Below are 288,358 nucleotides of genomic sequence, written 5' to 3'. Positions count from 1 at the left end.
TAATTATGGTTGACTTTTGGATTAATTATTTATTTTAATCCATATAGTATTTTAAGTATATTTTTTTGATTTGGATTTATAACTATTTTTCGATAAAGTGCTCCAAAAAATCGTTATCTCAATTGAGAACCACACAAAGTATAAATAAAGTTCCATTCATTCTCTTCAACACATACAAATAGAGAAGGAATTCCTTGCATTACAAATCCATTAAATTACATTTTCTAAGCACATGTGTGAATGATTTAATTTCTAAATCAATGGCTAAAATTAAATCAAGGACTATCAAGTGTTATCTTCCAAGAGCCATATCTTGAGTTCTAGAAGGTGAGCAAGAAATGACTCACTGGAAATTTAAGAGTGTGAGGAATATGATTGAAGGGTTATTTTTATCATATTAATAGACCAAATATTAGAAAAAATTGAAAGAAATTAGTGCACTATTTTGCTTTTATTTTCATTAACTTTTTATTTGTTTTTATTGATGTGGCGGGTATTAAAGTAGCAATAATTGTTTGGCAAGCTAACGTAAGTGAAAAATGTGAGAGAATGAAGAAAATGATTGGACAAATAAGAGGAGGAGAACTTGCATACGGGTGAATTCACGTGGATAACAAATCCAAATTTGTTATGCAACAAGAACCCCCAAAATCGGAAAAGAAAGAAAAATTGTTTCAACTTTATTACTTGGAAAATATTGTCTATGACTTAATAAGATTTTCTTCCAACAAATTTAGAAGAGAATATCACAACCTCAATTGGAAAATGATGGTTGTTGTAATGAAAGACAATAAGGAGAGGATGTGAGATATTGGGATAAAGAGTTTAAAAGAGGGATTTATGGAAGAGGAAAAGAGGGTTTAGATTGAGGCAGGAGAACCTCTAATACATATATCAAACTTCTTGTATCTACAAAAGAGGGCTTTCTAGATTTTGATCAAAGGGATCTTTATTTCACAAAAGCCAAACTATTCGTGTTTTAAGCTTGGACTTCTCTCTTGAATTCTAAGAGAAATTTCTTGTGTTGTGGCCAGATTTTTTCTTACTTTCAGGAAGAAGTTTTCTCTTTTGTAAAAGACTACAAATTTTAAATTGTGACTTTTGTATTCACACTACAGTTTCAATTAAGAATTTATAGCTTGCATTTATTTAAGCAGATAGATCAATTGTGTCTGCATGATGGATGCAATTTTCTTATTATTGTGAAAGATGATTAAAATTGTTCATTCATGTATTGGTTTGTGAGGAATTTTTTATTTTCATAAATGTAAGTACCAAATATGATGAAATGAAATATTACTTTTTCCATATAGTTATTTATCTGGAAAAAGTAACCATAGTAGTTTTATATGAATTATCTCATTGAGTAAATAGTTTTATTCCATTATATTTTGATATATCTTTTGTCTAATAGTTGATGTTATTTAGCCTTGCTCCCATTAGGGGATAGTTACTCAAATAATAGTTATATTTACATTTAGATTGTCATAGCTTAGTGTTAGTTTGTACTAAAACCATTTCACCCAAATTGGATAAGCTTTTAAGTTGATTTCAAAACCATTTGGTGTAAATCTGGCCTACATACCTATGAACATTACCACACCAAAAGAGTATAGGCCCAATTGGGGTCTTGATCAAGTGATAATCCCCTATTGTAGGAGTAATTTTTATGTTTGTTAACACACTCCTGAGGACACCCATTGAATGGGATTATGTTAATTGGATTGCTTCTTCAAGTTTATGCATTGATATCATGATCACGAGAAAATCTTTGCATATGTTCCTTAAATACTTTCATAAGAAACCATCACTCCCTTTGTATGAGCAAGTTGATGCATCCACCTATGTTACTACCTTGCACAAATTGTATATTCATGGTTGGTGTTGTATGTTGCTTGTGCTTTGACAATCATCCTCCACCACTACAACACCACCACCACCTTTGTTTGCCTAGGTTGATGCCTTCCATCATTTATGTCAAATAAATTGCCATAGATGAAGGGAAACTATCCAAGGGTCACCACTATAAGGAAGAAATCAATAACCCCTATGTGCATAAACCCATTAGCTAAACGTGCATATGATGGTCATTCATTGGAAACATTGACCCACATCAATGATCCATGGCATATATAGTTAATAGGAACCATCCCAATTTTTTCTTTAATAAACAATTAGCTACGAAAACATTATGACATTGTTACAATGTAGGCATTATCTTTTTGAACTTCCACCTTAAAGCTTGGGTGCACTTAGTAGAGCTGTAAATGTACATTGTTATTTACTTCGTTATTTGCGTCAACATGTATTGTGCATTCTACATGGGCTTATTTAAAGTAGTGATAAAAAATGTTGAAATTCTAGGCAAGCCTTCCAAAATTTGTGAAGCATGTTACCATGTTATGTACATTATTTTTTGTCATATAGCTTATTTTTCATTGTTTAAAATCAGATTTGAACGAAGCATTGATATAACAACATATTATATGCTGAAGCATTGATATAACAACCTATTATATGCTTTTTATAAAATATTTAAGAAATTATGATGAGAAATGTGTGATATTTTTCTGGGCATTCATGAGATGAAATTATTACATACTTAATAAAGTTACATAAAAGTAATAGTTCAATACCACTGATCTCCACCGTTATCATTTTTTCACCATAATGAAATATTGTAATATACATTCTTTTATTATATTTTTATAAACTCATTATATATTCTAATTTTTTAATGTGCTAATTACCACATATCTGTGTGCCTGCCATTTTTTATGCGAAAAAAATATATATCATTTATTATAATATATATTGGTATGATTCTATACTTTGTGTCATTAGTATTTGGAGAATTTTGATCCTTTTTTTTTCTTTTTTTTTTTGAATTTGGGCACTTTCTATTACAACTGCAAAAAGTTACATAATAAATAGTTGTCTGCATCTAGTTTTCCTAGTGGGAAACCATACCGGAGGTTTAACTTCAAAGTCTTGAGATTATGATGATGATGGTGGTGGTTAACGTCCACTGAGACCAAATTGGTCTATCGGACCTATAATTTTCTTAGTTTTTAATTGACTGGCTCCTCGTCTTTCTTGGCGAGATTGGTGTTGTAGCTTTCTTTTTTTTCTCTACGGTCTTCCAACTTCCTTTATCTTGCATCTCCTTCATCTCTTATGGTTATTCGGACATTGGTGTCCTTTCGAAGATAGTCAGAGAAGAAGTTTGGTCTAGGAGATCTACGTCGTTGTTAAATGAAGATTTATTTTGTGCGGTATTCGAATCCTCATTATATATACTTCTCATGAATATAGCATTTGTTAAACAAAAATGACAACACATTGAGTGATTGAACCCGTCACAAGAACTCAAAATAAAAATAAAAATAAAAATTGAGATTGCATTGGGACTATTATCCTGAGTTGGTCGGCTTGAGGGTCTGCTACGGAATAACCTCATTCCTAGGGAAGGGGTTGTTGTTGCACCTGTTGAGGAGGATGTTTATTTTGTGATCCATTCCATCTAATTTCTCCTCCAAATATTCCAACTTGTAAGAATTATCTTGTTGAGCATTGTTGTTGTCTATGAGGATGCACCCCAAAATAATTTTTGTATGCCAATAAACATTGATTGCTTGCATGTAGCTTGAAAAATATCAAGCGAGTGATGGTACCGAGATTAGGTATCTAATCCCTAGTATCAGCGTCAACATGGTGGTCAAGAGTACAACAACATTTCTAGTGCACAACAACTTTTATTCTTTCAATTTATTGGCATAAAAGGTCAAGCATGTAATGATTGTAATGAGCCATGTATTTGCTTGCTTGCACCTGGTGTTATGGCAACAAATCACTCTTGTGGACAAGAGCGATATCCCTAGACTCTAAAGAGATCTAGTAACAAGCAAAACAAGTGACTGCCACCTTTCCTTAATTCATAACTGAAGGATAAAGTATGAGATATGTAAGAGCATCTTACCTTTCTACGAAATGCATGTGGAAGTCCTTTCAATGCTTTTAAAAGCCTTTCCTCGTTGCTTCAAAGGAATATTTGCATTACCAAAAAACAAAAACAAAAAAAGCATAGTGTAGATAAAGATGAAACACAAAGCAAATGAAATTTGCAGTATAGAAAATATCATAGGATAAATTAATATTCAGTTATAAATCATGCAAAAGATCAAGGAACTTTGCAAAAATCATTAAAACCTATGAAATTAGGAAAGAAATAGTTGCTCGTATTAATCTTTGAACAAGAAGAAGCAATACAACCTTTGCTTGATGATATAATCCTCCTCCAAATGGTCTCCAATCCTCCCTTTAGGTGACAATATTTCCAACCCTATTCCAACATCATAAGTTTACCTTTAGAAGTCCCCCTTAGCCCTCTGGTCTAAGTTGAATTTATAGGCCAAGAGGAGGAGGCTTGAGATCCTCAAAAGGAGGGATTAGGGTTCCACAAAGGGAGGAAGTTTGCTCCATGAGCAAAGGGATGAGGCCCAAGAATGTAGAAGCTCGAGGCTTTCAGTTGGGAAATATTCCTCCCACAAGGCTTCTAAAATTCACTTTTTATTTTTAGTTATGTTAAGATATTTGTGAAGTTCATAATGGAAGACAGAGTGCAGATTGGCATAGGCCATAATGGTAGAAACTGTAGCTGTGCAGATTCTGGCAAGGAAATAATGCAAGTGCTTAAAAGTAGGTTTTTGAGCAATGTAATCCAAGATTATTGTTGCCTTTGGGATTGGTTTGCTTCTAACATTGCAGGGGAAAGCTTTGAACACTTCATCGAATAGTGAGAGATCCAAATTGGTGGTCATTTTCCTAATGGTGACAAAATGACGTGTAATGGATTGCCCCCTAAAGTGCAAAGTCTAAAAAGATGTATGAGGACTGAAGTGCTCTATCATGCCAAAGTTCGGATTAGAGACCATGGATGGAGACCTGAAACAATAAATCAAGGGTTACAATACAATATCTTCATATAATCATCACTGAGGTAGGCACTCCCATACTAAGAGCAAAAGTTTCTCAAAGAATTAGTATGGAAACGTACAAAGATCCACATCATCAATAAACACAGTATGGATATAGCCATAAAAATATGGATCCATCTTTACAATCATGAATATTTAAAACTCCACGTAGCCTAGATAGATGAAACTAGATCCAAGGTCTTGGTCTTCATCTTTATCTATACATAGTACGAATCTAACCAAGCGAATGAATGTCTCAAAGTCGAACATGATAGAAACCACCTAATCACTGGTCAATGATATAAACCGTTAACAGGTGTGAGGGAAACCACCAACAATGACAATGGTTCTCAAGCTACTCCAGTACAATCTATGAAGTGTGATTAAATATCTTGAATTCGAACACCCATAGAATCATTTGATCAAAGGTCAATGATGAGAACCTATTGTGGAAAGTGAGAAACCTGCCATTAAGGCATGTAGGCTCCAAGGTACTAAAGCGGGTTTCTATATCAACTTCTTAGATAATGAGTTGAAGTCGATAGGAAGCGATCCGTCGCTAGACACAAAACTCATGTCAAGTTTTGAAGAACAAATTTGAAGTAATTCAGGACTGGCTCAGGGATGGTCGACGCGATTGAGGGCTATGAATTGTAAGGTAACTTTAAATGAGGTTGGACTTCTCTTGAACATATCGACAACACAACATTTTGACTTGGCAGCGTTTGACTAAAAAATGAGACCCAAAACCAGACTGAAGACTTTCAATGAGGTGTGGTACTCTAAGAGGCATATGTATTTCCCAATTCAGACATAAAGGTCACGGAGTATCATGTTCAAGAGTGACATAATGTCTTCTTATAATGCAAAAATAAACGATTCTTTCCAATTTCCCCCCACCATTACTGGCATGTACCTCTTTATTTTTATGCAATCTTGAGGACAATAACATGTGCTTGTCTTGTAAGCTCATCCTTTGGATGAATCATTTAGAGTATTTTTAACGAAACCGAGGAGGGAGTGGTTCAGTCTCATCATGATTGACGAGTCCTACACTATTTTCTTTTTACAAGTCCAGTGGAGGGGTAACTCGGCGTCGTTTTCATTTTTAAAGAGTTTGAAAAGACACACCAAAAAAACTCATTCAGTTATTTCAACGTAAAGTTTTAAAGAGCCCAAAGAAAGTAAAGCTCGGTGTTTTTCATTTTTAGGGAGTCATGAGAAAAACATAAGAAAACTCCAAAATGTCATTTTTCGTAAATTTAGTCTCTCAAGCTCGGAAAAGGGTAAAATAATGTGGGAGAGAACACTTTTGATCATGATTAGTCAAAGTTTACCTTTTTCATAAATAGTCCACATGATCAATAAAAGGGGCAAACTTATATCAAGCAGATGTTTTTCGGTTTCTTTAACGAGTTTGAAACAAACAAGCATACTTGGCAATCTTTTCACATTTCCAGAGTTAGAAAAGATGTTAAAGATAACTCCAGTGTTTCGATTTTTCGTAATTTTTAAGGGCCTGAAAAAAGTGATAAAAATTTACTCATCGCCAAAATGATTTATTTTCATAATTAAACCTGTAAACTGCACATTCAAACTCAAAGATTATCATAATTGCTCATAAAATAGTAAAAACATTACAAATATGAATTTTAAGAAGCTAAAGGCAAAAAACATTATTTTGATAGGCCTATTTTTCTTATAAAAAATCAAAAAGTAAAATTTTCTTTACCATTTGTGTTTTTTCCATTGGGAGCTCTTTAACAATGCATTTTCACCCAAAACTTCATCAGCAGATTTCGATGAGACCGATGGACCATTTCACGAGCCGTCTTTTCCAGCTAGAAGACCATTCCTTTCTCTTCATTTTGGTAGTTTTTATTTTGCATTTCACTATCGATTTGGTGTTTTTTTTATAGTTTTTATTAGCTTAAAATGAGCCATCAGGCTTGCGCAGTTCTTGTTCGTTGGGACTGCACATACTTGATTTTTCTTATAGTAGGAAAAGCGTGATTTGTATAGTTCACCTGAAAGGGAACCACTGAAATCCATGTTGTCCCTAAAAATTGACTACGCAAGGCGCAAAGGGTTTCTATAAATAATGAAAAACGCCCAATTTTTTTGCAGAAAGCTTTAATATCGTTTTCTAACTTATTTCCATTGTTGATTTTGGGTCTTTGAAATGAAAAAATGGAATGGAGAGAGAAAAAAAGAACATGAGGCTCAAGATGTTGAGGCCTTGAATGATCCAGCTACATTACTAGCTTTGAGAAATTGTGGCTTGCTGAAATATTTCATGATTCTAGGAATGAAAGCTCAAGTGCATTTATTGACATGGTTGGTGAGGTCCTTGAATGTCCAAGAACAGTGTTTTCAGATTGGGGATCAAAGGCTCACCATAGATGCTAATGATATTTATTTCTTGAATGGGATTCCATGTTGTGGGATCGATATTTCATTATTTGGAGGGAGGCGAGGTGGTGTACCAACATAATCTTATCTAGCCCGACATTATGCTTTGAGATCCAAAGTCAGGAATGGAAGAATTGCTATTAAAACCATATGGAGTCTTCCATTGAGGACCATTGTTTTTCCTTTCACCCGTCTATATGGAAGTGTTGCACTCCACTTGGTTACCAAATCCCAAATGTATATCTCTCTAGAGTGTTTACAACCTACTATTTTTAACTGGTGCGAAGGAGTTGCTGCCAACATCAAAGGGGAACTCACAAGAGCACAGTTTGGAAAACTTAAGAGTTTTGGATATGGTGCTATAGTCACTTCATTTTCTCTGGAGAGGATTCCTCTTCTTTGTCCATAGGTATCTATGGAGATGGGATGACCATGAGATCCTCATATGCTACAGTGTGTTTCATTGATGGCTTGAAACGGAGGTGGTGATGGCTTGATTTTCAGATATACTCTTTCTTTCTTCATATGGTTGGATCGCCAAATTATTATGATTGAGGATTACCCAAATGCAGGTATGGACTAAACTAGTGATCCAGATATCCCACTCCCTGCAGGAATGAAATGGGGTGATATAGGTAAAAATTCTCACTTTGGTTGTTTTGTGTTTTTCTCAAAAATTGTTTTTGATTTTTAATCATCCAAAACTAATCATATGAAATAATCATGTAGATGTGGGCCTAGTCAGACCAACATCTATCTGACGATTTGACAGGTGTGACAAGCAACCAACAGCTCTTGTAGCATCAAACCCTGAGGCAGCAGAGGCTTTAGCAAAGATTGAGCACAACCTAGAGAGTTTGACTCTGGATATCCTAGATATCAGGATTGATGATTTACCTGTTTGCTATCATGGGCATACAACGGGAGTACGAGGGTCGATTAGTCATTTGTTACGACAAGTGGCTCATGTTATAGTCTTCTATCATGATCATCATGCTTAGTTGCTAGTCATAGGACTATATTTTGTTTTTTGATCTATCGGCATGTTTGAATAATAAAGGCCACGGGGCCTCATATGTCTTAGATGAAATTTTTTGTAAACCCAGACTTTTTATGAACATTATTATTAATGGAGACTAATTCTATTTCTCAACTTATTTTGTACAATGTGTGAATGATTTTTGTTTTTCTTTTTACAAATGTTGCAAATGTTGATTTAACACATAATTAGCCAATGCATCAATTAATGTGTTTAAATGTCTTGGAATGTGCTGGTATTCAATGTAATCAAATTCTCTCTCCAAGAGATAGACCCGCAAAAACATCCTTAATATTGTAGAACTTATTACTAAATAAACACGGTTTAAATGTAATACTATGAGTTGAGAATCCAACCTAATGATTAAACGATGAATATCAAATGAAATGGCATCTAATAATAGCTCAATAACTGCACTATATTCTACAATATTATTCATTGTTCAACCAAGGAATATTCTATGGAGACTTACTAACTCGTTAATGGGTGAGTAAATAGCCCAAGTTGTGGAAGACAAATTATGAGTACTACAACTAGCACCATCAGCATAGCCAATGTAAGTTTGAGGGATCGTCGACATCTACAAATCAAGTTCAACACAACATAAGCATGAGAAGTAGAAGAAGATCGTAGAAAGATGAAAATTTTCCATGCAAAAATATGATATAACAATGTACAAAGCAGTCACGTAGTGAATCAAGCATAGTACTTCTTCAGGTAAAGTCCATTTCTGGGTTTTCCTAAAGGAATGTCATCATAGTCAACTAGCTCATAGGCCCTTTTGCTAATACACGTTTTACGATATAGGGACCATGCCACATAGGTTCGAACTTACCAGCGTGCAACTTATCATGCTCTTGATCGTAAACCAAGACTAAGTCACCTTCTAAATATGAGCAAGGATTTACATTTCAATCAAAATGTGCTTTAACTCGTTTTTTATGAGTCTCACTAGCTAGTGCAGCATCACGACGAGTCTCATCTAAATGTGCTAAGTATAAAAAACGTTCTTCCTCTACAGAAGTAGCAAGTAACAATTTGACTGTCAATTTAAAAGAGGATATTTCACATTCAATGGGTAAGACTGCTTCCATACCATAAACCAATTGAAAGGGAGTAAACTCGGTTACAGTTTTTGTTGAGGTGTGATATGCCCACAAGGCTGAAAAAAGCATCAAATGTCAATTTCGTTTATGAATTCCTACAATCCGTTGAAGCATAGTAGTTAAAAAATTGTTCACGACTTCTACTTGGCCATTTGCTTGCAGGTAATATGGAGTTGAATTATCATGACGCAAGCCTAGCTTTCCAGTGAGTTCAATCATCATAAAATTTCTAAAAGAGCTACCATGGTCTATGATGATGGCTTGTGGAACTCACCATCATCCTTATATGTAGACATCACCTCAACCCATTTTGTAAAATAATCCACTGCTAGGATAATATACCCATGCCCCCCGATCGAGTGAGGGTTACATGTAATGAAATCGATGCCCCATTTTGCAAAATGACCAACAACGATGATTGGGTGAAGAGGAGTAGGGGGTGCACACATTTTGTGATGATAGAATTGACAATTATGACATTTTTGGACTGTAGTTATACAATCTTTGAATATGGAAGGCTAGAAATATCCAACACGTAAGATTTTTTGGGCAATGGCAAACTCTGACATATGACCGCCACATGCTTCGAAATGACAATGATTTAATTATTTTTTAGCTTCATCATGTGTTAAACATTGTCTAAAAAAAGAGTCAGCACCACGATGATAAAATGTATCGCCAATAATAGTATATTGTTGAGATTGGTATCGAATACGACGATGGTCAATTCGAGATAGTTCAGACTGAAAGGTTTGATTTTGAAGATAGACAATGATATATCCATACTAAGGGTCTAATGTGCTAATAAGAAAGAATGATTCCTCCAGAAGAGAATCCTATGCCATGGTTTTTGTTTCAACGTAGGGAAAGTCACATATCAATTCAGCAAACACCAATGATTTCTTTGACTTAGATTTCATACATTCTAAATCAAATTCCTACAGGATAACTATCCATTTGGAATACTTGGCCCCTAACAGTTGTCTCGTAAGAATGTAAACCATAGGGTTGCAATATGAAATTGTCGTTGTTTTAAGCAAAAGAATATAGTGATGAAATCTTTAGACAACTTGCATGGTTGGCAAGGCCAATTTCTCCACATGTGCATATTTGATTTCAGTTTCAGTAAGATTTATGCTTAGATAATAAATCACATGTTCATCATTCAATTCATCTTCCTGAACTAACATCATGCCAATGGTGACATCAAATGCAGCTAAATACAAAAAGTAATCTTAATGATAATTAGGCAGATGCAACAAAGTTGTGTGAGTCAACTCATGCTTGAGTGCATCAAAAGCTTGTTTAGAAGTTTCATCCCATACAAAATAGATGCCATTTTTTGAAAATTGAGTAAAATCTTTAGTTAGCTCTGCATAATTCAGAATGAATCAACCTAAAAAAAAATTATTTCCCTTGCAAACTCTGGAGTCGGTGCAAATTGGAAGGAGGAGGCAAATTCGAAATAGCCTCTACCTTAGGTGGGTCAAAATGAATGCCTTTTTTTGACACGAGAAATCCCAATAATCATCCAAAATGTACAAAAAAAAATAAAAAAAAATTGTGAAGATTTAAGTGTATATTGTAATGTCGACATCAGATAAAAATTGTTTTTAAATGTATTGGATGATCTTCCTATTTCATTGAATGAGTTGGTAGATCATCTAAATAAGGTTGTACAATATGCTTAATATTGTGAAAAGCGTAAGACATAGCCCGTTGAAATAAGGCGCCAACATTATTCAGTCCAAGTGGGAGTTTCTGATAAGCAAAGGTTCCCATGGACAAATGAACGTAGTTTTATGCTGATCCGTAGGGAGTATGTTGATTTGATTGTACCCGAAAATCCATCCATGAAAGAGAAAATTTCATTACTGGCACAATCGTCAATTATTTGATCGATATAGGGAGTAGGATAGTTGTATTTTGGACAAGCCTTATTAATGTCCCTATAATCGACACATACTCTAATTGTCCCTTTCTTCTTATTAACAGGAGCAATGTTGGAAACCCAATCAGTCAAGGGAACATGATAGATAAAACCAAATTTAAGAATTTATTGACTTTAGCTTTGATTGCAGCAGCCTTTCGAGGATACATTTGACGTAATCTTTCTCTGGTAGGCTTAGCATTTGGGTAGGTCTTAATTTCATGAACAACAATACTTGGGTTGATTCCTGGCATTTCCTCATAAGACCAGGCAAAAATGTCGCGGAATTCTTGGAATAGGGCTTTGTAAGTCTGAATTTCTTCAAGTGAACATAAAGCACCTATGTGAATGTTCTCTGTGATTCCAGATTTCACTAAGATATTAATCAGAATGGTCATAGATATATTTCCTAAAAAAAAAATAGATTTAGATTCAAGAATCGAGATAGGGAATCAGGATTATATACGATCTGAGGTGAAAAAATTGTAGAGAAGTTGTTCTCAATGATTTGAAATTTGGGGAGAAAAGATGAATAATGATGATAATCATCCCAAGGCATTTCATCCAAAGTCATAATTTCCATGATACTCTCATCTGTTGGAAACAGATTGTCGAAAGGGTCAGGAAATGATATTGGTTCCAACCAAGATGATTGAGAATACTCATCCATGATCACATTCACTCGATCATTTTCAATGGGTAATGGGTCTAAAAACAACTGAACTACCTGATAAGCTAATTCGAATGGGCTCAGAGGCATATGGTCGCCATATGCGGCCAATTCAGATTCTGAAGGCACAATCCAAGGATCATTTGATTTGAAATTGCTTGATGAAATTGTATTGACCTGGGTAACATTAGATGAAAATTTAGGTGGAGGGAGTGCAAAAGTTCCCATCAATGATGAATCCTTAAGTAGACCAACACCAATATCTTCATAAGGAGTAGTCGTCTTCCCCACAAAAGGTATACTACCAGTAGAGCTAGGGTCAAAAGTATAATAAGATAATTGGTCTACTTTCACTATCCTTCCTTGATGAGGAAATAATATCATTCAGAAGAGTGATGATACCACTACAGACATTGCATAGGTCCAACTTCGACCCAATAAAATATTGTAATCAAGTTGAGCGTCAACAACTTCTACCTCGATTGCAATTGTTTTACCTTCTAATTCTATTGGTAGATCATTCAAAATACCATAAGGATGAAAACCTCTTCCATTAAAGGCTTTTAGGGTGGTAGGTGATTGATTGATAGTTGGAGAACCCAAAGCTTTCCAACAAGCAATAGATATAATACATGTAGAAGCTCATTCGTCAACTACTGTACGAAAAACTCGTTTGGTTTTGACAAAAACTTGTACCTAAAACTCTAGTTGATGTGGGAGTCTAGGTATATTACTTTCAAGATAGAAGACTATGAAGTTAGAGTCCTGAGGATCAATTGCTCCAATAGCGACAATATTATAATTATGAGCAACTCTAGCATGTGGGTTGAAAGATGACTTTCGAATAACACTTTTGGGAGGCGGATGAATTACCATGTTAGGTTTTGGTTTCTTAATTTGTAAAGGTTCAGAAGGAGATGGAACTCATACGGAAGGTTGACCAGATTGACTAGCATCATTTCCATTTATTATAGGACTTTTAGTTCCATAATCTTTAGATCTTGTTGCTACTTAAACTTATGAAGACGTCATCGTGATATCTACCAATGTGAATGAAGAGGATGGATTTTGTGACACCATTTTACTGTCTTGAGAAGGGAAAGGATAATTCAAAATAGCAGGTGTAGGAGAACCTTCTATGAATTTACTAAATTTTGCACGATGTGGGAATTCCTTCGTATAATGATCTTCATTACAAATCAGACGAGGATAACGAGGTTTCCTTTTTTCTTCAGAAGGTTCATTTTTTTGTTGTTTTCTCTTTTTTAGAAGCATTTTGTTTTGCTTTACCTTTCCCATTTTTCTTACCTCCCAGTTGTTGAGATTTTCCAGTAGATGATTCTACTACATTAATTTTGAAAGTAATTTCATCTTTTAGAGCCAAGGTATGAGTATTTTTAGAATTTTTCTCAGATCATTTAGCCTTCGACCATTGGTTGATAGAACCAATTACACCATCAGCGGTGTGAGATCCTGTAGAAGTTGAATTTGGATGATTCGTAATTGTTGGGCGAGGTAAATTTGGGATCTTTTTGTACAAAGTGCCAGATTGTGAATAGACAAGGTCTAGGTATTGGGCACGAGCAATCACCTACTCTTCTGTTACAACACCTCCTTTAGCAACATCTTCCGTAATATCCGGAAGTAAGGATTTAGTAAACCATTCAGCTAATATTTGGTTTGGAATATAAACTTTGACTAAACGACATCTATGCCTCCATTCATGTATATGATCTGAAATGTAGGTAGATGTAAATTTTTTCAATGAATTCAAAAGTTCGGTACCAGTGTCATATCGAATGGGTAACTGAAAATGTGTTAAAAACGTTTTTGCTAAGGAATTGAAATTATGGAAAGAGGCACGTGGTAACTCAATGTACCATTTTGTTGCTAAACCTATTAAAGTTCGTTGGAAAAGGCGTAATCTGATAGAATCATCAATCAATGAATTCGAACCACACCATAGATGATATGTCATGACGTGATTTGATGGATCCTCTCTTGATTTACCCTCAAATTTCAGTAGATCACTTGGTTGTTTAGTAGGAATGGTTAGCCAAAATGGATAATAATAAATGGGATCATTTATAAGCCAGGACAAATATGGTAAATGTAGGGTTGCTACAAAAGGTAACTATCGGTTAATGTCTTGTTGTGGAGACTGATAACCTTGAGGATTAAGTCCAACCCCTGGAGGAGGATATATAGGATAATATGGAATGGCTTGAGCAGTTAGTATTTGCATCCCTCTAGGGTAACCAGGGTGAAACATACAAGGTTGGGGTTGATACGAAATTTGAAAAGTATGACCAGGGTATGGCTGACTTTGAAAATGTTGATTCTGATATGTTTGACATTGTACCATTTGACCCAAGTAAAATTTCCCCTACACAGGTTGACTGAGGATGCACGAAGCCACTGGCCTAGTAACCCTTGAACCAGACTGTGGGTTGCAATAAAGCTAGATTGTGTGCCTCGGTGGGCCTAGGAATCCTTGCCGGTGAATGACAGGATATACGGTAAAGCCAAGAGGTGGTTTTCTTCTTCGTTGGGCCTAGTGATTCCGGGATGGAATGCCGGTAAAACCAAGAGGTGGATTTTTTCTTCATTGGGCCTAGTGATTCCGGGATGGAATGCATGGTAAATCCTGGAGAGTATGTCTCGGGGTAGGGCCTAGTTATCCCTGGATCAGACTGTAGATGAACAGTAAAGCCTGGAGAGTATGTCTCGGGATAGGGCCTAATTATCCCTGGATCAGACTGTGGATGAACGGTAAAGCCTGAGAGACTAGGATGCACTCAAATTCTTCATGGTGTAGGTGGAGAACTCTGGTGGCATCCACATTGATTAGTGTTTTTTATGTGTTCTATGAGTCCCACATTCATGCTTGGAATATGGTACGTGGGTGATTGGCTAAAGAGAGACTTGGCTCAACCAATCTATGGTTGAGTGGAACGTGGTAGTCCCATCTCTTGTTGGTTTATTGCATTCATTAATGAGAAATTCATTTTCATGTGAAAATGTACTGATGTATATATGGATTTTGATGGCCGATATGTTTATTGTATTTTTGTTCCTATTATGATGGTAACATGCACGTTTTATGATAACAATTATGTTTGGCTCTCAGCGTGTTTTTACTTGTATATGAGTGGATAATGTGTCTATGACCTAATAGATGAATATGCAGCAAATGACATGAGGAAACAATGGTTCATAATGATTCTGAGATAAGTATGAGATTCCTACACTTAATTTTGTTGTTTACACCTATAGGTTACATGTTGATGATATGTCTGACGAAATGCCTATCATGGCTAGTAAGAGTATGGTTAAGGTGTTGAGCTTATTGCTTTTGCATCATTATTTCCCTGTACCTTTCTTGATTTCAAGCTTTCATTCCATTATGGGCAGTGAACTGGGTTCTGGGCCTGAAAAAGTGGCTTAAATCCCGGGGTTGTTGGCATAGAACTGGCAAGTTTGGTCCATAGTCGTTGGCATGCATGCCTATGAGAGTGAATTTAGGTGTCTGGTCGCTCCCTTGCCCATAGCATGAGAAAAACTATGGCCTCAGAGGTCCAGTAGTAGTGGGACCCAGGGACAAGCTGTCTGAGTGGCTGACTTGTCTTCTAAAGGCTATGTTGATGATGTTGGTTGATTGTGTGTGATGTTCTATCAATTCCACTTCCTTAAGGTCACCTAGGAGGTCGAATCTGATCATAGTAGCCTCTCGTCTCATGTTTACGGCGGTTGGAATGGTTACTTGGGTGGTTGTGGGAGGAGGGTGTTAGAGAGTGGTATCGAAGCATGGTTGCGCTCTCCTTAGGCTGTGTGTTGGTCACGCATTCATGTTGGTTGAATATGTGTCCCTTATGCATGTATTCCATGTGCTCGTTGCATTTGCATGGTAATGATCATGGTTGTAGTGATGTTGCCATGTGAAGGTTGAAGGTGTTGTCAGGTAGTATGTCTTCATATGTGTATGGTTAATTATGCATTGTTATGCACGTCAATGTTCCCATGTTATCAAGTGTGCAGGATGTGGTTGTTGTCATGCATGAGGTCATGGTTTTTGTACTTGATATGGTCACGCATTGATGGCTGGACTCTAGCTAGAACAATGTGTGTATCATTTGGTGCTCATGTGTTATATGTATATGTAGTTGCTATGTATGCATGGTATTTGTTATAGTTATCCATGAATAGTAGGTCAAGCATGCCTTGTGAAGTCATGGTATGCAATTTAGGTCATAATGGTGCCATTGGCTTGTTATGATGCTAATGTGTTGAATGAGGTGAAGCAGGAGATGTAGATCATCAAAGTGAGCTTACAACATTAGACTTTGGGATAAGAGCATATCGTAATACATGTATTGTATGTTGGGCATGCAAGTATGTAGGTTAAAGATTGTTATATGCATTAGGGGTATATACATTAGGTTTTGTACATGTCTTTTGATGTTATGCTTACGTACCCGATAGATGATAGTTGATTAGCATAGTCATATGCACATGAGTCAGATAGTCAAGAACGATAGTAATCTATGGATGTATGCATTGCTATTGTTGTTTTAGGTTATATAACTTAATGATTATGTTATATGTTTTTGATGAGCATGATATATAGCTTATTGTTGTTATGTGCTATTAACTCGATGATTAGGGATATTCCATTGAGATCTTGATGTTGTAATTTGGATTGGTCCTACGCATGATGGTTATGTTCATTGCATTAAAGATCTTGATGGTATATGTATTGTGTTAACCTGGTTTGACTTGTGCAGATGGTTATGGTTGCGATATTCAAGTATGACCCAACATATTTGTGATATGGTGTCATACTAATCTAGATTGATTGTACATATGCGATTGTTACGCGTGAACGACAAATGCTTATGAGCTTATGACGTGAACATGTTAGTTAGTTATTGTTATGGATATCATGATTTATGTTTGAGTTGATATGTTGTGAAGTTGTACCGTGCTAACCTAGCTTTATTCTGTAGACAAGATAACCTCCCCTGATATAAATTAAGGTATGAGTTTTCTTATGTCGTATATTTGGTGCCTAGTTGTTTGATTATGACGTCTATTTAATGTTTGAGTGTTTGGTGCCTAGTTGATTTATTTAACATGGTATGTTTGCAAGTTGCTTGAATGTTTGAATAATTTCATAATATGAGTATGTGTTCGAATGATCTTGCTTTAAGATGGTTTTACTAACACGTGTTGAGACAGTTGATATGTACTTGAATGTAGTTGACAATTGTAGTATTATGTCTAATGATTATGAGTTGACTATGGATTATGACATGATTGTTTATAAAAGTTGGTTTCAAATTGATAGATATGATTGTCTTGATATTTGGAACAGGTGGTTGAATGTGTTAGCAGTTGCAGGAAACATGCTTGGTATTAGCGTGATGAGGTAATAATTGATGTGCTTATTTAACTAACAGTTGGGTGACGTGATAATATATCGTGAGACTCAGTTGCAGCAGGGTAAAGGTAAAAGAAAGGAATTAGGTAAGAATTCCTTTGGTTATGTTTGGAAACCTTAATTCCAAACGAACGAGTTCTTTGCATATAGGGAGTCTTCTTAACCTTGATTTTGTTTGACATTATGTGGATATGTGCTAGATTTGTGAACATGTACTTGACAAGTATATTAGCTAGTCTTTAGAGATGGCGTGGATGTGTTCAATTGCAAGCATGTGCTTGGCACAACAAGATAAGGTAACTGATGTGTTGTTATGTTTATTTATACACTTACAATTATGTGTTTATGGAAATATGATGCAGGGGATTGCATGAAAAAGAGAGGTTGCCATGAAATCTTGAAGAAGGTTCTGGTTGAGTTTCCCTGGGAACCATGGGGATTGAGTCATGATATTTGTTGCTAGTCTTGTGCTTTTGGTCTTTTTTTTATTGCTTGTGCTTGATTTGCAACTTTATTTATGTCTAGAGTATGGCCATACCACTTTGTGTGTGGAGTCGTGTTGTCATTGGTTTTCTTCTTGTTGTTTCTGTTCTTGCCTTTTATGTTTTGAGTCTGGGGATTTGGTCAGGGAAGAAGAAATTTGATGGAACTCGGGGAAAGTTATGTGCTACCTGACAGGTGATGTAAGACCCAGATGAAGCTCGATGCATGAGTAAGCGCAGCGGAAGGTAAGACTATGATAGTTGATTGGACTAGTTGGGTCCATTGTGGTAAGTGGATGATGACATGATAGACATGAGAAAGGCAACAAGAAAAGGTAAAGTAAATGGATCTTAGATGATGTCTTGGCTATGTGGGGACTATTGTTCTCAATATTTCACATGTGTTGCATGAATAAAGGAAGTTCTCTTAACCCTTGACCTTGATATCTGGTAATTATGTTATGATCGTGATTATGTTGATGTTTATATATGTATATATGTATGTGTGTATGTATGTTGTTGTCTAATAGGATGAGATTGTTTTTGCTAATGATATATATATATATATATATATGCATGTATGTATCTATCTATGTCACTGTCTGACAGGGTTGTCAGGGATCGTTCGTGTGGAGGAATGATTTCTTATGCAGGTGAATGGCATGAAGAGATTCCTGGTTCATGAGGAATAAAGTAGGAAGAGTAGCCTGACACATCTATGAGGTCAGTATCATGTGGTTATGAGTTGATATTATGTTATTATATTATGTCTATGTTATGGAAAGGCTATATCGAGGGATACATCAACGAAATGAAAGCAGTGTGGTCTATGGCATGCTAGGATTAGCACGAATAAGACACTAGAAGCAAGGTTCCTTGGTAAGGACAATGTGGTTTCAGATGTGTGGTATTATTATTGTGCATATGTTGTATATGTTATACATGTTGCATCTGTGATGATTGTGTGCATGGAGTATTGTGCATATGTAGTGTGTGTACATGTTGTTTATGCAATAATATGTACAAGGTGTTAGTACAAATAATGTTGTATGAATGTTGCATATTCAATGTTGAGTATAGATGGTGCTATGTATATATTGAATATACGGTGTTGTGTACATACTGTATTGTGTGCACGATGGATATGCGGTGTTGTATGCATATGGTGCTTTGCGCGTGTTGGATATGCGGTGCTATGTACAGATGATGTTATGTACATGTTGGACATGCAGTGCTATGTACATGTGGTGTTGTGTGCATGTTGTACATATGATGCTATGTACATATGGTGTGGTGTGCATGATTGTACAAGCGATGTTGTGTGCATGTAGTGTTGTGTACATGTTGTACAAGTAACGATGTGTGCAGGTGGTGTTGTGTACATGTCGTGCACGTGGTGTTGTGTACATGTGGTGTCGCGTATATGTCGTGTATGTGGTACCGTGTACATGTGGTATTGTGTGCACATTGTACAGGTGGTGCAATGTACATGTGGCATTGTGTACATGTTTTGTAGATGGTGTCGTGTACATGTGATGCAATGCACACATTGTGCAGGTGGTTCTTTGTACAGGTGGTATGGTGTACGCACTATACATATGGTACTGGTGTACATGTAGGACTGAGTGCATGTCATACATTTTGTGTTGTAGGCATGCGATACTATGTATGTGTATTGTGTAGTGTTATGTCGCGACACACATACTTGTTGTGTTGTACATCAGGTGTACGTGTATGTATTGTGTTGTGTTATACATTGGGTGTAGGTGTATGAGTTGTGTTGTATATAGGGTGTACGTGTATTCATTTTATGGTTTCGCATGTTGTGTGCGAATGAATGTCTTATGATGTACATTGTGCACGTATACGTACGTACACTGGGTTTAGGTGTATGTGCTTTTTATCAGGTATAGGTGCATGGGTTGCATGGTGTTGTATGGCGTGCATGGTTGTATGTGTGTGATGCACACTATGCGTATGTGCACTTGGTGGAGGAGAAGGCACTAAGTGATTATTGGGTGTGGCAACCAATCTAGTGTGTGTACAAAAGAGCAAAGGAAGAAGTAAGGATCGATGAAGGATACATATCGATATTGTATTTTAGTTTTACTATGCATGTGATTTTTCTGGTTTATTATGGTTACATGTGATTTATGATTTTGATCTATGATGGTTTTGTTTTGAGCTAACTTGATGTGATATTTTTATACATGTTGATTTGGTCAAATATGCTAGTTTGACTTGTTGTGACAGGAAGTGAACAGGATTGCAAATGTACCTTATTGACGAGCTACCAATGAGGTATGATTTGAGGTTATTTAATTTATTTTGAATCTAATGGAAGTTATGTACTTGGTATAGGAAGCGTGGAAATGCCTATTTGGGTGGTTAAAATCAACTACAAGAATCAACAACAATAGTGAAAAGAATTGGAATATGCAGTAGTATGTTGGTAAAGCACTTCAGGAATAGGGCCATTGTGGGACACTGATACCCAATTGTGTCCATTGATTTCCATGAGCATGCTATGACCAGTATGATGGTTTTGAGGTAGCTATATGCCTTGGGTTTTGTATCTTCCGATGTGAGGAAGTATTACCAAGGGATGGACTGCTTGAGATGGGGGTGCCATCGAAACTTGGAAAGTGAGTGACTGCATGGAACAAGTGACCGAATTCCCGAGGGACTATGTAGCAGTGAAGGGAAGGTCACATATGGATTTGTTTTGGTCATCAACATTGCAAGATGGAATCAGATGAACATTGGGAGGGCACCCTAGAACCATGAGTCAGTAACTATTCACTGAGAGGACAAGTGGCGCAGGATTATAATGCTAGACATTGGATGCAGATTTGACTTTGCAGTGGATTCTAGACTTCCTAGGAAGGAGGTGAATCCTGGTATTACTTTGAGGGTGGAGGTGTGAGACTCTAGATTCCCTTATTGCAAATGTAGGCATTATATCCTTTTTATTTGTTGGTTTAGTAGATGTGTATATCTGTATATGTGATTATTGTAAATACTGTAATGAACTGTGTTATAAAGCTCCAATATGCAGTATGTTGCCATGTTGTCATGATGTTTTGTTTTAGCAGATGGTCATTGTAAATACAACGAGCTATGTTATAAAGCTCCATTGGCAGTATGTTTTGTTTTCAACGATCTTGTTGGTTATAGGTGTCATTGAACACCGAGGATGGTGTTCCCCCAAGGGGGAGGGTTCTATAACAACCCTAGTTAAAAACTCATGTAAAAATATATAAACACCACAGATGATGGGACATGTATTCCAAGCTGAATGGTGGGCAAGACATCCTAGTGGGTGTTTATTTGGTTGTTTATGGCTAAGGAAATTAGCAAAGGCAATGGTTAAGGCATTAAAGAGGCAAACAAGTATTTTGGCACATGTATTTATGAAAATAATGGAAAATGGGAGAAAAGGAAGGTGAAAGGTCACACGTTGCATGTGAGGAGGAAATTGAAGGAAAATAATGGAAAATGAAGAAAATAGAGGCCTCATTAATAAAAAAGGCTTTTGAGGATCAGTGGGCAAGACTTGGTCAGTTGAGTTTGGAGCTCTCTCATTATTCTCTCTCTCATTCATACTCTTGGACACAATTTTCTTGGAGTACTTTGTGTAATGTCCCCTAATAATACTAATAAATAATAATATAATATTAAAATATAAGCAAATAAAGAAAATATAATAATAGTAAATAGATAATAAATAATGAAGAAATATAATAATAACAAATAAATAACAATACTAGAGTTCTAAACAAGTATATATAAAAGTAAACTACAAAATAGTAACAAAAAGTAAAGCTAACAAAAAGTAAAATAAAATAAGAAAGAGTTAACTAAGAGAACTATAAAAATAAGTAAAAAAAAAAAAAAAAAATTGCATGTTGACACATGGAATGTGTGCATGCAGTTCCCTTTCCAATGTTTGGTCTATCTAATAAACGATGAGGAAGATGAAAGATCATTCCACAAAAAAAAAAAAAAAAAATAAATAAAAAAAAAAAAAAAAAAAAAAAAATTGCATGTTGACACATGGAATGTGTGCATGCAGTTCTCTTTCCAATGTTTGGTCTATCTAATAAACGATGAGGAAGATGAAAGATCATTCCATCATTCCTTCCCCCATTCTCTGGGGAGAAAAGTGTGGTGAGACAAAGGATTCCCTGGCAACAGTACGTTGATTGAGGGCTCGGGGGTGGCCAGTTGTAGCAAGATTATGTGCATCCGAGCCTACGGTTGGGTGGAGAGTCATCCCCAAAACTTTGTTGCAGTTAGCAAGATTCAAATAACGTCCAACTCCGAAATTACAAGTAAGGAATATCATCGCTACAGGAAAGTTGTCGTTTCGCCTATTTCTCAAAAATTCTATGCTAATTAGTTGAATAAAGGATCGTTCATTGTAAATCGCATAATTGATCTAATTAGTTGCATGTTTTAATTTTGGGTTGTTACACTTTCACATTGGAGCAAGAAAGGCAAAGAAGGCAAGAGGAAGCAAAGATCAAGCAGGGAAAGACAAGATCAAGTTGCTACAACAGGATTCATTGCAGGTATCGCCTTGCATGTGTATTTTCCTTGCTAGATTTTGCATGCATGGGATTGCATGTGTTTCTTTTCTACCATGGCATGGGTTTTTCCAGGTGTGACAATATTTTCAGCTTAGCCTTTCCATTTCCTGATAGCTTTGATGAGACAGAGTTCTCTCATTCGGTTTATGTGGGATGGTCGGATTGGAGTTGAAGCTGAGTGGGGTGGATCTCCGAATTTACAAACACATGGTGTAGTGGTCCCTGAACCAGACTGAGGATGCACGAAGCCACTGGCCTAGTAACCCCTAAAACGGATTGTGGGTTGTGGTAAAGCCAGATTGTGTGCCTCGGTGGGCATAGGAATCCTTCACAGTGAATGGTGGGATATACGATAAACCTAAGAGGTGGATTTTATTTCCGTTGGGCCTAGTGATTCCGAGATGGAATGCACAGTAAATCCCGGAGAGTATGTCTTGGTGTAGGGCCTAGTGATCCATGGATCAGACTGCAGATGCACGGTAAAGACTGAGAGACTAGGAGGCACTCAAATTCCTCATGGTGTAGGCGGGGAACTCCGGTGGCATTTGATGTGTTCTATGAGTCCCACATTCATGCTTGGAATATGGCACGGGGGTGATTGGCTAAAGAGATACTTGGCTCAGCCAATCTATGGTTGGGTGGAAAGTGGTATTCCCATCTCAGGTTGGTTTATTGCATTCATTAATGAGAAATTCATTCCCTTTATTTTCATGTGAAAAATGTACTAATGTATATATGGATTTTGATGGTCGATATCTTTATTGTATTTCAGTTCCTATTATGCCGGTTATATGCACATTTTATGACATCGGCTATGTTTGGCTCTCAGCATGTTTTTACTTGTGTATGAATGGATAATGTGTCTATGACCTAATAGATGAATATGCAGCAAATGACATGAGGAAACAATGGTTCATAGCGATTCTCGGATAAGTATGAGATCCCTACACTTAATTTTGTTGTTTACACCTGTAGGTTACATGTCGATGATATGTTTGGTGAAATTCCTGTCATGGCTAGTAGGGGTATGGTTAAGGCCTTATTAAGCTTATTGCTTTTGCACCATTGTTTCCTTGTACCTTTCTTGATCTCAAGCTTTCATTCCATTTTGGGAAGTGGTCAGGGCTCTAGGCCTGAAAAAGTGGCTTAAATCTCGGGGTTGTTCGCACAAAACTGGAAATTTTGGTCCACAGTTGCTGGCATGCAGGCCTATGAGAGCTACTTTAGGTCTCTGGTCGCTCCCTTGCCCATAGCGTGAGAGCGACTATGGCCTCAGAGGTCCAGAACAATAGTGAGACCTAAGGACAGGCTATTTGAGTGGTTGACTTATCTTCTGAAGGTTTTGTTGATGATGTTGGATGATTGTGTGTGATTTTTCGTTGATTCTATTTACTTAAGGTCACCTGGGAGGTTGAATCTTATCATAATAGCCTCTCGTCTCATGTTTACCCCGGTTGGCATGGTTACTTGGGTGGATGTGGCAGGAGGGTGTTATAATCACCTACATAATCTAAGTCAGCATGTTTGTAGGCATAATATTTACAACCATTGAAGTTGATACAATAATCATTGGTGCCTTTAAGATACTGAAGCACCCATTTCACTACAGTCCAATGCTCTTTTCCTAGATTTTCCATGAACTTTTTGACAACTCTCATTACATGTGAAATACTAGGTCTAGTACAAACCATCACATACATCACACTTCTCGCTGCACTAGCATATGGTACACGAGACATATACTCTATTTCTTATTCATTACCAGGACATAAGCTGGAAGAGAGCTTAAAATGGTAAGAGAAAGGGATATTAGCCAATCTCACATTGTTCATCCCGAACTTCTCAAGTATTTTTTCTACATACTTCTGCTATGAAAACTTGAGCTTACCATTTTTCCTATCTTTGTGTATTTCAATGCCTAATACTTATTTTGCCACTCCTAGATCCTTCATATCAAATATCCTAGCCATATGAGCCTTCAACTCGTTGATCTCTTCCATGCTCTTACTTGCAATGAGCATATCGTCAATATAAAGCACTAAGATAATGAATATGCCATTCAAACTTTTAAAGTACACACAATGATCATACTTAATTCTAGTATAATTTTGGCTCACCATGAAGCCATCAAACTTCTTGTACCATCGCCTAGGTGACTACTTCAAGGAATACAATGATTTCTTGAGCTTGTAAACTAATCTTCCATTGTGTTTTTGCACAAAACCTTTTGGTTGTTCCATGTAAATCTCTTCATACAAATCTCCATGCAAAAAAATTGTCTTAACATCTAATTGTTCTAACTCCAAGTCAAGCAAACTAATTAGTGGTAACACAATGCGATCAAAATCATGTTTAACAATTGGTGAAAATAATTCATGGAAATCTATACCTTCCATCTATGTGTAACCTTTTGCATACAGTTTGGCCTTATACCTTTCAATATTACCATCAATGCCTCTTTTTAATTTGAAGACCCATTTGCATCCAACAACCTTCCTATCTATTGAAAGTTCTACGAAATGCCATGTATTGTTTTTCTCCATGACATCCATTTCCTCTTTCATCGTTGCTTTCCATTTTCCACTATTGATCATTTATTGCTTCCTAATAACAAGAAGGTTCTTCCACATCAGTAACCAAAGCAGTTGATAAAACAAATTCGATATACCTTTTTGGAGCTTTTCTTTCCCATGTTCATCTTCTCGTTGTAGGTTTTAGAACTTCAACACTTTCGTGAGTGTCTTCAACATGTACAACTTCTTTATCTCCATAAGCTTCTTCTTGCTTCAATGTGTTTGTAGACTGTTCTATCTCAAACTAAATTTGTTGATTTAATGCTTGTTCTTGTTTCACAACATCTTATGCATGTTTTGATTTAGTAAGAGAAGATTCTAAGTATGGGGGATTTACGCAGTGCATTATATTAGATATCATTTTTGGGATGACTTACTTAACGCAGTTGAATCCCAAAAATGATATCTAAGAGAAGATTCATTAAATATCACATCTATGCTAATGACAAATTTGCGGGCAGTAGGATCCCACAACCTATATCCCTTGGCAACATCATCATAGCCAAGATAGATGTATTTCTTTGATTTAGGGTTTAACTCATAATGTTGATTCTCAAGAATAAGAGCATACACATCACAACCAATAATCTTTAAATTTGAATAACCACGTAGATGACCTATCCATACCTCTTCAAGAATTTTGTAGTTTATTGCAAAAAATGGTGATTGATTCACCAAGCAACAAGCAATACTAATTGCTTCTACCCACAACTCCTTTTGCAAACCAACATTGCTTAGCATCCTGCTAGCTTTTTCCAAAAGAGTCTTGTTCATGCGCTATGCCACATCATTTTGTTGAGGAGTATTCACTATGGTTTTGTGTATTATGATCCCAAACTCCTTGGACTATTCTTCAAATTCTAAAGAAGTAAACTTACCTCCATTATTTGTTCTCATACATTTGATAGTCTTGTCAATTCTCTTCTTTGCCATAGTTCTAAATTGTTTAAAAGTTTTAAACACGTCAACTTTTATTTTTAATACATAGACCCATACCTTTATGGAAAAAACATTTATAAATGATAAAAATACAATGATCATCCAAAAGAAACAGTATGGGACAATCCCCGAACATCAAAATGAATGTAGTCAAGAACACCCTAACTACTATGACTGCCCATTTTAATTTTATATCTACATTGTTTCCTAAAAATACAATGTATGCAGAAACTTAAATTCAAAGATTTAAAATTTGGAAGTAACTTGCGATCAATCAATACTTCAAGTCACTACTTACTCATATGACCCAATCATGGATGCCATAAACAAGTGGACTCAACTACGTCCTCAAATTCCTCCTTAAATTCCATTGTTGCTTCGCTAATTTGAGTGCTTCTCACAAGCTTGTAAAGGTTCTTTATCTTTGTAGCCTTCATGACCACTAGAGCACCCTTGGTCACTTTCAACATTCCACCTTGACTTGTGAACTTATAACCATTAGAATCCAACACTCCTAAAGGAATTAGATTTTTCTTCAACTCAGGTACATGTCATACATATGTTAATTTTCTAACAACACCGTCAAACATCTTGATTTTGACATTCCCAACACCAAGAGATTTACAAGAAATATTATTACCCGTAAGGATAGAGCCACCGTCAACAACCTCATAAGTAGAAAATCAATCCTTATGTGAACACATATGATGAGATGCACCAAAATATAATAGCTATTATTCATAATATTTAGAAGCATCACAAATTGAAAACACTTCATCGATCATACATGTTTGATTCAATTGAATTCGCCTCTCTTTTGGAATTCTCCTTAGATTCATTTGTTTTCCAACGTTCTTTCTTGAGATGTCCCGATTTGTTGTAAAACCAACATCTTGGTTTTCTCTTTTTTCCTTTTGACTTTGACCTAGAAGAACCTCTTAATTTGTTTCCTCTTTCTTTAGAGCAACCTTTAGCCACCATTACTTATGGTGTATAGTTTTCAACATGTGATTTCCTTATCACTTCTCTAGACTACAAATGTTATGAAACCAGCTCACAAAAAGATAGAAAAGATAGATCAATGCCTTAGAATTCAGCCTCTTCGAGGGGGCAACCTCCTTTACATTACACAAATGAACAATTCTTGGATGATGCAAATGAAAAGACCTCCTTTCTATATATAGGAGTCTAAAGGGTCATAATATAATCAGAGCTGACATAACAATAATAGTGTAAGGGCACAATAATAACAATAGTGGGCTTCTATGGGGCACAATAGTAACAATATGGGGACTACACGGGTACAACAATATAATAAGGGGGTTGTACTAATAACAATAAGGGGTTATACTAGTAGTATAGGGGCCTAACATGCCCCTCTCCTTCAAAAAGTGTTGTCCTCAACACTTGAGTAGTTCTTGATGATTCTATATAAAATTCTTGTCCTCCCATGTGGAATCTTCAGCGGGTAATTTCTTCCACTTGATGAGATACTCTGAAATTGATCGATTTCGAAGCTGTCAGGTTCTTGTTTCTGTGACTGCTCTAGGTTCCAATATGATTTTTCCTTCCTCTTCAAGTTCTGGCAATATTGTTTGAATTGGAATCTTCTGCAACTTTTGAATGAGTGGTCATACTTCTTCATCCTTCTTCCATTCATCCCTTGCTTCATTTATCCAATTTGGTTGGATAATAGAAATATCACAAAACAACGCTTCCACATCCTCATCCTTTCTTGAGAGTGCATCTGCAACAAAATTTTGCTTCCATTTTCTATAGATGATGTCAAAGTCATAACCCAACATATTTGTGACACATTTTTTTTGTTCTTCTAAAGATAATAGTTGTTCTAAAAAGTATTTAAGACTATCATGATCCATTTTTACCTTGAAATGTCTTCCCATTCGGTAAGGTCGCCATTTCTTAAGTGCATGTAGTATTGCCAACATTTCCTTCTCATGAATAGCTTGCTTGAGATGTAGCAGTAAAAATACCCAATCACCTACATCAAAACATTTTTCACTATGATGTTGATCTACCTGTTGTTTCATTCGATTTTGCACCAAAGTGGCGTTATCCTTTAAAAGTTGGAGAACTTGTTGTTGATGCTCGATGTGATCTTTCACTGCTTGAACCTTTTTCTTCTTGATATGTCTTTCTATCTTTAGAGTTTGAGGAGTGGTAATTTCTTCCAATCCTTTACAAGATATCGTCGGATTCATTTCTTGATGCTCGATGTGATCTTTCACTTCTTGAACATTTTTATTCTTGATATGTCCTTCTATCTTGATAGTTTGAGGAGTGGTAATTCCGACCAATGAATTACAAGATATGGTTGGATTCATTTCTTCTTTCTCGATGTGATCTTTCACTTCTTGCACCTTTTTCTTCTTGATATGTCCTTCTACCTTGAGAGTTTGAGGAGTGGTAATTCTTGCCAATGCTTTACAAGATATGGCCTGATTCATTTCTTCTTTCTCTGGGGTTGGGTCCTGGCATATATCCTCTTCTTTTGATGTTTCTTGATCCTTTTCTTCCTCCTCTTCATACTCTATTTAAAATAATTTCTTCTCAGCACACTTATGACCTTTAGTGCATTTTCTATCACAATTGTAACAAAGCCCTTTTTCTCTTTTTGCTTCCAATTGTTGTGGTGTAACCCTTGTAGGTTGTGGAAGGCTAGGAGAAACAACACTTGCATCTTTATAGCTGTGAGGGGTAGACTTCCTTGTTGCCATAATTTTACTTTCCACTATGTAACAAAGCCCTTTTACTCTTTCCAATTGTTGTGGTGTTGCTCTAAACAAGGTGTTGCTCTTTGTATCCTGTAATGTTCTATCATTTCCTCCGTGAAAATTGACCACATAACAAGTTTTTTACGAGAACAAAGCCCTTTATACCATAAAAATTGATCTAGTTATAAATATGAAGATGCAATACATACCTTTTGTAATAATGGTACACCATGTAGATCAAAATATTGCTCCATTTGAAGTATCCAATTTACTGGATCCTTGCCATCAAACTTCCTCATCTTGATTTTTCTTGATTTTAGGAGCTTGATCTTTAAACAACTGTAACTTTGTACTTTAAGATCTTTAAGTTCTGAAATTGTGACCTACAGTAGCCCTCTGTGTCCTCTTTCCAATGCCACCAATATGATCCAAATTGGATTCTCCAAGGAAGAGTTATGCCAAATCTCCCACAGTGACCTGATTATAGACTAGTTCAGTAGAGCGAACTTGTACGACGTTCCACGTGTCACTGTTTCTACCTTTGGCTCTAAAAAATATATTCAAGAAACTATAGTCCATCCTCTTTTTGTACCTTCTTACAAAATTTCAATCCGATGCTCAGAGAGAAAGTTATGATGACTTTCCCCAGGCCACCTGTTTGGAATGTAATTCAGGAGTCTGCAAAAAGACCAACTTCTTCAGATCATATCTCTACAAATATAGTGCGAAAAGCTCTGAAATTCGGATCCGAGATTCAGTGCGGTTCCTTTCAAATGGGTTTTTTTTCGCTTCTAAAACATCGCAAAAAAAAAAAGTTATAGTGAAAATGCCACGATGACCTATTTGGAGTAGCGAAACCCTAGAATCCAAAGCTCTGATACCAAATGTTATGGAACCAACTCACAAAAAGATAGAAAAGATAGATCAACGCCTTAGAATTCAACCTCTTTGAGGGGGCAACCTCCTTTACATTACACAAATGAATGATTCTTTGATGATACAAATGACAAGACCTCCTTTCTATATATAGGAGTCTAAGGGGTCATAATATAATTAGAGCCAACATAACAATAATAATGTAAGGGCACAATAATAACAATAGTGGGCTTCTATGGGGCACAATAGTAACAATATGGGAACTACATGGGTACATCAATATAATAAGGGGGTTGTACTAATAACAATAAGGGGTTACACTAGTAGTATAGGGGCCTAACGACAAAGCTCCGACAACAACGTCAAATTGAAGGGTTTCTCTTGGGCTTAAGCTAACAAAGGTTATAAAATGGTCTCAAGATTTAGATAGTGAACACAATAATGTATTTGCCTTATCTTCACTATCAAGTTTGACATCAATATTGTTTAACTGGAAAATAAGAGTATTAAATACATTTAGGTGATTTGTGATCTTTGTACATTCTTTCATTTTTAAGTTGTACAACTTTCTCTTTAGATAAATTTGGTTCGTCAAAGATTTTGTCATGTACAAACCTTCCAACTTGGTCAACAATCCTACTATTGTCCCTTCTTCAACAATGTTTGTTAGGTCCCTATACTACTAGTATAACCCCTTATTGTTATTCGTGCAACCCCCTTATTGTATTATTGTGCCCATATAGTCCCATGTTGTTATTATTATGCCCCATAGAAGCCCACTATCGTTATTGTTGTGCCGCTACAGTATTATTGTTATGTAGGCTCTGATTATATTGGGACCCCTTAGACTCCTATATATAGAAGGAGGTATTGTCATTTGTATCATCCAAGAATTGTTCATTTGTGTAATGTAAAGGAGGTTTCCCCCTCAAAGAGGTTGTTTTTTAAGTCATTGATCTATCTTTTCTATCTTTTTGTAAGTGGGTTTCATAACATTTGGTATCAAAGCTTTGGATTCTAGGGTTTCGCTGCTCCAAATAGGTCATTGTCGCATTTTCGCTATAACTTTTTCTCTATGAAGTTTCAAAAGCTAAAAAAAACTCATTTGAGTCGAAATTGTTCTGAACCATGGGTCTAAATTTTAGATCTTGTCTCGCTATATTTTCGGAGCTATGATATGAGGAATTTAGGGTTTTTGCAAGCTCCAAAATTCCATATCAAACAGGTCATCGTGGAATTTTCGCTGTAATTTTTTTCTACGAAGGTGTAGACTCTGAAATTAAAACCCATTTGAGCTGAAATTTGGGTGAAGCTCGAGCACAAATTTTAGATCTTGTTTCACTATACTTTCGGAGATATGGTCCAAGATATTTAGGGTTTTTGCAGGCTCCCGAATTACTTCCCAAACATGTGAACTCAGGAAAATAGTCATAAATTTCTCTCTGTGGATCAGATTGAAATTTCGTAAGAATTTACATAAAGAGGACACATTGTACTTCTCTGTGTATCGTTTTCAGGTCCGAACGTCAAAACAGTGATACGTGGCAGGTCATACAAGTTCACTCTACTGAAATAGTCTATAATCAGGTCATCTTAGGAGATTTGGCATAACTCTTTCTTGAAGAATCCAATATGATCAGACTGGTGGGGTTAGAAAGAGGACTCATAGAGCTATCATGGGATGAAATTTCAGAACTTGGAAATCCGAAATTACAGAGTTACAGTCGTTTCAAGATCGAGCTCCTAAAATCAAGAAAAGGTGATATGAGGAAGTTTGAAGGGAAGGATCCGGTAAATTGGATATTACAGATGGAGAAATATTTTGATCTAAATGATGTACAACTGTTACAAAAGGTATGTATTGCATCTTTATATTTAGAATCGAAACAATTTTTATGGTATAAAGGGCTTTGTTCTCGTAAATCACTTGTCACTTGTTCAATTTTCACGGAGGAAATGATAGCACATTATGAGGATACAAAGAGAAACACCTTCTTTAGCCAATTGATAAATTTCAAACAAAAGGGTTCAATGGTAGAGCACATTGAGGAATTCCAAAAATTGAATACAAGGGTAAGTGAAATTCCAGAGAAGCAAAGTATTGATATCTTCATAGGGAATTTAAAGGATAACATTCAACATGAGGTTCGTCTTTCGGAACCTGATTCATTGGAGAAGGCATTCAGGTTGGCAAGAAAAATTGAAAGTGGAATTATGGAAATAAGGAATCCTACCACTCACAACTATAAATATGGAAGTGATTTTTCTCCTAACCTTCTACAACCTACAAGGTTTACACTGCAACAATTGGAAGAAAAAAGAGAAAAAGGGCTTTGTTACATTTGTGATAGTAAATACACTAAAGGTCATAAGTGTGCTAAGAATAAATTATTTTACATAGATTGTGAAGAGGAGGAAGAAAAAGATCAAGAAACATCAAAATAAGAGGATATACACCAGGAACCAACCCCAAAGAAGAAGAAATGAATGCGACCATATCTTGTAAAGCATTGGCAAGAATTACCATGACTCCTCAAACTCTCAAGATAGAATGACATATCAAGAAGAAAAATGTTCAAGAAGTGAAAGATCACATCGAGCATCAAGAAATGAATCTGACCATATCTTGTAATGCATTGGCAGGAATTACCACTCCTCAAACTCTCAAGATAGAAGGACATATCAAGAAGAAAAAGGTTCAAGCAGTGAAAGATCACATCGAGCATCAACAACAAGTTCTCCAACTTTTAAAGGATAACCCCACTTTGGCGAAGAATAGAATGAAACAACAGGCAGATCAATATCGCAGTGAAAGAATTTTTTATGTAGGTGACTGGGTATTTCTACAACTACAACCATACAAACAAATGTCCCTCAAGCAAGCTAAGAAGGATAATAAATTATCACCAGAGTATTATGGTCCGTACAAGTTGTTACAAAAGATTGGTACTATGGTATTCAAATTGGAGCTTCCTGCATCTTCCCGAGTGCACCTAGTTTTCCATGTTTCATGCTTAAAGAAGGTTATAGTTGAGAAGATCCCAGTTCAAACAATATTGCCAAAACTTGACGAGGAAGGAGAAATCATATTGGAACCAAAAGCATTCACAAAAATAAGAAATCGACCGCTACGGAATTGATTAAATTTAGAGTATCTCATCAAGTGTAAAAACTTACCCACTGAGGATTCCACATGTGAGGATGATAATTTTATACAGAAGCATCCAGAACTACTCAAGCGTTGAGGACAACACTTTTTGAAGGAGAGGGACACGTTAGGTCCCTATACTACTAGTGTAACCCCTTATTGTATTATTGTGCCCATATAGTCCCCATGTTGTTATTATTATGCCCCATAGAAGCCCACTATTGTTATAGTTATGTCCCTACAATATTATTGTTATGTAGGCTCTGATTGTGTTGGGACCCCTTGGACTCCTATATATAGAAAGGAGGTCCTATCATTTGTATCATCCAAGAATTGTTCATTTGTGTAATGTAAAGGAGGTTTCCCCCTCAAAGAGGCTGATTTTTAAGTCATCGATCTATCTTTTCTATCTTTCTGTGAGTTGGTTTCATAACAATCTTGAATAAAACATCATCAGTGAGACACAATCGAACTGTATTGAGGGATTCAACATCCAAATCCTCCCATTCATCATCGATCATTGTAACAAGCTTCTTACTCTTGCTACCTAATGCCTTATGTAACTCTTGTTGTATTAGTAAGTGTCATGTTTTTAACTTCCACAATTCAAAATTATGTTTTATGTTAATTTTCAACCTCAAATTTTGCAAACACCTTCAAAAACCCATTTAGAAACTCTATTTACAAAAAATTGTTCCATCTTTCATAAACCCTACTTCACTTTTTATTTCAAAAAAAATTGTTTCAAAAAAGCCCTTCTTTTAAAAAACAAAATCCCCCAAAAAAAACATTGTTTCAAACCACCCTTGAAACCCTCTTTTAAAATTGGTTTATGTTGGTTTTCTTTACAAATCTAAAAATCTAAATCTTTGTTAGGGTTTATTTCACAAAGGGTTTTATTAAGAGAAATCTTTTAGACAATTTCATTTCAAGTTTTATTTATTTTTCTTTATTGTGGTTACAAAGTCTTCAAACAATTTCACCAAAAAAAATTAAGGTAAAACCTTACTAGGGTTTCAGGTTCTTAAATAAATAAATAAAACCATTATTTTTTTAATTTTTACAATTGTACTTGAATTCTACTTAACTGTTGATTCACACTGGAACCCAAGCCCTGCTCCTGTACGAACTCCTCAAAGCTTTATGACTTCCTTTAAACTACTTGGCCCGATTGCTACAACATTTTTTGTTTTAACCGACTTCAAGGAAAAATAAACCACTCGATAATTTGAACTTGACTTCCTCTTCAACGTCTACTTAGAGTTTTTCAGCACTGGTATTTTTTATTATATATAATCAAACCCTTGGTCTAGGGTTTTCATGCAGACTCTATTATGATTTCTGCTTGCTAGTGTTTTGTTGTAATGAGGATCTCACTTTGACCTTCCTCCTCTTCGCGACCAATTTACAACACTTTTGAGCTACGTGGAACACAATTCCTTTTGTGAATCTTGTTGCGGTTCTTTCCATACAAGATTCTTTTCCAACGCCCTTCCCTCTACAAACTACAATGCAACTCAATTCTTCATATGACAACTTCAAATAATGGCTTTGAAAATCGTAGCCCGACTCCCTTTTCTTGCACAACAAACATCTGACTCGACTCATGGGCTCCTTGGCTCTACTACCACTTATTATTCTGACTCTACAAGTTAGATCATTGACAATAAAAATGGCACACAAAAGGATACACAGAATACCATAGGATTTACGTGGTAAAACCCTAACAATTCGTCAAGGAAACATCCATGAGCAAGGAAATTAAGTTTTATTCTTCACGATAATCATTACATTCAAGCTTACTCATGCAACCTCCTCAACTCTTGGAACATATATGAAGTAGGCTTCATTACAATTGTTTTGGTAACTATATTTTAGTTCGTAAAACTGAATAACTACAACAATATTTACTTAAGTAAACTTCAATTTACATTTACTTTTTGTTGTCATATTTGAACATGGATGACCTGCAAGCCAGTTGTTGCACAAGTGGCTTGCACGCTACAACGCTTGTTTTTATGAATGATCATGACGTCAGAGCAAGAAGGGAAGACCCACTTTTGATACTCTTATTCAAAGTTCCAATTTTATTTACAAATTTATAATTTTTATACAATCCCAAATAACACCATTTACAATTGATTGAACCTAACCTTATTTATTTGAACAAATACTCGTTGTCCAAAATTCTCTAATGAAAATACATGGCACTATGTTGTGCGCTTCTACAACTTTAGTAAGCATATAAAACATCTAACAATATATAAATTAGCTATAAATATATATTATGCTATCCATCCATTAATGCACGGGGGCAATATATGTCACCCCTTGGATTCAAGCAAGTACAAAATCCAACAAATGACATATATTGTCCCGTGCATTAATGGATAGATAACACAATATATATTGGTTGTCATATAAATTGCATATCACTATCACTATGGATGAAATTCAATTAAATACATGTAATGAATCCACTCTTTGTCTTTATCTAGTTGATTTGTGAAGAGTAAAAATCATTACATAAAAAACATTTAATCATAATGTATAATGTTTTAATATAAAAGCATTTGTATGAGAAAATGATCAATAATTTCCAAATTGCACTTAAAACCACACTTGGAGTGGAGTATTCATGATAAAATGTGTTTTGCATAGTGTTAATTGGATAATGTTTTACCGTACATGCAATTAGCTTACTAAGGAACTTAACCACTCTGTAACAGCCCCGAAATAACATCACTTAGTTAATTAGATTAATCAAGCAATTTATAATCAACAAGCAATTTATCCACTAGTTAACATTAAATTACAAAAATATGAGTGAAGAGAGACAACTTACCTCGGGAACGCTAGTTGAATTTTACTACCTACAACAAAGTCATGGGGATGACTCTCCACCCAACCGTAGGCTCAGTTGCACAAAATCTTGCTACAACTGGCCACCCCCGAGCCCTCAATCAACATACTACTGCCAAGGTATCCTTTGTCTCACAACACTATTCTCCCAAGAAAATGGATGGTGGAATTATGGAATGATGGGATGCCTCTCATCTTCCTCACCATCTATTAAATAGAGCAAACATTGGAAGGGGAACCACATGCACACACTCCATGTGTCTACATGCAACTTTATTGCTTTCCTGTTTTATTTCTTTTGTTTTTACTTTTTGATAGCTTTACTGATTTTTACTGCTTTCTTGTTTTATTTCTTTTTGTATTTATTTAGAGCTTTGTTATTTATTATTTTATTATTATTTATTATTTATTTACTATTACTACTTTTTTTATTTATTGTTTATTATTTATTTTCTTATATTTTAATATTATATTGTATTATTTATTATTAAGGGACATTACATACTTCCCCACTTTAAGGAACTTCGTCCCGAAGTTAAGTTGATTTATTTAATGTTTTATTTATTTAGTTATTTATTACTTCATGTTTGCCCTACACCCTCTGCTGAACTAGTATAAACAACAGGCATCGAAAGTTTCACAACACCCAGGAAATGTCAAGGAATCTCTGTCCTTTTTTCCACTTTCGGAACCAGGCATAAGCCTCCCCGGTCTGTATCCTAGTCCAAGGCTGGCCCCAAGGCTCGCGCCCGACTCAAACCTCATCTGCCCCAAGGCAGGCATCCGGTACGATACTCAATGACTCCGGGCATCTCGCAAGGCTGGCCCACTCCCTCCACAACTACTAAGGCGCACAACCCCAGGCATCGAAATCCTTACACCCCCACCAGACTTCAGCATCCCAATCCAATAGTAGGCACCTAGCCTAGAACATCGGGCACTTGGCCTCCTCAAGATGGTCCCATAGCCCTTCAAGAGCTATCCATCAAGAGCTACACAAGACAAAGGAACCACTAGCATATGTAGTGTTGATTGAGTTTGTCCCCAGCCCATATGGTGTTACTTATTCTCCCTCTTACGTATGGGCTCGCACGAGATCATCAAATAAACCGGCCCTCTCGGCCCATTTGAGGAGTCCTATCAATCATCACACCTCAACATGCAACCAATGCATTAGCTATATCATCATAGTATCATAGAAAATAATCCACATGCCAAGTCTTGCATGTCACCATGAGAACATTCATCATTGTTAATCACAACATTATGAATAATAACGAACTACATGCTCATGCATGTCATAAATTTGTACGCAACTATCACATGCTTCACCTCATGAAATACCATCATAAGTTATAACATCAACATATTTGCATCAAAGACATATCATGACTTCACATAATAAATGAACCACATGTCAATAAACCTCATATTATAGCATTATAATTCCTATGCCACGTTATGCATATCATAATCATCATAAGGATACATCATCAATATTGTAACAACTATATAAACATGAACCACATGTGCATGATCACCCTCATACCATCATATCATGAAACATGAGAAACATATCAATACTTATCAAATATAGAATAATACTCTATAAGCATTCTTATCATGATTCATCAGAAAAATGAATTTCATTTACTTTACAAACATTCAACTATGAACTAAGATTATTCAACATCCATCTAGGATCTATGTTATCTCATCAGTGTTATTAGTGTTATGTTTTCATCAAGATACCAATTAGTTTTTCAATAATCATTTCCACTTCTTTCAACTAGGAAGTTGACCATTTACACAATAGGTATAATCATCTAAGTACATCGTCAAATTTCACATGAGCCTCATCATCTTGAGTCCTAATCTCTCGTCATATATTCTTCCTTCCCCAATGAAATTCTGGTGAAATTGATTGTTAAGATATTACTAGTTATACAATCATTATTTAAATAATCTATCTCAAAATTAAAATCCCTTGGTTTTACATCCATTTACCCTTTGGCTTACCGATTCCCATATCGCTATATGCAATTGCATATAAACACTAGGTCATCATGATTTAATTTTATATCGTGCTTAATTTACTTGCATGAGGGTTTGTTGATCCATGTTGACTTATACATACATCACTTAACAATTATCATTTTCATCCACAAAATATTTCTTATCTCATCAAGTTCCTATCTCAATACCACTTGATTGCTTTATCGTAAATTCACCCTTCTTCAAGTTGGACAAGAGATTCTTGCCCATTAAATAGTATCCTTATTTTAGATTTTGAAACAGTTGGAAATACTACTAGCATTATTGTCCATGAAAAATTTAAATGTGTGGTGTTCTGTGGAAACAACCTCTTTTAACACTATGGGAACAAAACTTGATAAGTTTCTCTATGTGAAGTCCTACTCATGAAATAATGAATGCAAATCAGTCAAGTACAACCTCCTTTAATTGACTCTCACTTCTTTTGTCATTATGTACACAATCCCTCTCAAGGTATCCTTATAAAATTTCTAGCAACATTCCTTCTATACTTCGACTATTAAACTATGTAGATCATCACTATGACCATTACCAATCCCATTTCTCGGTCCACTCATCAATACCCTTAAAAGAACTTTCTTCTTGATTCATAGATATATTTTTAATTTTTTTCTAGTCTTAATTTCCTAATATTCCAAGTTTACTAGTTTAAAAAAAATGGAAACTTCTTCACTTCATTTTATTTTATTAAATTGACTTTAATTTCTCACCTCCAGTCATTGTGGTTTCTTTTCTTCCTCTCTTAAAGCATAGCATTGATACACTTTGGAAATGTTGATACTATTCCCCAACTTAGGTAATACCCTATAAATAAATTCATTAAGATGGCTACCAAATGTAATCCGCTTATCATTTCCTGTTTTAAGACATCAACATAATAAAATTGCCTGATCATACATCTTGTTATCCATAATTCATAGTTAGTCACCTATGGAAAACTTTACAATGTGGCTCTCCCATTAGAGGGAAAAACTATTATAGATGTTGTCATGCACACAACTTATCTGATCCAAGTTGGCCATAATCACATGAGCTATCATTAGTTATCATCATTAGAAAATTTGCAAGTTTCTCCTTTCCATTTCTCCTTAGAAAACTTTATCTGATATATGCAATTAACCTTGAATCACGAAACCTCATGTAACATTATACTCAACATCATAATAGTTAATTAAACTAAACTAAAATCATAGTGTACAATTTAGATGTATCATAAAGTTTAAACAATAAAACATGCTTTTAGATGCTCCATAAAAGTATCTGTCTTAGCTAAGTAAGCAATCCATCAATGGAAATTTTGATAAATTTGATAAGCAATCATCATTTCGAACCTCAGAAATCATACTATTGTTGGACTGTATACTTTCAGTGGTGTGTGCGCTTTTAAATTTAATGCAAGGTGTATATCAGCTATTGTCGAATATCTCTTTTATGTATGCTTAGTACTGTGCATCTTATTTTAATCACAATTTGGAAGAGAAACACCTACAATATACTGTTTACCAACTGTTATAATACCACAGTGAACCAACAAGTAAACTCAGATTTCTTTGTGGAAATTTCTAAGATATTCTAAGTGGGTATCTTTTGACTATGACTGATATAAATGAGTATTTTTGGGGCTGAACCATTTATGGGCACAATATATGTTTCATGCAGATGATTTAAATACTCTACAATGTTCCTAAACTCTCATCTAAATAACTCGAGAAACAGGGATGCTTGCTCTAAAGAAGACTTTGCCCTTAATATTAACCAATTATTCAACCAGAAAATGCAAGACTAAAATGCAATGAAAATGCTTTAATGAGACAGAGTAGATCAAGAGTATTGAATAACCTGCTATCCAATTTGTGAAAGTAACACTTGCAATACAAGATTACAAACAACCCCTTCCAATGAATCAATGAGTCACAACAAAACTATATACCTTTAATTGTGTGACTCATTTAGAATTTCGCTTTGTTACATGGTTGTAATGGGATACAAAGTGTACAAAAACGAGCTGTCCATAGAGAGCTATGTGAGCAACACCTTGAATTAATAAAATTTTAGATTAGTGAAGCACTGTCACACCTTTAATTGTTGTAGTTGATTATAGCACTGTTCATTTTATGAAACAGCGTTTAGAAAATGGTAAGAGTATGCAAGCACAAACAACTCAAGAAAATGAGATTTCTATCAGTGGTTTTTTTATGCAATGAGATTCTAATGAGAGCAGAGAACCATAGAGGAAAATGCCAGTATCCAAACCATAGAAGAAATAAGAAAGGAGGCTCTCCAATACTAATGCAAATATCAATCTGCTAACTATAAAATGGCACAATAATGCATGAGAAAACCAATGAGGAATTAATGAGTGCACCAAACTTTAAGTTATACCAACGTTAGTTTGCTGTCAAGAAATCTAATTGTTGTAGATTATTGCCAAGAATATGTTTGGTCAATTTAGAGTGTCCTAAATTGCTATATTAATTGTCAATCCGGGAATCGTAAACTGTTGAAGTGCGGCACACTATATGTGCAAGATAACCTATTTCTTACTTTTTGTCGTTTTTGATTTTTATTTCGTTTTTGGGTTTATCTCTGTTGATTTCCTAATGTGAGATGGAAATTCTAAAGACAAGTATGGATACAAATGTTCAAGGCAATGATGTCCTTTAAAATGATTTCCAAAACTTCAAGCTTTTCAAAAAAAGATTTTAAAACATGCAGTGATGAAATTAATTCCTAAAAGAAAATGAAAATGTGCCACTATTCTAATTAAACAAACAGTGAACTATTGATCATGAAACCCATTATCCTTGCTACTGTCTAAATACAAAAGAAACTGTACTCAAAGAAATCCAAAAATTGCAAGCAAAGTAAAGCTAAAGTCAAATTACATCAACTCATATTCTGACCCCTCACCATTAGTCTCGATATGGCTTTCAGAGGTAATCATAAACAACTTGAGCAATCTGATATCTAATTTGCAGAAAAATAAACTAATATCAAATTACACACTCATACTTCAATCCCTCACCATTAGTCTCGCTATGGCTTTCAGAGGTAACTAATAATGACATGAGCAATTTAATATCTAACTTGCAGAAAAATAAACTAATATCAAACTACACACTCAAACTTCAATCCCTCACCATTAGTCTCGCTATGGCTTTCGGAGGTAACTGATAATGACATGAGCAATTTAATATCTAACTTGCAGAAAAATAAACTAATATCAAACTACACACTCATACTTCAATCCCTCACCATTAGTCTCGCTATGGCTTTCGGAGGTAACTGATAATGACATGAGTAATTTAATATCTAATCTAGCTAATAAAGCAAATGAACAAAACTGAAATAAATGAAACAGTGCTGGAATTAAAAACTAGGAAAAATAAATCAGCAAAAAGACAAGATTGATTCCATGTCATTAGTCATTGTAAAACTATGTGCAAATGCTCGGGCTGCCTACTGTAATATGGAACAAAGACACTGATCAGTTAACAACAGTATAAAAGCATGTAAAATTATGGACAGAAATAACACGTTAATACCATAAGAAATGCAATATATACAAGTGAATAATTATGGCATCATGAACGTAAAGAAACACAACGTGAAATGTACAGCAGTATGAAACAAAACCTCGGTGTGTACAGGGGCCCTCTGCACAACCTCGGGCAATCAACTATCAACCACGAATTATGCTTATGAACAGAGTCTTCTCATGTATTCAAAATGCAGTCATAACAAAGAATAATGTCACGGCACAGTGGGCTTTCTTCACAGCAAAATTACATTACCAAGACTAACTACTATGCGTATGGAAACACATTATTTATAACAAACATTTACATAACTAATTTCCTAAGAACTGCGCTGACAGAGGACACATGAACAACGACGTCCAGGGATCTAGCATCATGGCTGCCGTGGTTATTAAATCTATTGAGGATGGTTGTGGGATTCGCCTTACGGAGCAATCCACAGGTGTTGATATGTCCCCAGAGATCTAGGAACGGCCACACAAGTCTTCACGTGGTGAAAAATGGAGTCCTATTACCGTAAGACTCTTTTGTTGACCACCACTTGACCTCCGTTGACTATGGCCTCCTCTAATGAATTCGACTGAGCCAATAGGACTCGGTCCATGTCCACATCATTTCCAACTTTCCCATGTGGCTCGATTTGCCTGAAGACACCTGTAATATAGAATTTAACAAAAAGGCTGCAGAAAGTTGAACTGGCTGCGGAAAGTGACAAGATTCCGTAGCTCAATGAGCAAAAATCTAATTCAAACAACAGACACAAAACATAGTTAGGAAACCACTTTATATGCTCTTTTTGTATAAATTTTGAATAATAAACACTTATTCACAGAGATTATCCCAATTATACACTATTTTGGAATACATGCACAATACATAATCTCCTCTAAGTTGATCATCAATTTAGCAGCATCAAAAACAATGAAACATCAATCACATGCACACATTAACACAGTATGTAACCCGAGGAAATATTACAGCTGAAACCCCACACTATCTGTATATTAATGATTGAGAACATGTAACAATACATAGTACAATACTCCTCACAAGTATCCAACACTATCTCCACCTGTTACACACAAAACTAGCTCAGATCCGAACAAGTCACAGGTTCAAATCTTCTCCACTGCTTTGCCTGCCTCTATTGCACAATACCATGTGAAAATCACTCACATTGGAAATCACGTGAGCACAGGCTATTTCACTGGGCATATACTGAGCAATCCTCATGGGCATACTCAATCCATTGATTGTGCAAGATCTCATGCACAACTATAGTCACAACTGATAGCAATCTCAACCTCTAACACCTGTCTCCACTGAACTGTACATGCACTGAGTTAACTGATGTATTCTTCAGTTGCATTATGAGTTAATAATTAGTGAATTAATTTAATCAATTAATTCACATCACTCATCACTAGTCTATTTGCAGTTAGACTAATTACAACTAGTTTAACCAAGTCAAACTGAACACAACTCCATCAACTCCACATCCAACTCCACAGAACTCACATTCATGAGTTGTAACTGATGTCATGCATGCAATAGCTCAACTGACCCACAAGAAAAGCGTATTTCCTTCTGACAGCTGCATGTGCCACATCTGTAGCTCAAACTGAAGTGCTCCAAGAGGATAAGATAATGTTTATAGTCTAAATATTATTATGAGACAATAATATTTGACTTTTCTATTTTTAGCCCGGCAGTCTAAAAATAGACTTTGATCACTCCGCTGTGAACCAAAAATAGAAGTCCATCTATTTTTCCCAACATGACCAATCATCCATAAACAACATCCTGCAACTCATAGACCATGATCCATATGTCTAAAAATAGACTTTGCGCCAAAAATACCCTACGGGCCCACTTAGTTAAGGCGACTTCTTTCCACTAAGCTCCATCATCTTGTTGCATTCTCAACACTTTTAAACTAATATGCAATGATGTTGACAGCTTAGGAGGTCCAGGTAAATGGAAAATGTCTAGAAAGGTGTATAGGAAAGATGCAAGTTTGGGGCTCAACAGAATATATCAGTCATTAGATACCAAAATTCAATAACTAATTAAAGCAAAACTTCAATGTGATGTGAGTCACTAGATGATCCAATCAGTCCACCAAATCACTTCTCAAATGAATACTGAATGCAAGATAAGGAGTACTAATGATCTAGATTCAAGCTTAGTGCCAAATGCAAAGGTAATATATCAATATAATGTCAAGATTAGACATATATGATACCTTTGAGAAAATATATATATATTCAGATTTCTAACAGTGAAATCAAGTCACCCGCATATGCATGCAATGATAGCCAAACACTTACAGTTGATCCTCCAAAACAAATGGTGATACCCCTGGAATTTTAGGTCTCAAATATCAAACTTTTGTAATGATTCTAAATAAATAAGCTGGTTGTAGCTATTTTAACAAGTATATCAGTCTACCAAAGCTAGATCAGTTATCAAAATGTGATGAGAAAGAAACTTGATGAACTGTAAAAAAGAAAAGAAAAGAAGGTTGATGTAGAGACCTTGTACACTAAAAAAAAAAAAACACCACTGGAATAATGCAACCAAACACTGTAATAATACTATCAGTCACTCAATATCAAGATTCATCATTGAAGAAGCATAAAATAAGGGCCAAGATACTTAGATTATTGTTGTGATACTTATGAAATGAATTTTTAACCAGATATGTGTTAACCATGACAAATTTATTTTGATAACCTTACCGAGATCAAAGATTCATGACATTAAAAATTGAAACAATGTTTCCAGTTTTATTGTTAACATCTGCACTGCTTGGATATTATTTTTCTACACAAGAAATCAATTGATGGTTTGTTCATAAACAAGAGCCTATAATTTGTTTGTGAATGGTTACAAGAACTAATTACATAAATTTAAAATGATAAAGGGCATGGGCTTCCATTATATTGAGATGGAGCATAATCACGTGACTCAGACTTAGGAGCCCCAAGAAAAGCCAAAAAGCAAGAATATGAACAGGACCAGAAACTTTGGAAAAACTTGGCAAATAAGTAAAACTCAAGAAATTCTTAAAATAGGTAAATACCTATCAAAGTCTGTCCAAATCTATCAAATGGTCAAAGTAAGTTAGATTCAGTAAAACTCATCAGAAGTTGCAGTGTCTTGGTCAAACCATCAAACTCATTACGTCTTGGTGAGTTTGACCAGATTTGACTGAAATTTTGTCCAAATGAACTAACTCAGCTCATTGATTCAAACTCCATTTTGAAAGTTTGTAAGTAAATTTTAGGCCCTCATTTGAGAACCTAAGTGGATTCTTTCAAGGTCTGCAAAATAAATCAATTAGATAGAAATCTTAGATAAAATATTTGCGAAAGCTTTAATATCCAAAAAATAATTCCAAAGAGGTCAGAAAATATAGCGAGGGTTTGGAAATCAAAACGGCACGCGGCTTCCTCAAAGTGGTGGTCCCAAAGCCTCAACAATAAAAAAAAAAATATTTCAAGAAATCTTTAAATGAATTCAGGTTTATTTTTCTAACACAAAATTAATGCGCCCCTCCCTAAAAAAAAATCTTCAAAACCCTGCGGCTATGACAAATTTGATGGAAAATAAACAGTAAAATTCAAACCATAAAGGGCTTACAACCTTTCCAGATCTACTTGTTAAATTGTTTGCCAAAATTTAATGTATGAAAGCCTCCATAATTTTTTTATTTTTATTTTTTATTTTCAAACCCTAGCCGGCTTTCTTATGATGATTTTTTTTTAGAGTACAATTTTTTTCTAAAACAAGTTATATGGAGAAATTGAACACATAGAAAATTAAATTAACTATAGGTAATTCAATATTTAAATACCCATAGGTCTTAAGGGTTTGAATCTGCTCTGATACCATATGTAACAGCCCTGAAATAACAACACATAATTAATTAGATTAATCAAATGACTTATAATCAAAAAACAATTTATCCACTAGTTAACATTAAATTACAAAAATATGAGGGAAGAGAGACAACTTACCTGGGGAACACTAGTTGAATTTTACTACCTGCAACAAAGTCTTGGGGATGACTCTCCACCCAACCGTAGGCTTAGTTGTTATTTTTCTTATTGATACAAAAACAAGAATACATGGTTAAGATAATTATGCATTACATTATACATGGTTAAGATAGTTATGCAGTACATTTATATATGAAAAAACTTCTTCCTAAAAATGGGAAAGTATAAAAATATGACATTTACATAACAAAGTGATTAAAGATATCAATATTATCTATTGACTACATAAGAAGATATATATACTGAGAATGAACAACAACTATCAACAACAATATGTTCACATATGCATAATACAATAAAAATAATGTTATGATGGGATGACAAAACTGAGAATCATAGTATAGCCTGAATATTGTTAACAATATTACGAGTAAACCTTGTTCACTTATACAAATTTGGGTTGTGTTACTATAGTGGCAATTGTTGAACATGGATATGTGAATTCTCCCATGGCTTAGTAAAATCTTGCCTTGTCTTCCTTCAAAAGAAATGTAAGCTTCTTCCACATTTAGAGCCTTCTTTAAAAGTGTATATGCCTAGTTGCTCCATTCTCTATGTACATGCTGAAAAGAGAGGAAAATATTTTTTTTCCCTTCATAATGGTTATTTTGTCCTTCCAATGTATCAAATTTAAAAGTTGTATATTATTTCTCCCTGTTAACCAATCTATGATGCACTTTGAATACCCATGACCCGCAAAGTGTCAATTTTTATAAGAGAAGCAAAAAACAAGAGTGCCCAACATGCAACAATTTCAACTTTGGGATTTGTGCCAATCCCCAAATTCAACCATATATGATAAGAGAGATCGCCCTAAAGGAGTAAAAGATCACCCCCACCATAAAGACCATCTTGTGAAGCTCCATAAAAAAAACCTACCTGACATGATAAATGGTTGAATGGATAACAAAACTTGATAACTATTGATTGGGAAGTTAAGTACTTTGTTTTCACTGGCTATATAAATTTCCTAATCATCCCTATCCAAAGTCGAAAGCCTCCATGAATCCCTAAGTATGAAGACATAAATAAGTCTTACACTCGATCCTATCTTTTGTGCAGATCACTGATTGGTAAATTTGCTAGAGTGGAATGCCAATATTAATAAATTGCCACCACACAATCTGTAAGCCATGCATTGACTAAGGAAAATGTTGCGAGTAATCAAATCACATATAGGGTTTTGCCTCATAGATCGTTATGATCTTGTCTTTCACCATTGCTTGAACGAAAGAGATCATCTAAAAAGTTAAGTCTTTCTTGTATATGATTGAATTACACTCTCCTTTGATTCTCGCGAGACCGGGCCCTCCCGTCTGACCTTGGAAGCTCGCCTTACTATCCTGCACACAAGCTTGATGCAATATTTGAATGCCACATACTTGACATGCATGGTAGCTTTTAAAAAGATTTTTCATTGTTATATCTATCATCAACAATTTATGGTAACATTGCTTTGTAAACGCCTCCTCCCACATTTACCCAATTTCACCGACTTGTCAGGGTAAACATGGGACGAAGAGTTACTATGACATGACTCGACCTCCTAACTCTAGTTAAGGAAGTGGGGCCTACAACTGACTATCAACTAACAACTCTCAACATTCCTGAGGGCTACAAGACACTCAGGGGGCAAAAGGCTACCCCATGTGACCAAACCCTGAGTTGGGGCTCATTTTCACTAAACTAGGCTCCCAATAACATGCATGACAAGGCTTGAGTACGGTTGAAGGCCTCCAACTGCATGCACAACACTGTCTGAGTGTAGTTATGACCCAAATTGTCCAGTTCAGAGGGTGCACTCCCAATATCTGAGCCACAATTCTAAGGCAACCTCTAGACCACTGCCCAGGACTTCCCGAAACTTCTTAGAATCATTATTGACATGACAACAAAGCTAAACATTCAAACTCGAATAAAAAACTTTACCTAAATTGACCAAAACATACTAGGCATTGTGTCAAACACATGGAAAAGATGTAAGATACTAGTCATGAATGTATATATGATCATAAAGGTATGAGAATCACCTAGAAGGCCCTATGCCCTCTCCACATAGTTGCAACAACACTTATTAGTCCATACATTCATCAACTGATCAATAACTAAACAATTCATGACAAGAGTCATATATGATACACATCATATCATCATCATATAACCAAAAAACAACCAACATGTAAACCATGGAAACTCAACCATAATATCACCAACATAATCGCTACAAATATACATGAATCACTATAGGAGAATAACTCTTATTAACATATAAAAATACCAACCAAGTTAGGGATTTCCACGTACCACTATACCATAGATTGGGCTAAACCAATTCTCTCTTTTAGCTAATCAACCCCACGCCATATTCCAAGCATGAATGTGGGATCTCATGGAATAAACCAAACAAAGCCAAACCAGGGCTTCTAGAGGTAAAACCACCTCAAACCTCAACCAATGATTCCACCTCACGACCAGATATCACTAACACCAACCAAATATCTCTCTACCCAAGCTTTCCAGGGCTCCATGAACTAGTAACTCAACCCACAACCTTCAAGGGCTCTAGAGTGTTTGTCCAACCTGACTCCAAGGACTAGTAACTCAACCCAGTAAGGGCTCCATAGCATTTGTCCAAACTTATGCTCCAGGACTAGTAACTCAACCCAAGTTGTTCCAGGACTTCTAGAGCATTTGTTCCAACCCACAACCATAGGGAATTATGAGCACCAATAAGAAAATAATCAAGTGGGAAAATCCACAACACCATGGCTATCCAGAAAATGGCAAGGCAAGGCTATAACCACTGTCAATCTAGGCAGATCTCCATGCCAATGACAACGTGTAACTAAAAAATCACATGCATATACCATGCCTCCATAAATCATCAAGGAAATCACACACGCAACCTTTTACCTGCAAAGTAATTCAAATGTAGTTGTTGATCCACATGTTCCCTTGCACTTTCCTACTTTCCTTTTCCTTCTTTCTCCAAATCCAATGTATGCCAAAGTGCTCCAAGAATGCTCCAAGAATACTCTAAGTGTGCAAGAGTAAGAGAAAATGAGAGAATAAAAGAGAGCTCCAAAACTAAGCTGACAAAAGTTGTGAATTGATCCTCAAAAGCCTTTTTGTCATTGGGGCCTCTATTTTCTTCATTTTTCCTTCAATTTCCTCCTCAGGCAAATTTGTGTCTCTTCACCTTCCTTTTCTCCTATTTTCCTTTATTTTCATTAATAAAATGCCAATTAATGCATCTTTGTTTTTGCCAATTTCCATAGCCATTAATTAATCACTAATTACCCATCACTGTGTTTTATCCAACATTTAGCTTGGAATATGTGTCCCATGACCTTGGACTTATTTTATTTACATAGAAAATCAACTAGTGATTGTTACATGCTTCCTGCAAGGTTCCATTAGCTCTCAAAGTTCCAATAGGTAGTATTAGAGCTTGATTTGCCAACTTATTTGATGCCATGCTTAAGACTCATAAGACATGTTTAGCTCAGATATGAGGACTCAAGGTGAGTGATCTCACGAATCTTAAGTAAATATGACAAAGAGTGGAGTCCATACGAAGGGTTTCTAAAGCAAGATGACAAACATAATTGTTATTGTATCCTATTATAATTAAAGACTTGATTGATAAGGATTGTACCAAAGTAATGCCTTGAAAGAGAGCATACAATTTAACCCAATTACTAGAGGCTATGCCTAGGATCCATGAGTATTTCATTTCAATTTCTTCTTTGGGACCAAGAAGAACCCCCCCCCCCCCTCCCTTGGCACCTATTGCCCCCATAAATTAATTAATATTATAGAGATACTTTGTGGGTTATTATTTGGTGGTATTTTTATTAGGTTTATTATTTGTCATGCACAAATGTTATATTATTAATAATTATGATTGCTTTAAGTTAGAATTGTTATGTAATGTAATTTAATTGTCAAACCTTATTTTTTTGTTCTTTTAGTTAGTAGTCATTAGAGTGTTTTTTTTAAGGTGCTTTGACAATGATATGATTGGATTAATTCATAAACTGTCGTGGATATTCAATTGAATAGTATATCATAATAGATCTGATAAAAATGGATTGAAATTTGTATTATGGGGTTGATTTCCTTAGATTCTAGATTTATTAATTATTGTTTTTCCTGCTCATGCATATAATAGATAAAATGCAGATAATAGAGAACTATAAAATACAATCACACACCAACCACAATAAACACGGGATATGCTTTGGGAAACCCCTACGGGAGAAAACATAGTTGGAAGGTGAGGTTGTCGTACTCCCATTTTATTTTGAATAGAAATAGTGCAAGTGCAAAGGAGAAGGCATTCTATATGGACTTATGTGAGACCTATGGTCCTCTAGGTTGCTACAAAACACTAAACCCCCTTTGTTATGCTCTCTCACTCCCACTCCTAGTTGTTTTACTTTATTATGGAATACAATACAATCAAAATGAATGAAACCTCTTTTCCTCCTAGTGGCTTGGTTAAAACACAACCTAATAGCCAACTAGGGGTTAGGCTTGACTCCTTCAACTCTCAAATAGAGTTACAACTTTGACCCTTTTAGAGTCTTCTTCATAGTCCTCATATGGCTAGCCCATTTTCCATGAGTGACGGGGTCTGACATGGAACCCGCTCATGCCATGGTGGTTAAACATGGTAGGCCAACTTTTGCGAGGCATAGAATTTTCGTACAAACGCCTATTGACACAATTCTTGCACCGTTGGAAAGGTCTCTGAGTGTAGAATAGTCCCATATAGTCTTGTCGATAAAATTGCTCTTGCAAGTTGATTCCTCCAATTTTCCACTCTAGAAGCATTGAGATAGATGACAAATTATATAATGATCTAGCCTAGATTGTGGGTCAAATAATGAATTACAGATGATAATCTAACATATTTAGGGAATAATGTTGAAACAAGTATTTAATAAGTGGGGTGAAAGATCATCATTTCAGATATCCATTGTTTTTAAAGTTTACAAATAACATATGGTGTTTACTATTTATAGTGCACCATTTTTAGAGGAAGAAGAAGGAAAACCCAAACAAGGGCTCCACTAGAAAGCATGATAGCCATGGCATCACAAGACCTAAATCAATTTCCTTAGAGTTTATGAGAAGGAACATTAGGGTAATCACTTAAGCAACCAATGTAGTAATAGATAGGGGTGGGAAGAAAGGATGTGACTTCCAACTCATGTAATACTGTTAGGAGAAGATAACCACATGTAAAATGAGGATGAAATATTTAACCCTTAATAACTCCAAGCATTGACAATGGATGGCATTGGAAGTTGAGAGATAATAGTTGCTTTAAATTCTCCCCTTAACTACTTGGAGTGATGGGGCATTTGGACACCATATCTATTATGGCCATTAAATTGAATAAACAATTAAGGAAAAACATTGTGAATAAAGTCTCACTTTTATTTTTAAATTTGCTTTTATCATGCTTACACTAATGTTAAATAACATATCAACTTCTTGGTTATGAGATTAAATAACCACATAAAACTCTATTAACTCACAATCTTTACATCTATTAAAATTATTGGGACCAAACATGAAAGACAAGGGCTTTGTGATGAGATTGAGTAAACAAAAAAAACTTTATTATTATTGATGAGCCACTCATTATTGTTGTGTTACCAATCATCTCCGAGTCACTCATTATTATTGTGTTACCAATCCCTTATTACCTTTGAGTGAATGTATTTCTTAAAAAGTTCTTAATGCCTTGGCTTCATTATTAATAATTTTTTTTAATACTAAAGTTTTTTTTTTAATAATAAAAAATTCCTAAACTTATAATTTTTTAATGTAAATCTGCGTGTTTATCTAGACAACTAATTTGTTAGGATGACAAAAAATTGCTAGAATCTCACCATTGAACCCTGTTTTTATAGTGGAGATGGACAAAGAAATCGCTAGAATCTCGCCATTGAATCCATTTTTTTTTATAGTGGAAATGGATTTAGTACCATAAAAAACTGTTAAACCACCCAAAATTTTGAAACTTGACAGCTATAACCCAACTTGTATTTCCCAAAATTTCTACCGGATTTTATCAAAATCTTACCAAAAATTCCATTATTTTCTTAACCAATTTAAAACCTATATAAATCTATTTTAACTTTACAAAACTATTTTAAATAAAAATGTATATATATTTTAATTGCTTTCGCTAATCGGAAACAACAATGAGATAAAAATGTATATATATTTTAATTGCTTTCGCTAATCGGAAACAACAAATAGATAAAAATGTATATATATTTTAATATACACAACAAATAGATAAAAATGTATATATATTTTAATATGCACAAGAAATAGAATGAAACATGGGCACGATTTTCGAAGACAAAATCATTTTGACAATACTACGCGACATCCACTAAAAAACCACCATTTTAATCAGCTGCCACAGCTTCCATGTCCACCCATGTAAATGTAAGAATTGTTAGGGCAAGCGCAGAGATTTATACTCCCAACCATAAAAGCTCTTAAACCCCTTATCACTCAACGACGGCGTCGCCTTACATACCTTTACGGCTTTAAAGTTTTATACATCCTCCCGCTCTCCAACTCAGCTCAGCTCAGCTCAGGTGAATACATGAATGGCGGCCGAGCATGTGCCGAGTAAGAAAGAGGGGAATTAGCAGTTCCAGCAGAACAAGTAGCAGAACCAGCGGTAGCTGCGCCTAACGAAGTTCAAGTTAAAAGAGTGTTGAATCTTTCAAAAGGAGCAACGGCAGGAGGAAGAGGCAGAGTGGCCAGGGTGGCGGACCTTATGGCTTTGGGCGCCATCCCGCAGGCCCCATCTTCGAGGCCCTCCATTCCAGGCCCGTGTTATGTTCAAAATCCGATGCTTCGCAGGACCGCCGCTTGTTCTCCCAACCTTCAGAGGCCAGTTTCTCTCTCTCTCTCTCCTGCTTATTCTCTGCTTATTTTCTTCTCGTTTCGTTTCCAGTTTATTGTGGTCTTTTTTCCCGCTGGATTATACCTTTACGTAAGATAAAATAATAGAATGGATGAGCAATGGGGGTTAATGCGTGCATAGGAAAAGGCTTATTATAGGAGGCGGATTATTTACATATTTCTTGAAAGGGCTTTCACATAACCAGTTTGTTAAATCTTCTGTTAGCGTGACAATTTGAGTACATTATGAATGGTCTTGAAGTAGACATATTGCCATGCTATATTTTAAATGACTTTTGTCATTCTTGGTATATTGTTGGTGGGAATTCGTTTGACATGATATAACAAACTTTTACAGTCTCCTGTATTAATTTATGGTTTAGTTATTCCTTTGCGTCAGATGCGTCTCTCATAGTTGTCTACAGATTCGATTTCAGGCAATTGAGCTTAGGAGAGTCAGATTCACGGAGGCACAACAGCTCAGGGAAGTCACATTTAGGCGGTCACCACGAAAATAGCTCAAAGCTCAGTGCAAAAGCGTTAGTTGATCCTAGGGCTAGAAAGTGGTCTTTATCTTCCAAGCATCATTCATTGCCTGGCCATGCCAGAGATGCTTCCAATGTTAGAGAAAGTTTTCCAGTGTATGAGGGTTCTCAAGCGGAATGCCAGGCAACTAGACCTATATCTGACCAATATAGAGTTCACAATGCATATACGTCAGAAGATAACGATAATCGTTTGCCTAGAATCCGTGACTTTGACAAGGGTTTAGATGATATGAACAATGTAGTGAGAATGAGGTCTAGTAGCTTGGAACGGGGGGAATCAAGTCCAAGTCATAATAAAGGATACTCGTTTCCGCCAGGTGCTTTGAATAGCGCCCCGCCTTATTACCATCGTGGTACCTATCAACAGGGGCAATATAGCTATCGCGGACAAGACCGAAATCAATATGCAGGTTTCTCCCCTCAAGGTCTTAATAATGTCCAAAGAAAAGCTCGACCAATAAAGTTGGACATGGAAGCTTGGCAGAGAGAAACAGAGAGAAGAAACGCTATGAGAAGTCATCAACAAGGCAGCACGATCAGTGTACGATCTGATAGCCAGCTTATGACATTAGATAGAAAGCCTACAAGTCAATATGGACGTCAACCTCCTCAAGGTCTCAATATTGCCCAAAAGAATGCTCTAGCAATCAAGTTGGACAGAGAAAATTGGCAGAAAGCAACAGAGAGAATTAAAGCTATGACAAGTCATGCAGAAGGCAGTGCGGGCAGTGTACGAACTGATAGCCAGCCGACGACATTAGATACTATCCCTCCTTCTAGAACAGAAGAGGTTTTATCAATGAGTAATCAAGGTAGGGACAATACGCTAATGCCCACTTCAGCTCCACTAGACGGTGGGGCTCCTATGCAAAAAGTAGATCATATGTCCGCTGAAGAAAATGTTGTTCGGAGACAAGACCGAAGTCAGTATGCACAGTTCCCTCCTCAAGGTGATAAAATTGCCCAAAGAAAAGCTCTAGCAGTGAAGTTGGACAGCGAAGCTTCGCAGAAAGAAACAGAGAGAATAAACGCTATGATAAATCATGCAGAAGACAGCGTGGGTAGTGTACGAACTGATAGTCAGCCTATGACATCAGGTACAAGCCCTGCAAGTCAATGTGCATGTTACACTCCTCAAGGTCTTAGTATTGCCTCCAAAAAAGCTCTAGCAATGAAGTCGGGCAGTGAAGATTGGCGGAAAGAAAAAGAGAGAATAAATGCCATGAGAAGTCACCCAAAAGGCAGTACGTGCAGTGTACAAACGGATACCCAGCCTATGACATTAGATGCAATCCCTTCTTCTAGAACAGAAGAGGTTTCATCAACGAGTAATCAAGGTAGAGACAATATGCTAATGCTTACCTCAGCTGCATTAGACAGTGGGGCTCCTATGCAAAAAGTAGATCATGTGTCTGTTGAAGAAAATGTTCCTGTTCAGGGCCCTGTAACCACAGAAACAGAAGGCAAACACGTTGGTTTATCCAATTCGAATAAAATTGCTGCAGCTCAAAATCAAGGACTACATCATCTAGAAAATCGAGATATTTATTCACCCAAGAAGCCTTTAATCAAGCAGCTAATATCTTTAGAAAAGGTTGGTTTTCATTCGAACATTGCAAAAATAACAGGTCAGTCTGATATCATTGACACAGGTGGAGTTTCTGGTAACAAGATCATACAAAGTCACCCATACAAAATCCCATCGAATGAAAAAGACAGGAAAGGGAGGCCTTTACACATGGAGGATGCAGGCGGCTGTAGTATAGAGCAGGAAAAGATTGAAACTCCTGTAACTAAGGGTGAGCATATTGGGCTGGACAATGGTCAAGATTCTGCAATTAATGAAGGTGGCAATGGTGTTATGGACAGTGATAGCAACAATGTTCCGGAGAACCTTAATCCTTTATACAAAAAAATTTGCATTGTTGATGATGTGGAGACTGTAATGATGGTTACAGGGAATCTTATGGGAGATTACAAGGATCTTAATCATGCATGTGATAGAGAGGTTGGTTAGTTTCTTGCCATTTCTATTTTGTACTTATTTGAAAAGGTCAGGAGTTATAAGTGCTACTATTCAGGCTGTTTCATTGATCCTTTGCCTAAACTTCCCTCGACTTCAGTTTTATCTCTTCCATAAACTTTTGATTTTTATTAGTGGACCAGGACTATTGTCCATTATCTAGGGAAGAAACTTCTCCATTGCCTTTATAAAAGGTAGTTTAATACATGTCTATGAACATTGATGCAACTGGATTCAATATTTATTGGCATAGTATGCAGTTGGGTGGATGGATACCTTTTTCAAACAATTGGTGTCAACTGCAAATCTATTGATTTTTTATGAAATGCTATTTACATTTTTCTGAACTGGAGCTAGTCTTCCTTTTTTCCAGTTTAGCTCAAGGAAAAACAGTTTTTTTGTTTGGTGCTTGAATGGGTAACAAGATGCAAATGGCTGCTAAAGACTGGAACAAATTTTGAGTTATTCAAGCTGTCATTTTTCTTTCCTCTTTTCCATAGCTAGTTTTCTCAATGTCCCCATTTGACATGACTTCTGGAAACTTATGGTCTGAGTGTTTTCTACGTGCCTTTGCATTTTGTTTTAGGCATGTGCTATGCAGTTTTTTCCCCGATATGTACTGTACCCTCAACATTCCAAGTGCTTTAATGAAAATCACATTGAATTAGCTTTTTTGTGTGTTCCTATCTAATAGTCATGCAAACTATTGTGATACTCAATGCAGGTTGCATACATTGATATTAAGAAAGAGAGCCCAGTTGGTCATGGGGAGATCATTTGTTTCAGTATATATTGTGGATCTCAAGCTGATTTTGGCAATGGCAAGTCCTGTGTATGGGTAGACGTGCTGGGTGGTGGTAAAGATGTCTTGTCAGAATTTTCTTGTTATTTTGGAGATACATCTATTCAAAAGGTGAGGCACAGTCCACACATTTGAATGAAAATGAACTGCTGAGCAACATTATTAGTTAACATGAGTTTGAGATCTAACTGTGCTGGTATACACTTTGTTTCGATCACTTTGCTTGAAATGTAAACTATCCCTGGTATTTAGTGTGCTGTTATGTGTCTATGAACAACTAAGCTGCTTTATTAGTTAATAGTGTAATTGTTTGCATGAGTTTGAATTGACAATTTTGGTATACTTATTTATTCATGTTGAAAATAGTACCAAGGATAGGTGTTACTAGGCTTTTATCCATTTTAGCCCAGTGAGCACATTAATGACTTTTGTCTTGATGATATTTATGAGTTATATTAATGTCATGGTGGGAAAAGGTACTTAGAAGTGTTGTACCATGCATTTTTTCTAATATTAAAGTCACTTGTACTTTATAAAGTGACTTTATATTAAAAGTACTAAGTGTACTTTTCTAATATTAAAGTGATGAGAAAAATCACTCTACGAGAATAAATTAAAAAGGTACACAAACTTAAAAAAGGTACTTGGAGGCCTTTAAGTGATGGGACCAATGTATGAGGTGGGTCATTTGGGAGAAATGATCTCAACCACACATCTTGAGATTTGAGAATGAAATCTCAGCCATTGGATCCTGATTTTAAGGATTCAATCTTTTCCAAAGAGACAAAAGAGTAAAAGGGAAACTTATACTTCACTTCACACTTGAGAGAGCATGAGGAGAAGAGAAGAGAGGAGAACTTCATGGAGAGGAGGAGAAATTGCAGTAGTGCGAGAAGGGCTCGAATCCCAAGGAAGAGATAGTACAGCGACATGAATTTCAAGGAGCAGCTGGCATGATTTTCAAGGAGAACAATAGCTAAAAGGAAGCACAAAATTTGAGGCTTTTTTGGCACGAATTTTGAGGAAGGTACAGTTTTGTCTGGCTTGAAATTCGAGGCATGGATTTTGGGACTGTCTACTACAAGTAGCACAAAAATCGAGGGAGTTTTCAGCGACTTTCTGGCACGAAATTTGAGGAAGTACAGTCAGCAATGGGCACATAGTTCGAGGCAGATATGAACTTCTTGAATTCCAACCATAAATTGAAGTTTAGTAAACTTCGCCTCTGTGAGGGTCTTTGTAAAGATGTCTGCAATTTGATCATTGGTTGAACAATATTGCACTTAAAGAACATGGTCATGAATGAGCTTTTTGATGAAGTGCATGTGTAGTTCAATTTGTTTGCTGCGTTGATGTTGGACTGGATCTTTGCATATTTGAATGGCACCTTGATTATCACACCAAAGTGTAGTTGGATGCTGCTACTGAAAGCCAAACTCTGACAGGATCTGACGAAGCCACGAGGCTTCCTTACTAGCTTCTATGACGCTATGATACTCTGCTTCTGCTGAAGAAAGAGAAATGACATATTGTTTCTTACAAGCACATGTAATAGGTCCAGAACCAAGAGTGAACACATAACCTACAGTAGACTTCCAATCATCAAGGTCACCAGCCCACTCGAAATCAGTGAAACCAACCAATAGAGGAGATGCTTCTGCACTGTAATGAATCCCAAACTGAATTGTACCTCGAACATAACGAAGTATTCTTTTAGCTCCTTTCCAATGACTTTCACGTGGGTTTTGCATAAACCAAGCAATAAGGCCAACAACAAAGGAAAGGTCAGGACGGGTATGGGTTAGATACAAAAGTTTTCCTACAAGTTGACGATATATGGTAGCTTCAGCTTCAAGGGAAGTACAAGTGATTGAAAGTTTGACTCCAGACTGAAAGGGAGAAGGGGCTGACTTACAGTGTTCCATGTGAAAGTAGCGTAGAAGATCGCAGGCATACTTGGACTGGGAAAGGGAAATACCTTCCTTGGATTGCAAGACTTGAAGTCCAAGAAAATAATGCAAGTGTCCTAAGTCTGTCATTCAAACTGCTTTTTAAGGTTGGACTTCACATGGTTTATAAGGTTGGGATCACTACTAGTAAGGATAATATCATCAACATAAAGAACAAGAATGATAAGAGACTTACCCACTTTCTTGGTGTAGTCAGTATTGTCAGAATGACACCTAGAAAAGCCGGTATCTAAAAGAAAGCTATCCATTTTGGCATACCAAGCCCCTTGGGCTGGCTTGACACCATAAAGGGATTTCTTAAGTCGACATACAAGACTGGAGTCTGTTTGTATAAAGCCAGGAGGTTGTTCCATATAGATTTTTTCATGCAAGCCCCCATGCAAGAAGGCAGATTAACATCCATATGATGGATTTCCCATTTGAAAGAAGTAACAAGGGAAAGAACAAGGCAGATAAAGTTCATTTTGGCAACAGGGGAGAAGGTTTCGGCATAGTCAATGCCTTCAACTTGTGAAAATCACTTAGCAACAAGACGAGCTTTATGTTTATCAACTTTTCCATCTGGTCCAAACTTGGTTTTGTAAACCCATTTGCATCTAACAAGTTTTCGTCCCTTTGGAAGAGGAACAAGATCCCATGTATCATTTGCCAATAATGAACGATATTCTTCATTCATAGTTGCGTTCCAATTTGGATGGCTTGAAGCTTCTGCAAAGGTGTCAGGATCATAATTCGCTGAAGCTTGAGCCAGTGAAGAAGAGGCTCTATTGAACTGAGAACGTGTACGTTGCTGATCTGTAGGATCACCTGCAAGAGCACCTGCTGCATCCCGAGTAGCACAGACCCATTTTGGAAGCTGAGGAGTTGAAGGAGGATCCTGAGAAGGTGGGGGAGGATTGTCATCCTCGCTGTCATCATCTGAAGAAGAAATATTTTCAGAAGTAGAAGGGATAGAGAGAGGTGGCACATCCGTCAAATTAGGTTCGTAGGTTGATATATTTTCAACAAAATTTACATCTCTTCTAATGATAACATTTTTGGACTTAAGTGGAATAAGTCTATATCCTTTGACATCTTTAGAGTATCCAACAAAAATACATTTTTTTCCAAAGCTTTATGTTTCTCATCTGGATTATGGCCCCATGCTTCACTTCTAAAAACACGAAAGTGACTTACATCTGGTCAATGTTACTTGGGAGCGGGAGCGGGAGCGACTATTTTCAGAAGCTCCCGGTTTGGGAGCGAATCGGGGAGCGATTTTTTAAAAATATATATATTTTTTATATTTTTTAATTTTTGATACATATATGTCAACAAAAACATGTAGAATGATGAAATAGACATAAAAAACATAAATTGATCATTGAACCATATATCACTTCAATCATCTAGAAATTATAATCGTCATCAACCATGTCCACAAGTTAGTAAAATACATATTACAACTGCAACATAACATGAAGTTGATACATTGAAGTTGAAAGCTTTCAGAATTGAAAATTCAATAACATTTATCATCATTGATCACCAAAGTAACAAGTTGTACTTGTAAGCCAAGTTTAACCATTACAAGAAGTAATATCGAAGATATTTCTAAGTCCTAACTTCTAACTGTTAACATGATATGAAATGTTAAAAATTTATAAAATGAAACATGAATAATGAGATGAAATGAAACAACTTTAGTCTTTCACAAAGCATCATATTCATAATTCACAATCATTACCAATGAGTTATAATTGCCAAGGCCCAACTTCAAACTTCAAATTTTGATTGTCACAGTGATATAATGTTTACAAAAAATATCATAATGTCATAATGATATGAAAGAGTCAAGAGTCAAGAGTCAAGGACTCAAAACTCAACAGTTATGAAAACTAAAGTCTAATAGAAACTAAAAAAGACAAGTAAACTGTAAATCTACAAGTGGCCCTTGCCACGAGAGTCCCCAGGAGTATAAGTAGGTCGTGGTGGTCTTCTAGGAGTCTCCCGCACAGACCGACGACCAGAACTAGAGCCTCCACGCGAGGGTGTCGATGGAGGTGGCGACAGCAATGGAACAAGACTCGGGCCTCGAGAACTGCTACTGGATGGTGGAGGTGGAGGTGGCATGGTTGCTGCAGCTGCTTCATGTTCATCCCGTACAAGCTCCTCTTCTAGTTCTTCCATATGTACAATGCCATCCTCCAAATTGTCGTCCTCAGGGTGATTGTCCCAAATTTTATATGTGGGATCTTCATTAGCCCGATCACAGTAATGGCTCAACAACCTCAAATTGTAGTGCACATAAACCAAGCTTTCTGCTCGGTTTTCATTGAGCCTGTTTCTTTTCACATTATGTATATAACTGTAGGTGCTCCAACACCTCTCTGCAGAAGAAGAATTTACAACCTGTGAAAGAACTTTTTTTGCCAATTTTGGCAAAAGTCCGTGGCCGCCATATGTTTCCCACCATGTGAGAGAATCAAATTTATCTTTGTCGTCCATTGCATGGAAGTTACCATACAAACCACTGCCACTGAAGTATCTGCCTATTTCAAGGCGCACAGCTGCACATTCCTCCCTGTCAGGCACCAACTTTTCTAATGCTTCCAGATATCCTTTAGTTACCTCTTGATCTAAATGGGGTTTGGTCCTAACACCACCCCCTGCTGCAGGTTTGCCCAACCAAGATTCTGAGTAGTATTTTGGCGTAAGGATATACGCCAAGCAATGTAGTGGAAGGTTAAGCCTATTCCACCGTTCACACACACAATCATGAATCAGTTTGTACAAGTTGGGATCTTTATTATGAACAATGTCTTTTATTTCCCCCAACATGGTATCCATTTGCTCATACACCTCGCCAATCACTGGTTTGTCTGTATCTGCAAACCGAATCATGTTATAAATTGGCTTGGTGAAATCCAATACCTGTCTCACAGTTGTCCAAAACTGCCCATCAAGAGCAGCCTCCTCCACCGTTTCAAAACCTGCCATGTCAGCTACATTTGTAGCCCTTTCCTTTAACACTTGCCAATGTGGACTTGATACCATGCTAGCTAATGCCTCTCTTACCTTCAAAAGGCGCCTGAAGGTGAGGTAATAGCTACCAAATCTAGTCCTCGCAATCTTCAGCAACTCCAATCTCGAGTGACTGCGGAAAAGGCCATGGGTATTGCTATGATTTGTAATAAATTTTATCATTTTTTTTCCTTTCTTGTACAAATCACCAATCCATTGGTATTGTTCATTTTTGTTTTTGACAATATCATGCAACAGAAGGTTCAATGTGTGAACCAAACATCCAGACCAAAATATGTTCGGGTATTTATCCTCAATAATTGCTCCCGCTGCCTTACAATTAGGAGCATTATCAGTGATGACTTGGATGACATTGTATGGGCCAATACGCTCAATTGTTTCAAGCAATGCTTCTGCAATGTTGATAGCGGTCTTGAACTTGTCTGAGTAATCATGTGCAACTAGAAAGATGGGACCACTTCGGGACACAGCAAGAACACTTATCAATGGCTTGCCTTTTACATTTGTCCATCCATCAGATACAATGGACACCCCATTGTCAGTCCAAGAACTTGTCATTTTATTCAAAGACTGTGATATTTTTGCTTTTTCATGATCAAGGCCAACAGTTCTTGCCTTGTCATACCCAGGGCTCTTGTATCCTTTAGGGGCATCATTTATGGCAGAAACCATTTCGTGCCAATAAGGTGAGCGTAGAACATTGAATGGTATCCCACATGCATAGAGGAACCTGTAAACTTTTGAATCCACATCATTCCTACACCCCTCATCAAGGAAATCTGATATGGTTCTACGCCTTAAAGATGATGACCCTGTGCCTCCATGTCCATATCCACTGCTTTGGGAGGATGCTGAAGGAGTTCTTTGTGATGGTGAGATTGGTTCAAAGAAACCCCTTAATCTTTTTGTTCTGTATTGGGCGTCCTCCTCTTCCTTTATGTATTTGGCTCTATCTGCTGTTGACACCTTGTCACAAGTTTTGATTCCTATTTGTTTCTCTCCATCCCATGGCCTTTTCCCGCAGAGGTGTCTTCTAGCACGGGTGTATGAGCCTGTGTAGTCAGTGTTGCAATGGGGGCAATGAAATTTAGTGGTTCCACCCCCTCTCCTTGTTTCAACTTTCAGCCCTGTGAACATATTTCCACAATGGATTTTGGTCTTGTTTAGTTTTTTGACCCTCATGTTCACCCTCCTCCACCTCCTCCTCACTGGGGTTTTCACCCATTTGACTTCCTCCGGCTTCTTCATCCACCTCTTCAGTTTGAGGCCCCTTCCGTTTCCTACTCTCCACCACCATAATAACCATAAAAGGGACCAGGAAGAGGAAAATGCCAATAAATATCCCCAGGTCCATGGTGTTTGATGTTTGTAGGGTTTGAGTCTTGAATCTGCAAATTAATTTAGTTTATTGGGATTAATTCATTTAATTTATTAATTTAATTTAAATTAATGAGCTTTAAACTCAAACAGGTAAATTAAACTAACCAAATTAACTACCTAACCAGCTAAACTAACTAAATGATTAAGTTACTTACCTCTGCAGGCTTGCTCCTCGCTCCTCAGCTCTGGCTCCTTGCTCCTCAGCTCTTGCTCCTTGCTCCTTTGCTCTTGCTTAGCTCTCAATCTCAAGCTCAATGAAGTTGAAATGATTTTTTTTTGGCCCATTGGGCTTATAAACAATTTTTTTTTTCTAATTTTTTTTTTAATTTTCGGGTCCGGCGGATTTTTTTTTCCACCGGACCGCTCCCGGAGCGTCTTTTAATGCCCGGGAGCGATCAGGGAGCGATCGCTCCCCGATCGCTCCCGGGCATTAAAAGACGCTCCGGGAGTGATCGCTCCCTGAAGCGCTCCCTCACAGACCAGGGAGCGCAAATTTTTTTACGGGAGCGCGCTCCCGACCCGCTCCCGAAAATCGCTCCCGTCCGGGAGCGATTTTGGGAGCGCGCTCCCGACCCGCTCCCGCCCAGAGCGCGCTTCGGGAGCGGGTTCGAGGGGGGGGGCGCTCCCCCGCAACACTGGGAGATGGGATCCCTATCTCAGTTGCGTAGAGAGGAAATAGACAAATTTCTGACAGAGGCCGAATTAGTGGAGCATTAGGTTAGGCGCATAAAGAATGCTCAAGTTCTGGCAGGTGCAAGAGAATAGGGCATAATAAATAGGGAGCAGAATGTGCCAGACATTGAGCAAGGAGCTACTGAGAGGGACAAAAATGGAGGACCTATGGACTTGCGCTCTAACACCATGTCAAGCCAGGTATATGGTAACTCCAAAATTGAATTTTCTTTTAAGAGGAACGGACAAAAATGGAGGACCTATGGACTTGCGCTCTGACACCATGTCAAGCCAGGTATATGGTAACTCCAAAATTGAATTTTCTTTTAAGAGGAACATTAGTATATACAAATAGGAGAGTGAGAGCCCTAGGATTCACATTACAATGCCTCTTCTTCTTATTTTATATTTACATATTTACAATATATTTGCCCTAGTTTGGAGGATTAGGTGTCAACATTATTAATTCAATGTTTCTACTCCTGATGTAAACTATGCTTGTTGAGTAGTGCGTTGTTTTGCGTTTGTCCTTTATAGGGCCCATTGCCTTTCACATATATTTGAAATTGATGGCCTTTTGTCAAATGCGATTCATTACTGAAGTGATAACTTATTAAGTGTTATGCTGTCTAAGATAACACACTTCAGTGTTAGTTATTGGTACTTTTTGTTGGAAATTGTAACTAGTTTCGGTCTTCATAATTGTCATTAGTTTTGTGTCATGAAGTATTTCTTATGTATTGATCAAAAGAAGAAAAGAAAATATAAAAGAAAATATAAAAGAAAAATTTATTTATAAAGCATGGGTTTCATGGTGGTCCATAAATCAAGCATCCATTGTATGCTTTAGTATTGTGTCATGAGTCAAAGCCATTAAGACCCTATTGGGCTCTTGTATCAATGTAAAAGAAATATATTTTATAATTGAAAGTGTCTAGTTTTGCTCTTAAGAACAATTGGCCAACTAGAATTGGACTCTGCCTTGAAAGGCGTTATGGACCCACTTGGAGGCTATATATAAAGAAGGAATTCGTCCTCCTTTGTGACTCAAGTAATTCGCTATTCCTCTCGAAGCCTGATCTGTGATTTGGAAAAGAAATGAAGGATGTGAAGATCTTCAAGGAGAATAAGTTCAACTTGATCCTAGAAGAAAAGAAGTCCTGTATAAAAGAAGAGAGCTTGGATCCCTGTTACTTCAGGTAAGAAATGATTAGAATAATATACCTTGTTGTCCTCGGAAGATCTTGCAGAACTCTGGTTGGTCGATCTGTGTCTTAGAAAAGAGCAAAATGTCTAGGTTTGGTCTTGGAAGTCTCCTTTGAAGTTGATAAGAAGAGTTTTGATGGGTTTTCCCCTTTGGTGGGGTTTTGCACTTGCGTGGAGCATATATTTTGTGTTTGACATTTATTGATGATAAGAACATAAACATAATCAAAGAAGAACCTAAATCACAAGTAAATGTCATGAAAGGAAAACCTTTAGATTAACATTTGGAGGTTTGAAGAACACTTATTTCATGTGAAGTATTCAGATGAGGAACAATCTTGTAACTTATAAAATTTTGGGAATGCTCATGATTAACAACAATATGTTTGCATCCCTGTGTGGTTCACTATTTCGGTATCAGTATTGGTATGGTTCTACATGGGCACTGTTATATCGCTTGATGTTGGCATGATTAATATCGCTCTATTCCTTTGCATTTCACAATTCTCATCAGTGGCTCAGATTCAAGTCGGAACAGTGGTTGGCATGTTACTTGGTGATTGAAATTCACCTTGTAAACTTTATAATTCGGTACACTTGTTTCATTTGAAGGCTTGCAATTTATCAACGATGAATCATGTAGTTTGCCTCGCTGAGGTCATGGCTTAGTGGCTCGCAAGAAAGGTCTGCATTTCTTACAAAGAAATCACATTGTCGAAGTGAAAAGCCTCCCTTAATATTTTGAGGCTCGATCTTCGAAGCTTGAAAATATTCTGTGACTTGAAATTGTTGTTCACATGGTCTATATGGCTCGACTCAAGACTTATTGATAATCCTTGTGAAGTCACATTAAAATAACAAAATGATTCCTATAACACATCGCATGAGCCAAACAACAATTCCGCTATATGACTCTAATTGAAATGACTCTCCTACACAATGAATCACACACTTGAAGAAGCTCGCATTTCCTGAGTTCGTAGCATTGCTTTTTAATATGATTGATAACAAAAAATATGCTTGCAAAAGATCATTGACTCCAGTTGCACTCTATCTTGAAGACTTGATTGCATTATGACTCAAATTGAATTCTGGTCAATGATTCCATTCAACATTAGTTCAATGCACTCGGTGGAAGTACTCACACAACACACAATGGACACACATTGCTACAATAATCAAGAACAAAGACATTGTTTATAACCACATTCTTATGATTATGGTTCAATTATTTTGCTTGCAACTCACCTAAGGAAGCTCGCTACGTAACAATATTTTTTTTTATGGTTTGATGTCTATATAACAAATGCTCATCACCGTTGGCACAAATTTTGCTATTTTGAAATTCGTAACCATGATACATTGCAATAGGGGGTCATAGCTTGTGACCTGCGTATCCCAGCAACGTTTCGGTAATACGTACATAGCAACAATGTCGTCTTTATTGGATGGAGTACTATGATAAAGATCACTTGGAAAGGAATATGCTTGATAATCCTCAGAAGTTTGAGACAAATCATGAAGTTACAATGCCTTTGAAGGTAGTGCTTGGCCTTGACATCTTTTGAGCTTTCAGTATTGAAAGAAGCAAGAGGATCATGGCATCTTGAAGAAACCTTGGCAACAAACATCCTCTAATCATGAAGGACTAAGGTATTGTTTTTATGCATCTAGGGTCTCACATGAATTGTGTTAGGATTTTCTTTATCATAGGGCTTATAGACTTCATCTTTAAAATCTAGGGATTACAAACCCTAAATGGTGTTTGAAGTAGAAAACCCTTGTCAAGTGAGAAAACCCTAACCCTAATTTGATAAGAAACCCTAACCCTAATATGTTCTCTCATAGAAACCTTATCTTTTGGTTTTTAGGGTTTGTAGGTAGTTTAGGGTGAATGGCAAATCCTATTTGGGTAGAATTGGATTTGAGATTCAAACCCTAGGGTTGATGTTTTTATCAAGAGACTTAGGGTTTGGATTTGGAAACTCTAGGAATTCTCCCTCTCTAATATTCCATGGAATCCCTACACTGTCAAAATCATAGTCATGCTCCTGTATTTGTATATTTTGCTTGGTGGTACTTGTTGATGAATGTTGCAGGTACATCGTGAAGGAAGCAAACTGAGAAAGATATGATGATCCTATTCTATGAAGAGCACGGTGAATGGAGGGGATGGTAACTTGGCATTCAAGTTGGATCCTTGGGGCACTCTAATAGAGATAGACTCGTATGAAGTTGGACCGTGAGGATGTTGATGCTTTGTTGAAGAAAACTGTCATGGTGAGGTTTACATGATGATAAGTAGAGGCAAGTTCAATTGTATGCATGTTGATGAAAAGCTCAACATTTGATAACTAACATCTATAAAGTACAAGATGTGCTCATCTTGGGATTGGAAGGTAGCAGTGTAAGAAGATAACCTGAATGTCTAAAAGGGAAATCACTCTCCTGAGAAAGCTATGAGCAACTTGAAGTTTGGGAAGAAAGCCTTCATTGATAAAGTCAAGATGAAAGTGATGGATGACCTAGAATCTGTCGTAAGAAGATGGCTCCATGAAAGGAAGCATGCTCTGAACAATGAGATGCAGAAGAAAGAGGGATCCATGCAAGCTAATAACTGGTGCTTTTATGAAAGACAAGTTTGAGGACTTGTGGCTGTGACTTCTCTAAGGAAGTTGGGACTCTCATCTAGGTTTGAGAGGGAGTAAAACTTAAAAGGAGTCTCCTTGAATAAGAGCAGGATTTATTCTTTGATTACAAAGAGAATAGGATTTCTTCCCTGATTGAGAGGGAGTATGGTTGGACACTGGTTCTCCCTATGTCATGTACTAGACAAGACTAACAACTGTAAGTCTAGTGCATTCATCACATATAGGGAGAATGATGACTTGTTTGGTTCTCCTCTTGTTAGGTACTATGATGGATTAGGACTGATGTCCTAAGTTAAGTACGTGGACATGGATAAGGAGAATGTTGGATTGGATAAACATCTTGGACAAACATTCTTAGAGTCATGTAATGTGATGGATTAGGATGGAGATCCTAAGTCACATGGACTTGAATAAGAATTGTCCTATGGTAGGATTACTCTGGGTATCCTAGGTGGAGTATGATGAGGTGGTATGGTTGTCCTATGGAATGCCTCCCAACATTGTGCTATGATCTTATGAGAGATAGAATGTACCTGTCAAGGCCTTGGGTAATGTGACAATGCTGACAATAATGAGTGATGCTTATCAATCTGGATCTCTTCTTATAAAGAACTTTTCAAATGGAGTACTATCCTTGTACCGGTTGGACAATTATAAATACCTCCCTAGTTAAGAGGGAGTGTTGGAAATTGTAACTAGTTTCGGTCTTCATAATTGTCATTAGTTTTGTGTCAAGATGTATTCCTTATGTATTGATCAAAAGAAGAAAAGAAAATATAAAAGTATAATTTATTTATAAAATACGGGTTTCATGCTGGTCATTAAGTCAAGCATATATTGTACGCTTTAGGTTTGTGTCATGAGTTAAAGCCATTAAGACCCTATTGGGGTGTTGTATCAATGTAAAAGAAATATATTTTATAATTGAAAGTTTCTAGGTTTGCTCTCAAGAACAGGTCGACCAGCGAGAATTGGAGTCGGCCTTGAAAGGGGTCATGGACCCACTTGAAGGCTATATATAAAGAAGGAATTTGTCGTCATTTGTGATTCAAATAATTCGTTATTCCTCTTGAAGCTTGATCTGCGATTTGGAAAAGAAATGAAGGATGTGAAGATTTTTAAGGAGAATAAGTCTAGCTTGATCCTAGAAGAAAAGAATAAGTCCTGTATAAAAGAAGAGAGCTCAAATCCCTGTTACTTCAGGTAAGAAATGATTAGAAGAATATACCTCGTCCTTGGAAGATCTTGTAGAAGTCTGGTTGGTTGATCCGTGTCTTAGAAAAGAGCAAGAGGTCTAGGTTTGATCTTGGAAGTCTCTTTTGAAGTTGATAAGAAGAGTTTTGACGGGTTTTTCCCTGGTGTGGAGCCTAGATTCTATGCTTATTGTGTTTGGCATTTATTTGATGATAAGAACATAAACACAATCAAAGAAGAACCTAAATCACAAATAAATGTCATCTAAGGAAAACATTTAGATTAATTATGTTGCTCTTTCAGTTTTCCAACACTTTCTGTGGGTCATTGGAATTTTTGATTGATGTATATATTTTCTGTTAGGTAATGGATTTTATGTTAAGATAGAGTGTTATGATAGTTGTACTTTTTTTCCTGTTATTTCTGTTAGCAAATGAAGCTTTATGCTAAGCTAGTTATCCCTCATGCAAAAAATAGAGGATAAAAACATTAGCTATACATAGGCTTGTAGAGATTAGAGAAGGGTTTTTTTTATTACCTATTAATTGTTTTGTATGGGTAGAATATGATAGATTTTGTATTTGGCAAAGTGCAACATCCATATTGCTCATGGAGTTGTTGGGAATATGTTATTTAATCTTTGATTATGTGGACATTATTTTTTTTCCATGAAATAAAGCACTCCACCCTTGAGCCGATAGGCAAGGGTAAGATATTCTTTAGGACTCAAGGCCATTCAACAACAAGGCTTGAAGCCTTTACAATAATATACTCATTATGAGCTTATCATGTCACTTGCGGGAATAATACCTTTATGTGGAGGATAACAATCATTCCTCCCAACCACTCGAGATAAACCCAATTGACAATTATGTGAACAATAATTGTCTTAATGCTCTGTCATTATTTTGGTGGTTAGAAATTGGATCAATCACACCTTATTATTATAGTGGTTAGGTGACCTGGTGCTTGATAACTAATGTATAGTTAGCTTAATTGTTATTTACACGAGTCTTGATCTCCATTGTAATCACCTAGATTATACATGGTGAAATCATGTAATGAATTTATTGTTGTTTAGAGTAGAACAAATTATCAAATGTAAGATAAGCTAGAGCCTTATCATGGTGTAGTAACCAATTGAGCCAACACCTTACCTTATAAAGTGAAGTGTTGGTTTGACCTTATACTACCAAGGCTGGTTGCCTCAAGTACTGCTTTTCTTTGTACACATGCACATTGGAAGTAGGTAGGGAGGTGTTTTGGGTTTCACCAAGGGTGGATTTTGTTCCTTTGAGGCTTTTGCTACTGTGTATTTGATGTCTATTGTTTATATGATGTATAATATGTGATGGTTGTTTGTAACATGGTAATAGAGTAGGCTTCATTGCTTTGTTTTTTTGTGATTTTTTTTATGTGAAACTTTGGTTCAAAATCCATATTAATGGAGATTGCAGTTATTGAACTTGGGGGCATGTCAGGTCAAAGGAGGTGTATGAGGAGGAGTTTATGTTGTTTATGCATGCAACTGAATGCTAATGGTGTGGTGTGAACAGTGATAGACATATTGTTGCTTTTTTGATTTGGTCATGCTCGTTGAATTTTTGGATTTGTTTGTGTCTACTGAATTTTTGGATTTGTGTGAGTAATATTTTTTTGCACCATTTTCCCCCTTGAGTGCAATAATCGAACGACTTTGGACACATTGTTTCTCTAGTTTCATTCTCTAGTAAGGATTCCCTTTCATGTTGTTTCGGTTCGTTGCTCGACAATGATGAAATAATGTTGCATGATTGTAGGCATTAATGTTATTGGAAGCGGTGGAATTGGTTGGTTTGACTAGTTTGGAGAAAAAATGGGTGCTTAAAATTGTTGGGAGGGAATCGAATGCATGCCAACGATGCATCTTGGTTAGACGCAGGATGACTCAGGTTGGTTCGCTGCTTGACTTGAGGTGCGGACCAACACGAGGCAACCAAACAAGTTGTAATATCCCTGATAATGATTTGACAAAGGTTTCTGGAATATTGCTTTAGAAAAATCTCTTTATTTAAAACAACAATGAAATTCCATGATTAACAACATTAACTTCTCAATCAATAAATAAATTTGTGATGTAACCCCAAAAACTACACTTTAAAATAAATAAGAGACACGTGCAAATAAATTTCAACCTTATTATATATTAAAATGGAATTTGGTATTACATGCCAATAGAGAAATTATTTGGAAAATGGCTAAGGTTATGGCCTCCAAAATCTATTGCAACACTGATTCTAGCCTCCAAAATCTACTGCAACGCAGATGCTAGCCTCCAAAATTAAATTGCAACTAGAAATGACGCCCAAATTGGAGATCTGTGTAATCCCCACTCCAATGTACAGATATGCTCTAGATCTGCTCACAAATGATGCTGATGATGTTCCATGAGATTTCTGACTGAAACCTCGTCAATGGTGGGTTGGGTTTTCATCCAACTCACACAAGGAAACCCAAGGGTTTTCGTCTCGAGGCTCTCTCATCTTGAAACCCAAGTTCTAGAAACTCTCTAAAGAAAATACTTCCAAACCAAGATGATCCCAAATGACTTGCTTACCCTCCTTTTAAAGGCTTGATGGATCTCTCTCCGACCTTCTAGAAGTATTTTTTTTATTATTTTATTCTCACTCTAGAAGCTTCTCCCCTTTACTTTATTTAAGTGACTTTTTATTTTATTCTATTTAAGTCACTTTCCCTTGCTGGCCTTTTCTCCAATTAAGGACCTTTCGCCTCTTTTATTTAATAAAATGACTAATTAAAGTCACTTTTAATACTAGGAAATAATTAAGCGGCGACCATGCTTTCTCTAGCCATTGGAAGTCACTTTTCACCATCCTATCCTGTAGATTTCTTCATTTTGGTTCCAACGAGCTATTACACTAAGGTGTTCCTCCAAATAATCCTCCCCAAATGACACATTTAGCATATTTAATTAAAATACGCTGATAATAACCTTGTTTTATGGGAATTATCGGAATGCAACATAACCAAGAATGAATTGTGCGGAACTGACCATGATGATGAAATATAATGAGTGAACCCTGTCGGACCCTATAAAACTCCTCCAAAACTCTTCGAGCCCATTGATGATGTAATCTCGCTCCCGTGTCCTAGTTGTACACGCTGGAAATTCATCCTAACTATATCATAAGGGAAACTGAAAATGGGGACATTATAGATCCTCCAGTCCAAGATTGCTTGCCCTCAAGCAATCCACCATTGTTAACTGTAGTGGCACTGTTAATTTTAGGCAACAATGGTATGTTCTATGCTTTAAAGCAATTTTACTTCAATTTCTTTATTAGCTCAGTATCAATATTCAGATTAGCAATCACATCAACATGATAGTAAATTGCAGATAGAACATAAACATAAATAGTAGAAGACAAGCCAAGACAAGAGGGCACAAGATGTGGCACCAGCGAGGGACAAACCCCAATGTGGGGAAACCCTTGATCAAATCTTCTTTTAGTCTTCAATAGTTCAACAGAGAGAGATAATACAATTTATAAATATGATAATTTATAACAACAACAAAAGAGTCCTAACTAGAAAAGTCAACGCTGGTCAACAGGCAGATTTGACCCTTAGCAAATCGGTCAACTTCAATCAACTTCGGCCTCCAAACAACAAAGATAAAACAACCCTCAAAACAGTTGAATTCAGTGCAGTCAAAGTCTGGTCAAACAACCCACCTGTGGTAAGCCCTAGTTGCAGTCAACGCTGGTCAACAGTCATTGTTTAGCCTCAATTTCTGTGTCCAAAAATGCGGCCTACTCAAATAGAGATAACCCTCACAAAAACGCAATCAAAGGAGGTCAACGCATGCTGCTCAATGCTTGGTGAAACTGTCCAAAAATTCGGTCTCCTGAAATTTCAGCGTCCCGAAATTGCGACCTCTTGAAATTTCACTCTCTTGAAATTTCGGCCTTTTGAAATTGTGGCCTCTTGAAATTTCGCTCTCTTGAAATTTCGGCCTCCTGAAATTTCGAACGTGTGGAGAGGGAGGCCCAGAAATCTGTACCCAATCAATGAGGAGAGAGAGAGAAGTGTGAAGATGAGTGTCCAAATGAGGCTAAGTCACCTTTTATTTATATGCAATGTTGAGGATGAATAAACACGACTGTTGGGTTTTTGAGCCTACATAAGTTTGTTGGCCGACCTTGACAATTTGACCATAATCAAAAGAAATTCATAACTTCATTTGTACATGTCAGAATCAGATGATCTTTAGATCAATCCTACACCTCTCGGAGAGAGGAATCCATGAAAAATATTAGCTGTCATAAATAAGATGACCCATGTGCAGTTTGGCCCTAGTTGCCAATTTTAACACTCCCTCAACTAGGGAGAACTCCATCTGTTAATCCATCTGCGAATCTGTACTATCTCTGCCATCAATGCATTGCTCTGCTCTACTGAACTTATGAAGAAGAAGAAGTGATCGAGAATGTGTCATACCATTCTCTACTGACCCGAAGTCAGTTCCAATCAAAAGTGAGTGTCTCATACCACTCTTACTGACCCAAAGTCAGTTCCAATTGATCCCAGATCAATATCGGTCATCCTAGCATAGGGAGTACAATAGTACATGATGCGTCCATCGGTAGTACTATGGTTCCTATCCTCATTTACCTACTCATTGGCCAGATGAGAGGTACTTCCCATGAGTCCCAGAATGCATGGGTAGGATGTCTCAACAGGAGAAGGATGAACCACTCACCCTGCCTACATGTCCCCAAGGGGTATCGCAGGGGAAGGCTGAACCACTCACCCTATACATAGCAAACCACTAGGGGAATGCTGAACTACTCACCCTGTGGTTGCTCATGGCTCCAAGAAGTACATCAAGGCCCCCTGGAGCTCCCAGAGCTCAATGTCCATCTCATACAGGACCCTCATAAGAGGGTCTCTCCAAGACTCCAAGTCATTCTCGGAAGGCCAAGAACTTGACCTTCCCTAGGGGCTTTGTCAGAATATCGACGACCTACTCATTAGTCCCAATGTGATGGAGCCTTATTGCTTCTCGTTGTACCATATCTCGGATAATGTGGTACCTGATATCTATATGCTTGGAGCGATCATGAAACACGAGATTCTCTGATAATCAAATCCCACTTTGGTTGTCATAGAGGATCACGGTGGTATCTAGCACATGTCCAAACAACTCACTAAAGAGCTTCCTCAACCAGGCAGCTTCACATGAGGCCATACTAGCAGCTATGTATTCGGCCTCAGCGATCGTCAAGGCAACCGATTTCTACTTCCTGCTCATCCAAGATATCGAAGCAGAGCCCAAAGAAAAACAATATCCAGAAGTGCTCTTGCGATCCACCACACCGTCAGCCCAATCAGCGTCAGAATAACCATGCAACCTCACATCTTCGATAGTGTATCTCAGTCCATGAGTGATTGTGCCCCGAAGATATCTCAGAAGATTCTTGGTACCAATCCAATGTATATGATGAGTTTCAACTATATATTGGCTCAATGTGTTAATTGCAAAACATATGTCCGGACGGGGGTTCACCAAGAACATAAGTGCTCCTATGAGTTGACGATACTCAGAAGCATTTCCCAATTTAGGTCCATCAACACTACCACATAACTTCTTAAGTTCCATCGGAGTAGTCACAGGCTTGCAGTCCACCATCCCAAATCTTTCCAATATCTTCACAACATATTTTCCTTGAGAGAGGAAAATTTCACTTGGCTTTTGCCAGACCTCCAACCCTAGGAAATAGTGCATCGGTCCTATGTCCTTCATCTCAAATTCAAAAGCCAACTCCCTCTTACATTTGTGAATGAGAGGGTCTGCACTTCCATCAGCTCCATGCTTGATTTTGTGGAGCCACTTAGAGGTGACAACCGATTTATCCTGGGGTATAGGGACCACATCACAAACATCATTCTTCATAATTGACTCATATTCAAAGCATCCTTCCATACTTGTTGCTTCACGACATCTTCGAATGATGAAGGCTCATTTTGAATGATAGTGCTCATGATGGTCAAGTATGTTTCTTGCTTTCACGGAAAGTTCCTGTTGGTGCAATGTGTCTCTCGGCATCTTCGAGAGTCTCCCTAAGCCATGAGGGTCTCCTTTTGGAGGAGGACGACTCATGAGGAGGAGGATCATTAGGATCCATAGACTTATCAACATCAAGCATCATTTCTTCTTCTTTTGCACCCTAAGTTTTGGTGTCAGCTTCTTTGTCCTTCCTTAGGATAGGAAGGTTGTTGATCTTCCTGAAGGCCATATCTTCGTCGAAGGTGACATCATGACTTATCTCAACTTCCTTTTGACCAACCACATAAATTCTATATCCCTTAGAATTTTCACTATAGCCCACAAAAATTCCTTACTTCCCAGATGCACCCAGTTTGCTTCTTTTCTCTTTCGGCACATGAAAATATACGAGACTTCCAAAAATTCTAAAATGAGAGACATCAGGTTTCTTACCAGTGAACATTTCTTTGGGAGTCTTGGAGTCCAATGCTTGATGAAGGCATCGATTTTGAACATACACGACGGTATTTGCAGCTTCAACCCATAGGAACTTTGGAAGGCCTTGATCATGAAGCATGGCACAAATTTCTTCTACAATAAAGCGATTCTTCCTTTCAACCATACCATTCTGCTAAGGAGTGTATGGCGTTGTAGCCTCCCTCTTAATGCTGGTTTCTTTGTAATAATCTTGGAATTCATTGGGTTTGTACTCGGTCCCATTATCAGTCCTCAGTATCTTGATTTTCTTCTTGGATTGGTTTTCGATCAACGCTTTGAAGTGTCGAAACCAAGTGAACACTTCATCCTTCTTCTTCAAGAAGTAGATCCAGGTCTTCCGAGAATAATCATCCATATAGGTGAGATAATATAAGTATCCTTCCAAAGAGTTTACAGGCATCATACCAGATATGTTGGAGTGGATCAATTGCAATATATCTGTGGTCTTGCTATTACTTGAGGGGAATGGTCCCCTTGTAAGTTTTCCTTCGGCACATCCTGAACATACACTTTCATGCTCTATTTTGAACTCTGGCATCCCTGTCACCATCTGTCTCACATCGGGTAGGGCCTTATAATGAAGATGGGCAAACCTCCAGTGCCATATTTCAAATTGTAGAGATGTGTCACAAAACATGGCTCCCAATGGATTTCCTCCAACTTGATACAAATGTCGACCCTAAACCCAAGAATAGAAGCATCTTTAAAATTTCTTTTCCAAAAACGCACCTTTCCATCGATGAATGCCACTTTGAATCCTTTGTTCTCCATTGTTGAAATGGACACCAAGTTCTTCTTGAGATCAGGTACATATAGTACTTCTCGCAAATGAATAGTGTTACCTTGATTCAATTGAAGGGTAACATTCCCTACTCGCTTCACGGGATAGGTGGCATCGTCTCCAAGGATGATCTCCAAGTTTGTCTCCTTTTCTATCAGATTAGGGAGGGCTTCCTTGTCTTCGGTGAAGTGCCTTGAGGCACCACTATCAATCAACCAATTTCCCAAAGTGTTCGGAGGAGAGGCAACGGGGAGGGCCGATATAAGATAATACTATTTTTTCTTATTGTTAACAACATTTGGTTCTTCATACCTGGAGTTCCTTGATTTCTTGGAGGGTCGACCATTTCCTTGATGTCTCGCATTCCTTTTTCCTTTGCCATTGGACTTGCCATTCCTTTGGTCGTTGTTGTTGAAGTTGCCTTTGGAGTGACTGTGATCATCATCATGTGATGTGTCCCTTATATTTGGACACTCCCTTGCATAGTGGCCAAACTTATTGCAAGCAAAGCACCTGCCCTTCCTTCCTCCCTTAGATCCAGGCTTTCCATGGAAATAACCTTTAGACCTTGCATTATTTCTCCTTTTGGGATTAGCGGAGAATGCAATGGGGTTGCTTCTATTAGAAGGCATTTCTTGCTCTGCCATTCTTGTTTCTTCTTGAATGCATCTCAACATCAATTCTTCAAAACCTGGAATTCGATCATTTATCGAGGACGGTGGTTCTAAATACATACCACTCAGGTGGGAGTCCTCCAAGGGTGGTGAGAGTAAGTTCCCTTTCAAGAATGACTTCTCCAATCGAGCGTAGATCATTCTTGATCTCAGTAATCCTCAAGAAATAGGATTGAATATCCTCGTCCTTGCCCTTCTTAATATCCTTAAACTTATTCTTGAGAAATAGAATTTGATTAACATTATTAACCTTGAACATGCCGACCTACCTGTCGTAGATCTCCTTGGAGGTCTTCAATTTGGAGATGTAGGCCACCAGATGCTTGTCAATGGAATCCCTGATAATCTTCTTTGCTTTGACTTTAGACCTATTGTACTTGGCCTTTACAACAACCGGTGCATTTGAAGGAGGTTTAGGGATATTACCCTGCACATAGTCCATCACTTCTTTTTCTTCCAAGGTCAAATCAAGAGACATCTTCCATCGATGATAGTCAGATTTATTGTGGAGCTTGTCTTCAGCTGGGAAGTAGGATGAGGAACCCATTGAACCTTTTGTCCTTGTCCCACTGTCATTGGTGATTGCTCTTTCACTCTTGCTTGGGATTTGTCTTCACCTCAGCTTTGATACCATGTTAATTTTAGGCAACAATGTTATGTTTTATGCTTTAGAGCAATTTTACTTCAATTTCTTTATTAACCCAATATCAATATTCAGATTAGCAATCACATCAACATGATAGTAAAATGCAGATTGAATATAAACATAAATAGTAGAAGACAAGCCAAGACAAGAGGACACAAGATGTGGCACCAACAAGGGACAAACCCGAATGTGGTGAAACCCTTGATCAAATCTTCTTTTAGTCTTCAATAGTTCAACAGAGAGAGATAGTACAATTTACAAATTTGATAATTTATAATAGCAACAAAATAGCCCTAACCAGAAAAGTCAACGCTGGTCAACAGGGCAAATTTGACCCTCAGCAAATCGGTCAACTTCAGTGAACTTCGGCCTCTAAACAACAAGATAAAACAACTCTAAAAACAATCAAATTCAACCTAGTCAAAGTCTGGTCAAACAACCCACCTGCGGTCAGCCCTAGCTGCAGTCAACTCTAGTCAACAATCAACGTTTAAACTTTAGCCTTGATTTCTGTGCCCAAAAATGCGGCCTGCCCAAATAGAGATAGCCCTCACAAAAACGCAGTCAAAGGAGGTCAACACATGCTGGTCAATGCTGGGTCAAACTGTCCAGAAATTTGGTATCCTGAAATTTCAGCCTCTTGAAATTTTGCTCTCTTGAAATTTCGGCCTCCTGAAATTTCACTCTCCTGAAATTTCGGCCTCCTGAAATTTCGTTCTCTTGAAATTTCGACCTCTTGAAATTTTGGACGTGTGGAGAGAGAGAGGCTGAGAAATCCGTACCCAATCAATGAGGAGAGAGACAAAGAAGTGTGAAGATGAGTGTGTCCAAATGAGGCTAAGTCACCTTCTATTTATATGCAACGTTGAGGATGAATAGACGTGACTGTTGGGCTTTTGAGCCTACATAAGTTTGCTGGTTGACCCTGACAATTTGACCATAATCAAAATAAATTCATAACTTCATTTGTACATGTCAGAATTGGATAATCTTTAGATCAATCCTACACCTCTTGGAGAGAGGAATCCAAGAAAAGTATCAGTTGTCATAAATAAGATGACTCGTGTGGAGTTTGGCTCTAGTTTCCAATTTTAACAGGCACCAATATTAGGATCACATATAAACAATTGTGCGACATTGTGCCTCTGTGCTATCCAATTGTAAATGGATCCCTTGATATTCAAATCCCAAGCAAACCTCTGGCTCATCCTGACACCAATAGATCCACCTGAACCCCAATGCCATCGTGACCAATCATCATCGCCCATGCCCCATGGCTCCAATTGTGCTCTGTCTCTGGCTATATATGTTGCTCCATCAATTGAATACCAACTCATAAAATCTCGCCAATCCTTCCTCTGGCATGGATCTTGTGCATAAATGACCGCACAAGAAATAATACCACCATGTTGATGCTGCACCATTTTGATTCTAGTCGAGCTGCTCCTAAACTCTTGGCCCATCACATGGTCTTGGCCAACCTGTATGATTCAATTGGAAGACTTCACAACTACTTCCCTATACCAAACCTCCTCTCCACTATTATGCCAAAGCGGCCTAATAGGACCATAAACCTTGTCTATGTACTCTTGAAGAGGGCTGTTCTGAAACTCCCAAGTATACTTGTGCCTAGTTAGGGACATTAGTTGTTTCCCAAGACTAGATAGCGTAGCCTTTGATTTGGCACACACAACTTCTAGCTCCTCGAGTTTACTGATTTGCTGCAAAATGGTGCCTCAGAGTGTTTGGGCTTGCTTCCTTATCGCCATAAGATCTGTTCTGACATGCTCAATCTTCTCCCAACGACTACCATTTGAAAGTTTTGTAGCCCTGCTAGATGCCTCTGCATCTGCTTGCACCTCATTAAGGGTTGGCCCGAAAGACAGATGCTAACTACCTCGACCACAGCTCCAACTTGAGCCTTCAACTGACTCTCGAAAATTTTCTTGGCTGCCCTCGTTCTCCATTTCCTACGCTGCCCTCTTCCTTTAATCTTTACGGCCTTTCATCTTTTTTGGCCGCAACTCCTTGCGAGTAGGCTGCAGCTTGATCCCAGCGTTTGCTTAAACCCTCCATCGCTGCAACCTTCAAAACTTGCAGCCATTTCTCTGTGCAAAATTTGGAGCCCCTCCTGCTGCCATCTCTCCTCTGTGTGAGACTGCAACTCCATCGTCCTCGCATCCCTTTGTGTTCTTCGAGTTCACGCGTTCTCCTTTCATCCCTCCCTGCTGCGTGGGTCTTTAAAACCCTGCATCGCAGCCATATCCATCCTCCGTCGAAACTGCGTCCCTCTTTGCGTCTTCTCCTTCCTCGGCCTGCATCATTCCTTCTCCTCACCCTCGCTCTCCTTCGTAGCCTTCTTCTCTGTCTTTCCTCCAGCCGTCGACTTGCATATATGCATTCACCCAAACAATTCGACTATTTCTTTTTTATTTCATTTGCATTGTGTATCATTGTTTTAAGATTCGGCCGGCTCGGAACCGATTCGACCGAGTTGGTCCAAGTCAAGGCCTCACCGGGTCGACTTGGCCAGTGAACCGATTCGGTCGGCTGGGTTATTACCGAGCCGGCCGAGTTGTCTAACAACTTGGCCGGCTCGGTAATAACCGGCTGGCTTGGCCGAGTCTGAGCCTACTCGGCCGGGTTGGATGACAGCGGCTCGTGAATTAAAAAACAATGATTTTATTTTTTATTTTTTTTACTTTTGGGGGATTCCAAGGTTTTCACGATGATACTTTAATGGTTTTTTGTCGCTAAATAAGTTTATCTCGCTTGATCTTGAGAGGTTTGTTTAGTTGGTATCACATATGTAGTAGAGATTTTTTTAAGGGATAGCTTCATTCTTCTTCAAAACCTTCCAATAGGTTCTTTGCCCCTTTCTTAAAGCAAACCTAACTTTGTGGCCCCAACCTTGGCCCTCCAAAGATGAGCATCGAGCCTTGAGTTGATTCCACGTGATGCTACACCCCTTGAGGAGCCTCCAAATGCTAAAACACTAAACTTAAAAGCTTGGACATTGGACTATTTGATGATATGTCCAAATAGACTTAAGATGCCCCCTGGCTGTCCTTGACCCTATTTTGGCGGATGGTGCCTTCTTCCAAAGCACAGATGAGGATGGTTATCATTGAGATGACTTAGGAGGGCTAGTACATCCCTCTTTGATACCAATGCTTACCCTTAGGGGTGGTGCCATGTCACTCACATGTTTGAAAAGGGTGACATAGGGTCTCTCCTAGATGACATCATGGTGGAGGATGCACCTTTTGAAGATGTACACATGCACTTTGGGACTTTCTCGGAGTGGAACACTCTTGGACCCTTGTATTAGTTCCTTGATGACTTACAATCTATTTTGGAGGATAACGCCATTTCTGGCCTCATCATCATGTATGTATTGGATAGTGCACTGGGTGCCATTTTGATATATTGGATATATTCATGAGCCTACTTTGATCATATGTTGTCTTCTATCTATATTTTTTGGAAACATGAATAAAAATCTTTAAAATTATGTTTTTAAAACTAAATATTTAATGTATTTTTTACAACGACCGAGTCATTGAAATCGAGCTGACCGAGTTGATACCGAGTTAGAGTCGGAGTCAGAGTCGACCCTCGACCGAGTCGGAGTCAGAGTTTTAAAACATTGTTGTGTATGCGTTAGGTTAGGTTTAGGTTTTACTTTTTTATTTTTTAGTTAGTTCCTTTTGATCTCATTTGAATTTTTTTTAGTTTGGTTAACTCATTTTTATTTATTTATTTTAAATTTGATTTGTATTATTTGCATTAGTTAGATTTTATTTTATGACTATTTTGATTGGTTTACTTTTTTGATTTTTTTAGGATTTTTGTTTTTTGATTATTTTGATTTCATAAATAAGAAAACATTTAAAAAAAATCTAAAATTTTAAAAAAAATTGTTAGGGACTTTAGAATTGGTAATGAAATAAATCAAATGCGGTACTTAAGCTTTCACATTAAATTTCAATGTGGTCTATGGGCCATTAAAATTTCAATTAACCCTTTTGATTTGTTTTACTTTTGTCACATCAAAAATTTAATTTCTTCATTTACCACATGAAAATTTGCTTCATAAGCTTAGCATTTACCTATGGGATAATAAATTCTAATCTAAAGTTCATTGGTGTCTTTTATGCTAAGTGTAAAATTTTAAATTTTGTGGTAGTGATTTCTCTATTGTCAAGTATGATTGATGTTTTTTAAAATCATTGACTATTGGAGAATGATAAATTATTCTATATCTCGGTTATTAATGAGAATCATTTTAAATCTGGAATCATTGCTTAGCATTTAAATTTCATAATTCTTCACAGGATTTAATTGTTAGAATATCTTGCGTGATAAGGTTTTGGGCGTTGACATTTAATTATTCATGGTCGTCGCTTTGCTACATTTATAAATTGCTCTGGGTAACTTGTTTTTATTTAGTCTATGGTTGATTGAGTATAAAGGGACTGGTCTATAATCATTTATATCTTGTGGTTATGTCTTATTTTATTTAGATTTATCCATTTCGGTTAACCAATAGTCATTTACATTCATCAAGTTGTTCATCTTTAAGTCTCCTAGAGTCCGTGTTCCACAGGCTACTCTCATTCATTCACCCTAGGGACAACCCCCCTTGACTTGTCTAGGAGAGAGTCTAAACGGAGTAAGGATTAGAGTGACAACCCTTACTCTAACGTTGTCATGGTGCCTTGACACTTTGCGCGACAACAGGCCACAAAGATGGATACTAACTACCTAGTCCACAACTCCAACTTGAGCCTTCAACTGACTCTCCAAAGATGGCTCATCATGCACACTATGCATATCATCCTCCTCCTCCTCATGTTGAATCATCATCAGTGGCTCATCCCTCAAATCTTCTTGAGTGTCTTCGTCTTGGCCTTCTTGACATATGGGTTCAATCTGCTGCTCATCATTTTCAATCATCAAACATGGATGCATGGATGAATTGCTACCAATGTCTCCACATGATTTCTCATACTCTCTAGTACAAGAACTCATCTTACTCTCATCAAAATGATCAGAACGAATCTCCTCTTGTTCTTTTCCACCATTTTACCCGAGCATGAGTGATTAGGCTCCCAAAATCCCTTGTAGCTGAAGTAAAGATTTTTCTGCCTTAATTCTTTCTTGCTGCCTATTTGAACCTTTGCATCCTTGTCTTCACCACAAACTTGTATCCTCTTAAGCTCCTCCTTGGTCAACAGCCTTCTGAACAATTTTATGTTCTGCTCAACCAACCTTTCGGCTAGTTCATAAGCACAGGTGAGACAACCTGTTCCTTTCCTCCAAATGGCCAACAACCTGGATTGCAACTTCTTGCAAATGAATCACGGTCCCCCATAATTGAAGACAAAATAGACTGCATGTTTGTTGTGACAATGTTTGGATGATGTTCCTTAATATTGAAGAAGCATTTGAACATTTTAAGAATCAAGTCGTTGCACTCTAGATCAAGCATGATGTCATATGATGTGACTCTGGCCATGATTTATAGAATCTTGAGCTTCCTCCCAAAGGTAGGACTCATGGTGTCATGCAACTTCTGAAAGCTTTCTACTATTAGCTGGAAAACTCCCCTCATAATGTCATCAGTGTAAGGAGGTATAGGTGAAGTTATCCCTATGATTTTACTAAGACATGAGGCAACAATAAGTCTGACCATCTCACATGGTTGTTCCAAGAATTTCTGCTGTATCAAGGCAAGCTTTGTGGGTTTTAGAGCCCAATTTAGACTCCTCAAATTTTATTGGTTCACCCTAGAAAGTTTAGAGTCTAATTTCTCCAGATTAAGGAGGGCTTTCTCGGTCACCTTCATGATCTTCAGATCTGACCCAAGTGCAAAGAGCAAATTCCCTATCTTCTGTTCTTTCTGTAGATCCGTCAGCAGGTCCAGCTATAGAATAGCATGGACTCCTCTTTGAGAAGGGTCTGCTGTTCTGCCTCTTTCATTGGTCTACAGAAGTATTGTAGCCCAAGAAACAACTAATGCACTGTTGTGTTGATTCCATCTTCTGAAGTTATTTAGTGTCGTTCTGAGGTCTTCTAAAGTCTTTTCAATATCCATCCTTTCAACGACACGTAGCAGTAGTATACATATAAACTCCACAACAATAAATCTTCGATCACAAATGAGATCTGCTCATGAGAGAATCAATCCCTTAACTCTGTCAAATGTAACCGTACATCAATGACATGAGGACACTTTATACTCAGCCATAAGCAGCAAGCAATTCCTAGTGGTACCTCAACAAACCCTAAGAGTGATGGTACCTTTGCAACTTGAAACCTCTTACATCAACTACAATATAATCAAATACCTCTGACCACACAGATTTACAAAGCTTTTACACAAGATACAAGGCAATATGCAAAACATGATAACAATACTATCATACTAGACAACACTCATATACAAACTCAGCCTCTCACATAATTGATATATATAGATTCAACATTTACAATAACACCAGTAATACAAAGTAACAGTACCAAGCCATACAAAAACATGGCATGAACAAACTCTGTCGCATATGCTTTGTCACACTAACAACCACTAAACCCTGCAATCACGACTCTGTTAATACAATGCACAATATTGTCAAAACTGTGCACAACCTCATTACTCTGTCACATGTAGGCAATCGACCTCATGCACAGGCAGCCACTCCTGTCCATGTTTTGCTTGCAATCACAAAACCATATGCAACCCTGTCTGCAACACAAACGATGTCAGCTCAGTAAAACTCTCTTCATACTTTGCCACAATCTTTACATAGATCTGCACAATAGACTAAACTCTCTGCTGCCAACACTCTAATCTTCAGCCACATAACCAATCAATATAAACTCTGCTATAGCCTCTGTATACAACTCTGCTACAAGCATAATTATTGGATTTTGTAACTCTGTTGTGCACACAGGTCACTCCATTGCTCTGTATCTCTATCTCGCCATGCGCACACACATTCAATTAATACTTTTGCAATGGAAATCCTTTACCAATATACTCTGACGTCGATCCCTTGAACCATTGATCTGAAACACTCCATCGTTCTGCCTTTAATTAGATCTATGTTTGGTATCTTATGCACACAAGTCACGTGAGGTTTGCTACAGGAGTTTACGAATCTTTACCATTTGTTAATCAATCCATGCACACTCTGTTCACTGGCAGCCCCATGATCTCTGTCAAAGCCTAGTCTTTAACACATCATCGCACCTCAACATAATGCTCTATCTCCACAGGGATGCATGTATTGAACTCGTGTTAAAATTGGACAACTAGGTCCAAACTCCATGTTCTGATGCTCAGATTAAGAGGCTAATATTTTTGTTGGATTCCTCTTTCTGAGAGGTGTAAAATCCATATAAAAATAGTCTTAATCCGATGAGCAGAACTTATATTTTGAATTTATTATTCTTAATAAATTATATGTGCAAGGTCAGCCAGTTTTGTAATGTAGGCTCACATGCCCAACAGATGTGTCACACACACCTCATTGATGGATATATATACAGGAAAAGTTGGAGAGAATTTAAAAGAGAACTCAACTCACATCTTCCTCTCTCATCCTAAAAGTACGAGCTACCAGGAGGGATGTTGTGACACATGCTGGGCTGGCTGACCAAAGGAGACTTTGCTGGTTGAAGCATCCTGTTGACCGCCGAAACGAACACATTCATCTTTCTTGTTTCTGATTTGTCTTTTGTAAGATCTGCTTATATGTTCTATCTGCATTTTGCTTATCTACTTGTATGATTGCTGTGAGAAAAGTGAAATTGCTCTTAGCATAGAACATCTACAAAACTTTACATGGTATCAGAGCTGAGGTGAAGACAAACTCTATCTATAGCAATCATCATCGAAGAACATGTATTCTTGAGGTGATCTCCTCTCCACGTCTGGGTTTTTGGAAGGAGAGAACCAACAGATACGCTGGCCCAAGGGTGATGCCCTAACCGCAGGAAGCCGCAGTCATATAAGGAAAAACCGCAGTAAGGTTAAAGGTTAACGTGTGTTCATATAAGGGACAACCGCAGTAAGGCTAACGTAGCTGCAGTCAAGCCGCAGTCATGTCTTACAAGGAGGTCTGGACGCAGTGCAAAAGGAGACCTGTAGCTGTCAAGAGGAGTACTAATACGCAGTTGAAGAAATAATGAAGCCGCATATTAGTAAACACAGGACATAAAGAACAGTTATGATACGCTGTTCATATATCCAATATCGTTATGTTGTATACGCATATGGAACCACTTTATACGCTGGGAATAGTATACATATATACGCTGGAATAATAAAGCCGCAATCTTTGGAATGAAGACGCAGTCCATACATATATACGCACAGTTAATGAAGCCGCAGTGAAAACCTATGTGCAGTCACGGAGACAGTCATATGAACTCCGATACTTCTGATATTTTGAAGAACAGTTACATGATAAATGTCGGAACTCTGTCCACTATAATAATCATACTATTAAGGGAATGAAGCCGTAGTGGAGCCGCAGTCTAGAACGCAGAAATCACACATGCTAGATCTCGCATGGAGAAGCTGGATCTGACTGCACCTCGGTTAGGGTATGAGGTGCATTCATGACCAGAACTCGAAGGTATGATGAGGACGCAGAATTGATCCATGAACTGGGCTAAATATTCTCTCGGCATACCTATGAATTAAAGGCACAAAACTCGGATGGATAAGGAAATGAAGATCTCGGATAAGGACACTGCAATGAGGTCTGAGCTATATAGATTCTCAACAGAGACCTAATCCTTATAATGAAAGTCTCTGCATTACATGAATAGATTGATATAACAATCTCAGCATAAAGATATCTCCGCTCTTTCAGAGATATTCCTGTATCAGTCTCGGCAGTGGGCGTATGAACATTGGCGTTCACGGGATAGTACGCAGAGGTTTATGCGCACACCATAGACTGTCGGATTCTGAATCACGCGGGTCTGTTGATGGTCTGTCACGTGGACAGAGATCTGCGGCAGAACGTAGATCATTGGGTTGCTGTCACGTGGACAGAAAACTACAGGACAACGCAGGAATTTGCATACGCAGGGAGCTGACGGGTGTTGGTAGGGACACGTGGTCAGAGATCTGTAGTTTTACACAGATCGTTGATGGTCTGATGCATGGACCGTAATAGATACGCAGGTCTGCTGAGGCGACGCGCGGACAGTTATATACACACACAGGTTTATATATATACGCTGGTGCGTTGGATAAAGCAGTGCGAAAGGTTCATATAGCAGACTGCCGAGCTTCGTCGGAGGGCTGCTACGTGGCAGAGTAATACGGTAGTCGTGTGCAGGCTTACCGAGGATCCACACGTGGACAGAGGCCCACGATATAGCTGCGCAGATTTGTATAAGTGCTGGAGTACTTAGTCAACAGCGCAGAAGGTGTGTGCGGACCGGATTATGGGCTAAGGAATTCGGACAGCAAGGTGGATATACAATAATGTGCAGGTTCATAACAAGCGGTGGGCACGCTTTGGAATAGCGCAGAGGTTTATATATCCAACAGAGGCTGTTGCGGTTGAAGGCCGAGAATGAGATACGGTTTGTACAGCATATAAATATGTAAAACAGAGACCTGTTTTGTATTGTATTATGTGTGGCCGAAGGGTTGCCGACACACTTGCTTATATTGTAATTCTGATATAACATTATAAGTAAATATTATTGTGGACAGACTCGGTTGGAGTTGTCCCGCTCATTCCCAAAAGAAGAACTCTGGTGGATCCAAAGGAAAGAGGAAGGCTCACTCTGAAGGAAAACATTCAAGGGGACCTTTCCCCTCAAGTGTCACAAAGACATCTGAGATATTGCATCTGGTCCATTCTGATCTTTCCGGTATGTTCTTACTATATGACATTTACTGATGACTTCTCTCGCAAAACCTGGATATACTTCTTGAAGAAGAAGGATGAGGCTTTCATGTGGTTCCGTACCTTCAAAGCCTTGGTGGAAAATATGACCGGAAAGAAGATCAAAATTTTGAGGACTGACAATGGCACTGAATATGAGTCAAATGAGTTCAAAGACTTTTGCAGGGAAGCTGGCATTAAGAGGGAGTCTACCACTGCATATACTCCCGAGCAGAATGGTGTTGCTGAACGCTAGAATAGGACTATTGTGGAGCTGCCCGTGCCATGCTATGTGACTAGGGTCTACCAAAGTTTCTGTGGGGAGAAGCTGCAAATACTGCTGTGTACATTCAAAACCGATGCCCTCATTCCGCTTTGGACTCCAAAACTCCCGAAGAGGTTTTCTCTGGTAAGAAACCTGATGTCTCACATTTTAGAATTTTTGGATGTCCTGTCTATTTTCATGTGCCGAAAGAAAAGAGAAGTAAGCTGGATGCTACTGGGAAGAAAGGAATGTTTGTGGGCTACAGTGAGACTTCTAAGGCATATAGAGTCTATGTACCTGGTCAAAGGGAAGTAGAGATAAGCCATGATGTCACTTTTGACGAAGATGCTTCCCTAAAGAAAGTAGTAGATCTTCCTAGATCTGAAGAAAATCATGAAGAAAGACCTGGAAATCTGGAAGAACCCCAGGATGAGACTATGCCTGATGTTGAAGAGCCTATGGACCCTATTGATCCTTCCCCTTCTCTAGGAAAGAGGCCATCATGGCTCAGGGACACCCTCGAAGATGCTAAGGGTCATGCTGCCCCAAGAGGGACATTCCGAGAAAGCAAGAAGCCGTGTAGATACCAAGGGTATCTAGCTGCCATGAGTTCTATTATACAATCTGAACCTGGATCTTTTGAGGAAGCCATCAAGCATCAAGTCTGGGAGGATGCTATGCATGAAGAATATGAGGCTATTATGAAGAATGATGTCTGGGATGTGGTCCCGAGACCGAAGGACAAATCTGTTGTCACCTCTAAATGGCTCTACAAGATTAAACATGGACCTGATGGGAGTGCTGAAGAGTTTAAGGCAAGATTTGTTGCCCGTGGCTTCTCTCAAAAGGAAGGAATTGACTATGACAATATATTTGCACCTGTGGCTCGATATACCACCATCCGATCCATCATAGCCCTTGCTGCTACGCAAGGATGGAGTCTTCATCAGATGGATGTCAAGACCGCTTTTCTGCATGGTGCAATAAAGGAAGAGGTGTATGTAGAACAACCTCTGGGATTTGAAGTTCAAGATCAAGACACTTATGTCTGCAGGTTGAAGAAAGCCCTCTATGGGTTAAAGCAAGCACCCAGAGCTTGGTATGAGAGGATGGATAGTTACTTGATGAAGCTGAGCTTCACTCGAAGCAATGCTGATCCAAACCTTTACTTTAAGGTTGAGGAAGGAAAGCTCTCATTCTAGTGCTGTATGTGGACGACCTCTTCCTGACAGATGATGACCCTCTCATTCATCAATGTAAGAGGGAGCTTGCTGCTGAGTTCGAGATGAAAGACCTAGGACTGATGCACTATTTCCTAGGCCTGGAGGTCTGGCAGAGACCTGGAGAGATTCTCATTTCTCAAGGAAAGTATATTGTGAAGCTTCTGGAAAGATTTGGGATGGTGGACTGTAAGTCCATGTCGACACCAATGGAACTCAACTTTAAGAAGTTGAGTGGCAGCGCTGCAGGGCCTATCGTGGCCAATCCTACTGAGTATCGTCAACTCATAGGAGCTTTGATGTTCTTAGTGAACACCCGTCCGGACATATGTTTTGCAGTGAATACTTTGAGTCAACAGATGGTTGAGCCTCATCATTTTCACTGGGTTGGTGCCAAGAATCTTTTGAGAGATCTTCGGGGCACGATAAACCATGGGCTGAGATACACTGCCGGGAGTGTGATACTCCGGGGATATACTGATGCCGTTTGGGCTGGCAGTGTGGTGGATCGTAAGAGCACATCTGGATGCTGTTTCAATCTTGGTTCTGCTTCGATCTCATGGATGAGCAGGAAGCAGAAGTCGGTGGCTTTGAGCACCGCGGAGGCCGAATACATTGCTGCTAGTATGGCCTGTTGTGAAGCAGTTTGGTTGAGGAAGCTCTTTAGTGAGCTGTTCCAACTGTGCTAGATACCACTGTAATACTCTGTGATAATCAGAGTGGGATTCGTATGACTGAGAATCCTGTGTTCCACGACCGATCCAAGCATATTGATATCAGGTACCACTTTATCCGGGATATGGTACAGCGAGGCGCCGTAAGGCTCGATCATATAGGAACTGATGAGCAGGTCGCGGATACTCTCACTAAGCCCCTGGGGAAGGTCAAGTTCCTAACCTTCCGTGAGAGTCCTGGTGTCGTGGAAAGACCCTATGATATGGGTCCTGTTGGACGATGAGCTCTGGGAGCTCTGGGGGGCTTTGGGGATAGCTTCTCGGAGCTATAAGCACTCATAATGCTTCTGCCCCACCCTTGTGATTATTGAGCTGGTTCGCCACTCATTTAATCTGTGCCCCGTATGCATCCTACCCATTGAGTTCAGGGCTCATGGGAAGTACCTCTCATTTGGCCAATGAGGTGTGGAAAAGCTAGAGACTATTAGCAAAGACTGATGGACGCATCAGAGATTGCCGTACTCTCTATCTAGGATGGCATGGTCCAACCACTTGATCTGGGATCAAGATTTGTGAGGTCTGGGACCTCTGGACTGACTATGTCAGTCGGGGAATGATGTCTTTGTGACTAACCCACTTCTGTTCTGAAATAAAGAAGCCAGCAAAGCAAGTTTCGGCGGGATGACTCACGATGTTAATTGCACTAATAGATGGAGTTCTCCCTAGTTGAGAGGGAGTGTTAAAATTGGACAACTAGGTCCAAACTCCATGTTCTGATGCTCAGATTAAGAGGCTAATATTTTTGTTGGATTCCTCTTTCTGAGAGGTGTAAAATCCATATAAAAATAGTCTTAATCCGATGAGCAGAACTTATATTTTGAATTTATTATTCTTAATAAATTATATGTGCAAGGTCAGCCAGTTTTGTAATGTAGGCTCACATGCCCAACAGATGTGTCACACACACCTCATTGATGGATATATATACAGGAAAAGTTGGAGAGAATTTAAAAGAGAACTCAACTCACATCTTCCTCTCTCATCCTAAAAGTACGAGCTACCAGGAGGGATGTTGTGACACATGCTGGGCTGGCTGACCAAAGGAGACTTTGCTGGTTGAAGCATCCTGTTGACCGCCGAAACGAACACATTCATCTTTCTTGTTTCTGATTTGTCTTCTGTAAGATCTGCTTATATGTTCTATCTGCATTTTGCTTATCTACTTGTATGATTGCTGTGAGAAAAGTGAAATTGCTCTTAGCATAGAACATCTACAAAACTTTACAACTCGTATATAACCTTGTTTGACAATTCATCAATGCGTAAGGATCACCACAACCACAAAGACCAGATCAACGATTACTTGTTGATCAATGCCACTAACACCATAATCACATAGTCATTGCATTCCACAAGTCGGCCTTCATGATTTGCTAGATGCGCCCCCAATAACTTGACTCTCTCTGGATTATAATCAAGAAATCTTGCTGCGTTGATTGATCAAGAATACGATGCTTGCAATTCTAATGATCGTCGCTGCCGAATTGTGAAATTGATCAATCCCGATCCCAAAGCTTGGACTGATGTGCGAATTGAGATTTGAAATTTTATAGTTTAATCCACGCTTGGCTACACATGGAGATAAGAATACGATTCTTCTATATACCAATCACACAGCAACTCAGATTGGCCATCAACACACTATATGAATCGCTCATTGATGCACACACATAACTTCTAAAATCAATATGCTTGGGCAGTCATTCACATTACACGCATTGGTTCCTTTGTTTAGTGATCTTTGAGGCCACGATTTGATCCTGGTGTTAGTTACTCGATCTTGCATGCAATCGCCGGCTACGTAAAATGATGATTTGGCATTCGTAAATGGCCCTTCTGTTTACAAGACTCTCTCCTGATAATTAAAACTGATTTCCCTTTGTAAAACAAAAAAAACAACAAATGCGGCCTCTGCAAATGTGATTATTCCATCCCAAATTTGCGGCCTTCTTATCAAGATTATATATATAAATCAACCTTCTTTACTAAGAATTGTTGAATATGATTCCTGAGGAGAAATCAATCCTCACACGACGACCCCCTCTGGTTTAGTGATCTCAGCCACACAAAGATAATTTCAGCCTCTAAATAAATTTGACTAGTAATTAATCTGCAAAAGAAACCCTCGTGTTGCCTGCAAAACTAGCGTTCATACCACTGTAATATCTCGGATAATTATATTAAAAGGTAATATCCAAGGGAAGGAGATTAATATCACTATTAGCACAAGTGACGAGAAAAATTATATCAATGTTAAATTGGCAAATCAATCATTAATTCCATAGTCATGCATAGGGGAGAGAACAAATATTTTTGGCCAAAAAGAATATGAAATTAATGATGTACAAGTAATAATTGACCACTATGAATGCATCTCTCAATTCCGTATCGTAACTATGTTTAACCCAAAGTTTGACATAATTTTTGGTCAACCTTGGTTAAAAGAATTGGGTACATTCATGCTAAACTTAGAAAAAAAGATTTTGATGTTTCCTTATAAGAAAAAATGATCACATTCCTAGAAGTGACAATGAAGTCAAAGTCAAGATTGCCTCATCAAAAGACTTTAAGGATATTTCAAAATTGATGCTACAAGAGAAACAAGAAACAATATCAAAGAAATATAAAGAGCTTGAACAAGTCATATCCAATAAAAGTGAAGAAATTCATCGATTTAAAAACCACAATGAAAATTATTTTCACAGTTCAAGAAATCTAAGGTTAAGAAACAAAGACTAAAACAAGAAAAATAAAGTTCCAACCAAAAGCTCAACGAAAGTCTATTAGAGAAGGAAGAGGAAAATTTACGCTTAATGAACCTTAATAAAAAATTACTAGAACAAATCAAAAGTATAAAAGATAAAGAGAGGGATACTAAGGACAAAGTCAATGATTTAGAAAACAAAGAGCTTTTACCCTTAAGGAATCATAACCAAAGCCGCCTTATGCAAATAAAGAGACTAAAAGTGACAAAAAGTCACTAAATGACAAGTTAGAACAACTTATTCAAGAAGAAGTATTGAAGTCTTCAACTGTAACAGTGCAAGTTGAAGAAAAAGGAACAAATACCGATCCAGTCAATATCATAAATGAAGAAGATGAGAAACCAACATAAGTTAAAACATATTTAGATGTTGTAGTTCAAACAATGGAAATTCCAAGTGATGATTCCATATCCAATTGTTAAATATGGCAACTAGGGCCAAACTCCACCTTGGACATCTCATATGATACAACTGATATTTTATAGGATTCCTCTTTCCGAGAGGTGTAGGATTGATATAAAGATCATCTCATTCTGACATGTACAAATGGAATTATGAATTTATTTCTTCTATGGTCAAATTGTTAAGGTCAACCAACAATCTAATGTAGGCTTAGAAATCCAAAAGACACGTCTCTTCACCCTCAACGTTGCATATAAATAGAAGGTGCATCTACCTCATTTGGACGTCATTCATCACACATTTCTCTCTCTCCTCATCTGATTGGGTGTGTGGATTTCTGAGCAGCCTCTCTCTCCACACATGCGAAGGACAAGATTGCAATTCTCTTTTGGGTGTTGACCGAATTGCAGGAGGGTTTGACCAACGTTGACCAAGCAACAGTTGACCAAGTTTGACTGCATTTTTCTTGGGGAATATTTTGTTTGGGCAGGCTGCATCTTTGGGCACAGAAATCGAGGCAATCTGACTTGTTTGACCAACGTTGACCGTAGGATTGACTTTGCATTCATTGAGTTTGATTGATATTTTCGGGATTGTTTTGGTTTGATTTGGACCGCTGTTGGAGGTCGAGTTGACTTGGTTTGACTGAGTTGATTTGGAGGTGTAATTCTGTTGATTTGACCAACGTTGACTTTCTGGTTAGGGAATCTTGTTGACTACAGTTTGACTGTGATTGGGCAAGTTAATTTTGTATATTGTACTCTCTCTCTCTCTCTGCTGAACATTTGAAGAATAATAAGAAGAATTGATCAAAGTGTTTCCCCACATTGGGGTTTGTCCTTGGCATGCGCCACATCTTGTGTCCTCTTATCTTGGCTTGCCTTCTATTGTTTTTATTTATGTTTTATTTGCATTTACTCTCAAGTTAATGTGATTGCTAATCTGGAAATTGATATTGGGCTAATAAGAAAAATTGAAGTAAATTGATCTTAAGCATAGAACATACCTTTGTTATCTAAAATTAACATGGTATCAAAGGCGAGGTGAAGACAAAGCCCACGCAAGAGTGAGAAGAGAAATAACTGAGATCTATTGATTAAGGACAAGATTCAATGGCCTCCACATCCTACTTCAAATTTGATGACAAGCTTCATGATAAGTCTGATTATCATGCATGGAAGATGTCTCTTGATTTGACTTTAGAAGAGAAAGATGTTATGGACTGTGCAGGGAAAGATTATTGAGCCTCCAAATGCATTGGTTGCTACTAAGACAAAGTACAAGAAAGGTGAAGTTAAAGCCAAGAAAATCATCAGGGATTCTATTCATAAGCATTTAGTTGCTTACATCTCCGATTTGAACACATCAAATGAGATATATGACAGGTTGGTTGGCATGTTCAAAGCAAGCAATGCAACCCAAGTCCTCTTTCTCAAGAACAAATTGAAGCGCTGTTGACCACTACGTGTTAACGACCCATAGCAGTATACCCCCTTTTTCGCAAAAGGGATAGCGCCTGATCGATGTGTTTTTGCCATCCAGCTATCATCGTCAGCCCGAGGATCATGTTATAATGTAAACCCATTCTGCATGTGTATAATGTAAATAATCTCAACAGATCCGTGTTGTGTATGTAATCATCTAGGTAAACCTACTTTTCTGGTGACGATCTACATTCCGGGAGGTTTTTTGTCTCACTGATCCATTCTCGGATGGTCGGCAGAGTTTTCCTTCAGCCTTACCCCAAAGACGGAGTGGATTTTGTCACTGGGATCTTAGGGGAGTCCTAGTGTTATAGATAGAGTCTTTGTAAAAGTGATTTGGGAATAATCCTAACTATGTGGTTAGGTTATTAATTACAAATTGCTTAGTTTGCTGGATTATATTTGTGTCACAGAAATGGGTAGTCTGTGAGGGTCTATTTCAAATGCGTTTTCCCCCTTGAGATGTAAAAAATGTAAAAAATCATGATGTAAAGTGTCTTGAGGGCTGGAAAAATAATTTATCCCCTCAAGGGTTAATTATTTAAATTTTCTGGCCAAAATTAATTAAAATCCTAAGCCAGAAATTTAATTAATTATAGGTCCTAGGTAAATTTAAATTTTCCAAAGGCAAAATTTGTGGGTCTTTTAAAAATTAAATTTTAAAGAGGTTCGGGGACCAAGGTTAATTGATTATTTTGCTAAATTTTAAGCCTTTGGTCCTTGGGATAAGTCAAAGTTAAAATTTTGAGGAAATTAATTCAAAAATTAAAATTTTGAATTAATTAAAATGCATTTAATTAAAAATTCGAAATTTCCTCAATAATTTAAAATTTCGATGAATGAGATTAAAAGAAATTTTGATCCTCATCAACAGTCGAGATTGCTTTGACGAGGATCACTCGAACTAGCCGTTGGAAGATTTATCTTTAAATAAGAGGTCATTTGTCAGTTGAGAATCGAGATCATCCGATCTCTGGATCGTGTACTAAGCTCTCAAGCTCTTTTGTATACTTTTTTGAATTAATGCAAAAGTCTTTGGGGTTTCAACGTGCTGCAGTGTTCCTCTTCATGAATTTATAGTAATATTGTTTTAATTGATGCTTAATATTATGTGAAAACTATCAATCAATAGCTCTCTTAGGATAATCTGAATACAAGTATCTTATTAAGTTTGATGCATCTAGGGTAACATTTTTAATTTTGATTGAAGTAGCAGGTTTCTCTATTTCTTCAAAATTTTATTGTTGTTCTATTTCTCTACTTGATTTGATGGTTGATCTAATGTTTGCAGAAGATCTCTCAGGTTTTCATTGAGTGTTGGGGGATAGTTTTCGGTTGGACCAACCAACTCTCAACACATATTTTCCGAAGAACCTACTTCATATAAGCCCCAGGATTTATCTAACGATAATCTTTTTTTCTGTATGGTGTTTTTGGGCTAGTACTCTCTAAAATTTCAAAATATTTAAAATATTTTGTGGAAATTTTGATATATCTGGCTATTAAGAGCCTTAGATTATCAGATCTAAGAGTGGAGTTGGATTCATACTCTTCGGATTTTATAGATTTGTAAATTATTTGTATAGATCTATTATTTACTTGTGTAGATTTGAAATTTTGTAACATAATTTTGAATTTTAACACTTGGGTTTTTTGGGATTTTCTCTATTTTTGTACATATTGGGTATTGGGTTTTTTTTTCTTTTCACTTGTGCAGAAATAGATATGAGAAATCAACCAAGAAAATCTTCAGATCTAAGCTAGATCTAGACCCTGGAGGGCAAGATCTGGGCTCAAAGATTGTGTGCAGGAATAGATCTGAGAAATCAGCCAAGAAAATCTTCAGATCTGAGCTAGATCTAGACCCTGGAGGGAAAGATCTGGGCTCAAAGATTGTTTGCAGGAATAGATCTGAGAAATCAACTAAGTAAATCTTCAGATCTGAGCTAGATCTAGAACCTAGAGAGCAAGATCTGGGCGCAAAGATTGTTTGCAGGAATAGATCTGAGAAATCAACCAATTAAATCTTCAGATCTGATATTTTTCAAGCAGATCTGAGGGTTTTGAGATAGATCTAGGCCCTAGAGGGCAATATCTTATCCCAAATCTTTTTACAAGGCCAACCATTAAAGATTTTGCAATAAATCTGAAGATCTGAAGCAAAATATTTTTTATTTTATTATTTTTTTTATTTTTAATTTTTTTAATTTTTTCAGAACAAGGGTTTCAAATTTTGGGGCTCCTAAGCCCAGATCTGCTTTCTCCTAGCCCAACGCTAGTTCTATTGTGCCTAGTGCTAGATCTCATTAGCCTTAGATTTCCTTGCTCCATTTTTGATTTGAATATTTGATTTTCTGAAGCTAATCATTGGTGGGTTTTTGCAGAAAATTTGGTAAAAAATTGTGTTTCAGATATTGAATTTTTTTGGCAACTTGGGCAAGTGATCTTCAAGGCCTAGGGCGTAACGGTTTGATCTCTAAACCATCTTTTTCCTCACTGTTTGCTACAACAGTCATATACCTTTTTAATAGTGGTGAAAAACACATCTAAGTCGTTTGAAATTAACTAAAAAATTGCTAAATATATTAATAAGTCATTATGTTTGATGTGTATCAAGAATTTGGTTTAGATCCACATTTTGGGTCACTGTTATTTTTGAATAATTATGTTTCTGAAGTCTGAAATATAACAGTGAAAAAATTTCATGTGGGTTAGCCTAAAATTAGTTCCTAAGTTTTCTAATACATTAAGGAATTAATTTCTTGAGTTGGTCATTCATCATTAGGCTTATTTCATGTTTTAATTGCTGGCTGTAATAAGTATATCAGATCTGATATAATTCTGGAAATCACATCATAAGAAGCTGAAAATTTTTGATAATTCATGTGGGCAAGTTTGGAAAAATTTCGGTAAATTTTTGGCGTAAAGATATCATTGATAGCTTACTGTTTTCATTGTCATATTGTTGTTGTTATAAAGTTTTTTTTTACTGTTGTCCTAAAAATTAATTTCTGAAAATTAAGTACTCTGTCATGGAATTGTGATAAAATGCATATCCTTTGTTTTATAAACTGAGTATTTTTTTGAGCATCTGTAGACATTGATATCGAATTGCAAAGTTGTTTTGTTCTCTTTGAGATAAATTGTATCAAAAAGATTTGAAATAAGCTGGTGCTTTAACTATAGTATCTTCAAGAGTTTATTGTCTAAGTCTTCATCTAAAAAAAGGTGAGCATTTCATTTGGGTAATTGAGGGATTTTGCGGCATAAGTGTTTTCCCATTCTCGAGTTTAACTTCATCTCATCTTTTGGCGCATTTGCATATAAGTTAACTTTGCATAGATAAAATTTACTTCCAAGCATAAGCTTGGTCGATAGACAGATAGGTCTCCATCCGTCTTTTCTTGAAAAGCCTATTTTAATAGTACTTAAACAGTGATATTGCGGTCGTCAGAGCCATAGTTCTTTACAGCGCTAGAGGCACCGGGTATGTTAGAATTTCAAGAGAGGTATCGTTAATCACACTTTAGTGTGCTTCTCCCGATCTTCTCTATGCCAATTACTACGAAATCAGGCTCAACACAAAAATGATTGAAGGGTTCACATTTAAATAGGCATTTAACTAAAATTAACCAAGATTCTTGCATCTCACATTAGTTTTAGGATCTGCATTTCATATAAAATAGTCATTCATCTAAGCAGCAGTTGCTAATCGATTACTTGGTCTTAATTTCCCTAGCAAGATTGTTGACTCCATAAGGCACTGGTATCAATTGTTTAAAATCTAATCAAATCCTATAAGTCTTGCTAAATCTTAATCAAGTACTTGATTGCTTCACTGTGTCTTCCGAACTGGCTGGTTCCCAACTAGTTCTTCTTCTTTCCACTTTTGCATAGGGTCTACCCCCCTTAGCTTGTTGTAGGGAGACAACTTAAACGGAGAGATTGGGGATCAGGGTGACAACCCCCTCCCCCCCCGATCTGAGCCATTGTTGCGGTGTCTAGACATTATGTGCAACAACAAGGACATAAAGAAGGGAAGAGGTGAAGATATCGAATCCTACTTCATGAGGATTACTAAGATAGAAAATGATCTTCTTTCAATTGGAGAAGTTATTGCTGACAGGGAACTCACTCTCATTGCCCTTGGAGGTCTCCCTCGTGAATGGCATGTGTTCAACACTACTATCCTCAACAACGACAAGATTCTAGGTTTTGAAGAATTGTTGACTAGATGTTCTCAAAAATAAACAAGGATGATGGAAATGGATATGTCTTCAAATAAGAATGATCCTACTGCATTCTCCGCTCATGCTAAAAAGAAGAACAATGCGGGTTCAAAGAAGCAATGTCAAAGAAGACCGAGCTGATTTGGAGGTGTAATTCTGCTGATTTCACCAACGTTGACTTTCTGGTTAGGGCATTCGGTTGACTGTAGTTTGACTGGACAGATTTGACTGTGATTGTGAAGTGAATTTTGTATATTGTACTCTCTCTCTTTTTGCTAAACATTTGAAGAATAATAAGAAGAATTGATCAAAGGGTTTCCCCACATTGGGGTTTGTCGCTAGCATGCGCCACATCTTGTGTCCTCTTGTCTTGGCTTGCCTTCTACTATTTTTATTTATGTTCTATTTGCATTTACTGTCAAGTTAATGTGATTGCTTATTTGGAAATTGATATTGGGCTAATAAGAAAAAATAAAGTAAATTTCTCTTAAGCATAGAACATACCATTGTTATCTAAAATTAACACCAACTCAACAACAACAATACCTGAAGTAAATGAAGAAATTACCACACACATGATAAGGGGAAATCCAACTAGTAGAACTCCTTATCGACATCCGAACCATAAGAGCAGACAACTAAATCAATGTATATATTTGAACCATTCAAAATGGAAACAACAAATTTATGTTCCAAGGAATATTGAAGTTTGCAGAATCCAATCCTATGATAACAATTCATTACAAAATTCCAGTGATCAAAAGATTTCATAGATGGTTAATCTAGGATGGTCCAATCCATTCTCAGTTCGACAATTTTGTTTATCACTTAGAGCATCATATCGTCTTGTATCAACGGAGATGAAAGTTCAAAGACGAGAAGATATTTGAAACAGGGAAAGAGATCAGGCCCTTTCATCAGTATGCTTTGAGGACAAAACTTTTTGAAGAGGAAGGCAATGTTATGAATATATATATATATATATAAAATAATACAAGTAATGTAAAACAATAATAATAATAAATAATGATTAATTAGTAACTAGTTAATGAAAATGTATGTTCTTAAGGACATGCCCGTTGGTGAAGAGGTACCTGCCTAGGGTATATAAGCACGCCCTCACCCTCATTGTAATCATCTCACCAATTTTTCTATATAATATTCAATATAAATTTCTTGTCCTACAATGGAGGTTTACATCTTTGAAGTATTTTGAAGATTATTGCTGCGTATATGAATCTTGTTCATTACAGTACACAATAGCTGGCTCAGGCAGCAGAGAATGGTAGCACATCGAGCTATTAGGTGGTTGCAAGGGGCTGCTGACTGCCGGCTGAAGACAAAGCTAGGAGAAAAATTATCCCGAAGGGGTCACCCAATGGTGGTGGGTAACAGGTTTTATGCAATCAGCTTATAAGAGTAGGAAGGATGAAGGGTAAAGTTTAAAGCTTATTGTATTTTTCCTCTTTTGAAGAATAATAAACAGTAATGCAATTTGAGTTTTCATGTCTGTGTACTGCTACTTTCTTCATCTTGATGTGTTTCAGTTCCTGGTAAAAATCAAATTGTAGTTTTGATAGAGATTTCAGATTTTTGCTTTCCTAATTAGGTAGATTAGAAATCAGACTCTTTATGTTGTGCTGAAGAATTTCAACTCTATGGTTAACCCAATGGGCTCCGCCCCTTGCTGATTAGTATCTTTCCTGGGCCTCTTGCACTGGTTTGGATCTTCATCGATGATCCTCCCTTGGGTCCTGTTATCACACAAACTTGCACCCCAGTGAAAAGCCCTAACAAGGTACCAAGGCTCAGTGAAACACTGAAGTGTCGCCACTGTCACCTAGACAACTACTTCCCTCTTTTTAGAGTGGGACAAGCCTTCCCTAGTAGCACTTGGGTTCCTTAAGCAAGACAAGTCTAGGGTCACCTATGTTACTACCCCCAGTTATAACCAACTTAGAATGATAAATGAATTGAAGATCAAGTTAATTAATGAAGGTAAATTTCAGATTTAAGTTAAGAGTTCTTTTAGGCAAGTTTGGTGGGTCTATGAGATGATTGTTAGGTGCATTTATTACCAAAACATTCCAGATTTGAAATCTACACTTCGCTGCTATGGAACTTTCTCAAAGATGCATGAAAAGTAAGCATGAACAAGTAAATAACAGCAGTAAGCTGTACCCTTTAAAACAGATTTGAAATTGAGGGTTTCTAGGGCTAAAAAAAGAAGTAAACCTAAATTTTAATGCAACTTGCTAATCTAAAAAAAAAATGGAAAACAACAGCCTCTAAAGACTAATTGTTTTTCTCTTTTTATGCACAAATATAGGGCAGCAAGGCCAAACTTTGCAAGACAAATGATTTCCAACTGAAACATATGCAAAATAACCAAGATGTTTAGAGCTGAAAATTGAAGTGCAAGCTACAGAAATTCAGATCTACCACAGAAAAAGTAAAGCTTTGGACTTTAAATTTAAGAATGACTAGAGAAATGAATAGACTAGTGCGCCTAGCTAATTTATTGTGCATACAGGGTCAACTAAGTCTTTTTGAGAACTTTTGAGAAGCTAGAATGATAGTTAGGGCTGTCCACTACAAACCCTACCAAATTGTCGTAGTAGCCTTACAAGCTTCAAGATGGTCAAGGGGTAGATCCTCCACTAGAAATCCTTCAGTATTATTGAGAAGAGACATGTCAAGAAAGGAGAATAGTGGGCACCACCAACACTAAAGAGGCAATACCACACCTAATATTTTTTAAAATAAATAACCACAAAGAGATGAAGAGAACCAATTAGTCATCAAATTGACACACAAGAGCATTGATCCATTGAGCATCCATCTATTTGCAAAGCATTCACAACATATCAAAAAGGAGAAGAGTGTGCACCACCAACGCTAGAGAAGCAACACCACGCTTAACACTTTTAAAAATAAATAACCACAAAGAGATGAAGAGAACCACTTAGTCATCAAATCAACACACAAGAGCATTGATCCATTGAACATCCATCCATTTGCAAAGCATTTGCATAAACAAGATCTCCATGAGAGTACTCTAGCTAGCTATCCATAGTATAATCAATAGTAGACACAGTTTTCTCCACAAGCTTCTAGCATTGTTCAAAATGAGAAGTGTTTCTTTTATACAGACAAAAAAACTAATAATTTTCGCAATATAAAATAATATTGTCCTTGATCCTGCCTACAAAAGCATAAAGAACCATTATATCCTCAACTAACTATGGAGATATGGTCAACAACACAATATAATATGAGGTGGTTATGCCACTGATACAAGCACTACAATTATTAGTTGAGGGTCATAATTCTACTGGCACTTGGTTGCACTTATTCAAGGATTATGATCCTCATTTAATAATCATTATTATTTATATTTTCTATTAATAATTTTTTATTGTCATTGTTTAAATTAATTTGTATATTCCTTGTCATCAGAAGATTACATTTAATATATTCTTACGTAATCTTCTTAGTTTGATTACTGTATGTGTAGCAAATTACCCTTGTATATTCTGAAAAAAAGGTGTTACGCAACCATCTGAGTTATGGTGTTAGCTAGCTTCAAAAATGTTCTCTTAGCTTTTTTAAATGGTAAGTCTAATTCAGATGATTTGTGCTACAGCAATTACAGCTTATGTGCTCTAGTTGTTGATATCTTCTACAAGTTTTTTGGTTCCTGTGACTAAAGATGTAACAAACTGTGTTGGTTTTTTGATAGGTTTGGCATAATTATAGTTTTGACAAGCATATCATAGAAAATCATGGGATTGATGTCAAGGGGTTCCATGCTGATACGATGCATCTTGCACGACTATGGAATTCTGCAAGGAGTCGAGAAGGTGGATATTCACTTGAATCTCTTACAAAGGATCCGAAGGTCATGGATGGAGGTGGTGCAGAAACTGAAGATGAGCTGATTATGGGCAAGGAGTCTATGAAATCGATATTTGGGAAAAAAAAGATAAAGAAGGATGGCACAGAGGGGAAAGTTGTGACCCTTCCACCTGTTGAAGAGCTCCAAAGAACTGAACGCATACCATGGATATGTTACTCTGCCTTAGACTCCATAAGCACATTGAGGCTCTGGAAAAGCCTCAAAGCAAAACTGGAGAAAAGGGAGTGGGTATTTCAAGGGGTTAGAAAGGGCAACATGTATGATTTTTATACAGAATATTGGCGTCCTTTTGGTGATTTACTGGTACAAATGGAGTCTGAGGGGATGCTGGTTGACCGTAATTATCTATCAGAGATGGAAAAAGTTGCTGTCAGGGAGCAGGAAATTTCTGGTTCCCGGTTCAGAAAATGGGCTTCTAGATATTGTCCGGATGCTTGTTATATGAATGTGGGCAGTGATGCGCAAGTGCGACAACTTCTGTTTGGTGGCACGCATAACAAGTATATTGACTGTATCCTTTATCATGTTCCAAGGATATTTTCTTTGAAATTGAATACAATTTTACTTTATTAATAAATTCATTATATATGTTATTTCGCTATTGTATTTACCTGTCTATCTTTAAGATTTATCCTCTAAACAAATATCTGGTTTCAAAATTTAGGGCATATCTCTGGTTTCATTCATGGACCAAGTCACTCAGTGACTAAACTTTTATCTTCTCAACCTTCTTTTTGATAGAAATAGCAGACAATTAAGCTGGAAATATGACGTTGTATAAAGAAATAAAAGAGTGGCAAAGAGACACTGTTATACCATGTTTGCAACCATAGCTCTGTTTGGGTGACACAATAATTCTAATGTACTTTAAATAGTTGCTACCTTATTCTTTGGAAATGGCTGTTGCTGATTATTGTTTTAGCTTGGCTGTATTTGTTTGGCCTTTAGGAGACGTGTTAGGCACCCTTGCGACTATTATGTATTTTCATTTTACTGTTGGGTAACATGGGCGTTTCATATTTCTTTGAATGTGTGCATGTGTGTGTATTGTTAAAATAACATCTTTAGCCTGTAATTTACGTAGAAAACCAAAATGCTACTCGTTTGCACAAAGCTTGTCTGGTTAAAAATCCAATTCTTGATTTCAATATTATCACAGTGTCCTTAAAATTTGTAATCATGTATGCAGGAAAACCAATACTATCTTACCCAGTGAACGAACTTTTAAAGTACCCAATGTTGACAATTTCATAGAGGAGGGTAAAAAGGTACCTTCAAAGTTTCGGAACATTGTACTTCGTGGTGTAGGTGTGACCATGGAAGTGGAGGCAACAACTCCATCAGGCTGGCCAGCAGTAACTGGAGCAGCTTTGAAAACACTGGCTGGGAAAGTTTCTGTTGACTATGATAGCCAGCTAGATGATAATGATAATGAGCTCCCGGCTGATTTGAATACAGGGCTAGGGTTGACCTCTGATGGAGTGAAAGATGGGGAAAAGTCTTTCGGAAGTGATGAGGAAGTAGACTCGTCTATATATGGAACTGCTTATAATGCATTTGGAGGTGGTCAAAAGGGGAGGGATGCCTGCCATGCTATTACTGCTTTATGTGAAGTGTCTTCAATCAACACTTTGATTTCCAACTTTCTTCAGCCATTACAGGTTGGCATGCATTTTGTTCAAGTTGTGATGTTATGATTGGATTTGATTAGTTTCAATTTTAGGTAATTACTGATTTTCATGTGTGAGTGATATGTTCTAGATACTAGGATGCAATTCATTTCCACATTTAATTGTCTATGAGATTTTGAAATTCCTTCTAAAGGTGTTTAGACAGTGTGTGCACATTGCCAATGGACATCCAGTATTGTTAAAAATTAAAATACACTTTCTTTTTTGGTTTTTGATTTACACGTGTATTTTATTTTAATCAAAACAGCATTGCATTATAATCAAAAGGGCTGCAGCCAAGGCTAGCAGTGAATTACATGGTGCTGAGTCATAAAGTTTTCTACAAACATGGGTATTTTGCAGAATTCCTTCCTCTCTTCCTAAGATAGTGGAAAGAGAAGATGAATTTTTATACAGGGACTTCTTATGCCAATTTCTAGAAGTACATTGGTAAATTTTAACAAACTGATTAAACAGGTAAATTACAGAAACATAATATTTTTTGTCTCATTGCCAATAAACATCCAGTATTGTTTAGGATGAAAGCTTTTTTTGTTTTGTTTTTATTTACCACGTGTATTTTATTTTAATGAAAACAGCATATTATTATAATCAAAAGGGCTGCAGCCAAGGCTAGCAGTGAATTACATGGTGAGTCATAAAGTTTTCTTCAAACATGGGTATTTTGCAGAATTCCTTTCTCTCTTCCTATGATAGTTGAGAGTAAAGATGAATTTTCCATAGGGACTTCTTATGGCAATTTCTAGAGTACATTGCTAGATTTTAACAAACTGATTAAACAGGTAAATTACAGAGACATAATTTTTTTGTTTCATACTTTCTCTTACACCTTTTCTAATTAGGGGAATGCTGAGAGTTGCCTAACATCCCAATCGAACATTTGTTTCTTCTAAGTAAGCATTTCGGTCCTGCTTAGATTTCCTTCCCCTTGTGACAGGAGGGGACGGATTTGGGGCATTCATTTTCAGAGCTTCAGCAAAGTAGAAGGATTTGGATTTCTCTGAGTATGCCTGCACTTCTGGTTCTGCTTCATATTCGTGTCTGTGAACTGAATCCTCCTTTGATTCCTCTGCTTCCTCTTCTTTTGCCTCTGTCTCATCTGCATCTTCTTCGTCTTTCTCTTCTGCTTCTGCTTCCTTGTCTTCTTCATAGGTACTATCTAATGGGTTTTCAGGGGATGGGTCTGGATCATTGCCAGGTTGAGTTGGTGCTGCTTGTTCCGCTTTAACCTCTTTCTCCACATTCTCTGGATTTGCCTCCTCATTTCTGGAAATACTGTTTTCTCTAGGTTCCGTAGAACTTCAGATTTGTTGTTGTTCACTGAGAAAGACCCTCTTGTGATGGATTTGGATTAGATGGCTCCATTTCCTCAAAATTCCTTCTCATGCTCGAGACCTTGAACTCAGTTTACTTCCTTGTTGGCATCTTTGACTGCTGCTTTGAAGAGGGCTGCTCTTCTTGGGATTTTTGGTAGTTTTTAGCAAAACGTCTGTAAGCATGAAAGGCCATTCGTTTAAAAAGGATCTATTCATAATCTAAAGTTTGTTGGTGACTCCAGCCATCAATATTGATTTGCAGGGCTTTAGGGAGTCCCTTCTGCAGGTCAACCTCCATGTATTTGAATCTGAACTGCATCTCTTATTTCTACCTAATTATTTATTAGTTTAATTTCTTAAATAAGGCATTGGGTCCTGCCCCCTAAATGAACTGGCCACTTAGATGGAATATTATGATGTAGTTTCATACCCCCATGAACTGCTTTTAGCTACAGTTAGACATTATCAATCTTTCTTTCTTTTGTTATACACCTGCTAATTGCACCGAGAGAGGTGAAGTGCATTCTACAGTCCAGTATTGAAGTGATTTTAACATCCATCTCATTTGCCCATGCCATGTAAGGATGGCTCAATTTTACATTTTACTTAAAACTAAGACTCTCTCTCTCTCTCTCTCTATATATATATATATATATATATAGAGAGAGAGAGAGAGAGAGAAGCACACCATTGTAATTCCATCTTACTCGAGATATTTTAAGCATGGAGAAGTTTTCCTCTCAATTGCTTTTTCTGATCCTTCCGGGTGCTTAATAGATCCAGAGTTAAGATGAATCTAAACTTGTGTTAAACACAGGAAAGAGGGGTACTTAGTTCATTGAGTGTCTAATTACTCCCTACCTATTGTGTTTGGAGTAAGGATTTATTATTGTACATTTTAATGACTGGTGCAAAATGACTTTACTCACGTTGTAGATTGGTGTGTAAGTGCTGTTTTAAGCTATAAGCATTGGTGGGTAATTGCTGTTTAACACAGGAAAGAAGGGTACTCAATTCATGGAGGGTCTAGTTGTAGATTGGTGTGTAAGTGCTGTTTTAAGCTATAAGCATTGGTGGGTAATTGCTGTTTAACACAGGAAAGAAGGGTACTCAATTCATGGAGGGTCTAATTACTCCCTGCCTTTGATTGTGTTTTGAGTAAGGATTTATTATTGGACATTTTTATGGTTCCGAAATGACTTTACTCATATCGTAGGTGTTTAATTGCTGTTTTGAGCTATGACAATTGTTCCTTGGATTGCTTAATAATTTAAAGCTAGAGCTGTTGATTATCAGGTTTTGAGGCGTTTTTTTTACCTTTTAGGTATGGCTGCTGGCATACTTGTTAGGACATTTGATGTTCACTTATGTGCTTCTGTATTTAGTTTTTTATTATTAGAATAAGGGGTTAGTGACCTGGGTAATAAATGTCGTGCTCATAATAAATTGTATCTTGCCAATGAACACATAAGTTTATGGTAGAATAATAATGCGAGGAGGACCTTGATGGTTATGCATAGGAAACGGAAGACCTTGCCAGGGTACTTGAAATCACTGTAACACATCTTTTGAGATTTTAAATGGAAGTTCCCTTTTGTGCACCATTTTCTAAATTCTTCTTGTACTTGTAAAAGACCAACAATGGTGACCTGGATGTCTAAGGGCATAACTTAGGTAGGGTCTTGTAGCTTGGAACATGAAATTCTTTGATGAATATTTAAGTTTGGAAAAATATAGAAGTTTGTATTATTTACATTACAAATGGTGTTCAACAATTACTTTCATCTAGTTATGGCAGTGAATGGTATTCTAGAAAGTAGAAACACGATGATTGCGTAGTGATTGTGCAAAGACTTTTAATAATTAGGAATTTGGGCGGCTTCGAAGATAATGATGGAGTAATGTGATGTGGAAACACATTAGATGGAGTAATGTGACGTGGAAACACATTAAAATTATCTAGAAATACAGTTGAGCAATGAACTGAAAAATACATACAAATGACAAAACAACAATCTTGTGGTTGTGTGTGATGTGAGATTATAAAGTTATGAATGGAAAATTAAATTTTGATGAAGTTAAACTTTTGAGGCATGCTAACAATTGAACATATTGTAGTGTGAAGCTAGTCCACTATGTGAACCCATTAGTAGTAATGTGAATACACCAAACTAAATGTGATGCTCAGCAGGAGATTGCGGGCATGCAAAATTAATTGTTTAATAATGAAACATGCACAAACAAGTTGTGACATCAAAAAAGTCTTAAATGCAGACTAGAAAGATGTGAGGTGGAACCCAAGAAAATTTGTGTGATGTAGAAACTTGCATTTGACAGGTAGAGGAAAGGTGGTTTAATTCTTGTAGAATTGCATAGTCAATCAAATTGCCAATTGATTGACTACCAATGCATTAATATTGTTGAGTTGATGTGTAGATGTGATCTTGCTAAAGAAAAAGGCAGGGGTACAGAGTTCCATGTTGCCATATTTGCACAACTTGGAGATAATTATATCAATGCCTAACAAATGACCACAAAAGTCAGTCAATGTGAACAACAAAGTACATCAGGGATACAAGTTCACTGTGCTTGTGCAAAGGCATCTAAATCCAAAGTAAGGAGGATGTCGAAGTAGATAACTAGAATCTAAGCAACTAGCTAATAGAGCACATGATTTGAAGTGCTGATACGAAGATATAGAAGATAGGAAGCAGACTGTGTAAAACTTGAGTGAGCTTGATGCTGATTTGAAGGAATGGATTGCAAGATATTTTGGAGCTGGTGGCCAATGTTGAAGGTGGACATTGGGTGGTAGTCTCCCCATCTGAGTTGTCGAAATTGTCGATGCACTGGTGGTTGATGTCATTGTGGCCGAAATTGATAGGACCTGACAGTGTGATTCGAGGGGATCATAAGAGTTCTAGAGTCCTACTTTTGTAGCATTCAAGGCCGTGGAGAAGAAACTTTGGTTGGATGATTGCCCGCTTTGAACAAAAAAGGGTCTTGGATTTAAGGTTGTCTATAATTTTTGTCTATCCACTGACCTGGAATGCGAACTCTTCTAAGGTCCTTTAGGAGTTTGATTTACCATGGGAAAGAGGTGAACCAGAGAGCCCAGGTCTCATTAATGGGTGCTTGATGGATCATATGGATGATGATGGGTATCGTTTGTTACTTGTTGCTTAGATCCATTAGGAAAATCTAGAAGCATGAGGGGATCTGTTGCCACACAATCTACCAGGGGTCCTAGGAGGGGTTCCAAGGGACTACTACTAGACCAAGTGACAACAATGAGACAAAGACCCAATGTCACCTCAATCAATGTCCCCTGCTCTTTACGAACTTTCATCGATGGGAGGAGTCTTGGTATGAAGGAAATCTCTCGAATGATGAGGTCAATAACAATGTACAATGTGATTCCCAAAGCCCATTCAAAGGAGAGGCTAAAAATGATGGCGTGCTTGTTTCAAAAGCAAGAGAAGGGATCTCCAAGAAAGGCTTGTGAGGAGGAGGGTTAGACCTAGATGAAAGAGTGTTCAATTATGCCTAGATCAAGGCTTCCTAGAGAAGAAAAATGACCTATCTCAGAGTTTTGCGAGATAAAGATCACATGATGAGTAGGACCACAAGAGTGACATTAGGGGTACCCAATCTGGGCTTAGGGTTTGGTAGATCAATGGGGGATAAGATGCCCTAAGACAAGTAAAGGTAAAATAGGCCAATGAGTGATTGACTTCCAATGAGTTTTCAAGTAGAGTTGACCTATGGGAAACCACTAACCAAAGAAACCTAGTGTTAGAAACGATGTGGAGCTAGGGCTTGGGATATCTCCAAATCTAGCCAGGGGATTTGCTTCAAATTTGGAGGGAATCTAGAGAAAACTCCAATGCAGCGATTTGCCAATTCGCACTTCAAGATGACCGCCCTAATGCAATTCACACTAGGCCATAGGAGGCCGTCTAAGGTTAGGGCCGAAAATTGCTGAAGGGCAACAGAGAAGAAATTTGATGTGATCAAACTAGGATTTAAGACCAATGCCTAGATATTGGGAGAATTGGAGTCAAAATGATCGTGACTTTGTCACCTTCGTTCTTCAAAGAGGCCCTATCAACAAATTCACTATCTATGGATGCAACTACATGACAACTTTAGACATTTATACTTCGATGGCAAATATTATGGATTTTCAAAGATGCACATGCAAATGATCCCTTAGGAACATTCATTCATTCATCATCTTTATGAGTAATGCATGCAACATTTTCCGATAGCATCAAGACCTAAAGCAATTTCTCATGAATTAGGGAACAATAATAACCAAAAGAAAGAAATTCCATGCATTAGACAATAATTATTTCAGAGTTATAGCATTAAAGGGCACTTACAAGACAATGAAGAATATATCCATCCACAACATTGTAACAAGAAGCTCCAAGAAAAGATACCGAAGGTTTCCAAATGTCAAAATGCATTTATTCCATCCAAATCACTCCACAAATTGCAGGTTGAAATTCTCAAGAAGAGCTAGGGAAAATCCGAAGTGATCCCCTAACAATTCGAAGTGGTCAAATTAGCCTAATGAGCCCCTAAGAATATCTCTAATGTGCAAAATAATAAATATATTGGTGACAAGCCTCCAAATAGCTCCAAGGATAAACAATAAGACTCTCAAGAGGGTCGAAATGATAGAAAAATAGTGCAAATGGGTCGCTGGAAGGCCTACACAAACCCTCCATGTGCCAAATCGAAGAGGAGGGCGGGGTTGGCCCCTTGGTTTCCAAGCAAGACATTTGTGTTCCTACCAAGTGGTTTTGGGGGCACAATGAATGGTCTCATGGGTCTCCAAGTGGGTCAACATGTCGATACTCAATCCATAAAGGCTAAAATGTTTATACAAGCGCTCCCATGTCTCCCTAGGTGAGACAAAACCCCATGTGGGCCTGGAACATATGCCAAGTGTTTATTGCAAGCATGTAGCTGGCTGGGTAGTGTGATCCAAGTGCATTAGCATCTCTGTGTGAGTGGGGCACAAGCAATCCAAATGTGGTGTTGAAGGATCTCATGGCGTGGCAATCAATGCTCTACTGCGGAGGAGGCCCATGGCTCTCAATGCTCACGCTACCAGTGCCATCATGAGCCTCTAGAGGGCTTGGATCCCATATAGGGAGGCCAAACCCCAGGCGAAGAATCGCTTGCAATCCTGTATAAGATCCAATGTGTCTTCTCACCTTCCAGTACAACAATTCATTAATACAATTGAGTAAATGTGCTTATAAATCAGGGAACCAAGTGGACACTTCATAGTGGGATGCTCTTCCATAATGGGCTTTAGAATGTATAGGCGTCCCCAGTTTCAAGAGGGAGGTTAATCAAGGACCCCATTAGGTCATTTCAACCTCTAAGGGAGTGACAAGTACATGGTACATCTGTCAAATGGTAGGGGTCATGGAAAATAATGATGGAATGGAGTGGGGCAACAAGGAAGACTCCAAGCCGCATGCCATGGTACAAGGGTAGCTATAATGAGGGAAGCCCACACGTGTGTATAGAATGTAGGAGGGAGCAATCGTGGTACATGAGTTACCCCGACCTTTGTTTTTCCACCCTTCTTCATATGCCTTTTGCCTTTCATTGATTTTTATTTTTATTTTTTAACTGCTCTGGGCTCTAGGGAATGAGAGCATGATGTGAATGATATAGCAGTAAATACCCCCTCAAGGTTGGGCAGTTTATTGCCCGCCAAGGGTTGGGACAATCATGGGTTCCTTGATGATGTAGGGGGCTCACATAAGGGCCTTAGGAATGAGGGTGATGGCCATAATGATAAGGGGTAGAGTTCATGATTGGCTTTTGCCCACGTGCTAAATCTTTATTTTCCGACCATCTTTTGCATTTTATGGTACATTTCTTATTGTAAGTGGCCAAATTCTACTTTTAACTTTCTTTTTACCTGCATCAACCTCTGGGGCATTGTTCCAAACCTGACCCAAAGTGTGGACAAGGGGAGGGGGAGGCTAACTCCTTGTGGACCCAATGGACAAATGCAGACCCAAATGGGAAATATGTGAAAAAGGGTTATAACGAGTGGAGGGGAGTGATGTATGTGGTGTTGGGAAATGGGACCACACAACCAAAATTGGGGTCTCCCATGTAGTGCCACCCCTAAAGCTAGTAGCCAATAAAGGAGACGCCACAAGACTAGGATAGAAGACTAACCACCGAGTTGGAAAAGGGGACAAGAGTACAAACCAAGCCCATTTTTTCCGCCAAATCCCCCCACTAGTCCATTTCCAGATGTGTCCATGGTAAGCAAGCAAAAATACCCAATTACATAATGAAAAGCCATACCTTCGGGGTTTGAAAACCCACCTTCAAACATACGATCATAACAGATGGGCGAGGGCATGTGATGGCTGGCTTAGGTGGCGGAGAATTGTGGCACATCGAGCTATCTGGTGGCTGCATGGGGCTACTGGCTGAAGACAAATCTAGGAGAAAAATTTCTCCTATGGGTGTCACCCACTGGTGGTGGGTAGCAGTGATCTACCTGGTAGCCTCCGATCTGGATAGCATATGAAGTGTCTGTTAAATTTTCCAAATCATGGTAGCTTATTTGCACTAAAAGAATTCCTAAACTACCACATAGCTGAAACATAAAAGCTCCTCAAAACGGCTGTTCTAATAATGCTAACGTCTATAAACACTTATTGCAGAAAAATAGAACAGAAACTCATAGATTTGTTTTAAATTACATTAGTATTAAGTAGGGAAAAATAAAATTACAACTTGTTTCAAGTAGAAAAACGGTAATTCAATACATGGACTGTCAAAGACTCAAAACCTGTTACCACATGCTTGTTAATTCTTAAATGAAATCTGCTTCAAGAAGACAACAACAAACTAATTTATTGTTTGTTGTTCAAAAACTGAATGAATAAACCTATGTCTGTCTTCTTTCTTATAGACTGAAGGGAAGAGTTGGTACAATGAATCTGGACACATGTATATCATGTTCACTGAAGTTGATTTGAGGCATGCAAGCATGCACCTTTTGTACTAGCTTGTATGTGCCTAATTGAACTTGAACTTAAGCTAAGAATTAGAAAACAATATGATTTAACCGAAGCTAACATATGCAACTCCATATGCCCTCTTTCAGATTCCAGAGAAACAGCATATGAATTGTGTAGCTCGTGCAAACTGTTGAGAATAGATCGCTTAATATAGAACAACAGTCCTCTCTTATAAGACTGATCACTCCCTCATAATTAATGTGTCAAATTATTGAAGAAGTTTGTTCTCATTGCACTTGTTGAAGTGCACGGATCTATTCACCAGTGTGCTGAGACCTGCAGAAAGACGGTCTGAGGTACAATCTAACATTGCCTCTTATTGAGGATAGTGTTCCCCACCAATCCAAGTCTCTCCCTGAACATCATAAACTTCCTCTTGGCCAGGGACCTAGTCAAGACTCAAGATATCTGTAACCTGCTGAGCATATGGGTGAATCAATGCAATTTGCATGTGACGAAATGAAAATTCGGTTCATGCAGTTGTAAATCTGAATTTAGTTGTATTGGCATTTATCTTTGGGTGATTTTGGATGTTCATTGCTATTCTTTTTTGGAATCCCAATGGGTTTGATGAAGGTGCATTTGAGATTTGGTGAAGTGGAAGCCCAGATGCCAGTGTGGGCGCTGGGTGGCAATACTGTAATGTCCGTATCCTTTCTCTGCGTCAAAACATTTTGGGATTGTTTCTATTAAGGCTGAGTAACATTGCTAGGCTCTGCTGTGAAAAATGAAGTAAGAGTGATATCTTTATATGAAGATACCTGACAACAACCTCCATTCTTTCCACGGAAGATATGAATAGCAGCAAACTGCAATCTGCTGGATTTCATATGATGAAAACCACTGAAATCTGGCACCCCCTAGTTTAATGCAACTAGAATCACTGTGAAGTATTTGGAACACACCATGCATGTCATTAAAAGGTCAAAATTGCATTTCAACATGAAGAAATACTGAAAGGCCGGAAACTTCTTACCAAAGATAGAGAAACTTTTCTGTGATCCATATCCATGCCAAAGAACATAGAATGTCAATGTGGAAGAAGAAAATAGTGGAAATAAATAAAATATATATATATATATATATATATATATATATATATCAGGAAGGGAGTCCTGAAATATTTGATATGTATCAACAACATTCTGGTAATATTTGTTTACAAAACAAGTTGAAAAGGAAGTAAGAAGTTATTGTGGACCATAGTTGCTTTAGTACTTCTAAAATGTATCCCTCAGGGATCCTCATCATTAGTTTCACCATTGTCCTCTACCTTGATCCTCTAGGACTTCAATCAATACCACCCTAATATGATGAACTTGCCTTATCCAAGCTTTAAAGTATGGTAGAAAAAGATTAACATGCCCAATGAATGATTCTGGTCTGAGTGAAGAGTACAGTTTTACCAAGGCCATGATACATAAGATAGGATAAGATAATTATATTAATGTTCGATGAATGACTACAAAGTAGTCAATGGGACTGAAGAATGCAAAAGTTCAAACAATATGAATAATCCGTGGGAGTGCAAGCGCAACTCCTAGAAATGCTGAAAATAATATAAAAAAGGAAACCTACATAAATATAATATCATAACAAATGTAGAAGACCATAATAAAGGTGAAATAATACAAAACAACAAGTGTGTTTGGACAACTCAAGAACTTGTCAAGAGAGATAGAGTGAGAGGAAGAGAGAGAGATATTCAACGATGAGGTTGATGATCTTAAGGACTCGTGAGTTTGATGGTTGAGGGTGAGGCGAGAGAACATGGCATTGGTTTGCTGTTGAAATCCTCTAGAACCATTGAGGGCACTGGTTGTATAATCCTAGGGGGCTGTATGAGTGAGGGATACTACTAGCATCCGAGGTAGAAAGAAGGAACCTTGAATGGATTTCCGGATGCTCCTCAGGGGCTGGCAAGTAGTCTGATGGGTGAGAGGTGCTCTATTTTTAATCCTTTTCAAGTTGATCTTTCCAACACTATGAGAACGTGTGGCATGATGCGTGGATCAATATTGCTGAATTTGTCTCGATAATATCGGTTCTCATGCTAGAGTGGGAGGTTGAGAATGTTGAATTTCAACGATCTTGGGTCTCGGTTAGAATCTCAAAATCTTTGACGCTACCAAACCAAGAATCTCAACAAGAACTACTTTGCACAACGGGAAATATAAAGCAGTAAATCACATATGCCCAAGTATACACAATTTTTAACAAAATTGTACAATAATGTACAACCCAATCTTCATTATATTAAACCAAATCTGAATAATACAACAGTCTATGGTATACAAGATATAATGACAAACTTCGCTGCAACTTCTATGTCGTATCTTGTCTTGCCGCTCCTTCGCTTCCATACTGCTAACTAGCTGCCCTTTAGTCCTTCAAAGGACAACACATTGAGACTCCAGGAGGGCTGCCACCTAACACAGCTGCAAGTTACTTATGCTGCATGTACACGGGCTCATCAATCTGCTCTCTAGGCTGGCCAGTTCCTGGCTCCAATCTGCCAGGCTAGCAGTCACTCTAGTCTATCAAAGTGTTGTACTTCGACACCAATCTTCACCCAACCTTCAGCTCTTCTTTGTCACGTCAAGATAGCTTGTCTAGGGCTACTTTGGGCTATCAACACACTTTCCTCCACCAGACCAATGATGCCCAATACTTGACTATGAGTTCTGCTCCTAATTGAGGTCTCCTACTGCCCAAGTTGACTTCAATACATGGCACTTACAGGCTGCAATAATTTGATCCAAATCAGGTCACAAACTATGACCCAACACACATCTAAAGCTGCTCCAAATCTATTTGTAACTTGCTGCTCTTGACTGTTTTGGTTAGGGCACTTTGGCACACTGCAACAACCCTAAACTCCTCTCAACAGTCCACAAGCAACCCTCCAAAATCTGCGGCGCAACTTCAAGAGGCAACTCCCTTAGCATGTTGTTGATCTGGCATATTTAAGCCCTCAGTTCACCCTACGCAAGCCCTCATTGTGATGCTATGGCCTGCGGCCTAGCACACAGTTCATATGTAGCTTGCAGCCAACACAATACTAGTTTGCTGTCCTTAAAACAGTGCCCAAAACAGACTTACAAGGGGTGTCTTCAACTTGGCCTAGCTAGCAAGCATCACGGCTCCCTTCCAGCAGCTTCATACCCTTGTTTAGCCCTTGAAACAACCCTAATCTCCTCGCTGCCCTTGCCTTCCTTGCTGCAACCCCAAAACAGAAGTAATCCTCCTCAACGAGCTTCTTTCTGATGTATGCGTTGCACTCTTTGGATGAGGAACAGTCCTCCCACTCACCTTTTATTTATACATAAATTAAGGGCTTCTAAAACATCACATTAGGGGCTGCCAACTGTCATGAGCCTAAAAACATCTTAGGCTGACCATGACACTTATGGTGTCAACCCCAAATATAACTTCAAAAATTCATATCTCCACTTCTACAACTTAGAATTCGACAATTCTCATAGCATTGGATTCTCTGTTCCACCCTCTATCGTCTCATGCCATCACATGCAGAAATGTGCTCATGGAAATGCCCAAAACACGATTTGGTGCAAAACCCCATACTTGGGTTCCAAGCCCACAAGTGACTCTTGTGGCGTTTTTCCCTCCAAACCCTGAATCCTAGGGCCTGGAGTGCCTGCCAAGCTACTCAAAAATCAACAGAGAATAATCCTAGGGTCTCACTATTCTGCTGTTTGGTGCATTCTGGAACTTTGCATGTTGCTTGTTTATCTGATCTCACAGATCAACAGGGAAGTAGGAGATGATTGGCCTAGTCATCCTAGGGCAAGGAAAGATGTGCAAGAGTTGAGATCTATGGTAGAACATCTCCTGGATGAAGAAGGCTAAGCATGTTTGGTCTTGCTATTGGAAGAAAGTAGAGAGGGAGCCCCCAAATTCCCAGAGGTAGTGATAGCATCCTTTGATCTCATAGTACTTTAGACACTGAAATAGAAGGTGCACCTCCATCATTGGCTCCTAAAGGTGGCACACCTGATTGATCCCATCAGATTGTGGTATATGGTAATATATCTCTATTAGGAGTAGATGGGAGGAACCCTGAGCTATTCGAAAGGGATTTGTGAAAATTTCATCTATCATAGCTATTGGAAATTATTTTTCTAATTTTTAATTTATTTAAAAATTTATTTGTTGTCTGCTACGACAAATACCAAATAATCCACACTGTGATTTTCACAAATAAAATGTGGAAGAAAATAGCATTGTAAATTAAGAAAATCTAGCACACACATAAATTTTACACAGTTATTTTTGCACAAATGTCCCTGGAAAAACTCAACTTGGGAAAACTGATGCAACAGTTGAGGGTTTTTATTATTGCGCCGCAGTGAAGTTCTGAGTACAATCTAGATGCCGAAAATTGGCAATCCACAGCAAGAAAATCTGGCAAAGATATTCCCTAAGGAACCTCGACACTCGCGCTGCCTACACTTGCGTTCTTGCACTCACGTTCCTACCCTCGCGCGTTCTTGCACTCCCGCGTTCATGCACTCACGCGTTCTTGCACTCACGCATTCCTGCCCTTGCACGTTCTTGCACTTGCGCGTTCCTGCACTCACGCGTTCCTGCACTGGGAATAACTTAGCCACTTGTTGCTTCCTCTTCGGATCTAAAAATCTTCCTTCGGATCACTGCCTCTGCCCCTCACTGACACTGCTTCCCGCTCTGGCTCGAACTCTACTGTTGCTAGCTCGATCTTGATGGAAATGAGACTTTGGGGTTTGCCCAAAATCCCAATTCCTTTAAAAACTCGAACCTGGCCCTGTGGGTTGTGGCCACAAGTCCCGACGGAAGCGTTCTGAACTTTTTAAATGTGGATCTGTATTAAATATCGGACCATCCATATACAAATACATGGGAACTATACAGATCTTCAAATATAACATAAATTAATCCATGCTGCGCCATTTTATACAGTAGAGTTATCTGACTCATAGCTTGACACTGAATACAAATTATCCTGATTTTATGGCCGTCGTTGGCACTCTGATTCAAAAATTGTGATTACTAACATAGATGTGCCTGGGTATAAGCACATGCATATTCCAATACAACACAGAATAGAAAATCTCTCTCCATAGTGTTCACTCCCTCCGAACAATATATATACAACGCTGTCCATTAAACGCTGTCGACCTCGGAAAATCTCTGAATCAAAATTTCGATTTCAAAATCCTTGGTGTTTGCCACAGCTTGTAAGTAACCTGTGCGATCAATCCACGACACATTCGTGTTCGTCCTAAAACTTCTTCATCACTAGAGGGTTCGTCAGTAGATCCGCCATTGTTTACTCTAAGGTTTTAGAAGAAGTGTTTGTACTGGCGGCCAATATATCCAGAATAAAACTCTGCATTTGTATTGATAGAAACTGCAATTAACCATCGACAAGATCTTTTGGGCCGTTGGCATTATTTTGCGCAACATGTTCGTCCATTGTTAACATTAACCAAATCCGTCATCACACACAATTCAAACCATAATTGCATTCAAAGAACAGCAGTAGGTAAACAATATATAAATCGCCATCAACCCTGGAAGGATCGATGTAGATTGACAAGCTCACAACACACGCATGTTTGGATTTGACTCACTTATAAAACACACACACAGATGTATATCAATCACACTGAACACGATTCTCTCCATTATATAAAATAGTTACAATATATATATCGACATCGATCGAATACCATCGATTTTTCTCCAGAACGCCAAGAGGTACTTCCATAATGATACTTCTGGCATCGCTCCTCTCTCTCTCTCCTTGAGAGCTTTTTTGGCTTTTTATTTTTATCTAAGGATAGGCCCTCTCGGTCCTTATCCGATACAAAGAAAATCATGCTTTACAGGATGATTTAAAGCTTGAAAAGCTCTATTACAAATAGCATGATTTATTGCTAGGATTTATTCTATTTTTAACTAAGAAAGCATAGAAATTGCAGGCTAAAGGACCCCACTCCCTTGCTTGTAGATTTTTTTTTGATTTTTGGAATAATTTGGAAGATTTTTTCCCTCTGAGTCCTATGCTCCCACATCAGACTCCCAAGGTAGAAAAATTTCATGATCTCCTGATCATGTGTTCAGATCTATGTTTCCCTGGATACCATATCTTGTGCTGCCATTTTCCACTTGTCACTGCTTCTATTTGTTGTTCTTCTCCAGGTCTCCACACTTTATGCTGCATCGCCCTACTGACTAAGCCTTCATAATCTTTTGCTATCTTTCCTTTGCTGCTTCTCCTTTGTTTTACTGTTGTTGACCTCTTCCGGGATACTGTCATCATTAGTTTTCTGATGCTTTCAATCTCTTGGTCCAATAAATCTCCCAGCTGTCGATTTCTTGCTGTCTGCTGAGTTAAGACAGCTTGCTCAGTTTTTACTCTCTCTATCTGTACTGTCACTTGCTGATTTCTTGCTTCTATGCTGGCCTCTGTTCTGACTGCCACCCGATCATCCACACCCTCTTGTCTTCTGGAACAGAGAACTTCTTTTCCCTTCATTTGACTGCTCAACTCAGTCAAATGTTCCTCAAGACCGGCGACAATACCTGCATTCACAGAACAATTTTTAGAATAAAAACCATAAGGCTTCAGTGCCTCTTCTGCTGCTGTCAATGTTGTCTCAACTGGCACTATAAATGTCATCCCATATGCTGCTCTAGCTGTCACTATGGATGTTGCCGCCATTGATGTTGCTATCATTGCCACCATAGATGTTGCTGCCGCTGCTGCCACCGCTGCCATAGATGTTGCTTCCTCCCAAACTTCCTGACCCTCTGCAACATTCTTTGGCTCACCACCTTCTTCTTCCTCTTTGAAAATTTTCAGTAATTGTCCACCATCATCTTGATTGATTTTCTCAATCAAATCAAGTCCTTCAAACATTGTAACCTCATCTTCTAACATTGTAGCAGCTCCAAAATTCTGCATACCAGTCTTCTCTTGGCTATTTAGGCAAGCCAACTCTTTATTGTCACCCATAGAAACAAGTTTCTGCATATGAGACATGACTGTCTTATCTTCTTTTTGCAACAGTTCTTCTTCCCTCGAGACAATTCCAAGTGATGGATTGTCTTCTTCATCACCTGCACTCACAAAACACTTGTTAAAATTAAAAACATAAGGCTGCTGTGCCTTATCTCCTTTTGGCAATAATTCAAATGGTTGCTCTGTTTTCTCCTTCTCCTCTGTCAGCATATCAGCATGCTGATTCGAATTCTTAGCAAAATTCATAAGACTGTCCATTAGTCTTTCTTCCACACCATCTGTTCTAATGATGCCTTCTTGCTCTTGTCCACTGTACTGAACTCTTTCATTTGCAATCTCCCTGTCATACCTTGGATTCTCCAACAAGTATTCCAACAATGCAATTTCTCTATGGCATTGTTGCAGCATTTCATCATCACTTATAGTCCCTGCATTCACACACAAACTGTCAGTTTGAAAATTATAGAGTTCAACAGTTTCAACTGTTGCTTCACTTATCCGTGCTACAGACTGATCTACTTCTTCTGCATCCATAAGAACTTCCTCTTGTGTTGTAGCAGCTTCACAAGATTGCACATCCTCCTCAGCCCCTGTAACCACATCAAAAGTATCAGCTACATTATCCAGTTGGTCTGGATTTATCCAATAACTCAAGAAATCATCAATGATCTCCTCTTCACGACTCAACGGTATACTTATCATCTACTCCAGGTATTCCTTTTTTCCAAGTAACAGGGTTTTTGAATTAGTCTTCTGTCCCGGCTCATCTTCTTCTTGCAAAGGCAACAATGTATGTTTGACACCATCCTTTCCAAACTTATAGGTGTTTATTTTCCCATCATGCATGGCTCCTTTGTCATACTGCCAAGGTCTTCCAAGCAATATGTGACACACATCCATAGGCATCACATCACAAACAATTTTATCTTTGTACTTGCCCACTTGAAATTCCACTTCACACTGTTCACTTACCAACAGTTAATGTCCCTTTTGTAACCATGACACCTTATAAGGTGTTGGATGCTTCATTGTCTTCAGCTTCAATTTTTCCACTACCTCTGTAGAGACCAAATTATCAGTGCTGCCACTATCAATGATCATCTGGCAACATTTCCCTTGGACTTTGCACACTGTCCTGAATAAAGTTTTTCTTTGTGGCGGTTCAGCAGCCACCTCCTTCATTGGCGTAAGTAAGACTTTATTAACCACCAGAGATTCTCCTCTTTCTGGTGTATTTTCTTCTTCTGCTACCGCTGCCGCTGGCGCTTCTTCTTCAGTTGGAGTAACAATTGCATTCCTCTGCTTTATGTCTGCATTCTCTGGGCACTCAAAAGCTCTGTGTCCCAGCTTGTTACATCTGTAACATCTTATTTCTCTGCCTCCTCTTCCTCTAGAAAAACTCCCTCTGCCTCTTGCATCACCTCTTGTGGGTGCATGCTGGGTTGAGCTACTGCTAGCTCCTTCTTTAGGTGTTGTAGATCCTCCTCTACCACCTTGACTTCCTTTTCCTCTGAAAGTCTCTCTCCCTCTGGCAGACTGCTTCCTTATGAGTTTTTCCTCAGCTTTCAGCGCTATCTGATAAGCTTCCTCTACTGTTTTAGGAGACAGCAGACTTATCTCATCCTGAATGTCCATCCTAAGGCCATTCAGATATCTAGCCACCTTCTCATCTGTGTCTTGGGCTTCTCCAGCTCTTATGCTCACTTAATAAAACTCTTCTGTATATTCTTTTACTGTTAAAGCTCTCTGTCTAAGATTTTGCATTTGTCTAAACAATATTTGCTGATAATTACTTGGCAAGAACTTACCTCTTAACTTTGCTACCATTCGGCGCCAGTTCTTGATTGGCTGCTTACCGAGTCTCTTCCTTTCTGCCTGCACACCATCCCACCAGAGTGCTGCGTGGCCTTTTAACTTGGTGACAACAAACTTTACTTTCTTCTCATCTTCTGTTTCTTCGTAATCGAAGAATTTCTCCATGCTGTTAATCCAGTCAATCAATTCTTCTGGGTTCAATCCTCCTTGATATACCGGTACTAATTGGTTCCATGGCCTGGCTGTGGATTTTAACAATGACTGAAAGAACCTCATCTCAGGAGTAACCTGTACAGCTTCCTTCTCTTCAGCAGCTTCAATTTCGGGCTCACTGACGTCTCCATCATCTATATTTCTATCTGAAGTTAATGCATCCACTCTAGCTCGCAGCTCTTCTACGGTTGCCATTAGTTCAGCATTTGCAGCAGGTCGTCCTCTTCCACCACGTCCTCGTCCTCTTCCAACTCTGAAAGGCATCCTTCTTCTGCTCCTGAGATTCAATTCAATGTCAGTTAATGGCTCTGATACCAACTGATGGAAATGAGACTTTGGGGTTTGCCCAAAATCCCAATTCCTTTAAAAACTCGAACCTGGACCTGTGGGCTGTGGCCACAAGTCCCGACGGAAGCGTTCTGAACTTTTTAAATGTGGATCTGTATTAAATATCGGACCATCCATATACAAATACATGGGAACTATACAGATATTCAAATATAACATAAATTAATCCATGCCGCGCCATTTTATACAGTAGAGTTATCTGACTCATAGCTTGACACTGAATACAAATTATCCTGATTTTATGGCCGTCGTTGGCACTCTGATTCAAAAATTGTGATTACTAACATAGATGTGCCTGGGTATAAGCACATGCATATTCCAATACAACACAGAATAGAAAATCTCTCTCCATAGTGTTCACTCCCTCCGAACAATATATATACAACGCTGTCCATTAAACGCTGTCGACCTCGGAAAATCTTTGAATCAAAATTTCGATTTCAAAATCCTTGGTGTTTGCCATAGCTTGTAAGTAACCCGTGCTATCAATCCACGACACATTCGTGTTCGTCCTAAAACTTCTTCATCACTAGAGGGTTCGTTAGTAGATCCGCCATTGTTTACTCTAAGGTTTTAGAAGAAGTGTCTGTACTGGCGGCCAATATATCCAGAATAAAACTCTGCATTTGTATTGATAGAAACTGCAATTAACCATCGGCAAGATCTTTTGGGCCGTTGGCATTATTCTGCGCAACATGTTCGTCCATTGTTAACATTAACCCAATCCGTCATCACACACAATTCAAACCATAATTGCATTCAAAGAACAACAGTAGGTAAACAATATATAAATCGCCATCAACCCTGGAAGGATCGATGTAGATTGACAAGCTCACAACACACGCATGTTTGGATTTGACTCACTTATAAAACACACACACACAGATGTATATCAATCACACTGAACACGATTCTCTCCATTATATAAAATAGTTACAATATATATATATCGACATCGATCGAATACCATCGATTTTTCTCCAGAACGCCAAGAGGTACTTCCATAATGATACTTCTGGCATCGCTCCTCTCTCTCTCTCCTTGAGAGCTTTTTTGGCTTTTTATTTTTATCTAAGGATAGGCCCTCTCGGTCCTTATCCGATACAAAGAAAAGCATGCTTTACAGGATGATTTAAAGCTTGAAAAGCTCTATTACAAATAGCATGATTTATTGCTAGGATTTATTCTATTTTTAACTAAGAAAGCATAGAAATTGCAGGCTAAAGGACCCCACTCCCTTGCCTGTAGATTTTTTTTTGATTTTTGGAATAATTTGGAAGATTTTTTCCCTCTGAGTCCTATGCTCCCGCATCAGATCTACACAAGGAACTGCTGCTCAAGTGTCTAATCTTCATCACCACATCGATCCCTTCTTATATGTTCCTGTTGGCACTCCAAAAACCAAGATTAAATCTTAATCGATGGCTTAGATCATTTCTGGATTGATCCATGTGAGTTTCTAGTTAGGCCAATTTTAGGTGGAATTTCTAGAATCAATTTCTAGGTTATGGATATCTCATGTATTCTAGCCACTCCACCAAGTTTTGTGACTAACACTCCTTAGCGAGGACTGTGATCTGGTGCTGCACATCTTGGCACAACACCCTGTCTCTGTACCATCTCCTGTCACGCTGCCGATGTCTGGCCATAGTACCCACCAACCACTGCACAACTCTGATGCTGCATCTGTGCTGCCACTGACAATGCCATATTGCTGCCAACCTTGCATCTATACTGCAACTCCTCTCATTTGTTGTTGCTGCAACTGCAACTACTACAACTAAGAAGCATCCAAAATATTGAATCATTTGTGTCTGCTGCATCTGTCTCTTGAGTCCTGACTGCTACTAGCCACTGCATTGTCTACTAAAGAATCTGCGCTGCTGCTGACTCTGCTACTGAGCCTCCTTCTCTCTGTCAATTCAGCTCTGCGCTCCTAAGCATTTGACTGTTACTAGTATCTGCGACTGTCATTCGGGAATCTGACACTGATCCATCCTGCTACTAAACACTGCGGGCCCCCGTAGCAAGGTAGTGATCCATGAGGAGAACACCTCAATGGATTCTGCTTAATCTTTGCAACTCTGAACTCTGATCTACTCATACTGCTACTGCTATCTTTGCACTACTGCTGCAGCTATTGCAAATATGAGTCCAATGTACCCAAATCCTAAAGTACTAGCTTCCATAGGGATGCTCCCTTTGAAACTAGACTCCCTTTGAGTCTCAATCTCCCTAATGGAAATCTCTCTGCTCCCTCCTGGCAACTCGCACTGTCCTCCAGCCTCCCGCACTGGAAACTGGACTGCGTAGCTCTGCGTTGGGAATCTCCTAATTGGAACTACACTTGCATACTGCAACTGGGCAATTCACACTGCTTGTGTCACTGCATCTAGCTATGCACTGTCTCTTGGGTATTGACTGCAACTAGATTTGCAACTGTCTAATGACATATTGCGTCTGCTGACAATGAACTTGCTACTATGACACTGTTTTTTCCTGTAGCAAAGGTAATGGTCTCGCTGCAACAATCCAAAACTGATCTGACTAATCTCCTTGTTGCAATTGCGCTAGACCCTGCCTATTTGACACATTCGAGTTTCATGCTGCTCCTCCTGGATCTGGTGCCTCACTATCTCCTGTTGAGCCGAGTCTTTGGTTGGGATCCTTATTTGCTTTGCAACTCACATTGGTTAACTTATACTTCCACTGACACCTATCTCCAACAACTGGAAGTTGATATACTACCCAATTTGCATTTTGACTAACTCGCACGACCTCTTCTGGCAATCTCGTACGACCATCTTTGCAAAGCTGTGAATAGAAATTTCGTCTCTTTCCTGTGGCCCAACTTATGCTACTCGTACTCCCTTCTAGAATGCGCAGTTTTGCCTGCTAGTTCTGCCTCTGCAATTGGAAATTTTGGATTTATGAAGCTAGAAACCCTCTGAGAGAAATCTCCCTCTATGTATGCTTTTCTCTTCCACATGACGCTGGTTATGCTACTGCAAACTGTTGCAAAACGCTCTGCATCCAACCAAGGAATCTGCTCAGTGAAAATACTGAGCTGTTGCTGCTCCCTTTGCTTGCTGGAATTGCTTTTTTGGACAAATCAAATATTGCTGCAAATGCAATTGGAAAATTGAACTCTTGCCCCAACAATTTGTGTTGCTTGGCTAAGCACTGCACAACCTCTGAGAATTTTGAGCTGCTGCTCCCTCTGAATAGTGAAATTCCCTTCTCTGCTTCTGAGCTTCCTAGCTGATCACTAACGCTTTGATACCATGTGAAAATTTCATCTATCACAACAGTTAGAAATTATTTTTCTAATTGTTAATTAATTTATTTAACAATTTATTTATTGTCTACTACGACAAATACCAAATAATTCACGTTGTGATTTTCACAAATAAACTATAGAATAAAATAGCGTTGGAAACTAAGAAAATCTAACAGACACACACATAAATTTTACACAGTTATTTTCGGACAAATGTCCTAGGAAAAACCAAACTTGGGAAAACTGGTGCAACAACTGAGGGTTTTTATTATTATGTAGCAGTGAAATTCTGAGTACAATCTGGATGTGGATAACTGGCAATCCACAACAAGAAAATATGGCAAAGATATTCCCTAAGAAACCTTGGCACTCGCGCTGCCTACACTCGTGTTGTTTGCACTCACACGTTCCTACACTCGTGCGTTCTTGCACTTACGCGTTCCTGCACTCGCGCGTTCTTGCATTGAGAATAACTCAACCTCTTGCTACTGCCTTTCTAGATTTGGAAATCTTCCTCTGGATTACTGTCCCTGCCCCTCATTGACACTGTGTCCCTCTTTGGCTTGAACTCTACCGCTGCTAGCTCGATCTGTATAGGACATTGTTGCTCAAGTGTCTCAACTTCATCACCACATCAGTCCCTTTTTATATCTTCCTGTTGGGACTCCAACAACCAAGATTAAATCTTAATCAATGTCTCAGATCATTTCTGGATCGATCGGTGTGAGTCTAGAGAATTCTCACCTTGAATTAATTAATTCTGATCAATTAACCAATTTTCCTAAGTTTTGACTTAGGAAACATTTAAAAATAGGTTAAAAATCTAATTAAGCCATCTCTAGGTGGAATTTCTAGAAATGATTTCTCTGGGTTATGGAGATCTCATGTATTCTAGCTTCTCCACCAAGTTTCGTGACTAGAACACATCCAATACTACAAAAACTAACAAGATCTTGACTGAGTGCACCCAATGCCTACGTGTATAAGCGGGGGCAGATGATGATGCCTTCTTGCAACCACAATTTTTTTTTCTAGGTAGAAGGACATCTTCAAGCCCAGACTTGTCGAAGGTGAGGTTTAGGTGACCTAAACGTACAATCTATATTTATCTTTTTTGATAGCCTGATTTAGTACCTGTCTAGTCAGCAAGAGATGTCTTTGTGTATTGAGAGAGAATCTCAATGGGGGAAGGTTCTTTGGGGAGATAGTAATCAACTAGAGAAGCCAAGACACCTCTGAGAACCAACCTCATGCCCGGCTCGAAGGAGTTCAACAATCAATACCAACATTGGGTCACATAAATGTCTTGATGCACTTTTCTAGATATCAATCCCATGCAATCATACATGATAGAATCTAAAGATAATGTTGCACTTGCAATCCTACCAATCTTGAAATCCTGAAAACTGTTAAGTTTGCTAAATTTTTAATGGGATATGAGATAGGTCTAATGAGATTGGAGCCACTTTAAAACAGCCCAAAACAATTAATGGCAATGTTAAAAATTTAAGTAAAACTTGACGTTTCCTTTTCCTATGGCTGTGGTATGAAGTAAGTGCTGAGCAAAATTGTGGAATTGTAAAAGTGTTTGACCATCCTAATTCGATCCTTTGTGGAAAATTGTGGTACAAGATTCCCAAAAATGAATTGTTATTTGTGAGATTCAATTGTACCAGTGTCAATATTTTTTGGAAGAGAGGTCAATTGTTTTCGTTCTGATCAATTATGATCACTTAATAGTTAAGGTTCCTACTCTTATGGTTTGGATGTTGATAAGGTGTCTTTGCAGAATGGTTTTCTTGTCTTGTGCTTGTAGCATTTTCTTGGTTTACTTTTGGCATTATATCTTCTTCATGTATTGATATTGCTTTGTTGATCGATAAATTCCTATTAGTAAGTAGACTTGGAATATCCATTCTTTGTACTTGAACATTTGAATGAGATTTACTTACACTGGAATTGTAATTTTTTGTGTTCTGTTGTTGATAGGATCTGTATTTGTTCCTTTCTCCATAACTTGGATTCTTTTATCTGAGGACTTGAATGCTTCGTTCTTGATAAGTTGTTCAAACTTGTTTTCCATAGAATTCTTATCATTTATAGGCTTCTCAATTTGCACAAGTAGGTTTTGATTATGATTCCTGAGACATGAAATTTCTTCATTTTTGTCTATGATAACTTTGTCACATTGTTTTTGCATCTTTTTAACTGATTGTTGATTTTCTTGAAGGATTGCCTTTGTCATATCTCTAACATCTTGTGATGTTATTGAATTTGACTCCAACATCCTGTAATGTTATGTTTTTCTTCCTATAGGAGGATGTCAAAAACCCCTTCATTGTGTTTATGATGAAATTCCTTAGTGCTTCCACCTAGGGTGAACATAATTATGTCACTGTCATCAGAAAATAAAGATCTAACATTGAATAACAATTGAAAGTATAATCTCCGATTGGCTGTTCTAAATTGCTTATGTCATATTGTTTTTCGTTCCACGAGCCTATTTTTTCAACTATATTTGACTTAGGAATCAATAGTTGGTTAGCACATTTGGCACTAACATAATTGTTATCCTCTGTAAGAGTAATAGAAATAGTAATATCTTTACTTGCAAGTATTTATTTGATTCTATGTAGCATTGAAACACATTTTTTTGATGTTTTAGGAAATCTTCCTTTTTCCTCACTTTTAGACTCCGTTTGTTCTCATAAAAATATCGCAATATTTCACTTAAGCTTGGCACTTTATAATTTAGGTTTTATTTTTTATAATACCCTTTTCATGTTAATAACAAAATGCTTATATAATTCCATTTATATTTTTCTTTGAGATTATTGATGTCACTCTTCTTTACTTCACCTCCTTTTTACTTTATAACTCAACTACCACTTATATCTGTTTATTAATTATTCCTCTCTTGTTTTTATGGGGAATTAGATAACACTGATTATTGGACTCTTTTTGGCTTTTAAAAAAATTTATACCTTTAAATTACTAAAATCATGCATTTAATATGTAAGAGTCATGGCTTTTGACTTCCCACAAAGGTGACCGTTCATTGATATCCCTTCGAATTGGAGACAGTTCCTAAATTCTGGACAATAGTGTGTTTAATTATGAAACCAAATCTGACTGCAAACGATGATGCATTTGCCTAGGGCTATTTCCATGGGTGCAAATGTTACTAGATTTGTTAGCGTTCTAGTAAAGGCGTTTGTAGCATATCTTCATGGATTGCGACATTTGTATACTGTTCTGAGTTTTGACGGTTCAATTCTAGCGATTTAGAAATGGGAGCCATAGCATAACTTCTTGTATTTCAACCTTTCTATATTGTTCCAAGTTCTGACGGCTCAATTTTGATGGTGGTTATTATGGACTGTAATGTGATAATTAATAGCTTATTTTGGCAGTCTCTTGTTCATAGTATAATGTGTTCCTCTACAGCCATCTCACCCAAACATTCCACATAATCCGAAGGTAGTGAAACTGATTAACAGTGAAATTGGACAAATTTTTTCTGTTTATTTCTCCCGGGCTTACTAGCCTCTGCTATCAATGCTTTATACTTTTTGTTCTTGCCTTTGTTTGTGTGTGTATTATGAACTGCCTAGGGTCAAGGGCTTGATGTTGTCAGAGACTGATGTAACTAGAGAAACTATGAAAAGTTTGATTGTGGCCAAAATCTATAGCAGACAAAGTGTAAATGAATTGTGGCCAATGGACGGGATCAAAAAACAAAGCTTTGATACCAAAAGTCATGAACCAATCTGGTTCATATCACACATATCAAAAGTATTTAGAACAATATAAAGAAATCCATGTGGATAACATAATATATTGAAAAAGGTATGGGACAATGATATAATAGAATAGGATGATCGAATACAATGAGGGCCTCATATAAATACCTAGGCAAGTGCCTTTTCACTAAGAGCCATGACACTTTCTGAAAGTGTCTCCATTAATTATTAATTATTTACTTACATTTTATACTTGTAATACAAGTTCCAATCCAAGAGGGGCAATGGAGTCAAGGAATTATCTTAGAGGGCATATTTTTTTGTTTATTGGCAATGGAAATAAAAGCTTGAATCCTCACTATATCCACCCTAACATTGCTAGAAATTGATGTGGAAATTTCACAAGGTCTCTGAAGGATGCTCCTTCGGCTAGCACTTAACTTCACCCTAGAATTGGAGGCAACAAGTTTACAAGAACTACTGAGATATCTAATACAAATTATTGAACCCAAAAACTTAGATTGTAAAGGAGAAAAGAGGTTTTACCACACTAGACTCCTTCCGAGTAGTAAATTTACTCTTGAAACAGATCAATTTGCTTATTTTGTGCTATGTGAAAGAATCTACACCATTTCAAGCTTGAGGAACCAAAATTTGCAGCCACATGTTAAAAGCGAGAACCCTTGCACATCGCATATGCTCCAAGAAACATATATCCGTTGACCTCTTTTTTTGTTGGGGAGGGGGGAAAGGGTGGACCCAAAGCATTATTGTGGATGGGGAAGGGTTACTCTTTATAATATATATAGATGCTCAAATATCAATTGTGAAAACCTTATATCTAGGCTCGGAAGGCGTAAATAAATATTTTCTTTCAACCAACTAATCAACAATAGATAAAATGAGGTGTTCAAGTCACATATACAAGTCTCTCAACTGAGATACCTCCATGAAAGTGAGATGTATCCAGCTAAGAGGGCATAAGATATGTCAAGGATCCAATATCTAGCCTCCAAAGGCCTCCAAGTGAATTGATTCACAACCAACTTGTGAAAATAGGCAATGAAAACCTAGGTCTCCTCCAAGGTGGATGTGTAGCTCTCCAAGGGGAAATGCCCACGTAAAATCCTTGTGATATGGCACATGTGACTATGTCTATAAGTAAGACGTCCCAAGAAGCAATAAATAGAAGCTCTCAAGAGTGAACAACCTCCAATACATGTGTGTAAACGTGTGAGAGAGAGCCTTAATAAGTGGGGCACTACATCCAAGATCATAAGGAATGCAAACAAAACCCCAAAGAGTGGATGTCTTGAATAATGCCATAGAAGAATGTGTAATGACAAGAATTCTAATGTAGGTGTCATTGTCCTCGTAAGGCATGTAGCAAGTCAACTTCTTCAAAGATAGCACACATGAAGTCTCCAGGAGCTATGTCCATCAATAAAAGCATGGAAGAGTGAGTAAGGGTTGATGTCCTCCTTAAATATATCAAGTATATCAAGCAAAATATAATCTAAGATATCTAACACATCATCATCCATTTCATTGACAATTGAAGGAATCGATTCAAAACCAACAAATTCAAGTCCATCTAAAGCTTCGTCAACGTGTAGAATCTTTGTTTGTGATGAAAATCACGAGGATAGTGAAACTATTCACTAGTGTAGGTGTCATGCAAAATGAGGGGTAACACATTGCATTTTGTGGTTCTGTTGTAGTGGCTACAACCACCCTCCAAAATTTTGCCTTAGCCAGTTTTGGAGCCTCCTTACCAACCTTCACAACAACTTGCCTTGCTTCGTCAAGTTCTCAAGCTTCAATGTCTTTCTTGCTCAATGGCATCCTGTCGATCACAATTTGACCTTTTCCCTTCACATGCTGTTCATCCAGACTTGGTCCAGTTGCAGGTTGAGCAACTTCCCAGTAAAATTTGCGTATTTTTGGAGGGTAACCAACCTTCCCTCCAGCAATTGCGCAATACCCTTTGACAACCTGCTGGGCTCCAGGATTGTGCAATCCTGCCAGCTAACCCTCCCAGCAGGAGTTGCACAAATTTTCCCATCAATAGGCAGTTTAACCCAAGATTTGCGCAAATCTAGGCAGCAGTCAACTGCTGGGCCTAGAAATTGCACAAACCCCTTGGGCAGTCAGCCCAACTTACAGTCAGGGAATGCACATTTTTCTCCAGTAGTCAAGTAGTCTCTTGCATGTGCGACTGAGTTGATCGGTTCCCTCCGGGACTGAGTAAAACAGAGTTGCATGCATAGGCTGCTTCTCCCAAGGTAGCATGCAAAGGCATCCCTTGTTTCAGGAATTTATGTTTAGCAGTTGGAGGTTACATGCAAGGAGTAATTCTGAAACCCCCCTCAAGTGTCGCTTCCTTAGATTTGTGGCATGCCCATCATAACCTCAATGTTATCAAAACTCATCAACCGGACGCTGCAGAGCTCATTCCTCACATCAACCTTGTAGCTTTGACATCCCACATCACATCTAGGAGCAGTCGACACATTCAACTCAATTGTTTTGGGGTAAGCTCGCTTCCCATGCCTTGTGCTACATTTTTGTCGCTTTTTGTGTATTCACTTGTGTGAGTGTTGTTTGCTTGATTTCTTTGAACGCCTGTTGTCGTTTACATATATTCTAGCTTGTCCTAGCTCTGTTTCAATTTTCGTTGCTATCTCATTATTGTCGCATGCATGAAACTGCTTTGCACGGACGTTCGCCCAACTAGCGAATGACCTCACCCACATGCATGTTGATCTGTTTGCTCAATCTTCCATTCATGTTTTGCATGCACTGTTTATCACTTCTGCTATCACTTAGTGTCGCCATGCATTTCATCGACTAACTTGCTTTCAGTTGCCCGGCGGGCCAACCTTGGCCCGGTCTCTGCCTTCACCAAGGCTGCATTGCGCAATCTGGAGAAGGAAGGCTCACCTTCCTCTCCAGATTTGCGCATTATGGCCCAACACTGGCCTCTTGGACTGAATTGCGCATTTCTGGAGGTTAGTGGCTGCTTGGCCCAAAAATTTGCGCAACTTTGCCCCTGGACCAGCAGTCCTTCCCAGTTGGGATTGCTCATTACGCAATCCCAGCAGCCAATTGCTCCACTGGACTGTGCATTGCATAGTTCTAGCAGTCAGTAAGTCTCCAAGCAGCCCAGAGTGTGCCTTGTGCAGTCTTGGCAGTCGGTCTCTCGACCTCCCGGCCGAAATTGTGCAACCTTCATGATCATTCACCCAGGTATGTTTCAAGTCAGTTCTCATGTCCATTTTGGTTTTCGACTGACAGATTGCTTGCTATGAGTGTTGCCATGTCTCCAGGTATCGCAGGTGTTCATTTGCCTCTCAGTAGTACAGGTATACTAGTTTCCAATAGAGCAGAGACGAAGACACTGTTCAGAGCACGCTTGGTGATGTAGTCGATCAAGTGTCCATGGGATTACCTACTCATGAAGACATCAAGTTGTTCGTGGAGAAGGACATCAAGTAGCAACATCACAACGAGCAACATTATGAAAGCAACTGAAGGCAGCATACCGAATGCAGCAAACGCAACAAATGCAAGAGGAAGGTTGTTAACAACATAAAGGCGGAGCAAAGTTGCAAGATCAAACAGATCCACTGATAATGAAAGCAACTTTGGAGACTTAGGCTATGAAGTGACGGCGCGACATGAGGATCACGCGAAGGCAGAAGATGGAACAAAGAAGGAGTTGCATGTGCTGGGGCAAGAACTCTGGAGGAACATGAAGCTGCACAGACATACCAATGAGTTGCTGTAGGAACATGGACAACAGTGGGCGCAACATGCATTCATGGATGAAACTGTGCCAATACAAGTTAAGGATCCATCCTAGTAGCTGACACAGAGTAAACATGGTGAGCCGTGTTGTTGATCGCATGCAAAGGATCCAACAACACGCATGTCGTTGAGTGCCTGCATGCAATCCAACCCATTCAACACACTCACCAAGGCGAAGACAAGAAGCAAGTCCAACTGGCACTGAACATGCACTTCGGCAAGTTGATGCGCATGACCACCAACACACACTTGAAGATCAACAGAAACACTACGCATCTGTGTGTTGACGGTTTAACCGTACCCAAGAAGACCATGCACATGTTAGCAGACGAGTTGGATGAAGGGGCCGAACCAATGCATCGATCGCAATGGAGGTAAGAGTTCGCTTCAACAAGATGTCATCATGAGGTACATGCACACCATTACGGACGACCAAGCTTGGCATCAGCTCACCGGCTTCACCATCACAAGCATGTCAAAGAGTTGGTCTCACCACAATGGACTGAGTGTCAGTGATGTCTTGCAAGGCTTGCTCAAGCCACGTTGTCTCACATGAGTACATGTTGATGAGCCTCATCATTGGGTAATTATATGGGCCTTAATTCACCTCCTAGCTTAGTCAAACCAACTATTCTCATAACTTATTGCATACTTTTGATTATATTTTGTTTGTGAGATGAGTTAGAGTTGGATATTTTGCTTTGTGGTCTAATGTGCATTTAATGCAGGATTAAAGGATAAAAACAAGGAATTTTGACAAAGACCAAGGTCAAAACTTGAATGGGACAAGGGAGAGGGATTATAGGAGGTAAATCCTCCTCATTTACTACTCCTCCATTCGAATATTCCTCCATTAGCTCGGAGTGCAAACAACCAAATCATGAGGACTAGAAGGCAGCGGAGCAAGTGAAAGACAAAGCTCCAGTTTATCTCAAGTTTGGGAGCCGAGTCTCCCTAATTTTAAGGAAGTCGTTGGAGACTTCAAATGTATAAGTAGAGAGGCCTAGGACCTTAGTAGGATTCAGATTTTTATTGTAAAACTCTACTCTATTTTCGAGCTGCAAGACTTGTGACAGTTCTTTTGATGTAATCTGTTGTTTTGGTAATAAGAATGAGTTTTGTTTTGAGCTAGCATTGAGTTAACTCAGAGGGCTGAAGCTCTTGGGTTAGGGCCCAACCCTAGCAGCCAAGGCTCCTCTTTATTGTACATGTATGCTTAGTGTAGATTCATAGCTTAATTGTTAATTTGCTTAGTAGATGCATTTCCATTACAAGTAGTGTAGATTAGATTGGTTGTGTGATAGTTTGCTTCCATTTGTGCCTTCTTTCAAGTAGCAAGTTAGCAAGGAGAAAAATGATCACCACAAGGTTGTTAGCAGGTGTCTCGACCTCACTTCCTCCCTCTGGGACCATGACTTGAGGAAGGGACCCTTCAGCAACCCCAAAAACACATATTTCTAGTTCTTGTATGAGCTTTGGAGTTTGTTGTCTTTAATTCAGTAGTTGGTTAATGTTGTAAGGTAGATTTCTTTGTCATCTTTTTCCATCTCCATTTCTGCAATAAGATCTCACTCACGCTTTCATTCCCCGACAACTTTCTTCATGCATAATATAGGCAATTGATTCATGCTTTTCTAGTTTATGAAAATGTATCTTGTTGCGTAATTTTTGGAAGACACACATGTTTTAAGCAGAGTAGGTACTTTAGGAGGAGACCAAGACTTCATAACTAATAGCCATCTTCCACTTCATCCACCTTAGCCATCCCTTGTTTCACCGTCACACTCACTAGTTTTTCATCATTTTTCATTGAAATTCTCCTAAATACATTGAGCGAATCTAGCCATCTCTTATCTTGGATATTGACTCCTTAGTGCTCCTAGACCTTCTAACACTCCATTCCACCCATCACACACCTTTCCCAAGCTTCCCAACACCTCACAATTAGTTCTCGGGTATATCCTGTAGGTTTCTTGTAATTCCTACAAGATCATCCTGTAGGTTTTCCCGTAACAACCTGTTTTGAGGCCGAATTGATGGGAAACCTCTAGGAAGTCACAAGAAGCCTCCTAGGACCCCTCCACGCCATCCAACCACTTCATAAACCTTCTAGCCATCCTCAAACACCTTCCATCCACCTGTCACATCCACACGAACAAGTAGTTTGCATACTTGTTTTTGCCTAAAAAACCAAAAAAGTGAAAACATATTTAGTTAAGCTTCTTTGCTTGCACCTTAGTATTGTTTGATGCTTTTTACTTCTGCAACTTAGATAGTAGCATTTGTTTATTGTTGATTTAACATTTTTGCTTAACATAGCTTCTTAAGTGGTTTAGCATTACATGTTGTCTTTTTCCATTACTACAGTAGAGTAACTCTCTCTTAGAGTAGATTTTCCCTTCTTCCATCAAAGAATCAAGCTTCTTCTGACTCTATAGAAGTCTGGCTTGGAACCCCAGTGGTCTCTCGCACGTTGAACAGTGACAACAGGCAGAACCATCACTTTTACTCGTGCATACAACACTGTCACCTCCAAGTTTGTATGAACCTCGGGTTGATAAGTAACGCTGGTAGCCTAGGAGTCGCTGTAATACTGTCGCTCATCATTCTTTGGCGCCGTTGCCGAGGAGGTGTCTAAGTAGAATGTGATTACTGCTTTCTTTTCTTCTATTTCTTGTCTTCAATATTCTGCCATTAGTTTATTTTTGCAAAAGTAATCTAGTTGTTTCCTTTCTTTCATTTTGCATTATCTGCTTTCCTTTCCATTCTGCAAGTAGGATTTCAATTCAAAAAGTAGCTTTTTCATTCTGTCAGTAATTTTCATTCAATCAACAATTTCAATTTTGCAAGTACTTTCCAAGTTTTAAAAAGAATACAAAACCAACCCAAAAATATTTCCTTTCATGCCTCGTAGGAATAGGGACAACTTAGGGAAAATTTTGCCAAATACCCCCACTGCATCCAACAACCAACCTTCTCTCTTCTTTGGTGGCTGTGAACTGGAGGAACCCTTAGGTGAGCAACCTGACATATTTGAAGAACCTGTAGGGGAAGAAGAAGAGGAACCCATTCCTACTAAACCAATCGCTGAAAACCGAAATGACAGAGGGAATAGAGAGAGAGTTGAGGGTGCATTCCGCATTAAGGAAACCAATGGGGGCACTAAAATGAAAAATATAAGTCCCTCTCCCCTACCTCATTTCCGTGGCCTGACCACAGAGGACCCTGACACTTCCCTGTTTGAGTTTGCTGTTATATGCCGAACCTATGACTATACAGATGATGAGCAAAATTTAAAACTATTTCCATCTACCCTCAAGGATGTAGCATTTGCGCTGGTTCATGGGTTTACCTGGAGATAGCATCACAACTTGGGCTCAGATGCAGCAGGCGTTTAACAACAAATATCAGGAATATTGTCGGTCAAAGGATACTAAAGAAGATATTTTCAGGATGACCATAGGCCATGATGAATCCTTAGAATACTACGAAGAAAGATTCTAGCTCAGTTACAAAAGGGCTAGGTGCACACTTGACCCTGAGTCACTAAAGCTGGTCTTGCTTAGGGGAGTAAGAGAAGATCTTCTGAATACCTTACATGTGTTAGCAGGAGGAGATATCTACCAATCACCTTATGAGGATATCAAGATTGTCTTTAGAAACCATTCTAGGGCGGCCAAGAAAAAGGGTAGGGGTAGTCAACTTATGGCCAGTACATCATCTTCCAACTCATCTATCAAGGGTGAAATTGGAAACATGTTGGAAGATTTCAAAATGCTGCAAACCCTTGCCTTGCAAATGGACACCATGAACATTAAAAGGAAGCAAGAGGAAGCAGAGAGAGCCTTGGCCATCTTTTGTTCTAGATGCACCAAGAGGCATCCTAGGAATGAATGTGCACTGAACTGTATTGAAATTTGCTTGGTTTGTGAAGAAAACCACTCCACAGACAAGTGCCCTTCTTTACCCAGACTCAAAGCTGTATATCAAGGAGCTGAAGGGATCATTGAGCATCTTTGCTACATTAACGAAAGGAGACCTCCTGGGCCTAGACCATACCAGTAGGGCATGCGAGGGTCATCCCATGCATATTACAACCCCAACCAAACCACAGCTATATCTTTTTGGGGACCCCCTTCTCATCCTTCCTGGTCTACACCCCCTCCTTGGTCCTATGCATCTCAGTGTCATTCCCAGCCAGCCAGCCAGTCATTTCAACCTTATGCTCCGCCACAACCTCAGTGGAATACACCACTCTAGGGGTGGAGGCCCCAATACAACAATGCTCTAGCTCTATTGCCTCCACCACCTGCCCAACCACAGCTCCTACACTCTGCTCCACCCAAGCAACCCTAGATGCCTGCCTAGCCAAATCCGAACCCGAACAATAGGCAGGCTCAACAAGTATACAATGGAGAGACATCATATCCAGCTTATGCTGTGGAAATCCAGGAGATTAACTTGAGATCTGGGAGAGTTCTCTCGGATAACCAACCTCCCCCTCCACTTAGGGAGGTTGAGGAAGAAAGAGAGGAAAGCAACCTTAAAGTAAATCCACCCTTTCTTGAGAGATTAGCCCAACCACTCCAGCCTACCCCATAAGAGATTGAACTTCTGGGAGAATTGAAAAATCTATGTGTAAAGATCTGCCTTCTCCAAGCAATAAATATGTTCCCATTTACAATAAGTTGATTAAGGAGAAATGCTGCAAGCATCCAGGGAGGCGAAAAAGGGATTCCCCTACCATTAATGTCATTGGGCAGCTGTCCAACTTAATGCTGGGGCAGGTAATATGTCCAAAATATTTGGACCCTGGAACTCCTGGAGTAGATGTGGACATCAATGACACCATTGTCCCACATACTTTGATCGATCTTGGGGCTGCCATTAATGTGATGACCAAGGACACCATGCTCAACCTCAACCTCCAAGGGTCATTGAGGAAGACCACAACAGTTCTGCAACTTGCAGACTGTTCCACAGTAACCCCTGAGGGAATTGTGGAGGATGTGATAGTCTCCATTGACTCCTGGGAGTACCCTACATATTTCCTAGTTCTCCAGCCTAAGGCTAAGCTTACTGGTTATCCTCTCATCCTTGGGAGGCCATGGTTGGCCACAACCGATGCTTGCATTAGCTGCAGAGGTGGGAATATGACCATCAAGAATGGGCATATGTCCATGCAGTTAGTCCTATACCCTGCTGCTCAACCATCTCTAGAGCATGATTTACCTTTATGGTTGGAGGAGGAAGAAGATGAAGTTTATTCCGCCCAACTTTATGCTTTGGAAGTAACCATGGGAGGAGGATAGCAAGATGAGGATGACTTGATTGAACACTTGCTCCAAAGTCCAACTCTCGGTTCATTACTTTTAGAAGAAGCAGTAAAGGAAACCCAAAACAGTCATCCAATTGACTTATGCTTGGCCGATTCCAACCCACTTCGTGTCAAAACCATAGAATTTAGCCCATAGAGAACCTTGAAAATCAATCCATCTCTTTCTGCTATCGAAGAGGAGAAGCTATGCAACATGTTAAAGGAAAATCTATAAGCCTTCGCTTGGAGTTACAAGGAAATGAAGGGAGTACACCCCTTAGTGTGTACTCACCACATATACATCAAAGAAGGTTGCACGCCGGTCCGACAACCACAAAGGAGGATGATTCCAACTCTTAAAGATATAGTCAAAAAAGAACTGCAAAAACTGCTAGATGTAGGATTCATTTACCCTGTCTCTGATAGTGAGTGGGTCTCTCTTTTGGTGTTAGTTCCCAAGAAAAATGGTAAGTTGAGGATTTGTGTCGATTACAGGGAGTTGAACAAAGCCACAAAGAAGGATCATTTTCTTCTACCCTTCATTGACCAAGTGGTAGATGGCCTGGCAGTGAAAAGGTTTTTCTCTTTCCTAGATGGATTCAGTGGGTACAACTAAATCCAGATCTGCCCAGAAGACCAGGATAAAACCACATTCACCTGTCCTTGGGGTAGGGTCCTTCCTTTTGGCCTATGCAATGCTCCTGCCACTTTCCAGAGAGCAGTCTTGAGTATTTTCGCCGAATTAGTCCATGATGCGGTGGAGATTTATATGCATGATTTTACACCTTATGGCTGTGATTTTCAAGAAGGCCTATCTAACCTAGGCAAAGTACTGCACAAATGCATTGAAATGAACCTGTCTCTCAGTCCTGAAAAATGTGAATTCTTAATGACTGCAGGTATTGTGCTAGGTCATTCAATATCTCAGCAAGGACTGTAGGTGGACCCAAACAAAATAGTCATCATCCGAAGGGGGTCCCACCTCCTCAAAAGCAGAGAGATGTCATGAGTTTCCTAGGGTTAGCCGGATAGTACCAAAGGTTCATAAAGGACTTCAACAAGTTGGCCCTCTCCTTTATTTGGTTTGTTGGCCAAATATTCTGAGTTTATATGGTCAAAAAGCTGTCAAGAGGCCTTAGACATCCTAAAGGATAAGCTAACCGCTGCACCAATTCTCTGGGGCCCAAACTGGTCCCTCCCCTTTCATATTCATGCTGATGCCTCACACAAAGCCATAGGAGCAACCCTAGGTTAGATAGATGAAAAACTGTCCTATGCTATCTATTTTATCACTAAGAACTCATTAAAGGTTGAACTAAATTATACAATGACCGAAAAGGAACTCCTGGTTTTTGTGCATTCATTAAACAAATTCAGGCATTACATTACAGTCTATCAAACATTTGTGCACACTGACCATGATGCAATCAAATATTTAATGAACAAACCAGATGTGAATGCTCGAATTATAAGATGGTTACTTTTATTACAGCAGTTTGATCTAACCATTGTTGATAAACCATTGTTGATAGGTGAAGAAGGAATGGTGGATGATCAGTTATCGGACGAGCACTTATTTGCTATTTCAGTTCTCTCTCCATGGTTTGTTGATATAGCAAACTATTTGGTATCAACACAGTTCCTACCAAACTTGTCCTCCAAAGAAAAGAGCAAGATAGTTAGGAAAAACGCCCCCTTCACTTGGATTGGGGGAAATCTTTTCAAACTTGGCCTAGATCAAGTCTTGAGAAGGTGTGTCAGGGAAGAGGAAGTCTTTGACATCTTTCTGACCTGTCATGATGGGCCTTGTGGAGGTCACTTTGCAGCAAAGAGAACAACATTCAAAGTGTTACAAGTAGGCTATTATTGGCCCACTCTTCATTAGGATGTGAAAAATACACTAGTTAGTGTGATCGGTGCCAGAGGATGGGAAGGCCTACTCCAAGAGATGAAATGCCTCTACAACCTCAAGTGACTTTTGAGCCATTTGACAAGTGGGGCATGGACTTCATTGGGCCTATTGACCCTCCTTCAAAGCAAAAACTATACATTATTGTGTGCACTGATTATTTGACTAAGTGGACTGAAACCGAGGCAATTTAGGCAGCAACAGAAGAGAAGGTGGCCGAGTTCCTAAGGGAGAATGTATTTTACAAATTTGGGTACCCTAGAGAGTTGGTTACAGACCAAGGCAACTAGTTTACCTCCAACATGATCGAAGACTTTCTCAACCATCATAAGATCAAGCATAGGACCTCCACTCCCTATCATCCACAAGCTAATGGGCAAGTGGAGGTGACCAATAGAGCACTAGAGGGCATCTTAACCAAGGTGGTGAGCAGCAGCAGGAAGGATTGGGCAGAAAGGCTAGTTGAGGCCACCTGGGCCTATAATACCACATGGAAGACCACCACTGGATTCACACCCTATGAGCTGGTCTATGGGAAAAAGGCCTTGTTGTCCATTGAATTTGAATATAACACATTAAGGATGGCAACCCAACTAGATTTGGATCTCAGCAGTGCACAGAAAGAGAGATTGTTCCAATTGAATGGTTTGGACTAATTCAGAATGCGGGTCCTCCTACATACAGAGGTAGTTCAACTTCAGAGGGAGATCTGGAATGATAAAAATATCAAGGAGAAGCAATTTCAGGAGGGCGATTGGGCATTGTTATATGATTCTAGGTATAAAGACTTCAAGGGCAAGTTAAGGACAAGATGGCTCGGACCTTATGTTGTGGAAAGATGCCATGATAATGGTTCAGTGCAAATCAGAACCATAGATGAAGAAGCCATTCCTTTGCTTGTTAATGGACACCGATTGAAAATGTACAAGAGACCTTTATCAAAACAAGAGTTCGTTGATGATATCAATAAAACAGTGATGACAGTGGAGTAAGTTCCAACTCCTCCCTCATCAAATCATTGAGGAAAAAGAAAAAGAATAAGGACTCAGGTGAAAACCTCCATGAGGCGCCTGAGTCCCATCTTTGGGTTGAAAACCTCTTGAGGTGGCCCAGTGATGACAAAAAAAAAGAGAAAAAAAACAAAAAGAAAAAGAGAATAAGAAGATCCCTGGGTGAAAACCTTTCTTGAGGCGCCCAGGGCAAACAACTAGGGTGAAAACCTCTCTGAGGCAGCCTAGTTGTTTTTCAAAAAAAAAAAAATTATCATGAAATTTCCATTTGCAGGTGGGCGAGAAGGACAATCAAGGAGCAAAAGAGGATCCCAAGGAGACCCCTGCCACTCACATATTCATTTTCTTCACTCCTTACCATGCATCCCTCCATCATTTTTGTCATTTTTCCACTCCATTGCTTCGATTTATGCAAAGACTGTGTTTTCTATAGGATCCCCTGTATTCCTACAGGATCCCCTGAAAACCTACAAGATGATCCTGTAGGAATTACAGTGACCCAGAAATCCTACAAGAAGAAATCCGAAGGCAAATGATGGACTTGTTAGGTCCCTAAAATTCACCCCATTCATGATCTAGCACCTCATCTCGTCCACCATCATCATCCCTGCACTCGCCATTCAAAAAAAGATCAGTTTCAATAGTTTTCTTCTAGTTTAAAAAAAAGAAGAAGAGGAAACAGAGAGGAGTAGAGAGCATCACCTGAGTATCCTTTTCTGTCCACACTCCCACTCCTTTCCATCCATGTCACCATCCTCATAGCCCCAATAAGCAAAATGATTAAAGAATTCTGAGGGAGAAGCAGCTACAAGACATCCTGTAGCAGCCTATCTTACAAAATGCCAATCACACCAGCGACAAGTCTTCACTAGGATGATCCAGGAGCTCCAAAGTAGTAGCATCAGATCTTCAACCACAGATACTTGCAAAAACAGAGAAACCATGTGCAAACAACAAGAGGAGGAAGAAGAATGGCATTCAACAAATATACACAACAACACCTCTAGTCTTCGACAACTGCAGCATAGCATTGAAACCACAGTTAAGTATCCCGCTTGCTCTCTCATATGCATCATGTAGTAAAAAATTGTAAGGGTTACGAGATAGTTGGTTTATAAGTGAAAAGGTGGCTAGTTAACTTAGCCACCTTCGTTCAGTCAACACATGCACAACTGGGTGTCCTGTCACACGTGGCTGCAATCAACTCAATGGCAGAGAAGGTGTAGGACAAAAAGCAGTTAAACTACGAATCTACAAGGTGGGAGCTGATTGCGAGGAGTGGGAAATGATGAGGTGGTAGTGGGAACCAACGGTCCAAAAATGGCAACGTACCTTTCCTGCCAGCACACCACCTCACCACAAATCACCATAAGAGGAAATAAAACATTGTTCCCATGCATTCATGCATTTTACCTCCTCGAAACTCCCTCACTCAAGTCGCTCTCATAACCCAGGCCACCCACCGGAAGCAAAGATCCATCGTTCACTGCATAGGAATTCCTACAGGATATAGTCTACAGGATAGACAAAGACTGTCTACAGGATTGGCAAAGAATAGCTCAGAAGGGATATCACGGGAGTTGGCCACTGCAACTAGTTTAAAGAGGTAGGATCTAAAATTACATTCCCCTTTGTAAGTAAATGAACCAAGGATACTCTAAATTTGAGTGAATTTAGCAACTGTGTGAAGGGAATTAAATACACAGTCAACTCTGTTTTGCTCCTACATTTGAAAAATTGTTTCAACCCTCTCATTTTCTCCTCAAGCTTCACCAGCAAGATGATAGGAGGGTTTAATAGGAGAGAGCCCACAAACACTGTGAGAATCCAACAACACCCCCAAGTGCTTGAAATCTTCACAAGACATAACTGGATGGGGTTTTTCGAAAAATTCAGAGGGTATGATGATGAGGTGGCTCAAGAATTTTCTCTCTCCCTCACTCCATACAACAGAATCCATGCCACTGTTGTAATAAGTGGCCTCACTATAGATCTCACCCTTGAGCTCATCAACAAGGGTCACCACACTTCCCTTAGGAATCCCATGGAGAAAAGAGGACAAAGGAGATAGCCAGGTTGCTAAAAGAAAATTCTTTTTAGAAGGTGAAGAACCCACTAAGGACAAAAATGGAGTAAGGAGGGAAAGTGCCATATCCATAGAGTGAGGTAGGCTACCAACTAATCAAATACATCTCATGTGAGGGTAGATATAGTGTTGTTTATGGCTATCATTTCAGGATCGTTGAAGAATTAAGATTTGGAGTAGAAACACCTCCTCACCAAAGGCCCAACATACCATATTTCTTGCTTCAATCACTCATAGACTCAAGCATCAAGGTGGAGGGGAATTCCCAACAATTAGCTCACCATGGGTTGATTAGGATTCTTATTGAAGATGCCCTCCAAAACCTCAGAACCCCTATAACATGGTCAGTTTTCAGAGACATGCCAGCAGATGATGACATCAAAGCTCTCACTTATGATGTATATCCTACTGTCAGCGAAGAGGAAGTAAAATAGGAGGAGGAAGATACAGAAGGAGATGGATGAAGAAGGAGCTGACACAAAGGAACATGATGAAGATGAAGAAGAAGAGGGAGAAGAGGAGGATGATGAAGAAACATATGAGGAAATTAAGGAGGAAACTGATAGAGATGATGAAGATCTACAAGAAGAAGAAGACAACAAAGACAGAGAGGAAGAAGGCAATAGAACAGAGGGGACATAACACAAGGAGGAGTCACCTAGGGTGTCTCCAGAGGCCACTGAGAGAGAGGCAACAACTGCCCTCACTGCTCTCAGCACCCCAATCAAGCAAAAAGCAAAAAGGCAAAGGTAGACCCCACTATATTTCAGGACAAGAAAGAGCACAAGAATAAGATAGGGGAAGCCACAAACATCAACCAAAATTCCTATTGAGATTGAAGATTCCCCTACACAAAAAGACAAAATTCCTTCCCCTAAGTCCCCTATCACCTATGTAATGAGGTGTACTACTAGATCAACTTCCTCAAACGGTAAAGCATTCCTACAGGATCCACAAAAAAATCTACAGGAAGCAAAAACAGTCCTATAGGATACTTTGTTGAATCTACAGGAGGCACAGAAATTGGAAAGAAAGATAGGGGAGCAACAAGAAGCTAAAGAGGAGGACCCAGAGACAAAGGAACCTAACCCCCAGCCTAACTTGGACTCCTATTACCGGTTTATTGAAGGAGGCAGGGTCATACCGCAAAAATCTGCCATCCCACTATTCTTCGAGCTTGAGAAGGAGAGGGCCAGAACTCACCGATGGATGCAGATTGCCAAATCAAAGGGGGTGGAAGGCATTGGGCACATGGAGGAGAAACTAAAAGAAATGGCAGAGAGCTAAGTGGCTTAAGGGACAAAGAAGCTATAATGAGAAATCAACTAGAGACAGAAAATGCATGGCTGAGGGGACAACTACAGGAAAGAGAGAACCAATTAGCATGTATGGCCAGCCTCTCCTTGGAGGCAATCCAGTGTAGGATGCCAGCTAAATCCTATGCTCTCTACCTCAAAGAACAATGGTTGCAGTTTCAGATTAAGACACTAGCACAGAGGGGAACCATGCCATTTTAGGACTATATGCAGTTTATTGATCTTTGTGATCAAAGTACACTAGAGGATAGGGCCAAAATGGCTGAGTTTTATTTGCACAACATGGCCCTCACAGACATGAATGTTTGGGACCCTAATGCCAAGCTAGGAGATCTACAATTAATGGCTTTGGCATCATGGATGAACCATGAGGAGTCAAGAGCTGCAGAGATGAAAATGATATTGGCAAGAGAGCAAACTGAACCTCTTTTGATTAGAGCTGAACAATCAAATCCCATGGCCCTCATCAATACCCATAATTTGATTGCAAATGATCCTCAGCTGGCACCTAGATATCTTGCTGCCCAAGAGCAAGCAATTTCACATTTTGAGGACATGTTTAGGCTGCTAGGAGATGATAGTATACATGCTTGCCTAAGGAGATGGAACACACTGCCATACAACTTAAAGATAAGAGAATATCACTCCCCTCAAAGGTTGAGAGAGGCACTCAACAAGAAACCTATGTATAAGCAATCTATGCAAAGGTTGAAGGTCAATTGGATAGGCCTAAAACTCAGTCCACCACTACTCTTAGGGATGCTAGAAGGGAGAAAAGAAGAAGAAGAAAAGAGGCAGTGGGAAGAGGTAGAAAAGAAAGCAGGCTTCTATGAACAAGATGAGGAGATGACAATAGAGGCATGCGATGTCAGAGAGGTTACCAGAGCCATGAAGGATATGGATTTAGACTAAGTTGCTCAGAGGATGAGAAACACTTTCAGTTGGGGGGTGATGATGAGCCTCATCATTGGGTAATTATATGGGCCTTAATTCACCTCCTAGCTTAGTCAAACCAACTATTCTCATAACTTATTGCATACTTTTGATTATATTTTGTTTGTGAGATGAGTTAGAGTTGGACATTTTGCTTTGTGGTCTAATGTGCATTTAATGCAAGATTAAAGGATAAAAGCAAGGAATTTTGACAAAAACCAAGGTCAAAACTCGAATGGGACAAGGGAGAGGGATTGTAGGAGGTAAATTCTCCTCATTTACTACCCCTCCATTCGAATATTCTTACATCAGCTCGAAGCGCAAACAGTCAAATCATGAGGACTAAAGGCAGTCGAGCAAGTGAAAGACAAAGCACCAGTTTATCTCGAGTTTGGGAGCCGAGCCTCCCTAATTTTAAGGAAGTCGTTGGAGACTTCAGATGTATAAGTAGAGAGGCCTAGGACCTCAGTAGGATTCAGATTTTGATTGTAAAACTCTACTTTATTTTCGAGCTGCAAGACTTGTGATAGTTTTTTTGATGTAATCTGTTGTTTTGGTAATAAGAATGAGTTTTGTTTTGAGCCAACATTGAGTTAACTCAGAGGGTTGAAGCTCTTGGGTTAGGGCCCAACCCTAGCAGCCAAGGCTCCTCTTTATTGTACATGTATGCTTAGTGTAGATTCATAGCTTAATTGTTAATTTGCTTAGTACATGCATTTCCATTACAAGTAGTGTAGATTAGATTGGTTGTGTGATAGTTTGCTTCCATTTGTGGCTTCTTTCAAGTAGCAGGTTAGCAAGGAGAAAAAGGATCACGACAAGGTTGTTAGTAGGTGTCTTGGCCTCACTTCCTCCCTCTGGGACCATGACTTGAGGAAGGGACCTTTCAACAGCCCCAAAAACACAGATTTCTAGTTTTTGTATGAGCTTTGGAGTTTGCTGTCTGTAATTTAGTAGTTGGTTAATGTTGCAAGGCAGATTTCATTGTCATCTTTTTCCATCTCCATTTCTGCAATAAGATCTCACTCATAATTTCATTCCCTTAAGCAACTTTATTCATGCATAATATAGGCAATTGATTCATGCTTTTCTAGTTTATGAAAATGTATCTTGTTGCATAGTTTTTGGAAGACACACATGTTTTAAGCATAGTAGGTACTTCAGGAGGAGACCAAGACTTCATAACCAGCAACCACCTTCCACTTCATCCACCTTAGCCATCCCTTGTTTCACCATCACCCTCACTAGTTTTTCATCATTTTTCATTGAAATTCTCCTAAATACATTGAGCGAATCTAGCCATCTCTTATCTTGGATATTGACTCCTGAGTGCTTCTAGACATTCTAACACTCCATTCCACCCATCACACACCTTTCCTAAGCTTCCCAACACCTCCAACACCTCACAATTAGCTCTCGGCTATATCTTGTAGGTTTCCTTTCCTGAAACGGCCTGTTTTGAGGCCGAATTGATGGGAAACCTCTCAGAAGTCACAAAAAGCCTCCTAGGACCCCTCCACACCATCCAACCACTTCATAAACCTTCTAGCCATCGTCAAACACCTTCTATCCACCTGTCACATCCACTAGAACAATTAGTTTGCATCAAGGTTGCACGAAACGGGGAAACGGGTACGAGTTTCCGAAACGGGAAGCGATACGAAACGCGACCTCCCCAAATTTTGGAAACGGGGAAACGCGAATATATATATATATATATATATATATATATTAGGAATTTAAGAAATATGTGCAATCATAAAGCATATATGATACATTCTAATTTATTACATTATGATAAAATTGTCAATTGTCAATGCATAGACTATAAGTATCTAAATTTACATCACATTTACTCATGAATAATCACATAATGAAAATAGAAATATCCAAAATCAGCCACGAGAAATTTCTAATTTTTTGTCTCGTGGTTGATTGGGAGTCTCCTCCTACATAGTCGAATGACCTTAGTGCTCTTGATTAAATACAAGTTTCATACCCTAGTACCCTACATTCTCTTGATTATTGGGAGTCTCCCCTGCATAGAGGGCTTTGTTCTCTCGATTAAATACAAGTTCCATACCCTAGTACATGATAAAATCCAATGGAAACATTGAAATCCCCCCAATCCTGAAATCCTGAAAAACAGATAAGTCTGCTGGATTTTGAGTAAGATCTAAAATTCTACTTTCTCCATATGAAATCCAATGATGGCGAAACCACTCTCAAACATCCTGAGTCATTTCATGGTAATGTTAAAAATTTAAGTAAAAGGATGAAAATGAAAAATAAAGGAGAATATCACTTTTACTTTAAGAATTTAACATTACCATGAACTGCATATCAACACTAAGGCAAACAAATGTAAGAGATCTACATTAGAAAAAAAAATTAAAAAACAAATGTTTTTTTGGGGGAAACGTGGCTCGTACGGCCTGGAAACGCGTTTCCGGCCGTACGGCCACGTTTCCGTTTCGGGAAACGTGGCCGTACGGCCGGAAACGCGTTTCCAGGCCGTACGGTACGGGGAAACGCGTTTCGTGTCGTTTCCCCTGGCGAAACGCCCCCTAGGGCCACGTTTCCTGCAACTTAGGTTTGCATATTTGATTTTGCCTAAAAAACCAAGAAAGTGAAAACATATTTAGTTGAGTTTCTTTGCTTGCACCTTAGTATTGTTTGATGCTTTTTACTTCTGCAACTTAGATAGTAGCATTTGTTTATTGTTGATTTAGCATTTCTGCTTAGCATAGCTTCTTAAATGGTTAATTAGGGTATGGTGTGGTTTAGCATTACATGTTGTCTTTTTCCATTACTGCAGTAGAGTAACTCTCTCTTAGAGTAGATTTTCCCTTCTTCCATCAAAGAATCAAGCTTCTTCTGACTCTATAGAAGTCTGGCTTGGAACCCCAGTGGTCTCTCGCCAACTGAACAGTGACAACAGGTAGAACCATCACTTTTACTTGTGCATACAACACTATCACCTCCAAGTTTGTACGAACCCCGGGTTGATAAGTAAAGCTGGTAGCCCAGGAGTTGTAGCATCCTTGCTGCAATACATTATACGACGCTCATCACATGTGCATTGTAATGTTGAGTCATGTCAAGTGTAAGTCGAGTGTCAACAGTTGGATGTAACAGTCATAGAGTAGTTGAAGAGTCACGAGGGTAGTTGAACTGTCACAAAGGGGAATGTCAAGGGTCACCCCAACCTTTGCTATAAATAGCCCCTCATAACTCATTGTATGGGATTTTGGTCAGCCAAGCTTCTACTAAGACTATTTTGAAGAAGGCTTGGACAGTATTGTAACGCGCCTTGGCTTCTCCACTGCACGGAGCTAGTACATCTCTTTGGAGGAGCAGGTGGATGTGGCTGTAACGTTCTACTAATAGGGCTAGCAGGTTTACATATTGTGACTTACACTTCTTTATATAATAAAAGCCAACACATTTTCATGCATATGTCGTTATTGTAGTTGGACTGCTTCGGTTGCCTTAATGATATATGTTGTTTAACTTACGTACTTGTGTATGCAGTGATACACATAGAATTATATGAATCCTGTTGTTAATGTGTTGCATATGTGGTTAATGTTGTCACCGTTCGTGTCGACTGCTCTACCGGACACCAGACAGACCTTTCTCTGAACCTTGTTATATCAACTGTCACACTCGTCTCAGATTGATCCGTAAGTGCTGTTCGTGTTATCTTACCTTGTATGTTGGCACTGCCACATCTATGTCGACTGCTATGCCGGACGCTGTGTATGTCCTTTGTGTTGTGTGTTCCTATCCGAGTTGGGACTAATCTCTTTCAACTTGGAACTCACCTTCACCTTCCTCCCCTTTTGAAGTGTTGGAACCTCTCATACTCATTCCTTGACTGACTGCATCAGTCACACCCTTGCTACTAACAGAGTTATCTTACTTGCCTCTGTGCGACATCGTGGTCAAGGCATTACCTTACGACCCACTGCTGGGACTCCTACAACAAATGGTCTAAGGTCTAATTGGGACTTCTTACCAGGGAGATCCCCTTGACATGTTGGCGGGTCCAGCACCGTCAATAGGTTCTTTTACCCTTTACACTATTACTTCTTTCATGTCCTGCATTTTGTGGTGCTTTTACCCTTTACACTGTTACTTCTTTCATGTCTATGTTCATTGTAGATCTTTCTTGGTTTTTACAAACATTCATGGTTGGAGTTTTGTTATTTTTTGTTTGCTGTTGATGATTTGATAGTCCTTTTTTAACAAATAGATGCACTGGTGGCTTTAAACATGCCTTATATTCTTTTATGAAATGGAGGCAGTGCTGCATCTTATCCTCATGCTCATTTCATCTGAATGGTGTTTGTGTAAATTTTTATTTCATGTTGAAAACCACATGACTTATTTGGCTACTTTGTTTGAACTTTTTTAGGGAAAAGAGATATCAGGTCAAAAAGGACGAGTGCATTGTTCATTAAATATCAACACTGAAACTGGTCGCTTGTCTGCAAGGAAACCAAATCTACAGGTTAATTATTCTTTATTATACCTTGGTGCTTAGAGATGCATGACTATGGTTGGTGCTTAACATTTTTTGTTTGGATTTTCCTGATTTGACTCATTTTGGGTCAACATTACATGTCTCATATTGTAAAAGCACATATGACAAAACAATGCTTCAACTCTTTTTTAATTATTTCCTACGTTGTTTGTTCTATCTGATTTGTTTCAGTCTATGATTTCACATGTATGTGTTGGCACCAGAATCAACCTGCATTGGAGAAAGACCGCTATAAAATTCGTCGAGCATTTATTGCTGAACAAGGCAACTCTCTTATTGTTGCTGATTATGGGCAGGTGCAGTAGTTGAATACCTATTGTTAAGTTTTGTGTGCTTACATACTCTTTTCTGTTAACTATCAGTGATTCAGTACCATTTATTTCTAGATTTTTGAAGTTATTGTTGATAGGGGATTGCCACTGACCACTAATATTTGAGTGTCAGAATGGCCATTAGAGGTCCTTCGTGTATATCTTGCTAATGCAGGGGACTGGCTTACGTTCTTGCAGTTGGAGTTGAGGATTCTTGCTCATCTTTCAACCTGCAAGAGTATGCTTGATGCTTTTAAAGCTGGAGGGGATTTTCATTCAAGAACTGCCATGAATATGTATCCCCATGTACGTGAAGCTGTTGAGAAAGGGGAAGTCCTACTTGAGTGGGATCCACAACCTGGTGAAGAAAAACCTCCAATTCCTTTACTGAAGGTAATAGCTGAAATTTAAGGGCCATGTAGTCAGAATAAATGTTTTTGACATGTATTTTTCACAAGGAAGGCATAGATAAGTTTGATGGGAAATGGAAAGTGGCATCTGCTAAAATCAACAGTGATGTTTTGTTTGGCTTGCCGTTGATGTCTGGATAAAAGTATCTATTTTGACAGAATTTCCTAGCCATAGCTCATGTAACTGGAGAGGTGGTAGTTATTTGTATAGATATTACATCTTTGTGCTTAGAAATTGAGAACAAACCAACTCTTCGGAAGAATGGAATCTTTGAATTCTATCACCTTGCATGTGGGTGATCACTGACTGGCCTGATGTCCCATTTTGCTCCCAACAACAGTAAATGATAGGAAACTAGCTCTTGTAACGTCTTGGATCTGGCATAATTGCTCCCTGGGAGTAGTTGACTCTCTTGTGCCATTGCTGAACCATTCTTTCCTGTTTTGCATTTCATGGAGATGCAAAAATGAAGGTATCAGATTCCCCACTAGGTAGGAGTAGCTCCTGAATAACAAAGTTTTTGACCTAGTTAATATTAATTAAGCTAATTATTAATTAGGTTCTCTAAACGTCACATTCATTTGTTGTGACTCATCTTTCGGAGATTATATAGAAAGTTGTGATTGTTTAGTTATATTCATCATTCGTTCAACATTTATTAAATATGTTTTTCATCGGACTTGTATTTGCTGTTGGACTTGTGGGATTATCACTTTCTAATGAGTGTTCTGTGACAACTAATTGGTATTAGATTGGTTTTTTCCACTGGCATGCGGCATTTTCCAACAAAAATCCGTTGCTACTCTATTAAAACATAATATGGCTTTGGTATGGAAAACTACACAGAGGAAATGTGTAGTCATCTTCTGGAGTAAATATATTTTCTATTAACATGTTTTATTGTGCAGTCACCAATAGCGTTGAGGGGATAGACAAAAATAATTTCAGCAAGCACAAACAGTTTAATAAGTTAACACAACTTGGAGTTATGATGTCTATAGTCAGTATAAGAGGAGACAACCAACCTTCAAGACCCAATATAACGTTGTTGCCTCTACCAAAAGGAAAAAAACATTAAATTATTCTGTTAATAGCCAATAAATAGTACAAATGGTCAAAAGGAGAGCCCAAGTGAGAGTAACAGAGTTAAATTCATCCACCCAATTTTTAGATTCATGATATTCAATGTCAAAATACTTTGTTGTGTGCATTTATGTAAGCAACGAGTATCCAATATAGTGCATCTGTATCAAACAAGCGTGTACATGTTTTAAATAGACCATATATTATATCTAAGTTTTTTTTTTTATTTGTATCACAGAGGACCCAACAGCCTACCTGACACATAGCTACAAGTAAATCTCTGGGAGTCTATGTGCTGCCCTCCTCTCCGTAAAACGGGTCACAACTGGAGGGATTTGAACCTTGGATCTCTCAGTTTTCCCAGAACTCACTACTTCAGTCACCAATTGAGCTGCCCCTTTTGGACATGAAGTTTTTTTTGCAAGGAAATTATTCTTTTTCTGTTAAAATTGGCAACTAGGGCCAAACTCCATGTGGGTCATCTTATTTATGGCAGCTGCTATTTTTCTTGGATTCCTCTCGTTGAGAGGTGTAGGATTGATTTAAAGATCATCCAATTCCAACAAGTATTCACGGAGATATGAATTTATTTGTGTTATGTGACAATTCGTCAAGGTCGGCCAGCAACCAAATTACCCCCATCTATCCTCAAAGTTTTACTATAAAAAGAGGTGGCTTGCAAGTCATTAATCAGTCATCTCATGTGATCTTTTCCTTTACACTCGTTTGGGTTTTGGTGGAAGGAAAAGTCACTAAGAGTATACGCTGCCCTAATGAATGCCCTAGACCCTAACATAGTCTATGGAGGAACCTTAACGCAGTCTATGGAAGAAGCCTAAGTGCCCTATATTACAGTCTAGAAGAAGCCCTAGACGTGGAGGAGAAAGGGTCCTCTTGAAGATCCTATAGCAGCCCTAATAGTAGTCATAATGGAGAACCTTTAACGCTGTTCTAATGACTTCAATGTAGCCATGGAAACACAGCAAGGAGTGGGTAAAAACGTAGGTATATAACAGACCCTAAAACGCTCTCTTTATATGCCCTAACGCTGTCCCTAACACAGTCATGGAAGGAGGTTTAATGCAGGCCCTAACTGCTGGCCTTATTCCACTCATACGCTGGAAAGAAAGAGGTACCTTCCGCAGACAAGTAAGGGTTCAATGCAGCAAGAGGAGGATCCCTTCACGCTGTCCTAAAAGAGACCTCTATATGCAGCAAGGAGAAGCCCTATAATATGCTGTCATAATGGAGCTGGAAGAACAGTGAGGAGATCTGACCACAGGCAAAGAAGGGAGATGTATTACGAAGCCCTCTAACAGAAACGCAGGGCTAAAGTCAAGGCACAGTCATAAGCCCTAAACGCTGTCATAGGAGATGACCTTAATGCAGTCATAAAGGAGGTTTTCACCGAGTTTGAACACTGTCCTAAACATTGTGTCATGAAGACCTGTTGAAAGAGTCTGCATCTATAGCCTAGCTGCTCTGCTAGGCTGCAAGCCATAGCAAGCAGCTAAGGCTGGTATGCATTGATAATTGCAGCAGCATGTTGCAGTATGCATTTAGTGCATGATGGGTGCAGCATAGTGCAATGAAGGGTACAACATAGTGCAGCAAGTAGAGCATAATGATGATGATGCTGCAGGATGATAGACATAGTAATGAAGTGCAGCACCGTGATGATGAATGGTGCAGCATAGTGCAGCACGGCAGTGGTGCAACATAGTGATGGATGGTGCAGCATGTCAGTGGTGCAGCATAGTGCAACATGACAGTGGTGCAACATAGTTATGGATGGTGCAACATAGTGCAGCATAGTGATGATGAAGTGCAGCATGATGGGTGCAGCACAGTGATGATTGTATGCCGTATGATAAGTGGAACATAGTGTAATGAAGTGCAGCACAGTGATCGGTGCAGCACAATGATGGAATCATCTGTGTTCAGATCTGCTACCTCATGTGTTGTCTTCTTAGTGAAGATCTCTGTTCTTACTTTGTCAAAGTTAAAATGTTGACTTCTGATGTATATGTACTATCTCTCTCTTCGCTGAACTATTGAAGAATTGATCAAGCGTTTCCCCACATTGGGCTTTGTCCCTGGCTGGCGCCACATCTTGTGTCCTCTTGTCTTTGGCTTGTTTTCTGCGATTTATGTTTATGTTCTATCTGCATTTTATTATCATGTTAAATGTGATTGTTAATCTGGAATTGATATTGAGCTACTATGGAAAATTGAAGTAAATTTGCTCTCAGCATAGGACATACCTAAAATTAACATGGTATCAGAGCTGAGGTGAAGACGAAGCCCAAGCAAGAGTGAAAGAGCAATCACCGAAAACCGCTGGACAAGGTCAAAGGCTCAATGGGTTTTTTATAGTGAAGGGTAAAATCCCTGAGCCTCCATAAAATGCACCAGCTACAAAGAACAAGTACACCAAGGGTGGAAGGAAAGGCAAATGCCTTGGGTGCAATAAATTTGGCCATTATGCGAAGGAGTGTCCAAATAGAAGGGACGCACCACTTGATGATGATAACAATCATTACAGGGGCATCTTTAATGATTAAAGGAATGGCAGGTACAATGGCAAAGGAAAAAGGAATGCAGGTCATCGGGGAAATGGCCGACTCTTCAAAAAAGCAAGGATCTCCAAGTATGAAGAATCAAATGTTGTTTCTGGTAAGCTAAAGGAGTATTATCTTATATTGGCCCTCTCCGCTACTTCTCCTCCAGACTCTTTGGGAATCTGGCTTATTGATAGTAGTGCTTCAATGCACTTCATTGGATAGAAGGAAGCTCTCTCTAATTTGATAGAGAAGGAAGCAATCGTGGAGATTATTCTTGGAGACGATGCCACCTATCTTGGAAAGGGTGTAGGGAATGCTACCCCTCAATTGAATGAGGGTAACACGATTCATTTACAAAAAGTTCGTTATGTACCTGATCTCAAGAAGAATCTGGTGTCTGTTTCGGCAATGGAAGACAAAGGTCACAAGGTGGCATTCATTGATGTAAAGATACGTGTTTGGAAAAAGAATTTTAAAGATGTTTTTACTCTTGAAGTTCAGGGTTGGAAATTTGTATCAAGTTGTAGGAAGTCCAATGGGGACCATGTTAGTTGACACATCTCTTCTATAGCACCGAAGGTATGCTCATTATGGGGTCCTACCTGATGTGAGTCAGATGGTGACAGGGATGCCTGAATTCAAGAAGAGCATGGAGGTACATGTTCAAGATGTACTGAAGAAAAACTTACAAAGGGGACCATTCCCCTCATGCAGCAAGTCCACAGTTTTAGAACAACCCGAGGGGTTTGAGATTCATGATTGGGAATCTCATGTATGCAAGTTGAAGCTCTCTATGATTTAGAGCAAACACCCCAAGCTTGATATGAGAGGATTGATAGCTAGCTGATGATGCTGAGATTCACTAGGAGTGAAGCCGATCCAAACATGTACTTGAAGGTTGTGGATGATAGACCTCTCATACTGGCACCTTATGATGACGACTTCTTTCTTACAGGTGCAGACCCTCTCATTTGCAAAAGTAAGAGGGAGTTGGATTCCAGATTTGGAATGGTGAACTGCAAGCTTGTGACTACCTCGATGAAGCCTAACTTCAAGAAGTTATGTGGTAGTGATGCCAAACCTGATTTGGGAAATGCCTCTGAGTTTCATAAACTCATACTATCATTGATGTTCTTAGTGAACTCTCGTTCGGATATATGTTTTGTAGTTATAATGTTGAGCTCATATATGGTTGAGCCTCATTGGATTGGTGCTAAGAATCTTTTGAAATTCTTCGGGGCATAATCTCTCATGGATTGAGATACACTACAGGAAATATGAAGCTGCATGATTGTTCGAATGCTGACTAGGCAGGCAGTGTGGAGGATCACAAGAGCACTTCTAGGTGCTGGTTCTCTTTGGGTCCTGCTTCGATATCCTAGACGAGCAGGAAGCAAAAGTCGGTTGCTTTGAGCACTAGTGAGGCTAGATACATAGTTGTAAGTATGGCCTCGTGTGAAGCTGTCTAGTTGTGGAAGATCTTCAGTGAGTTGTTTCAACATGAGCTGGATACCATTGTTATCTTCTGTGACAACCAGAGGGGGATTTGATTATTTAGGAATCCTGTGATTGCTCCAATCATATAGACATCAGGTACCACTTTATCTTGGATATGGTAAATCGAGGAGCAAGAAGGCCCCATCGCATTGGGGCTGATGTGCAGGTTGCCGATATTCTGTCGAAGCCCCTAGGAAAGGTCAAATTATTGACTTTTTGAGAACGACTAGGAGTCGTGTAGAGACTCTCTCCTAACGGTCCTGTCTAATATGGACATTGAGCTCTGGGAGCTCCGTGGGTCTTGGTGGTACTTCTTGGAGCAATGAGCAACCATAGGGTGAGTGGTTCAACTTTCCCCTAGTGGTTTGCTATAGGCAGGATGAGTAGTTCATCCTTCTCCTGCTGAGACACAGTCATAGGGTGAGTGGTTCAAGCTTCCCCTGGGATACCCTTGGCGACATGTAGGCAGGATGAGTGGTTCATCCTTCTCCTACTGAGACATCCTACCCATGCAGTCTGGGACTCATGGGAAGTACCTCTCATCTGGCCAATTAGTAGGGAAATGAGGATAGGGACCATAGTAATACTGATGGACGCATTGTGTTACTACCGTACTCCCTGTGCTAGGATGATCTTGATCTGGGATCAATTGGAACTGACTTCGGGTCAGTAAGAGTGATATACCTCACTCTCTTTTGGAACTAATTTCGGATTAGTAAGAGTGGTATGAGACACTCTCTTTATTTGGAACTGATTTCAGATCAGTAAGAGTGGTATGATACACTCTCTTTATTGGAATTGACTTCAGGTCAGTAAGAGTGGTATGAGACACTCTTTTTTATGGGACTGACTTCGGGTCAGTAGAGGATGGTAAGATACATTCTCGATCACTTCTTCTTCATAGTTCAGTAGAGCAGAACAGTGCAGGGACTGATGGCAAAGATAGTACAGATTAGCTGATGGAGTTATCCCTAGTTGATAGGGATTGTTAAAATTGGCAACTAGGGCCAAACTCCATGTGGGTCATCTTATTTATGGCAGCGGATATTTTTCCTGGATTCCTCTCGTTGAGAGGTGTAGGATTGATCTAAAGATCATCCGATTCTGGCAAGTATTCGTGGAGATATGAATTTATTTGTGTTTTGTGACAATTCGTCAAGGTTGGCGAGCATCCAAATTACCCCCATATATACTCAACGTTTTACTATAAGAAGAGGTGGCTTGCAAGTCATTAGTTAGTCATCTCATGTGATCTTTTCCTCTCCACTCGTTTGGGTTTTGGTGGAAGGAAAAGTCACTAAGAGTATACGTTGCCCTAATGGATGCCCTAGACCCTAATGCAGTCTATGGAGGAACCTTATCGTAGTTTATGGAAGAAGCCTAAGTGCCCTTTATTACAGTCTAGAAGAAGCCCTAGACATGGAGGAGAAAGGGTCCTCTTGAAGATCCTACAACAGCCGTAATAGCAGTCATAATGGAGAACCTTTAATGCTATTCTAAAGACTTCAATGTAGCCATGGAAACACAACAAGGAGTGGGTAAAAACGCTGGTCTATAATAGACCCTAAGACGCTGTCTTTATATGCCCTAACGCTGTCCCTATCACAATCATGGAAGGAGGTTTAATGCATGCCCTAACTGTTGGCCTTATTCCACTCATACGCTGGAAAGAAAGAGGTCTCTTCCGCAGACAAGGGTTCAATGCAACAAGAGGAGGATCCCTTCACACTGTCTTAAAAGAGACCTCTATACACAGCAAGGAGAAGCCCTATAATACGCTGTCATAATGGAGCTGGAAGAACAGTGAGGAGATCTGACTGCAGACAAAGAAGGGAGATGTATAACGAAGCCCTCTAACAGAAACACAGGGCTAAAGTCAAGGCACAGTCATAAGCCCTAAACACTGCCATAGGAGATGACCTTAATGCAGTCATAAAGGAGGTTTTCACCAAGTTTCAACAGTGTCCTAAACATTGTTTCATGAAGCCCTGTTGAAAGAGTCTACATCTATAGCTTAGCTGCTCTGCTAGGATGCAAGCCATAACAAGCAGCTAAGGATGCTATGCATTGATAATTGCAACAACATGTTGCAGTATGCATTAAGTGCATGATGGGTGCAACATAGTGCAATGAAGGGTACAACATAGTGCAACAAGTAGAGCATAATGATGATGATGCTGCAGCATGATGGATGCAGTAGGATAGGCATAGTAATGAAGTAGAGCACCGTGATGATGAATGGTGCAACATAGTGCAACATGACAGTGGTGCAGCATAGTGATGGATGGTGCAACATAGTGCATCATGTCATTGGTGCAACATAGTGATGGATAGTGCAACATGTCAGTGGTGCAACATAGTGATGGATGGTGCAACATAGTGATTGATGGTGCAGCATAGTGCAACATGACAGTGGTGCAGCATAGTGATGGATGGTGCAGCATAGTGCAACATGACAATGGTGCAATATAGTGCAACATGAATGGTGCAACATAGTGATGTTGAAGTGCAACATGATGGGCGCAACACAATGATGATTGTATGCCGTATGATGAGTGAAGCATAGTGTAATTAAGTGCAACACAGTGATGAAATCATCTGTGTTAAGATCTGCTACCTCATGTGTTATCTTCTTAGTGAAGATCTCTGCTCTTATTTTGTCAAAGTCAAAATGTTGACTTCTAATGTATATGTACTATCTCTCTCTCTCTGCTGAACTATTGAAGAACATAAGAAGAATTTCAAGGGTTTCCCTACATTGGGGTTTGTCCTTGGCCGATGCCACATCTTGTGTCCTCTTGTCTTGGCTTGTTTTTTGCGATTTATGTTTGTGTTCTGTCTGCATTTTACTATCATGCTAAATGTGATTGCTAATCTGGAATTGATATTGAGTTAATATGGAAAATTGAAGTAAATTTGCTCTCAACATAGAACATACCTAAAATTAACATTTTCTCAGCCTGGGGTGAGAGTGAGGGTCATTACAACAATATTCATAAGCATGTAGCCATTACATCAATATTTCTCTTCATCATGTCACTTGCAAGATATTGAACCTAGGTGGGGGAGATAACAATCATTTTTGGGAACCACGTGAGATAAACCCAACTGACTATCTAAGCTATAATTTAATTAATATTGATTATATTAATAAGATATAAGCTTTCATTTTTAACCTCAATATAAGGTATGAGAGATTATCATGGTATGGATAGTTGCAACCTTATGTTGAGTATGCGCAACACAAGTATTCTCCCACAACCTTACCTCCATACACACACACATATATATATGTATGTGTATGTGTCTATATATATCAGTGTTACACGGGGATGCATCCCCCAAGGTGGGGGGTGTGCTCCTCATTTTTGCCATGCTCCTGGAATGGGCAAAAGATTGGGGAAATGTTTCCTCATCTTCCCCTTTTGGGGGAAACTTGGGGAAACACAGGTGGAAACGTTTCCCCAATGTGGGGAATGTGTTTCCCCAAGAGGGGTGCTTGTGAGTGTCCCCCTTCAATAAAGGGGGACATAGAGGTCATCTAGAGCCTCTTTGTTGATCTACATTTGGTTCAAAGATGGATTACACGGTGCTTTTTTTATTATGCGCACCCTTGCTATTTAAATGTGATATTTGGATTGATATGGATGGATGCACATGAGTATTTATGTTTATTTTTTAGAATTTTAATATTTATGTATTTCTTGGTTGACTCGTTTTTTGGCCCTATTTTTTTCCAATTCCTTCTTTTGATAGAACTAGTCCGGTTTTTTGATAACATTGGTTCAATGTCCATTGTTCATTTTAGGTTATAACTTTTGAGTATTGACTCTAGATATTGATGATCTCACACTGAGTCTTTGACTCGTCACTCTTCACTGTTTTTGAGTTTGAGTAATTTAATTTTACTATCCTAGTCTTTAGACTTTAATATCTACTATTTTGCTTAGTACTTATCGTATTGTCGAATAATGAATGAGGAATTTAAATCAATGTAGATTGTAGAATTATGAATGATGAATTTAAATCAATGTAGATTATAGAATGTTGAATGATGAATTTAAAATTTTAGTCAATGTATATAGTATTTTACTATTTGTATTTCATTGAATCATTTATGATGTATGCATCATTGTATTTCATAACTGAATTTGGATTTGAATTATTTTTATAATACATATATAGATGTGTGTGTGTGTAAACATGATTCAACTTCAAATTTAATAATGAGATATATGTATGTATGTATATCTAAGAGAGAGAGAGAGAAAGAGTATATATATATATATATATATATTCTCAAGCATACATATTTACACACACGTATTAAATGTACCATATATTATATATAAGCTATAATTTAATTAATATCGATTATATTAATAAAATATAAGTTTTCATTTTTAACCTCAATAATAAGCTATGCGAGACAATCAGGGTATGGACAATTGCAAGCTTATGTTCATTGCACATGCCACATGAAGTTGCATAGGAGGTTTTCGAGGTCAGATGGTAGCAAGAGTGCCCAACTTACAACAAGGATGCATTGCTTCCATCAATGAATGCATTGGTTATGCCAATGCATTTAGTGCATTGAAACAAAGATGCTAGGCTATAATATTGTAAGGAATTTTTTGCCCTAGTTTTTATTTCTCCTTCAATATCTAGGGTTTCAAAAATTCCTTTTTATACAAACCATCCAATTCAACCACAAAAAACAAAATTCTCAATAAGTAGTACTGACTTTTAATATGAATAAATCCCAACAGTATAATCCAATGGTTCCACCAACTATTGCAATAAATGTAATCCCAAATAGATCTTAGAGAATTCAACAATATAACAAAGATTTGATTTTTAGTAGATTGATACTACAAAATTCTAATATCCTAGGTTGCCTTAGGTCTGTGTCTTGCCCTAATCATTGCAACAATTTGGGTCTATTCAAATCAGAACCACTTCCTAAAGAAATCTTTCTATCTCATGCTAGGGCTCACACTTCTTATTACAGGGCTCACACTTAATTTCTAGACTTCGGAACGGCTCACACTTAATTTCTAGACTTCGGAACTGTGGAGTAACACAGGATAAGAAATATTTATTCTTCTGAAGACTTGCTCAGCTAACAACTTTAATGACTCAGACCATGCCTCAAATACAAATTTTCGATGAGCTAGATTCCATGTGGGTTCAACTCTTGTAGGAGGGTTTCGACCATCTGAGGAAACTCTGGCCTTGCACAAAATTCGACCTCAAGAAATGTCACTGTCTAGCACCGAATTTGGTCCACAGGAAGTCTGTCTTGCTTAGGGTTCTCGCTCTTCTCAAACTCATAAATTTCGACTAGTTTTAGACAAGTTCCCACAAAGATTAGTGTACTAGTAGTACGATTTGCTCAAAGATTACTTGTAAGAATTTGTCCAGTCTTCAGATTTCCCTTGAGATAACTTGCGGTGCTTGGATGATGAATTTTTCCCGTGACAGAACAAATAGAAGAAAAAGAAAATAAGCTAACTGTTGGAGAATGCAATAGGGAAACTATTAGTTCAATTTCTCCTTAACCTTAATTATTGCTTGTGAATTTTACTTTATCTTCTTTTGTTTCTTTATTAGATTTTCTCATCAAACAATTATCAAGAACCATAATAGTGAAGACAATGGACATAGAAATTAGGCTCCAAGCCAGGGCAAATGCAAAACCCCTCCAAGGGGAAAACCCATAAAATCTCTTATTTTCTTATAGAAAATGCTTCAAATGAGAAAATCAAGACCCAAAACCCTAGACCAAGTCCCTCTCCAAGCACCAAGTCAACCCTCCAAAGAAACCCTATAAGAGGTCAAAAGTCCACTCTAGTCAACAAAAGTCATCCTTCTTCAAGCTTGCTTCCGAACTCAGATTTCGCCTTGCAATCTCAATACTTTGGACCTGCAGTTACTTCATATTTTCAGCCTGCAATTTTGGCTTCCTGCAACAGATCAGAAACCTTGATCTTCTTGCATGTTTGACCAAAAAATATCAAAACTCTGTGTTTTATCCTTCGATGGGGTTTTCTCCTTGACTCTTGTCCTTCGCTCTCTTTTTCTTCTTGTTTCTATTGTAGATCGAACATGTTGATTGAGAGATTGAATTGGTGACTAAATGAGGTTGTTCTACTTTTATTTATAGGCTGTCCATGAGGTCGAATCTACTTCTATTTATAGGCTTTCCATGAGGTCGAATACCCCTCTTTAGACCAACTTGCCTTTGCTAGGGCCGACTTGTGCTAGGAGGCTTGAAGGACTTTCTAGTCCCATAATTAATATCTTTTACATGTTACAACTTGCCCAATAAGGTCTTATACAAATGATTTGACTCAAGAAAAATATTCTTTTGACATGAAAAATCCTAGAAGCATGAAGAACATGCTTGACCTAGTTGACCATCAAAATGGAGCATGAAACCCTTGCTTTAAATAATATTTTTCTTTCTTCTTTTTCTTGTAACATAAGATATACATAATGACATGACTACAATAACAATTATGAAGACCGAAACTAGTTACATTTTCCAACACTCCCTCTTGAGTCTTAACTAGGGAGATATTCATAATTGTACTCTGGTACAAGGTTATTCTCAAACTGAAGAGTCCGACTGGTAAGACATCTTTAAGCATCAACATCATGACCACCATTGTCCACATAGTAAGGCCTTAACTTGACAAGCTCTTTCTTATACAAGACCATAATGCTGGGAGGCTTTACGTTGTGAAAATTTCAACTCTATTGCAGACTCGAGAAATTATTCTTCTAACTATAAATTAATTAACAGTTTATTTGTCAACACAAACAATGAAAAATTCACAACTGCAATTTTCACGAGATTAAAACACGACGGAAGATAAAAATAGGAACTGAGAAAATTTTGGTGCACACACAAAAATATAACACAGTTATTTGTGGACAAATGTCCTCGGAAAAACACAATGTCGGAAAACCGGTGCAGCAGATGAGGTTTTATTATTATTATGCAGCAATAGAAATTTTGAGTACAATTTATGGAAGCTCAATCGACAATCCATTGTGAGAGAAATACTGACAAAAATATTCTAGAGAAAATTTTTCCCTTCTGCAAATCCACTGCCAATTCCTGTAACTGCAAATTCCTATTTTACGATTTCCTGCAATTACGCGCGAATCCTTGTAATCGCGAATTCTTGCAATTGTGCGCGAATTCCTGCAATTACCCGCGAATTCCTGCATTTGCGCGCGAATTCCTGCAATTACACACGAATTCTTGTAACCGCGAATTCCTATAATTACACACGAATTCTTGCAGTCACGCCCAAATTCCTGTAGAGTGGCCCTTTTCTGCAGAAATATTCGGCCTCCTCTCTCCTGACTCTTCTAGAACTAGAAACTCCTCCGAAAATCTGCTACTTTGCCCCACTGACACCTGCTACTCGATCACTGGCTCAATGTCATTGCTAAATCACCTACTAATGGAAAATCGATCTGCCGTGATCACTGAGTATTTGCAACTGATGTACCCTCAATCTCACTCGTGTGTCGTTCTGGCTCGAACTTCTCCCGTGCTAGATCTCTGCAACTTGGTAGCTCGATCTGCCAAGGAATTCGCACACTGAGTGTGTTCCTCCATCTATCCATTGAATTCTTCTTATAATCTCATTGTGGGACTCCAACGGCCAAGATTAAATCTTAATCAATGGTTGGGATTATTTCCTAGTTGATTTATGTGAGTTTCTAGATGATTCACACCTTTTTCAATTAATACTGGTTAATTAACCCCTTTTCCTAAGTTTAGACTTAGGAAATATTTAAAAATAGGCTAATAATCTAATTGAGACACTTATAGGTGGAATTTCCATAAACGATTTATGGGTTATAGAGAACTCCCGTGTTTTGGCCTCTCCACAAAGTTTCGAGACTAGAACACCTCTGATGCTACAAAAACTAACACTCCCTTTAAGTGAGGAAGGTGTTCTAGTGATGTACTACTGCTACAACACCCTGTCTTTGTAGCACCCTCTATACGCTATTGATGTCTGGCCATTGTGACCAACTACCACTGCCTACCAACCACTGTGCAATTCTGATGCTGCATCTGTGTTGCTGTTGACACTGCCATACTACTGCCAACTCTGCATCTAAACTGCAACTCCCTCTCAACTTTTGCTGTTCAATTGCAACTACTGCAACTAAGAAGCATCCAAAATACTGAATCAACTGTGTTTGTGCATCATCTGTCTCCTGAGTATCTGATTGCTACTAGCACTTGCACTGTCCATTGAAGTATCTGCGTTGCTGCTAACTCTGCACTGAGCCCCCTGCTCTGCTGTCAACACCGTGTTTGCGCGCCTCAACACTGCATCTGTGCTCCTCAAGACCTGACTAGAACTAGTTTGCAACTATCACTCGGGAATCTGATTGCATCATTGACACTAATCCATCCTGCTACTGAATACTGTGGGCTCCCGTACCAAGGTAATGATCCATGAGGAGGACACCTCAATGGACCTTGCCCAACCTCTGCGCTGCTCTGGGACTATAGCTCCATATCGCCCCACCTCACTCCTGGAGGTATAACTGCTAACATGGTGAAAATCTTCCTTCAGCCTAAAGGACAACTTGTCTATCTCTATGGACGCTGCCACCTTGTCTTGCTTCTCCTGCTTGTCCTTCTTCCTGAGAGGACATTGGGTACTGTAGTGGCCAAACTTGCCACACCTGAAGCACTTGACCTTAGATAGGTCCTTCTTCTTCTTCTTCTCCCCTTGACCCTTTGATGCTAGGGCCACATTCTCTTCCTCCTTCTCACCTTTTGTGTCCTTGAGGCTTTGTTAAATTGGCAACTAGGGCCAAACTCCATGAGGGACATCTCATTCATGGCTGATAATATTTTTATTAGAATCCTCTCGTCGAGAGGTGTAGGATTGATCTAAAGATCATCTGATTTCGATAAGTATTTATGGAGATATGAATTTATTTTGATTATGGAGTAATTATTTAGCCGACCTACAACTCATGTAGGCTCAGAAGCCCAACAATCGCATCTATTCAAACATTATCAGTTGTGTATAAATATAGGAGGACTTTTTCTCATTTGCACTCACTCATCTCATCACATCTCTCTCTCTCTCCTGCACAGAAAAGAGGCTCTTCTCTACTGCACAAAAAAGAGACCTTTCTCACACATGTGGAGGAGCAGTTGCAGATTTTAGGGCAGCAACTGCAGAAGTGAAGTTTGACCTGTGTGGACCAGAAGATCTCCTCATCAGAACTGCGTTGTAGGTTCATCTAAACCTCCTCTGAAGGCTGCAACTTTTGGTGGTGGAATCAAGTCGATCTGACGGTCGGTTTGTGAGATATCAACTGCCCTAGTTTGAAGGAAGCTGCTGAAACTGAAGCTACAACCGTAGATCTAAACTTTGACCAGCGTGGACCATCAAACCTCCTCTTTTGAACTGTGCTGTAGGTTCATCTGAACCTCCTCTGAAGGCTGCAACTTTTGGTGGTGGAATCAAGCCGATCCGACAGTCGGTTTTGAGATATCGACTGCCCTAGTTTTGATGATGAAGCTGCTAATGCTGATGCTGCTGATCTAGGGTTTTCTACTGCTGATATAAATTAGATTTATTGTACTATTTCTCTCTGCTGAATTATTTAAGATAAAAGAAGATTTGATCAAAGGGTTTTCCCACACATTGTGGGGTTTGTCCCTGGCTAGCCGCCACATCTTGTGTCTCTTGTCTTGGCTTGTTTTCAGTTGATCGTTTAATGTTCTATCTGCACTTTACTTATGCACATGTGATTGCTCATCTATGAATAATAATAAGAAAGAAAAGTAAATCGCTCTAAGCATAGAACATACCATAACTTAACAGGCTTTTTCCGCTGATTTTGTTCTTTAACAGAGCTCGCCTCAACTATTCCTGTTGTAGGTCTGACCACATGCTGTCCCATCTAGGCAATGTGTCTCTGCCCAAGAGACTTTGGACAAAGGCTTGCCGCTCCTATGAGATATAGTTCGGTGCTAAACGAACAAGCTCTATCAGTTGAGGTGCCTCCCTAATGGCTGCAAGTTGATCATAGACCTCTTGAATCCGGTGAAGAAGGCATCTATGCGTTCATGCTTCTGCATCTTGATGCTCCTCAGCTTCTCTTTTAGGAACATCTTCTGTTGCTCGGAAGTACTCTTTGATAGAGCTGAGCGAGAGCATCCCACACTTCCTTGGACGTTCCTTTATTTGCCACATGTGAGACTATATGGTCTGAGACTCCATCCAAGATCATCCGCTTCACCTTCACGATCTCTTTCATGTACTCCTTCAACTGATCTAGGTTCTGGGGTACTGCCACCATATTATTTGCGTAGGTCTTTAGATCATATTCATCTAGTAGGAATGACATCTTAGCCTTCCAGATGACATAGTTGGAGGCTTCTCCAACCTATCATGATCTTTGAGTCCAGCTGTGGCCATCTCTCAATCTGATCGAAAATATCCCTCTTTCCTACTGCTCGACTGCTGAGTCTGCTACACACACTCCCTTTTGGAGTTAGAGCCCCTGCTCACAGCTTATGCCAATATGCAACTGGAAAATCAGATATCTAGAGCTTGAGACCCCTTGAGAGAAATTCTCTGTGTGTGTCTTTCTCTTCCTTAGCGCTGATCTGCTACTGTTGGTCTAGTTGCAAACCTATTGTGCCTAGATTTGCTCAACGAAATTTTTGGTATTCTCATCGTAATCCTCTATCCAACAAATCTACTGCAAATTCCTGCGAGTTCTTGCAGTCACACTCCGAATTCATGTAATTGCAAATTCCTGCGATTATGCGTGAATTCTTGCAATCGCAAATTCCTGCAATTACACGTGAATTCTTGTAATTGCAAATTCCTGCAATTACGCACGAATTCCTGTAGTGCAACCTTCTCGCTACTGAGGATGATCAATTTTTCTGCTCGTTGCAAACATAAAGTCGAACCCCTGCCTCTATAATTTGCACTCTAAGCAGATCTGGGAAGAATTCGCGCAGATCTCCCTTTGAACTGCGGAATTTTCTACAACTTCGTCTCTGAGCCTCTGATCTGATCAACAATGCTCTGATACCATGTGAAAATTTCAACTCTATTGCAACAACTGGAAATTATTCTTCTAATGTAAATTAATTAACAATTTATTTGCCCACACAAACAATGAATATTTCGCAACTGTAATTTTCACCAAATTAAAATACGTAGAAGATAAAAATTGGACTTGAGAAAATTCTAGTGGGCACACAGAAAAATATAACACCATTATTTTTGGAGAATTCTCCCTTGAAAATCCTAATGTGGGAAAACCAGTGCAGCTGATGAGGGTTTTATTATTATTATGCAACAACAAAAATTATAAGTACAAGTCATGGCTGCCCAAATGGCAATCCAATCTGAGAGAAATACTGGCAAAGATATTCTAGAGAATTTTTTCTCTATTGCAAATCCATTGCGAATTCCTGTAATTGTGAATTCTTGTGATTGCGAATTCCTGCAATTATGCGTGAATTCCTGTAATCACGAATTATTGCAATTATGCGTGAATTCCTGTAATCATGAATTCCTGCAATTACACACAAATTCTTGTAATTGCGCATTCCTACAATTACATGCGAATTCCTGTAATTACATGCAAATCTTGCAATCACACGTGAATTCCTACAGTCATGCATGAATTCCTGCAGTCCTGCACGAATTCCTATAATGTGGCCCTTTTTTGCAGAAATATTCAACCTCTTCTCTCTTGACTCTTTTGGAATCAGAAACTCCTCCAGAAATCTGCTAGTTTGCCCCTCTGACACCTGCTACTCGATCACTGGCTCAGTGTCACTGCTGAATCACCTGCTACTGGAAAATCGATCTGCCTCGATCATCGAGTATCTACAACTTGTGTACCCTCAATCTCACTTGTGCGTCCTTGTGGCTTGAACTTCTCCCTTGCTAGATCTCTGCAACTGGGTAGTTCGATTTGCCAAGGAACTCGCACACTGAGTGTGTTCCTCCATTTACCCATCGACTTCTTCTTATAATCTCACTATGGGGCTCCAACGGCTAAGATTAAATCTTAATCAACGGTTGAGATTATTTCCTAGTCGATCCGTGTGAGTTTCTAGATGATTCACACCTTTCTCAATTAATATTGATTAATAAACCCTTTTCCTTAGTTTAGACTTAGGAAATATTTGAAAATATGTTAATAATCTATTTGAGACACTTCTAGGTGGTATTTCCAGAAACGATTTCCGGGTTATGGATAATTCCGTGTTTTAGCCTCTCCACAAAGTTTCGAGACTAAAACACCTTTGATGCTACAAAAACTAACATACATGAAATACCACACTACCTCTACAATGTACATACCCCATCCAGATGTTCACTAGGTATGTCCTTTTAGGACTATTCTTATCTTGGAATCCCAATCGTCAAAGAATATTTGTCCTCTTCGACCACTCTTGTCTTGGATACCTGTCCAATCCCCAAAGAGTGTCAGTCCATTTCCTATCTTCGATTTTTCTATCCTCAAGGAAATCACAAAGGCTTATCCAATCCTCCATTCTCCCTTCACGGCGTTCACTTAGAGGTACGATTGTTAGTCCTGGTCAAGTGCATGACACATGAAGTAGAGAATATAAATGTGATGTCCATCATCACTCCCTCTCAACCAGAGAGGACATTCTCATTCCCTCTTGATTAGGGAATTTATTCTTGCTCCTTTTCATACATTCAAGGAGACTCCTTTTACTCCTTCTCAAATATAGAGGAGATTTTTTAAGTTCCTTTTAATTTGAGAAGTCATAACCACAACCTTTTAATTTGAGAAGTCATAACCACAACTTCTTTGGCTTGTCCTCATAAATGTATTAGCTACCAGTTCTTCATGGAGATAGTTGCATGGTTCCTTCTTTCCTTTGCATCTCATCATATTGACCTTCTTTCTTCCTGCATGTTGTGGAGCCATCTTGTTTCTTTAATGTTGTGACAGGGTTCATGCCATCAACCTTTCATATCATCATTGTGTTTGGGAACGCAGTAGCGCAACTATTAATTCAGTTTGCTCCTTAACCTTAATAATTTCTTGTGAACTTTATTAATCTTCTTGTGTTTCTTTATTAGATCTTTCAATCAAACAATTATCAAGAGAAAAACAATAAAGACAATGGACACAAGATATAGGTTCCAAGCCAGGGCAAAACCCCTCCAAGGAAAAACCTAGAAAATCTCTTCTCTTCTTATAGATTATGCTTCAAATGAGAAAACCAAGACCTAAACCCTAGACCAAGTCATCCTCCAAGCACCACGTCAACGCTCCAAGAAGCCCTTTCAATTAGTTCAGAGATCAACCAAATCAACAAGGATCAATTATGCTTCAACCAACTTCCAACTTCAACTTCAGACCCTAGCTTCGACCAATAATTTCGACCCGCAACTTTGACTTGCAATTCAAACTTGCAATTTCAACCTTTTAGGAACTTTAGAAACCCTAACTTTAGCACGTGTGAGAGAATAAAGCCCAAAAACAAACTTTCTTTCTTTTTCTTGGTTTCTCCTTTCTTCCTAGACCTTTGATCTTACTTTCTCCTTGTTCCCAGCTTGAGATCGTACTTTTTCTTGAGAGAGATTGAATTGGTGACTTTTAAGGTCAAATCTTCTTCTATTTATACACATTTGTGGGGTTCAAATTCCTTCTTTTAGGCTGACTTCTCCCTGCCAAGTGTGACTTCTGCTTCTAGGCTCATAAAACTTTCTAGACTCAAAATCAATATCTTTTATATGTAACAACTTGCCCGATAGGGTCTTATACAAATGATTTGACTCAAGAGGAACATGACAAACCTTAGAAGCATGAAGACCATGCTTTACCTAGATGACCATCAAAATGGAGCATGAAATCCATTGTTAAAACAATAATATACTTTCTTCTTTTTCTGGTAACATAAGATATACATAATGACTTGAGTACATTGACAATTTTGAAGACCGAAACTAGTTACATTTTCCAACACTCCCTTTTAACTAGGGATGTATTCATAATTGTACACTTGGTACAATGTTATTCTCAAACTGAAGAGTTCTCATAAGAAGTGTCAGATTGGTAAGCCATATTTAATCATCGACACCGTGACCAATATTGTCAACATAGTAAGGCCTCAACTTTACAAGTTCTTTTTTATACAAGAGCATAATGCTGGGAAGTGTTGTCACTCAAAATGTATAGACATTGCGACAACGACTCAGGTCGGGGGCTGTCACTCTAATGCCCAACCTCTTTGTTTAAGTTGTCTCCCAACAACAAGCTATGGGGGGAAGACCCTTTGGAAATTGAATGAAGAAGGACAAGTTGCGAACCAACTAGTCCGGGAGACACAATTGAGTGGCCTAGCACTTGTTTAGATTTAGAAAGATATTAAGGATTCGATTAGATATATAGATTTGAAACCAGTGCCTTATGGAGTCAACACTCCTGCTTTACAAATTTTAAGACCAAGTACCAAATGGACAACTGCTGCTTTAATGCGTAACTATCCTATATGAAAGGCAACTCCTAGGACTTATGTGAAATGCAATAATCTTGGTTGATTTTACTTTAAATTCCTAATCTGAGTGTGACTTTTGATCTCTATCTATATATAGCTTAAACTCTATAGTAAGTGGCAGAGAGAAGTCAAGGTGAAGCACATGAGGGTGTGATTAACAATCTCTCTCCTTGAAATGTATCGTACCCGGCGCCTTCGGCGCTGCTAAGACTATGGCTCTAACCACTACAAGGTCACTGTTTTAAATACTAGAAAGGCTAGACTTCTCAAGAAAAGATGAAAAGGTGTCCCTATCTCTCTATCAACCAAGCTTATGTTTGGAGGTAAATTTTAATATGCACGACTATCTTAGGATGCAAATGCAATGTGAAGTTAGAGGATGATTATTAGAGGAAGATTGCTATAGCCTTAGAGTATTTAGATTCAATGTTTTAAAACTCCAACTTCGACTTGGTATCGACTCGGCCGGCTCGATCTCAATGATTCGGTCGTTGTAAAAAATACATCAAATATATTTTTTTTTTTATAAAAAAACATAATTTTAAAGATTTTCATTCATGTTTCCAAACACACAACATTAGAATATAGATAGAAGACAACATATGATCAAAGTAGGCTGATGAATATATCCATTATATCAAAATGGCACCCAGTGCACTGTCTAATACATACATGATGATGAGATAGAATCAAAACAAAAACACATAACCAAGGAGGCTAGAAATGGCCTCTACAACAAAAGTAAACTGTGACTAGTACTACTAGCTACTGCTGGAGGAGCCAACATCATTTGGCTCAACCTCTGGATCAGTCAGACAGGGAAGCCCATGGCTCCTCCTCATCATCATCTCTAACTGCAACTGTAGAAGTGGTAGCACTAGCAGGTTGTGCAACAACTGCAAGCTGAGATAGACGAGATATGCACTTCTGTCGTGGCTGAGCAGAGGAAGCGCCTGCAACTGGAGGACTTACGACAGGCTCTGAGGCTGGTACAAGTGGATCTCCATTCAACTGAACATTATGTTCGAGTGATGCCACTGTCTGTAAATCATAATCAATATCCTCATCAGAATGAAACTCTACTGGATGACTCTCCACTACCCAATCTGATGTTGGATCAATGTCTTCCAACACGATGGGATCTGAATCAGGGCTTTTGTTCAACAATTGGTTGCATCTGAGCCGGAGGTTGTATTGGACATAGACTAGATCATTTAACCATTTTTGATCCAAATGGTTACTCTTCTTCGTGTGAATCCTCTCAAAGATAGACCAATTGCGCTCACACCCAGTAGCACTGCAAGTTTGACTCAAAATATGAATTGCAAAATTCTGCAATTCAGGACAATGGTTACCAAAAGCCTCCCACCATTGTGCTGCAAAAAACATAGGAGTGTAATGAGTTAGTTGAACAAAATTACAAATTATATCCAACTTTCAAATTATAAACGATTTAACAAAATAAGTATTAAGAATTTGAAAATTGAAAATTTTGTTTACCTGGCTCATCTGCTTCCCTTGCAATCTTTGCTAGGTTCTTCCCAAAGGTACCTGTGGCTTTGCTGAAGGTTGTGACCTGTCGGTGTATCTCCAGCTGATCACACTCCAATGGGATCATGCGACCAATGCAGGCAATCAATCCATCTCTAACCCCCCCCCCCCACCTTCAAAGCACCTGCCACCAGAGGTTTATAATGATACCGTGGGTTCAAAAAATACCCAGCTGCATGTATAGGGCGATGGAGTTGATTGTTCCATCTTTTATCAATGATTGCCCAAATGGGCCCATACTTAGCCACTTTATCCTTGTATGCCCTCTTTGTTTGCTCCTTTGCTTGATCCATACCATCATAAATGAAGCCCATTGCCAATCTTTCCCCATCCACCAACCGCAACACCTTAACCAGTGGCTCAGCAACCTTCACAATCTCTGCTGCCTTTCTCCAAAATATTTCTTCATTAACTTTCTTTTTCAATTCTCTGCCATCCTGTTTGTGAGACCACTGGCTTTGATTCCATTCACCATTGGAAAATATCTTTTGCGAGTTTCTATGTTGTGAAAGCATAGATTGCAATGTGAAAAAATGAGTAGCAAATCTAGTGATGGCAGGCCTAGTAATATCCCTACCCCCTATGTGTCTTCTCATAAGACTCAAAATCCATGAATGATTGTAGATAAATTTTGTTATGCATTTGGCATGATCTACAATGTTTTTGACGTAATCTAATTTGCCAATATCCTCAAGTATGAGGTCTATGCAATGTGTAGCACATGGGGTCCAAAAGATGGTTTTGTGTTTTTCCTCTAACAATTTACCAACAAGAACATAGTTAGAGGCATTCTTTGTGATGGCTTGAACAACATTAGCCACCCCCACCTCCTCAACAACCTCATCCAATAGTTGAGACAACAATTGTCCATCTTTTACCTTATCAGATGCATCAACTAATTTTAGAAACATGGTTCCTTGTGGGCAGAACATAAGAAAGTTTATGATGGTACGGTACCTGTAAAATTTTCTGTTTCCCACCCCGGTTTTCAGTTTCACCTTATTTCTCCCATGTAGTTAAATGCCCATTCCCATAGCCATACATTTAACAGACTGAAAAAATAAATATTGCTGAAAACACAAATTCTGGAAATTTTTCAGAATGCTGGAAATTGCAGAAATAAAAATCAGCAATTAAAAACAGCCATTAAAACACATTTAAACTCAGTGATTTTTGGTCAACTTGACCCTGGAAAAACCCCCTACAACTCTTGGGGAAAACCAGTTTGAGAGCTCTTCTTTATTTCTGGAAATGCCTTTTTACAGTGAGAAATTTTCAGCAAAAATCAGCAAAAATCAGCAAACAAATTTACAACTTATCTCGATTTCTGAGCCTCACAGCCCACCAGAAATTTCCAAACAGCAACACAATGCTGTACGGCCACTGTACGGACGGTACGAGCGGCTGTACGGACGGTACGAACGGCTGTACGGACTGTACGGACATGCTGTACGGACGGTACGGACAGGCTGTACGGACCTCGATTTTTGTGCAGAAAATCAACTGCCTCGATTTCTGTGCAAAAACAAATCTGCCTTTTGCTGTTTGCTCAAGAAAAATCTGCCTTTTACTGCTTGCACATTCAGCTGTAAGGATTTGCTTAAATGCTGCCTTGGTATGTGTGCCAAGCTGCTGCCTCCTTCTCCTCCTTGTCCAGAAATCTCCCTTGCTCTCTTGCTCTCTCTCTCTGAATCTCCTCATGAAAGAATGAATGATCTTTTCCTCCTTTTCCTCCCTTAACCCAACCCTAAATGACTTTTGGGTGATCCCTAAATCCAATGGCTGAAATAGATTTAGATCAATGGCTGAGATTAAATGCTCATTTAAATCTCACTTTCTATTTTTTAATTCACCCCACTTTAATAAAGACCCACTTAGTCATTTATTTCCAAAGTCACTTTTCCTTTCTAATTTTTCATTGACTTTATAAAAGTCACTTTAAAATTAGACTTAGTAACTTTATCACTTAAAGTCACTTTCAAATTAGATTTAACTTTATAAAAAATTATAAAGTTACTTTAGGAGAAAAATTAAATTCTTTTGGACACTTTTCCCTAGGCCAAAGATCAAAGCCTTAGGGAACCACCTGTTCTCGGGTACCAAATTTCAACACTCCCTCTTACCGAGGAAGGTGTTCCTCACCACACCCATCTTGTCTCTGAAGTAGACATGCTTGCCCCGTGGTAAGGCTTTGGTAAGAATATCTGCAACCTGCTCATCAGTGGAAATATACTCAAGCTTCACAGCTCCCTTCTGAACATAGTCTCTGATGAAATGATATCTGATCCCGATATGCTTTGACCTGTCATGAAATACTGGATTCTCCGTGAGTTTAATGCAACTCTCATTATCACAGTAAATCACTGAAGGTCTCAACGGCTGACCAAATAAGCCAAATAACATCTTGCGAAGCCAGATGGCCTCACAACTAGCTAGACTGGCTGCCATATACTCTGCTTCCGCTGAACTCAGTGCTACTGACTGCTGCTTCCGGCTGAACCATGACACTACTGCTGAACCCAACCCAAAACAACACCCTGAAGTGCTCTTCCTATCAGAAGCACAACCTGCCCAATCAGAATCAGTGTATCCTGCCAATCTCACTCCATCTCCCTGCCTGTAGTCCAGACCATAATCCACTGTCCCCTGCAAGTACCGCAAAATGTGTTTTGCAGCCACCCAGTGAACCTTCCTAGGCTCACACATAAACTGACTCATCGTGTTGACTGCAAAACAGATATCTGGTCTAGTGTTGACCAAATACATCAAGGAACCAATCAGCTGCCTGTACAATGTGGGATCCACCAACTCGGAATCCGAAGCATGAAGCTTCTTCCAGTTGGTGATCATCGGTGTCGACATGGGTCTACAATCCTCCATGTGGAATCTGCTAAGGATGTCCACAATATACTTCCCCTGCCCCAGGAAGAAATGCCCCTCCTCCTGCCACACCTCCAAACCCAAAAAGTAATGCATCAAGCCGATGTCCTTCATCTCAAACTCCGCCGCAAGATCTCTCTTGCAGTGCTCTATGAGTCTCTCTGCACCTGTAATGATCAAGTCATCCACATACAGCACCAGAATGAGAGGCTCCTCACCAATCACAATAAAGTAAAGGTTCGGATCTGCCTCACTCTTTGTGAAACCCATCCCCTGCAAGTATGCATCTATCCTGGAGTACCAAGCTCTGGGAGCTTGCTTCAGGCCATAAAGGGCCTTCTTCAATCTGCACACATGGGACTCCTTCCCATGCACCTCAAAGCCCTGTGGCTGCTCAATGTACACCTCCTCCTGTATGAAGCCATTGAGAAATGCGGTCTTCACATCCATCTGGTGGATCTTCCAACCCATCTCTGCTGCTATCGATATAATGGAGCGGATCGAAGTATATCGAGCCACGGGAGCGAAGGTCTCCTCATAATCAACTCCCTCTACCTGGGAGAACCCTCTAGCCACAAACCTTGCTTTGAATTTCTCAATGCTGCCATCTGCAGCATGCTTTACCTTGTAAAGCCATCTGGAAGTAACCACGGATTTGCCCTCAGGCCTCGGCACCACCTCCCAAACATCATTCTTCATGATAGAAGAATACTCCTCCTGCATGGCCTCTCTCCAGACCTGCTGGCTAGCTGCCTCCTCATAGCTAGAAGGCTCAGAGTCAAGGATGCTGGTAACCATCGCCATATAACTACAAAACCTCTCAGGTGGTCTACTCTCTCTGACCAGCCTCTTCGGCTCAGCAACAGATGTGGCATCTCTCAAGGTGTCCTGAAGCCACTTGGGCTTCCTCTTCCCTGAGCATGATTCTCCCATAGGAGAATGAAACTCCTCCTCCTCATCACCATCAGTAGCCTGAACTCCTGACTGTCTGTCTGCTGTCCTCCTGCCTGCACCTGAACCTGTAGAAGCTGAGGTACCGTGTGAACTGTCCATCAGTGGACTCCCTAGTGAACTGCTCTGCATGCTGCCGGAGCACCACCCCTCTGGCTCGGCGAGCCACTGCTCACTGATGGACCTGACATCCTCATAGATGTACCTCCGGATCCTCCTGATCCCTGCCCACTGGATCCCTGCGACTGACTCAACTGCTGCTGAGGGTCTGGTTGATCCAGATACTCTAACTCCCGTGACCTCCTAAAGGCCCTGTCCTCCTCGAACTTCACATCCCGTCTGACAACAACTCTCCTATGTGCAGGAATGTAAATCTGAAAGGCCTTTGAGGTCTCACTGTAGCCCACAAAGATACCCTTCTCTGCGGTGGGCTCTAGTTTGGTCCTCTTCTCCTTGGGTATATAGGAGTATGTAATGCATCCAAAGATATGAAGATGACCAAGATCAGGCTTCTTCCCAGAGAAAGCCTCCTCCGGAGTCATGTGCCCCAAGGCACGATGCGGACTCCTGTTCTGCAAGTAAACAGCTGTGTTGCAGGCCTCTGCCCACAAGAACAATGGCAACCCCTGATCATGTAACATGGCTTTAGCAGCCCCTATGATGGATCTGTTCTTCCTCTCTGCAACTCCGTTCTGCTGGGGGTTGTAAGGAACAGTGAACTCCCTCCTAATGCCTGCCTCCGCACAATAGTCAACAAACTCTCCAAGGGTGTACTCTCCTCCATTGTCCGACCTCAAGGACTTGATCTTTCGACCTGTCTGAGTCTCCACAAGAGCTCTGAACTCCTGAAACCGCTTGAAGACCTCACTCTTGGTCTTCAAAAAATAAATCCAGGTCCTCCTGGAGTGATCATCAATGAATAACACATAGTACTCATATCCACTCAAGGAAACATGAGACATCCGACCGCTCACATCGGAATGAATCAAATCAAGTATCCCCGTCGCTCTGCTGTCACTGCTGGGAAAAGGGGATTTGGCAAACTTGCCCATCGCACAACCTCTGCAAGTATCAAAGTGATCAGTACTGAAATCTGGCACACCTGTAGTGATCTCCCGCAATGTCCTCAAGGCTCCATGATACATGTGTCCCATCCTGCGGTGCCAAATCTCACACAGCTCAGAACTGCTAGCTCTGCTGTCGGTACTACTGCTCAATGCCAAAAGGGGCTGGAATGCAAACTTGTACACCTTTGCATGGCGTACACCTATCACTCTAGCTGAATCAGCTGGAGTGCCCCTGGGATACATCAACACCTGTCCTCCCCTGAACAGTACCTCATATCCTTTGTCCTCCAAAGCTGAGACGGATATGAGGTTCTTCCTCATCCCTGGCACATAAAGAACATCTGACACTTTCAAGGGAGGTCTGGACTCCCTCTGAAATGTCAGTGTACCCACCCCGACTGCTCTAACAACTCTGTCATCACCGAGTACTACCTCAATATCAGTGCCACTCTCTGAAAGCTCTGAGAAGTACTCCCGGACTCCTGTCATGTGGCGTGAAGCCCCACTGTCCACATACCAGATACCTGTAGATGCTCCGCTAATCGAGGGAAAAGCATGCTCCCTCTGAACCTGTGTGGCAGGTGATCCTGCACTAGAGGACTCACATGTAATGAACGCAAACTCCTGGTCAAAACGACCTGCAAAGTCCTCAATCTCAGCTGAAGCTGCCACATGGTTCTTCCCCTTCTTCTTCTTCTCCGGATACACAACTGCATAGTGTCCCATCTTCTGACAATTCCAACACTTCACTTTGGAATAGTCCTTCTGTGAGTTACCCTGTTTACCTTTACCTTTGCCTTTGCCTCCACCACCGCTTGTGGAAGCCTGCTTCTTCCCTTTGCCTTTCTTGCCTCCTGCCACCAGTGCTACGTCCTCATCTTGCTCAACTGGCTTGGCTGCCCCAAGCTGTCCTTTCCTGATCTCTGTCTGAATACAATCATCCCAAAACCTCTCCCACGTGGGAAGGGTCTCACGTGCACAAACCCCATCAGCAAAGTTCAACTATGAACGGGGGAGGCCATTCACTGCAATACGCACCAACTCAGTGGATGGAATGGCCTCTCCAATCGCTGCCAACTCATCTCTCACATTGGTAATCTTTGTGAGATATCCAGCTGCACTATCATTCCCCATCTTAATGTTCTTCAACTTCTCCTTCAGGACCATCTTCCGGTTCTCATTGGTACTCTGGTAGAGATTGGACAATGCTGTCCACATCTCATGGGCATTGCTCTTTCCTCTCACATGAGGAATGCAATGGTCTTTGATTCCGTCTAGAATCAGCCTCTTACCCTTGTTGTTCTTTTTATTATAAGCTGCCAACTGAGTAGCATCAGTAGGCACAACAATAGGGTGCTGTGCTGTATGCACCATGATATCCCAGACTTCTGCCTCCTCAAAGATACTCTGCATTCTCTCATTCCAAACGCTGTAATTTGTATGCCCATCCAACCTATCCTCCACCCTCAATCCCAATGACATCTTGCTGTCCTAAAACTGAAAAATAGCACTGCTGTGGTAAAGATAAAACTACTGTTTATGAAAAATCAGCTTGCTGGAATTTTCTGAGTGAAAAAATCAGCAGTTGTATTTTTCCTTTTGCTGTCCCAAACTGCCCTTCAGCACTCAAGCTCTGATACCATGTAAAATTTTCTGTTTCCCACCCCGGTTTTCAGTTTCACCTTATTTCTCCCATGTAGTTAAATGCCCATTCCCATAGCCATACATTTAACAGACTGAAAAAATAAATATTGCTGAAAACACAAATTCTGGAAATTTTTCAGAATGCTGGAAATTGCAGAAATAAAAATCAGCAATTAAAAACAGCCATTAAAACACATTTAAACTCAGTGATTTTTGGTCAACTTGACCCTGAAAAAACTCCCTACAACTCTTGGGGAAAACCAGTTTGAGAGCTCTTCTTTATTTCTGGAAATGCCTTTTTACAGTGAGAAATTTTCAGCAAAAATCAGCAAAAATCAGCAAACAAATTTACAACTTATCTCGATTTCTGAGCCTCACAGCCCACAAGAAATTTCCAAACTGCAACACAATGCTGTACGGCCACTGTACGGACGGTACATGCGGCTGTACGGACGGTACGGACGGCTGTACGGACTGTACGGACATGCTGTACGGACGGTATGGACAGGCTGTACGGACCTCGATTTTTGTGCAGAAAATTAGTTGCCTCGATTTCTGTGCAAAAACAAATCTGCCTTTTGCTGTTTGCTCAAGAAAAATCTGCCTTTTACTGCTTGCACATTCAGCTGTAAGGATTTGCTTAAATGCTGCCTTGGTATGTGTGCCAAGCTGCTGCCTCCTTCTCCTCCTTGTCCAGAAATCTCCCTTGCTCTCTTGCTCTCTTTCTCTCAATCTGCTCATAAAAGAATGAATGATCTTTTCCTCCTTTTCCTCCCTTAACCCAACCCTAAATGACTTTTGGGTGATCCCTAAATCCAATGGCTGAAATAGATTTAGATCAATGGCTGAGATTAAATGCTCATTTAAATCTCACTTTTTATTTTTTAATTCACCCCACTTTAATAAAGACCCACTTAGTCATTTATTTCCAAAGTCACTTTTCCCTTCTAATTTTTCATTGACTTTATAAAAGTCACTTTAAAATTAGACTTAGTAACTTTATCACTTAAAGTCACTTTCAAATTAGATTTAACTTTATAAAAAATTATAAAGTTACTTTAGGAGAAAAATTAAATTCTTTTGGACACTTTTCCCTAGGCCAAAGATCAAAGCCTTAGGGAACCACCTGTCCTCCGGTACCAAATTTCAACAGTACCTTTGATCAGTCCATCCATCTGACATGATGGTACATCCTGTTCTTGCCCGTGAGTCCTTGAAATCTTTCAAATACTCATTAATGGAGGCAATTTCTTTCTGCAAACGATACCCCCTTATCTCATGCATTGTAGGGCCTTTGTAGCCTTTTCCAGCAGCATGTGTGGCATCAAACATAGGCTCATAATATGGTGAATGGGAAGCATTGAAGGGGATATCAGCATCATACCACCATCTATATATGTAATCACAAGCAGTCTCCCTCAATTCTTTCTTCCAATGGTCATCTTAAGTGGGTTGCAAAGTTCTACTAGCTTGAGGACCATGTGCATGTGATGGAGAGGAGGGTGTGACAGTGAAATAACTTTTGATATTCGTATCACCCTTATTTTTCATTTTACCCTTACCCTTTTCTTGAATAGACTCCAAAGAGGGAGGAACATATTGGAATGGGTTGGATGCATCAGTACAAGGGATAGAAGAAGAACCCTCAAAATCAAAATGGGGGTTGGTAGCCATCATTTTTGGTTTACTCCTCTTCCTCCCAATTTCAGCCTCAAATTCTTTTTGCCTAGCCTTTTCTTCTTTAAACTTCCCAAAGTTGGTGTAAGTCACCAGGTTCGTTTTCGTGTTCGAGTTCGGTGGCCTTGAAATTCGAATAAAGTTTGGCACCTAAAATTTTGCCGAAAAAGTTCGACATAAAATTCAACATATAGAAGTTTGAATATATATATATATATATATATATATATCAATTTAAAGTCAAATTCAAAGTCCATAATGCACATTGCAAACACATAAGATTATTGCTCAAACATTTAAATCATTTCCACATAATTTTATAAACCATGAAAGCGAGTGCCAATAAAGAATCAACTTCCATACATGTAACATAGTAAACAAGGCGAGGAATTCATCATAGACATTCGCACCCATATCAAATTCAACAAAAGCATGGGCCATAACAGATTTCATATATTGAAAAACAATCTGATAAAAAAGTATTCAAAATATATAATCTCGAAAGTTTAAAGTAGCTTGGCAGTTTTAGAAAATTGTTCATGCAAAAAGTAAACTAGAAATCTAAAACAGGTACACAAGTTTTATTCTTGATGTTCCTGTGGCCCACTTGTTATATCAAAAAGTTCTATATCATCAAGAGTAGTAGGAGCTGTGAATCTGCTAGATGCTTTAGTATTAGATTCATCAGTCAATTCCCTGTCAATTTCTCTATCAATGTACAAATCAGCTTCCTTATCCTTCCTTCCTTAACAAATCCTTAAGTTGGCTAACAAATCCTTCCTTATCTCCCCAATTTCTAGTGATTCACATGGGGTAATTTGGCCTCTAACCCCTGCCAAGTGTTGTTTCAACCTATTAATGCCCCCAGGACTTTAATTTTTCCATGGAAAAATTTGCAATGCATTTGACTATCAACCATTTCAACATATGCCTAAGCAGCATCTTTCACTTTGGGTGCCATTTTTTCACATGGAAATCAAAGGAAAAAAATCTGACAATGAAAACAAAAAAATAGCATTGCTTCAATATTCATTTCTTTCACAAAAAACACTCTTTTCAATTTCCAGATTTGCACAAAAAAATAAATAAGCAAAAATAGATTTTTACAAGTGAAAAAAAGTACCTCTAGGCACAAACTGCCTCCTCAAGGTTGCTCTAACAAACCAACTCCTCATTGCTGCTCCAATGGTTGCCCAAGAAGCTCCTAACTCCTGCTACAATGCTTGCCCAAGGCTCCTCACTGCTGCTCCAAAAACAAACTCGACAACTTCTCACAAACTCTCACTCAAATGCAATGAGATGTATGTGAGGAAACGAGAGGGGTTGGGTGGGTTTTATAGGGTTTAGGAGAGGGGAATGGACTCCAAAGAACCCAAAGGCAGATTACATTGGGCTTTTGGGTCCCAAAAAAGAAAATTTCAAAAAAAAAATTGCGTTGAAGTGACTTGACCGATCGCTGTTACCGAGCCGGATGAGTTGGCTCGGACTCGGCCAAGCCGGCCGGGTTGTTACCGAGCCGGCCGAGCCGTTAGCCAACTCGGCCGGCTCGGTAGCAACCCGGCCGGCCGGTCCGGTTCAAACGCTGAGTCGACCCAGTGGGGCTATGACTCGGACCAACTCAGCCGAGTGGGTTTCGAAACGACCGTTTTTTTTTTTTTTGTTGACTAGCAGAATCAGCAACGGCGGTGGTATCGTACTCGCGTTACACGGGGTCGAATCCCACCTGCTACCACTATAACCGCTAGGAGGAATTGCACAGCGCGCAAGCATGGCCCTATTCTATTTAAAAAAAGAAAAAAAACAATGCTTAGATTACAATTTAATCTGAATTATATCGCCAAGTACCTATTTAAGGAATTCGATGAACAATCTCGATTATGCCATTCTTTGAAGATGCTAACAAGATAAAATGAAACGCACTCAACTTGATAATTGAAAGATGCACAATTTGCCACAGATCCACAATAGCATAGTTATCCAATCTCAATATGCAATCCAATGACAATTACTTGAAATCCCAAAAAAACGAAAAGTCGAAGAGATGCCCAATTAGATTTTCAATCAACCAATTATCACAAGTTACTTAATGATGTGCAGTTGGAGTAAATCTTCAATGCTACTTAGTTTAGAGAGAACTAGATCGTAGCACAATTATCTTTCACTCGTCAATGAAACAAGAATGTCTTTTGAGCAGATTAGAACATTAGATGCCAACAACTCGTTAGACTTATCTTCTTGACCAAATATGTGGAACAAATGTACTTTAGCAAGTGAGCTTGTGTGTGCACAAATTCAGATCATATAACTCAGAGAAAGACAAGAAGCATTAGACTTCTCAAATACCAATGCCAACAATTATTTTCAACCTTACTGATGATGCAAACAATTCTCTTTCACCAATGAGCTAAAATTTACTTGAAATTTCAGAGATTATGTTTATGACCGCAGTTAGGTTCAGTGATAATAAGAGCAACAAATTGTTTTATGACAACAGAGAATGCTCAAATAATTATATCAGCCTTCTGAAAGCTTTATGACAGTCACCAGAAAATTATGATAAAATTTGTTAAGTAAATACCCAAGCGTGGTTAATAATTCTTCAGTGGTAGATGAATTTAAATGCCACTGCTATGCAAATTTAGTTGACTGAAGTAACAAGATGAGGGTTAGAATATGTGCACCAGGAAGCCCTAGGGCTGAAGAAACTTCCTGAATCAGCACACCAAATCACCCACCTCATATCTAAATCCCAAATTTAGCTTAGAAAATACTTCAAATGTGTATCACAATGACTGGAAATTTTGTGACGGCGTAAGAGAGTTTTAAGGTGAAGTGAAGATTAAGGCTTCAAAGGCCTAGAGGCCACGCCAAAGGAGGAGATAAGGCCTCTTAGCAACTGCTGACCCGCTTTAATGAAGTAAAAACTTCTATGATACGCCGAAATATATATATACATATATATATATATATATTTATTAATAATTGATTGAACTAAATGATGATTGTTTACAGTGAGGGTCCCTGGCTTATATACTACCATGGGCACCCTTTGGGGAAAGGGCATGATCTTATGATCGTGCCTTTTCGTCTAATTAACCTAAAATTAAATAATTTTTACATAACATTGTCTTCCTCTCGAAAGAATGCTTTGTCCTCAAAGCATACGTAATGACGGATGTTGTTGACAAAATGATTCACTCTCCCAAGAAGCTTCTTCTTCGGGTAAGTCCTTCCACTTGATTAGATATTCCTTGATTGTACGATGTCGAAGCTTTCTTTATCTAGTAGATAAAATACCTTTTGGTTCTAGAATGACCCTTCCCTCATCATCCAGGGATGGAAGCGTTGTTTGCGCTGATTGATTGTCGCCTAGTGCCATTTTAAGGCAGGAGACATGGAAGACGTTGTGAACATGACTTTTCTCTGGAAGGCTTAAACCATACACAACTTCGCTGATCTTTTTGTTGATCTGATAAGGTCCGTAGAACTTTGGTGCCAATTTGTTTTTTCCTTTCTGTTTTAAGGACAATTGTTTGTATGGTTGGAGCTTGACAAATACCCATTCTCTGACTCCAAACTCTCTTTCGGTTCTATTTCGGTCTGCTTGTTGCTTCATACGATTCCTCGCATTATTCAAGTTTTCTTTCAATATTTGGACGATTTTTTGGGTTTCTTCTAGTTGATTTTTAACAACAGGTAGATTTGTCTGGACAATAGCTAGATCCTTCCATTTTGGGGGTTCATATCCATACAAAGCTTGAAATGGCATCATTTTTGCTGACGTATGATAAGTAAAATTATACCACCACTCTGCGAGATGTAACCATTGAGCCCACTTATTTTGTTTTTTTTTGTAGTGTAGCAACATAGGTAGGCCTCCAAACATTTATTTACAACAACCATTTGTGCATCTGTTTGAGGATGATAAGCGGAACTTATATTTAGGTAGGTTCCTATGTGGTTGAACAACTCCTTCCAGAAATTACCCTTGAATTTGGCATCTCTATCACTCACAATGACTTTCGGAAAACCGTGTAACTTATATATATTTTTGCAAAATATTTCAGCGATTTCTTTTGCTGAGTATGATTTCTTTATTGCCATAAAGTGAGCATATTTGGTGAGTTTGTCGATCACTACAAAAATCTTGTCCTTGCCTTCAGATACTGGTAATCCTTCGATAAAGTCCATCGAAATTTCTTCCCATTTCTGATTTGGAATGTTTAAAGGGTGAAGTAATCCTGATGTCGTAATATTTTCACTTTTATTCCTTTGACATGTGTCACACTCTGGTACATACTTCTGAATATCACGACTCATTCCTTTCCAAAAGAAGGATTGACGTGCATTGTAGTAAGTCTTAAAGAATCTTACATGTCCACGTGATAGTGAATCATGTGACTCCTTGAGTATCTTAACTTTAAACTTGGAATTTGCATTTATATAGATTCTTCCCTTATACCATAGAATATCATTCTTCCACTCATATTTTGAGTTGTTGGGAAGGTTATTGATTATTGCTGTGATTTCTGGATCCTTGGCATACTTACTTCAAATTTCGTTAAGCCATTCTGGAACAACAACCAAGATTGCAAGTAGTGTTGGTTCTTCATCTTTCCTGGATAAGGCATCTACTACTACATTGTCTTTTTCTCTTTTATGTAGTATTTCCATGTCAAAGGCGGCAATTTTTTCAATCCATTTTTGTTGTTCTTCGGAGAGTGTTTTTTGTTGAAGGAGGTGCTGGAGACTATTATCGTCTGTTCGAATGGAAAAACTTACTTCCCAAAAGATATTGCCTCCACTTAGCTAGTGCGTGCATAATAGTGAGCATTTCTTTGTTGTATGTGGACTTGAGGCGTTCTCTTTTATTGAGCTTCCTACTTTCAAAAGCTATTGGATGCTCTTCTTGCATTAATACTGCTCCTATACCGAATCCGGAAGCATCACACTCAATGATATATGGTTTAGAAAAATCTGGTGTTGCCAATACGGGGGTATTAGAGATAACTTCCTTTAATTTTTCAAAACACTTTCCTACTTCCTCATCCCATAGAAATGAATTCTTCTTTAAAAGGTTTGTCAGAGGCGTAGTTATATGTGCATAGTTTTTAATAAACCTTCGGTAGTATCCAGTCAAACCTAAGAACCCTCTTAGCTTGGATACATTAATAGGGTTGGTCCATTCTTTTATAGCTTTGATTTTATTAGGGTCCACCTTTACGCCTTCATGGGATATAATGTGTCCAAGGTATTCTACTTCTTCCTTTCCGAAGGTGCATTTGGATTTTTTTGCATAAAATTGATGCTCTTGTAGTAGTGTAAGAACTTTATCTAGATGTTGTAAGTGCTCTTTCCAAGTCTTACTGTAAATTAAAATATCGTCAAAGAATACTAATACAAACTTCCTAAGATGTGGACGAAATAATTCGTTCATAGTTGCTTGAAACGTTGCTGGTGCATTAGTTAACCCAAATGGCATTACTTTAAATTCATAGTGACCTTCGTGTGTTCAGAATGTCGTTTTTGGTATGTCTTCTAATCTGATCCTGATTTGATAGTAGCCCGACCTTAAGTCCAATTTTGAGAAGTATTTTGTGTGATGTAGCTCATCCAACATTTCGTCGATAAATGGAATTGGGAACTTGTTTTTAATTGTTATTTTGTTCAATCCTCTATAATCAATGCATAGCCTGAATGAACCATCCTTCTTCCTTACCAATACCACTAGAGCAACATATGGACTTTTACTTTTCGAGATGATCCCACACTTTAAAAGTTATTGGATTAATCTCTCAATTTCCGTTTTTTAGTGATGTGGATATCGGTATGGCTTAATGTTGATGGGGTCTGATCCTGCGTTGACTTCTATTGTATGCTCAATTTCCCTGTTAGGAGGCATTTTCATAGGCAGGTCTTGAAATACTTTTTCATACTTCTGAATTAGATCTTGGATCTCTGGTGACTCTTCACTAATCATAGTTGCAGATAACATTTCTAATTGGTGACATTGTACTACATAAGCAGGTGCTCCTTTTCGAATCATCTTCATCATCTGAGATGATGATACAATTTGATTCTCTAGTGCTTGGAATCCGTGTAATTATACCTCTGGCCTCCCCATTTAAATCTTATGAATGGTACTTGATGGTTGGCAGCATAAGTGCCTAGAGTTCATATCCATTGGATACCTAAGACTACATCTACTCCACCTAATGGTACCGTGAAGAACGAAGACTCTAAATTAAAGTCTTGAATCTACAATTTGACCTTATGGCATTTTCCCACTTTTTCAATCTTCTTACTGTCAGCTACCATCACCTTCATGTTTGGTAAGGGAAATGAAAAAATATTGAGTCTCTTTGCCACGGTTGCATCTAAAAAATTGTGGGTGCTACCAGAGTCAATGAGAACCACTACGTTGTTCTTCTTTATATGTCCTTTCAACTTTAAAGTCTGAGGTTGTGATATACCTGTCATAGCTGATAGTGACACTTGCGGAATACTTCCGTCATCTAATTCTGGTGAGAATTTTGGGGCATCTTTTGTTTCTTCTATGTCAGAATCTTCACTGTTTGAATCATTAGTTGCTTCACAATTATATAGGTTCTTTGGTTCTTTTCCTTTAGCACACCTATGTTTGGGGTCTCACTTCTCACCATAGCGTTTGCGTTTGCCTTCTTTTATCCTTTGTATTTCCACATTAGATTTTTCACCTTCATGACGATGTGGTGGAACATATCTTGTATTGTTTGAGTCCACACACTGTGGTACTCTTCGTCTTGAATATGCTTTTTCCGATTTTGACCAAAATATTTGTTCAAGTTTCTTTTCAGCAATTTTTGCTTTTCGTCTTGCTACTTCTATTGATTTAATGTCATGAAGGTCAAGTTCTACTTGTAAATGAGCTTTAAGTCCAGAGATGTAGGATTGAACTAGACGAGGCTCTGATAACCCAGGTACTCGTGTCACTAAGGTTTCCCATTCTTGAGTGTGCTCATCCACACTTCCTTTTTGTCGTAATTTGATGAGTGATGAAAAAAAATCTTCTTCCCTTACACCTTGGAATCTTTTAAAGAATGCATCTTTAAATTTCCTCCGACTAATGGCGATTGTTGTCTTCTTCCACCACATATACCAATTATATGCTTCTCCTTCCATTTTCATGGATGCGTGCCTAAGCCTTTCGTCATCATCGTTGATGTCATAAATCTCAAAGTATTCTTCTGCTTTATTTATCCATGCAACACTGTATTTTTCGTTTCCATCGAATTTAGGCATATCGACTTTTGCCCTTTTTTGATATGTCGCTAATGGTTGAGTGAAAAAAGGATGTTGATTGGTGAATGTATCCCAGAGTTGCTTATTTGAAAAAGTCGCTTTACTATTTTCTTGGTGGGGCGTTGCTGATTTTTTTAGGGATTTAGCTTTTTCTTGAGAGTCTGTTGATTTTGTTGAGTCTGATGAGTTGTGCTTTTGATTTCCTTCATCTTCTTGTAGTAATTGTACGGGTATAATATTCATCTTTTTCACACGAGGTTCAACAATGTTAAGGTCTCGTTTTGATTGGATATGGTGCTGCCTCATCTGTAGTTCTATTCAATTTTTCGTATCTTGCAGCCTCTTGATATCGTCAGCGTGCCCATTAAACTTGTTCTGGAAATCAGCGAATTTTTTATTGACCTCATCGGTGTGGCTAGTAACCTTATTCTCCACTTCAATCAATCTTTTATTGAAATCGACCATTGACATTGTCGACATTGAACGAGTTTGTGGGGGTGTATATTTATCTGTCTGCTTAATTTTTTTTGTTTATATTGTTTATTTATTTATTATTATTATTTTATTTTGAAATAATTAAATTAAATTAATTAATTTAATTATATGACAAGTTTTGTTGTTGTTGTTTATCTATTAAATTAATTAATTAAAAAATATAATTAATTAAAGTTATATATTATATATAACTTATATATATATCGTACGGACAGTCATGTCTGGCTGATTGGTCACCTCCCATGTGACCTGTTCAAAAAAAATGGGTGGATGAGGGGAGTTAATAGCAGAACAGAGAAACCACGGAAAAACACGCATCAACGGAATGGTGACAGGGGTAGCAGACGAAGGCGGAAGAAGCGAACGTTGGGCAGAAGGCGTGGTGACTGGCGTACATTGGACGCTGAGACGGCAGTGACACGATAGCGAATTATGGACGCGGATAGGGGGGACGGGAATAGCAGTCGGATAGACAGACGTCGGGGGAACCAGATGCGAAGGGGAAAAAGATATGCTGATTATGTTTGGAGGAATAGACGCAGCAAGGGAGCGGAAGTTTGGCGGTCGCTGTGGTTGTGGATAGGAGTGGTCACAGTGGTGGAACCAAGCTTTAGGAATGCTGTACAAGCTTTAGGAATGCCGAACGCGGCTCTGATACCAGATGAAGTAAAAACTTCTACAATACACAAAAATATATATCTATATATATATTAATAATTGATTGAATTGAATGATGATTGTTTACAGTGAGGGTACCTGACTTATATACTGCCATGGGTACCCTTTGGGGAAAGGGCAGGATCTTATGATCGTGCCCTTTCGTCTAATTAATCTAAAATTAAATAATTTTTACATAACATTTAACCTGGAAGGTTGCTACAGGCAGCGAAAGGCAGCAGAGGATGGCTGCGTGGAGGGTTTGGAGAGGTGCTGAGAGGGAATAAGGCAACGACAGACAATGAAGAGGGAGCAGAAGGGCAATAAGGAAGCTGCGACAGTGTTGCAGAGGTGCCGTAGAAGGTTGGCAAGTGGCTTAACAACCACAAGGAGGGAAAGAAGGTATGCCGAGAGGATGAAGGGAGCTGTGGAGCGGGAGGTCTGAGCGGAGGAGAATTTAGGAGGCAGAGCGAAGGTTTAAGGGAGGTATGGAGGCAACGTCAAGGGTTATGAGGCTACAACAACAGGAAGAGAGGTTTTCAAAGGGTAGCGTGAGGTCTGAAAGCCTTAGATTTTTGTCGTAAAAAAAAAAAATTAACAACCTTAGATCTTTGCTTTCCACTGAATGTTCTTGTATTATTTGTCCCTACAAACCAAAATTTGAGACTAGATCTTGCCCTACAGGGCCTTGATTTGTCTCAAACCCCAAAAATTTCCTTGAATAACCTCCGATCTTTACCTGCACAAGTAAAAATCTCAGGTTTCTCCCATTGGTGAAAGTCCATAAAGAGCAGGGGGTTTTGGCTTATTTTAACAGTGGTAAACTACCCCATTGCTGTCGCTTGGTCTAGTAATAGCCTTGTAGGGTGCCCTCTCCATGCCTTGCTAGATATTGCGGCAACATGTCTCAAGTGATTCATTGTAGGTTTTGAAAGAGGGGGATGCATTATCTTTTGTTAGACGCAAATTTCAGGGGATGGAGGAGGTAGTTCCTGGTGGTCAATTTTAGCAATAGGTGAGTTAGATTTTGCAGTTCACCAAACCCATTTACAGTATGATTTAGTTTGTAGATACAGATCAACTGATGATTCAAGAGGTGTACGAAGAAATAGATCACATGCTAGGTCAACTCTAAGGCATTGATGAGTGGAGAGATGCATTCTTATATAACCATATCCATAAACATCCCATTCATAAAGGTTGGGTAGTCCAAATGTTCCACTCCATGCCTTAACATATGGCCTTACACTCAAATATTATTCTCCATCTTGGATGGCTTTGTTACCCATCAAAATGTGGGTAATGCGATATGAGAAATTTTTTCTCCTTTTGATAGCTAGCCAACGAGCAACCCTACATTGCTTAGTACCTAATATTATGATGTGATCCTACACCATTTGCACCAGTCAGACACCTCCATCCATTCGACATTCCTCTTGAAGGAAGTTGGTTCATCATTTGACAACTACGTTAACCATCTTTCAATCACGTGCTTTTACTTAATGTTTTGGACATTCTAACATGTATTAACGGGTGATCTAGGTGATTGATCATTCTTGACTGTAAACATGTTCTTTTAGTTCCCTAGGGAAGTTAGTTTTTGACCCTAGTCCAGTGGGATCCCCTCTGAGGCCTTAGGGTTATAAGGGGGGCACTACTTCGATGAATTTGATTGAAATAATGTGTCCATGATGTTCCATACTTACCACTTTTCATCATTATGTATATTTTTTCTCCATTTTTTGGGCTTGTGGTCATTGGTTCACTGTGATTGTTACCCTCTTATCCTCATCCTTGATCTTGGGCCGGAAAATTTTGTCTTGGATGCTAATGTAGCTAAAAAAATGTCAAAGGCCTAAAATGGCCACAATGAAAGAAAATGAATTCAAAGTGAAAAGATGGCCTATCATTAATCAACATGTGGGAAAAAGCTAGCATGAGCTCTACCCCCCTCATTAGTCATCATCCAGTTCCTTGAGCTCTTGATGCTCCATCACATAATAAAGGATCTCTTGCATGTCCCAACTCTGATGAGTGATCAATTGACTCATCATTAATGGGTAAATAAATGCTAAATCATTAAAAGCAAGGTTGGGATCCTAAGTTATGCTCCCATTCAAAGCACTATCAAAAGTAAGTAAAAGGCGCACCAAAGGGTTGGGAAAAGCAGGCCAAGGAAAGGGGTAACTTATGCCATCATGATTGATCTATCCTTACATCTATACACTCAGGATGATGGACCTCCATCAGCAGGTCCCATGGTGATGGCACATTATCTCGAGGTCCTTCCCATCCATTGCCACTATTATCACAAACACCTATGGATTGAATGGTTGACCTAGGAATTGTCATCTCCCCTTATGGGCTGGAAACATCTAATATGGTTTACTATCTAGCCTTCCCTAACGTAAGTAGGGAACACTTTTATGGTACTTGGTCTTGTTAGATATCGGAAGGTTATCTCAGTGTGAAGTGTTATTATGCCATTAACATTTAAGTATGGTCCACTATGATGCATCTATGGTTATTATCCTTGATTATTGGTGTCTTTCACTTGTTCTTGAGTTGGTACTGTCAGATGAACCTTCACACGACTATAGAGGCCTTTGAGGGCATATTACATCACTCCATTACGCAGCATGCCCAAGCCATTTTACACCTTCCAGAGAGCAATGCTAACCTTGCAGATGCAACGTTACCCCTCTAGAGCAGAGGATTGGTCACTTTGATGGTTCCACATGATGATTGACACCACAAAGTAGTACTAGATGTTGAAATGCTGAGATCCTCTTGCTTGGTGTTGGGTTTATTTGATATTGTACCGAACGAACCTAGGATGCACTGTAGGCTGGCCTTGGCATTGTTTGATGCGCGTTGCTTGTTTCAGAGTGCAAATGACGACGATCATCCCCAGGATGACAAGGGAGAACTTGTGCTCATTCTTGGATCCCCAACATTGGAGAGAGATAGTGCCATGGTACTCATCTAGCCCTTGAGAAGTTGATGTTGGGCATCCAGAGCATGGGTTTTGGACATGGAGGCACTTTGAGGCACTTCTTGAGGCTTCACCTTAGGATTTTGAGTTGATTATGATGGTGGGGCACCTCCTTAGGCCATTGAACACCTTGTTGTGGCATTTATTGCCCAAAAACGAGGTGACATCATGTTTTTAAAGGATATCAATCCACACGCATGGGCATATACGACATTATCTTATTGTTTTGAGATATTGGGTTGGCTTGTAACCTCTTGTCTGGTCAAAAACTGAAAGTCAAGCTTGTTTCAGGGCTTGTAGGATTAATTATTTGTAAAAGTGACCTCATATAAATAGAGGATTGCTCCATTTCTTCTTTTCTTCAACACACGTGAATTCAACCTCCTTAGGGAGAGTGCAAATTTTCTTGTTTATTTCACTGCGAATTACCTTGTCTATTTCATGTAGAAAATTCTACGTCTCTATAGCCCCTCTAGTTTCAATTTGTTCTACACATAATGTTTAATGTCCACAACCAATTTCAATGTAGCTAATATATAAACATATATGTGCATTCAAATAAAACATTGCTAGGCTACCACTACTCTTCACACACAACTAATACAAATTTTGTACAAGCGTGCAAATAAAATTATGGACACTGATTTTTGGTCCATCTCTGGCCTTGGAAAAACCCTTGTCGAGAAAACCAATCTAGAAGAGGATTTTTATTTGCTTTCAATCTTGGAGAATTTTTACGACATTAAAAACATTTCAAGGGTACTTGTCTCTCCCTTGAAAACTTTTTCAATGTCCTTGAAGTTTGTGTGCAGTCCAACAATCACTGCTCCTTGAACTGCGAGTCATTGACTGAAGATTCTAGCATTACATTTCTTGCCTTTGCTCAACTTTCTTTGCTCAGAAAGTCGAGCCACTGTTCAATAGTTTCCTCCTCAAATTTTACCTTGAATTTGATGCTACTTCTCAATAGACTTGTTCTCTTGAAAATGCGTGCCACTGACAAAATTCTGTCCCTTGAATTTTGAGCCACTTACAACAATCTCCGCCCTCTGAAATTCATGGTTCAAACTTGGAGCATTTATGTTGAAATGCGTGCAATAGATTCAATTTATTTGCCTTGGTTTTTGGGTCTATCTTTCTCTTAAGGCTATACTGAAACCTCCTCAAATTTTGTGTTGGAACTGACCTCGGTCTGCGTGCTAGAAACTCAGCCTTAATCTCAAGCCATATGTTGCTCTCTTAGCTTATAAACTCGTGTTAGGTTGGTGGTCTTCTTGCTGTAGCTTTTGTCCTTAGCAAATGGCTGTCCAATCCTCTTCACCTCTCCTTCTCCTCAACAAAAGCTATCTCAACCCTCTTCTCCTCTCTACTCCAACTCTACACTTCAAAAAGAGTTCGTTCCTTTGTCTTTTCTCCTTTTTAGTATCCTGAATGATGAGAAGCCCTAACCCTATGATAAATGGCTGAGGTTAGATCTCAACTCTCCATGATCAAGGATGAAGATCTAATCTCCCATTGACCCCCATTTCATGTCTCCCCCTACATTAATGACTTCCCCTAGTCACTTTATTAAGTTGTTGTACTTTGTACCTTTTTCCACATAAGTCACTTTCTTTTTGTAAGTTCAGTATTGGTGAGGCTACATCATGGTCATGTCCAAGAATAACACCCGAATAGGGTAGGGAATTGAACCACAGACTTAACATCTAGGAGTTGCTTAACACGCAACCTATCATTGTTTATGCAAGACCTCGTGGCCCAAATAAATTCACTTTAAAAACATGAAGTAACTTCAAAAATCTAAAGTACTATGTAATTTTTGTACCTTATAAAATGACTAGAACTCACATGACTTTAATAACTCATAAAATCACCCACTAAGAAGGTGTCTCATGTGTTTTCTTAAGCCAAAGGCAAAAAGCACTAGGAAGCACCTCCTTGGTACCCTTTTTCTCAACACTCCCTTTTTCTGAGAAAGTTGTTTCTCATCACTCCCATCTTACCCCCGAAGTAGACATGCTTGCCCCTTGGAATCACGCTGTCATCCACAACATGTTTAATCTTGTAAAGCCATCTAGACGTCATAACTAACTTCCCCTCAGGTCTTGGCACTATCATCCACACATCATTCTTCATGATGGAAGAAAACTCCTCCACCATGGCATACCTACATATCTGCTCACTGGCAGTCTCCTCATAGCTAGCTGTCTCACTCTCCACAATGCTAGCCACAAAGCCCCCAAGCGGCTCTGGTGGTTTGCTCTCCTTCATTGACCACTGTAAACTTGTACTTGTAGATCCTGAACCCTGTGGTGTGCTCCCCTGGTCAGGAGCTTGCTGCTCTACATTATCATTCTCTCGAGGCCTTCTCAAGGCCCTTGTATGCTAAAACTTGAACCGTAAAGTCTCCCATGACATACACCAATCACTTTAGCAGGAGCTCTGCTAGATCCCATGAGATGCTTAAGCACTTGTCCATCTCGGAACACCACTACATATCCCCTGTCCTCAATACTAGACACTGAAATCAGGTTCTTCTTCAACCTTGGAACATATAAGTCCTTTGCCACTTTCAAAGGAGGTAGTAAATCCATCTAAAAGGATACAGTCCCCATACATGCAAGTCTAATCTTGAAGTTATCTCCAAGCATTACCTCCAAGTCTATATCCATCCTCTTTGAGACTCATAAAGTTGTCTCTCACTCCAGTCATATGGAAGGAAGCTCACTGTCTACAAACAAGTCACTAGAGATGTAACGCTAGTGGCTAGATTCACCACTAAAGCAAACTTTGTATCAAACTTGGTGGAAACCTCATTGACCTTCGCTGATGTCGCAACACCATTCTTCTTCTCCTTCTTGTTGGGACACTGAAAGGCATAATGACCCATCTTATGCCAAGCAAAGCATCTCACTTTGCTCATGTCCTTCTCGGACTCCTATTCTCCCTTTTGCTACTTGGCCCCACTTGTGGACCCCTTGTTCTTCTTCTTGCCCTTAGCTGCGAGGGCCACATTCTCTTTCTCATCTACTCCACCACGTTGCCTGCCAATCTTGACATTCCTCCTGGTCTCCTCCTAGATGAAATCATCCCACATCCCGCTCCAATTACGAAAATGCTCTCTGGCAACAATGGCATCTATGAATCCATCACATTGCTTGGGAAAACCATCCAATGTCATCCTGACCAATTGGTCATAAGGGATAATCTCTCCCATTGCAGCTTACTCATCTCTCACCTTTGTGATCTTGGTGTTCTTTAGTTTTTCACGGGACACCATCTTCCTATTCTCATTGTTACTATGGTAAAGTTTTATCATGGAGTTCCACATCTCATAGGTATATTTCTTCCTAGACACATGATGTATAATGTGGTCTTTGATTAGATGTAGAATGATCCTCTTAGCCTTCACACTCCGCTTGTTGAAGTCTGCCAGTTGAACTGGATTAGTTGGTTGTTGTATTGCATGTTACCGCTCAAACTAGCAGGGTTTGTTGTACTGCATGTTACCCACTATCACCTCAGCTAAGGCTCGCTACTCTTTATGGACTTTCACTGATGGGAGGAGACCCCGTATAAAGGGAATCACTAGATGAATGTGTCAATAAAAAGGACGATGAGTGATTCCTAAGGCCTATAAACAAGAGAAACTCAATTGTATGGTTTGCTTGATTGAGAAGCAAGGTGTAAGGCCCTCTAAGAAGGGCCAAGTGGATTTCAAGGGCTTTGGTTTGTGAATAAGTCATGCAAAGGAGATAACTAGTCCTAGAAATCCTTGTGAAAACATGGTTTCCAAGTGGTTTTTGTGAAATCAACTTCAATAAGTTCTGGGACCACATGGGACCAAGTGGACCCAAAATTAGGTCAAGTAAGTGGAATTAGTCACTCAAAGAGAGGCTTGACTTAATTGTGGAAGAGAAGAGGCTCAATGGACAAATAGAATGCAATGATCCAAATGAGGTCCCTAGCCAAGGGAAACCTAGGGCAAGAAACGATCATCGAGCTAGGGCTTGCAATATCTCGAGATCCCACTGTCGAAATTGCTTCAAATTTGTAGGGCTTCTAGGAGACACAACAACACAGTTGCGGACAAAAAATCTAAATGTTTGGATGACTAGATTGTGAGATAATTGATGCCATAGGTGACCTATGTAGGCTAGGCCTAGAAAAAGAGGGAGAAAGGTGAGAAGGATATGCTTTGGATGATCACCTATGGAGGGCTAGTGCCTAATCCTTTGGGAGAGATGGAGTTAAGGAGATTTCAATACTTGGAATGGATTCACTTTATCAAGGAGGCCTTGGAAATACTTCACATGGCATTAGGGCATGAGAAAGAAACTTCAAGGTCTTTATACTTCGACTTGCAATATGAGATGACTTATCAAGATAAAATTTTGTCGCAAAATATATCTAGGAATATTCACTCATTCAAACATGGCCCATGACATGATGGAACACTATAAAAAATAAAATTTCAACGATTTCACACTAGAAAAGCAATAAATTTCAGCCTAGTATAGCGAAAATCCCCAACAACATGCATGTAACATAAGAAATAACAAGATTAGCATTAAAAAGGGTACTCACGTGTAAGAAAGAGTATATCCAATCAATATCATATGCCAAGAAAGAAGCTCCAAGAAAAAAATGAAGAAATCCAACATCGAAATTCATCCATTCATCGAATTTCGTCGTCCAAAAAGGATAGTGAAAATTTCACAAGAGAAAATGATCCAATCCAAGTGATGATGAGAGAATGAATCACCTCTCATCTATTTATACGATTCCAAATAAATTCAATTAAGCTAATTAGGCCTAATTTAGCCCCTAAAATAAAATAATGTACATTATAACAATAACTTTTGGTGACAAGCCCACCAAATAGCTCAATAATACATGAATAAGCCTCTCAAGAAGGTTGAATGATCATCAAAGTGAGTTGTTGGGCTTTTGAGGAGGCCTAATGAAGTCCAATGGGTGCCATAATGTAGATATGGACTCCCAACATAGTGGGCAAGGGGTTGGCCCCTTGATTTCCAAGCAAAAACCTATGGTGCTCCCAAGTGGGTGTGGGGGCACAAGGACATCCTCATGAGTCTCCAAATTGATCAAATCTGTCTGTAGACGATCTGTAAGGGTTGGAGTGATGATATAAACCATCCATCTGCATCGGGAGGCATCCTGAAGCATTTGCCAAGTGTATGGTGCAACTGTGGAGCTGGTTGGGCATGGTGGACCAGGTGCATCATCCTCATTGAATAGGTGGAATATGAGCAATCAATGAACACTGCTTGGGATCCATGGAGTACTATCTGCTATGGTGGAGGCTCATGGCTCTCAACGCTCACCCTACAAGTGCCAATGTGGCCCCTTGGATGACTAGGACCCCGTATAGGGAGACCAAGCCCTAAATGAAGACCCACTTGCAATCTTGCATAAGATTCAATGCATCCCCTTGCCCTCCAATACAACAAGTCATTAGGATAATCAAGTAGTAATGCTTACAAGTTATGGGATCAATGGGGCAATTCATTGTCGCATGCCCTTCCATAGTGGCCTTTGGCAAGTACAAGTGTCTCCAAGATCAAAAGGGGGTTAACCAAGGACTCTATTAGGTGGTTTCAACCTCTAAAGGGGATGGCATGTCCATAGTACATCTTTTAAGGGGCAACATCCAAACCACACGTCAAGGTACATTTGATAACGATAACAAGGGAAGCCCATACTTGGGTATATGAATGTAGGAGGGAGCAGATCGTGGTATATGAGTTACCCCAAACTTTGTTTTTCCACCCTTCTTCATATGCCTTTTGCCTTTGATTGATTTTTCTTCTTCATAACTTCTCGGGGCTCCAGGGGATGGAGAGCATGATGTGTAATATGTAGTAGTGGATACCCCTTGAGGTGGGGCAGTTCATCACCCACTAGGGGTTGGGACAATTATGGTTTCTTAATGATGGAGGGAGCTCATCTAGGGCCCATAGGAATTAGGGCGATGGCCATGAATAAGGGGTAGAGCTCATGTTCGACTTTTGCCGACGTGCTAAATTTGTTTGTCTCGGCCATCTTTTCCATTTTGTGGTACATTTCCTGTTGAGAGTGGCCAAATTATGCTTTTTACTTGCATCAACCTTTAGGGCATTATTCCTGGTCCGACCCAAGGTGTGGACAAGGGGAGGGGTAGGCTAACCCTGTGTGGACCCATCAGAGAAATGTGGACCTGGATGGGAAAAGAGATGGATGGGGCCCAAATAAGTGGAAAGGGAGTAATGTAGGTGGTATTAGGAGGCAGGACCATGCAACCAAAATTGGGATTTCTCATGTAGTGCCAACCCTAAAGCTAATGGCCAATAAAGGAGATCCCACAGGATTAGGATACAAGGGTAACCATGAAATCGGGCAATGGAGACAATAATACAAACCTAACCCGCTCTTTTCGCCAAATCCCCCCACTAATTCATGCCCAAAAGTGCCCATGACAAGTAAGGAAAACTACTAACCTATACCAATGAAAAGTCATACCTTTGGGGTCAGAAGGCCCACCTTCAAACATGCATTCATAACAAATGGGCGAGGAACCACATGGCTGGCTTAGGTGGCCGAGAAAATGGTACATAGACCTATCTAGGGGATGCAAGGAGCTGCTGGTTGCCGACTGAGGGCCATCTAGGAGGATTTTTTTCTTGTATATACTACCCACAGGTGGTGGGTAACATTCCGCTCTCTACAATATCCCACACTTCAACTTCCTCAAGCAAAGATTATCCTCTCCTTCCATGTGCCAAAATTTAAAGCTCCACTTAGCCCATTGTCCACCCTCAAACCAATAGCCGTCTCACCCTCTCAACCAACGCAAATTCTTAACTCCGAAAATCAACAAATAACCTTCCTCTCAACCAAAAATCTCTGGGTATATAGGTTTGTTTTTGTTTGCTGGTCACTGTTATTAGCAGAAGGTTGCTCATATACCACATAAAAAATTCTATGGCCCTGCAGCCCCTTCAGTTTTAATTTGTTTTGCACATAAAGTTTAATGGCCACAACCCATTTCAATGTCATCAAATTTACTCTTTACACACAACTGATACAAATTTCACACAAGCATGCACATAAAATTATGGACATTGAAAATTGGTCAATCTCTGACCATGGAAAAAATCTCGTGGGGAAAACCAATCTAGAAGAGGATTTTATTTTCTTTTAATCTCAAAGAATTTTTATAGCATTAAAAACATTTCAAGGGTACTTATCTCTCCCTTTAAAACACACTGAACGCCCTTCAAGTTTGTGCACAATCCAACAATCACTGCTACTTAAAGTGCGTGCCACTGATTGAACTTTCCAGCATTAAATTGTGTGCCTCTGCTCAGCCTTCTCTACTCAGAAAGTCGAATCATTGTTCAACAATTTACTCCTCAAATTCTACCTCGAATTTGATGCTAGTTCTCGGTAGACTTCTCTGGAAAATGCGTGCCATTGACAAAATTTTATCCCTTGAATTTCGGGCAACTTATAGCAATCTCTGCCCTCCGAAATTCATGCTTCAAACTTGCAATCATTACCTCAAAATGCATAAAACAGTCCCAATTTATTTGCCTTGATTTTCGGGCCTGTATTTCTCTCAAGGCTGTGTTAAAACCTCCTCGAATTCTGTGCTAGAACTGACCTTAGCCTGCATGTTGGAAACTCAACCTTAATCTCGGGCTGCGTACTGCTCCCTTAGCCTGGAAACTTGTGTTAGTTTGTTGGTCTTCTTGTTGTAGTTTCTCTCCTTAGCAAATGGTTGTCTCAACCTCTTCACCTCTCCTTCTCCTCCTCAGCAGAAACTATGTTAGCCTCTTCTTGTAGAAGCTATCTCAACCTCCTCTTGTAGAAGATATCTCAACCTCCTCTTCTCCTCTCCTCTTCTCCAACTCGACACTTGAAGAATGAGTTATCTCCTTTGCCTTTTCTCCCCTTTTAGTCTCCTTAATGATGAGAAGTCCTAACCCTATGATCAATGGTTGAGATTAGATCTCAACTCTCCATGATCAAGGGTGGAGATCTAATCTCCCATTCACGCCCTTTTCATGTCTCACCTTTCATTAATGACTTCCCCTAGTCACTTTATTAAGTTGTTGTTCCTTGTACCTTTTGTTGGCATTATGGTACATGTGTTGTCCTTGATGGAAACCCACTCACAGGTCAGTTCAGAATTGATAAAGGGTAACTCAAGTTGTAACAGGTCTATTCAGCGGTAACAAAGTAATGGCACAAAAGAATAAGATGATCGGACAAAGGATTTCAGATCAGAATCAAGCAATTGAAGAAAAAGAATGTTTTAAGTTGCATTAAGTGGTATCCGCTGGTTCACCTAGTCCAAATAGCATATACAAGCGGGTTCACAGAACAAAAGAAGCATTTACATATGCACGCACTTTCACAAGAAGAAAAGCATGTATGGGATGGAAAATTAAGATTAATGAATACCAAGGGTCCATACCATGGTATTAGCCCACAATATTGAGCGGAGTAACGATTATTTGATCTCGTCTAAGAATACCACAGGTTCTAAGTGTTGTTTTGGTCCGAGGTATTGAAAAAGGCTCTAAGTATACAAGGAGGAGAAGATCAAAGGGCTAGGTGTGCAAGTGAAAGGGTTTTTCATCAATACTTCTATTTGAAGTATATTTTATGTTGTAAGTGCTATGGTTATAAAATGATCTGAAATATCTTGTGCACCTTTAGATAAATTTTTGGATCAGGATCAAGGGACCTTAAATGACTTATTATTGTATGATCTGATAATGGATGCTCTAGATCTAAATTCTAACGGATGTGTTATGATTTGGGTATGTCTTAAGTTTGAAATAGCTGCGAAGTTATAAGTCATTATTTGCAGATCTATACGCTGGTTCGCCTTGGTGAAGGCACATATACATGTTGATTTGGCACTCCCAAGTAGCGTATGCAGAAGAAAAGCTTGTTGTTCAAAGATGACTGATCTATCTGATCAATGCTGCTGTTTGTCAATGATGTCTTGAGTAGATCTGAAAGTAAAACTGATTGTATAAGGAGATTGAGTTTGGTTGATTGTAAGAAGGGTGATCTTTGTTTCTATCTATTTAGAACACTGTTATATGACAGTGGATTTTCAGAATGTCACTAGTTGGTACAGTTTTTGGTTCAAAGGTTATATGATTCAGTATTTTTCGAGGTATACGCAGGTTGGGTTAAATGAAGTAGCGTATACATGCAGGTTGGCTTCAGTGAAGTAGCGTATACATTTTGAAATATGAATTTTGAGGTTGCAGTTGGTTCTGGTTGTTGATGCAGTGTTCTGGGTTCAACTCTGTGCTTTGGTGACAGTGATCTGATTGTTGATAGATGCAGTGTTCTGGGTTCAACTCCGTGTTCTGGCGACAATGATCTAATTGTTCAGATTCACTGATTGTTGATAGATGTAGTTGTATTTGATGGTTGTAGTACAGTGGTGATCGATTTTGAGCTTTAATGTTACTGATGGGTCTAGTATGAAAATCTGATGAAACGTGACCTTCATAGTGTTGTTGTATACCAGGAGTATTCGGTCTGAAAATTTATGGAACATGGTCCCTGGAGGAAGAGTGAAGGTAGTAGCCTTCTATAGGTCGGCGCCTACGTACTGGTAAACATATCAAGCCAGTACAAGAGCTAGGGGGTTGGAGCTCCCTTCCAGTAGAAGCTGGAAAACGAGTGAAGGTTGTAGCCTTCAGCAGTTAGATGCCTGCGTATTGGAAAAATTCTGCACCAATGCAAAACTTGTAAACACTTTTTATTATAAGAAGATTGAACACTGAGACGACAACAACAATGGTTTTTTCCCAGATTGGGTTTCCACCTGAAAATTCTTGGTGTTCATGTGTGCTGCTTATGTGTGTTGATTTATTCTGTTCTTATTGCATCTGTTTACTGCTTAGTAAATGTATCACACTCTGATTTAAGATAATGAAATAACTGTTTGTCAAAGTTTATTATCTATATGCTGGTTTCATTCTTTATAGACTTGGAGATACGCTGGTTGGTTTCAGTAAAATAGTGTATACATCTTGAAAAGAAAAATCATTATTGTGAAAGTTTAAAACACTGATTCATCCCCCCTCCCAATATTTTTCCCAATAATTGGTGTTAGAGCAGGGCCTTCAGAAGAAGCTTGATCGCTTGAAGGGAGATCTTACAAGATGAGCAATCACGAAGGAATGGGATCTATCAGACCACCAATCTTCAACGGGAATAACTTAGCATATTGAAAGACAAGAACCAGAGCTTATCTTCAGTCACTTGGAGCAGATGTTTGGGAAATTGTGGAAGGAGGATACCTATATGTAGCAGCAGTCCCCACAGATATTGCAAAAAAGAAAGCATATGAAAACAATGCCAAAGCCGTCAATGCATTATTGGGAAGTCTATCAGATTTAGAATTCGTCAAAGTCATGCAGCTCAACACAGCCAAAGCAATATGGGACAAAATCATTCAGAGCTACAAAAGAGACTCCCAGGTAAAATGTGCTAAGCTCCAAACTCTCAGAATTCAATATGAAACACTCAAGATGCATAATGATGAAAGTATTGTTAGTTACTTTTTACGAGTAGATGAAATTATAAATTGTATGAAGAATCTGGGTGAAGAAGTAAAGGAGGCTACCTTAGTAGAAAATTTTGAGATCTCTATTTTCTAAATTTGAGCCAAAAGTATCTGCCATTGAAGAGAAGCAGGATCTACAATCTATCGCTGTTGTTCAACTTCATGGAATTCTAACTGCCCTTGAAATGAGGAAAGGAGGTCCATCAAATATCAGAGAAGCCGCTTTCAAAGCCTCGGCAAAGGGAAAAGCAAAGGAAAATCTCAAGGAATTAGGATATATATCAGAAGATGATGAGGTAAACTTTGTGAAGAAACTTCAACTGGGTTCCAGAAGATTTAGAGGTAAGTTTCCTTTCAAATGTTTTGCTTGTGGTAGAGTTGGTCAATATGCTGTTAAATGTCCTCATAAAGATAGTCATGACAAAGGAAAGGATTATACAAAAGGTAATAGGAAACAATTTGTTAATAGAACAAGTTATTATACTCATGAAGATAGTGATGGCTTGTCTAATAGTGATGAAGATGAATCTAAACAAGATATTAAACTTCTCATGGCTTATGAAAATGATGATTTTATGGATGCCTTAGAAGAAGAATATTTTCTTGAAGAAATCTCTCAACTTAATAGACACGTTGACACATAAACTCACTGAAAGGGAAAAGCACAATGAAAAATTAGAATGTGAAGTAGTGGTTTTAAGAAAAGAACTTGAGAAGACAAAATCTCTGAATCTTAGATTTTCTAAAGGATCAGAAACCTTCGATGAAATCATGAAGGTTCAGCGCTCTCCTCTTATAAAGACTGGTCTTGGATACACTAGAGAAACATCCCTACCAGAAAAGCCTTTAGCGATCACCAGAAGCTATCTTGATGCGACAAAAACCAGTGAACAATGCTTCAATCCTCAACGAAAGCCTAGAGGTACTCCCCAGGTAAATCATGCTCATTTTACTCCAAGGCTGAACATCATTAGATGCACCAACCAAAAGGTGAGCAATACCAAAAGATTTTATGATCACAGAAACTTTTTCTTTAATGGACAATGTTTTTCATGCCATAACTTCGTTATAAGGCTGCTCAATGTGTTGCTTACAAAACTATCATGACTAGAGAAGCAATAAAACAAAGGAGCATGACAGGAATCAAGAAAAACTCTTATAATAACTTTTCTCCTCTTGAAGATGAAATTGAATGTTCATTTTGCAATAACTTTAGTAACAACGAATCTGAATGCAAGAGAAAATTTCGGCCAACAATTCAAAAGGAGCAAACATCATCAAATTCCAAGGTATGGAAAAAGAAGGAATGTCAGTGGGAAAGATGTGGCATAGCTCTGTTTGTAGAAGGACCAGAAAATCAATGGTACATTGATAGCGGATGCTCTAAACACATGACAGGTGATAAAGATAAACTCATTTCCTACAATGCTTTAGAAAAGGAAAATAATGTCTCTTTTGGAAACGATACACTAGCTGTGATTAAGGGTAAAGGTTCTGTTTTTCTGAAAGAAAAGGTTAAAGCTGGAAATGTTATGTATGTTGATGGTTTAAAGCATATCTTGTTGAGTGTTAGTCAAATGTGTGATCAAGGAAATGAAGTTGTGTTTCGATCAAAAGAATGTGTGGTTTGTGAGCTTGACACATGAAATATCATAATCAAATGTACAAGAACTCCAAGCAATCTATATATACTAAAAGGTGGTCAAGAACAATGCTATCTCAGCAAAACAGAAGAGAACTGGTTATGGCACAAAAGATTGGGACATCTAAGCTTTTCTCAAATAAGAAAATCATGCAGGCTCAAGGTGGTTCGTGATCTTCCAGATATCATCATCCCAAAAAATACCATCTGCAAACCATGCCAATTCGGTAAGCAAACTAGAGTTTAATTCAATGCCAAAGAAGGATTAGCAAGTAAGCCTCTTGAACTCATCCATACTAGTTTGTGTGGGCCAACAAGGAAAATGTCACTTCGTGGAGAAGAATACTACATTTTATTCCTTGATGATTTTTCTAGAATGTGCTCGATTGGTTTACTAAAACATAAAGATGAAGCATTTGAAAAGTTTATTGTCTTCAAAGCTTTAGTTGAAAATGAATTAGATCTAAAAATCAAATATCCCAGATCTAATCGGGGAGGAGAATTCATATCAGATGAATTTTTTGAATTTTGTGAATAACATGGAATAAAGAGACAGTTCTTTGTTGCCAGAACTCCTCAACAAAATGGCGTGGTGAAAAGAATGAATAGAATAGTTCAACAAATGGCTTGAGCTATGCTTGATGAGTCTGGAACTCCTGACACCTTCTGGGGTGAAACTGCACATACTGCAGTAAATATTCTCAACAAAGCTCATGTACATGTAGATAGTGATCAAACTCCATATGAACTTTGGTACAGTAAGCCTCCTACTGTAAAACACTTCAGAGTTTTTGGAAGCAAATGTTTCATCAAAAAGACTAATGAAAAACTTGTTAAGTTTGAACCCAGAGCAGACAAAGGAATATTTCTTGGTTATTCATCTAGAAGTAAAGGATACAAATGTTATAATAAGAGACTTCGAAAAATTGTTGAATGCATTGATGTTGTAGTCGATGAAGCATGTAGAAATCTGAAACAGATGACGTCAACAAAGGAAGATGATAATGATGAAGATGATGAATGCTTTCCCGTGTCAAATCGAAATGATATTGAGGAAGAAACCAATGAAGCATCAAAAGAAGATACATCTGATGGGGAAAAGGCTCCATCTAGGTATGTTCAAAAGAATAATCTAGAATCTCAAATTCTAGGAGAAAAGGGGTCTAGAGTACAGATAAGAACAACTCTTGTAGGAGCTTCTAGTTATCGAGCATTATTATCCTGCATAGAGCCACAAAATGTAAACGAAGCTAGCAGAGATGAATGTTGGGTTAAGGTCATGGAGGAAGAACTTGACCAAATTGAAAAGAATGATACTTGGGAATTAGTTCTTAGACCTAATGATAAAAATGTTATAGGAACAAAATGGATATTCAAGAATAAGTTGAATGAAAATAGAGAGGTGACTAGGAATAAAGCAAGGCTTGTTTGTAAAGGGTATGTTCAACAAGAAGGTATAGACTTTGAAGAAACTTTTGTACCTGTTGCTAGACTTGAAGCCATAAGAATGTTTTTTGCTCTTTCAAGTTTTCGAAAATTCAAAGTTTATCAAATGGATGTAAAATCTGCATTTCTTAATGGAGATTTAGAAGAAGAAGCATATGTTGAACAACCAGAAGGATTAATTCTGGGAAATGATGCAAAGCTTGTGTGCAAACTCAAAAAGGCTTTATATGGACTGAAACAAGCTCCGAGGGCATGGTATTATCGTCTTGGCAAATATCTTCAACAACAAGGTTTTACAAAAGGATCTGCAGACAACAACTTATACACAAAAATTGACAATGATAAACTGCTAATTATTGTTGTTTATGTTTATGATATCATCTTTGGTAGTAATGAAGAATCTATGAGTCAAAACTTTGCTTCTGTCATGCAGCAAGAATTTGAAATGTCTTGGAGAACTAACTTATTTTCTTGGTCTACAAGTGCAACGAACAAAAGATGACATCTTTCTTTCACAAACTAACTATCTTAAGCAAATTTTGAAGAAGTACGGAATTGAAGATTCCAAACCAGTATGTACTCCAATGGTAACAGGATGTAGTCTCAATTCTAGTGATGAATCTTCTACATTGAATCAACCAGTGTACAGATCTATGATTGGCAGTCTACTTTATGTAACAGGTACCAGACCAGATATCATGCATGCATTAGGAATTGTTCGAAGATTCCAACCCAATCCAAAGGAATCACATCTTCAAGATGTAAAAAGAATATTCAAATACCTCCAAGGAACTCAAGACTTTGGTCTATGGTATCCTAAAGATACAGATCTCACTCTTCATGCATATACAGATGCAGATTGGGCTGGAAATGTTGATGACCGAAAAAGCACTAGTGGAGGTGCATTCTATATGGGATCACGATTAGTATCTTGGTTCAACAAGAAACAAAGTTTGATTGCCTTATCTACAACTGAAGCAGAATATGTGGCTGTTGCATCTTGCTGCACACAACTACTCTGGATGATGCAAACATTACAAGATATTCAAATCACATGTTCTCCACCCATCTCCATTCTATGTGATAATACAAGTGCTATTAGTATTTCGAAAAATCCAATCATGCACTCCAAGACCAAGCACATACCCATTAAGTACCAATTTCTACGAGAACAAGTGCTTGAACAAAAGGTTAAGTTGGAGTATGTTCCCTCCAAAGAATAGGTTGTTGATATATTTACCAAACCACTTTTTAGAGAAGCATTTGAATATCTTAGACAAAAGCTGGGAGTTGTTTTTGCCTCATCTTGGTGTTAAAACTAGTTTTCAGAGGAATGTTTCCTATATGCAGATTTCAGGAAGCAGAGTTGCGTATATACGCAAGTTTCTATGTCTACAATAACGTATGTGTTTTTATGATAGAAAAACAATGGGTCAGACTCAAAAATAAGTTTCTAAAATGGGTGTTCAGTCTGATATGAATGGTTACAGTCTGCTGATATGCTTTTCTCATTGATGTTTATTTGATTGATGAAGATGCCTTGTTGAATGAATTGTTGACAATGCACAAGTAGCACAGGTTCAGGTGGAGCATTAGCCTTCAAAACATTATGCATTATTGGCATCATGGTTGCTGAATTCAGCTATGGTCTCAATTATTCATATCATGTGTTGTAAAGGTCATGTAAAGACCTATGGTGTAATAATATGTCACTTTCCATCGTCGTCTATCATGAATGAGTCCTTTTGGACATATGATGTAATTTTTACACCCACTATGCATGGGAAGGATGATGTAATAATTGCAATTCTCTATCATGTATGAACATTTGGTATATCCCTACTTGGTTGGGTGATTGATGTATGTATGAGTCATTGGTGATGGGAAAGTCATATTCAGATAATTGAGTTATAGAGTCATGTTTTTGCAGACTCTGCATGTGCTAAGGGGGAGCATGGACAATATAGTGTATCTCAGCATGTACTAAGGGGTAGAATATCTTGGTCTGCCCTTTGCCCTTGATGTCAAAGGGGGAGAGTGGCTTGGTGTTGCTTGATATATCTAATAGGTTCTAAAACTTGAAGTGATCAACACCAACATGGTTGCCATCAAGTCCAAAGGGGGAGATTGTTTGCATTATGGTACATGTGTTGTCCTTGATGGCAACCCACTCACAGGTCAGTTCAGAATTGATAGAGGGCAACTCACATTGTAACAGGTCTATTCAGAGGTAACAAAGTAATGGCACATATGAACATGATGATGGGACAAAGGTTTTCAGATCAGAATCAAGCAATTGAAGAAAAAGAATGTTTTAAGTTGCATTAAGTGGTATATGCTGGTTCACCTAATCCAAGTAACGTATATAAGCGTGTTCACAGAACAAAAGAAGCATACAGGTATGCATGCACTTTCACAAGAAGAAAAGCGCGTATGGGATGGAAAATTAAAATTAATGAATATCAAGGGTCCATACGATGGTATTAGCTCACAATATTGAGCAGAGTAACAGTTATTAGATCCCGTCTAAGAATACCACAGGTTCTAAGTGTTGCTTTGTTCTGAGGTATTGAAAAAGGCTCTAAGTATACAAGGAGGAGAAGATCAAAGGGCTAGGTGAGCAAGTGAAAGGGGTTTTCATATATACTTCTATCTAAAGTATATTATATGTTGTAAGGGCTATGGTAATGAAATGATCTGAAATATCTTGTGCACCTTTAGATACAATGTTGGATCAGGATTAAGAGACCTAAAATGACTTATTATTGTATGATCTGATAATGGATGGGCTAGATCTGAATGTTAACACGTGTTATTCTTTATATGTTATGATCTAGGTATGTTTGAAGTTTGAAATAACTACGAAGTTATAAGTCATTATTTGCATATCTATATGCTGGTTCGCCTTGGTGAAGGCACGTATACATGCTGATTTGGCACTCCCAAGTAGCGTATGTAGAAGAAAAGCTTGCTATTCAAAGATGACTGATCTATCTGATCAATGCTGCTGTTTGTCAATGATGTCTTCAGTAGATCTGAAAGTAAAACTGATTGTATAAGGACGTTGAGTTTGGTTGGTTGATTGATTGAGTGAGAAGGGTGATTTTTGTTTCTATCTGTTTAGAACACTGTTATATGACAGTAGATCTTTAGAGTGTCACTGGTTGGTACAATTTTTGGTCCAAAGGTTTTATGATTCAATATTTTTAGAGGTATACGCAGGTTGGGCTAAATGAAGTAGCGTATACATGTAGGTTAGCTTCTTTGAAGTAGCATATACATTCTGACATATGAATTTTGAGGTTGCAGTTGGTTTTGGTTGTTGATGCAGTGTTCTAGGTTCAACTCTATGTTTTGGTGACAGTGATTTGATTTTTCAGATTGACTGATTGTTGATAGATGCAGTTGTATTTGATGGTTGTATTACAGTGGTGATTGATTTTGAGCTTCAATGTTACTGATGGGTCCAATATGGAAATTTGATGAAACGTGGCCTTCATAGTGTGTTGTTTTGTACTAGAATTATCTAGTTTGAAAATTTATGAAACGTGGTCCCTGGAGGCAGAGTGAAGGTAGTAGCCTTCTGTAGGTCGGCGCCTATGTACTAGTAAACATATCAACCGGTACAAGATCTAGGGGGTTGGAGCTCCCTGCCAGTAGAAGCTGGAAAACAAGTGAAGGTTGTAGCGTTCAGCAGGTTGATGCCTTTGTACTGGAAAAAGTCTGCACCAGTAGAAAACTCGTAAACACTTTTTATTATAAGAAGATTGAAGACTGAGACGACAACAATGGTGGTTTTTTCCCACATTGGGCTTCCACCTGAAAGACCCTGGTGTTCATGTGTGCTCCTTATGTGTGTGTTTATTCTATTCTTACTGCATCTGTTTACTGCTTAGTAAATGCATCACACTTTGATTTAGGACAATGAATTAATTGTTTATCAACGTTTATTATCTATACGCTGGTTTCATTCTTTATAGGTGCGGACATATGCTGGTTGGTTTCAGTAAAATAGCATATACATCTTGAAAAGAAAAATAGTTATTGTGAAAGTTTAAAATATTGATTCATCCCCCCTCTTAGTATTTTTCCCAACACCTTTTTCCACATAAAGTCACTTTAAAAACATAAATTAACATTAATAGTATAAAGTACTATGTACTTTTTGTACCTTATAAAGTGACTAAAAGTCACATGAATTTTATACAATGTTCCATGGGGACGCGTCCCATAGGGTGGGGAACTCGCTTCCTCGCTCCCCCACAATCTTGGGATGGGGAAATTCCTGGGGAAACGTTTCTCCATGTCCCCTTTTTTTGGGAAACTTGGGGAAACTCCAAGGCGACATTTTTCTGGTGACAAAACACATCTCTCCTGTGGGGGCGGGGGGAGCAAGAGGGATGCCTAGACATCCCTCCATATTTTTCGCTAATAACAATTTAAAACATAAAAAATTAAAAAATTAAAAATTTAAATATGCCTTCATTCTGTAGAAGGACGCAGAGGACCAATCATTGGAGCATCAACACACTCCTTGATGCTTATTAGTTATTTGATCATGATGTTCATTTCTTTTAGATGCTTTTCATTGTTATAGTTTTGAACTTTTGACTCTAGATACTGATGACTGAATCCTTGACTCTTTTTGTATTTTTTTAGTACTTTTTGAGAAATGTACTAGTATTTCATTGCTTTGTATGTTTACTTTTAGTTTAGTATTATTCTATGGCTATTTTAGACTTCAATATAATGTCATTGTCGCATGATGGATTTATTTTTCGATGTGCATTGCGTAATTTCAATTGTTAAATGATGAATTTAATTTGGATGTACCATCCATAATATTAATTCTCATTGCCAAATGATGAATTTAGATGGAACATTGCATAATGTCAAATGATGGATTCAATTTAGTAATTTAATTTTAAATTTACATTGATGATTTTTTTATCCCCTTGGAAAAATTGTAATTTTCATTAATAAAGGAAAATTACATATTGTAGATGCATTCCACATATGCTGTATGTGAGGCTATTGCCTATCAAGAAAGAAAGTATCAAAAATAGATCTATGTTCTCCACGCAGGGAGGATATATCTTCTATACTATTCATAATAGAGATCAAAAAAGACTCCATGCAGGGAGTACTTATGTCTGTCATGTATGTACAACTGATAACTTAAAGCACAGAACTATAAACATGTGAAAAAAGACAGGTTCCTTCTGAGCTAGTTATGCTATATAATCCATGTATGGACGATGATAATACTGGTAATCTACACCGTCCCTCTGCTCCAGGATCAACCATGTGCCACGAGGCGGGTTCGCAACTTCCTTGGAATGTTGATCAGTAGTTTGGTTCCATTCCCTGTAGATATGGCGACAAAGAAAGTGGTCAAATTGTGCAATGAGTCTATGCATCTCTTCCCGAATAGGTCTCAAAGAGTATGCAGAGCAATTAGTTGTATTGTTTATCCAATTGCATACAATTTTTGAATCCCCAAAAATTTGAATATTCCTGCAATGTTTTTCCAAAGCAAAATGTATGAGATGTTTTAGAGTGATCAACTCTACATAATTGTTGGTACCCCTGCCTAGGCCCATTTGTATTTTATAATAATGAGAGTCTGTAAGGTATAGTATAGCACCCTCCCCTCCCCCCCCCACACCCAGCTTCCTGTGCTGAGCCATCGAAGTATGTCGAGGGTTGTTCTCAGTTAATGTCCTCGGGGACAATGTTCCTAGGGGGTGGAATATTATCATCTTCAGGGATGGAGTTATAGTCAACCAAAATGCAGGTGATAATGGATGGCCAATGGGGAATGATTTCCTGAAAGATGCAGCGGTTACGAGCGATCCAGATCACCCAACAAATGAGAAGGGGAAGGTTCCTAGCTTTGATCGGGGTCGCTGTGGTCCACCATGCGATCCAAGCATCTAGCACAGTCCTGCCCTGCCATGTGCAGTGGGAGTTGATGGCCAAAAGGGTGGAGTTCCAGAGGTCCACAATGATCGGACAAGTAAGGAATAGATGATCAATAGTTTCAGAACTGTTTTTGCAAATGCAGCACCAGGATGGTCTATGCAACGCTCCCTTCTTTAGATTGTCTCCCGTGGGTGCCTTATTTCTCAAAACTGTCCACATGAATAATCTGGTTCTGGGAGGTGCCTTTAATTTCCACAGGTGTTTCCACCAGTGTTCAACAGTCGGGGGTTGATGGGCGTCAATAATACATAGGTATCCCTCCTTAGGGGAGTATAAGCCATTTTTTGCATGTGCCTAGATGATCTCGTCCTCCCCCTCAGTAACTCTAGTGTGCGATTATGTCAGAGCAACTATATACTCCTCCCATCGTTGGTGCCAATTTTGAGGGATATGCAAGCTCCGAGCAGATTTCCATGCTTGATGGAATATAGTGGTGTGCTCCAGGTCTGCTATGTGACTGATATGAGAGATGCTTGAATTGGTGAGATGTAGCAAAAGGTCTTGTGGAAGTCTGTGAGTGTTACCACAACCAATCCAGGGATCTAATCCAATGCAGACTGATGTACTTGATTGGATTTTCCACGTGATCCCATCGCGGATAATTGGCATGGAGTTTATCACTGCTTTCCATATGATCGAGATCCCAGTCTTATTCCAACTTGGTCGGCGGATCCAGTCCATCAGATTGAGGGGAGATATATATTTCGAATAAGTCACTCTTGTCCATAAGCTGTTGGTGGTAATCAGATGCCATCCTAATTTGGCTGCCAGAGCAGTTGAGAAATCATCCAGCCTTTTGATTCCCCATCCTCCCCATTTCTTAGGTAGAGTGAGCGATTCCCATTTGGCTCGGGAAAAAATTTTCCCGGCTTGTTTGCCTTTCCAAAGGAATCTGCAACAGAGGTTTTGTATTCTTGACAGTATACCCTGGGGGATCCATGCTAGTGACATCCAATATATAGGGGTAGCTTCAAGTACAACTTTTATGAGAACTAGTTGACCTGCTCTAGAGAGGTACTTATGGTGCCAGATATTGAGTCTTCTTTCTAGCTTGGAGATTAACCATGTCCAATCTGCTATCTTGTATCCAAGTGGTTTCAGTCTGTACCCCAAGTACCTGAGACCATCCTCCATTTGCAAAAGAGTGAATGGAAATCTATGGAGTGCAAACTGTATCTCATGTGGAGTGCACCCTGAAGCTGTTAGTGTGGATTTTGTGTTATTGATTTCCATACCTATAGCAGTTCGAAATATTGCCATAGTGTTCTGTAGGTTTGTCAAATCCCCAGTGCCACCGTTGAGAAAAAATCAATATATCATCAACAAAGAGTAAATTTGTCAGTATGCATCTGTCAGTGATCTTGATTCCCTGTAGCCTACCCATACTGTGTTCTTCCCTTATAAGTCTGCTAAACCCCTCCATGATAAGCAAAAACAATAAAGGAGACAAAGGGCATCCCTGCTTGAGACCTCTTTCTGAGTGAAAGAAGGGTGATGCCGATCCATTAATAAGTACACTGAAAGATATGTTTGTTATGCAACACATGATCCATTGAATAAATTCTATGGGAAAGCCAAGGTGTGTTAAGAGCATTCTGATGTATAACCAACTTGCACGATCAAAAGCTTTGGAGAGGTCTACCTTGAGGATCATACCTTTCAATTTCTTCGTCTATATAGAGTGCATCACTTCTTGTGCAGTTCCAACAGCTTCATGTATTTGTCGGTTGTGGAGGAATGCGAACTGTTCTGAGGAAATGTGGGAGGATAAGATGGGGCGAAGGTGATTAGCAATGATCTTGGAAATGATTTTATATATGCAGTTGTAGAGGGAGATGGGACGGAAGTCATCATGAGAGGAAGGATTATCAGATTTAGGGATAAGTGCTATGAATGTGGAGTTGAAGGCCTCATTCATCCTCCTAGAGATTCGGTAGTCTTCAATGACCTTAAGCAGATCAACCCCCAAAAGTTCAAAGAAAGCGATATAGAATTCCACTGGCCATCCATCTGGGCCTGGGCTCTTACCTCGCTTGAACTATTTCAAAGTAGCCTCAAGCTCGCCCATAGTGACCTCCTTGTTGAGATCCATTACATCCTCCTGATCCATGAACCGAGGAAATAGTTGTGCCACTCTGATGATTTCGACCAATGTAGCATTGGGAGGAGCTTTGTATAGTTGCTTGTAGTGAGATGTGGCTAGGGTGGCTAATTGTGGGAAAGTATTTACTCTAATCCCCTGCTCATTTGTCAGATGCCAAATGGTGTTGATGGCTTTTCGCAATTTTGCATATTTGTGGAAGAATTTTGTGTTATCATCTCCATTGAGCAGCCAAATGGCTTTGCTTCTCAGCCTCCAAGTTTCTTCCCTATCCTTTAAAATTTGGCTTCTTTGTGCTACTAAGGTTGTTAGCTTCTCCTTCTGATCAGGAGTTGTGTGTCCTCTCCCTTGCTCCTCTTCCATTGCAGCTATCTCAACTTCAGTGTCCCTTAGGGTTTGTTCAACCAACAATCTCTTGTTTTGTGTCCAACTTTTTGTTAATCTTTTAAGCTCCCTTAGATTATGAGCGAAACCTTCAGCTATATTCCCACTGGCAGCAGGAGGGTGTGTCCTCCAATAATTTGTTACCATATTTATATAGGCTGCATCTTTCAACCATGTTGAGTTGAACTTGAATGGAGCTTTGGGCTTGTTTAAACCTCCTTTGATTTCAAGGTATATCGACGAGTGGTTAGATAAACCCCCTGATCCAACCCATTGTCTGTAGTTATAGCCCGTGCTCAGCAGTCGCTCTTTGATGAGAAAGCAATCTAGTTTTCTAGCAAGCCTATCGTCCCAGTTCTTCTGTTCCTCCATGTAGGTTGTATTCTTGGAGATGGAATATCAATGAGACTGTGGTCCTCCAAGATGTTCTCAAAGAAGGCAGATAGAGAGTCAATATGGGCATGATGACCCCAAGATTCGAAGTATCCAATTGAGAAATTTAGATCTCCTCCAAGGATTAGAATTCAGTAAATGCTCCTAGAAATCTCCACGATTTTGACATGGCCCATAAAAATTGAGGAGTCTGATGTCGGAGCCAAGTTCAAATGAGTAGATGTCCGCCCCGATGTGTCTGATACCTCCCCAAATATTACAAAGTTTGATAGTCCTTGAATTGAACCCCAATGCAATACCACCAGAGCATCCATTAACATCAAGGGCATGGAACGTCCAACCAGGTAACATGGATTCTAGAAGGTGTGTTATAACCTCAGCTAGACCCAGGGTTTCCTGAAGGAGTATGACATCTACCACCTCAGTACTTAGAAGCCTACGAAAAGCTAGTTTTTTCTCAGGGCTAGCTAACCCTCGACAATCAAAGGAGAGCAGCTTCATGGAGGAGATGGTTCCAGGGTGTTCTGTGCTCTAAGAACTTGGTCAATAGCACGCTGTTGGCCCGAGACAACCTCTTCCCCTGCCTGTTGCTTGGCTTTGGATAGGGAGGTTTAAGAGGGATGGAGGGGGTTATCAAACCAATGTCAATAGAATTGAGGGGCAGAGATCTAGAGAGCGAGCGAAGTGGGTAATTATGAGTGAGAGACCCTTGATCAGAGTCTGTGGATCGGGCAGACAGGGTCGGTTTCGAAAAAGATGGGGGGGGGGTGCAAGAGAAAGTGGGAGGGGGGGGGGTTGCAGGGAGCAGGCCAATGATATAGGGAGGGGATGAAAATGTAGAGCCCTGATAATCAACAATGGATGATGCAATAAAACATGAAGAAGTAGAGAAATTCAAAGTACAAGAATTAGAGATGGGCATACCCGAAGTAAGTGCAGTCGCCCTAGCCTTGGTCAATGGAGGAGAGGGAGGTTGATAGGGAGCTTTGCCGCGCTTCTTCGGTGTTTCCTTGACTGCTGCTGTCGCTGCTGCTTCAGAGGAGGTGTGGTGCTCAACATCCATGGTAACCTTGGAAGGGATCGTTTTACCCTTGTCCTCTGCCCTTGCTTTTCCATTCAGGGGACAGTCCTTGAATAAGTGACCCACCTTGTGGCATCGCCTGCATCTAAAAGGGACCCCCTCATAATCGAGGATCTAAACCCGTGAGAAATGTCTCCATAGCAAAGTGATTTGTTCCTGCAGCCCATCCCTGGTGTCAAGATGGACTAGAATCCTTGCATATGCCATGATGCTTGTGGTTAGATATGATTTATCATGCTCCAGGTAGGTGCCCAGGGCGTTTCCAATGCGCCTGAAGATATCCTCAGACCAAAAATGGAGGGGTAGCCTCGGTAATCTAACCCACAGTGGTCCAGCGCCCAATTGTTCTCGCTCGGGGTCGAAAAGAGGGTTCCATTGACAGAGTAGAATGAGGGCTTGTTCAATGTGCCAGAAGGAAGATATGACCCAATTGGTGTGTTCAGCTCTGGCAAAGCGTAGGGAAAACCATCCCTGGATGAAGGTTTGTACGAAGGGTAGTTCTGCCATATGATGCCCCCAAATTTCCGCTGTCCATTGTTTAAGCCTTGCCACAATATAGCTCCTCCCACGAACCGTACCTACCAAGACTCTGTCGACAGTATCCATGGTTTGACCCCACTGGATATCTTCACCCAGTCGAAGTGCAACGTCCTGTGATTTGGGCTTAACGCACTTTTGCTTCTTCCCCAACCTGTGGCCCTTGTCATTGCTGTCCGAATGTGGGCGACTGTGGAGAGGGTTCAGATGAGGGTTTGGTGGATTTAATCTAGACACAGAAGGGTTAGCTCCCAGATTCGAGGGGATGCCTGTATAGCAGCTAGAGAGGGGAGTTGTATGAAATGTAACGAGGGGAGTATCATGAGGAAGAACCGAGGGTTCACCGGAAGGGGAAGATGTAGGGAAGTGTGAAACAACGGACGAAGGATGTGGTGGGTAACCCGAGGAGCCCGAGGTGAGGTCAGGGCCTATGCAACGAGCCAGAAACTGTAGGGATGCCGGTGAAGGGGGAGGGGTGGCGGTAACCGGCCAGGAGGGGGGTTCCTCAGGTAGGGTAACGACCGGGCAGAAGGGACTTGAAATCGATGGCAGAGGTGCAATGACATCCGACAATTCGCTGCTGAGAGGGAACATTCCGTCCGAGATCGAGGGGTGGGTTGTCCAAATGGAGACATCAGCGATAGGGTCATCTGTGTAGTCAACCACGTCCAACTCCATAACTATTTACCGAAAACGATGAGTCAGCTGCCACCGAGAGTAGTAGACCTTTGTCGTTGATGCGGAACCGAGTTGTGGAGTAAGGAAACAACCAAATTCACGACAAGATCACGGGATAGAAAAGGGCTGCAATGGAGGGAGAACGAAATCTAGCGACAGGCATCAAGAGAAAAACGGCAGCAAGGTCCATCCAAGGCGGTACAGGAAAAAGAGTAGACTCTGTCAGTGCAGGTTTTGCAGGTAACCCTAGCCCGTATCAAGTGCTGTCCGTAGAGGGTTTCGTATCTCCATCCTTCCTCCCTACGAAATGATGATCATATTTAGATGTACATTTCATAATTATTAAGATTTACTATTTACTAATTTAGTTATTGACATATTGTTGGGATTTTATTATTTATTTTTATAAATTAAATTTTTAATAATTTTATCATTTTTATGAGTATGATGTCCCACTTTTCCCCAAAATTTCCGTAAATTTTGGAGTTGCTTATATATGTCCCTCTTGTGCGTATCCTCGCTCCCGCATTTCCTTGTCCCGAAAACTCGGTGGAACATTGCACTCATGCATGCAATCTTGAACTATCATTCATATATATATATATATATATATATATATATATATATATATATCTTATATACACATACACACTCATTGGACTCAGAATTTCATGGAGAGTCCACTGGTGCTGTCAAAATATGAATGCATTATCCTAGACTCATGCATGTGTCTCAAAACTGTTGGAGCTTGTTGCGTGTCGCATGCATGTTGCATGCGAGCCATATGGAGCCATACCTGAAAATGCGAACAAATGGAAAGTTCATGCATGTCGCATGCAAGACCACCATTTTGTTCAAAATTTTGAAGGAATCCGAATATGGTGTTAGAATCGCCATGCAACATAATGCATTCGTGAAAACTCAACTGAAACTGAAAGTGCTTGCATGTCACATGCGCGTATATCACTAGAATCCTGAAGTGATGAAGATGCGCCTTGTATCAATGCATGTGCCATGCAATTGCTTTATCTCTTCCAACCTGAAAAGTCTCTCGTGTCATGTCTTGTGCCCTGCACTAAGAAAAATCACTGCATTAGTCTGCAACGTACTTAGATGGTAACTTGATTGGTCTGCTCTCTGTGTCTAGGTCATCTAGCCAAATGGTGTGGGCTGGTTGTTGACTCCCAATTATAGTGGAACTAACTGGGGTTAGCAGGCCCACATATGAATTGTTGGCCTTGCTTACCTCTCATATGCGGAGGATGGCAAGATTTATTTCTCATCATCATCTTTATATTCTATAGTTTGAACTGTTGTTTTTGGGGGAAATTAGAAGGTTCCAAGAGGAAACCCTAGGGGAAGTTATGAAAGGGAAATGGGATGTCATTGTTGGCAGCTTCTTCTTTTGAAATACTAAGGTTTACTCTCGTGAACTAAATGATGGAGATTATGGTCTTTCTATCATCATCATTCTTATCACGTTTTTGTTAGAGATGTGACTAAGAGGGTCAAAGTAGTCTTCCTCTCTCTTGGATCTTGTTCGGGTCATTATATCTCTTTTCTTGTAGTCACTACGGTTTCTTGGAGTATTTGTAATACTGGAATTAGGGTTTCATGCCTTGGAGACTTGGACATTATGAGGGTTTTGAGATGAACCAAAGGTTGTATTTGTTGAAGTGAAGAAGAAGAAGGAACATCTTACCTTGGAGGAGATGCTTGTGTGATGCTAGCCTGTTGGATCTCTTTTGTGTGAGCTAGGTTTCTTCATTGCTTTTCCTAGCTAGGGCTTTGGTGAGCTAGAGAATTGTACTAGCATTGTGATAAGTTCATCTTTATCCGTATTAAGGAAGTTTCCAGCTGTCAAATACTCATCTATTTGCACATTTGATTTTCAGTGATCTATTTCTTCATAATGTTGTAACTTTCAGCACTTATGTCCTGCTGATTCGACATAAGTTAAGGTTGAATTGGTTCAAGTGATTATACATTTATATTGAAGAAGACAAGGCAGAATTGCTACTGTATCTATAGCCGTGATAAGTGATTTTCAGATCTGTTTTAGGGATGATAAGATTGCCCCAGAGGGCTGAAACTTATAGGCATACTTAGGTATATTTTCTTTTAAATTTCCTAATGGATTGCTGTTTTTAAGAGGTCAAATATGGGTTGGTGTTGCTGTTGTTTTATTTATATTTCATGATAGTCATAAGGCTGAAAATTCATAGGGTTAAGATCTGGAAAATCTCTCGTTAAGAAGTGGAATTTCTAAATTGTCGAAAGTCTGAAATTTCTACATGGGATTCATTTGTTGGCACAGTTAAACACAAAATTTATACTAATCAAATAGAACAAAGTGTAAATCTAGTGGTTCTACCTTCATCATTGATAATGTCCACTACATATCGTTCTGAAAATAGTAAATACCAGTGCTTATTTGTTATTTCTCATTTTTCTTGTTGTATGTGAAGGAAGTTTTCTTGGAGCATATCTTTTGAATTTTTAGTTGAAATTGGAAGAAAAGAGTTAACCTTATTCTTATTGGACATGTGTCTTTGCTTGTCCTTTTCCTTTCAATATATATTTTAATCTAGTTTCAATATGAGCTCTGGGGGGTGGGTTTTGGTGAATTCGCTCAAAATGATAAAATGCTTATGCTTGCATAAATTTTTATGGAGTTGCATTGTTTATGATAGTGTTTTGTATTTTTCTGTTCAATAGTGAACTTGCAGGTGAGAATTTACATATGGTTCTTGTGCGCTTAACCTAGTAGTCTGCCTATTTTGGCAATTGTAAATCTAGATCTCCGAGGTTTCAAATTGCACATAGTGCTTAAGACTTTGTATGGTGTGAAAATCTTTAAACGATTATTTTTATTTGAGGCTTTTGTAGTAGCAAATTCTTTGGACTTCTGGAGTTTTGTATCATCTCATTTACATACAGTTGTTTTTCAAAAAGGAATCCTGTTTATGTTCAAAGAGGTTTTTGTGCAGGATCTTTATGCCACAGAAAGAAGGAAGGCAAAGATGCTGAACTTTTCCATAGCATATGGAAAGACAGCAATAGGACTCTCCAAGGACTGGAAGGTAACTTTCTATATGTGTTTATTACTTCTTTGCTGTGGCTTATTTCTGTTTTGAAGTGATATCTATTTGGTGCAGATGTACATATTTTTATTTTTAGTTATTTATGCATTTCTGCTACCCTGTGAAGCTTTTATAAAATCAGTTTTTAGACGAATCTCTTATTTAATCTTAGATATTTGTTGTATGTGGGAATTGAAATTTTGAACCATTTAGCCAGGTTACCTTGACTCACAAATCAATAAATTTTGTCTATAAAAGAGAGGTTTCTTTAGAGAGGAATTTCTCCATTACTGACTGTGTGGTCCGAGAGACATGCAAAATATAAGAATAAAATGCCTGAAGATTGCATTTAGATTGAAGAAAATTGAGAACATTTTTAAACTGGATTCTTGTATGCTTTAGCATGAGATTGTTCGTTTATCATATTTAATGATGAATTGGAGTTGCCTTGGTTCTCTGTTCTCCTTCTTCCTGTTATTTTTGTATTGCAATTCATACTCAAATTTATGAGATCAACTGTATTTCTGGATGAGATGACGTGTGAGAGTTAGAAAGCTTTTTATTATAAAGTAAAATACAACTTTCAGGACCATGGAACCTAGGAACCAAGGGACTAGATGGGCGTGACATCTCAACTAGATCATCATCATCCTGGAATCGCTAATTGCTTGCATGCTCCGAAATGGACCAGTGGTAAGCATATAGTTGCTCAATTATCTCCGTACGAAATGCATTTCACAAAAAACCGAAACGCGTTTCTAAAAAACCCAAATACGGATCCGAAAAACTGAAACGCGGATCAGAAAAAACTGAAACTGGTTTCGGAAAAACTGAAATGCGGATCGGGCCGTAAGGTTCCGAAATGGCAGGAACCACATTTTTCAGCTTTTGATCCGCGGGGGGGGGGGCGTTTCCTGCAACATTGGTCTAAACATCAAGGGGATAGTGGTTTCTACAAAATCACTCCTTTTGGTGGACATTTACTTCAGTTTCATCCATAATTTCCGTTGCCTTAGTTGTTTCCCTTGGGTAAACCCTAGTTTGGTTATACCTTCAACTTGGGGGCTTATTTGAGGGTTTCATGTGCCATATCCTTGCTGAAACACATTGTGGGAAACCCTTTCTCTATACCTTGGCATTTGGACATCCCAACTCTCAACCAATCAATTAAACCCTAGCTCTTGTGTTGCTATAATTTGGCCTCTTTCAAGGAAAGTGAATTGCCTCCTCTTGCAACCTTGTACCTAAGATGTGTCTTTCTCTTGGAGGCCTCTTTGTCACCTTGCACCTTCTTAGAATACCCACTAGGTGACCAATATACATATCAGGACTCTTATTTGTGAAAATCCATAAAGAGCGGGGGGTTTTGGCTATGGTGACAATGGGTCATCACCCTGTTGCTGTCACTTAGTCTAGTGATAGCCTTGTAGGGTGCTCCTCTCCAAGGCTGGCTAGGTTTTGCAGTAACAAAACCTTTATCTTTGCCAAGTTGACTTTAACTTTGTCCATTTTTTTGTTACTCTCCTGTCATTTTTTATGGTTCTCCTTGTGTTGTCTCTCTTCCTTTATTACTACTTGAAGCCCTACTTCAAAGGTGCTTGTTGAAATTCATAATAGCTTGGTTGAAAAATTCATATGGAGCTCTTTTTGGGATCAAAACTTCTGGATCAAATTGTTCATTGAGCTAATGTGATGGAAATTGCAAAAGTTCAAAACATCTAGTGAACATATAGAAGTTAAAATCGAGTTGAATAACTCTTCTTATGGTTTATGGCTAAGAAAGGAAGGAATGGTGTGTATACATTGATAGTACATCCACCATGCTCAACAAAAAATGTATATAGGGTGTTCCGACGAATGGAAATTGGAAGTTGTAGCTCATTGGACTTAAGAAAGAAGACACATATGTCATTTTCAAGCAATATAGACAAAGGATTTGAAAGAGATAGAATCACATCTAAATGTCCTACTAGCAAAGGCAAAATATTCTTAATGAGTAATTTTGTTACCTAAGTTCTAGCCCCTCATTAACACATTGATAACATATATTTCACCCTTATTTAGCAAAATGAGTACAAAAGACACGTTGTACATCCTAGGAGAAATTCATAGCTTGCATTGCCTTCAAGATCTTCAACAAAAGTTCAGTAGGGAGATCCTATGAAATCTAGCCATCCATAAACCCTTACATATGTGTTAGTTCTATCTCCTCAACAATAAATAAGTATTTGTCTTCTTAAATACGTTAGTTCTCCGAGTATTAACAATAAAATATCCTTTTCAACATCGTCCCTATTAAAAATGGAAATGATTTGTTGAGATCCATGCTTGTCGCCAAGAAGAAACGATAAAATATGTAAGCAAAACGATATAATGATGCTTTCATGTAACCAATTCCATGATATAAGTCTATAGTAATAAGACAATGCAATTCGCTATGCAACACTCTCCAAGAATGACACAAGAAGGTGGGATGCATCCTCTAATGAGTGGGTGGGTGGTTGATCACGAGATAAGATTCTATATGTTCATCAATCAACAAAGGAAGTAAGTAAATATTAATGGCGTGGTTCTTGATGTGGCATGTTTTGTCAAAATGCGGTGAAGGATTTGAAAATGAAAATTGAAATTGTTGTAACCCATTAATATTTATCAATTTTTTTTATTATAACCAATTTTCGAGAATGCCATAACCACTTTGCATCTAACGGAATTGATCTAGCAACAATAGGGGAACTTTTTCAAAAAATTTCTTTGATAAGATAACACACCACCCAATGTGCCGTCTTACATGTGCCAAAAATAGTAAGAAGACCAAGTAAAAATTCAATGACCTCCTTGAACGTCTCCAAGAGAGCTTGATACATAAGAATATCTCCATAAGTGTGCAACGTAACTCACTCAAACTACATGTGTGGCCACCAAGGTTAGGCTGTCACTTCAAATACCATGAAAAGTGTGGAATGCATGCTTGGTATGGCACATGTTGCTCTAAAAGGAAGATGTCACATGATGATAACCATAAAATAACCCTTCATTTGGTATCCAAGGTGATGACAAGTCAACAATCCATATAATAATGTCATTTGTCACAGTCCATTTCATTTAGAGCTCATCCAACTCGAAGAACAATGTTAAACCCCATCATCTACCAATAAAATAATGATAAACATGTGATGATGCCTCCATACTTGTGCCAACAAGGTGTGCACTCTTGATAGAAGAATCATAACGAACCACCCTGAATAGTACTAAGATGAGATAGGGTGCTCAAGAGGTAGGCCTTGCTTTAGTCAAACAAGAGCCAAACCCATTACTAAATAGTAAATACAACAATCATCCTTGATGTATGTGTCTAGGGTGAGTTCTCCATAAAGGGTCATAGTCCATTCCATAATAAAGTGTAATGTGTGAAAAATCCCCCGAGGGAAGCTAGGGCGCTTCTATAGGGAACTCTAACCACATCAATGCCATATCAATTAGAACAATAAATCATTCTAGAACAATGTAAAAAATGGTTTATGTGCTAGGAACTCTCCCAAGTATGTGTGCGATCCCCATGTAGAATAGGTTGTCAAAGTGCTAAGATGATGACAACATACCATACGTCCAACCGCCATGATGAGGCAAGATGCTCCATGATAATAAAATTTATACCAAGAGGGTGATTTGTCAATCAAAGGCATGCAAATATGAGAGGTGCCACAAAACCATAAGCCAAGCATGATGATCTAACAAGGATAAGTGAATCTCCTTTAACCCAAAACACCAACTCAACCGAGAAAGGCATAAAAAACTTAACAACTCTAATTGGTAGCATATTGCAAATCATATCCTATGATGAAAATCACTAGGGTTACCCTTATGTAATGTGAGGGGTAGCAAACTAATATTTGTTTTTTTGTTGAATAATGTAACTAGGTTCGATCTTCATTAAATGTATTTGAGTCACAATGAAATGTATTTATCAAAATAATGAAAATATATTTTTATTATTATTATGACTTATTAAAGCATGGGTTTCATGCTTGGGTCATCATGTTTTAGGTCAAAGTCCCCATTGAGGACTTTTAGGATTTATTCAGAGTCATTAGAGTCATTGTCCATTAAAAGAGACCATTCTTGGGCTTTCGAATCATGTAAAAAGAATTAATATTGAGTCAAATAGGCTATTTGTCCCCTCCACACCAAATCGGCGTCAAACTGGGTAATTCGACCTCACCAGAAGCCTATATATTGGAGCAGTTCGAATTCATTTGACTCACTCACTCACACAAGTTTGATATCCAAAAGAAAGAGCTCGAAAAGTGCGAATTAAGAAAGGAAGGTCAAAGGAGTGCGAAGTTGGAGAAAGAGGACGAAAAAGAGAAAATTGAAATTTTGGGTTATCTCTCTCTCTCATGTGGATTCCTCTAGGAGACTGAAGTGTCTTTGGTCAAGTCGAAATTGCCGCTGTTGCTGCCAGTTGCTGGGTCAAAGTTGTTGTAGCAAGGTCAAAGTTGCTGCTGAAGGGACATCATTTGCAAGAAGGAAGAAAGGGTTGACTTGGTGTGGATGAAGTCTGTGTCTAGGTCAAGAGTCTTGGATTACCTCAAGAAGGAAGAGTTGTTGATTGGGTTTTCCCCTAGTTAAGGGTTTTGTCCTGACTATCCACATATATTTGGTGTTATGATCTTTATGCTATTGTTTTGGTAATTGTTTGATGAACCAAAACATAAAAGAAAAGCATAAAGATAAAATAATCACAAGTAATTCTCTATATAAAGAAAATGTTTCTGCCTTTCCGATTTTCTAACATGGTATTAGAGCTAAGGTGCAGAAGGAAAAAGGCAGTTTGAAGATCCACTGAAAGGAGTCTAAGAAACCTCAAAAGGTTCAACAAGGGATCATATAAGGAGATCTTACAAGGAAAGAAACTTACTACCTTCAAGGACAATGTCTAACACAATAAAGGGAGAGAACAAATTAGAAGGAGCATCAAATTACAGGTCATGGAAGAAAATAATTGATCCCATTCTTGAAAAAACAAAGTCCTAGATTTGGTTAGAGGAAAAGTGAAGAAACCTATTGAAGGATCTAGTGATGCAGATAAAGTGAAGTTTAGAGAGTCAAAAATATTGGCTATGACACTAATGGTTGAAGGTATAAAGGAGAATCTTGTCCCATACATTTCCAACATAGACCATGCTCAAGAAATGTACGAAGCCTTATCAAAATTGTTTACTATCAACAACATCAGTCAAGTAGCAAGTCTTAAGAATGAACTAAGGACCACAAAAATGACAAAAGATGACACTGTGGCTTCCTTCTTTGTAAGGATAGCTAGAATTAGAGATGACCTTCAAGCCATAGATGAGATTGTACCAGAAAAAGAGTTGGTGATTATAGCATTATTGGGATTGCCCCCTTCTTGGAGTGCTTTTGCTTCAGGACTCAACAACTGGAAAGAAACTCGTTCACTTGAACAATATGGAATGCCTGCAACCAAGAAGAGATGAGAATCTCATTAGTAACCAACAATGAAGAAGAGAGTTTCAAATGCATACTATGCTTATCACAAGAAAGGAAACTTCAAGAATCAAAAGGGTTAGGAAGGAAGGTAGACATGTCCAAAATAGAACGCTGCCAATGTCATAAAATGGGTCACTATAAAAGTGATTGTCTTGACAATCCAAATAATAAGAAAGGAACATGGACCAAGCTAATATTGTTGAAGAAGGATCTCCAAGGAAGAATAAAGCCGAAGAATCAGATATAAGGGACCTACACTACTAAGTCCTTTACTCTAAGCTTTAGTTGTTTCATTTTTGATTTCTAGTATTTGTAGGTTTAACATATTTCGGAAAACATTTTTGAATTGTTTTTATAAGGTTATAGGTATCCCTCGAGTTTGGAGGGAGCGCTCACCAACTTCCAAAGATAAGTATCTTATTCCTTGTATTACCTTTTCATTTTTGGTTTCCTTTACTTATCTAAGTTTGTTTGCATTAAATACTAATCACATTTATATTCATATTTTCCTTGTTTAGGAAAGGCTTGCTGAATACTCAAGAATTATGGAAGAAGGCCTCACAAGACAAAGCATTGGAATTACAAGGTTTGTTAAGAAACAAAAGGTATGTCTTAGACTATAAGTTTTGCTCTCTTCATGATAAAGGTATATTCATTCTTGATAAACTATTCTACATTACTAACATTATTGTGTCTAGCTCTCTTGAATCATAAAGATTCTTGATTGGGTGATTCATCATTAGATAAATCTACCCTCATATCTTTGATTATTCTTGTGGAACCCTAAAAAGGTTCTTTGTAAAACCCTAACTTAAGGGTATGCTGATGATGTTAGTGTGAAACCCTATCCTACTTATTTGTGTAAAAGTTTTAATGGTGTCATGTTTGGGGTTTTGGTATGATTATGGAAATCTATTAGAGTTGGATGGTGATGTTTGAAACCCTGAACTTATGAAGTTTTGGTAAATTTGGAATTGTTGTTTTATGTATTGAAACCCTAGATCTTTAGGGTTTGTGTAGGGTTTATATGCAAACCCTTATTTTAGATGATGTCCTAGGAATGAAATCGTAGGTGTATGTTTGCTCGTCTGATCAAAACCCTAGCATGATCAAGTTTGACTTTAATGTGTTTTTGTCTTTGGGTTTACCAGCGATATATTTTAATATGCTTGTGCATGCTTATGAAGTCCTAGATATATATATGTATTGACCTAATGGTCATATGTCCTAGGGTTTGTAATTAAGGCCTACTCAAAGTTTGATATTTTCCTGGGATGATATTGTTTGTGGATTCTAGGGTTTTGTAACTACACCATAGTGGAAGTTCAATTCTCTAATATATGATGACAATGTGATAATTTGAGATTTATAAAAGATTGTTGAAATCTGAAATTGAGCTGTGATTAATTGTTGAATGGCTCTGGTACGAAATCTAGGATGTTCCACTAAGTCCTAGTAGAGGTTTAACATACGAGTGCTAAAGTTGTTAAATGCATTGTAGAACTATATTTGTTTGAATTGCTTCTAGGGTTTGCAATATGTTGTAGTAGCGTATTTCATACCTTTGGAAGAAATATTGAAGCCTTAGATATAATGAAGGTTGTTATCTTGAGGTGCTAGAAGTCTTGATGATGAAATCTAGGGTTTATGACAAAACCTTGACATGTAGTTGAAGTATAAAAGTATGTGTTTCTTGTTGTTTATGAACCTAACTAAGTTTAGTTATTTGATGTCTAATATCTATGCTTCCATTATTGTATGATTTTGATATAGTTAACTTCATGCTTCTATATGTATTTGATTGTACTTGCTATCTAAGTTGTGCAACTACATAATCTTCAAGATGATGAGGATTCTCATAAGTAAAGTTGATTTGATAAGCATGATAAAGGAAGTTTTATGAATGATGATGATCAGGAAGGATGGAAGCCATGAAAGATTCCCCAATGTCATAAGAAGTTGATCTCCCTAAGTTAAGAGGGAGCTTGGATAGAAGAAATCTCTTTAAGTTAAGACGGAGGGCATGTCATGGTCATAATAGATACCTTGGAAAGAAGAAATTGGAGAATACATTTTGAGTGGTTGCTGTGTTGAAAAATGTAACTAGGTCTGGTCTTCATAAAATGTATTTGTCAAAATAATTTTTATTATTGTTACAATCACTTATTAAAGCATGGGTTTCATGCTTGGGTCAACATTTTATTAGTCAAAGTCCCCATTGTGTACTCCTAGGATTAATAAAGAGTTATTAGAGTCGTTGTGTATTTTATGAGACCCTTCTTGGGCTTTCAAATGATGTAAAAATAATTATTTTTGAATCAAATATGAATTATCTAACCTCCACACCAAGTCATCCTCAAGAAAGGTAATTCGACCTCATTGGAAGGATATATATACAAGGCAGTTCGAATTCATTTGGAGCATCTCACACATAGTTTGATATCTGAAGCTGGAAGTTGGGAAACGTGCGAAGGTGAAGAAGGAAGCTAAAAGGAGTGCGAGTTTGGCCAAGAAGGAAGGAAGGACAAAATCAAAGTTTTGGTATCTCTCTCTCTCTCTCTCTCGTGTGGGCTAGTTTAGGAGATCAAACTCTCCTTGTCAAAATCGAAGCTGATGTTGATGCCAGAAGTTGCCAAGTCGAAGTTGCTAGGGTTGAAGTGTTGTTGCTACTAGGTTGAAGGTTGTATTGAAGAAGGAAAGGCTAGCTTGGTGTGGAGGAGGTCTGTGTCTAGGTTGAAGAGTCTCAAAAAAACTATTGAAGAAAGAGATTTTGACTGGGTTTTCCCCTAGATAGGGGTTTTGCCCTAGCAGAGTGCTTGCATCTTGTGTCTTGTGTTTTTGTGATCTTCATGCACACATAATTTGGTAATTACTTGATGAAAGATAATATAACAAATACTAAAAGAAGCCAGCGTAATTCACTAGTAATTAGCATGAAAGAGAAATCTAACCCTAATCCTACCAGTATTGATTTATCAACATGGTATCAAAGGGAAGGTCGAAGAAGATTGAAGATCACTTTGTTGGCTTAAAGGAAATGATTACTCCCTTTATGATAAGAATGGGATTCAATTCTACAAGAAGATGGATCAAGAAGATTGTCTACTACTTATTCAACAAGGTCAAAAGTCAAGGGTTCTTAGCTGCACCTACAAGATCACTTAATGATGATAATTCATGGATTATTGATAGTAAAGCATCTAGGCATATGATAGGGAAGAGTAAACAACTTCACACTCTGTCAAAGGAATCATCTTCTCATGTAGTGGAATTGGGAGACAACAAAAAAACGCTATGCTATTAAATCCATGGGATCAACATCATTGAAGTCGGAGAATGGAGCTAAGGTGAAGAAAGAGAAAAACAACAATTTAAGGATCTATTGAAAGGAATCTAAGGAACCTCAAGAAGTTGATTAAAGGATCATATAAGGAGACCTTATAAGGAAAGAAGCTTACTATCTTCAAGGACAATGTCTAACACAATAAAGGGAGAGAACAAATTAGAAGGAGCATCCAATTACAATGCTTGGAAGAAGAGGATAGATCTCATCCTTGAAAAGAATAAAGTCTTGGATCTAGTAAAAAGAAAAGTGAAGAAGTCTACAAAATCAAGAAGTCTAAAGGGCCAAGAAAGAAGGGACAAGGATCAAGAAAACTTTGCCAAAGAAGTTTCACCAAAGAAGAACATGATGGAAGGACCCGAAGTCAAGGACCTATTTGCTAGGAACTCTTAGGGACTCTATCCCTTGCATATCCTTCTACTCTAAGTATCCCTCAAGCTTGGAGGGAGCCCTTACCAACTTCCAAAGATAAGTATCTTATTACCTTTTATTTTTTAGTTTTCCTTACTTATCTAAGTTTGTTTGCATTAAATACTAATCACATTTTCATATTTTCCTTGTTTAGGAAAGACTTGCTGAATACTCAAGGAACATGGAAGAAGGCTTCACAAGACAAAGCATTGGAATTACAAGGTTTGTTAAGAAACAAAGGTATGTCTTAAACTATAAGTTTTTTGCTCTCTTCATGATATTCATTCTTGATAAACTATTACTAACATCATTGTGTCTAGCTCTCCTGAATCATAAAGATTCTTGATTGGGTGATTCATCATTAGATAAATCTACCCTCATATCTTTGATTACTCTTGTGGAACCCTAGAAGGGTTCTCTGTGAAAACCCTAAGTGTAATTTGATAATTATATGTAGAACCCTAGCCTACTTGGGGTTATTGATGAAGTCTAAAGAAAACGTCTGATGCTTTGAGGATGTCATGTTTGAGGTTTTGGTATGGGTATGAAAACCCTAACTTGTTAGGGTTGAATGGTAATGTCTGAAATCCCGAACCTTTGAAGTATTAGTAATTTAGGGTTTTCTAAGTTTTGCATTGAAACCCTAGATCATTTGGGTTTGGTAGGGTGTATAAGCAAGACCCTTATAATATCTTAGAAATGAAATCGTTGGCATGTGTGTGTTTGTTCGATCAAACCCTAGTCTGGTCAAGTTTGTTGTATGTCTAACTTTTATTGGTATTTGTATCTTTGGGTTTGACTCACACATGTTATGATATGCTTGTACATGATGATGGAATCCGAGATGTATGAGTTGACCTAATCGTTGATGGTCATGAGTCCTAGGGTTTGGAACTAATCCCTAGTTGAAGTTTGATATTCTAGAATGATATTGTTTGTGAAATCTAGGGTTTTGTAGTTAAACTTTGGTAGAAGTTAAATCCTTTAGTATATGAGTTGACAAATCTGGGATTTATGAAAGGTTGATAAAAACTTGAAATTGTATTGTGATCAGTTTGATTGTTGAAAATTAGTAAATGAAAATCTATGGTTTACATCAAACCCTAGTAGAAGCTAGTCATGTTGTTGATTGATCTCTGATTGGTTTTGATTGTTAAATCTCATGTATGAAATCTAGGGTTTGTATGAAATCCTAGTAGGAAGTATCACATATGAATTCTGAAAGTTGTTAGATGCATTGTTATCTAGTCTCCTAGGGTTTGCTATATGTTATAAAAGAGTTTGTCATATCTTTGAAAGAAATATTGAAGCCTTAGATATAAAGAGATTGATATCTTGAGTTGTTGATGTGATTTAGGGTTTGTAACAAAACCTGGGAAATAAGTTGAAATATAGAAGTAAAGTCTCTCGCTGATTATGTCTATAAATTCTAATGCTTCCATTATTGTATGACTGTGATGAGGTTAACTTCATGCTTCTATAGATTTGGTTGTACTTGCTATCTAAGTTGTGTAGGTACATAATCTTCAAGATGGTGAAGATGTTCGTAGGTAAAGTTGATATGATAAATATGATGAAGAAAATTATATGAATGATGATGGTAATGATAACTATGATGAGAAGGATGGAAGCCATGAAAGGTTCTCTTATGTCGTAGAAAAGAAGTTGATCTTCCTAGGTTAAGAGAGAGCTTGGGTATATTCCTTGTATAGGAATGATTAGATCCTCCCTGGTTAAGAGGGAGTGATGGATATGGTTCTCTACTTCATGTGTCATGCACTAGACCATGACTACTAGCCGTAAGTCTTAGTGAAGGCCATAAGTGAGAGAAGGACACATCACTCTTGTCTTCATGGAAACAAGTCTCGAGTTGAGAGGGAGGGCATACTATAGTCATGATGGACACCTTGAAAGAAGAAATTGGAGAATGTATTTTGAGGGGTTGCTAAGATAAGAAAAGCCAAATCTGTATGCAGAATATGTTGCTGCATGTGAAGTAGGAAAGAAAGATGTATGATTAAGGAATCTTCTATCAAGATTCGTTTGAAAGTCCTACTATGATTGAGAAGCAACATCAGTTGTCTGGAATACCCCAAAGGTTTGTGTTTACTTATGTATATTTGCAAATTTATTTCTAATTGGGGTTGTGTTTGTATAGGAAAATCTCTCAGAGGTTTGATAACATGTTTTACATGCTTAGTGTTATCAATCAGTTTGATTGGGAAAGATTTGTTGTTACTGATCGATTTAATCAGGGAGGATTTGTTACTGATTGTAATAATTGGGAAAATTGAGGCTTTGTGTGTAAGACACATTGTCTGGGAGGACATCTAGCCGACACTTTGTGTTGATGTCTAGATCCCGAAGTAGGGAGGGCAACGTTGGTCATGTAGCTTTGACCTCGGATACACACCTACATCCCTGGGTTGATGGTTAGTAAGTAAGTATGATGGTACTTAGAGAGGCTGAAAGCTTTAGTCCATCTTAGTCCCACTTTGATAGATTGCCCTGGTCAGGAATTTGGTCCGTGGCATTGCGGTGCCTAAATTGTTAAGAGACCTTGGATAGATTGCCTTGGTCAAGAATCTAGTCCATGGCATTGTGGTGCCTAAACTCTTCATAGTTCATATAGTTTGAGATCTTCCTTATGAATGCCTCCGTAGTTAAGAGGGAGTGTTGAAAAATGTAACTAGGTCCGGTCTTCATAAAATGTATTTGTCAAAGGAATTTTTATTATTGTTACATTGACTTATTCAAGCATGGGTTTCATGCTTGGGTCATCATTTTATTAGTCATAGTCCCCATTGTCGACTCCTAGGATTAATAAAGAGTCAATAGAGTCATTGTATATTTTATGAGACCGTTCTTGGGCTTTCTAATGATGTAAAAATAATTATTTTTGAGTCGAAGATGAATTATGTAACCACCACACCAAGTCGACCTCAAGTAAGGTAATTCGACCTCATTGGAAGGCTACATATACAAGGTAGTTCGAATTCATTTGGAGTATCTCACTCTCTCACACATAGTTTGATATCTGAAGCTAGAAGCTGGGAAAAGTGTGAAGGTGAAGAAGGAAGCTAAAAGGAGCGCGAATTTGGTCAAGAAGGGAGGGAAGGAAAAAATCAAAGTTTTGGTATCTCTCTCTCTCTCTCGTGTGGGCTAGTTTAGGAGATCAAAGTGCTTTTGTCAAAATCGAAGCTGCTGTTGATGCTGAAAGCTGCCAAGTCGAAGTTGCTAGGGTCAAAGTGCTGCTGCTACTGACTGAAGGTTGGATTGAAGAAGGAAATGCTGGCTTGGTATGGAGGAGGTCTGTGTCTAGGTTGAAGAGTCTTAAGAAAACTATTGAAGAAAGAGATTTTGATTGGGTTTTCCCCTAGATAGGGGATTTGCCCTAGTAGAGTGCCTGCTTCTTGTGTCTTGTGTTTTTGTGGTCTTCATGCACACATAATTTGGTAATTACTTGATGAAAGATAATATAACAAATAAGTAAAAGAAGCCAACATAATTAACAAGTAATTATCACGAAAGAGAAATCTAACCATAATCCTACCAGTATTGGTTTCTCAACATGCTAAAATAAGGAAAGTAGGATTTGATTGTAGAATATGTTGCTAGATGCAAAGCAGGAAAGGAAGATGTATGATTGAGGAATCTTCTGTCAAGATTCATTTGAAAGTCCTATTGTGATAAATTGAGAAGCAACATCAAGTTGTCTGAAAGTCCTCGAAGGTTTGTGCTTACTTATCTACATTTGAAAGTTTGTTATTCATCAAGGTTGTGTTTGTACAGGTAAATCTCTCGGAGGTTTGATAGCATGTTTTACATGCTGGTTACTGATCAGTTTGATTGGGAGAGATTTGTTACCGATCTGTTTAATCGAGGAGGATTTGCTTCCGATTGGAATAATTGGGTGTGTTTCGATTGGAACAGTCTGATTGAAATTATCTGAGGTAGTTTGACTGTTGTTTAACCGAATCTTTGGGCAGTTTGACCGAGCTTTTGGGCAACAAGAGGAGGCCAAAATTTGACCGGTTTGACTCATGGTTGACCAAATTTGTGGCCAACTGCAAAAGGCCGAATTTAGGCCAGTTTAACTAGGTTTGACCTGTATTGGATTTTGTGCTTTGTTTGACCAAGTTTGACTGGAAAAATCAGATTGTACTTTTTGCTGAATTGAACAATTTCTTTTAGAAATGATTGGTGGGTTTTCTCCTGAGTTTGGGTTTCCCAGGTGAAAATTTTTGGTGTCTATTGTGCATGGTTGTTCTACTATGATATTTACTATTCTATTGCTTTTCTAGTTGAATTTTCCGAGTGTAATTGGTAAATGATGTTTTGAAATATGCGAAAGTAAGACAATATTTCATTGGAAGTAATTATCAGTGGTAGAAAATTATGTTTGTCTAAATTAACAATAGAAAATGAACAATGATGAATGAATGTATTCTCTAGTTCCATTGACTTGTTTTTGGTCATGTCTGGTTTTGCGTCAAACGAGCTTGTGACTAAGCTAGTTGAGTTGAGAGGCTCATTCTACAGCCTAGTATGAGGGCGATGTGTAATTCTATTTGTGCTCAATGTAAAGTTGATATGTGTCCCTCCTAAAATAGCACATAGAGTTGATATGTGTCCCTCTTAAAATAAAAATGAAATGTTCTCTAAATAAAAGCAATGCTGGCTATAATAATAAAAAAAATGAATATGCTGCATGTTTAGTTAATTGTGCATATGACGTAATATAATTTCATGTAATGTAATTAGAAGTTAGAAAATTGTGTTTGTAAGATGTTTAAACCTAAGTTAACAGGATTCAGATACAGACATAGTTTTAAAAACTGACCAACATGAACCGGAAAGCAATCAGATTGACCAATTCATTAGGTAACCAGGTCGAAATGGGAAAAAAACTCTGTTTAAGGGCTATCTTCGCCAAAAAATCACAAAAACCGGTCAAATCGATCGGATTATGACAAACCGACCAATATATGGTCAAACCAGTCGGTTCGATATTAAATCGGTCAGTTCATTGCCAAGGCCGCGGTTGATAGTGACAAATCCACACAGACTCTTTTTGGAAGCTTCTTGGGTGTTTTAGAGGGAAAGTAAGGGTTGTTTCCCTCCAAAAACACCCTCTCCAAGCCTTTAAAATTAGCTCACCCCCCTCATTTGCCTAACACATCTCATTTGAAGTTTTTGTGAGTTTCATTGGGAGCTTAGAGAGTGTTGAATTTTTGCTGGAGTAGTGGAACAATAGAGAGTTTGTGCTTAAGTAGTAGCCACCATGCCTCCAAAATCCAAGTACACTGCATGACTCATAGTGATATGATTGATGACAAAATGATCTGCAAATATTGCCAAAGATCTATTGAAGGAGGGGGTATTAACAGGTTCAAGCAACACTTGGCTAGGATGGGAGGGCATGTAAAGCCATGTGGAGCGCCAAATGAAGTAATAGGGCATATTAGGGCAGAATACGTTTAGAAGTTTGAGACTCAAGTCATTGAATCAACATAGAAGTTTGTGACTCAAGCAGTTGCAAAGTTTGGGAGTCAAGACTCAACCAACTAAGTTTGATCATGATGAGAAGTTTCAACTTTCAAAGTTTCAAGTGATATTGTTGATTACTAATATCATATATGTAGACTTGTAGTAGGCCCTTGGCCCCATAGCTTGTAGGCTTTGATTTTGGACTCTAGAGGCCATTTAGAGCCTCATTGATTATATATTTTGTTGCTGATATGTATTGCACTTGGTGTCATTTTGATATTTTCACCTTTACATGGTATATATATTAGCAAACTTTGCATATTTTGTGTCTATTAGTTTGGAATCATGGTTTTAAATCTTAAAAACAATTTTTTTCATTAAATATTAATTATTTCATGTGTTTTTTTGAAACTGGCTCATTATGATCTAACAAGTCCCAGTTTGAAACTAGGTTTATTAGGTGGACCAGTCCGGTCATCGGTTCCAGTTTTTAAAACTATGGATACAGATACAGATATAGATTTGGATTCACTAGTTTTTTGAAAATCCATGATCCAGATACTGCAAGGATATGTCAAGTACAAAAAATATAATAATATTTTTTAAATTAAAAAAACACTTTTAGAGTTCAAAAATCAAGCCCATTTATAAATCACAAGATTTAGTTCTGAAACCATTAGATATATTATAAATATGAAGGCTAAATACTAAATTGATGCATCCTCCCAAATACAAAATTTAAAAAGGATAGTATCATAAATGATAATGGTAAGTACAAAAATGAGTGTCTCATCCATGATCACTCTGCTAATATCATAATGTGCAGTAGGTTTAACTACATATCTTCAAATTGATCTACATTCTCTTCTGCATATTGCAACTCTACCTCATGAATAAGATGATGGGGGTCCTGGATTGTAGGAAGTTGCTTCATTAGGCTGGACTGGTGGTGGAGCAATATCCTCAAGTAGGTTGAAGTAAGGTTGCATTCAGGTTCAAGTCAAAGATCTCAGGATCCACATCCCACATCCTGCTTGGACCTTTTTTGTACTCTGGTTCAACATGTGATAGAAGACGGAGGTTGGAATGAACATACACAAGATCCTCAACCTTTGTTTCTCTCAGCGTATTTCGCTTTACTGAATGGATGAAGCCATATGTACCCCAATTCCTCTTAGCTGATGAGGAACTAGCAACCTGTGATAACAATTTGGTGGCTAGAGTTGAGAGATGAATGTTATCCCCACCATGGAAACCTCACCAGGTAATAGGATCAAGATGCCCTCTATCATCCATAGCTACTAGATATGAAAAGGTACCAGTAGATTGTACCTTTTCATCCAAAATTTTGGGAATGATAATATTTGGGGTGCAATGCAAGGCCAAAATGTGTAATGGTGTGGTCATTTTGTTCCACATTTCTGTAACTATGTCCTTCACTTCATAATAAAATGTTCCAAAAGGGTCATTTTCACTTGCTTTGATATTTCCCTTTTTCTTTCCAACATATTATGTTTTCATAAACTTCCTCCAAATAAGGTGTATCTGTGTCAGATGTCTTGATCAAGGTCAATATTGGTTCAGTAAACTGCAGAAGGTATTGGACATTGTCCCACCATGCATCATCAAGAATGATGGACTTGACTTTTTGCCCTCTATCAGAAATGAAAGTTCTCCATGATTCCTAAAGAAGGGTCAATGACCATTGCTTGTAATGCTTGCCTCACCTCCACAAACCTCTTTATGACAAGAGTGTGGGAGGCAAAACAGGTTTTAGTAACCTACAAGTTCCAAAAAGTCAAATCTGAAATGAGAAATCATATATAAATTTGTAATTAAAAATAAGAATTTTCAATACAAATAATATTGATTAAAAAAAGTACCTTTAGTAGCTCCATGTTTGCAAAACCTCGATATATGGCCTGGGACATTAAATGATTGTTTATGAACATTTGGATTTCTTTTGCTGCTACATATATTTCATTAATCCATTCAATCTCACTAATGTTGGCAAGCATAAGGTTCAATGAATACACTACGCATGGAGTCTAAAAGATTTGATCATATCGACCCCTCCATAACCAAACCTGCAGCTTTACAAACCTGTGCGTTGTCCGTAATGACTTGGAGAACATTATGTGGCCCCACACTTTCTATTGCACCAATAAGAATTGTGGATATGAAAGATGCATCTTTCCCTATTCCATTATAATCAACAACCTTCAAAAACATTGCCCCATTGGGGACATATTGCAACAAATTTAATTAATGGGCAATTTCTTTGGTATAGACACCCCTGTTTTTGTCCATGTATCTCAGATTTTTTGTAGTTGTCTATCCACCGATTGTCTCTCTGATGCCAACGAAGTAGTGTGGACCTTTTCATATCCAGGGCGTTTGTACCCTTTTTGCTTCATTAATTTCCTTAATCATTTGTTGCCAATAAGGGGAATGCACCAAATTGATTGCTAGCCCATTTGCATAGATGCAGTGAGCTACATGTTTATCGGTTATGTCTCTACCTTGATATTGAATGCTGCTTCAAGAGGGCCTAGAGTGGACCTTTTATTAGTTGTGGTAGCAGGCCTAGATGGCAATGGAGGCCTAATTGTTGAGCTTTGCACAAGGTGTTTTCCCTTAGCAGGCTTCCTATTAGCAACGTCTTGCAAAGATGCATATAATTTCATTTTTCCAGGACTCAAACTTTGGCTAGGTTTTCCATTTGCATCTTTTGGCTCGATGCATACCTGCAACCCTATGTTAGTTTGACTAGTCAGATGGGCCTTCACTCTACTATATGAGCCATTTTTGATATCTTGGCATGCATTGCACTTCCATTTATATGAAACACCTCCGGGATTTCTTCCAATAATCTCCATATACTGCCATAGCGAAGATTTTGGGTTTGTTTTGATGATTTCCCTTTCACTCTACACATGTTGTGATGGTTCCATGATGATAATTGTCTATAGATTACTGCATATAAAATTCAAATTATAATATATTATCAATATACAATTTAAAATTAAAATACACAATTAAAATACATAAAAATTAAAATACATAAAAATTTCAGAAATAATTTTTTAAGTTATTAACAACGCATAGGTACCTAAACGATTTTTTTAATTTTATTAGGTGATTTTAATTTTATTCAGACACTAAATGAATACTTAAACCGATTTTTTAATTTTAGTTGTGATATCTAAAGACTAAAACCAAGAATACTACTTAGTGGCAACTCTAGCTGTGATATCTAAAGACTGTAACAACTCAGTGGCAACTCTACTCGGGTCTATTAAAATTTAAAATACACAATACCCATAATACATACAAATTAATTTTACTCGTAATAGGTTTGAGTTGTGCCAACGTGCTCCTTTCTATGTGTTGCTTTGTCACTTGGTGGGTGTCGAGTCTCACAATTATTGTCTGAAGCAAGGTGCCCACTCGATATCCTTGTGCCCACTGCCGACTGTTGCTTTGTCGCTTGCTGGATGTCGAGTCCCACAATCCACAATCACTGTTTGAAGCAGGGTGCCCACTAGGGAAAATTTTAAGGATGGAAATTTATCTAAAAGTTTAGAAACCTTGGCGTATCCCACTAGTCCATAATAAGAAATCTATAAAATGTTTGGAAATATTTTTGTAAAAATATTCAAATTTATAATATTTTTATATAGTCTATATATAATTTTTTGGCGATTTTTAGGGTAAAATAATTTCATTCTACAAAATTTGGGCGAATCATTTTTACAAAAAAATGGAAATTAGTGAATTTTTTTTTTTGGAAAAGGTATAGAAAATTAGCCCATGGGCGAATATTAGCCACTAAAATTTTCCCTAGTGCCCACCCGACAACCTTGTGCCCACTGTTGATAAACTTGTGGGTTCCTCGCAGCGTGCTCTGTCACTCTGTGAAGCAGGGGGGTGAATAATCCAAGCAGAGTTCCTCGCGTTCCTCACGTTGTTTTGTTGTTGTATGAATCAAGACCGCCGACAAAGTTTTGGAATAGTCCAAGAAGGGGGACCACACTTTAACCAAGTCAAAAACCTAAAGGAAAAATTCCAATTTGTCTTTTATGTTCACTTGAAATCCGCGGGATCTGACAAACTAACTCGGGATTCGTTTCCTCAGCCTAGGATCCGTTTTCTAAAATTTGGATCCACGGACTAGCCGTATTTTCCACGTATCTAGGCGGATCTGGATACTTCGTTTCCTCAGCCTAGGATCCGTTTTCTAAAATTTGGATCCACGGACTAGCCGTATTTTCCACGTATCTAGGCGGATCTGGATACTGATCTGGATTAGATCCGTGGATCTGAGAATCTTGGTCCTCCTTGTACCGGATCTGGCAACTTAGGTTTAAATCTTATACTTTTCAAAAATATTTCAACACGGTATTAAATAAACTATTTGAACATCTATGTTAACTAATTTATGTCGATATCAAGTTTTCCTAAAATATTAAAAACAATATTTTAATCTTGTATATAAAATATTCAATGTCCAAAGAAAAAAATTAATTGAAAGTTAAAAAATAAAATAAAAATTATTAATTACTTGCTAATAAAAATAATAGGAGGGATATGTATCATTCATTCAATTCTTAATATGAATATGAAATTAATATGTGACATTTAAAAATATTCATAATCAGTGTTGAAAATATCGGTATCGGCAAAATATCGGCGAGGGTCCAGAAAATATCTTATTGGCAAATATCGACAAAAATAAAAAATGCATAATATATTAATTTTTTTCCAGATTTCTAAATATATAAAGCAATAAAAACATGAACTAAACACATTGGCACATAAATATGAAGAAGGCACTGATATATATGATGTCAAATAGAAATGATACATCAAACTTTAAAGGCGATACCAAATCTTGCTGATCCTTGATAATTGTCCAATCAAGGACTCAAACAAAATAACATCACATATCTTGCCGATCCCTGATAGTGATAATTGTCCAATCAAGGACTCAAGCAAAATAACATCACATATATAAAACTTTAAAAGTATTTCATCATCATGAGTTATAAACTTATATGTAGCAAAAGTTGCAAAACAAATAAAACTAGCAGCTATCTATTTGAGACCATTGGCCTCTCCCTAGCAACTTTCTTTCTGTCTTGTTCAGCAATTGCTTCACGAGCTTTTTGTATAACCTCTTCACTAGAAACCATACAAGGCATTACATCTGCATCATATGCTGAGAGTCTAGCCAGATTGTATTTCAATCTTGTAACCCCTCCTGACATCTTGGTCCCACACAAGTTACATGATATATATGCCTGATTTGACCCACCAACAGTCTCCCCATACTCCCAAAATGGGTCCAAGGCTTTTGGCATATTTGACATTTGTAGTGAACTAATTCAAACCTAGGGCACAAAAAAAAAAAATTGGCATTAAACCCCCTAACACAAAATGAAAAAATAATAAGTAATAACCACCTCATTCAAAAAAATTTACTACATTATTTGCATTTTGCAATGTGAATGAAAAATGGCAATAAGAGGGTGCATAAGAAAGTTGAAAAAAAAAAGGAAGCTTGCTGTCCAAATATGGAGAAAACCCTTGCATTGGTTCATGGGCATGAAAATCATAGCAAATGGAAAAAAACAAAGAAACAAAATGTTGGTAGGCAAAGAGGCAAGAAAGCATAAGCCTAAATCTATGAAAAAATCATTAACATAGGGGTTTTTAAGAACATACATGTTAATGGAAGAAATGAAGTTTGTCTCACTATTCTTCAATCTTTGATCCACAAAAAAATCTTGGTGGTGATAATCGTTGTTTGATCCTCAGTCTCTTCTTGACAACCACCACAAAACTTCTCCCCTTCCTTCTCCAACACTTGGAAACAGAAATGAAGAAAAAAAAACCAATTTTCCCTTTTTCTAGCCACGGAAAAACACGCTCGGCGATATTTTATATCGTTGCGTGATATTTTGCCGAAATATCGCGGATATTTCGGAAATATTGCGATATTTTTGGGAGACGAAAATATTGCGATATTTTCTCGGCGATATTTCAGCTCGCTGAAAATATCACGATATTTACGCTATTCAGCGATATTTCGCCAATATTATCTACACTATTCATGATAACGAAAAAATTCAATGTGGGTTATCAATAAAATATTTTAATACGAACAAATATTGATGTATACTTAAAAATATATTAATAAAAAAAACCATAATAATGTCAACTATGTATATATTATACATTGTTTAAAAAAAATGTGTTTATCATATAATGCAATTGAAACAAATAAGTTTTTATGGTTTAAACTTTTGCAGCAGTCTTAGTATTTTTTGGTCCTTTTTAGGGATATGTTTTTTTTTGTCAAAATCCAACATAGATTCTTTTGACTTACAAGTTTAAGTTATGTACTTTATATAGCATTCTAAAATATAGTGTTCCATGGGGACGTGTCCCCCAGGGTCAGGTGCATGCACCCCTCGCACCCCACGCACTCAGGACGAGGAGTCTATTGGGGGTGCGTTTCCCCACACCGTTTTTGGGGAGTCTTGGGGAGACAAAAGGGGTGCGTTTCCCTAGTGTGGGGGACGAGACTCCCCAAAAGGGGTGCATCTGGGTGTCCCCCCTCAAAACTTTAGTACATAGTATATAGCATATGGTAATATACTCGTATGTTTTTCTTTCAATTTAGATTTTGGAATGATGAATGATGAATTTAATTTTTAAACAATGTAGATTGTAGAATGATGAATGATATGGATCAATGTATTTGAATATTTCATTATTGATTTTTTAATTAAATCTCATGGTGTGGATGAATAATGAATATGTCATATGAATGATGTATGTATCGAAATGAATGATTAGGATGGATCAATGTATGTCATTATTCAATTCAATTATGGATTTAAATTTTATTTGTGGATCAAAATTCAATTTTCAATGTATTGTTATCCATATTACTATTAGTCTATTTAATATTTATGCTTTCATTATTGAACAACGAATATGAACTTGATATATATATATATATATATATATATATATATATATATAATTAAAAATTATATACCCTAACGTCCCCCCGCACCCTCGAAATTGCCCTGAAATTTGAGGTTACTCCCACATGCCGCCCTTGTGCGTCTCCCCGCTCCGGAGTTTTGGTGGAACATTGCTAAAAGACAATTTAAACAATGAAAAAATGCTCATATATATATATATATATAGAGAGAGAGAGAGAGAGAGAGAGAGAGAGAGAGAGGTGCAATTTTTTTTCAAATTTTGCACTCTGAAAGAAGTTTTGTACCTAAAGAAATCTGATCCCTCTCGGCTCATGTTAGATCCATGTTTAAGATGGATCTATACTGGTTTAGTTATAGGAAAAAACCAAAAAGGTACTGGTTGTCTGAACTAGCTCTTTAGAGAAAACTAATGGGATTGGCCGATGCAATTTGAACCAACATACAGAAAATAGGTCCAATCTAGCTGGTTCGAAATAAAAACTGTTTGAATTGACGTGTCAAATGTGAACTGACCCTGAAATAAATGGTTTGGTCTGTGATCCCAGAAATAAAGTCCCAACTAAACAAAAAAGAAAAACAGAAAAAGGGGAGCTTCCTTCCTAATTACTAATCTAATGCTATATAATGATGCCCATCCCTCTATCTCCCTGTTGTTGGTCAAGACAATCTTTCTCTTTTAATTCTATATTTCCGCTGTACTATAAATTCCTAGTAGGAAATGCATTTCAAGATCTTCGGTAATTGTCTTATTAGAATCGTAGGACCTCATATGGAGACTATAAATTGAGTTGTTTCTCCAGTTTCAGTAGACTCAAGAATTTTTGAATATTTCCACATTATATGACATAAAACAGTGCAACCTTGGGTCTTTACATCTCGTGAGGGTGAAGTGAAAACTTCTTGATAAACCGAAATATATGTATAAATATTTTATTAAAAAATGAATTGACAGATGATAATTGTTACAATGGGGTTCCTGGCTTATATATCTCCATGGGCACCCTTTGGGAAAGGGCATGATCTTATGATTGTGCCCTTTTCTCTAATTAAACCTAAAATTAAATAATAAACCTAAAATTAACTAATTTTTTACATAACATTGCCTTCCTCTCGAAACAATGCTTTGTCCTCAAAGTATAAGTAACGACAGATGTTGTTGAAGAATGATACATTCTACCAGAAAGCGTCTTCTTTGGGTAAGTCCTTCCACTTGATCAAATATTCCAAGATGATCAAGGTCACACACTTTAAAAGGTCTTGGATTAATCTCTCAAGTTCTGTTTTTTGGTGATGTAGATATCGATATGGCTTGATGTTGACGGGGTCTGATCTTCCCTTGACTTCTATTGTATGCTCAATTTCCCTATTAGGCGGCATCTTCATAGGTAGTTCTTGAATTACTTTTTCATGATTCCGAATTAGATCTTGTATCTCTGGTGACTCTTCGCTGGTCATATTTGCAGATAACATTTCTAATTGGTGACATTATATTACATAAGCGGGTGCTCCTTTTCGACTCATCTTCATCATCTGAGATGATGATACAATTTGATTCTCTGGTGCTTGGAATCCGTGTAATTTGTACTTCTGATCACCCCATTTGAATTTTATAAATTGTACTTGATGGTTGGCGGCACAAGTATCTAAAGTTCGTAGCCATTGGGTACCTAAGACTACATCTACCCCTCCTAATAGTACCGTGAAGAACGGAGACTCTAAATTAAAGTCTTGAATCTGCAAATTGACCTTATGGCATTTCCCCACCTTTTCAATCTTCTTACCGTTAGCTACCATCACTTTCATGTTTGGTAAGGGAAATGAAAAAATATTGAGTCTCTTTGCCACGGTTGCATCTAAAAAATTGTGTGTGCTACCAGAGTCGATGAGAACCACTACGTTGTTCTTCTTTATGTGTCCTTTTAACTTTAAGGTCTGAGGTTGTGATATACCTGTCATAGCTGATAATGACACTTGCGGAATACTTCCGTCATCTAATTCTGGTGAGAATTCTGGGGCATCTTCTGTTTCTTCTATGTCATAATCTTCACTGTTTGAATCATTGGTTGCTTCACAATTATATAGGTTCTTTGGTTCTTTTCTTTTAGCACATCTATGTTTGGGGTCCCACTTCTCACCACAGCATTTACATTTACCCTCTTTTATCCTTTGCATCTCCACATTAGATTTTTCATCTTCACGATGATGTGGTGGAACATATCTCGTATTATTTCCTCTAGCTAATGACATGTGTTGTTTTTTTCCACCACATGTACCAGTTATATGCTTCTCCTTCCATTTTCATGGATGCATGCCTGAGCTTTTCGTCATCGTCATTGATGTCATATATCTCAAAGTATTCTTCTGCTTTATTTATCCATGCAACATTGTTTTTTTCGTTTCCATCGAATTTAGGCATCTCGACTTTTGCCCTTGTTGGTATGTTGCTAATGGTTGAGCGAAAAAAGGGTGTTGATTGGTAAAGTTATCCTAGAGTTTCTTGTTTGTAAAGGCTGTGTTACTCACTTCTTGGTGGGGTGTCGCTGATTTTCTTGGGGATTCAACTTTTTCATGAGAGTCTGTTGACTTTGTTGAATCTGATGAGATGTGTTCTTGATTCTCTTCATTTTCTTTTAGTAGTTGTTCGGGTGTACAATTCATCTTTTTACACAGAAGTTTCAGCATTGTTAAGGCATCTCTGATGTTTACTTCTGTTTGGACATGTTGATTTTCCATCTTTATTTCTATTCGATTTGTCGTATCGTGAAGATTTTTGATTTTGTCAGCCTGATTTTTGATATCGTCAGCCTGCCTCTCAAGCTTGATATGGAATTCATCTAATCTTTTACTGACCTCATCGTGGTTGTTACTTATCCTATGCTCCGAGTCCAACAATTTTTTTTGGAAATCCGCCATTGTCATTGTCGACATTGAGCAGGTTTGCGGGGGCGTGTATTTATCTGCCAGCTTAAATAATATATTTTTTTAATAATTAAATTAAATTAATTAATTTAATTATATGACATAAGTTTTTTTTTTTGTTAAATAAATTTAGTTAATTAAATTAACTTATATATATATATATAGATAGATAGATAGATAGATATATTATATATGTTATATGTATCGTACAGACAGTTACGTCCCCTGCCACAGTCACGTCTTTTGAGCAGTCGGAATGGTTTAAACGTCGACTCTTTTGGTGCAGATATCCCGCAGAGATCACCGCACGGACAGCAGGTTCACCGCAAGGAACAGCAGGTCCACGATGCACGTTTTGGGCGATGGTTCAGCGTATTAACTGCAGGTCCCGCAGAAACTATTCCACCTAGTCGCGGGTTCGATTTTAATGACGAAAAAAAAAAAAGGACTAGCGGAAGGCGGATGCGGACGGGGTAAGCGTGGACAGTGCGGAGGATGGGGACGGTATGCAGAAGACTGCGGCACGTGCAGAGGACTGTGGACGGGTGTTTGCAGTGGATCGAATGGTGATTCGTACAATGAAGTATGGCAGTAATGATTTGAACTGGAACGTTTTATGAGTTGCACAACGATTCGCCTTAGGACCAAGAGGCTCTGATACCAGATGAAGTGAAAACTTCTTGATAAACTGAAATATATGTATAAATATTTTATTAAAAAGATGAATTGACAGATGATAATTGTTACAATGGGGTTCCTGGCTTATATACCGCCATGGGCACCCTTTGGGAAAGGGCATGATCTTATGATCATACCCTTTCATCTAATTAAACCTAAAATTAAATAATAAACCTAAAATTAACTAATTTTTTACATAACAGAGGGATTGTAGCATATTTAATGCTTGTGTGTGTCACTTTGTGATGATGAGGATCCCAGGCTAGGAGATGATTTGATGATATATTTTAGTGATTTCTATGACAATTTTTTTGAACGTTAGAGGCTATTTAGAGACTCAATGTTTGTGTATCTTGTTTCAGATATGTGTCACACTTGGTATCCAGCGTGGCATGCTATATACATGAGCAAACTTCTCATATTTTGTGTTTAATAGTCTAGATTTACGTTGACTTACATGAATATATAATTTTTTTAATAAAATTTGAATATTTTGTGTGGTTTTTATACAACCATTTTTTTGGATTTTTCCCTGGTTCCAGTATGGTTCAAGATTTTGGCAATTCCAGTTCCGATCCCGTTCTAGTTCTCTTAATACTGATTTTGAACAGTAATATATCTTATTATGTATGTGAAACAACTACTTCTATTTGCATTATTCTTTACTACAGTTGCCATGTGATGATGACATTTTATCTATGTTGCACGGGAACCGGTCCCCACCAAAAAATCCTTCGTACCAAATGTTCTGGCGTACCGGGGACTTTTACAGGGGTTGGGAACGTCCCCAATTTTTTGGGGACTTCATTGGGGACTTGGGGACTTCCAAGCCATTCCCAATCCGTCCCAGGCAAATTTTGGGGACTTTTCGAGTACCATTCCACCGTCCCCAAGGAAAAAGCGGTATGTCTGACCTGATTTTGACTGGGTTTACTTTGTTGTTTGGATAGCTTTCCCTCAAACAATGAAGGTTGTATGGATGTTTATTTTTGAATGTAACCTCTTGTGTGAAGTAAAGGCTGCCAACAATGACTCATTTCAGCACATTTCCTCTTAAGACCGATGTTTCCAAAACTGTTCTTTACACTTACTTTGTCCAAGAATAATAAACCAAGATTCAAGACTAATTTACATCTCAGACTGATGTAAAGAAACCACACTATGTTTAAGGCTCTAACACACTTTGCAACTTTGCTAACTATGCCAAGGAAGTTGAATTTGTTTAACTTGGCCATATTAGTAGCAGTGATTGTAAGAAACGTCAATTTAGGTGTTGAGATTGGCAATATTAGGAATTTGAGCCAAGGTATGATTTTGACAAAATTAGCATGCTTGCCAACTGGGATAGTAAGGTGAATTAGTTTACATGCAAGAATGTCAACCAAGAATAGTAAAACTGAATCTGCTTTTGGATTTGACCAAAAATAACAAGCAAGACAACTAGCTCTAGTAATTCAACCCAGGTTTTTGATTTGACATTTATGGCAAGACAAATTAGGTCATTGAAAGGTCAAACTAGCAAGAGTTAGTGTTTTAGCGCTAGGCCATTTGGACCGTCATATAGATGGATACCCTCCAACTAACTATCATGTGTCACACTAGGAGAACAGTTCACTTACTCAACACTGCTCTTGACTCAGCATCCTTGAACTAAAAACTTCAACTTGAATTTGAGATTTGAGATTATGTATTTGGTTTTGTAATTATTAACATGAATTTCAGATTTCTTAGCTAGTTCAATAATTATAATTTTATTGCAATGATGTATTTATTATTTATCTTTATGCACATGGTGAATTTAAAATAATAATAATAATATTTATTATATATATGTATATATATTATTGCCGTCCCCAACATGCCGTCCCTTGAAAAATTTTGGGGTGCTTTCTAGACTTACCAGAAACTCGTCCTCCTGTCCCCATGTCCCCAAAGGCAGTGCAATATAGCATTTTATGGAGTATTTGAGTAGTTTGTTACTATGCTTAGAAAATGACCAGCACATAAAATAATCCTGAAAACATCCTGTTGTGGTTGTGGTATGCCATATATCAATTATCGCAGTTGCATGTAAGTGGTTCTCTGCTAATTTATTCCACTCCCAATTTTGTTGGCCTCAAGGTTTCAGAAGAGGAGGCTAAGGAGACTGTAAAACTCTGGTACAATGAAAGGCAAGAAGTCTTGAAGTGGCAGCATGAGCGTAAGAATGAAGCACATACAAGGCAGTGTGTACATACCTTGCTTGGACGTGCTCGCCACTTTCCTAATATGAAATCTGCCAGTTCTTCACTAAAAGGTCACATTGAAAGGGCAGCCATCAATACTCCTGTTCAGGTATTTCTTGTACTTGTTTTGTAGTTTTGTTAATTTTTCTATTTCGATATGTTAATGGATAGATGTATGGGATGTATCTGCCTTGAAATTGTACTTTTAAACTTCCAGGGTAGTGCAGCAGATGTGGCAATGTGTGCTATGTTGGAAATATCCAACAATAGTCGATTGAAGGATCTTGGTTGGAAGTTGTTGTTGCAGGTGGTTCCTCTTTCTCGTGTTTTACTTTTCAGTCTGATATTTATGTCTATATTTTATAAAATCTGGAACAGCCAGCATTTTGTGGATGTAATTCTTTCATGTACTTTCAGGTGCATGATGAAGTGATCTTGGAGGGGCCCACGGAAAGTTCTGAGGAAGCAAAAACCTTGGTTGTTAAGTGCATGTCCTACCCTTTCAGTGGAAAAAATATCCTTCAAGTCGACTTAGCAGTTGATGCCAAATGTGCCTTAAATTGGTACGAAGGTAAGTAACCTGATTCAGTTTTACTCAGGTTTTATGTAGCATCTATGGTTTAGGGCTAAAAGGATTGAGCCCATAACTATTATTGAGTGGGACCTGGTCTCTCCTTTCTATGAAAAATATGGAAAGAAATTGCATTCAAGTTGATGCAAAATGGGTTGATGATGAGTTTTCTGCAAAGTGTGCGACTACCACCAGGTATGATTGGTTTGATATTTTGAGCCTACAGGATGCTTTAGTTACAAAATAAGATAGAAAAAATTAGGAAAACAGTAATTTGATGTGCCTTTTGACAGGCATCCTTTTTATTTTTCTGTAAAATATATATGTTTTTGAATTACTGTCAAGAATTGAGCCGTGTACGCTATGACGTCTGGTTAAGATCTCTTGCCCAAGTGTTCATCCCTAGTTGGAAATAGTACAGTGAATTGTAATGAGGCAGACGTATCTGGTGACATGCCGATGTAGGCAAAACAGGGCACTCTAGAGTTGATCAGTGGTGAACATTTATTTGGGTAGATGAAACAATTTTGTGATTGGAAATGAGGTGGTCATCAGATTTGCTGAGTGGCAACATGATTTAGTCACCAGGATAGTATGGATTCAGTCTAATGTTTCAATTTCTACATTGAAATTGATTAGAAATTTGGTGCAGTTTTGAGAAGTTACATTGTAATTGCTTGGAATATTCAGGGGCTATTTAAGTAAACCAAGAGATAATATAATATTGTTGGTGTTGCTATTTGTTTCCTTGAGCAATTGATCTCTTGGTAGTATGAACACCGACTGGTGATTTTGGAAAATCATCTAATTGCGTTGCTGGCCATTTTATAATTACTTTCCTGCTAAAAGCTTTTTATGCATGTTTCCAATTTGTAGAGCCGAAGGAATTTGATATACTCATACAGGGGTGAAGCAGAAAAACACTTCCAACCAAAGTTCAACCATGTTTAACTCCTTCTTGTGTTTATTTTTTGTTAACATCGATGGAAGAATCATCTGTCAATCATAAATTTATTTTGTTTAAAAGAAAGGCAAGAGAACTACCAATAAAACACACATTTGAACAATTTTGACAATACAGAAATGAAATATATGCTTTTTTATTTAGTTTTCCAAGGTTAATCAATATGTGGAGAAATGAATCATATATAGGACCTTTGGAAAAGTAAGAGAGAATGTGTTGGCTCTTCCTTATTAATGTGAGATGACATTTTATTTGTTAAAATTGGCAACTAGGGCCAAACTCCACGTGGGTCACTTCATATATGGAAACTGATATTTTTCTTGGATTCCTCTCATCGAGAGGTGTAGTATTGATCTAACAATCATCCGATTCTAACATGTATTCATGGAGATATGAATTTATTTGTATTTCTTGACAATTTGTGAAGGTCGGCCAACAAGTTAAACAATGTTTCTCACCCCCAGTTTATCCTCAACGTGACATATAAAAGGAGACCATGTGGCATTATACCACTCATATCATCTTCTCATCTCTTCTCTCTCCTAGCTTGATTGAGTATGCGTAGGAGGAGCAACTATCTCTCACGTGGGAAGGAGGACGTAGCACTGTTGCAACAGTGTTGACTTAGGTTGACTGAGGAGCAACAAGGTTAGTTTGACTGTGTTGACCAGCGAGGAGGTCAGTTTGACTGCGGATTAGTGTGGGGAGCCTCTTCCAAGCAAGCCACAGTTTTGGACAGCAAGACATTGACTTGCTTTGACCACGGATTTGACCAACATTGACTGGTTAGGGTTGACCGCAGAGCTACACATGCATTGACCACTGTTTGACCATCTTTCTTGGACTGTTTTGGGCTGCCTATCATTTTTGTTGAAGGTCGAGTTGACCAAGGTTGACTTGAGGTCATTTGTGAGCTATTTGACCAGCTTTGACTTTGTTGGTTAGGGTTTTATTGCTGCTATTGTAAAATTACAAAATTGTGTAATTGTACTATCTCTCTCTCTCTCCTGAATTATTGAAGAATATAAGAAGAATTGATCAAAGGGTTTACTCGCATTGGGGTTTGTCCCTGGTTGGTGCCACATCTTGTGTCTCTTGTCTTGGCTTGTCTTCCACTGTTTACATTTATGTTCTATCTGCATTTTACTATCATGTTGATGTGATTGCTATTCTGGGAATTGATATTGGGCTAATAAGAAGATTTGCTGTATATACCTCTTAAGCATAGAACATACCATAATTTAACATGGAATCTGAGCTGAGGTGAAGACAAAGCCCAAGCAAGAGTGAAAGAGCAATCACCAAAGACAATTGAAAAGGTCAAAAAGGCTTCATGGTTTCCTCATCTCACTTTCCGGCTGAAGACAAGATCCGTGAGAAGTTTGACTATCACGGATGGAAGATGTATCTTGATCTGACATTGGAAGAGCAAGAAGTGTTGGACTATGTGAGGGGCAGAATTACAGAGCCTCCATCAAATGCATCGACTGCTACAAAGAACAAGTACACTAAGGGTGAAGTCAAAGCAATGAAGATTATCCGAGACTCTATTGACAAGCTTCTGGTGGCCTAAATTTCTGAGTTGAACACCTCCAAGGAGATCTACGATAGGCTGGTAAGCTTGTTTAATGTTAGTGATGCAAATCAAGTTTTGTTCCTAAAAAATAAGTTGAAGGATATTAAGACGAGCAAGGATGAGGATATTCAATCCTACTTCTTAAGGATCACTGAGATCAAGAATGATCTCCTATCAATTGAAGAAGTCATTCCTGACAAGGAACTAACTATCACTACCCTTGGAGGGCTCCCATCCAAATGATATATATTTAGAACCACTCTTCTCAACAATGATTGAATTCTGGGATTTGAAGAATTGATGTCGAGATGCATTCAGGAAGAGACAAGGATGGTGGAGCAAGAAATGCCTTCAATCAAAGGCAACCCCACTACTTTCTCCTCTCATGCTAAAAGGAGAAATGATTTTGGGTCTAAAGGTCACTTTAAAGGGAAGCCCAGATCGAAGGAAGGAATGGAAGATGCTTCGTTTGTAATAAATTTGGCCACTATGCGAGGGAGTGTCTAAATAGAAAGGACACATCACATGATGATAGTCAAAATCACTCCAGGGGCAACTCCAAGCACAATCAAAGGAATGATAGGTTCAATGGCAAAGGGAAGAGGAATGCAGGAAATCAAGGAAGTGGTCAACCCTCCAAGAAAGCAAGGAACTCCAGGTATGAATCAAATGTTGTTAACAATAAGCAAGATGAGTATTATCTGATATCGACCCTCTACTACCTCTCCTACCTCTTCTCCGGACTCGTTGGGCAATTGGCTTATTGATAGTGGTGCCTCATGGCACTTCAGTGGTTACAAGGAAGCGCTCTCTAATATGATAGAGAAGGAGACAAACTTGGAGATTATTCTTGGAGAATTCCACCTATCCCGTAAAAGGTGTAGGGAATGTTACTCTTCAATTAAATCAGGGTAACATGATCCATTTGCAAGAAGTCTTATATGTACTTGATCTCAAGAAGGCACTGGTGTCCATTTCGGCAATGGAAGACAAAGGCTACAAGGTGGCCTTCATCGATGGCAAGGTACGTGTGTGGAAAAAGAATTTTAAAGATGCTTTCACTCTTGGGTTTCGGGTTGACTCTTTATATCAAGTTGGATGAAGTCCATTGGGGGCCATGTCTTGCGACACTTCTCTTCAATCTGAACTATGGCACTGGAGGTTTGCCCACCTTCATTATAAGGCTCTACCCGATGTGAGACAAATGGTGACGGGGATGCCCGAGTTCAAAGTAGAGCATGAAGGTGTATGTTCGGGATGTGCCGAAGGAAAGCTCAGAAGGGGACCATTCCCCTCAAGCCATAGCAAGACCTCTGACATTTTGCTGTTGGTTCACTCCGACATATCTAGTATTATGCTTGTGAACTCTTTGGGATGATATCTATATTATCTCACTTTTATAGATGATTATTCTTGCAAGACTTGGATATACTTCTTGAGAAATAAGGATGAAGTGTTCACCTGGTTCCGTCACTTCAAAGCCTTGATCGAGAATGAAATCGAGAAGAGAATGAAGATTTTAAGGACTGATAATGGGACCGAGTATGAATCCAATGAGTTTCATGACTTTTGCAAAGAAGCTGCCATTAGGAGGGAGACCGCAACACCATACACTCTTGAGCAGAATGGTGTGGCTGAAAGGAAGAATCGTACGATTGTGGAAGGTCAAAGTTGCAAATACTGTTGTATATGTTCAAAACCGATGCCCTCATCAAGCATTGGATTCCAAGACTCCAGAAGAAATGTTCACTGGTAAGAAACTTGATGTCTTTCATTTTAGAATTTTTGGAAGTCCTGTATATTTTCGTGTGCCAAAAGAGAAAAGAAGCAAATTGGGTGCATCTGGAAAGAAGGGAATCTTTATGGGATATAACGAAAATTCTAAGGGCTATAGAATCTATGTGGCTGGTCAAAGGGAAGTCGAAATAAGTCATGATGTCACCTTTGATGAAGATGTGGCTCTTAGCAAGGTTGACAATCTTCCTATTCTAAGGAAAGATAAAGAAGCTGACACTAGAACGCCGGATGAGAAGGAAGGTGAAACGATGCGCGATGTTGAAGAACCTATGGATCCTATTGATCCCCCTTCGCAAGAGCCTTCCTCTTCTAGGAAGTGGCCCTCATGGCATAGGGGAACTCTTGAAGATGCCGAGAGACGTATTGCACCCAGAGAGACTTTCTGTGAAAGCAAGAAGCCGACCAGGTATTAGGGACACTTGACCATTATGAGCACCATCATTCAAAACGAGCCTACATCGTTCGAAGAAGCCATAAAGCATCAAGTATGGAAGGATGCTATGAATGAAGAATACGAGTCCATCATGAAGAATGATGTCTGGGATGTGGTCCCCAAACCTTAGGACAAAACAATTGTCACCTTGAAATGGCTTTACAAAATCAAGCATGCAGCTGATGGGAGTGCTGAAAAGTACAAGGCTCGCTTTGTTGCTCAAGGCTTCTCTCATAAGGAAGGTGTGGATTATGATGAGATATTTGCACCTGTTTGCTGATATACCACCATCTGCTCGATTATAGCCCTTGTTGCTTTGCAAGGATGGAACCTACATCAGATGGATGTCAAGACCGCGTTCTTGCATGGTTCGATTAAAGAGGAAGTCTATGTGGAACAACTCGATGGGTTTGAGATTCATAATCGAGAATCTCATGTATGCAGGTTGAAGAAAGCCCTCTATGGGCTGAAGCAAGCATCTCGAGCTTGGTATGAGAGGATTGATAGCTATTTGATGAAGCTGGGATTCACTAGGAGTGAAGCCGATCTGAACCTTTACTTTAAGGTTGAAGATGACAAGCCTCTCATATTGGTGTTGTATGCTGACGACCTCTTTCTGATCGGTGCAACCCTCTCATTCACAAATGTAAGAGGGAGTTGGCTTCCGAATTTGAGATGAAGGACCTAGGACCGATGCACTATTTCCTAGGACTGGAGGTCTGGCAAAAGCCAAGAGAAATTTTCCTATCTCAAGGAAAATACGTAGTGAAGATATTGGAGAAATTGGTATGGTGGACTGCAAGTTCGTGACTACCTCGATGGAGCTTAACTTCAAGAAGTTATGCGGTAGTGCTGCCAAACCTGTTTTGGGAAATGCTTCTGAGTATCGTCAACTCATAGGAGCACTAATGTTCTTAGTGAACTCCCGTCCAGATAAATGTTTTGCAGTCTACACGTTGAGCCAATATATGGTAGAGCCTCATCACTCACATTGGATTGATGCCAAGAATATTTTGAGATATCTTCGGGGCACAATCACTCATGGACCTCAACACTATCGGAAATGTGAGGCTGCATGGTTATTTCGATGTTGATTGGGCATGCAGTGTGGTGGACCGAAAGAGCACCTTCTGGTGCTGTTTCTCTTTGGGTTCTGCTTTGATTTCCTGGATGAGCAGGAAGTAGAAGTCAGTGGTTTTGAGCACTGCTGAGGCCTAGTACAATGCTGTGAGTATGGCCTCCTCTGAAGCTGTTTGGTTGCGGAAGCTCTTTAGTGCGCTGTTTGGTCATACGCTGGATACTACGTGATCCTCTACGACAACTAGAGTGAGATTCGTTTAGATGAGAATCCCGTATTTCATGATCGCTCCAAGCACATCGATATTAGGTACCACTTTATCTGGGATATGGTACAACGAGGAGAAATAAGGCTCCATCATATTGGGACTGATGAGCAGGTCGCCGACATTCTTACAAAGCCCCTCAGAAAGGTCAAATTCTTGACTTTTTGAGAACGATTAGGAGTCGTGGAGAGACCCTCTTATGAGGGTCCTGTATGATGCATACATTGAGGTCTGGGAGCTCCGGGGGGCTTGGGGTACTTCTTGGAGCGATGAGAAACCACAGGGTGATTCAACCTTCCCCTAGTGGTGTGCTATGTACAGGGTGAGTGGTTCAGCGTTCCCCTGCGATACCCCGTGGCGACATGTAGGCAGGAAGAGTGGTTCATCCTTCTCTTATTGAGACATGCTACCCATGTAGTGTGGGACTCGTGGGAAGTACCTCTCATCTGGACAATGAGTAGGGAAGTGAGGATAGGGACCATAGTAGTACCGATGGACGCATTGTGTATCTACTGTACTCCCTATGCTAGGATGACATTGATCTAGGATGAATTGGAACTGACTTTGGGTCAATAAGAGTGGTATGAGACACTCTCTTTATTTGGAACTGACTTCGGGGCAGTAAGAGTGATATAACTCACTCATTTAGAACTGATTTCGGATCAGTAAGAGTGGTATGAAACACTCTCTTCATCGGAATTGACTTCGGGTCAGTAAGGGTGCCATGCGACACTCTCTTTTATTTGGGATTGACTTCGGGTCAGTAGAGGATGGTATGATACATTCTTGATCACTTCTTCTTCTTCATAGTTCAGCAGAGTGGAGCAATGCAGGGCAATGCATTTGATGGCAAAGATAGTACAGACAAACAGATGGATTAGCAGATGGAGTTCTCCCTAGTTGAGAGGGAGTGTTAAAATTGGCAGCTAGGGCCAAACTCCATGTGTTTCAGTTCATTTATGGCAACTGATATTTTTCTTGGATTCCTCTCATCGAGAGGTGTAGGATTGATCTAACGATCATCCGATTCCAACATGTATTCATGGAGATATGAATTTATTTGTATTTCTTGACAATTTGTCAAGGTCAGCCAGCAAGCTAAACAATGTTTCTCACCCCCAGTTTATCCTCAATGTGGCATATAAAAGTAGGAGACATTGTGGCATCATACCACACATCCATCTTCTCATCTCTTCTCTCCTAGCTTGATTGGGTATGCGTAGGAGGAGCAACTATCTCTCACGCGAGGAGGAGGACGCATGACTGTTGCAACAACGTTGACTTAGGTTGACCGAGGAGCAGCAAGGTTAGTTTGACTACGCTAACCAACGAGGAGGTCAGGTTGATTGCGGATTAGTGTGGGAGCCTCTACAAAGCAAGCCACAATTCTAGAAAACAAGACGTTGACCTGTTTTGACCACAGATTTGACCAGTTTTCACTGGTTAGGGTTGATTGCAACGCTGCATATGCGTTGACCATTATTTGACCATCTTTCTTGGACTATTTTGGGCTGCCTATCATTGCTGTTGAAGGCCGAGTTGACCAAGGTTGACTTGAGGTCATTTATGAGCTATTCGACCATCTTTGACTTTGCTAGTTAGGGTTTTATTGCTTCTGTTGTAAAACTACAAAGTTGTGTAATTGTACTATCTCTCTCTCTCTCTCTCTGTGCTGAATTATTAAAGAATATAAGAAGAATTGATCAAAGGGTTTCCCTGCATTGGGGTTTGTCCCTGGTTGGTGCCACATCTTGTGTCTATTGTCTTGGCTTGTTTTCTACTGTTTACATTTATGTTCTATCTGCATCTTACTATCATGTTGATCTAATTGCTATTCTAGAAATTGATATTGGGCTAATAAGAAGATTTGAAGTAAATTGCTCTTAAGCATAGAACATACCATAATTTAACATTATTTCCTTACACTAATATCTAATGTTAAAGGGCACCATATTGCATAGGTTTAAGACCTAGTAATGTGGAGAAAAGAACATTGTGAGATGTTGGTAGAGCTCCTTAATGCAAAGGCTATAGCTTTTGATGTGATTTAATATCATGCAAAGAATGGGGGAGTCAAGGTCAAAATAATTACTCATTATGTGGAATTTGATGTTTTTATAGTGTTGTGTTCATATGATATAGACATGATGCCCTTCCATCATTGTCATAACATCGTAGTGAGTTGTTTAAATGGTCACCCCAACATGTGATAATTCCATTTCGCCAATTACACAATGATTTAGCAATCATTGCGCCTTGTAGAAGCTCACACTAAAGAAAATGTGTAGGGTAATAAATTTACCTAATGGACTTCATATTGATATTTGAGATTATGACAGGTTGTGGTCTATGCATTAAAAGCACATATATTTAGGGTATTTTGTTGTGTATCTTGTCAGATATTGAAATTAAGGTTCAAGCCAAGGAGGGTTGAGGGCTTTCATGGATGAATTTTCATGACTGGTAGCTTGACTACGGTTTTCTTTTTTGACATGATTTTCTTTTGTTGAAGAGTGCCATTTCCATGAAGTAACAAACTACAATCTTGGATGTGTCAAAACTCCTTTGCTATGTTTATAGAGTGGCATTAAGATTTAGTCACTAAGGAAACTTACCAATTTTTTATTTTCTCATGTTAAATTCCCAAGGCTCTCCTTGCAATATTGAGATTTTATGGAATGTATTCTGGTGCCTTTTAGCAATTTCATTTGTGATGAATAAACGTGGTTCCTTAACCCACATCCATGAAAGAGGTTTCATCCTAGAGTTAACATCCTGAGAGGATTAAAGTAATTTTTGTCTATTTGGTGGCAAGGGAGGTAAAACCCTTTGTTACTGACTGTGGTACAACGATCTCCCCTACCCTCGTTTCAATGTAAGAGACCATACCCTAGGATTAAAGATTCCCCCTTTTTGGCAAATGCGATGTTGATTGAAAGTTGTTGAAACGATAGGTTAGGGCCTTCGAGACTTGCCCCAAACATGGAATGGAGGTTGTAAGGAAAGCCAATGGGCCTTAGAACAATAGTGGTAGTATTTGTCCTTAGTTCATATGCTCTAATCACTTCATAAGCCCAACCCAAATTCAACTTAAAAGAAGCCTTCAACCTCTATGGTTGTTTAACTCATTACTCATAAGGGTGGGGCATCCCCACGTTTTAACTCTTCTCATGAACCCTTGGTGTTGAAGATTACCATAAGTTAGCTAGAAAACATGTTATTAAATGATTTATTGGTTCCCAAGATGTAGAATGACTTCTTCAAACCCTTTTGATGGCTTATTGGATGAGAAGGTGATGAGATGATGATTGCCACAAAGAAAGAACCTAATCCAGGTAGGTTCACATAATGTACGAGGTTGTATAAACCCATGTTATAAATCCATGGCATGAGAAGAATGGGGTCTTAGAGATCCCTGTTACAACGCTAATACATGTTTTAGGGGTTAAGGTCTACACCTTAAGATTAAAGATATCATGTTGTTGACAAAAATGTTGTTGTTCCTACATTGTTGAGACATGTTGGGCCCCTCCAACGTTGTTGCAAACAAAGAATGAATGCTAGATAGAGGTAGTTAGAGTAAAGCTCTCTTGACACGATAGTGGTAATTGGCGCTCTCGGTTCTCGAAGTGATCTCCATGTCACTCTTGTTATTGCTGAAAATAAGCTTTCAAGGTTTACAATGGTTAGAAACCCTCCTAGTAACTCCCAAATTGGTTCCTCAATGGGGGTTGTGGGGGCCAACTTACACCCCAATGCTTGAATATGTTTCAGTTAACTCCTCTTTTTCAAAATCCCTATAATCAACGAAAAACAATAATTTAAATGGTATCTTCCTACCCAAGATGTGGAATGTGACTTTTGCAAACTCTTTTGATGCCTTGTTTGGACAAGATGGTGAGGATATATTGTAATGCCACATGGAAGGTTTGCAAGCAAGGTAGGTTCATAAAACTTCGAGGTCTTACTATACCTTGTGAAAAAATCAGATGCTATTTTTTTATTTGCAAAAAATAGTGTAGAATCAAAAAGTAGTCACTGAAACAACATAAAAAAGTTGAACAATGATGTAGCAACGCAAATAGAGCTCTAGATTCCAAAAAATTCAAAAAATTGGATTCGAGACCATAATGCCACAAAAACCCATAAAGGGAGGATTCGAGAAAAGTGTTTGTGGTGACCTAGGTAGTGCACATCTTGAACAAATCTTCAAATATATCAACATACTAATGCAATGTCTCAATGTGAATAAAAGGTCTCTAAGGGAAATCAATGTGGTAAACAAAATGGAACTTCACATGAATATCTCGTAGCCAAGCTCAAAATTGAAGGCCACCTTTTTGGGAAATAGACTTCTAAGAGATTAATATAACCTACGTATTATTTGGATGGATATCATCATGATATCTCTACCATGATCTTGAGAGAGAAAACAATGAGGGTTAATGAGACTCATACCCTTCACTCTCTTATAATATTAAAGGTATTATAGAAATTCAGTGACAAATGTGGAGACCCTCACTATTTGTCAAGGTCGGCTAGCAAGCTAAACAATGTTTCTCACCCCCAGTTTATCCTCAACATGGCATATAAAAGGAGGATACCTTGTGGCATTATACCACACTAATCAATGAATCAATTGAATTGATTTACAATGAGCAGTGAAGCTCAATAAATAATACAATTGTATTTACAGAAACAACAAGTTTCTACTAAGAAAGTAGAAACAAGTAGTTTCTACTAAGAATATAGAAACAACAAGTTTCTAACAAGAAATTGCTAATTACAATCACAGATGAGCATTAAACACTAAAATAGCATTATTCTAATACACTCCCTTAATGCTCAATCTATTTACAACACCTATAGGTCCTCTGAATTTTACAAACTTATTAGGACCAAGAGGCTTGGTGAAGATGTCTGCTGGCTGCTTCGTTGTGGGAAAATACAACAACTGAATGGATCCATATTCAACAAGTTGTCGATTGTAGTGACAATGGGTTTCCACATGCTTTGTTCATTCATGGAAGACTAGATTCTTGGCGAGTTTGAGTATTCCCTGATTATCACAGAACAAGGGAGTAGGACCTGCCTGGGAAACATGCATATCCGCAAGCATACGTCGAAGCCAAACTGCCTCACAAGATGCCTTAACTGCTCCTCGATACTTTGCTTCTGTCGAGGAGAGAGCCACTGCCTGCTGCTTCTTTTTAGTCCATGTGATAGCGCCAGATCCCAAACTAAACACATACCCAGCTGTAGATTTACGGTCATCAACCAAACCAGCCCAGTTTGAATCTGTGTAACCACTGAGTATAGGATCTGAACTCCGAGTGTACAGAGGTACATAATCAGGAGTGCCTCTTACATAATGCAGCACGCGCTTTGCTGCTATCCAATGATCAGCCTTAGGAGCTGACATGAAGTGTGAAATGTAGTTTACTGCAAAATTGATATCAGGTCGAGTGGTAGTAAGGTAGATGAGGCTGCCCACTAACTGCCTGAATGAAGTTTCATCCACAAGTGGTGAGGATGAATGAACTGAAAGTTTGAGCCCTGGTTCCATAGGAGTTGTGGCAGGTTTGCAATCCTGCATTCTGAACCTGTCCACAAGATTTCTGGCATACTTGGATTGAGAGAAAAAGATGTTGTTCTCAGTCTGCCAGACTTCCACCCCTAAACAATAATGAAGAAGTCCCAAATCTGTCATATCAAAAGTGTTGCACAAATCCTGTTTGATCCCATGGATCAAATGTGTTGAACTGCAAGTAATGATAAGATCATCCACATAGACAACCACAAACAAAATATCATCACCAGTGTGTTTGATATACAAGTTTGCATCAGATGGACTCCGTTGAAAGCCATGATCTGTTAGGTACTTGTCAATTTTCATGTACCAAGTCCGAGGGGCTTGTTTCAGACCATAGAGTGCTTTGACTAATCTACAGACTTTCTGTTCTTGACCGGCAACCTTGAATCCTGGAGGCTGCGTCATGTAGACTTCTTCCTGTAAGTCACCATTCAAAATTGCACTCTTTACATCCATCTGATGGACTTTCCAATTGAACTGAGCTGCTAAGGCAAGGTCAAGTCGTATGGTACTCATCTTGGATGTAGGAGCAAAGGTCTGCTCATAGTCTATGCCTTCCTTATGTGAGAACCCTCGAGCAACAAGGCGAGCCTTATACTTGTCTAGGGTTTCGTCAGCTTTGTATTTCACTTTATACACCCATTTGCAACTAATGGGCTTTTTCCTTGCAGGAAGATTAGAAAGTGTCCAAGTGTGTTTCTTTTGAAGACTCTGGAATTCAGCTTCCATAGCTTGTTCCCACTCAGGTGTACCCTTAGCCTCTGAATAGGTTTGAGGCTCAAAAATACTGTGTAGGTTAGCCATAAGAGCAAAATTTACTGTAGACTGCTATTTGCTCTTATTTCTGGAAGTTCTACCTTCAAGGAGCTCATTATCCCGGAGATCACTAATAGTTTTAGCCCACCATTTAGTCCGAAGAGTAGAGGAACCAATATCAGGAGGAGGTGGAGGAGGCTCAGGAACAATGGGAGCAGCAAGAGGAGGGTTATTTTCTGGAGGAAGCTCAGGTAGTGCTTCATCAAACACTGATGCTGCATCATTCCTCCCATCAAGCGAACCTAACGGAAGAAGAACACTGTGAGGCTGATCCTCAGAACACTGCTCAGAAGGAGGAGACTGAAAGAATCCTTTGTCTTCATCAAATATTATGTCTCAACTGAAGCTAAGACGACCAATGGCTATATCTATCAGCCTATAGGGCTTGTGGTGATCACTGTACCCTATCATCATGAGTTTCTGGCTTTTGGAATCCAACTAAGAGCGCTTAGCAGCGGTAATCCAAACATATGCAACCGAGCCAAATACTTTGAGGTGACTGATCTTAGGCTTACGGCCAGACCAAACCTCTTCTGGAGTCTTCCCCTTAACAGTGTGAGTAGGTGATTGGTTAAGAAGATAGACAGCAGTAAACACTGCTTCAACCCAAAAATTGTTTAGAACACTCCTGTGTTGTAACATGGAACAAGCCATTTCAACAACCATATGGTTGCGACGTTTGAAAACATTGTTCTGCTAAGGAGTGTAGGGTGTAGTTAACTGGCGTTTGATGCCATGGGTATCACAGAAGTTGGAGAAAGCAGAAGAACAAAATTCCCCACCCCCCCCTATTTGTCCTAAGAGTTATGATATTACAGCGAAACTCTTTTTCAACTAAGGTCTTAAACTTCTGAAAGATACTAAATACATCATATTTTGTTTTAGAAAGCACACCGACATCTTTCTACTGAAATCATCTACAATAGGCAAAACATATTTGCAACCAGTAATAGAAGATGTATTCATAGGACCACAAATATCAGCATGAATTAACTGGAGTACCTTAGATGCGCGCCAAGAATCTCCATCCTTGAATGAAGACTAATGTTGCTTGCCAGCTTGACACCACCCACTCCCAACTGTTGAGTCTGAATATCAGGTAACCCTGACACAAGTCCTTCCCGAGATAGCTGAGAGAGACATTGAATGTTTAGATGCCCATATCTCTGATGCCACAGAGTGTTGATGGGAGAAACACGAGTTGCTAGAGCCACTTCTGGAGAATCACCGATGTCAAGAAGCCTGTATAGGCCATGATCTTCTAGGCCAACAGCAACCGTAAGACAAGTTTCCCTGTCAATAATGGAGCACTTGTGTGCACTGAACACCACATCGAGCTGAGGAGAGTTCCTCATAATCTGGCTGACAGACAATAGATTAATTTCCATACCAGGAACATAGTACACATTCAAGAAGATGAGTGTGCGTCCACCAGACTGGATCTGAACTGTACCTCTGCCAACCACTGTGTACTCCTCACCTCCACCGAATACCACAGAATCACTGAAAGATGAGAAGTCAATAAACCAGTCACACTTATGAGAGAAATGATGTGATGCACTAGAGTCAATGTACCAGGCAGAAGACGGGGCATGATCTGAGGACCTCTTAGCCATAAAGGCGTAAAAAGCAGATTCTGTCTGCTCGGAATGTTCTGCAACATTCGCTATCTGATAAGACCCTCCCCGCTTCTTCTGTTAAGAAGCAATCCTCTGTCAGTAATCTTTCTTCATGTGGCCAAACTTGTGACAGTAATTACACTGCACATTTTTCTTCTTAGCAGGATCAAAAGGCTGAGAAGAACCTTTCTGCTGAAAGGACTGAGAGGACTGATATTTGGCAGCAAAAGCATTTTTTGAGGACGCTGATGAAGCACCACTACCAAACTGTTGTTTCCAATGATCCTGCTATAGGAGTTTGGTGCATAACTCCAGAAACTTCAGATCAACATTAGTGGTGGTAATGTTGAGTGTTTCTATGAAGTGTTCATAAGGTTTTGGTAGACTTTTCAGAGTGATGACTACCATATCTTCTTCCTCCATGTCCGACCAATGGCTTCGAGTTGATCTCGAATGTCTTTAATCTTGTTAAGATGTTCCTGTAAAGACATATGTTAGTCCATCATGATGGAGAACAACTGATTTTTTAGAAAGAAAGCTCTGCTCTTGTCGAATGTCTCGTGCAATTCCTTCAAATGTTGCCAGATTCCAACAACTGTCTTGCCGGAAGGAATTTGTGGAAATTGATCATTAGTCACTGAGAGTTTGAGAAGCATAACAACCTCTCGATTGCGATCATCAAACTTATCTTGATCTGCACCAGGTGTACCAGGACTAAGTTCTTTGCCCAAAACAAGCTGGTCAAGACGCCTATATTCAAAAATGGTCAACATTCTCTGTTTCTAGATGTTATAATTGGTGCCATTAAAGCGCTGACTGCCTTCCAACATCAGATTGGTTAGCGAGGCCATTTGCATGTTTCCCAAGATTCAGAAAACAATAAAGGAGTCTGGCATAGATTTCAATGTGGATGACGACTGATCCGGACAAAATCTGACAGGTGCTGGAAGCAAAATTCAAATCTTGCTGACTCAAAAATCGAGGCACAGAAAACAATGCGCCCAGAAAATTCTTGGTAAAAAAAAAAACCGAGCCACGAAAAAAATTCATCGCAATAATGGATGGATTCTTGAGTTGGAGCCACCGATATGGGAGAAACCCAGGATTCCACGCAACATAGAAAGAATGCGAACGCAAATGGCTTGAAAAATGTCCAGCGTAACCAACAGATGTTAGCGGCTTTTCGTGTGCACGATACAACAGAGGAATATTGCTGGAAAGTATTGGGGATTTGGGCAGTGATAGCCCGCCTTCTAAACCCCACAGGTAGACGGAAAGTTCCACGAATTCTGGCAGTGTAATCTTCAGGCGAGCGAGCTGTGGGCTATAGAAAAATCATTACAGAGGGCAACGACTAGTGGTGATTGCTGGTTGATGGCACGATACAGAGAGCTCGATTGTTGCTGGTCGGATGTTGTCCATATGTCGAAAACGAAAATTGTGGCGGTGGCATAACACCACATAAATGGACACTATGCAACACATGGAGGGCTTGACCCAGCGTGGTCACTAATCGTGGTCGACAACAGCAGGATGGTGGAACAATAAGTTTTGCATGACAAAGCGAGGATGGGCAAGTGTCTTTACTGCGATGCCAGGATACTATCGAATGTGCACACGCGCAATCCGACACATCGAACAAACACTGTGCTCTCCGATTACGAATTGACCAGACGGGTTCAAGTGGAATATGGTATTCTCGTCAAGGTTTTTCTAAGGAATCATCAGCTTTATCACATGCTCCTTCAAATCTGCAGTGATCTAGGCATTGGTCACTGTCTCATCGTGCTGAGTGGAGATGAGAACAATGTGAACGCGCTTAGGAATAGTGACAAATCTAGATGTGTTGTGACGTGCGGATCCGAGGAATAATTTTTCTCTGCCAGGGGAGAAAAAGAAGTATTTGGAGCTTCAAACCATGTACCAAACCATGCAAATTGTTGGGCCCGCTGGTGAAATCCGAGCTTCCACAAAATGGCCCAGATCCAGATCCCCACAACACTTATTTAAAGCCATGCAAGTTTAGAACCCTTGACATGCAACTGCAGGAGATTAAAGAATCCCACAAACACATAAAGCCTTTCAATTTACTAACAGTATTTAAGACTATCATGATCTATTTTTACCTTGAAGTGTCTTCCCATTAGGTAAGGTCTCCATTGCTTTAGTGCATGTAGTATTGCCAACATTTCCTTCTCATAAATATGTTTGTGTAAATACTTTCCTTTGATTAGTCGACTTTGAAAAGAAATGAGTCTTCCTTCTTGCATTAAAACAACACCAATTCCATTTCCTGAGGCATCACATTCCACAATAAAGGTTTTTGTGAAGTCTAGTGTAGCTAAGGCCGGTGCTTGGCACATTGCTTCTTTAAGATGTTCAAAGGCCTTAGTTGCTTATGGAGTCTAAGAAGTTGCATCTTTCTTCAGTAATGTTGTTAGAGGTGCTGTTATTCTCCTATAATTCTTAGAAAACTTGCGATAATACCCTGTCAACTTGAGAAATCCTCGAATATGATTTATGGTTGTGAGATTTTCCATAACTTAATGGATTTAATTTTTTTAGGGTCTACTTTAACACCGTCATGAGATACAATATGTTAGGATATTCCGACACATAGGATATAGTTAAGTTCAACTTGGTCTAGTATAGAGTTAGGTTAGAGTTAGGTAAAGTGTGTTTCTTTACCGTTGTACATTTTGTAACTTACAATCCGACGGTCACGATATGTAGTGATCCGACGGTTCACTCTCACCTCGGTATTACCGACACCTGATCCGTGGCTTGACACCCGATTGGTCCATGAGTTCTATTTAAAGCGCATGGAGGGTCATTGTTCGGGTAATCCGTGCATGAGAGAAGCTTATGTAAATTTTCATTCTTTGATTAATAAATTGCCTGTAGTACCCACGTCGAGACAGGCCGTGGACTGTTTCCCTCCTTGCACTTTGAGGGTTTTAACCACGTCAAAAATACTGGTGTATTGATCTGTGATCTGGTTGTGAGCGGTGTCCTTTTGGTATTCTTTCTGAGGAACTTACCCTGTAAATTCCTACATGGTATCAGAGCTATTTGAGGGCCGCGTCCGTTGGTGATCCAAATCTGAAGCCGATAGAACTGCATGCGGCTGTCGTTTCCTAGATCTGCTGTTTCTGACTGCTTTCGGGCCGAGAGGACTGCTCTGTTGCGTTCGGAGCATCTGTTCCAGTGAGGAACCCCTTTCGTTTCACGCGAAAAGGTTTCCGGTAGCCCTAGCTGCGTCATTTTTTAGATCGGGAGGTATACAGTGTTTTTTGCAGTTTACTGTTATTTTCTCTCTGCTTATTTCGGTCTCAGTTTATTTAGCCTTTTTTTTTAACCGGATCTATACCTTTCATTTTTGCGTATGCTCTTTGCCCCGCGACTCTGTGCGATCTGGGCAAATCAGAAACAGAAATGAAGGATTTTTCTCATGCGTATGCTCTTTTCCCTGCACCTTAGTGTGATCTCGGAAAATCAGAAACATGGAGAAAAATATTTAGTTTTTCGGCTAAAGCTAACTTTGAGATTTTTTTTAAAATTTCTAGTTTTTTGGCTAAAGCTAACTTCGAGCCGCAAGGTTCGTTTTTCTTTGCATATTCGTGTTGGGTTTTGTGTTTTGTGTTTTGTAGGGAAAAAGAGTTTTCTCAAGGCAAGCACGCAAACCAAGGCCCCCCCCCCCTCTCTCTCTCTCTCAAATTTTTTGTATAGATCAATTGGTTCAAAGCTATTTTAAGAGAGTAGAGGTCTTGGGTTCAAGTCTCCATTTTGTGGGGGCGGATTTTTTTTCATTCCCGCACATTCGCGCACTTTGCCGGCAACGTCAACAATTTTTTTTCAAAAAGCCATAACTTCTTCATCCGGAAGCCTTTTTCAGAGCCGTTTTTTTTTAAAACCGCCTATTTTTTCGAGATCTATCCATTGGAACAGTTACCTTCAACATCTTCAGCTTCAGTTTTTATTCAAAAATGGAAAGTCCATGCCAAGTCATTCTTGACAGCACTAACTACTTCCAATGGGTAGCCTACATGGAAGATTTACTTAGAAGTAAAGGTCTCTTCAGAATAGCCACAAACCAAGAAAGAATACCAAAAGGACACCGCTCACAACCAGATCACAGATCAATACACCAGTATTTTTGACGTGGTTAAAACCCTCAAAGTGCAAGGAGGGAAACAGTCCACGGCCTGTCCCAACGTGGGTACTACAGGCAATTTATAATCAAAGAATGAAAATTTACATAAGCTTCTCTCATGCACGGATTACCCGAACAATGACCCTCCATGCGCTTTAAATAGAACTCATGGACCAATCGGGTGTCAAGCCACGGATCAAGTGTCGGTAATACCGAGGTGAGATTGAACCGTCGGATCACTACATATCGTGACCGTCAGATTGTAAGTTACAAAATGTACAACGGTAAAGAAACACACTTTACCTAACTCTAACCTAACTCTATACTAGACCAAGTTGAACTTAACTATATCCTATGTGTCGGAATATCCTAACATCCCCCCTTAAGAACAACTTGGGATAGGATTGAAGGATTTACAAATATGACACAATAGGAGAAGGAAGGAGGCACTAGAGCCTATTCAATATGACCCAAATATTCCACCACTTGTACTCCAAAGAAACATTTGGAGGTTTTTTCGTATAATTGTTTCTCCTCCAACAGTTTGAGAACGTTGTCAACATGTTGAATATGATCCATCCAAGCCTTGTTTTAGATTAGTATATCATCAAAAAATACTAACACAAATTTTCTATGGGTGGGTTTGGAAATGGAATTCATCAAACCTTGAAATTGTTAATTTTTCTTAGGGCTTAATTGGTATTTGATTTATATAATTTATTTTTATCATTTCCATATGAATTCACCCCATAACATCACAACATTATTCAACAATTATATAGAAACAACAATATAATCATCAATGAAGTGGAACATAAAGGAACAATAGAAGAAAAACATTCACACATAGAGACACCAGGATTGGTCAAAGACCAGGGAAAAGCCCACTACGAGGAAAACCCTTTCAAACTTTTTTTCTATTAGATTGTCATAAAATGTTCAGCAGAGAGTACAATGAGCCAAAATCCAAAAATAATATTTCAAGTCAAAGTTTGACTTATCCAAGAGAACAACCAACCAAAATATCTACCAATAGTCAAATCGGGTTAAGTCAAAATATCAATAGTGCTGCACCCTCAACCTTTTCTGTACCCAATTCAGTACTTATGGTTTTGTACCCAGACAATAAAGAGAGAAGTGATGATGTCCACATGAGCTTGAGGTCACTTGTATTTTTAGGCGTACATGGATGTTCAATTTTCTTTAAGGTCGACATTGTCCAAATCTGCATATATGGGTTTTCCTTCATAAATACGCTTTCCCTCACTTGATTTGAGTGATATTTAGGTCAATTTTGGTCCTCTCGAAAAGACGAATTCAATAAAATCATCATCTGCATAGAATGATATTTCCAAAGTGGAATTTGACCTTATTTTCATAATTTAACACTCCCTCTCAACTAAGGAGAATTCCACCTATCAATATCTGAACATCATGCCATGCATATCATGTCCCATCTCTGCTCAAATATATCTATTGAAACATTCTCGAATCTAAAGAAGAATAATAAGAGAGCATTAGCTTCCACCCTCTATAATTCCAGAGAGCACATCTCAATTTGAAAACAATATCAGGAAGCACATCTCAACCTGAAGCCACATCAGGGGCCACATCTCAACCTAGAATCTCATGGGGGAGATAAACATTTACAACCCTATATTGAGCAAAAGGTGATGTAGGGGAGCTATTACTTAATCCATCCTATTGTACATCGATCATCCCAAAGATGACCCTCAAGATTCATGTGGTAGAACACCTTCATCATAATTCGAGCTTGGGCGAGATACCCGACTTACCAAAAGGTAAGGATCACATGCCCCCAAGCCCCCTCAACACATTGGCCAGAGCGGGAGGGAAAATCTCAACAAGCCAATCTTGTGGGTATGATGCCAACTATGGTATACTCTGTAAATAATAAGATAGGGGAGCTACTACTCCAACCCTATGGGTAAGAGATAGGGGTGATACCCTATTATCCAGAGATCCCTCAACCCCAGGAGCCCTCTATATCAATTCCACACCCTGGGAGCTCAAACAGGGGGGAAGAGTTGGCTTAGTGTCCTCGATCAACGATGCTCTATGTATATCACAAACATATCATCATGCTCACATCTGGTATCAACTTAATCATCATTTCACAAAAACATCAGTCTCCTGTTCATGCAGGTCATCAAATAAATATATATATATATATATATATATATATATCACAAGAGGATACCATATTCATCCTCCCTCTCATGGAGGTAGAAACCACAATCCTAAGCTTTTCTCGTATGGCAGTGCTATCTCAATGTATGAAGGTATATCAATCCCAACAATATACATGATTCTCAGCCAATCAGATCCCACTCATTATTATCGTAATGTATCCTTGTCATATTCATAACTTTCCCAAACAAATTTCTATGGATATTATTTTTTATCCCGTGTCACAGTTAGTCATGCTAGCAACATCGTACTCAACCTCGGTCGTGCTTAAAGCTACAAACTTATCATTTAAGGTATCATGGAAGATATCATACTAAGGAAACACTCTGATGCACTCATCAATAATAATTCCAAACATCATTAGTACATCCATGCAGTCACATATCAATGGAATAATATCTCAGATCAATAAATTGGTCGTCCCATGCAAATATCTCGAAGGTTGCTTGGTGATAACTCAATGGATATTAAGTGGCTCAATCATGAATTCACTCAGGTTCTATTCACAACACACACACACACATATAAACGAGTGTTTGAACATCAATGCTTCAATAAAGTATTAGTTCTAGAGTCAAGTTCAATAATATCTTTTCTTGAAATTCAATGAGTGTCCAAGGATTTTCATTTCCACTTTCCAAAAATCCTTCAAATGGCTTCATGATATATATATATATATATATATATTTTTTTTTTTCCATACTTCAGGACGTGATACATCATGCCATGATTCTTCATTTTGAACTCCAGAGGCCATCTCCCTCTTACTTTGATCATCACAGGCTCATTACCTGTCAATAATATACCATCATTATATAAAACCAAAATCAAAGTCATACCTTCGACCACTTTTGGAGTAGAGATTCAGATTGACACATCTTCCTGGATTCACCAAACACTTTACCAAACCAATATGCTCAACCTTCTATAAATCAATATTGTGCAATCAAACCAATTAATTCAACTTATCAAGCTTTAGATGCCGGATCAAAACTAATGTCAAAATCATAAAAGTTTTTGCCAATATCCCCATGACAAACTTTTTAGACCAAATTTCAGGTGGAGCTCACATCCAAATACCAAGTTACAAAAATAATTATCCAATATAAATTTATCAATCCATCCTTATGATCATAGCTTGACTCATTTCTACTACTAAATATGAATGGATACATCAGGGACAAGTCATGTAAGTTTCATCCATTCATTGTGAGATTACTGCATACTGCATACTAAATCACAATTGTTTGTACTTCAACCAATGTGCCAATTACAATGATGCCAATACAAAATCAATGCCAACATCAATCACAGAAAGTCACTATTCCCTCATAGTACTGTCATGAAGGCAAAGTATCAATCGTCAAGTACCAAATCAGATTAAAAATCTAACTTGTTATCATTGTGAATTCAAACAATCTATAATCTAGAACATATTTATGAATTATCTTTCACCATGCCAAAACTCCATTGTTTCTCATCCATATTAAACCAATACGACAAATATTGTCAAACCACTGAAATTGTTATCCAACATTGTCATATACTAGCTTCAATAATCAAATCAAGATGGCATACAGATATGCATATTTTGGTCCCCTGCAAACACAAGTTTAGTCAACACATTTACATTATCTATAGTAAGTCAAATATTCAAACTTCCCCACTCATAGGACATTCTATTGTCTGCTCCATATTTGTAGGACTATAATACTCAAAGTGCATTCATAATTTTATGCATAAAGCTTCAATTTTGTGACCTATAGGCATAAGCACACCCATAGGCCTTCTTCCATGCAGTCGGGGTTTAAACTAAGAGAAACCCTCTCTTCTCAGATGAGAACTGGATGTAGACTACAACATTAGATATTTAGTCTGTCTTCAACAATAAACAATCTTCTATACATATAATGCAAATGATAATATGTGTAGTGATCTTATGGATATATTCTTCCTCTAAATGAGAAGCCCCTTCAGGCATTATTATTCAAGTCGTCAACCTGTCTATAATACTGTCATGTATCAAAACTGTTAGATCATAAAATCAAGATATATTAGATTCTAAAACATATATCCATTATGTCCATAACATTTTAGCATTAGCCACTTCATCACCACATATGAACATGACATCAAACTTTCATCAAGAGATAGAGTCATGATTAGGGAAGCTGACAGGTGCATCATACTTACAATCACTATATAACTTATTTATCATTATTCAATCATCAAGTCAAGGCATCCAACAAAACCTTACCAAAATCAACAAGAGCATCAATCCTTTTGTCACATTTTCATTTTGCTTATTAACAATTGCATCAAGCTACCATATATCAAAAACAATGTTTCTAAGTAGCTTTACCATGACTTAACAAAATGTAAGATAATTGTCCAATACCAAGTGCACCATTTCATCATAAGTACCATGAATCAAACTTACTTTCATATGAATGCATGAGCCATTTGTGAATTGATATCTTCATCATAATTTAGGGCTTACCTTTCGATCCAATATTTCATTTGAAATAATACACTGTACATACCTTGTAGTATTCAAATACCTGTGCACCTTCTTATTTGACATTAGCAGTGGGGGCACTATGCCAAATTATTTATCATGGAAAACTATAGCTCCTCTCTTCCTGTGCTAGCCATGCGCCTCAAGAAGGATCCACTTATCATGACTCATCAAGAGGTTAGAAGCATCCAAACACTTAAGTATACTTGCAAGAAGTATACATAATAATCAAAACAATAATCAGATCTAAACTAAAGTAAAGACATAAAGGAGCACCATAAATTGAAAAGGTACTTATCTCAATGAGAGGTGATCATCTCCCTCTTAAACTAGCCTTGAAGATCCATCATTGCCCATTTTCAATATCATCAAATATGTTTCATCAATCATGCTAGGGTTTCTAAATTACATATGTCAATTTTTTTTCATAAACCAAGGTTTCTCCAAACCCTAACTTAATAATATCCATCAAACCCTAATAACCAAATTTCCTAGGGTTTCATTCAAACCCTAGAATTCTTTTAGGTCTCCTCCATCTTCTCTTGCGTCCATCAAAGGTGTCTTCATTTGGGTGATTGTTAATGACTTTTGTTCAGCCTAATTCTGATACCATGTTAATTTTTCTTAGGGCTTAATTGTTTTTTTCTTTAGATAATTGCTTTTTATCATTTCCATATGAATTCACTCCAAAACATCACAAAATTATTGAAAAATTATATAGAAAGAATAATATCATCATCAATGCAGTGGAACATAAAAGAACAACAAAAGAAAAGAATTCACACATAGAGACACCATGATTGGTAGGAGACCAATGAAAAACCCACTACGAGAAAACCCTTTCAAATTCTTCTTCTATGAGATTGTCATAAAATGTTCAACAAAGAGTACAATGAGCCCAAATCCACCAATAATATTTCAAGTCAAAATTTGACTTATCCAAGAGAATAACCAACCAAAATATCAACCAATATTCAAATTTGGTCAAAGTCAAAATATCAACAGTTCTGCATCTTCGGCTTGTTTTGTACCCAATTCAGTACTTATGGTTTTGCACCCAATTCAATACTTACAGTTTTGCACCCAGTTTGGTACTTACAGTTTTGCACTTAGTTCAATACTTATGGTTATGCATGCAGTTAGTACTTGCAGTTTCGTACCCAATTCGGTACTTCAGTTCCGCACCTAGTTCGGTACTTACGGTTTTGCACATAGTTTAGTACTTTCGGTTTTGCACCCAGAAAAGAGAGATTGAAGTGATGATGTCTAAATGATCTTGGGGTCCCTTGTATTTATAGGCTTCCATGGGTGTCCAATTTTCTTTAGGGCTAACCTTGTCCAAATGTGCATATGTGAGATTTTCTACATAAATACACTTTCCCTTATTCGATTTGAGTGATATTTAATTCAATTTTGGTCCTATCAAAAAGAGGAATTCAATGCAATCATCATATCCAAAAAATGAGTTATCCAAAGTAAAATTTGATCGCAGTTGCATAATTTAATAGAAATGTAGAAGGTGCATTAGTAAGGCCAAAAGGCATGACCAAAACTTCATAATGACCCTCCTGAGTTTTGAATGTTTTTTCGTAATGTCTTCAGTCTTCATTTTAATTTGATGATATCCTGAATGGAGATCCAGATTGGTGAATTAAATTTCTCCATGTAATTCATCCAACAATTCATCAATAACAAGAATGAGAAATTTATCTTTAATAATGAACTTGTTGAAGTCCCTATAATCCAGACACATACACCATGATCCATCCTTCTTGTGCACCAATACTACTAGAGCATAGAAATAAATTTGACCAGGTTGAATTATACCATCCTCTAGCATATTTGCAACCATACATTCAATTTCACTCTTTTGGGAATAGAGATATCTGTAAGGTATGATGTTTTGAGGAACACTTCCTAGAATCAAATGAATAACATGATCTTGATCACGGAGAGGTGGGAGGCCTTTGGGAGTCTCAAATACCTTGGAATGATTGTCTAACTTTTCGGAGATATGGAGAAATAGATGATTTTGATGTTTGAACCTCTAGTGAGCATAATTGTGCAATTATGCCCCGTTGTTCTTTCTTCAAAAGCTTTGTCATGACATTAGAGTTGATTATCTTTCTTAGTTTCCATGTGATACACATTAATTCCACTTCCTTTCCTTCCTAAAAAATTTCAAGAAAAGTTATTGAAAATTAAAAGCGATCATCCCGAAATATTATAACCATTAGACTCCTACTACAACATCAACACCACCCATTGGTATGGAAAGCATTGGATTATTCAATACATATCCCCCCATGGGCTTGATATTCTGGTACTTTTCAGAGCAATTTATAGTTCTTTCATTTGTAACCATCACTTGGAACTCTGGTGCTGGATATAGGAAGCAATTCAATTCCTTGGCTATCTTACAATGAATAAAATTATGGGTACTACTTGAATCAATCAGCACTACTCGAATATATCCTTCCATCTTGAGATTTTGAGTAGTGGTAATTCCTACCAGTGCATTACAAGATATGGTCTGATTCATTTCTTCTTTCTTTAGGGTTAATTCCTTGTGTATATCCTCCTCTTTTGATGTTTCTTGTTCCTTTTCTTCTTCCTCTTCATAGTCTATGTAGAATAATTTCTTCTTGGCATGCTTATGACCTTTAGTGTATTTTGTTATCACAACTGTAACAAAGCCCTTTTTCTCTTTTCTCCTCCAATCGTTGTTTCGTCAACCTTGTAGGTTGTGGAAGGCTAGGACCAACAACACTTCCATTTTTATAGTTGTGAGTGGTAGACTTCCTTGCTTTCATAATTTTTCTTTCAACTTTTCTTGCCATCCGAAATTCCTTCTTCAGTGAATCAAGTTCCCAAAGGCAAACCTCATGTTGGATGTTATCCTTTAAAGTAAGTCCCTATGAAGACATCAATCCCATGCTCCTCTTGAATATCAGTTACCCTGATATTCAATTTTTGGAAATCCTCAATGTGCTCCACCATTGAACACTTTTGTTTGATATTTATCAGTTGGCTAAAGAAGGTATTACTCTTTGTATCTTCATAATGTGTTATCATTTTCTCCGTAAAAATTGACCAAGTAAAAAGTGGTTTACGAGAACAAATCCATTGATACCATACAAACTGATTGGGTTTTAAATATAAAGATGCAATACATACCTTTTTTAAGGGTTACACATGATCATGTAAATCAAAATATTGCTCCATTAATAGTATCAATGTTATTGTATCCTTGCCATAAAACGTCCTCATATCGATCTTTGGAATGTGGTTGGTCTTCAACCCAAAGTTAGAGTCTCTAAAATCGTGATTAACATTCTATTTGTTCTCATCATGAGTTTCATGAAATACCTTGTCGCCATTAGGAAGCATTTCTTGTAGGAACTTTGTCAAACTTTCCTTAAAACCTTCCATTTATGCTTTTAAACCATCCTTTAAGCCTTCCATGTCCCTTTTTATTTTTTATTATAAACAATCCATGTTAACATTCATCATTGCTTCCAATTCATTTTTTATTACTCTTTGTGAGAGTGAATTTTTTTGCATTCGATCTCGTAATTTTGATATATCATGTTGCATTTCTTCATCTTCTTCATGCATCATAGAAGAGATTTTTGGTTGCTGTTAGGCCAGGCAATAACTCCATAAAACAAAAACTGATTCGTATGTTATTCCATAGGTAGGTCATTGTTATATACAATAGGGAGTGACTGTGCAGTTCATCTCCCGATGACTGTTCACATTCCTAATTTAATTATTTACATAAAATTCACCCAATCATGAAGATTAGGTGTCAACATTCCCCCCCTTAATCTGAAAGGATGTTGGTGAGTCCAAGCATCATTCCGAATCGTTCAAGCTTTTCCCTTCCAAGTGCTTTGGTGAAAATGTCTGCAATTTGCTCATTTGTGGAACAATGATGGAGATGGATTGTTTTGTCCTCAACATGATGTCGAATCAGATGATATTTAGTATTGATATGCTTCGTTCGATCATGGAACTTTGGGTTCTTGGCCAACTTTATTATAGAGGTGTTGTCAATCATGAGTGGAGTTGATTGTACTTGTTTTACTTGCAAATCTTCAAGAATTTTCCTGAGCCACACAATTTCTTTTGTTGCTTCAGCTGCTGCCACGTATTCTGCTTCTGTTGTGGAATCTGTTGGAACTGATTGTTTGCGTGATCTCCGGGAGACAGCTCCTGATCCAAGACTCATAGCATATCCTGAAGTTGATACCCCAGTTTCTTTGTCTCCATCGAAGTCTGAATCAGAGTATCCAATCAAACTGAAATCGTCCACCTGTGTATACTTGATTCCAAAGTCTTGAGTTCCCTTCAAGTACCTTAGAACTCTTTTAGCCGCAGACCAATGTCCCTCACAAGGCTTTTGCATAAACCTGGAGAGGATTCCAACAACAAACGAAATGTCTGGTCTGGTTGTAGTTAGGTAGTTGAGACTTCCTACAAGCTGTCTATACTTTGTTGCATCCTCAAATTCTTTTCCTTCAATAGATGTGAGCTTTAAGTTTTGTTCCATTGGAGTAGTGAGAGGATTGCACTCTGTCATGCCAAACCTGTTCAACAGATCTCCAATGTATTTCTTTTGAGAAAGAAATATGGACTTTGGATGTTGGGTTACTTCAATGCCAAGATAGTAATGAACATAACCCAAATCAGTAATTTCAAAACTTTTCCCCAATTCCTTCTCTATGGATGCAATGTAGCTTTCATTGTTCCCTGTCATCAAAAGATCATCTACATATACCACAAGATATACAACTGTTTTGCCAACTTTCTTGACAAATAAAGTTGCATCATCAAGATCAAAATGTTTGAAATTGAGTTTCAGAAGATGCTCAGTTAGTTTTTCATACCAGGTTCGCGGTGCTTGTTTGAGGCCATACAAGGACTTCACAAGTTTGCATACTTTATGTTCATGTCCTTTCACAGCAAATCCTTCAGGCTGGGACATAAAAACATTCTCTTTTAGATATCCATTTAAGAAGACAATTTTTACATCCATTTGATGGACTTTCCAACCGTTCTGAGCTGCTAGTGCAAAGAGTGTCCGGATGGTAGCCCATTTTGCTGTGGGGGCAAAAGTCTCCTCATAATCAACCCCTTCCTTCTGTGCAAAACCTTTTGCCACAAGCCTAGCTTTGTGCCTGTCAAGTGAGCCATCAACTTTATACTTGTTCTTGTAGACCCACTTGCAACTAATTGGTTTGGTTCCAAATGGAGGATCAACCAGCTTCCAAGTGTCGTTCTTTATGAGGGCATCATACTCCTTTTGCATTGCTTCTTTCCATTCATCATGAGAAGAAACTTCTTTGAAGGAAGTTGGTTCAAAATCTGTAGACAAGTTCAATTCACAATCATAAGAAACATCCATATCAACAGGTGAATTAGAGTCATCTACATCACCTCCATTTTGTCGGTTTGAATCTCTGGTTCTTGTTTTTCCAATTTCATCAGGATGAACACTTTCAAGTGTCTTCGTCAGCCACTTTGGGGGACCTTTCTGAGATGGTCTAGGCTGCTCTGTTGATTGAGTTGGGACTGAATCAAGATTGAGTCTCCCAATTCTATCAATTACATCACTTAAAGCATAATTTGTTGTTGGAGTTTCGTGCGGGGGAGAGTGTTCTTCAGAAGAAGATTCCACATGTTGATCTAGAATAGGAGTCCCCCCTTCAAGATGTGGAATCTGATTATCAAATTCTTGAAATGATTTTGTTTTTGCGAATCTATCCAAGCGACCAAGTTGCCGCTCAACAACATTGTCAGATTTGGATGATTCAAGAAAAATTACATCTCTAGATACAACAAACTTTTTATTTACTTCATCATAGAGGTGGTATGCTATGGAGGTGTTTGAATACCCCAGGAAGATACACTTACGACTTCTAGCACCAAGTTTGTTTCTATGTACCTTTGGTATCAAAGCATAACAGGTGGAACCAAAGACCCTGAGATGTTTTACCAAAGGAACACGTCCATACCACAATTCATAAGAAGTCTTGTTTCTTATAGCATTAGATGGACATATATTCTTTATATATGCAGCACATAGAACATCATTAGCCCAAAACATTATCTTTACATTTTTGAAGAAAAGCATGGATCGTACCATATTCAAGATTGTTCTATTCATTCTTTCAGTTACACCATTCTGTTGGGGATTATAAGGCACAGTTGTTTGATGTTTGATCCCATGTTGGCGAAGATAGTTTTCAAATTCATTTGATGTATATTCTTTTCTATTATCAGTGCGAATAGACCCAATATGAGATTGTGCATCATTTTCAATCCATTTATGAAAATTCTTGAATGTTTGAAAAGCATCGGATTTGTTCTTCAATAAATAAACCCAACACATTCTGGTGTAGTCATCAATAAATGTCATGATATATTTATTTCCATTTGCAGAAGGAACAGGGATTGGACCACATAAATCTGAATGAATGAGTTCAAGCTTCCTATGTGCTCTTGAATGTGAATCATGAAAAGATTGTTTGCTATGCTTTCCTAGAATGCAAGCATCACATTGCTTAAGTTTCCTAGGAATTGTAGGCAAACCAACAACACCATTTTTCTTAAATAAGCGGAGACTGTCATAGTTTAAATGTCCAAATCTAGCATGCCATAATAAACTTGATGGAAGTGTACCTTCTTCATGATGTGAAGTATATGAGAAATTTTGTGCATGAGCAGAGGTTCCTTGCAGTTTGAGAAGCCTTTATTTTTCTATTCCCCTCATGACAAGTGAGTGGTCAGATGCGTTTCTTACCTCAAGCTTGCCATCAAACATATGAATGGAGTGACCTTGCTGGCGGATGTGGACCAAGGACAACAAGTTTCTCTTGAGCTGTGGAAGATATAGAACATGATCCAGAAGAAAGTCTGGAAGACCAGGTAGTTTAAGCCTGATTGTGCCAAGCCCTGATGGCTTGATTTTTGATTGATCTGCAAAGTATACTGCTCCATCAACATTGTCAGTGAAATCTTCAAAAAAATCTTTTCTATGAGTCATGTGGCAGGTTGCTCCTGAATCAAGCAACCAATCATTTTTCCATGAAGCAAGTGAAGCATTAAACAAATCTTCATTTACTCCAATGTTACATTGTGCCTCAACATAGTGAGCGGATTCAGGTGCTTTACCTTTGTCTGTATCATCAGTTTTACCTTTCTGTTGGTTTCTTTTCTGCTCAATTTTGTCCCATGGTAGCTTGCATGTAGATGCATCATGTGATCCATTTCTTTTGCAGCGAATGCAGTGCAGATCTGCCTTTTCTCCTTGAGAATGTCTGCCCCCCTGCCTCTGAAATATCTTCCTCTTCCTCTTCGTCCACCTCTTCCTCTTGTAGAATCTTGAGCAGGATGCTTTTCTTTATGAGCAAGGCACACAGTCTCTTCAGAAGATTCAGGGGCTATCTTCTTTCCAAAAGCTTTCTCTCTTTCAGCAAACTTTTTCACAAGAGAGTCAAAGGTTATATCTTTGAGATCTCCATTTGCTTGCAAAGACTCAAGATAATTGGAGTAAGTAGGATAAAGTGCCTTGAGAAAAGCAACAAGAGGGATATCCAGCTCAACCTTAGTGGAATTGATATCATGCATTATAGACTTTACTTCAGATGCAAGAGCAAGAGGATCATTATTTTGCAGTTCAAGAGTGAAGAGTTTAATCATGAGTTGAACAACTTCAAGTGCAGAATGTGAGTCATAGAGTTCTTTCAGCTTTTGTAAGGCTTCAAACGCAGTGGAATATGACGAAATATGGCGACTCATCTCTTCATTTACAGATGCTGCGATTAATGCATTAGCTTTGCCGTTCTTGTTTTCCCAAATGACGAGCTCTTTGTCTGAGGTAGGCTACATTGGGTCATTGTCTCCTTCTCCGACACACACTCCTTTCCACAACTCATTGAAGATGAGGGTGTGTTTTATCATCCGGGACCATTCAGGATAGTTCTCCTTGCCAGTGAGAACTATTCCTACCATGGATATGATTGAATGCATTCTGTAAAAAACTTTTGCTGATAGAAAAAAATACTTCTGCCAATATACAATAAAATGTACTCAAAAGGGCATTCTCAAAGGGTATTATTGTCCACTAAGACTTCTAAGATAAGGTTTTCATGTACCCATTGAATCACTGTCATCACAACTTCAATACACAGAGAGAAAATGACTTTCAAAATGTATACGACTACCAATAAAAAAATTCAATGTATATGCAGTATATGACCTCTTTTAAAAAGGGCTCAACGCATTATGGATGTTCTGCCTCCACCAAATATTCTGCTACATTTTTTTTTTTTTTCGTTCAAATGTATGCTTTCAACTATTAGGCCACCCATTAGATTGAATAGGTTTGTAGAACATCATCAAAACTATTACATACAAAATACTTATGTAGCACAACGTACTCAATTTATTTTTAGGTTCACCTAATAACCACCTTCCAAATGTTTGTATCTGGCTTACTACTGTATCCTTTTCGCATAATAATGCAAACTAGAGCGACAAGTAATAGATACACCTATTCATACTTTAAAAAAGCCAGCCTATAAATAACCAACTGCTCATATTCATCCTTGAAGACCGACAACCCCGCAAGCAAGTCTGCCACTAGCATTTTCAGATATCAAAGCCGGCGTTTAATTATTTGAAACCAGGCAGGCAGCGTTCAAATATTATTTGAAAGGATATATCATGCAGCGTTCAAATATTATAACAGGCAAACCAGCTGTTTTTCTAGCAGATCGAGCTCTCTATTTATCAATGTTTTGCGCTGGAATAAAATAACTAAACAACAGAAATTCGACCTTTGAGTGGAGTGCAAGCATCCATAAAGAAGATCACACTGACAAGGCCTTACAGATTTTTTTTTTTTGAGGTCTCAACTTTGTCTCGGGCATTGGATACATATTTGAGGTTCTCTTCACTTCTTGTCGTTGTCACATTTGAGCTTCAGTCCTGCGATGGCTGAAAACAGAGGTTCCCGAAAATGGAACTCCAATATGATAAGCATCGTGGGTAAGCCAAAGTCAGACCAGCGTTATGGAATATGGACAGACCAGCGTTTAATTATGGAATATGGACAGACCAACGTTTAATTATGGAATATGGACAGACCAGCGTTATGGATAGAGGCAGCGCTGGTGCGCCAGAGAGCGTTATGTCAGGACAGAGGCAACGCTGGTGCGCCAGAGAGTGTTATGGACAGATGCGTTATGTGGCAGAGGCAGGACAGAGGGGATATGGCAGACAGAGGAGTTACAGGAGCATAAGAGCTAAAACAAGGAGCTGGCTCTGATACCATGTCAGGCCAGGCAGTAACTCCACAAAACAAAAACTGATTCGTATGTTATTCCATAGGCAGGTCATTGTTATATACAATAGGGAGTGACTGTTCAGTTCATCTCCCGATGACTGTTCACATTCCTAATTTAATTATTTACATAAAATTCACCCAATCATGAAGATTAGGTGTCAACAACTGCTTACTAGGTATGTCCATTTTTTTTGTTTCGAGGCATTTTGGAATCTATCAATGATATCTATTCTTCACGGTTCCCTTTAAATCATTTCACACTGATTTTTCAAACAAAAGTTATACAAAACGTGGAAACATACACACCTTTTTGTTGCTTTTTAGGAGCTTGGTATTGAAACTGTTTTATATTTGTAATTTTAGATCTTCAAGGTCAGAAATTTTGTCTTGTAGTATTCGTTTGAGTCTTCTTTCTAATGGCACAAGTCAGACCCATATTGGAGTCTTCAAGAAATAATTATGCCCAATCTCCCACGATGACTTAATTATAGACCGACTCAGTAGAGCGAACTTGTATAGAGTTACACGTGTCACTGCTTTGACCTTTCGCCTTGAAAATGATACGTGAAAAAATACAGTCCGTTCAATTTTAGAATTTTTTTTTTGAAATTCAAATATGATTCTTGGAGAGAGATTTATGACGATTTTCCCCAAGTCACATGTTTGAGATGGAATTCTAGAGTCCGCAAAAACCCTAAATTCGTCAGATCATGTCTCCAAAAATATAGCAAACCAAGATCTGAAATTAGTACACGGAGTTTAACAATATTAGGCTCCCTAGGATTGCAACTTCAGCTTTTGTATTCTGGGATAAAAAACTTTATAGCGAAAATTCAAAGATGATATGGTTGAATAAGCGAAACCCTAGAATCCAAAGCTCTGATACCAAATGTTATGCAACCAACTTCGCAAAATAAAAGAAAAAATAGATCAAAAACTTAGAAATTTGCCTCTTTGAGGGGGAAACATCCTTTATATTATATAAATGAATAATTCTTAGATGAAACAAATGATAATACTTCCTTGGTATATATATGAGTTTAAGGGGTCACAATATAATAAAAGTCTAAATAACAATAATAATGTACGGGTAAAACAATAACACTAGTGAACTTTTATGGGGCACAAAAATAATAATCGGGGGCTACACTAATAATAATAATAATAATTAGAATATACTAGTATTATAGGGACCTAACATTCTTTGTATATATTCTAGGGATCAATCCTCATTTCCCCTAAAGGAATCTTGGATCATATTAGTAGGTGTATAAGAAAGTCTCTGTGGAAAGATGGAAACAAAACGAAAAAAAACTCAAATTGGTTTACTAGAGCAGAGTTAAAAGCTCAAAATACAAAGGGGGTTTGGGTTTAAAGGACCCTATAAACCTAGTTTGGAGACTATTAACAGAACCTCTGAATGGTGGTCCCAAGTTATACCAAATAAATATCTTCCTTTCCTTAGAGAGATCCTTCAACACTACATCAAGACCACAAAATGACTTCCATAAGTGCTAATATCCTCTTCACAAATTATTCCAACAAGAACATAAATGCAAGGTTGATCCTCTCACTATACCATAAAGTAGATTAGATCTCGAACCAATATATATCCTATAGATCTCAGAGAAATAGATAAGATCTCGAAGATATATATATATATATATATATATATATATATATATATATATATATATAGGATAAATAGATTGGATATCAAACCAATATATATGCCACATGTTAGAAATGTGTTGTCCTCGATGGAAAAGTTGATCAGGATGAAGGAAACAACAAAGTTGAAGAAGAACAACTCAAAGAATGGTAAAAGAAAAAATGTTAATGATGTAGATATTTTGAAGTCATTTCTAATTAAGAATATTACTTCAAACACAATTGGAACCCATTCATATGTCTAGAGCTCTGAAATATATTTCTAGTTGTATGTGGAAGATCAAAATTGGCCTCCTGGATCACAAGTTAGAGCCAGTCAAATGTGAGATTCCCACAAGTCAAAGATTGCGGAGCTAAAATGGTTAGAAGACCTTTGGAGTGTGTTAGTTTGTCCTTTTTACAAATGAAGCAAAGCACATAGTGGAGCAGCCTAAGAAATATCTGGGAAAATGTGGCCTATACAGTAATGCAATGGGAAGTGTTTTGATTGGCTAAGTGGCGTAGCCCGTATATAGCTAAGCCCGTGGGGAATACCTCGGAAGGTCTTTCCAAAAAGAAATTTAAGTAGTGCATAAGGGAATAGTTGGGATGATGTGACCTAGGGAAGATGTGGCACTGCCAATAGTGGTAGGAATATTTATTGGCGTAAGATTAAAGCGGGACTCTGCCACCTGAAAACTAAGTCTGCAAAGGCTAGTTTGGATGTAATAAGGTGAGTGTAGAAGAGCATGCTCGAGATGGTAAACGTGCGGGAAACATTGCAACAACATAAAATTAAAACGTCGAGACCTTTATAAAAAAATTATAAAGGAAAATGGTCGCAAAGCACAAGGCTCGAGACCCTTTCTCTCTCCTATCTGGTAGAAAACGTGGCAACATTTGGTTTATAGGTGATGATGTCACATGACGTATAGGGGGACACGTGGCAAGCATATTCGACTGTTTCCATATCAAATATGCTTACCACATGTCACACCACATGTCAACACGTGACACTCCATATTCGACATGGCAAGCATATTTGACCCTTCACATGTCACACTCTAAAGGTGCCACATGGCGAAGCTGATGTGAGCATGATGTCATCTCATAGACTTGATCCTAGAAGGCTTTGAGCAGTGCATGAAAAGAATTATGGGATGACTAGGCATCGGGCTGATACAATAATTTTCAAACCCAACTCAGCTTGATTGGCAATTTATTGGTTCGTAGGAGTAGTGGGCAGACCCATCGGGACAACTCATCCCGATCTTTAGACCCTGAAGGCAAATCATGGTGCACAAAGAAGAATGGTGGGATGATAGGCACTGAGACACATTTTCATGTACAACTAGGCAACAATGACCAACAGAGAAGAGGAAAGGCGACCCCACAGGACACATAATCTCGGAAGGAAAACCTTAGAAGGAAGTTGAAGGCACAATAGAGAGCATCGAGATAATGGTGTTGGGGGATAAAAGAACAAGTGAAAAGACTTGGTTTGTGCATGCATTATGACCAAGGCCACGAAGGATTTTCAATGCAATATAATCCCTTCGGGATATAGTACAAAGGGGCCCATGGAAGGTGTTTTATTGTGTTAAATAAATCCCAACGGAGTTATGTTTGATGTTTTATTAAAGTTGTTTGGTTCTTAAAACAAAGGCTTGAAGCCTAAAGCGTGAACGAGTCAGAAACATGGTAAATCAAGGGTCGTGTGCATGATGGAAAAGGATTAGAGCCTAATGGATGGATGAGTTGGAAACTTTGAGTTTGAAAGTTATTCTAAACATAACGACGAGCGCTAAAATTGGATAAATCAAGCATGAATGAGTTGGCAGAGATTATCGCAACATGGACAGATTAAGAGGAAAATTTAACAGTTCCACCAGAGTTGAAGATTTTCCAGAAATATAAGGAGTACTGCTAAGTCCTGTAGAAATTATAGAATGGATAATATAAGTAGTTAACATCAGATTTTCTCAATGAAACAACAGAGTAAAGTTAGATAAATTGCAGTGCACATAAAGAAGACTTAGTGAAGCAAGACGAAAGATGAAAATAACAAATTCACGCAAGTATTAAGGTGAAGTTAACTAAAAAGAAAAGAAGTTAAAAATATCAGTCAAAATTCTTTATAAGTAGAATTGATTGAGCAAGTTTGTGTGCATTGTAATAGTGTGCGAGTTGGGTTGAATTGAGGCTACTAGTGCGGATGGTGTATTTCTTAGCAATTAGAGATTGTTGAAGGTGTTTTGGTGAGTGTTTGAAGAGACAAATTTAATTGTTTATTTAAGGACTTGGCATTCATGGCTCTACTTTGAAAATGGATGAAAGATAAATCATTTAGGCTAGGAAAGTTGTAGCGTGCAGATCAATGGTTGTAGCTCCTTCTAGTAGGTGCTGGTCAATATTCAGTGGATGGAGCTCCTTTCAGTTATAGCTGATAAATCAAGGAGTAGTAGCTTCATGCTGGTTGTAGCTAGAGAATTTTTGTAACAAGAAGTTGTACTTGGCCTTGTGAATGAATTGAAGTTTAGTTTGAAGATTTTTTGTGTTCCTTTGTGTTACTTATATTATCTCTTGTCATGCTCATATGAATTAATTGATGGAGTATTCCCTGGTGTCATAATATCATTACAAGTGAAAGAAAGTTTTTTGAAATTTTTGCAATACAAATTCACCTCCCTGGTTTCTAATAATTGGTATCAAATAAAAGTTTCTTAAAATAAATTTAACAACTAGAAGAAATATCAAGGACGATGGAAAACCAGGAAGGAGGATTTACCAATAGGGCACCTATGTTCAATGGAACAAACTATATGTTTTGGAAAGTAAAGATAAAGACCTATATTCAATCACTTGGGGCTAATGTATGTGATGTTGTGGAAGAATAATATCAAAAACCTCCAATAGTGATTACTAAAGATCAAAAGATGGAGTTCACATACAATGCTAAATCCATGAATGCCTTGCTTTCTTGCCTACCCAATTAAGAACTTGTAAAAGTAATGGGTTGCACATATTCCAAAGCAATCTGGGACAACATGAGTAGCTTCTATGAAGGTGAAAGTAAGGTAAAGAAAGTTAAACTTCAAGGTTTTAGAATGCAATTCAACTCTTTGAAGATGCATGATGATGAAGATACTGAAAATTACTTTTTAAGAGTTGATGAGGTTTTGAATACCATAGGATACCTTGATGAGAAATAAAGGTGTTGAGATATCTTCCTAAGATGTTTAATCCCAAGGTTTTGGCCATTGAAGAGATGACCAATCTGGACACTTTCACTCTAGATCAACTACTTGGTACACTCACTGTTATGAAACCAACTCAAGAAAAGATAGAAAAGATAGAAAAGAAAGATCAACGCCTTAGAATTCAGCCTCTTCGAGGGGGCAACCTCCTTTACATTACATAAATGAACAATTCTTGGATGATACAAATGACAAAACCTCCTTTCTATATATAGGAGTCTAAGGAGTCACAATATAATCCAGCCGACCTAACAATAATAATATAAAGCCACAAAAATAACAATAGAGGGATTCTATGGGGCACATAAATAACAATATGGGGGTAATAGGGGCACAACAATATAAATAAGGGGTATAACTACAATAGTAATGGGGTAATCACTAGTATTATAGGGACCCAACATGCCCCTCTCCTTCAAAAAAGTGTTGTCCTCAACGCTTGGGCAGTTCTGGATACTTCTGCATAAAATTCTCATCCTCCCATGTGGAATCTTCAGCGGATAAATTCTTCCACTTTATAAGATACTCTGAAATTGATCGATTTCGTAGCTGTCGAGTTCTTGTTTCTGTGACTGCTTCCAGTTCCAATATAATTTTTCCTTCCTCGTCAAGTTCTGGCAATATTGTTTGAACTGGGAGCTTGTTGCCTATAACCTTCTTTAAACATGAAACATGGAAAACTGGGTGCAATCGAGAAGTTGCAGGAAGCTCCAATTTGTATGCCATAGTACCAATATTTTCCAACACCTTGTACGGACCATAATACTTTGGTGATAATTTATTATCCTTCTTAGCTTGCTTTAGGGACATTTGCTTATATGGTTGTAGCCGTAGGAATACCCAATCACCTACATCAAAACTTCTTTCACTGCGATGTTGATCTGCCTGTTGTTTCATTCTATTTTGTGCCAACACGAGGTTATCCTTTAAGAGTTGGAGGACTTGTTGTTGATGTTCGATGTGATGTTCCATTGCCTGAACCTTAGAATTTTCTCTTAAATATGATGTGATTGATGGTGGTTGGTACCCATAAAGTGCCATAAATGGGGTCATTTTTGTTGCTGTATGGAAGGAAGTGTTATACCACCATTCAGCCAGAGGCAACCATTTGACCCATTGTGTCTGTTTATCAGATACAAAGAAACGAAGATATCCTTCCAAACATTTGTTTACTATCTCAGTTTGCCCATAAGATTGAGGATGATAAGATGAACTATGAGCTAACTGAGTACCAAGACAAGAAAATAATTCTGTCCAAAAATTTCCAGTGAAAATGGGATCTCTGTCACTTACAATAATCTTTGGGTTTCCATGTAGCTTTTGAACTGTTTCCATAAATGCAGTAGAAACTGTATTGGCTTTAAATGGATGTGATAATGCACAAAAGTGTGCATACTTGGTAAGTCTGTCAACTACCACCATGATGACACTCTTTCCCTCAGACTTGGGTAAACCTGTGATAAAATCCATTGAAACCTCCTCCCAACGTTGGCTTGGAATGGATAAAGGTTGTAATAGACCCGGTGTCTTAATTGTTTCAACTTTATTTTGTTGGCAAACCAAACATTCCGCCACAAACTTTTGAATATCAGATTTAAGGCCATCCCAAAAAAATTCCTTCTTAACCCTGTGGTAAGTTTTTAAAAATCCGGAGTGCCCTCCTAAGGGAGAAGTGTGCAATTCCATAAGAATCTTTTGTTTTAGCTGGGAATTCTTACAGAGGTATAAGCGATCTTTGTACCATAACGAATCATTTTGCCAGCGAAATGTATCAGAAGTATTGGAATCTTGTTGTAGCTTTCGAATAAGTGCCCACACTTCTTCGTCATTCTTCCATTCCTCCTTTGCTTCGTTTATCCAATCTGGTTGGATAATAGAAATGGTACACAACAATGCTTCCATATCCTCATCCTTTCTTGAGAGTGCATCTGCCACCACATTTTGCTTCCCTTTTTTGTAGATGATTTCAAAGTCATAACCCAACATCTTTGTGAACCACTTTTGTTGCTCTTCAGAGGATAATCTTTGTTCTAAAAAGTATTTAAGGCTATCATGATCCGTTTTTACCTTGAAGTGTCTTCCCATTAGGTAGGGTCGCCATTTCTTAAGTGCATGGAGTATTGCCAACATTTCCTTCTCATAAATAGCTTTGCTTAAAAACTTTCCCTTGATTGGACGACTTTCAAAAGCAATGGGTCTTTCATCTTGCATTAGAACAACACCAATTCCATTTCCTGAAGCATCACATTCCACAATAAAGGTTTTTGTGAAGTCCGGTGTAGCTAAGACCGGTGCTTGGCACATTGCCTCTTTAAGATGTTTAAAGGCCTTTGTTGCTTCCGGAGTCCATGAAAATGAATCTTTCTTCAATAATGTTGTTAGAGGTGCTGCTATTCTCCCATAATTCTTAACGAACTTGCGATAATACCCTGTCAACCCAAGAAATCCTCGCAGATGCTTTATGGATGTGGGGATTTTCCATTCCTTAATGGCTTTAATTTTGCTAGGGTCTACCTTAACTCCTTCATGAGATACAATATGACCCAAATATTCCACCTCCTGTACTCCAAAGAAACATTTGGATCTTTTTGCATATAATTGTTTCTCCTCCAATAGTTGTAGCACCTTGTCAACATGTTCAACATGATCCTTCCAAGACTTGCTGTAGATTAGTATATCATCAAAAAATATGAACACAAATTTTCTAAGGAATGGTTTGAAAATTGAATTCATCAAACCTTGAAATGTTGAAGGTGCATTGGTAAGGCCAAAAGGCATGACCAAAAATTCATAATGACCCTCATGAGTTCTAAATGCCGTTTTCGGAATGTCTTCAATCTTCATTCTGATTTGATGATATCCTGAACGAAGATCCAACTTGGTGAAGTAAATTGATCCATGCAATTCATCCAGTAATTCATCAATGACAGGAATGGGGAACTTATCTTTAATAGTGAGCTTGTTGAGCTCCCTATAATCTGGACACATGCGCCATGATCCATCCTTCTTGTGCACCAATACTACTGGAGCTGAGAAAGAACTTTGACTTGGTTGAATTATACCAGACTCTAGCATTTCTGCAACCATACGTTCAATTTCACTTTTTTGGACATATGGATATCTGTACGGCCTGATGTTTGGAGGAACACTTCCTGGAATCAGAGGAATAACATGATCATGATCACGCATAGGTGGGAGTCCTTTGGGAGTCTCAAATACCTTGGAATGATTGTCCAGGACTTTTTGGAGATCTGGAGAAATAGATGATTCCAATGTGGAAACTTCTAGCAAACATAATTGTGCAATTACCTCTTTGCTCCTTTTTTAGAAGCTTTGTCATGCCATTAGAGCTGATTATCTTTCCTGGTTGCCCTGCAATACCCCTTAATTCAACTTCCTTTCCTTCCACAGAAAATTTCATGAAAAGTTCTTGAAAATTAAAAGTTATTGTACCCAAGGATTGTAGCCATTGGACTCCTAGTACAACATCAGCACCTCCCATTGGAATGGAAAGCATTGGGTTAGTCAATACATATTCTCCCATGGATAGCTTGATATTATGGCACTTTCCAGAGAAATTTATTGTTCCTCCATTTGCAATCATCACTTGACACTCTGGTGCTGGATATAGGAAGCAATTCAATTCTTTTGCTACCCTACAATGAATAAAATTGTGGGTGCTTTCTGAATCAATCAACACTATTACCTTTTTCTTCTTGATTTGTCCTTCTATCTTGATGGTTTGAGGAGTGGTAATTCCTGCCAATGCATTACAAGATATGGTCAGATTTATTTGTTCTTCATCTAGGCTTTGTTCCTGGAATATATCCTCTTCTTTTGACTTTTCTTGCTCCTTTTCTTCTTCCTCTTCACAATCTATGTAGAATAATTTCTTCTCAGCACACTTATGACCTTTTGTGTATTTGCTATCACAATTGTAACAAAGCCCTTTTGCTCTTTTTTCTTCCAATTGTTGTGGTGTCAACCTTGTAGGTTGTGGAAGGCTATGGGCAACAACACTTCCGTCTTTATAGTTGTGAATGGTATGCTTCCTAGTTGCCATAATTTTGCTTTCCATTTTTCTTGCTAACTTGAATGCCTTCTCTAATGAATCAGGTTCCCAAAGGCGCACATCATGTTGGATATTATCCTTTAAAGACCCTATGAACACATCAATCCTATTCTCCTCTGGAATATCTTTTATCCTTATGTTCAATTTTTGGAACTCCTCAATGTGCTCCATTATTGAACCCTTTTGTTTGAGACTTATCAATTGGCTAAAAAAGGTGTTGCTTTTTGTATCCTCATAATGTGCTATCAATTTTTCCGTAAAAATTGCCCAAGTGATAAATTGTTTACGAGAACAAAGCCATTGATACCATACAAACTGATTTGGTTCCAAATATAAAGTTGCCATACGTACCTTTTGTGTGTTTTGCACATTATTGAGATCGAAGAATTGCTCCATCTGTAA

At 38.5% G+C, this 288,358-nt stretch overlaps 1 protein-coding gene across 1 annotated transcript; it reads left to right on the top strand.

Moving 5' to 3' along the window:
• Positions 1-51,815: 51,815 nt before the first annotated feature.
• On the top strand, positions 51,816-247,346 carry LOC149229157 (DNA polymerase I B, chloroplastic/mitochondrial-like). Its single transcript, XM_089378507.1, has 12 exons — positions 51,816-52,368; positions 52,806-54,936; positions 55,676-55,864; positions 101,257-101,933; positions 102,623-103,094; positions 148,741-148,836; positions 149,073-149,165; positions 149,379-149,573; positions 218,340-218,432; positions 245,925-246,137; positions 246,246-246,335; positions 246,446-247,346. The coding sequence occupies exons 1-12, from the start codon at positions 52,253-52,255 to the stop codon at positions 246,605-246,607; spliced, it is 4,527 nt and encodes a 1,508-aa protein (XP_089234633.1). The 5' UTR covers positions 51,816-52,252; the 3' UTR covers positions 246,608-247,346.
• Positions 247,347-288,358: the final 41,012 nt, after the last annotated feature.

Source organism: Pinus tabuliformis, chromosome J, assembly GCF_031772625.1.
Source record: "Pinus tabuliformis cultivar Carrire ecotype Pingquan chromosome J, CPIR1, whole genome shotgun sequence".
Classification (NCBI taxonomy): Eukaryota; Viridiplantae; Streptophyta; class Pinopsida; order Pinales; family Pinaceae; genus Pinus; species Pinus tabuliformis.
The sequence above is the reverse complement of the archived record's forward strand: the minus strand, read 5'-3'. Positions and strand labels throughout refer to the sequence as shown.

Coding starts and splice junctions, on each gene's coding strand:
- LOC149229157 (XM_089378507.1), top strand. CDS start 52,253: ATGGCTTTGGGCGCCATCCCGCAGGCCCCATCTTCGAGGCCCTCCATT. Junction 148,837..149,072: donor CAAGGAAACCAAATCTACAG/GTTAATTATTCT, acceptor TGTTGGCACCAG/AATCAACCTGCATTGGAGAA. Junction 149,166..149,378: donor TTGTTGCTGATTATGGGCAG/GTGCAGTAGTTG, acceptor ACGTTCTTGCAG/TTGGAGTTGAGGATTCTTGC.